General features: G+C 44.8%; 1 protein-coding gene across 1 annotated transcript; it reads left to right on the plus strand.

Moving 5' to 3' along the window:
• The first annotated feature begins 21,364 nt into the window (after window positions 1–21,364).
• On the plus strand, window positions 21,365–176,083 carry LOC141156509 (meiotic recombination protein DMC1/LIM15 homolog). Its single transcript, XM_073642705.1, has 14 exons — window positions 21,365–21,501; window positions 30,710–30,794; window positions 33,852–33,896; window positions 40,427–40,573; window positions 50,588–50,670; window positions 95,691–95,743; window positions 101,884–101,925; window positions 125,524–125,596; window positions 130,297–130,388; window positions 146,021–146,094; window positions 150,866–150,980; window positions 165,311–165,371; window positions 173,326–173,442; window positions 176,014–176,083. Exons 2-14 carry the CDS (start codon window positions 30,738–30,740, stop codon window positions 176,081–176,083), a joined length of 1,029 nt encoding a protein of 342 aa, XP_073498806.1. The 5' UTR covers window positions 21,365–21,501; window positions 30,710–30,737.
• The last annotated feature ends 112,275 nt before the right edge of the window (window positions 176,084–288,358 follow it).

The raw sequence follows: 288,358 nt of genomic DNA on the forward strand, positions 1-288,358 counted from the left end.
TTAAAAATTTAAGTGATGGTTATTTTATTATTTTAAATGCATATCAGCTGTCAGCCAGTTTATAAAAAAAACGGGACAACTTCCTTAAGACAAGGTCACTTTGGGAACCTAAAGATTTTCTGTCACTAGATTTCACAAAAAAAACCCTGTTAAAAACATAAATAGTTCTTTTATATGTGGTAAGGCTGGTATATGTGTTTTAAAAGTCACAATGGCTGTATAATCCTTTTTAAAACTTTGCGTCCAGTGAGTGAAAGAGTTCATGAGATCGAGTGAATTCATAAGATAAACTCGACCTCCCGCCATCTAATTAATAGACAAATTCATTTCAGTGTCCCTCCTCCTCCTCCTCCTCCTCTTCTGCTGCTGAACTCTCACACTGATGAAGACAAAGCAGTCAGGATAGCTGGGCAGAGAAATTGCATAGGCAGTAAGCAGCTTGTATGTATAAGTAATAACACACATTTTTAGTTTTTTCTTAACTCATTACATCCTCTGTACATTGTCTTCTCAACCTATGATGAAGTCCTAAAACAAGGATACCAAGAACAGAACATAAATTAATGTGAGCCCTCTAATCCCCCTTAGAAAGCACTTACAGCGCACTACAATGAAATGTAACCCCTTTACCCTTGGGGCGATTTTCCGTTTTTCCATATTTTGAAGAACAGAACATAAATTAATGTGAGCCCTCTAATTCCCCTTAGAAAGCGCTTACAGCGCACCACAATGAAATGTAACCCCTTTACCCTTGGGGCGATTTTCCATATTTTCCTCCCCTCCTTCCAAGAGCCATGACATTTTATTTTTCCATCAATATATCTGAATAAGGGCTTGTTTTTTTGCAGGACGAGCTGTAGTTTTGTATGACACCATTCATTCTACCACAGTGTACTGGAAAAAGGGAAAAAAACATTCCAAATTTAAAAAAAAGTGCAATTCCACAATTATTTTTTGGGTTTTGCATGTACCATGTTCACTATATGGTAAAACTGACTTGGCAATATGATTCTCCAGGTCCATATGAGTACGGAGATACCAAATGTATAGTTTTTTTATTCTTTTAAGTGGTGAAAAAAAATTCAGAAATTTGTAAGAATTTTTTTTGCTTTTGTCACCATTTTCTGAGACCCGTAACGTTTTTATTTTTCAGTATCTGGGGCTGGGTGAGGCCTTATTTTTTGCACCCTGAGCTGACGTTTTTATTGATACTATTTTGGGGTAGATACAATGTTTTGATCGCTTCTTATTGCAATGTTGCGGCTGCCAAAAAAGGTAATTCTGGCATTTAGAATTTTTTTTTCGTTATTTCGTTTACCCATCAAATAAGTTTAGTTTAAATTTTGATTGATTGGACATTTCTGAGCACAGTGATACAAAATGTGTATTTTTTTGCAATTGTTTTATTTTCAATGGGGCAAAAGGGGGAAGATTTGAACTTGTTTTTTTGTTTTTTTAAAGAAAATCATTTTTTTTTTTTAAATTCTTTCTCACTTTTCACGGTATTTAAATAGTCTCGCTAGGGACTTAAAGCTACAATCAACTGATTGCTTGCACTATACAGAGCAGTGCACCAGCATTGCCATGTATAGCAGAAATCACAATCTCCTATGAACGCTTACCATGGCACAGGGATCATCAGCAGACCCCCGGCTGTCGTGACAACCCATCAGCACCCCGTGATCGCTTCACGGGTGCGCCGATGGGAGCGTGAAATTACGCGTTCCCTGCCGGCACATGTTAAATCCCATTGTCAGAGATTGACAGTGGGATTTAACAGGCTAACAGCCTTGGGCAGAGCCCTGCTCCACCAATGGCTGTTAAAGGCACATGATAGCTGATTAAATCAGCTAGCATGTGCCGGGAAAGATGCAGGCTCGGCATGTGAGCCCGCATCAAAGGCAGGGACGCCACATATGGCATAAATGTATGCGATGTTCCGGCAATGAGCACGCACCATTTTCAGGCACGTTTGCCCCTAACCGCTACGGGTGGAATCACGATCAACCCGCGGCTGTTAACATGTTAAATGCCGCTGTAAATCTCTGACAGCGGCATTTAATATGATCGTTCCAGAAGCCCGTCATTAGCTTTGCCCATCGGCGCCTGTGTCACATAATCGCAGGGAGCCAATCGGTTGTCATTGCCGAACTGCTGTAAGCATCGCCCTGTGGTCGGCGTTCATAGCAGAGGAGCATTTTTGTTACACATAGCAGGGCTGCAGCCCTGCCATGTGTAACACAAGCGATCATACGACTATTGAAGCAAGTAAAAAAAAATGTTTTAAAAAATATAAAAAGTTCAAATCACCCCCCTTTTGCCCCATTCTAAATAAAACAAAAAAAAATGAAAAATACACAAATTTGGTATCGCCGAATCTATCAATGTATAAACAGAATTAAATTAGATCAATAAACGGCGTAATGAGAAAAAAAATCAAAACATCAGAATTACATTTTTTTGGGTCGCTGCAACATTGCAATAACAGGCAATCATCATATCTACCACAAAATGGTATCAATAAAAACATCAGCTCGGTGCACAAAAAAATAAGCCCTCAATTACATAAAAAATAACCTATACTTGTTTGGTGTCTACAAACTCGTTATGACCTGGAGAATCATAATGGCAGGTCAGTTTTAGCATTTAGTGAACATGGTGAAAAAAAAATTATTTGTGGAATTTCACTTATTTGCAGCTTCACTGCACTTGAATTTTTTCCCCGGTTTCCAGTACATTATATGGTAAAATCAATGGTGTCGTTCAAAAATACGAGTACCGCAAAAACAAGTTATGGCTCTGGAAAGATGGGTAGCAAAAAAACAAAAATGCAAAAACCCAAGGTGTTGAAGGGATTAAACATTGATTTGAGACCTTGCATAATATTTATTGTAAAACAATTTATTTACAAAGTGATATTTTGCTTAACCCCTTTCTGACGTATGTAATTGTAGCGCCCCCAGGGTTCGGCCGCTACAGGGGTATTGCACCTCACCCAGAGGTGTGATATTCCACTTCCGGGTAAGGATGGAGTATGGACCAGGGCTCAGGTAGCTGCATACATCACACACACACCATTTCCGGGGGACAGCTCTACGGTGCTCCCATTTATATATTTATGCAGGCACATCTGACTATGTCCCTGGCTGGAGTGGGGAGGGGGGGAGGAAAACCCAGTAATGTAGGAGCAGATAGGGGTTGGGTTCTGGAGCATGGGAAGGAGCTCATTGGGTGCAGGTCACCTGAGCTCAGCACAGGGAAGCAGATAAAAGGGAGGAGCCATCTTAGATCAGTGTTCAGAGTGAGAGGAGAAGACAGGGAGCAGAGGCTCTGTAGGAGCTCTGCTCAGAAGGCAGGCCTAGAGAAAAGGCCGGGGCCAGAGAGGAGGAAGGAAGGAGAAGTAGGCCTAGAGAAGAGGCCGAGTGAAGAGGGAGAAGAAGGAACAGGAAAGAAGGAGAAAAGACAGAGGAGTAGACAGGCTCAGAAACGAGAAGGAAGAAGGGACCCTAAGAACCCACGAGATAACGGGTGAAGGGTCAGGCAGAATAAGGGTACCGGATTCCCAAGTTGGTGGAGGTAAATTATCCCTCAGCCAAAGACCGGAGGTCGTGATCATCTATTGGTGCGACCCCCCGCCAAACCTGCTAGGAAGGCACCATAAAGGAAAGCGGGAAACGGGGCCCACGTTTACCCGCATAGATCCGCGGCAGCTGGACAGAAGTTTGGTCACTGGTGGGGCACGAGCCAGAGAAAGGATAGAAAGGAGTCCTGTGCCATACTCCAGAATTGCCTGGGGGTTGACCGAGCCCCTCACCTGGTGGACGCAGCACGGCTTGGGCAGTCATTACCGGCGGAAGTGACTTGGATATTAACTGTGAGTAAAAGACCCTGGACTGCAACACGTTGTCTTTGCGTTTCTTATCGCGCCAGCACTAACGGTACTGGGACGCCCTGCACCACAACCCCCACCATCTACCCTCACTGCCCTGAGGCTACACTCCTCCCGTGGGGAGTTGTACTATTCCCTGCTGCACCCACAACACCAGCCTCAGCGGTCTGCTCTGCAGCGGCGGTTCACTCTGACCGCAATCCATGGGTGGCGTAGTCGGACATTGCAAAACATATAGAAGACTGCCACTGGTCTGACCACCCTGAGCCACAGGATTGGGTTGCCACTACTACCCCCCAGCATCGTGCGGAGGCCCGGTTCCGAGTGCCCCGCGGCCCAGGGGGCGAGTCATAATAATACATCCATGTGCCCTGGGCCACATACATATTATTACAGCATGGCGATCGCGCCCGCACACAGGCTGATGTCAGCTGATTCTGACAGCTGACACTCGGCACTCAGTGCCAGGAGTGGTGCCCACACGGCTCTCGGCACTTTAACCCCCTAAATGCTGCGATCGGTGTGATCGTAGCATTTAGCGAGCGAGCAGAGGGACAGAAGCCCCCCTGCATTTGGATCAGAGACCCCGCACCATCAGCGCGAGGTCCCAAGCGTTGCCATGGTGACCCAATGTCGTCATGACGACATCCAGATACCAGCAAGTTACTATGATCATGCGCAGTGCATGATCAAAGTAACTTGTGTCTGCAGCACTGATAGGTTATAATGAATAGCAGTGATCCTGCACTGCTATACATTATAACTGCGATCAGACTGCAGAAAGTGAAAGTCCCATGGTGGGACTAAGTAGAAAAGTGAAAAAAAAAAAATTGTAAAAATATTAAAAAAAAATTAATAATATAAATACAGGTGTATCTCTCTAAATTAGAATATCATCAAAAAGTTAATTTATTTCAGTTCTTCAATACAAAAAGTCAAACTCATATTATATAGAGTCAATACAAAAAGTCAAACTCATTATATAGAGTCAATACAAACAGAGTGATCAATTTCAAGTGTTTATTTCTGTTAATGTTGATGATTATGGCTTACAGCTAATGAAAACACAAAAGTCATTATCTCAGTAAATTAGAATACTTTATAACAACAACTTGAAAAATGTTTTTAAAATCTGAAATGTTGGCCTACTGAAATGTATGTTCAGTAAATGCACTCAATACTTGGTCGGGGCTCCTTTTGCATCAATTACTGCATCAATGCGGCGTGGCATGGAGGCGATCAGCCTGTGGCACTGCTGAGGTGTTATGGAAGTCCGGGTTGCTTTGATAGCAGCTTTCAGCTCGTCTGCATTGTTGGATCTGGTGTCTCTCATCTTCCTCTTGACAATACCCCATAGATTCTCTATGGGGTTAAGGTCAGATGAGTTTGCTGGCCAATCAAGCACAGTGATACTGTTGTTTTTAAACCAGGTATTGGTACTTTTGGCAGTGTGGACGGGTGCCAAGTCCTGCTGGAGAATGATATTTCCATCTCCATAAAGCTTGTCAGCAGAGGGAAGCATGAAGTGCTCTAAAATTTCCCGGTAGATGGCTGCGCTGACTTTGGTCTTGATAAAACACAGTGTACTTACACCAGCAGATGACATGGCTCCCCAAACCATCACTGATTGTGGAAACTTCACACTAGACCTCAAGCAGCTTGGATTGTGGCCTCTCCACTCTTCCTCCAGACTCTGGGACCTTGATTTCCAAATGAAATGCAAAATTTACTTTCATCTGAAAACAACACCTTGAACCACTGAGCAACAGTCCAGGTCTTTTTCTCCTAGGCCCAGGTAAGACGCTTCTGGCATTGTCTATTGGTCATGAGTGGCTTGACACAAGGAATGCGACAGTTGAAGCCCATGTCCTGGATACGTCTGTGTGTGGTGGCTTTTTAAGCAATGATTCCAGCAGCAGTCCACTCCTTGTGAATCTCCCCCAAATTTTTGAATGACCTTTTCTTAACAATCCTTTCAAGGCTGCAGTTACCCCGGTTGCTTGTGCACCTTTTTCTACCACACTTTTCTTCCACTCATCTTTCCATTAATATGCTTGGATACAGCACTCTGAACACCTAGCTTCTTTAGCAATGACCTTTTGTGGCTTACCCTCCTTTTGGAGTGCGTCAGTGACTGCCTTCTGGACATCTGTCAAGTCAGCAGTCTTCCCCATGATTGTGGAGCCTACTGAAACAGACTAAGGGACCTTTTTAAACGCTTAGAAAGAAAGCCTTTTCAGGTGTTTTTATTATTTTAATTTACTGAGATGACTTTTGTGTTTTCATTGGCTGTAAGCCATAATCAGCAACATTAACAGAACTAAACACTTGAAATGAATCACTCTGTAATGAGTCTATATATGTTTCACTTTTTGTATTGAAGAAATAAATTAACTTTTTTATGACATTCTAATTTAGTGAGAAGCACTTGTATATCATATCAGAGAAATAAACTTCGTTCTCCACCAGGACTGATCATTCATTTTCAAAATTTTCAATTCCCAGGTAAAATCTGTATTCAGTGAAGACTGAAACAGTTTCTTATCAGTAGCAATTGTCATTTTCTATGTAGAGAGGAGCTAGGAACAGAGCTCCTGTTTTTTTTATCCCACTTACCATCTATATAAAATCTTATCAGTAGTAACTCTCATCTCCTGTCAATCATGACAACAGCATCTAGATGAGTAGCAGAAGGAGGTGGCTCCCTTTTTAATCCCATCGGCACCTTGTGATCATGGGGACCAGATAACTGCAATGGTAAATGAAGGCCAAGTAATGGCCACTGGGTACGGTTATTTTTTTTTGCACTGCTATAAGCAGGGGCTAAGTCAGGCCTGCACAACACGTGGCCTGCGGGTCACATGCGGTCCGCCAAGCAATTTTGTCAGGCTCGCGTCACTGCCTAGGAGACGTAGCTCCCTTCTTCCTATATTCAAATGTAGTCACGTCTTTCTGCTGCGAATACATTTGAACACTGCAGCGCCAGGACTGGGGCAGAGCAGTACGCTGGCGACGTTATCACACCGCTGCTGGAGCCGCACAGGCTGAGGAGACGTCAGGCTGGTAAGCGCTCCATGGAGGAGCTGAAGAAATGTCCTTTTATTTTGATGAGGGGCTGAGGGGAGGGCACAAAGGGGAAAAGGAGGAAATTATTTGTTAATTGGCAGATTGTGAAAGGGGACATAGTACCGCATGTGGCAGTGGGGGCAATATGCAAAGATGCATTGTTGGGGAGATAGGGAAAGGGGAAGTGTGGGGGTTTATTCTATAGAGGGGCTGTGAGGGGGTATATTATGGAGAAGAGCAGTGAGGGGTACATTATGGGGAGGGGCAGTGTGGGGGTATATTATGGAGAGGGGGTGTGAGAGGGTATATTATGGAGAGGAGCTGTGAGAGGGTATATTATGGAGAGGGGCTGTGAGAGGGTATATTATGGAGAGGGGCAGTGTGGGGGTATATTATGGAGTGAGGGTGGACATTATGGAGAGGGGCAGTATGGGGGGGATATTTTGTGCCAGAAACACAATGAGGAAATTACTTATTCAGGGGCGCAGCATAGGTGATATTTATATTTATGGGGCAGTATAATGATACTTTTATTTTTAAGGGCACCGTGTCGGGAAGTGCTGCTGAAGACAGAGAAGGGACATTTGCAGAGACTAGCCTTGGGCATTAAATCGCATCATGGCATCTGGATAAAAAGGAGAAGAAAAGAACAACAACTTCAATCAGAACAGATGTCACCTATAAGGTACCTGGATGAAAATATGTGCTACTGCCTGTGTTTCATCAGAACTGAATAATGAGGAGGATTTAGCGAGTTTCTGCTTCAAAAAGCCTAAGAAGTCAAAAACTCAGTTTAAGTAAGCATGTGTTCAAACTGATTTTTTTTTTTTTTTTTTTAGCAGAAACTCTAAAAATCCTTCTCAAATACTCAAAACTTGCTTCTGGGGATGTATTAATGTACTAACTGTTGTTCTGGTGATATATTCATGTAATTACCCATTTAAATTGTTTTGCGGCTCTTGGGATTGGCTCAGTATGGCAATGTGGCCTTGGACCAAAAAATGTTGTGCATGCCTGGTCTAAGTCTATGTTCTTACTGCCTCTTTGTCCAGTTGCCAAAAACGTTTGTTTTCCATGAAAGAGTCTTCAAGAATTGCTCCTTCTCTCTGGTGTTTTGTAATCCTGAAGCGTCTATTTTTCTGTTTTTAGACAGTTGCACTTTTTCAACATTTTTTTCCACCAGCGGTTTTTTACATTGTTTAAATAGTGTTTTCAGGACATTGTTTGAGATCCATAAAACAATAAAGAAAACACTAGCGTTTTTGCAGGCGAAAACATCTACTAAGCCCTAAAAAAGAAGCACAAGCGACTTCTTAGGCTTTTCGCTGACTTGTATTGTAAAGTATTGAGCATCTTCCTATCGAAAAATGCCTGAAGAATGTACGTTACTTCTTTTAAACACTTGGTGACTCTGAAAGCCTGAAGAGTTTAAAACATGCTCCGAAGCTTGAACATATGAACAGAAAGGCTATGTTCACACACGTGTTTTGCTGCGTATTTTGCAGCAGATTTTTATGCAAATTTTCAGCTGCATGTAGCAGTACCAGCAAAGTCTATGAGAAACTAGAATTCTCTGTTCACACGTTGCTTTTTGTTTGCTGCGTATTTTCTGCCTTGCTTGCGTATTTGGAAAATAGAGCATGTCACTTCTTTCAGCGTTTCTGCAACAGAAAACGCAGCAGTGTTTTTGCTGTGCATTTTTCACCCATAGGAAGTAATGGGTGTCAAAAATACGCAGCAAATACGCGCGTTTTTTACGCAGCTGTTTTCCTGCCAGAGATAAGTTAGAAGCAGATTTGCAACAGAAAAAAAACCACGTGTGTGAACATAGCCAAAGATGTTTTTTTTTCATACAAATAAATGAGACAATTCTTTGTAGTGGTTTGTGAGAGCATTTTCCGGTGTTCTTAGGAACAGACGCACTCATAAAATGCCAGAAAAATAAAGTGTGAATATGCCCTAAAAGGCCAAGTGTCTGTGTCAAGCTGATCTATATGTAAAAAAGCAATAGGTATCACTGAAAATGTCAACTGCAAAACACAAGCCTTCATGTGACTGTCAATGGAAAAAATAACAATTTCACGTATCAGAATACAGCAAAGCAAAAGCAAATAATTTGGGGGAAATATTGGGGCTGTTCAAATGTCCTTGTTTTCACGGAGACATGTCAGTTTTTGATTCCCTACAAGTCTATAGGTCCATGAAAGTCACTGACAGCACGCAGATGGCATCAGTGTACAATCCATGTGCTGTCTGAGATTAACATTACAAAGGATAGGAGAAGCTTTGCAATTTATTTTTTCATCAGTGAAAAGCACTGATGAGACACTGATGGTAAAAATCGTTGCACTGATGAAACTTGGATCCAAACCATTGATGTGTTTTTTTAACATACAAGGAAAAATTATAGAAGTCTGAATGTGGCTTTAGTGTGCAAAAGTAACAAAGTATATATATAAAAAAAAAAAATCTGGGATTGCTAAAATTGTAGTGACCTACAGAACAAAGATGTTTTAGCACTTTTACTGCATATTGAATAGTGTAAAAAAAAACAAAAATTTGAATTGCTGTTTTTTGTTCATTCTGCGTCAAAAAAATCTGAATAAAAAGCAATCATATGTACTGCAAATTGGCACCAATAAAAACTTAAAGGGGTTGTCCCACGAACAAAGTACATTTTAATCAAAAGATCTTGGAATAATAATAGGTTTTCCAGCTCATGAACATTTTTTAACACATCCAATTGGGGAACTTGACATAATTTCTCAGTGTAGATAACATTAAACATATATAACGAACATTAAAAATGAACAAAAAAGTTACATTATATTAATACTACCAATAAAGACTTCAACTTAGCTCGCTTAATTTAAGGGGTCATGGCTCCAGAAGCTGGGTACAATTTGTAGTGCAATAAGCTAGCATATTTGCAATTTTCTGGAAAACACCCGTTCTGCTAAAATAGTCACTGCACCTGAAGATGAATTCACAGAGGGCTGTAATTTCTCAGATCCCCCTCACTTTTAGGAGTTTTCTGCTTTTGTAGTACCTTAGGGCCTCTTCAAATGGCAACGAAAACTATTGCCAGAAAATCTAACCTTCAAACTTCATATAGGTCACCTTCCTTCTAAGCCCTGCTGAATGACCAAATAATAGTTTCCGAGGACATATGGGGTATTTCCGCCTTTGGGAGTAATTGTGTAACAAATTGTGCCATCTGTGAAAATGAAAAATTGGCCGCTATTATAAAATTTTAGTGGTAAAAATTTATTTTCTTAAATTGCCACGTCCCAGTGTGATAATATTCTGTGAGAAATCAGTGGTTTCAAAATACTCACTACACCCTTTGAAGAATTCCATAAACAGTGTATTTTCCAAAAGTGGGGTTTTTGATGTTCTGGCACCTAGGGAGCTCTTCTAATGGCACCTACAATGTATTCAAATGGCATCTGCATTCCAAAAGCCAAATGGTGCGAGCCCTCCCATATGCTTAAACAGTAGTGTTCAAACACATATAGGGTAGTGCTGCGTTTGGCAGAAATTGTATAACAGATCGTGGGGTTAATTTTGTCCAATTAAGTCTTGTAAAAATGAAAAAAATTGAGGTTAAGGCAATATTTTAGTGGAAAAATGTTGTTCGATTTCATAGCCCAGTGTTGTGTAATTCTGAGGAGCTTCTGCAGATTCAAGATGCTCACCACACACCTATATGAATTCTTTGAAAGGTGAGGTCACTTGCTGGGGGGAAGGGTTCTGCTGTTTTGGCAACTCAGGAGCTCTTCAAAAGTGGCATGGCCTTCCCAAACTATTTCAGACAAAATTGAGCTCAAAAGTCAAAATAGTGCTCCTTCCTTTACAAGCCCCACCATGTGACCAAACAGTAGTATCCAACCACATAGGAATATTGTTGTATCGAAAAGAAATGGTGCAACAAATTGATCTCCTATAATAATATAACTATTTTTCATTTTCGGTCTCAATCTTATAAAATTCTGAAACGCACTTGTGGGTTAAAAATACTCACTGCACACCTAGTTGAATTACTTGAGGGGTGTTAGTTTCCAAAATGGGGTCACTTGTGGTGGGTTTCTACATTTTTGGCAATTTAGGAGAGCTGTATATGCTACATGGTGTCCACAATCAATTTCAGCAAAATGTGTGCTCCAAATACCCTTCCTTTCTTTCCAAGCCCTGCCATGTTCCCAAACATTTGTTTTTGAAAACATATGAGGTATCACAGCATTCAGGAGAAATTGCGCAACAAATTGTAAGTTCCACTTTCTCCTACCACTTCCTTATGAAAATGAAAAATTTGAGGCTAAAACATTTTACTAGAAATTAGTATTTTTTTTTCGTTTTCATGTCTCGATGTTCTAAAAGTTCTGTGAAGCACCAGTGGGTTAAAAATACTCGCCATAACCTTAGAGGACTTCCTGTAGGATCTCATTTCCAGAATGGAGTCACTTGTGGGGGGTTCTGTTGGTTTAACACATCAAAAAGTCTGCACATGGATTATGGCATCTGCAATCTATTCCAGTCAAATTTTTGCTCCTAAAATTAAGTGAAACTATTGCCAGGTTCTGGAGAAATTGTGTAAAAGTTAGGAGGTCCATTTTCTCCTATTGCTCCTTGTGAAAATGAAACATTTGGTGCCAAAACAAAATTTTAGTGGAATTTTTTTTTTCATTCCACTTTGCTTTAACCCCTTCACCACCTTGGCATTTTCTGTTTTCCTTTTTTGCTCCCCTTCTTCCCAGAGCCATAACTTTTTTATTTTTCAATCAATATGACCATGTGAGGGCTGGTTTTCTTGTGGGAGGAGCTGTACTTTCATACAACATCATTGATTTTACCATATAGTGTACTGGAAAACAGGAAAAAAATCCAAAAAAGTTCAATTCCTTTTTTTTTTCTTTTAAACATGTTCACTAAATGCTAAAAGTGACCTGCCATTGCAGAATTGACAGCTCAAATGAAACATTTTATGGGAGTGGAGCAACAAGACGCCCTTAGTAATAAGGAAACGCAAGCTGGCAAATTTCTTCCGAATTGGAAGCAGTTTATTGTGAACTGTTGCTCAGTAAATAAAAAAAAGAAAATGGTGGAAACCTCCACTTCGACAGCTTGGTACATATTGGAGGATCTTAAAAATAGCCTGGGACCACTACACTTAAAGAAGGGGAAGAAAGAGTAGGGTAGAGAAGTCATTAGGTAAGGATTTCTAGTACCAGTATAGAAAGATTACTTCATCACAATGGCTTCAATAAGATAGAATATCAGCTAGATTTTATGTCAGCTTAGTTGATATAAGTTATAAAGTTATATGGTTCTTAATTCTTGTATTGTTTGTATTACCAGTCAATCCTATGAGCAATGTCATTATATTCTCAGTCTGCGTACGGGTATCTGATTATCGCCTTTAATCTGGTTTGTTCTTATGTTTTATGAAAATACCAATAAAAATTATATATTAAGAAAAAAAAAAAAGTGACCTGCCATTATGATTCCCCAGGTCATTACAAGTTTGTAGATACCAAACATGTATAGGTTCTTTTTTAAGTGGTGAAAAAAAATCCAAAGTTTGTAAAAGAAAAAAAAAAGGCGCCATTTTCCGAGACCCAAAATGTCTCCATTTTTCGGGATCTGGGGCCGGACAATGGCTTATTTTTTACGTGCTGAGCGTACGTTTTTATTGATACCATTTTGGTGTAGATATGATGTTTTGATCACCTGTTATTGCATTGTATTGCACTGTTGCAGCGACCAAAAAAACATAATTCTGGTGCTTTGATATTTCTTTCTAGTTACGCTGTTTACTGATCGGATTAATTATTTTTATATTTTGATCGCAATCCAATCGGAGCTGGAAAAAAAAGCTCCATTGAGCACACCATCATAACATTAAATTGGTCCGAATGCAATCTGATTTTTTATCGGATCGCATTCGTCTATTTAATCGCAAGTAAGCGCGAGCCCGATGCCTTTAAATAGTCAATAACAAACAAGGTTAAAAAAATATAAGACGCAGTGGAGGAGGTCTAATGGTAAATGAATGCACTGAAACATGTGGATTAGGGCAAGAATGGACACAGTTGATGTCTGGGGAGGATCGCTGGCTATTATAATACTGAATGTACAGTGCTGGCCAAAAGTATTGGCACCCCTGCAATTCTGTCAGATAATACTCAGTTTCTTTCTGAAAATGATTGCAATCACAAATTCTTTGGTGTTATTATCTTCATTTAATTTGCTTGCAAGGAAAATACACAAAAGAGAATGAAGCAAAAATCAAATCATTGATCATTTCACACAAAACTCCAAAAATGGGCTAGACAAAAGTATTGGCACCCTCAGCCTAATACTTGGTTGCACAACCTTTAGCCAAAATAACTGCGAACAACCACTTCCGGTAACCATCAATGAGTTTCTTACAATGCTCTGCTGGAATTGTAGACCATTCTTCTTTGGCAAACTACTCCAGGTCCCTGATATTTGAAGGGTACCTTCTCCAAACTGCCATTTTGAGATCTCTCCACAGGTGTTCTATGGGATTCAGGTCTGGACTCATTGCTGGCCACCTTAGAAGTCTCCAGTGCTTTCTCTCAATCCATTTTATAGTGCTTTTGGAAGTGTGTTTTGGGTCATTGTCCTGCTGGAAGACCCATGACCTCTGAGGGAAACCCAGCTTTCTCACACTGGGCCCTACATTATGCTGCAAAATTTCTTGGTAGTCTTCAGACTTCATAATGCCATGCACACAGTCAAGCAGTCCAGTGCCAGAGGCAGCAAAGCAACCCCAAAACATCAGGGAACCTCCGCCATGTTTGACTGTAGGGACAGTGTTCTTTTCTTTGAATGCCTCTTTTTTTTTCCTGTACACTCTATGTTGATGCTTTTTTCCCAAAAAGCTCTACTTTTGTCTCATCTGACCAGAGAACATTCTTCCAAAACGTTTTAGGCTTTCTCAGGTAAGTTTTGGCAAACTCCAGCCTGGCTTTTTTATGTCTCGGGGTAAGAAATAGGGTCTTCCTGGGTATCCTACCATACAGTCCCTTTTCATTCAGACACCGACGGATAGTACGGGTTGACACTGTTGTAACCTCGGACTGCAGGGCAGCTTGAACTTGTTTGGATGTTAGTCGAGGTTCTTTATCCACCATCCGCACAATCTTGCGTTGAAATCTCTCGTCAATTTTTCTTTTCCGTCCACATCTAGGGAGGTTAGCCACAGTGCCATGGGCTTTAAACTTCTTGATGACACTGTGCACGGAAGACACAGGAACATTCAGGTCTTTGGAGATGGACTTGTAGCCTTGAGAAACCAAATTGTGAGGAAGCATGAGCAATCTCAAGTCGTCAGACAGTTCTTTGGTCTTCTTTCTTTTCTCCATGCCCAATGTGATACACACAAGGACACAGGACAGAGGTTGAGTCAACTTTAATCCAGGTTAACTGGCTGCAAGTGTGATTTAGTTATTGCCAACACCTGTTAGGTGCCACAGGTAAGTTACTGGTGCTGTTAATTACACGAATTAGAGAAGCATCACATGATTTTTCAAACAGTGCCAATACTTTTGTCCACCCCCTTTTTTAGGTTTGGTGTGGAATTATATCCAATCTGACTTTAGGACAATTCTTTTTGTGTTTTTTCATTGAAGACAAATTAAATGAAGATAATAATACCAAAGAATTTGTGATTGCAATCATTTTCAGGAAGAAACTGAGTATTATCTGACAGAATTGCAGGGGTGCCAATACTTTTGGCCACCACTGTATAACTGTGTATACTACCCTACTAAATATTACTGTATCCAAATCCATTATGCAGTAAGCAAACAGTGCAGAGAAGCTTGTAACATTGTAGGGTTGTGGACATACAAGTCAGAAGATAAACAATTGTCTTACAGTTAAAGTGGTTTTCCAGGCTGAGAAAAAGAGACTGCAGCCACTCTGTGATTGCTGATATGTGAGTGTGTGATGTGCAAACTGTCACAATTCTCTATGTGAGTGGGCGGTCACATGGTGGCATGTATGCGATTTGCATAGTTACACAGTTTTATGTTGACTAGATTCTTACACTACTCTTATAGGGGTTGTCCGGTCTAAAATGAAAAGTCTGCAGTCACTCTGTGTGACTGCAGACTTGTGAATCCTCCCAGCAGCACGCATGGTGCGAAGCGAAGATTCGCCATTGCCTTGCTGGAAACAGCAGTCAAGTATGCGATATGCATACTCTTGGGCGGAAGCCGTCCAGTGGGCACTGCCTCACTCAATACAAATGTACTGTGCGAGGCCGCTCCCACTAGACGGTTCTGCCCGGGAGTATGCATATTGCATACCTGTATTCCATCCCCTGGGTAGACAATGGCAAATCCCCTCAGTGGGGGATTTATAAGTCTGCAGTCATACAGAGTGACTGCAGAGTTTTCATTTTAGACTGGACAACCCCTTTAGTGTTGTATTGCGAAGCAGGAGAGAATTTAGTCGGAAGGTGCAAATTGCATACTCACAGGTCATTTGTCCTTCTACTTGAATGGATAATGAAGGAGAATTGTGACAGTGTGCAGCATCACACACTGCCACGATTCAGCAGTCTGCAGACAAATAGGGGCCAATTCATTAAGACAGTCTTAAAAGGCTTGCTGGAGTAGGAGGCGCCAAATTCATTCAGTGACTAGAGAAGCATTTCTGGTGTAAGAAACTCCTCCAGTTTTAATAAATCATACGAGAGGGCATAGCCAGGTCCCGTCCCCAGCTCTGCTCATTCTGACAGTGCTGGCCAAATCTGCTGTGAAAAGGCCAAAAATACCAATATTTTTCCACAACTTAACTTTTCAAAAAGGGTTTTACGCCAGTATTCTGATGAATTGATGCCAGAGTGACTATAGCCTTTTTTCCTCCGCTCAGACACCCTCTTTAAAGTCAGGCACATACTTATAATGTCCTTTCCTCATGGAATTTACCCCACACCAATGTGCGTCTTGGCATAAGCGTTCCATTCACTTCAACAGAAAACTTCTACAATACCCAGCACAACTACAATGTAGATAACGTACAGGGAAAGAGCAGATCACTGTGGCCCCTTCAAACTGATCGTGACTATGCCGAGAGCTGAACCTTCTCCAATAAGTTATTGATGGCTTATAGTATTAATATTCTGATCCCAGAGAACTGCCTGTATGAAGTTGATCATCAGACTGGAGAGGATTGTGACGCGTGACCCTTCTGGACCTTTCCATCTTTCTGGTCCTGCACACCACAGGTACATCACTACGTGGGGACACTCACAGCTTCCTATAAATGAAGGGTTCTGCTAGTGGGCACTAAATCTCTGAAAAGTCCCTGTGCTACCACTGCAATCCTCCTGAAGGCAGCCTCCTCCAGAAAAATGGCAGCCACTGTGCAGCCTCCTCCAGAAAAAAGGCAGCCAATGTGCAGCCTCCTCCAGAAAAAAGGCAGCCACTGTGCAGCCTCCTCCACAAAAATGGCAGCCACCTCCAGAATAATGGCAGCCACCGCGCAGCCTCCTCAAGAATAATGGCAGCCACCGCGCAGCCTCCTCCAGAATAATGGCAACCACCGTACAGCAACCTCCAGAATAATGGCAACCACCGTGCAGCATCCTCCAGAATAATGGCAGCCACTGTGCAGCCTCCTCCAGAATAATGGCAGCCACCGCGCAGCCTCCTCCAGAATAATGGCAGCCACCGCGCAGCCTCCTCCAGAATAATGGCAACCACCGCGCAGCCTCCTCCAGAATAATGACAGCCACCGCGCAGCCTCCTCCAGAATAATGGCAACCACCGCGCAGCCTCCACCAGAATAATGGTAGCCACCGCGCAGCCTCCTCCAGAATAATGGCAGCCACCGCGCAGCCTCCTCCAGAATAATGGCAGCCACCGCGCAGCCTCCTCCAGAATAATGGCAGCCACCGCGCAGCAATCTCCAGAATAATGGCAACCACCGCGCAGCCTCCTCCAGAATAATGGCAGCCACCGCGCAGCCTCCTCCAGAATAATGGCAGCCACCGCGCAGCCTCCTCCAGAATAATGGCAACCACCGCGCAGCCTCCTCCAGAATAATGGCAGCCACCGCGCAGCCTCCTCCAGAATAATGGCAGCCACCGCGCAGCAATCTCCAGAATAATGGCAACCACCGTGCAGCATCCTCCAGAATAATGGCAGACACTGTGCAGCCTCCTCCAGAATAATGGCAGCCACCGCGCAGCCTCCTCCAGAATAATGGCAGCCACCGCGCAGCCTCCTCCAGAATAATGGCAGCCACCGCGCAGCCTCCTCCAGAATAATGGCAGCCACCGCGTAGCCTCCTCCAGAATAATGGCAACCACCGCGCAGCCTCCTCCAGAATAATGACAGCCACCGCGCAGCCTCCTCCAGAATAATGACAGCCACCGCGCAGCCTCCTCCAGAATAATGGCAACCACCGTACAGCAATCTCCAGAATAATGGCAGCCACCGCGCAGCCTCCTCCAGAATAATGGCAACCACCGTACAGCAATCTCCAGAATAATGGCAGCCACCGCGCAGCCTCCTCCAGAATAATGGCAGCCACCGCGCAGCCTCCTCCAGAATAATGGCAACCACCGCGCAGCCTCCTCCAGAATAATGGCAACCACCGCGCAGCCTCCTCCAGAATAATGGCAGCCACCGCGCAGCCTCCTCCAGAATAATGGCAACCACCGCGCAGCCTCCTCCAGAATAATGACAGCCACCGCGCAGCCTCCTCCAGAATAATGGCAACCACCGCGCAGCCTCCACCAGAATAATGGCAGCCACCGCGCAGCCTCCTCCAGAATAATGGCAGCCACCGCGCAGCCTCCTCCAGAATAATGGCAGCCACCGCGCAGCAATCTCCAGAATAATGGCAACCACCGCGCAGCCTCCTCCAGAATAATGGCAGCCACCGCGCAGCCTCCTCCAGAATAATGGCAACCACCGCGCAGCCTCCTCCAGAATAATGGCAGCCACCGCACAGCCTCCTCCAGAATAATGGCAGCCACCGCGCAGCAATCTCCAGAATAATGGCAACCACCGTGCAGCATCCTCCAGAATAATGGCAGACACTGTGCAGCCTCCTCCAGAATAATGGCAGCCACCGCGCAGCCTCCTCCAGAATAATGGCAGCCACCGCGCAGCCTCCTCCAGAATAATGGCAGCCACCGCGTAGCCTCCTCCAGAATAATGGCAACCACCGCGCAGCCTCCTCCAGAATAATGACAGCCACCGCGCAGCCTCCTCCAGAATAATGACAGCCACCGCGCAGCCTCCTCCAGAATAATGGCAACCACCGCACAGCAATCTCCAGAATAATGCCAGCCACCGCGCAGCCTCCTCCAGAATAATGGCAACCACCGTACAGCAATCTCCAGAATAATGGCAGCCACCGCGCAGCCTCCTCCAGAATAATGGCAGCCACCGCGCAGCCTCCTCCAGAATAATGGCAACCACCACGCAGCCTCCTCCAGAATAATGGCAGCCACCGCACAGCCTCCTCCAGAATAATGGCAGCCACCGCGCAGCCTCCTCCAGAATAATGGCAACCACCGCGCAGCCTCCTCCAGAATAATGGCAGCCACCGCGCAGCCTCCTCCAGAATAATGGCAGCCACCGCGTAGCCTCCTCCAGAATAATGGCAACCACCGCGCAGCCTCCTCCAGAATAATGACAGCCACCGCGCAGCCTCCTCCAGAATAATGACAGCCACCGCGCAGCCTCCTCCAGAATAATGGCAACCACCGTACAGCAATCTCCAGAATAATGGCAGCCACCGCGCAGCCTCCTCCAGAATAATGGCAACCACCGTACAGCAATCTCCAGAATAATGGCAGCCACCGCGCAGCCTCCTCCAGAATAATGGCAGCCACCGCGCAGCCTCCTCCAGAATAATGGCAACCACCGCGCAGCCTCCTCCAGAATAATGGCAGCCACCGCGCAGCCTCCTCCAGAATAATGGCAGCCACCGCGCAGCCTCCTCCAGAATAATGGCAACCACCGCGCAGCCTCCTCCAGAATAATGGCAGCCACCGCGCAGCCTCCTCCAGAATAATGGCAGCCACCGCGCAGCCTCCTCCAGAATAATGGCAGCCACCGCGCAGCCTCCTCCAGAATAATGGCAGCCACCGCGCAGCCTCCTCCAGAATAATGGCAACCACCGCGCAGCCTCCTCCAGAATAATGGCAGCCACCGCGCAGCCTCCTCCAGAATAATGGCAACCACCGCGCAGCCTCCTCCAGAATAATGACAGCCACCGCGCAGCCTCCTCCAGAATAATGGCAACCACCGCGCAGCCTCCACCAGAATAATGGCAGCCACCGCGCAGCCTCCTCCAGAATAATGGCAGCCACCGCGCAGCCTCCTCCAGAATAATGGCAGCCACCGCGCAGCAATCTCCAGAATAATGGCAACCACCGCGCAGCCTCCTCCAGAATAATGGCAGCCACCGCGCAGCCTCCTCCAGAATAATGGCAGCCACCGCGCAGCCTCCTCCAGAATAATGGCAGCCACCGCGCAGCCTCCTCCAGAATAATGGCAACCACCGCGCAGCCTCCTCCAGAATAATGGCAGCCACCGCACAGCCTCCTCCAGAATAATGGCAGCCACCGCGCAGCAATCTCCAGAATAATGGCAACCACCGTGCAGCATCCTCCAGAATAATGGCAGACACTGTGCAGCCTCCTCCAGAATAATGGCAGCCACCGCGCAGCCTCCTCCAGAATAATGGCAGCCACCGCGCAGCCTCCTCCAGAATAATGGCAGCCACCGCGTAGCCTCCTCTAGAATAATGGCAACCACCGCGCAGCCTCCTCCAGAATAATGACAGCCACCGCGCAGCCTCCTCCAGAATAATGACAGCCACCGCGCAGCCTCCTCCAGAATAATGGCAACCACCGTACAGCAATCTCCAGAATAATGGCAGCCACCGCGCAGCCTCCTCCAGAATAATGGCAGCCACCGCGCAGCCTCCTCCAGAATAATGGCAGCCACCGCGCAGCCTCCTCCAGAATAATGGCAGCCACCGCACAGCCTCCTCCAGAATAATGGCAGCCACCGCGCAGCCTCCTCCAGAATAATGGCAACCACCGCGCAGCCTCCTCCAGAATAATGGCAGCCACCGCGCAGCCTCCTCCAGAATAATGGCAGCCACCGCGTAGCCTCCTCCAGAATAATGGCAACCACCGCGCAGCCTCCTCCAGAATAATGACAGCCACCGCGCAGCCTCCTCCAGAATAATGACAGCCACCGCGCAGCCTCCTCCAGAATAATGGCAACCACCGTACAGCAATCTCCAGAATAATGGCAGCCACCGCGCAGCCTCCTCCAGAATAATGGCAACCACCGTACAGCAATCTCCAGAATAATGGCAGCCACCGCGCAGCCTCCTCCAGAATAATGGCAGCCACCGCGCAGCCTCCTCCAGAATAATGGCAACCACCGCGCAGCCTCCTCCAGAATAATGGCAGCCACCGCGCAGCCTCCTCCAGAATAATGGCAGCCACCGCGCAGCCTCCTCCAGAATAATGGCAACCACCGCGCAGCCTCCTCCAGAATAATGGCAGCCACCGCGCAGCCTCCTCCAGAATAATGGCAGCCACCGCGCAGCCTCCTCCAGAATAATGGCAGCCACCGCGCAGCCTCCTCCAGAATAATGGCAACCACCGCGCAGCCTCCTCCAGAATAATGGCAGCCACCGCGCAGCCTCCTCCAGAATAATGGCAGCCACCGCGCAGCCTCCTCCAGAATAATGGCAACCACCGCGCAGCCTCCTCCAGAATAATGGCAACCACCGCGCAGCCTCCTCCAGAATAATGGCAGCCACCGCACAGCCTCCTCCAGAATAATGGCAACCACCGCGCAGCCTCCTCCAGAATAATGGCAGCCACCGCGCAGCCTCCTCCAGAATAATGGCAGCCACCGTACAGCAATCTCCAGAATAATGGCAGCCACCGCGCAGCCTCCTCCAGAATAATGGCAGCCACCGCACAGCCTCCTCCAGAATAATGGCAACCACCGCGCAGCCTCCTCCAGAATAATGGCAACAACCGTACAGCAATCTCCAGAATAATGGCAGCCACCGCACAGCCTCCTCCAGAATAATGGCAGCCACTGTGCAGCCTCCTCCTGAGTGATAGCAGCCACTGGTGACAGGTGGGTAACCAGGTCTGCCCATTACAGCACCAGTCTGATGTAATCTCCCAGTGCTATCTGGTGCACAGTGACAGCACCATTGCTCCTATTTGCTCAGTTTTCTTCTACTGCCAAGAAATCTACACAATTTGATGCTACATAGTCTACAAGCAGCGCTTCTCTTTCACCTAGCGCTTACAGCACAGCAGGAGCCGCGCCTGTCCTCTGAGACAACATAGCGCAGGCGCAGACAGTCCGGGGTGGCGCTGCCTTCCTGTACGGGATCTCTGACAGACTGTAGCTGTGTCTCTGCGTGGGCGACGTGACGTCACGGCTATTACGCTAACCGCCTGCAGGAGTCGGAAAGGGCAGAAAAGCGCGGGAAAACCGAGGAGTAAAACAGTACGTGTTATCTTCTGTCAGAAGATTCCTCCACTTGTTTCTCAATACTGCTTGGCCGTCAAATTGCAGAGGGCAAATCCAGTGCCCGTGGGCTCATATTATTGCTGAGCAGTCACATTAATCTAAGACTTTACTACAACTCAGTAGAACCTGAGGTAGTGTTATAAGTTAGGTCTGTACACTTGTGTATAGATGTGCATGTGTGTCATTGAGCATAATGTGTCTGCATATATGTGTGTGTCATTGTGGGAGGATGTGTGTCTGACTGTGCATATAGATTTGTTTTTCTTTCATATAATTAAAAATAACATAAAAGACCCAGATGCCATGTGAATGAGTATCTGTGAGGCGTCTATGGTCGGTCACTGACTCCTGCCATGTGGTCTGTGCTGGTAGACAGGGCTGTGGAGTCTGTAAGCCAAACCGCCGACTCCCCAATTTCCATGACACAGACTCCGACTCCCTCATACATGGCTCATGTTTAAGTGATAAATTTACTGCAGCACAGATTCACCTCAGCTAAAAGTCTAGACCCTTAGATCAGGAATAGGACAGACATTTATAGGACATTTCATAACTTTCCCAAATCCTTATGAAAAATATTCCCCACAAACTGCATTGAACTACTGCACCCAATTTATTATATATTTTAGGAGTTGGGTCCATTTTATACCGACTCCACCAAAATGGACACCGACTTCGACTCCACAGCCCTGCTGGTAGAGACGTTGGGCGGGGTAGATACACATGTGGTTGAGTTCACATCTGTTCTGTTAAAAAATGGGAGATAAAGCTCCACTCCAGCTTTTTTTATTTTTGATTTCAGCGCTGGTGTGGTGCTAATAACATAAGCTCTCTGTACCTAGTTTTATATTTACCAGCCATCGTCTTCAGCTCTTCCCGTCACCTCTCCAGTCCCACGCCTCCATCTTGTGACAGTAACTTCTGACTGACTGGACCTCAGCAGTAACGGTCACACACTCTTAACCTAAGTCTATGAGGGACAGAACAAGACTCTCATAGACTTGAAATGAAAAGTGACTTCAGACTCGCTCCAGCGGCAGGTCACAAACTGCTCGAGACCGACCGGAGCGGCAGCGACAGAAGGTGAAGACGGCATCTGGCAAGTATGAGAGTGGGGGGCAGGGAACTTACATTAGTGGCACCACTCCAGCACTGCTATCAATGAAAAACACTGGAGTGGTGTTTTAGCATCTGTCAGGCAATAGATCCATCACAGACAGACCCCACTGAGTTATATGAACTTCAAAGTCCAGCAGCCCCCATTATCTGGACAGTACAGTAGCCTCTTGATCAGTTATGATTAGACACTGTGATGGGGGCGATTGCCTAACACTATATTTGGGGGCCTACTCTTGTGAGGATCTGTGGACAGAACCGCATTTTGTAAGAAGCAGCGATGTTGTTGCCTTCATTATTATTGGAGCACCACAAGGTCTCAAACTGTTAAAGGACAAAAATCGGCCCTGGGGGTCAAACACACTGCTCCCGTACAAAAGTTGGAAGGAACTGTCCTATCTGTGCTGAGCTCCGCTTCACTAATTAGCAGTTGTTGGGTTTCTGGCTGCACAGTGACCGCTGGCTGCACGGCAAGTCCCGTACAGTGTGAATCTGGCAAAATGATCACAGGAAGAATAATGCAGCATTCTTAGAAGTGGCGTTTTTAGTTTGGACTTTTATGAAACAGTTGTTAAATCAAATATATATTAAAATCTACTAGTCTCAGTGTAAAAGTATTTCAGAGTCCTGTACCTGGATCCACTGCTGAAAAACAAAGACCCTGTCTGCTGATAAATGTTGCATGAACCACAGGCAGCACAAATCAAAGATAGCGTCCTTGACCGCAGCCATGTATGTTTTATTCTGAAATACTGAGATGTTTCAAAGAAACCCATGTTTTAAAGCAGTGGTCACCATGGAACTTGGACAACTCAACCAAGAGGTAAGTCCCCGACAGTGTCTTACTGCCCTGTTCTTTTATGCTAACAAGTCTCTCCCTATTTGTGTATATTGGAAGAGGCCTGTGAGTCAAGAGGAGCGGGTGGAGAGAAGCCACCAAGGATCTGCAGATTGGACTACCAGTGGATGCATTTCCACATCATCAGATGTTTTCTTTTTTGCATCATCTTAATACACTGCCAATGTATTTTTTTTAAGATTATGCAATAAAGAATTTCTAGTTCCTTAGGAATACAGTTAGGTCCATATATATTTGGACAGAGACAACATTTTTCTAATTTTGGTTCTAGACATTAAAATTCATTGTGGTAAACAAAACAATTCAGATGCAGTTGAAGTTCAGACTTTCAGCTTTCATTTGAGGGTATCCACATTAAAATTGGATGAAGGGTTTAGGAGTTTCAGCTCCTTAACATGTGCCACCCTGTTTTTAAAGGGACCAAAAGTAATTGGACAATTGACTCCAAGGCTATTTCATGGACAGGTGTGGGCAATCCTTTCGTTATGTCATTCTCAATTAAGCAGATAAAAGGCCTGGAGTTGATTTGAGGTGTGGTGCTTGCATTTGGAAGATTTTGCTGTGAAGTAAACATGCGGTCAAAGGAGCTCTCCGTGCAGGTGAAACAAGCCATCCTTAAGCTGCAAAAACAGAAAAAAAACATCCGAAAAATTGCTACAATATTAGGAGTGGCAAAATCTACAGTTTGGTACATCCTGAGAAAGAAAGAAAGCACTGGTGAACTCATCAATGCAAAAAGACCTGGGAGTCCACGGAAGACAACAGTGGTGGATGATCGCAGAATCAATATCCAAATCTACCATAAAGAGAAGACTGCATGAAAGTAAATACAGAGGGTTCACTGCACGGTGCAAGCCACTCATAAGCATAAAGAATAAAAAGGCTAGACTGGACTTTGCTAAAAAACATCTAAAAAAGCCAGCACAGTTCTGGAAGAACATTCTTTGGACAGATGAAACCAAGATCAACCTCTACCAGAATGATGGAAAGAGAAAGTATGGCGAAGGCGTGGTACAGCTCATGATCCAAAGCATACCACATCATCTGTAAAACATGGTGGAGGCAGTGTGATGGCTTGGGCATGCATGGCTGCCAGTGGCACTGGGTCACTAGTGTTTATTGATGATGTGATACGACAGAAGCAGCTGAATGAATTCTGATGTATTCAGAGTCATACTGTGTGCTCAGATCCAGCCAAATGCAGCCAAACTGATTGTCCATCTGTAGTATGTGTAGCGCCGGCGTCCCTGCCCTCTGCTAGGCAGGGACGCTGTTCCCCTCACCCCTCTGCTCCGAGCCCGGCGTCCTCCTCCCGCTCTGCTGGCAGCGCGCGCTCCTTCCCGGCCACTGTGCTTAGGGCGCGCGCGCTCCCTCCCTCTTAAAGGGGCCGCGCGTTCCGTCCTAAGGAGTCCCCGGCCAATGGCCGGAGGACTTCACTATATATAAGGCACCTCCTCCAAAATGGAGGTGCCCGAGCAATGTTGTTGCACTGTTCACTACTCTGCTTCAGCCCTCAGGTCCCGTTGCCAGTTACCTGCCAGATTCCTGCCAGTTTGCTGTCTGATTCCTGCCTGATATTCTGCTTACCTGCCTGCTAGCCTGAGGTCCGACGGTCTGCCTACCGACTCCTGTCAGTCTGTCTAAGGACCAGCTTGCCCGCTCACCTGGGAGCGCTCCTCTGCTACCTGCCTGCTAGCCTGAGGTCCGACGGTCTGCCCTCCAACTCCTGTCAGTCTGTCTATGGACCAGCTCGCCCGCTCACCTGGGAGCACACATCTGCTACCTGCCTGCTAGCCTACCTGGAGGCTCCGCCGTCACGTGCTGTTACCACCTGCCATTCCAGAGACTCCTGCCCGCTCACCTGGGAGCGCACACCTGCTACCTGCCTGCTAGCCTACCTGGAGGCTCCGCCGTCACGTGCTGTGACCACCTGCCATTCCAGAGACTCTCGCTTGCTCACCTGGGAGCACACATCTACCATCTGCCTGCTAGCCTACCTGGAGGCTCTGCCATCACAGGTCGTACCTACCCTTTACCCAGAGACTGCCCCGGTCACTTGCCGTGACCTCCTGCCCGTTCATCCATAGACTGCCCCGGTCACTTGCCGTGACCTCCTGCCCGTTCATCCAGAGACTGCCCCGGTCACTTGCCGTGACCTCCAGCCCGTTCACTCAGAGACTGTCCCGGTCACCTGCTGTGACTTCCTGCCCGTCTTCCCTGGTCGCCACCTGCTCCCTTACAAGGACCGCCCCCTTGTATAGTAGCTCAGAGGTTCCGCCTCCCAGGCCCGTTACAGTATGAAACGACGACCAATGACCCAAAACATAAAGCCAAAACAACCCAGGAATTTATTAAAGCAAAGAAGTGGAATATTCTTGAATGGCCAAGTCAGTCACCTGATCTCAACCCAATTGAGCATGCATTTCACTTGTTAAAGACTAAACTTTAGACAGAAAGGCCCACAAACAAACAGCAACTGAAAACCACCGCAGTGAAGGCCTGGCAGAGCATCAAAAGGAGGAAACACAGCGTCTGGTGATGTCCATGAGTTCAATACTTCAGGCAGTCATTGCCAACAAAGGGTTTTCAACCAAGTACTAGAAATGAACATATTATTTACAATTATTTAATCTGTCCAATTACTTTTGGTCCCTTTAAAAACAGGGTGGCACATGTTAAGGAGCTGAAACTCCTAAACCCGTCATCCAATTTTAATGTGGATACCCTCAAATGAAAGCTGAAAGTCTGAACTTCAACTGCATCTGAATTGTTTTGTTTAAAATTCATTGTGGTAATGTCTAGAACCAAAATTAGAAAAATGTTGTCTGTCCAAATATATATGTACCTAACTGTACATCCTTTGCTACTGAACTAGGTCGAGTCCCTTCCAAGATTAAGCATGAGCTAAGAGGAGTGGAGCAGAGAATCTACTACAGAACTCATCCTAGTCGCATCGTTCCCAGCTGAATGAAACATACACAGTTACAAATAAGGCAGCTGGCATTAGATGTCAGGTTCTTGAGATATAACTTAAGAAAGGCCGTGTTCCCACGATGCAGAAATGCTCAGGATTTTTTTCCTGAGCGTTTCTGCATCTCCCTGGCAGAAAAAAAATGCATGTGAATTGTACATGCCTTTTCCTGCCAGGGACATGCGGAAGTGAAGCGTTCTTCACTTGCATTTCCGCATGCGGGTTGACAAGCGCTTTCCAAGCGATTTTAGCATCACTTGGAAAGTGCTTGACAACTTGGTCACACTATATAAATCCATGCAACCGGCATGGATTTATATACTGTGACCGAAAGAATGGTAAAAAATAAAAAAATAAATCTATACTTACCTTCCGATGGCCCCCGCAGTCTTGCTTCCCTCTGTCCTGGCTGCCGGCAGCGGTACACTGACGGACCTGCCGAGGTCAGCGTCGCGTGACCCGTCACATGACTATGACGTCAGCACAGGTCCTTCAGTCCATCGCTAGCTGCCGGCATGAAAGGACGAGTGCAGCGGGGGGCCGTCAAAAGGTAAATATAATCTTTATTTTATTTTTTTTTTACAGTTTTCTATGGTACCCGGGTCCGGAGGAGAGTCTCCTCTCCTCTAGACCTGGGTACCATCCCACATTGAACGCATGCATTCCGCATGTCCTTATCTAGTGAAGCGGAATGCATGCGCTCTCAATGGCGGTGAAAACGTAGCACTTCCGCAAAATAATTGGTAGTGCTGCTTTTTTTTCCGCAATGATAATCCGCTGAGGAAATTTCCGCAGCATGTGCACAGCACATGCGGATTATCATTGGGGAACATGGCAGGCCTTCTACCATGCGTTTTTTAAGCGTTTTTGTCACTGCGGAAACGCTTAAACGCATCGTGGGCACACAGCCTTAGATGGATTTTTTTGAATAAGCTCCCCCATCTACACTAGATTAATGTCGGCCTAGCCTGACGATTTCGACAGGTTCAGCCGACAGTCTAATGTGTATGGGGATCCCGGACAACTTATTGTTAGGGGGGGGAGGGGCATATCTGATTTCAGGCTGCCAATTGCTTTGTTTTCCCAGAGATAAGTTACTGCCAGACATGGCTCTCAGAGAACACAGGAGCGCTCAGCCGAACAAGCGCTCTTGTTTATTGGAGAGCTGGCCAAGATGGCTGTTAGCCAAATGATCAGCCTAACCAACGTTTGGTTGGAAGCCATCTAATATGAATGATGGACTTAGGCAGCACTGCCCTCAACAGGTCTAAGATCTATTTAGTGTTTGCAGTTTAGATTGTGAAATCTGTTGACTGATCTTCTAACTCATTTGAACACTAAAAACTCATTTAGTCTTTTTACCTGTAATGACATTTTCCCCACCTTAACATTAGTAAATAATTACTGCAGTCACCACTGCGGAAAAGATGGATGAATATGCGAGCTGCCACTCAATATTAAGGCTATGTGCGCACGTTCAGGATTTGAATGTAGAAAATTCCTTAAGGTTTCTGCATCTCTTGGCAGGAAAAACGCTGTAGGAAAAACACGCGTTTTGCCGCTATTTTGATGCGTTTTTGTACAGCAATGAATGCATTTTGGAGTTAAATAAAGATATTTGAAAAAAGAAACATGGGACATTGCTTTATCCCTTAGATTACCATCAGATCTGGGGTGAGTATATTGGTTAATTTAAATGATTAAACAATGTGTGTTGTATTTCAAATAAAGTGTTTTACTCTGTGTGTGTTTATTTAACTGAGATGGTCTGACACCTTTTCATCAATAAACAAAAGGGCTAGGTGTCAGCTAATCCCATACACGTTAATTCCATTAGAATTCCCATTCATGTCATTTCTGGGGCAGCTGAGAGCTGCTATTTTTAGCTTAGGACGGTGCCACTAGACAAACATGTTCCCTGGCTACTAATAACAGCTCACAACTGTTTGTTTAGCCACTATGTCCTCACGATCAGCAACCAGCAGCGCTTTGGACGCAGCGTATTTTAGCGGCGTCCAAAACGCTGTGTTCTAATTCTGCACTTTTGTTGTCAATACATTCAGATCCACCGCATATAATGACATTTCAATCGGTCAAAATCTGCAGCGGAGACTAGCGTGTTCGCTACAGAAATTGACTTGCTGCTGGTGAATTTGGGTATGTGCCCACGATCAGGAGCCACTGCGGGTTTGAACCTGCGTGTTTATGCAGAGTCAAACTCGCAGCAGCCAGTTGTTACAGCATAGTGTCACGGCTGTGTCAGAATTGACAGTCGCCCTGCAGTTGGTTGCAGGAGATCTCTTTGTCATTACAGACACCTTCTTAGAAGCTGTCTCTCTAGGACCCAGTGGTTACCTTCCTCTTGTTAATTAACACCCTGGCCTAGGTGTATAAATACCTGCTGTTTGCTAAAGGGAGGTGCCGGCGATACTCACATGACCCCTTGTGAAGGCTTGGTGCTAATGCAGTACTTCCTCTCTGGTGCTAAGAGGACGTGTGATCATCTGAAGTTGACTAAAGCCAAGCTATCTTCCCTTGTTTGTTTCCCCTTGTAGTCATCGTCAGTGGGGATCGACTAGCGCTCATCTCCTCCCTTCCCTAGCCAGGGCCAAACTCCAGGGAAGGACAGGGCGAGGTTCCTGTGCGACGATTGGTGCAGAACCAATATAGGGATGAAAGGGGAGACCGGGTGATATAGGTCAGCCTAGGAGGTCTCCACTACCCCCTTTACCTAGAGTCTGGACCCTCTTTTCCCCCTTCTCTTCATGTTGTACTTAGTCTTTCCTACACCTTGCGTGACACATAGTGGATTGGATATCTAGAAATCCCATGTGTGCATCTGAAGCTGCAGATCACCCGTGGACACTGACATACGGCGCGGAGTCACTAGGCTCAACATAAATTTCCAGAGCAATGAAAAAAGAAAAAAAGGTAGCACTCACCGGTCTTCTTGTTAAAAAGCCATAAATTTATTGATCCATTGAAAATTGTACAGGGGGAGAATGGAAGGAAACATTCGGAATACGGCCGTTTCGCACTTCAACGGGTGTTAAGGTATGTGAAGAAACCAGCCAGTGGAGGATATAACAAAAAAATAAAACAAACAAACAAAAAAAAAGTTTGACCACTAGAATGTAGTCAATGCAGTAAATCCGCATGGTTCAGTGAATACATGTGGATTTACATGTGTTCAATAGAACACAGCGTTTTGAGCGCAGCAAAAATATGCTGCGTCCGGATCATAGGCACATAACGTAATATTAAAAAAATGGCATGGCCTCCCATGTCATTTTCAGAACCAGCAGAGGGAAAGCTGACCGCTGGGAGCTGATATTAGTAGCCGGGGAAGGGGCCATTAGCCATAAATGTTCCCTAGCTATTAACAGCCCACAGCTGTTTGCTTAGCCTTTACTGGCTAGATTACAGGGGGAACCCCTATAAAATCTAACCAGCAAAGGCAAAACCGACAGCTGTGAATTGATATTAATAGCCAGGGAAGGGGCCATGGATACTAGCCCCCTCCGAGGCTAATAATATCAGCTCTTAGATGCCCTAGAACTGGTGCATCCATAAGATGCGCCGAATCTGGTTCTTAGCCTCCGCTCTTCCCACTGCCATGTAGCGGTGACAAGTGGGGTAATAAGGTTGGGGTTCATGCCAGCCTCGTATTGGCGACTGACATGAAGCCCAGGTTAGTAATGGAGGGAGTCTATAAGATGCCCCCATTACTAACCCCATAGTAAGGTTTTTGACATTTTTCAGTAAAGACACAGCCAGAATAAAGTATTTAATGTAAATAAAATTACGGTTTTAATCATTTAAAAATAAAAAGTACCATATACTCACCTAACGCCCAGTCGCCGAAACCCTCGTCTCCTGTAAGAAACCAAAAATAAAAAACAACCATATCCCTCACCTGTCCGCCATCAAGACATAATCCCAGTGTCCCACGACGATCCTATTCCCCTTTAAAAAAAATTTAATTGCTGGAAAACCCCAGTAATTGCATAACAGTTGATTCTAGTTACCGTGTCCATACGATGTGCTGTACATTGTCTATTAGACTTTTTGTAACACTGCTACACTGAGATAGTAATGTAGGGATGCATCATGTGAAAGTAAAGAATAGTTGTGTAATAAAACCTGTGACATGTTCAAAATTTGGAATGTCTATCCGTTATACCGCAATTCTTCTGCATGCTGTTTAACATAATGCTAGCATTATTTTTCTTGTACAGGTCCATTTGTTTTTTTTTTACTGCCACTATGAAAACAATGGAGGATCAAGTAGTGGATGAAGAACTAGGACAAAATAATGATGAAGTAATTATTTTAAAATATCACTTATTTCAACAAAACTTGCTTAAATAGTACTGTACAAGTGAATAATAAATGTTGTACCTTATATTCTCAGAAATGTGCTGCTTTCTCCACTCTCTCGAGGATACTGACAAAAATCAGTCATTTTATGCATTTTTTCCCCCGTATCATAACGCAAAGTATGCAGTTTTGAATCAGTATTTAATTAGTGGGTTCTATATTTACAGTGATGGAGAAACCTATATGGAAAGTTTTAGAAGAAACTCAAAAGTTTCACACGTTTGCCAGTTTTGATCAAATCAGGGAGACAAGAGCCCACAGCTAGTTTCTGTGTGTGTCCTAGGCTTGTCTGTGCTCAGACGCCCAGTCACAAATCTTTATTACAACCACATAGATAAGGAAAGTGGGATGGCGTAACATTACCTAATGTAGAAACTAAGTTGGGAATAACAAGGTCATAAATCATGAAAACTTAAATTCCTTGAAAACTGGTTCTTCCCAGCTTTCCTATGCCTTCTATAACAAAGAAACTTAACACAAATACAGCTCTATGTCAGAGACAACACCCCGTGTTATTGCTTTAGGCTGTGTGCCCACGATGCGTTTAAGCGTTTCCGCAGCGGCAAAAACACTGCAGAAACGCTTAAAAAATGCATGGTAGAAGGCCTGCAATGTTCCCCAATGATAATCCGCATCTGCTGTGCACATGCTGCGGAACTTTCCGTTGCAGATTATCATTGCGGGAAAAAACGCAGCACTACCAATTATTTTGCGGAAGTGCTGCGTTTTCACCGCCATTGACTTGCATTAGATCGCATGGATTACGCATCACTGTATATGTAGATGCGCATTCCATGCGTTCTAATGTGCGGATGGTACCCAGGTCTAGAGAAGAGGAGACTCTCCTCCGGACCCGGGTACCATAGAAACTGTGAAAAAAAAAAAATGAATAAAATAAATATATACTTACCTTCTGACGGCCCCCGCTCTCCTTCTCTTCACTTGCCGACAGTTCGCGATGGACTGAAGGACCTGCGCTGACGGCAGAGTCATGTGACTGGTCACGTGACGCTGGCGTCGGCAGGTCCTTCAGTGTAACGCGATCTGCCGACAGCCGGGACGGTGAAGCAAGACAGCGCGGGCCATCGGAAAGTAAGTATATATATTTTTTTATTTTTATACATTCTCTCGGGTCACACTATATAAATCCATGCTGTTTGCATAGATTTATATAGTGTGACCAAGTTGTCAAGCACTTTCCAAGTGATGCTAAAATCGCTTGGAAAGCGCTTGTCAACCCGCATGCGGAAATGCATGTGAACAACGCTTCACTTCCGCTTGTTCCTGGCAGGAAAAACGCATGTACAATCCGCATGCGTTTTTTTCTGCCTGGGAGATGCAGAAACGCTCAGGAAAAAATCCAGAGCAATTCTGCATCAGGAGCCTTCTAAAGTGAATAGTAAAATAGAAGATGATCAAAGATTTATGAATTGTCTAAATAATAATCAAATTATAAATATTTACCATAACAGGTATTTCCTTTGTAGGTCAGGATTCTTTGTGAGTTTTGAAAATAAATACAAAAATTTTGAAATTAAATTCCTAGAAAAAAAAGAAGCTTTTAAGAATTGCTGTAAAGAAAAAAAAAAAAAAAAAAACACATTCTATAAAGCATTGTTTCAGTTGTACCAATGGGTCTGCAACAACTATATCGCGACACAGACCTAGCAAACTTAACTGATACAATGCTGCTCAATACAAGTAAATGGGGGTTCTGAGACAAACAAGTCACAAAAAAATCTGATGCTGCTAGACTTCTAACGACTTGCTTGTTGCAGTACCTTCAAGATCACAATGCGACCTTATTCACTTGTATTACGCTGCGATAAAGCTGATCAAGCTGTTAGTCAGTGTCAGAATGCTATTAACCGGCAGAATAACCCCGTATCTGCAGGTTAATAGCATTTTTTCATGTGACAGGTTCCTTTAAACTGTCCGGATCTGGAATAGTGGCTGCAGAGCTAAATAAAATTTTAATGTCTCATCTCAGTTGCAGAGATATTAGCATGTAAAGTTTAGGTTATCATTTATGATAAGCCTAACTGGGAATCACCAGAGATTTTTCTCTGGGAACGTGCGTACTTCTTTCTTTATATAAGAAATCATAAGTAGGCAGCAGCATACAGGGGGAGGGAGGAGCACACATCCTTTCACAATAGCCTGTTTTAAGTTTTCTCCTGTGTGAAATAAACATTAATGACGGACAGCCCTGGTCTCACTGCAGAGCTGGGAGTAGAGCAATGCAAAAATGAATGTGATTACAAACATCTTTCAGCTTTCATCTCAAGCAGTTATTGTGGAGGGAGGGTGAAGCATCAGCGCTGTGACAGGAGAGCTGGCGCTGCAGACGTGCTTGTAAGGAGACAAACCTCTACTCTACTGTCCTTCCCCCACATGGACTACGAAAGCTGTAGAAGTGTTAGTATTCACACTCACCTCTGCTTTACTCCCCTAAAATTTTAATCACCTACAGCTTTACAGGGAGAACAGTGAGAGTAGACTGTCATTACATGTCTCACCCAAGAGAAAGCCTGTTCTAAGCTACTATGGGGGGAGTGCTTCACCCCCCAACCACCACCCTTGTATGTTGGTGCCTGTTTATGAGTAATCCGTTTTATACAGGGGAAGAAGTACACACCCCCAGAGACATTTCTGGTAATGCCCAATTGGAGTCATCATAAAACATATCCTAAACTTTACAAGCTAATATCTCTGCAATGATATTCAGCTCTGCAGCCACTATTCCATGATGTGGCCAGTTTAACATTCTAAAACTGGTGAAAGGTCCTCTTTCATGCGAGCCCAAATATATGTGAATAAGGCATCAATGGGTAAAAAACCTTGCATTAAGTTTCTGTTATACTGTATCACTAAACAATATTTACGTCATTTTAATCTTATTTTTATTTTCAAATTGGCGTCATCATGATGCAATAACATCACGTGTATAATAGAAGAAGCGAAATTATAACATTATCTTTATTTACTTTACTCATTTAGGAATCTTTTTTTCAAGATATTGATATGTTACAGAAGCATGGTATTGTAAGTATTAGTAATTAACTAACATGTTTGTTATTTCAGACCTATTTAAAGGAATTCTCACATTTGCAGAAATTTCTGCAACAAATCCATATGTAAATGCAAGATTTGCTGTGTGTACATTTCTAGTATTCACAAACGAATATTCTAAAGGGTAAGATCAGATGGTGCAGTTGTGAAATGGTTAAAAAAAAATTAGACTGACCGCATATGGTTTGTATGTAAACAAACATTGCCCCTTATTTTACTGCATCACCCAAATTAGGCAAAAGAGGTGTTAGACAGTCTAAGGTCAAATTCATGTAGGCATCTAAGCTATTAAACTGCAGAGTAGTGTCCAGGTCATAAAATACAGGTCATCAATCAGTAATAAACTCATTAGGAACAGAACAACAATACAATAATAGACAAAGGCAGAATGTCACTTAGGCCTCATTCAGATGTCTATGTAATGTCCATTTTTTTCATGGATACAACGCATATCCATTATAATCTATGGTGCTATTCACATGTACGTGTTTTTTCACAGACTGTGTCCCTGCAAAACACACTGAGACATGTTAGTTTTTTCCCAGTATTATGGATGAAAAGGGCCAATAAAAGTCAATCTGAAAAACACTTGCCATCCGAGTGCTGTATCAGTGTACAATTAGTGTAAAAAAAAAAAATGTATGTATTTCTTCTTTATTAGTACAAAGCCATAAAACTTGTGAATACAGATGGGTTCACATAGTAAAATACACTGAGGTGTTACAAGCGACAGTCGCCATTAGTCATAATCTAAGTTGAAGATACGCAGACCTTTAAAAAAGATTAACCAACGAAAATTGGACACCTAATGGACTCTAAAAATGGAGGCTGTAACATGGTGGTGTTCACACACATTAGTAAATGAATGTTAAATCAAGTTTAAAATTCATGCCATTTAATATCAGGTTCTAGAATCCAATAAGTCTCTATCACCAACAGACATCTTAGCCAGTTGCCCCCTCCACCATCCCTGGGTGATCTATTAAACTTTTATTATATCAAAGATATCAGTGATAAATTATTTTTTTGTCATATGGTGCAGCCATTATAATTCATGTTGCAAACCACACATTGTATGCAATAAATTACATGGTGCGTTTCACAATGTATGAAATTCTTTATATTGTGGTTCACATCATGTGGAGTAGTGACTGTTTTAGTGTTAGCTGCCATTGGGAAAACATTGCATCTGCCATTTCCACATTAAAAAAAGAAAAACCTTTTGTGATCAGCCTCCACCAAAACTGACAGTGAACGTTCTTGCTGGGTCAAAGACAGCAGTGCATGTGGTTCGGCAAATATTAACCCACTGAATTTATTGCTAAAAAAAAAAAAAATATATCAAAAGGGTCTTCCAGATCAGATGTGTAACGCAATTCATCAGTATCGTGAAAAAATATTTATCTTTTTACTGTCAATTGGCGTACAATTTTTTTTAAATCCAAAATCGGGCCTAATAGGTCGCAGTCATTGTCAGGAACAAAGTTTTGTAACTTGGCGAACACCTCAATCTGCTCCACTGAGAAAACCGATGGGATTAATATTATAAAACTATCCATCACATTGTTAAGGCTTATCTGTGTCTTTTCTTCTCCAGTCTTGGATAACATCTGTGATCTTCTTTTTCACCTCTCCTCCTTCAGTTACATTTTTTTGGTTTTCTGAATTTTATAAAGCAGTGTTCAGACTGTGCATCATCCCTGCTACAGGTATCACTGAGATAAGAAGGGTCTGCTTTGGATACGTTGAATTCCCAGTCTGTAGATGCAAATTTAACTTGTTTTCTAGAAGAAGAAAGGACAGAGCTGGAAATAGTCAATATAGACTTTTATAAAATAAATTATTTATAAAGCATCTAATCATAAAACTTGTTATTTTGGTAATCAATATTGGCTGTTCAAAATTTTTTTTTTTACCTTCGTGAGGATATTGGCTTCCAATTTAAAGATGTTGCGCCTCGTTTTATTATCAGCAGCATCAGCGTTAGATAGCAAGGCTAGTAATAGATGATGTTTCTAGAGCCACAGAGCTTGATTTCAGAGCTTCTCAGATTCATGTTGAATGATTAAATCCATTAACTGAAGTAAACATTTGGTTAAGATATTGTCCCATGAAGTTATCAGTGAAAATAAAAGTATGATTTTTTTTTTTTTTGTAGCTCCAAGCCACGAGTAACTTGCTCTTTTCTGCATATGATTTTAAAGTCCCACCATGTGTTAAGCGCCTTGATAAATGTTTTCTCCAAGGTATGGAGTCCATTCCTGTAATCAGTCGACTCTCCTAAATCAGGTGCATCAATTTAAAAAACCTGGGCCAGTTTGCATGACCGATCATCAGAGATAATCCTTGTAGAGGTACCATAGAGTCCACACGAGAACAATTACCTTCGACATACGTATGGCTGCTATGCCATACCTTATTCAATATCTGAACTGTAATGTATTGAATTTATTTTACTTTTTTTCAACCAAATTCCAAAGTGGAATTTCTAGACTTATTGTTGAACAGAGATGCTGCCAAAGGCTATGTTCACACATTCCTGTTTCCTAAAAGCATCTCGGGTAATACCACACGTGATGCTACCAGCTGTCGTTCAGTTCACACAATTATATCCATTCCACTCATTTCAGCAAAGCAAATATTAAGGGTATGTGCACATGTTGAGTATTTTGTGTGCAGAAATTTCTGCATCTCTTGGCAGGAATACACAGCCGTGTTTTTGCCTGCGTTTTTTTCAGTGCATTCAATGGGTAAAAAATGCACAGAGAATTGACGCGCTGCAGATTATTTTCTGCACCAAATCTCCAAATCAAAAATACTCAACGTGTGCATGACCCTTCAGGTTTCTCATTCACTTTGCTGCCATCAGGTTTTGCTTCAGGTTTCTCAAGCAAATCTGCAATGTGTGCACAAAGCCTTACTCTTTGGAACAAAAATCAATCATTAAACAAAGGTTGACATCCAGAGGTTATAATAAAGATTTAATTAATATGGCCTAAAATAAAATCTAACTTAAATCTCGATAGTCCCTGTTATACAGCACAAAAGCAAATTAAACAAGAAAAAATAAAACCAACATTCAGTACTCCATTCAAGAAAATAAAAAATGTCATACATCGATATATACCAAGATTATATCAAGATACAATTTTCAAGAAAATAGTTGACAGTGATTGTAAGTAAAAGAGGCAAGTCTTTTGGAGACATTTTATCTCCGTCTCTATATTGAGAAAAAATATCTCTTAACACATGGCTCATAACAAAGGTTTTTTTAATGTGGAAATGGAAGATACAATGTTTGCCCAATGGCAGCTAAAACTAAAACAGTCACTACTCCACATGGTGTGAACCACGACACAAAGCATTTCATCAATTGTGATACGCACCATGTGATTTTCTGCATACAAGGTGTGGTTTGCAACTTGAATCATATTGGCAGAACCACTTGATTATAAAAAAAACAAAACAAAAAAAAACAATTGTAGAACATTTATCTAACATTTCTAAAAAGAATGCTTTCATGGGTAGGTGCACAAGACCGTTTTCTCTCCTCTGAGAAAAATGGTCCGATAATTTTGATCAGATTTTGATCAGCATGGCATCAGTTTCAGAGGTGGTGAGAAAAAAAAAAGTTTCTCCTGCCTCTGCATTCTGTCAGTCCGGATAGTCGGATGTTTTTCTCTGACCCATAGACTTGCATTGCTGATTTTAATCCGACACTGATCAAAATTGCCCGTATCCAATTTTTTTCCTCCAACCACTAGAATATCATGGGTACGAGTGCTATCTGTGAAAGACATGGATAGAACTCGTCCTGTATAATCATGTGCATGAGCCCTTATTCAGGTGCTGTCAGACATTTTGTTGAACAACATGAGGATAATGTCAGTTCATTTATTTTCTTTGTTATAGAAAGGGTTAGTAGATCACCCAGGGGTGCAATTGGCAAATTGGATTTGAGAACTTGATACTAGATAGCCAAATGGCATGAATTTTAAACATGATTTAATATTCATGTACTAATGTGTGTGAACACTACCATGTGACAGCCTCCCCTTAGAGTCCATTATGAGTCCAATTAAAATTTGGTCCATTGTTCTTTTAAAAAAAAGGGTCTGTGTGTCTTCAATATAGGCCACATTCACACGTTCAGTATTTAACATCAGTATTTGTAAGCTAAAACTAGGAGTAGAACAATAAAAGGAAAAGTGTAATAGAAACACGTCACCACTTCTACATTTTTCACCCACTCCTGGTTTTGGCTTACAAATACTGATGTGAAATACTGACCAAATACTGAACGTGGCCTAAGACTATGACTATAGGCTTATTCAGATGGCTGGTTTTGCGAATGAGTGCTGTTTGTGTTTTTCACAGATAGCACTTATAAGGACGACCGTATTTTTGGTCTGAGTGCGATCCGACAAAACATCAGATCACATTTGTACCAATGTTATTCTATGGGGCCGTACACATGGCCGTTTTTTTTTTTTCCTCAGACCAAGTCTGTCTGAGGAAAAAATGGCAGCATGCATGATTTACATTCGTAAATTGGATTACACTCTTCCATGGAAGTTAATGGGTCCATCAAAATCAGACTGCACTTGGATGACATCCAAGTGCGGTCACATTTTCACGGTCTGACAGAATGAAGGAGATGGAGAATTTTTTTTCCCATCTTCTCCACATCCAAGGAAATCAGTGAACACTCATCATACTCTGATTAAACTCTGATCAGCGTGGGATTAACATAATCGGACCAATTTCCTTGGATGAGAGAAAATATGTGCCATCCATGTGCTGTCCGTTTTTCACTTCACATACGAGAAAATCTGATGAAACTCTGATCAAACTCTGATAAAATGACAATGAAACTGACCGAAATCACTGATGAAACTTGGTCAGCTTTTCTTGTACTTGTGTGAATAAGGCCTAAGGTCCATACAGTCGATGGAAACGTTTCAGTCTATTTTACTATGTGAACCCATCTGTATTCACAATAGTTTTTTAAGGATTTGTACTAACAAAGAATATATAAATTTTTATTGCATTTGGAAGTGTCGTTTCAACTTTTTCCTATTGATAGTGATTTAAATGTGTTTTGGTTGCATGTATGAACTTTAAAAATCATCGGGACATAGACTGTAAAGAGTAAGGAGTGTAAAACACTGCCGGCCCATTATATTTCTTCCAACCGAGTCTGCTTTAAAATTACACACCATACCAAAATTGGATTAAATGGGTTGGCCACAACTTGATTGAACATATGAAATGTATAGAAAAAACAAGTCTCTATCCATGTCCACTTTATTCTTTAGGGCTCACTCACACAAGCGTATAACACAGCCGAGTGCTATCTGATGTTTTATCGGATAGCACTCGGCCCAACGTTATACTATCGGGCAGTGCACATCTGCGATTATTTTCTCATGCCGATTCGGCCATGTGACCCCGGCCTTACTTTAATTCTGTTCCTCTTAAACCAACCGCAATACAACCACTTTAGGCAGCGGGTTTTGCAAACAAAACAAAATCAGGCATGGAAGGGAAAAAGAAAACCACCAAGCTGTGACAAAACTTCAAGTCTCTTACCAAACTTTGTAAACAAAACCACCTACTGTAACAAATACTAATATCACATATAAATATACATATCTATTGTACTCATATATACCACGTAACATTATATATATATCTATATATATGGAATATATATGTATACACATGACTGCATTTTTTTCGTATTTTTTTATATACATAGGGAAGGGAGAGTGGGTGTTTTTCTGATGCCCTGCTGGGAATATGGCTGAAAGTCTGTTGGACCCTTGTTTCTTCTTTAAACAAGGCTGTCCATGCCCCCAAGCCACTGGGAGCAGTCTTTTAGCTCCCCTCTGCCCCTGCATTTTATTTAACCACTTCCAACTCCCTTAGGTTTACACATTGAGTATATGGTGAGTTTTTTACCTCAGTATTTGTAAGCCAAAACCAGGAGTGGGTGAAATATACAGAAGTGGTGACGGGTTTCTATTATACTTTTTCTCTGACTGTTCCACTCCTGGTTTTGGCTTACAAATACTAATGTAAAACTCTGACCAAATACTTAACGTGTGCACGTGGGCTTACCGTCCTAGCACCTATCAATAACTCTTTCAGGTCCTGCAAAGAATAAAATATTTTCCATACTCCTTTTTCTAGAACCTCCATTATGTCCCTAAAGGCTCACAGAGACATCTGAGCATGGACCGCAATGCATGAACTTGCCGCGGGACTCCTGACTTATCTTCATCTAATTTCATGAGGCTGTCACGCTTAGGTCAGGAGTCCAGTGGCTACTCTGTGCCTTGTGGTCTGTGCTTGGACTGTGTTGCATGAAAAGTTGACAAGGAGCCAATAGGACAATGTTTAAACTTTTCCATATATGTTATATTTTTTTTCTTTTTCGGAAAATGTTAAAATCTTGCTTCTCATAGTTTGTTTTTAAATATATACCATTTCTCCCACAGAATGTTGCCGATATTAAGAAGCTCAAAACTGTAGGAATATGTACAGTAAAAGGGATTCAGATGACAACGAAAAAGACCTTGTGTAACATTAAAGGGCTGTCCGAAGCTAAAGTTGACAAAATAAAGGAGGCAGCAAACAAATTAATAGTGAGTTATTCCTTTAAAAAAAAGGTCAGAAGTCTGCATTGAGCCTCTCATTTTACAATGTGTTTTCAATTACTATATTAGTTTTTATGTGCTGTGTTCATTTTCAAAGGCCGCAAAGGACATATTGAACTGAACACCTAACTGACCAGGCGATTTTTTTTTGTTATTTCATTTTTTTCCTCCACTACCAAGAGTCATAAATTTTTTATTTTTCCGTCCACAGAGCTTACACCATTCTTCTCGTCATTTAATTTACCGGAAAATGGAAAAAAAAAATCCAAGTGCAATGAAATTATGCAAAAAAAAAAACTACAGTGCCACAATTGTTTTTTGGATGTTGTTTTTATGGCATTCATTGTGCTGTAAAAATGACCTGGCAGTATGATTCTCCCAGTCAGTTTCATTATGGTGATACTAAACTTGTACATATATATTTTTTAATTATTTAAGTGGTAAAAAGATCAGAATTTCGTAAAAAAAAAAAAATTCTTGTGCCTCCATTTTTTGAGACCCATAGCATTTTAATTTTTCAGTCAATGGAGCTGTGTGAGATTTTGTTATTGTTTTCTAGGCCAGTTCACGTTTTTATTGATACCATTTTGGGCAGATAGAACACTTTGATCTCTTCTTATTTCATTTTTTGTGGTGTTGCAGAAACCACAAAATCTAAATTCTAATCTTTCTATTTTTTTGTGTGTGTGTTTTAAAATGTTATATTTGTTTTTTTTTGTTTTTCTATAGTTTTTTTTTACTTTATTTTTTGTCCCCTTAGGGATTGCTTAGTCTCCTGATCACTTATACTATTTACTACAATATAACAGTATTATAACGTATAGTAAAATTCATGGTCTCTTATGAGCTCCATCTAGGATCAGTCATGATAGGCACAGTGGCCTTCAGTAAGCTCCTGGCAGCCATGGCAACCCAGAGAATACATCACCGGGAGGGCGATGGGCAGACAGAATGGCAGTCTCAAAGAACCGCACACTTTATATGCTGCTGTCAGAGATTGACAGCAGCATTTAAGGTTTTAGCAGCAGTGGGCTGAGCTCAACTCTGGTTGCTGTTGTTAGAGGCAGATGCTGGCTGTATAATACAGCCAGTGTCTGCCATGAATCATGCAGGCTCAACTCCTGAGCGTACATCACAGATGGGGACCATACATTGAATACACCTCTATGTCTGGTGTCCGTAATGTGTTACATTTTCTCAGAGCAGCCTTGCTCTGAGTATGTTCAAACTGAGTTTTTAATATGTATTTTGATGCCGATCCAGGTTTAAATCTACATTAAAGATCATTTGAAGCATTTTTAAATATAGATTTTCAAGTGGATCCGCTTCAAAATCCACATATAAAACTCCATGTGAACATACCCAGAGTGGATTAACCATCTCACGCCTCCATGAACAAAGTATATTGTCATACAGCAACCAAATAATACCACACTACAGAGACCTAATAATTTAGGTATGGAGTGACACTGGTTTTGTGTTAGGGAAGAGTCAGACAGCCGTATAACTCGGACAAGGATTGCAGCGCAGTGCTCGGACTGGCTGCCGGCTCTCTTGACCCCAGCATGACAGCATGTATCTCCATGCAACTATTACGCTAAGGTCTGGAGAGCCAACGGCCAGTCCGAGCAATGTGTTGCGATCTTCGTCTGAGTCATACGGCCATCTGACATGTCTTACATTGGATGTTGCAGACCAGACAAAGGAACACATTGCTGATCAGGCTTAGTCAACATTAGTCAACATACATCAATTTTTATCTCTTTTTATATTATGTTTAACACTCATGACTGAAGTTTAAATATACTGCTTAGAAAGTAGACAATCCTATAACGTGGGCAACTAACTATGCCAAAAGTTTCTCCTGCAAAACATTAAGTACTCTCTAAATCCAATGACTCATGACTTCCCCTGTAGCCATTTGCTTTCCTTTTATTTTTTTCCCTCTGACCTAGAACATCATTGAACTCCATTAGATCAAAATAGACATAGTAAAGCTTAACGTATGATCACATGTGTCGGATTTCAAACGGTTTCTATTCATAAAACCCTGTATGGGTACATGCCCACGATCCGTAATAGCAGCATTTTGGACGCTGCTCACCTGCGATGCGTCCAAAATACTGCGTTCTACAGTAGAAGCACAGTGGATGAGATTTCTATGAATCCTGTGTCCACTGTGCTTCTATTTGACGCCACTTAAATTTACAGACGGCACAGCTTTAGAATGTAAAGGATGCGGTAACTCCGCATGTGTTCAATGAGCATGTTATATAGGTTTCTGCAATCCTTTATAGGTAACTTGGAAAATTTCTGCTCTGACTCACAGATTTTTGTTTACAGCAATTACTGAAGTGACTTATTTCAAGATAGTAACTCATGTCTCATTGCAAGGCTTGTACACCTTTACATTTCAATGTGCCGCTTTCTTTTAATCTTTCCAGATTAGGCCAATTTTCATTTTTGCTCTTCTGTCTTTTTTTTCTGTCCTTCTTCAAAGAGCCATAATTTCTTTATTTTTGTATCAATATAGCTATATGAGGGCTTGTTTTTGCAAGACATGTTGTAATTTTATGAGACTGTTCACTTTACCATATGATGGTATTTAAAGGGGTTGTCCCCTGTCAGAAAATCTCGGTCCTTGGGCATAGTTTGTTTTTGAAAAAAAAAACCTTTGCTTTACTCACCTTCCTTGGGTCCAGCACTGAGGCTTTGCTGGTGTCTGTTATTGACTACAGCGCCAACATTACATAGAGAGATCAGCCAATTCCTGAGCTCAGAAGCTCTGCCCATGTAGATGTAACGCACCGCTTAGAGCTGCATGGCTGTCAGCTTGATGTCAACAATGCAGCCAATAACAGACACAAGGAGCAACGACGGAGACTCAGCGGTAGACCCAGGGACATTGAGTAAAGCGCGGTTTGTTTTTGTTTTTTATAACACTGTGATTGTTTTTTGGGGATTTTGTTTTCGGTGTTCAGTGTCTGATATTTGTGTTTCTATGTTTGTGTTGCTTTTACTGAGAGCCATAACTTTCTTATTTTTTCATTGATGGAGCTGTATAAGATAATTTATTTTATTTTAAAATTGTAAAGGTAGAAAAGAGAGTTATTGAAATTTTTGTTTTATTTTATATATTTTTTTTAACTCATTTTATTACTTGTCTGTGGAGCACAGATTTTTATATCTCCATATTTTATCAAATTTGTTAGAACAGTTCCTGTTCTTATAAATAAAGTGTTCAAATGATAGAGTTGTATTTGTGTGTTTAATCCACATTGCATGGGTCGCGGATCGTTTATACATCCATCCATCGGATAGCAATCACTTTTCTTGCAATAAAGAGAGTTTTTTGTAAAAACAGGTGATAATAGTAAGACCATTCCTCCTCATCAGAAATACCAAATAGGCATAATATAGTTTCCATTGGGACATTCATATTTAGAATTAAAGATAGTGTCTCAACAACATGTCTCCAGAAATTATTAACGACGGGGACATTCCCATATCAAATGGCAAAAATCAGCATCAGGTGTTTACATTTCGGGCACCTGGCCTCTTGGGATCTGCCCATTTTTTTTTACATTTAACAGGTGTGATATAACTTTGGTGTATTATATACAGCTGAGTTAACTTATTATTAATTGCCGGAGAGGTATATAGATGTGAGTCAAGAATGTCATTACATCTCTCATCATCCATAGAAGGAATCAAAAGCTTCCACTTATCTAATACAGTCTGGGGAGTATTTTGTGCTTTGGCATGTATGAGCGAAGAATATAGTCTAGAAATCAGACCTCCTGGTCCCTGAGATTTAATAATCCCCATTACTGGATATGATGAGAAAGAAGTCTCCTGCTCTTTGAACTGGGACTGAAAGGCGTGTCTCGCTTGTAGAAATTTATAAAAATGTGAGTTTGGTAATGAGAATAATGACTGTAGATGTGCAGAGGTACAGAATACATTGCCCTGGAGGAGATGACTTATTCTCACAATACCTCTCTTTTCCCACCCTTCAAAGTTTTGTAGCTTGAGGAATTGCGGTAAACCAGAATTGCGCCATAATGGGGTTTCGAGGGGAATATCTTTATAGTTATATACCTTTTTGGATTCCCTCCACACTTTATTAGCTAATTTATGCAGGGGAAGCAGTATTTTTTATTTTAGGCTTCAAGGTTTTCTATTATGGGCCATAGTAGCTCTTGGTACAAGAAGTCACTTAGATAATTTTCAGGGGTTATTGTTCCTTCATCACGAAGCCACTGTCTCATATATTTAAGATAGCAAGCCAAATAGTAAAGAAAGAGTTTGGATAAAGCCATACCTCCCAGCTCTTTAGGTCTTTGCAGTTTGGCCAGCTGTAGTTTAGATCTAGACGACCCACATACAAAAGAAATAATCATAGAATCAAGGGTTTTAAAGAAAGATCTGGGCAGCCAGATAAAGATATGTTGCAGGATATATAGACACTTCGGTTGTACGATCATCTTAATCAAATTAATCCTACCTGCCATTGATAATGGGAGTGAGCTCCATAATTTAAATTTTTCTCTGAATAGTGGAATTAGAGGGATACATATTGTGTTATCATCTCTGCAGGAGATTTAGCAATCATTACACCCAGATATTTAAGTCGGTTCACAATCTGAATGCCATGTGTGACATATCCGGATAGCTGTGCTCTATTGGATGTTTAGTAAATATGATTTGGTCCACTTTATAAGGAGACCAGAGTAACCCCCAAATGTGTTAATTAATTCCATAGCTCTATGGATAGTGCTATCTGGCAAAGAAACAAATAGTAGTAAATCATCTGCTTATAAAGCTATGCGATCCTCTCCTGATGGATGTGTCACCCCCTGATAAAATTTGTCTGATCTAATACGTATGGCTAGAGGTTCGATCACCAGTGCGAAGAGCAAGGGTGATAACGGACAGCCCGATCGGGTACCTCTGCATAAAGGGAAAGGATTTGACATACCACCATTTACATGAATACTAGCTTTAGGATGTTTATATAGAATTGCTATCCATTTTATAAAATTATCACCAAACCCAAACTGGCAAAGCACCTCCAACAAAAAAGGCCACTCCACAGAGTCGAAGACCTTGGCGGCATCTAATGATACCAGAGCCAGTCCTCATATCTTTCATCCCCGATTTGTGTCATGATTTGTGCTCTTCTCAAGTAATCTGACGTACTTCTGTCCGGGATAAACCCAGACTGATCTGTATGTATTAAATTAGATATGATCTTGTTTAATCTATTTGCTAGTATTTTAGTAAGAAGTTTATAGTCCGAATTTAATAAAGAAATTGGTCCATAACAGCCGCAATCCAGTGGATCCTTATCCAGTTTTAATATTAAAACTATTGAGGCTTCATAGAATGATTCCGGAAAGTTTCCAGTCTCAAGGGTGACCTCATATATTTTCAGCAAGGAGAGTAATATCTCCTTCTTATATTGAACATATATTTCTAGAGGAAGTACATCTGGACCCAAGGCCTTCCCCTTAGATAAATCATCTAATGCCTCTTCCAATTCCTTCATATAAATATTTGCCTCCATTAGAGATACTTGTTCCAGAGATAATTTGGGGAATTTAATTTCATTAAGATAAGCTTGGATCTCGTCAGTTGGGTATATCAGCTTAGATTCATACAGGTCTTGATAGTACTCTTTGAAGGTTCTCACAATAGGTTCATTAGATGTCACTACATCATTTTGGCTTGTGCGAATTTTCAGGATAATATGTGCAAGAAGCGCACTAGATTGATTACCTTGTTCAAAGAATTTTTTATATATAAAAAAGCACCTTCTCTTACTTTTATCTTGTAAATTTAATAAATACTGTCTGCCCACCTGAAGCCATTCACTTTTATTTGTATCAGTTGGATTCATCACATAAGCTTTTTCTAGTTTGGAACATGTGGTCGCTAATTCCAATTCTCTCCTAGCTTATTCTTTTTTAATATATCAGATTGAGGAATGACAACATCCCTTTAAATAGGCCTTGAATGCATCCCAAAAGTTGGAATGATTCTCAGTCAAGTTATTTTCCGTCATAAAAATATTAATCTGGTCATTGATAGTGTTAACCAGAAGGGGCTTACTTTTCGTGGTGGACCATGTATCATATCATTCCCCAAATTGAATTGCACTAGAATGGTCTGAAGTGGCTGTAGGTAAATGTTTTATGTCAGTGAGTATAGCACAAGCTTTAGGATTTCTGCAAACATAATCTATGCATGATAAAGAGTTCTTTGCAGGGGTAAAACAGGTAAATTCCTTTAAGACTGAATGATGAAGACGCCACATATCATAGCAGCCTACTTCCTGAAAAAAGTATCCCTGAGTGGTATGTACATTTTGTGGGATAGCATGTACAAGGGGACCAAACTTGTCCAATTCTGGGTTAGCCAACAAATTAAAGTCACCCATACATAGGGTGACAGCTTGTGGGAACGGTGCAGCAAACTTTGTTGCCTCATATAATATAAATGTAGAGGCAGGAGGGGGAAGATACACGCCCAACAGGACCACCATATGATTGTCTATAGAGGCCTATATGAATATGTACCGACCCTCTGGGTCTCGTTGCACCTGGTTCCCACTTAACCGTTTTATGGATTAGAATAGATATACCTCTTGAATATGTGTGGAATGAGCCGACCATTGTATCCACTGCTTATCCAGCAATTTTAGTGTGGAAGGTTGCAAGTGTGTCTCCTGTAGACATATTATTTGTGGATTAACTTTTCTAATATGGGTAAAAACCAAATTACATTTTTGAGGAGTTCCCAAGCCTTTCACATTCCAAGATAGCACTTTCAATATCATGAGTCAAATATCTGTGAACAAATCTATTTAACTGTTACTTATAATGATAATTAGAATTTTTTTCCCAACTTGGAAATTCAACTAGATTCTTAGTATCTAACAGATGTCCTTAATATATTATCTATTACAGATTAAATAACAAAATACATGGCAAGTATTAATAACGGGGGTAGTCAGTGAGAATAGAGCCAGTCTCATATCACAGACTATAACTCAGATACATAACCATATGTTTACATGGGTGTAGATATTACACTTAAGGTGAAGTATCAATGTAAATAACTCTCGAGCTACAGGATAAAATGAGGGAGCTATCAACAAAAGGATGGGGAAAGGAGAAAGAGAAGGGAGAGGTAGGGGAAGAGGGAAGGAGGGGAGTAGAGAGAGGGGGGGAGGAAGAGGAAAGGGATGGGGAGGGAGGGGGTAGAAGGGAGGGAGGGCAGGAAGAGGAAAGGGATGGGGATGGAGAGGGGATGAGGGGGATCAAGGAAGGAAAAGGAGAGGGAGGATAATAAAGAAGGAGTGGAGAGGAAGAATATGGTAGTCAGATAGCCACTTGTTGGTATATATATCGGAAATCTATATTGTATAAAAGTCCTTTGTGCAGTGATCATCAGGCCTGCAGATTATGTGGGTTGTAATAGAGCAAAACGAAGGTTAGTGTAAGGATATAAACACAGATTCCTTCTCCATTTCCTCAGCAGTTCTTATTGCGTTTCATAAGACTCAGCCAATCATCTGCTTCTGATGGAGTCAAGAAGAACAGTGTCTTTTCATCATGTATTATCCGCAGGCGAGCTGGAAAGGTCATTGAATAGGGGATCTGCAACTCCCTTAGTCTTTTCTTTACGTTGATAAATGTGGTCCTTGTTTTTTATAAGGCGGCTGAAAAATCCGAGAAGAGCGCAATAGAAACATTATTGTATGTGATTGGGCCTTTGCGCCGCGCCGCTCCCAGTATGGCGTCTCTATCTCTGCTGCTTAGAAGCCACCCCAGGAGTGGTCTAGGTTGTGCCCCTGGAGGAGGTAGACGCACCGGAACTCGGTGTGCTCTCTCTATAACAAATGTGGGAGAGAGATCAATGTCTGAAAACAAGACAAATGCTACTACTGTAGCGAAACGCACGTCGGGGTGACGGGATGCTGTGGCGACACTGATTTTCCCCTTCTTAGACTTTGTCTTGTAGTACTCATTATTTCTAATTGGACATTGATCCTTATATTTTGTATTCACTTAATAGCGTGGAGTATTTACTCTCCTTATCAATACACTTATATATATGAGTTTTTTGTTTAAGAAACTCTATGGCATCTCTGATACTATATGCTTGTTTAGTCCAGCAGTGAGGTTATACTTGTTTGTACAGTAATAATTTATTTACTTATTACCTCACTTTTTGTCACCATTGTGTCCCTTTTAGGACATTTCTGTTTTTTAACCTGTTTTTTATATTTTTGATCTAAATAAAAATTTTGTCTTTTATTATGGATCACTAATGAGTATGGACTTATTTGGGTCTGTGCATTTGGTGTTTAGGATTTATGGAGTGCCATTCTTGTTTACATGATTAGATGTGTAAATGCAGATTATGCTGCAGTTTTTGGTGCCGATCTGCATTGGATTTAAGGGCGGTTTCACATGTCCGGATATTTCCGGTACCGGAAAAACCAGTACCAGAGATATCCGTGTCCGTGTGTGGCAACGGTATGCCTCCCGTGTGCCGCATCAGGAGCACACGTATCGGCACGAGCGGGCCCCGGAGCTGCGCTCATCGAGCTGTGTCCTGTCACTGAGCTCAGCGCAGCTCCAGGGCCCACTCATTGCAGGAGTCATTCTCCCCTGCTCCTCGGTGTGATGGATTACATCATGGATTACGCATGGATTACAGCGGGGGACACTTAGGTGAGTATTTGGATTTTTTTATTTTTTATTATTATCTTTACAGGTGGAGACACCGGCAGCAGACTACTACTCTCATCATTATCTCCTGCCAGTGCTGATGGCAGCGCAAGCAGGGAACAATGATGAGGGCAGCGTTCAGCACCTGGCGATTGGGAACAGCGCTAACTGTACACTGATTCCCAAGTGCTGGTACATGTCACACGGATGGCATCCATGTGCGTTACGTGTTTACATGGACCAGGGCTGTGTAGTCGAAGTCGGTGTCCATTTTGGTGGAGTCGGAATCGGAGTCTGTATAAAATGGACCGACTCCAACTCCTAAAATATATAATAAATTGGGTATAGTAGTTCAATGCAGTTTCTGTGGAATATTTTTTTCATAAGAATTTGGAAAAGTTATGAAATGTCCTATAAATGTCTGTCCTATTCCTGATCTAAGGGTCTAGACTTTTAGCTGAGATGAATCTGTCCTACCGTAAATGTATCACTTAAACATGAGCCATGTATGAGGGAGTCGTGGAGTCGGAGTCGGAAGTTTGGCTTACCGACTCCACAGCCTTGACACGGACCCATTGACTTGAATGGGTCAGTGTGATTCGTGCTGCCGGCCAAAAACAGACACGCCTACATGTGGGGCACACAGACACATGGTCCGTGGAAACACACTTGACGTGTACAGACCTATTAATTTGAATGGGTCTGCATGTGTCATTGTCACCGGTACGTGTGGAAACTGTCACTACACGTACCAGAAACACTGACGTGTGAGAGAGCCCTTAAAGGGGTATTCCCATCTCCAAGATCCTATCCCAATATGTAGTAGGTGTAATAAAAGTAATATTAGCAAATATCTCCAATTAGAAATGTAGTAAATTTTTCTGATTCACTATCTCTCTTTCCTCATGTGCAGGACCTTGAGTATCCATAGTTATGTCCACTGATAAAGTCACAGTTAGTTAGCTAGTTGCTAGTTGTCGTAGCTATGGATACCTAAGGTCCTGCATTGCTTGCACATGAGTAAAGAGATAGTGAATCAAAAATACTATACTACATTTCTAATTGGAGGTATTTGCTAATATTGTTATTATTACACCTACTATGTATTGGGATAGGATCTTGGACATGGGAATACCCCTTTAAGGCAACATAATACCTGACTGAATGTGACTGCAGTTCAATAAAATGTTTATTCAAATGTAGAAATAAGTTACCATACAACCAAACACTAGCCATAATATTATTTCTATATATTTTTTAGGAGCCTGGTTTTCTTACTGCATTTGAATATAGCATGAAGAGGAAGATGGTGTTTCATATATCTACTGGAAGCCAGGAACTGGAGTAATGAATAAGTTACATAACGGCTTTTTGAGCTTCTTTTTATTGAATGCTAAAATTATTAATACGAGGGTTTTCATTTAAATAATTTGTTTATATGATGCAAAAATCGAGAAAAAAATCCTTATCTGTATGATTAACCAATGCATATAAATATTGGAGCAGTGCTGAAGACCGTGCATGCACTATCTTATAGCCTGTCTGTATAAAGCCATTACACTGTTTATAGTACCCCAATAATTACAGGCATTTGTGAAGGTTTTTTTTTCAAATTTCAAGGAGAAAAGTATCTAAAAAAATGGCATTTTCATATTTTACTGTAGGTAATCAAGAAAGAAAAAGAAGTATACAAATACAGGGATCACCAAAATATTTCAAAATTTATTAAACATGATTACAAGTCAAAAACGTGATTAAAACACTTAGAAAAGCTAAATGGCTGTACAACAAATCCAACAACCCATAATAAGGTGATATAGAACCCAAATAAGCCAGACAATATACGGTAATATATAGATTAAATAATGAAATCACAAAATAGCACGACAGGAGTCAATCAATATATACAGTTGAAACCAGAAGTTTACATACACTATATAAAAAGACACATATGCATGTTTTTCTCAATATCTCACATGAAATCAGAATAAACCTTTCCCGTTTTAGGTGAATTAGGATTACCATAATTTTAATATTTGCCAGCTGCCAGAATAATGAGAGAGAGAGAGAATGTTTTAAGGCATTTTTATTAGTTATTGCAAAGTCAAAAGTTTACATACACTATGATTACTATGCCTTTAAACAATTCTGGACTGCCCATATGATGATGTCATGTGTTCGGAAGCTTCTGATAGTTTTTTTTTTTTTTTTTGCAACATCTGAGTTAGAGACACAAGTGTGGATGTATTTTAATGCACACCTGAAACACACTGCTTCTGTCACGGGTGTGTCGGGTGTGACAGACAATCGTTCTGGATCCAGCTGTAGAAGGTTATTGCACTTAGCTCTGCAGGCACCTTCTTGATCTTTTCATCTCTGTAGTGTAGTGATATCCTTCTCCCTCTAGGACCTAGCAGTGACCGCCACCTTCTGCTGCTAATTCACACACCCTTGCTGGATGTTTAAGTACCTTCAGTCTCTCCAGAGAGTCGCCAGTGATAGCTCTATTTTCCTCTGTCCTGTGTTGAAGTACTAGTAGTCGGCTAGTGTCCTCTTGGAGTTCCATTGGAGGATAGTTGGCGTGATCTCTCTGGTATCTTCTCAAGCTAAGTGTACTCCCTTGTCTGTTTACCATTTTATTTTTAGTTGCACTGGGGGCTGACTAGTGCTCACCCCTTCCCCTCCCTATCTAGGGCCTATCGCTAGGGGCAGTCAGGGATTAGGTTTCCTGCTCAGCGACACTAGACCACAGTCAATTAGAATGGAGAGAAACTACTGTTTCAACTGTAGAGCCAAAACGACAGACTCAGCAGTAACTAGGTTTATTACGACATATGACTATGGAGCCTCTAAAGTACGAGAAATTTTGAATAAACATTGGCCCATCCTTCTGATGGACCAAAATATTGGCCCTCAGCTCACAAGTAGTCCCCAAATAACCTACAAAAAAGGCAGGTCATTGAATGACAGACTAGTACATAACCACTTCAAAAAAGAAATTAATAACACATGGCTGACAAATGACAGCAAGAGATGTTTTAAATGTGGCCATTGTGTGGCCTGCCCCCATATTTTAGTAGGTAAAGAATTCAGCAGTAACATAACCGGGAAAAACTACAAAATAAAGGAGTTTATTAACTGTAGTACAAAAGGGGTAATTTATAATGCCTCTTGTGTGTGCGGAATGGAATATATCGGCAAAACCATCAGAGAGTTTAAAAGACGAATAGGCGATCACGTAGGGGACATCACCCACAAAAGAGATACACCCCTAGCTAGGCATATCAACAACCAACATGAGGGTAATTTAAGTGTTCTCAAATTTATGGGACAGGAAGATTGGGACAGGGTCATTTTACAGAGGGAAGCCAAGTGGATCTTCCACATGAGAACGATGTCACCAACAGGTCTGAATGAACAAATTAATTATGGGTGTTTTATTTAAAGGGAGGAGCCTTACCACCATCTCCCATACAAGTTACTGAGCTACTTCTTATTCGAGTCACCATCAATGTCTATCTTTTCTGGATACCGCCAATAGCCCTAATTTCTCTCATATATGCCACTCAGGTCATGATGAATGTGGTACCTCATGTACACAAAAGAAAACCTCCCCCCTCCCCTTTTGCGTCTTGTTTTTCCCATCCAACCATATTATAGATTAATGAGTTATAATGCATTAATTGTGTGGTGCCCATGACCAAATGAAGTATTTGATACTTGCCGCATGTTTTATGCCTAGAACTCTCTATGAGCTGGATAGCAAAGAAGCGCGGTGTTTGCGTTCCACCAGCCGGACACAACGCGATGATCGCGCCAGAAACGACGTATGCATAGTGCAGCGGTGGAGCGCAGTACAAGGGTTCCAAACGCCGGAAGTCACGCGATATATGGACCGCGAGACGCAGCGGTGGAACGCAGAGCATGCGCCCCAAATACCGGAAATGACGCGGCACACAGACCGCGAGACCGGAAGTGGTGAATCTAATTGCGTGCCAGGCAAACAGAAAGGCAGGCGCGGGTGCGGGTCACACACTGAATGAGGTAACAAGCGGCATATGGTGTGAGCGCTCATGAGGGGGCACTTTCAGATGTGAGGTTACATGATTTATCCAATTGCAGCTGTATACCTTAGGGTATTTATACTAACCCTGTCTAACACTCCACTCTCTGCAGACCAGGACAGAGAGTGGAAGGACCCATATTAATTATGCACCTAGCACTTTAGTACCCGACTTTTTGAACACAAGATAGTCCCTGAGGATTTCACTTGGATGAAACGCGTAGGGACACTGAAAAGGGGAAGTGCTGGGTCTCCATACAGGGCAAGTTGTGGACTGCCCTTGTTAGGGCGGGAGCTTTGTGGGGATAGTCTAAGCTTGAGCCTAAAGGGACTAATAGGGCCAACTTATATCGCTACTTGATTCAGAAGGAACTCCCCGGACAGCAACCTCCATCCCTGAGAAGAAAGAATGGGTGAGAGCATTCCATTTTTTTGATACAATCATGTATGAACTTTATTAGATATGTAGGAGCTGCACTCAGACCTCATATTCATGTTCTAAGAAATCTCTGTTTCTCTTTTAAGCACTTTGACTCCTGGAGATAGAAGTAAATGATTAATCCATGGAATAAAATGAAAAACAGAGTTTTCTCTCCATTCTAATTGATGTATATCTAGGTCTATTTACTAGGAATTTGGTGTTTGAAGGAGGGCGGTTAATTGTTTCCGCCTCATGCACCCTCTTCCCTCTATAGACTCTATCCAGAGCTTGGTCTTCACATCTGAAGATAGATTTCAAGCTTTTTACACACTTCTACACATATATACAGTTATATGAAAAAGTTTGGGCACCTCTATTAATCTTAAGCTTAATGTTTTATAAAAATTGGTGTTTTTGCAGCAGCTATTTCAGATTGCTATATGTAATAACTGTTGGACACAGTAATGTTTCTGACTTGAAATGAGGTTTATTGTACTAACAGAAAATGTGCAATCTGCATTCAAACAAAATTTGACAGGTGCATAAGTATGGGCACCCTTTTCATTTTCTTGTTTTAAATACTCCTACCTACTTTTTACTGACTTACTAAAGTACCTTTTTTGGTTTTGTAAACTCATTGAGCTTTGAACTTCATAGCCAGGTGTATGCAATCATGAGAAAAGCTACTTAAAGTGGCCACTTGCAAGTTGTTCTCCTGTTTGAATCTCCTCTGAAGAGTGGCATCATGGGCTCCTCAAAACAACTGTCAAATGATCTGAAAACAAAGATTATTCAACATAGTTGTTCAGGGGAAGGATTCAAAAAGCTGTCTCAGAGATTTAATCTGTCAGTTTCCACTGTGAGGAACATAGTAAGGAAATGGAAGAGCACAGGGACAGTTCTTGTTAAGGCCAGAATTGGCAGGCCAAGAAAAACATCAGAAAGGCAGAGAAGAAGAATGGTGAGATCAGTCAAGGACAATCCTCAGACCACCTCCAGAGAGCTGCAGCATCAACTTGCTGCAGATGGTGTCACTGTGCATCGGTCAACTATACAACGCACTTTGCACAAGGAGAAGCTGTATGGGAGAGTGATGCGAAAGAAGCCATTTCTGCAAGCACGCCACAAACAGAGTTGGCTGAGGTATGCAAAAGCACATTTGGAGAAGCCAATTTCTTTTTGGAAGAAGGTCCTGTGGACTGATGAAACCAAGATTGAGTTGTTTGGTCATACAAAAAGGCGTTATGCATGGCGGCAAAAAAACACAGCATTCCAAGAAAAACACTTGCTACCCACAGTAAAATTTGGTGGAGGTTCCATCATGCTTTGGGGCTGTGTGGCCAATGCCGGCACCGAGAATCTTGTTAAAGTTGAGGGACGCATGGATTCCACTCAGTATCAGCAGATTCTTGACAATAATGTTCAAGAATCAGTGATAAAGTTGAAGTTACGCAGGGGATGGATCTTTCAGCAAGACAATGATCCAAAACACCGCTCCAAATCTACTCAGGCATTCATGCAGATGAAAAGTTACAATGTTCGGGAATGGCCATCCCAGTCCCCCGACCTGAATATCATTGAACATCTGTGGGATCATTTGAAGAGGGCTGTCCATGCTCGGCGACCATCAAACTTAATGAACTGGAATTGTTTTGTAAAGAGGAGTGGTCAAAAATACCTTCATCCAGGATCCAGGAACTCATTAAAAGCTACAGGAAGCGACTAGAGGCTGTTATTTTTGCAAAAGGAGGATCTACTAAATATTAATGTCACTTTTCTGGTGAGGTGCCTATACTTATGCACCTGTCAAATTTTGTTTGAATGCAGATTGCACATTTTCTGTTAGTACAATAAACCTCATTTCAAGGCACAAACATTACTGTGTCCAACAGTTATTACATATATCAAACTGAAATAGCTGTTGCAAAAACACAAATTTTTATAAAACAATAAGCTTAAGATTAATAGGGGTGCCCAAACTTTTTCATATAACTGTATATGACGCGCCCCCTGTGCCGGTGTACGCACGTGTGTGGGATTACCCCGAGTCGGGTCTCTGGGGGTTGTAGTCTCCGTGGCGGTGACCCGGTCCCGTGGCTCAGGGTGGTCAAAGCAGTGGCAATCTTGTATAGGGTTTTTATGGTTTAATGTCCGACTACGCCACCCGTGGATTGCGGTCAGTGCGAACCGCCGCTGCAAGGCAGACCGCTGGGGCTGATGGTGTATGCAGCTGAGGTAGTGCAACTCCCCACGGGAAGAGTGCGGGTCCAGGGCAGTATAGTAGACGATGGGGGTGATGGTGCGGGGCGTCCCAGTACTAGTAGTGCTGTATGCGGTGAGAAAGCACAGAGACAAGGTGTTGCAGTTCAGGTTCTTTACTCACAGTTCTCATCCAGGTCACTTGTGCGCAGGTAGGACCGCCCGAGCTGTGCTGCGTCCACCAGGCAGGGGGCTCGACCAACCCCCAGGTAATTCCAGAGTGTGGCACAGGACTCCCTTCTATCCTTTCATCAGCCGTGCCCCACCAGTGACACTACTCCTGTCCAGCTGCCTCGGATCTTCTCCTGGGAGGGCTGGGTGCCCACTTCCCTGACCCTATGTGGTGTGTTTTTCTAGTAAGTGTAGTGAGGGGTCGCACCAGTAAATGATCGCGACCGCCAGTTCTTGATTAAGGATTAGTCGCCTCCACCAACTTGGGATCCGGTACCCTGTTCTGCCAACCCGTCACCCGCAATCTCCTGGGTCCTTAGGGTTCCTTCTGCCTTCGTGTCTCTGGGCCTCTCTTGGTGTTCTGTTCCTTTCTTCCTTTCTGTTCCTGTCTGTTTCTGTCCTTTCTGCTGGCTCTGGCCTTCACTCCAGGCCTGCCTCGTGGAGCTGGGCCCAGACTGAGCCACAGCTCCCTGTCAGCCCTCTCTGGCTGAACTCCTCCTCTCCCTGCACACTGTTCTAAGATGGTGCCCACCTTATATACCTCCCTCTCTGTGTATGAGCCCAGGTGACTTGCAACCAATGGGCTCCTACCTATGCCCAGAAACCGTCCCCTCCTGCTCCTACATCACTGGGTTTTCCTCCCCCCTCCCCACTCCAGCCAGGGACATGGTCTGTCGTGCCTGCATTACTGTACTAATGGGAGCACCGTTGAGCTGTTCCCCGGAAATGGGGTGTGTGTGATGCATGCAGCTAACCGAGCCCTGGTCCACACTCCATCCTTACCCGGGAGTGGAATATCACACCTCTGGTTGAGGTGCAATACCCCTGTAGCGGCTGAACCCACGGGGTGCTACATATACAGAGACGGTCTCCTGGCTATGTTAATGGCAATAATCACTCTAGCTTAGAGACCTATCTCTTTTTATGGGTGGCATTTTTTTGTTCTTTGTTTTTAATTGTTAAACATTAACCCCTTAATGACATCTGACGTACTAATACGCGTCTGTGCCCTGGGACTTAAGAGCCAGACCCGTATTAGTACGTCATGGCGATCGCGCGCGCACACAGGCTGTGCGGGCGCGATCGCCGCCGGGTGTCAGCTGATTGTCACAACTGACACCCGGTACTATGTGCAGGGAGCGGTCCTGCACCGCTCCCAGCACATTAACCGCTGCGATGCTGCGATCGAAGTCGATCGCGGCATTGCGGGGGCAAGGGGAGGTGATCGGCGATACTCACCTCCTCTTCCGGCTTCCAGCGCAGTCTGCAAAGGCTTCCCGGGTGTTGCCATGACGACCCGATGTCGTCATGACAACATCCGGGTCACCAGAGAGCAGGAAGATTGCTTGGGCATGCGCAGTGCATCTCCAAGCAATCTTCACACTGTGCACTTCTGACAGCCTTCATGGCATAGGGATGGTGCTTCATTCCTGTGCCATGCAGGCGATCAGAAAAAAAAAGTGAAAGTCCCAGAGTGGGACAAAGTAATAAAGTGTATAAACTGTGTGAAAGTGGAAAAAAAAAAAAAAAATGTGCAAAAATATTATAAAAAAATAAAAAAAATAATACACCAAAAATAAAAATATAATGTACCCATCAATAAATATTATTATAAAAAAAAAAAAAACAATAAAAGTACACATATTTGGTATCGCCGCGTCCGGAACAACCTGACCTATAAAACTGTCCCACTAGTTAACCCCTTCAGTGAACACGGTAAAAAAAAAAAAAAAAAATGAAGCAAAAAACAATGCTTTATCACCATACCGCCAAACTAAAAGTGGAATAACACGCGATCAAAAAGACGCATATAAATAAAAATGATACCGCTGAAAACGTCATCTCGTCCCGCAAAAAACAAGCCGCCATACAGCTCCATCAGCCGAAAAATAAAAAAGTTATAGCTCTCAGAATAAAGCTATGCTAAAAAATATTTTTTTCTATAAAATAGCTTTTATTGTGTATAAGCGCCAAAACATAGAAAAATGATACAAATGTGGTACCGCTGTAAACGTACTGACCCGAAGAATAAAGCTACCTCATCAATTTTACCACACGCGGAACAGAATAAAAAAAAAAAAAAAAAACAATTCCTGAATTGTTGGTTTTTGTTTATTCTGCCTCCCAAAAATCGGAATAGAAAGCGATCAAAAAATGTCACGTGCCTGAAAATGGCACCAATAACAACGTCAAGTCATCCCGCAAAAAACGAGCCGTCACATGACTGTCTGCCAAAATCTGGAAAAATTATAGCTCTCAAAATATGGCGATGCAAAAACTAGATTTTACAAAAAATGCATCTTTTAGTGTGTGACAGCTGTCAGTCATAAAAACCCCATATGATTCTGGCATTGCTGTAATCACACCGACCCGAAGAATAAAGTCGTCTAATCACTTATACCGCACAAGGAACGGCGTCAAAAATAAACTCTTGGGTTAGGATTGGGCTAGGGTTAGGGCTGGGTTTGGGGCTAGGGTTGTGCTGGGGCTAGGGTTGTGCTGGGGCTAGGGTTGTGCTGGGGCTAGGGTTGTGCTGGGGCTAGGGTTGTGCTGGGGCTAGGGTTGTGCTAGGGCTAGGGTTGTGCTAGGGCTAGGGTTGTGCTAGGGTTAGGGCTGGGGTTGGGATTTTTTTCAAAAGTAAGAAAAAAAGATGATGATATGGCGACTAGTGTTGAGAGCAAGTGCTCGCTACTTAAGTTTGCATCGGGTGCTCTGGTATGCATTGAGTATCGTGGGTATTTGAGTGACATGCTCGAGTCTCTGCCCCATATGCTTCGTGGCCAAAAAACTTTACGGGGATTGCCTGCCATGCACGAGCGATCCCCGCATGTTTTTTTTTGGGTGTCTAATAACCGTGAAACATGCGGAGCAGGGACTCGAGCATGTCACTCGAGCACACGCTGTACATGGTGCATACCTGAGTACCCGATGCAAACTCAAGTAGCGAGCACTTGCGCTCAAGAATAATGACAACTTATTCAATATGATGACCTAATGTAAACAAATTCTGTGCCGTACCTCTGGGTTCAAAATGTTCACTATACACCTTAATAAAATCCTTGAGGGGTATAGTTTCCAAAATGGGGACACTTGTGGGGGAGCTCCACTGTTTAGGCACATCACGGGCTCTCCAAACGCGACATGGTGTCTGCTAACAAATTGAATGGAAAATCGGCTCAAATTGTTAGCGGACGCCATGTTGCGTTTGGAGAGCCCCTGTGTGCCCAAACATTGGTGCTCCCCCACTAGTGACCCCATTTTGGAAACTAGACCCCCCAAGGCACCTATCTAGATGCATAGTGAGCACTTGGAACCCCCAGGTGCTTCACAAATTGATTCGTAAAAATGAAAAAGTGAAAAAAAAAACACTTTTTCATTTTTATGAATCAATTTGTGAAGCACCTGGGGTTCCAAGTGCTCACTATGCATCTAGATAGGTGCCTTGGGGGGTCTAGTTTCCAAAATGGGGTCACTTGTGGGGGAGCTCCAATGTTTGGGCACACAGGGACTCTCCAAATGCAACATGATATCCGCTAACAAATTGTCGGCTCAATTTGTTAGCGGATATCATGTTGCATTTGGAGAGTCCCTGTGTGCCCAAACATTGGATCTCCCCCACAAGTGACCCCATTTTGGAAACTAGACCCCCCAAGGCACCTATCTAGATGCATAGTGAGCACTTGGAACCCCAGGTGTTTCACAAATTGATTCATAAAAATGAAAAAGTGTTTTTTTTTCACTTTTTCATTTTTACGAATCAATTTGTGAAGCACCTGGGGGTTCCAAGTGCTCACTATGCATCTAGAAAGGTGCCTTGGGGGGTCTAGTTTCCAAAATGGGGTCACTTGTGGGGGAGTTCCAAAGTTTGGGCACAGAGGGGCTCTCCAAACGCAATGTGGTGTCCGCTAACAATTTGAGCCGATTTTCCATTCAATTTGTTAGCGGATACCATGTTGCATTTAGAGAGTCCCTGTGTGCCCAAACATTGGAGCTCCCCCACAAGTGACCCCATTTTGGAAACTAGACCCCCCAAGGCACCTATCTAGATGCATAGTGAGCACTGGAACCCCTAGGTGCTTCACAAATTGATTCGTAAAAATGAAAAAGTGTTTTTTTTTTCACTTTTTCATTTTTACGAATCAATTTGTGAAGCACCTGGGGGTTACAAGTGCTCACTATGCATCTAGAAAGGTGCCTTGGGGGGTCTAGTTTCCAAAATGGGGTCACTTGTGGCGGAGCTCCAAAGTTTGGGCTCAGAGGGGCTCTCCAAACGCAATGTGGTGTCCGCTAACAATTTGAGCCGATTTTCCATTCAATTTGTTAGCGGATACCATGTTGTATTTAGAGAGTCCCTGTGTGTCCAAACATTGGAGCTCCCCCACAAGTGACCCCATTTTGGAAACTAGACCCCCCAAGGCACCTATCTAGATGCATAGTGAGCACTTGGAACCCCTAGGTGCTTCACAAATTGATTCGTAAAAATGAAAAAGTGGTTTTTTTTTCACTTTTTCATTTTTACGAATCAATTTGTGAAGCACCTGGGGGTTCCAAGTGCTCACTATGCATCTATAAAGGTGCCTTGGGGGGTCTAGTTTCCAAAATGGGGTCACTTGTGGGGGAGCTCCAAAGTTTGGGCACACAGGGGCTCTCTAAACACAACATGGCGTCCGCTAATTATTCAAGCAAATTTTACAATCAAAAAGTCAAATGGCGCTCTTTCCCTTCCGAGCCCTGCCGTGCGCCCAAACAGTGTTTTTTCCCCAAATATTGGGTATCTTCGTGCCCAGGGGAAATTGCACAACAAATTTTGGGATCCATTTTTTCTTGTTACCCCTGTGAAAATAAAAAAAATTGGGTCTAAAGTAACATTTTTGTGAAAAAAGCTAAATGTTCATTTTTTTCTTCCACATTCAAAAAATTCCTGTGAAGCACCTGAAGGGTTAATAAAGTTCTTGAATGTGGTTTTGAGCACCTTGAGGGGTGCAGTTTTTAGAATGGTGTCACTTTTGGGTATTTTCTGTCGAAAAGACCTCTCCAAGTGACTTCAAATGTGATGGGGTCCCTAAAAAAATGGTTTTGTAAATTTTGTTGGAAAAATGAGAAATCGCTGGTCAACTTTTAACCCTTATAGCTCCCTAACAAAAAAAATTTTGGTTCCAAAATTGTGCTGATGTAAAGTAGACATGTGGGAAATGTTATTTATTAACTCTTTTGTGTGACATATCGCTCTGATTTCAGGGCTTAAAAATTCAAATTTTGAAAATTGCAAAATTTTCAAAATTTTCGCCAAATTTCTGTTTTTTTCACAAATAAACGCAAGTGATATCGAAGAAATTTTTCCACAATCATGAAGTACAATATGTCACGAAAAAACAATCTCAGAATCAGGGGGATCCGTTGAAGCGTTCCAGAGTAATTACCTCATAAAGTGACAGTGGTCAGAATTGTAAAAATTGGCCCGGTCATTAACGTGCAAACCACCCGCGGGGCTTAAGGGGTTAAAAGTTATGTTTTAGATTCTCACTTTAACTGCTGTCTAGCATCTGATTTACAGTGAGAACATATCTCGTTATTGGTGAGTATTACTCTCACTTTCTGCTTGTTGTGCTGCTCAGCTATAGGTGCGGAACCTATTTAGGGACGTTAGGGCAGTCAGAGTGTTGTCAGATCTGCCTAGGGGTCTCCACTCCCCCTTTCCCTTTTGTTTGGGCTTCCTCCCCCTCTTTCCGTCATTGTGCACTTAGTATTTCCCTCACCTTGCGTGACAGCTTCTTTGTGTAGCATCATGGGAAAGTCTAAAGAAATCAGCCAAGATATAAGGAAGAGAATTGTGGACTTGCACAAGTCTGGCTCATCCTTGGGTACTATTTCAAGATACCTGAAGGTGCCTCGTTCATCTGTACAAACAATTATATGCAAATACAAACAAGATGGGAATGTCCAGACATTATATCGCTCAGGAAGGAGCATGTTCTGTGTCCCAGAGATGAACGTGCTTTGGTCCGACATGTGCATATCAACCCAAGGACAAAAGCAAAAGACATTGTGAAGATGATGGTGGAAGCTAGTGAAACTAGTACTGTATCAACATGAGCTGAAAGGCCACTCTGCTAGGAAGAAGCCATTACTCCAGAAGAAACAGAAAAAAGCCAGATTAATGTTTGCAAATGCACACAGGAACAAAGACCTTGATTTTTGGAGACATGTCCTGTGGTCTCATGAAACTAAAATTGAACTTTTTGGACATAATGACCATTGTTACGTTTGGAGGTAAAAGGGAGAAGCTTGGAAGCCTAAAAACACCATCTCAACTGTAAAACACATGGTGGCAGCATCATGTTGTGGGGTTGTTTTGCTGCAGGAGGGACTGGTGCACTTCACAAAATAGATGGCATCATGAGAGAAGAAGATTATGTGGCAATACTGAAGCAACATCTCAAGACATCAGCCAGAAAGTTTAAAGCTTGGGCGGAAATGGGTCTTCCAAATGGACAATGACCCGAAGCATACTGCCAAAATGGTAACAAAGTGGCTTAAGGATAACAAAGTCAATGTTTTGGAGTGGCCATCACAAAGCCCTGATCTCAATCCTATTGAAAATGTATGGGCAAAGCTGAAAAGGCAATTGCGAGCAAGTCGATCTACAAACCTGGATCAGTTACACCAGTTTTGACAGGAGTAATGGGCCCAAATTCCAACCAACTATTGTGAGAAGCTTGTGGAACGATATCCCAAACGTTTAACCCAAGTCATTCAGTTTAAGGGCAATGGTACCAAATACTAATGAAATATATGTAAACTTTTGACTTTGCAGTAAGTAATAAAAATGCCTTAAAACATTCTCTCTCTCTCATTATTCTGGCATTTGGCAAATGTTAAAACATATTGTAATCCTAATTGACCTAAAACAGGAAAGGTTTATTCTGATTTCATGTCAGATATTGAGAAAAACATGCATATGTGTCTTTTTATATACTGTATGTAAACTTATGGTTTCAGCTGTAGGTATATAGGAATCAAATCACATGACATATTGATGTAAGCTCTACTCTCATGCAAAATAAATCTAAAATATATATTGGAGCAGTTCTGAAGTCCGTGCATGCACTGTCTTATAGTCTATCTGTATAAGCCATTACACTGTTTATACAGAGTTTAGTACCTCAATATTTTTACAGCCATTTGTGAAGTATTGTTTTTTTTCAAATTGCAGGGCGAAAAGTGCCTGAAAAAAATGGCATTTTCATATTTTACTGTAGGCTTTCAACTAACATTTGGATACTGCTTTTTGCCAAAATTAAGCACCCAATATAAAGCAAAAATGCCTCTTAAAATTATTGCTGTAAATGCTGTATATGAAACTGACCTCCTATATTTATTTCTTGTGTTTGAATTATATGTAATAACTAGTGATGAGCGAGTATGTTCTGTTACCCTTTCAGCGAGTATGCTCGGGCCGAGCACCGAGTAGTTACAGCTGCTCAGTGTTATGTTTGAATCACTCCCATGTGCATGATTTGCGACTGTTTGACAGCTTTAGTACATGTAAGGAATGTCTATTTCTTACTCATTCCTCGCATGTAATAAAGCTGTCAAACAGTTTGTTGGAAACTTTTTGGGGTTTGTGAATTGATTTAAAAGTGCAGGAAGCTCTAAGTATGGCATTTTTTCTTTCTTGGGTGCTTCATTTGGGGACAAAGATACCATGGTGTTGTCTGCTGTCACCAGTAGGCTGACACTAAGAAAACAAAAGTTGGCTCATCCTCCACAGGATGCATCCACCTACTAGCACCAAGCTAACACCAGGTAGTGAAATAGCAGTAGGAGAAGCAAATGAACAGAAGGAAAAACAGAAAAAAACTAATGATAATGGGAAACATGTCCTTTCACTTACTGTCTCATAGGAGGCAGCCACAATTCTGGTGATCCTAGACCTCTTTATTCCTGGTTAAGCTTATATTTCTGCCCAAAGTGGTTTTCTCTGTTCACCTCAGTGAGAAGATAGTACTGTCTTCTTTCATCCTTTCTTCGTCTCATTCTACAGAAAGATTCCCCCACAACTTGGACCTGGTCAAAGGCTTTTGTCTTTACTTGTCCACCTTGGCCCCCTTCAGGAGTTTATATGTTTTATTTATCATTCCAAAGGGTTCTTGTAGAGGTCTTTCTGCCTCTAAGGCATCTAGAGGTGCTTATCACAAAATTATAGTATCATCAAAAAGTTAATTTATTTCAGTTCTTCAATGCAACAAGTGAAACTCATATATTATCTAGAGTCATTGCAAACAGAGTGATCTATTTAAGGTGTTTATTTTTCTACCACATTTTTCCTTCCACTCAACTTTCCATTAATATGCTTGGATACTCTGTGAACAGCCAACTTCTTTAGCAATGACCTTTTGTGGCTTACCCTCCTTGTGGAGTGTGTGAATGACTGCCTTCTGGACATCTGTCAAGTCAGCAGTCTTCCCCATGATTGTGGAGCCTACTGAAACAGACTAAGGGACCTTTTTAAACACTTAGGAAGACTTTGCAGGTGTTTTTTTGCTAATTATTCTAATTTACTGAGATAATGACTTTTGTGTTTTCATTGGCTGAAAGCCATGATCATCAACATTAACAAAAATAAATGCTTGAAATAGATCACTCTGTTTTTAATGACTCTATATAATATGAGTTTCACTTTTTGTATTGAAGAACTGAAATAAATTTACTTTTTGCTGATATTCTAATTTTGTGAGAAGCACCTGTATTTCTCACTGGGGACAATATGCCATTTTGGAACTTTATTGGGCAAATCGAGAGCTCCCCGTTCATCGAATGGCCCACTCCCTTCGAGCATTGAGTGCTTCCTTGGCATTTCTACTGCACCTCTTCAAGTTTGAGACATGGGCTTCAGTGTTCTACAGAGTACACACCTCTGCAGACACGGGACTTTGCAGGAAAGTGCTACTTTACCATCTAAGAGGACGTTTTAGAACAATTCATGGTTCCTGTGCCCAATTGTATAAATGTCAAAAATTACTAAAAGGGACCTTTGAAAGCCTACATATAACCTTTAAAGTTAGTATTTATTTATATAGATTAAAAAACACCTAGAAAAAACCCTAGTGCAAATAAGAAATAAAAAAACACAGCAGGTCTGAAAACACAAACCCATTTAGACTAGATTCTCAGCAGCCTGAGAAATTCAGTCAATACTGGTCTCTTAGTCCCATAAACCGACACTCAATATGTCTCCATTTTTTCCAAAGACATGCATAATTGCTGATGTGCCCAAGTTATAACAATCAATTCTTAGTTAGTAACAAGAGGGACGGGTGTACTAGTAAGGTTATGAAACAGAGGAGAAAAAATCCCAGGTCATATCACATAGGAACCTATGAGACCCTAAGATATCCGCTATATTCACTCTGCCTGGCAGCGGAGGTTGGAACCCTAGATAATGAGGTTTTGGCGCCCCCGCACCACGGCAGCTCTCCCTCACTTTCACTATGTGTCCCTAGTTAGAACATTGGTACTTAGGGAGCCTAAACTTGACAATGAGATACTATCTTCTAAGGAAAGTTTTTCAACACAGGACAACTTATGTATACAGTGAAGGAAATAATTATTTGATCCCTTGTTGTTTTTGTAAGTTTTCCCACTGACAAAGACATGAACAGACTATAATTTTAAGGGTAGCTTAATTTTAACATTGAGAGATAAAATATCCCCCAAAAAAATCAAGAAAATCACATTGTATAAATTAGATAAATTTATTTGCATTTTGCAGTGAGAAATGAGTATTTGATCCCTCTGGCAAACAACACTTAATACTTGGTGGCAAAACCCTTGTTGGCAAGCACAGCAGTCAGACATTTTTTGTAGTTGATGATGAGGTTTACGCACATGTCAGGAGGAATTTTGGTCCACTCCTCTTTGCAGATCATCTCTAAATCATTCAGATTTTGAGGCTGTCGCTTGGCAACTCGGAGCTTCAACTCCCTCCATAAGTTTCCTATGGGATTAAGGTCTGGAGACTGGCTAGGCCACTCCATGACCTTAATGTGCTTCTTTTTGAGCCACTCCTTTGTTGCCTTGGCTGACAAAGTTAGAGGTAGGTGGAAGATCCTTAAAGATAATTTCAGGGAATTAGGCTGCAAGCTTAAAGCAAGGTGGTATTAAACCAAGGTGGTATTCTCTGAAATACTGCCTGTACCATGTGCCACGCCAGAGAGGCAACGGGAGATTAGGGATATAAATAAATGGCTCAGGATTTGGTGTAGGAAGGAGGGGTTTGGGTTCCTGGAGAACTGGGCCGACTTCTCAGTTGGCTACAGGTTCTACGCTAGGGACGAGAAAATGGCTAGAATGTTGGAGGAGTGTTTAAACTAGGGATTGGGGGAGTATTCATTTTATAGGTGGGGAAGATAGTGCCGATAGTGACCTGGGCACAAATAAACAAATTGGGGGTGGGGTTAGAACAGTCAATATAGTAAGAAGGAATAGAGGTACAGAGAGATACATAAAATGCATGTACACTAATGCCAGAAGCCTCACCAGCAAAATGGAGGAATTAGAATTTATTTTGTTGGAAAATAATTATGACATGGTGGGGATATCTGAAACATGGCTGGACGAGAGCCATGACTGGGCAGTTAATTTACGAGGTTATAGTCTGTTCAGAAATGACCATGCAAACAAGCGACGGGGGGGGGTGTTTATATGTAAAATCATCTTTAACCCTATCTCGTGTGAGAATATATGTGAATCTAATGGAAATGTAGAGTCCCTGTGGGTGGAGATAAGGGGAGGGGGGAAAAATAATAAATTACCTCATAAAGCAAATAGATGAAGCAGTGACTCAAGGGGAAGTCATTATTATGGGGGACTTACCCTGAAATACATTGGGGAACAGAAACCTGTAGTTCAAGCAAAGGTAATAGGTTTTTAACAACTATGAGAGACAATTACCTTTCACAACTGGTTCAAGACCCAACAAGAAGGGGGGCACTGCTAGTCCTAATATTAACCAACAGGCCCGACCGCATATCAAATATACGATTTAGGGGTCACTTTTGTAATAGTGATCACAAAATAATAAGCTTTCATGTATCCTTTAATAAGATGTGTAGTAGAGGGGTTACAAGAACACTAAACTTCAGATGATCTGAGTGCAATAAACTGGGATGATATCCTGAGACATAAAACTACACAAAGCAAATGGAAGACATTTATTAGCATCCTGAATAGGACCTGTGCACAATATACACCCTATGGGAATAAACAGGCTAGAAATAGGAGGAAACCACTATGACTAAATAGAGCTGTAAGGGGCGCAATAATTGACAAAAAGAAAGTATTTAGAGAACTAAAGCAAGTAGGCAGTGATGAGGCATTAAATAAATACAGAAAATTAAATAAATTCTGTAAAAACCAAATCAAGGCAGCAAAGATTGAGACAGAGACTCATTGCCAGAGAAAGTAAAAATAATCCCAAAATATTCTTTAACTACATAAATAGTAAGAAACTAAAAAATGATAGTGTTGGCTCCCTTAAAAATACTTTGGGTGAAATGGTGGATGAGGATGAGGAAAAAGCCAATATGCTAAATTATTTTTTTCAACAGTATTTACACAAGAAAATCGCATGACAGAAAACATGATTAGTGATAACAAAAATTCTCCATTAAATGTCACTTGCTTAACCCAGCAGAAAGTACGGCGGCGTCTAAAAATCACTAAAGTTGACAAATCCCCGGGCCCGGATGGGATACACCCGCGAGTACTGCAGGAATTAAGTAACATCATAGATAGACCATTATTTTTCATTTTTAAAGATTCCGTAATAACAAGGTCTGTACCACACGACTGGCGTATAGCAAATGTGGTGCCAATATTCAAAAAGGGGACAAAAAACTAACTTGGAAATGATAGGCCAGTAAGCTTAACCTCTACTGTGGGTAAAATCCTGGAGGGTTTCCTAAGAGATGCTATACTAGAGTATCTGAAGAAAAATAGCCTCATGATGACCCAATATCAAAATGGGTTTACGAGGGACAGTTTCTGTCAAACTAATCTGATCAGCTTTTATGAAAAGGTAAATTCCGGACTGGACCTAGGAAATGCAGTTAATGTTGTGTATATGGACTTTGCAAAAGCTTTTGATACGGTTCCACACAAAAGGTTGATACATAAAATGAGAACAATGGGGATAGGGGAAAATATATGTATGTGGATTAAGAATTGGCTCAGTGACAGGAAACAAATGGTGGTTATTAATGGAACACACTCAGACTGGGTCACAGTTAATAGTGGGGTACCACAGGGGTCAGTATGGGGCCTGCTTCTTTTTAACATATTTATTAATGACCTTGTAGGGGGCATACAGAGTAGTATTTCAATATTTGCAGATGACACTAAACTCTGCAGGGTAATCAATCAATACAGAGGAGGACAATTGTATATTACAGGAGGATCTATGTAAACTAGAAGCTTGGGCTGATAAATGGCAAATGAGCTTTAATGGGGATAAATGTAAGGTAATGCACTTGGGCAGAGGAAATATAATGTACAATTATATGCTTAATTGTAAAACAGTGGGCAAAACTGTAACTGAAAAAGACCTGGGTGTATTGGTGGACGACAAGCTCACGTTTGGTGGCCAGTGTCAGGCAGCTGCTGCAAAGGCAAATAGAATAATGGGATGCATTAAAAGAGGCATAGATGCTCATGAGGAGAACATAATTTTACCTCTGTACAAGTCACTAGTGCGACCACACTTAGAATACTGTGTACAGTTCTGGTCTCCGGTGTATAAGAAAGACATAGCTGAACTAGAGCGGGTGCAGAGAAGAGCGACCAAGATTATTAGAGGACTGGGGGGTCTGCAATACCAAGACAGGTTATTACACTTGGGGTTATTTAGTTTGGAAAAACGAAGGCTTAGGGGTGATCTTATTACTAGGTACAAGTATATGAGGGAACAGTACAAAGACCTTTTAGTGATCTTTTTACTCTGAGGCCTGAGACGGGGACAAGGGGGCATCTTCTACGTCTGGAGGAAAGAAGGTTTAATCATAATCACAGACGCGGATTCTTTAAGAGCAGTGAGACTATGGAACTCTCTGCCGTATGATGTTGTAATAAGTGATTCACTACTAAACTTTAAGAAGGGCATGGATGCCTTTCTTGAAAAGTATAATATTACCGGTTATATATACTAGATTCCTTGATAGGGTGTTGATCCAGGGAACTAGTCTGATTGCCGTATGGAGTCAGGAAGCAATTTTTTTTCCCCAATGTGGAGCTTAGTGTTTGCCACATAGGTTTTTTTTGCCTTTCTCTGGATCAACATGTTAGGCTATGGGTTGAACTAGATGGACTTAGTCTTCCTTCAACCTTAAAAACTATGTTACTATGTATGTTTTGGTTCATTGTCTTGCTGGAAGACCCAGCCACGACCCATTTTTAATGTCCTGGCAGAGGGAAGGAGGTTGTCACCCAGGCTTTTACGGTACATGGCTCCATCCATTCTGCCATTGATGCGGTGAAGTAGTCCTGTGCCCTTAGCAGAGAAACATCCCCAAAACATAATGTTTCCACCTCAATACTTGACAGTGGGGACGGTGTTCTTTGGGTCATAGACAGCATTTCTCGTCCTTCAAACACGGCGAGTTGAGTTAATGCCAAAGAGCTCAATTTTTGTCTCATATGACCACAGCACCTTCTCCCAATAACACACAGAATCATCCAGGTGTTCATTGGCAAACTTCAGACGCGCCTGCACATGTGACTTCTTAAGCTGGGGCACCTTGCAGGCACTGCAGGATTTTAAACCTTTAAGGCGTAATGTGTTACCAATTGTTTTCTTGGTGACTGTGGTCCCAGCTGCCTTGAGATCATTAACAAGTTACCCCGTGTAGTTTTAGGCTGATCTCTCACCTTCCTCATGATCAAGGATACCCCATGAGGTGAGATTTTGCATGGTGCCCCAGATCGATGTCGATTGACAGTCATTTTGTATTTCTTCCATTTTCTTACTATTGCACCATCAGTTGTCTCCTTCTCACCTAGCGTCTTACTTATGGTTTTGTAGCCCATTCCAGCTTTGTGCAGTTCTATGATCTTGTCCCTGAACATCCTTAGAAAGCTCTTTCGTCATGCCCATGTTGTAGAGGTTTGAGTCTGACTGATTAATTGAGTCTGTGGACAGGAGTCTTTTATACAGGTGACTGTGTAAGACAGCTGTCTTTAATGCAGGTAACGAGTTGATTACGAGCGTCTAACTGGTCTGTAGGAGCCAGAACTCATAATGGTTTGTAGGGGGATCAAATACTTATTTCTCACTGCAAAATGCAAATAAATTTATCTAATTTATACAATGTGATTTTCTTGATTTTTTTTGGATATTCTATCTCTCAATGTTAAAATTAACCTACCCTTAAAATTATAGACTGTTCATGTCTTTGTCAGTGGGCAAACTTACAAAAACAGCAAGAGATCAAATGATTATTTCCTTCGCTGTATATACAGTGGGGAAAATAAGTATTTGATACACTGCCGATTTTGCAAGTTTTCCCGCCTGCAAAGCATGGAGAGGTCTGTAATTTTTATAGTAGGTACACTTCCACTGTGAGAAACAATCTAAAAAAATCCAGAAAATCCCATTGTATGATTTTTAAATAATGAAATTACATTTTATTGCATGAAATAAGTATTTGATCATCTACCAATCAGCCAGAATTCAGGCTCTCGCAGACCTGTTAGTATTTCTTTAAGAAGTTCTCATACTCTGCACTCATTACCTGTATTATTTGCACCTGTTTAAACTTGTTATCTGTATGAAAGACACCTGTCTACTCACTCAATCAATCACTCCAACCTCTCCACCATGGCCAAGACCAAAGAGCTGTCTAAAGACAACCGAGAAAAAATTGTAGACATGCACAAGGCTGGGATGGGCTACAGGACAATAGACAACAGCCTTAAATACATGCCCGAGAGCAAACATAGCTGTTAAACCATAAATTCTAGGTCAGCATGAACTCTACTCCAAAGACATATTTAAACCACGGAGAAAACATGGATTAATTTAGTTAGAAAACAATCTTTATTAATTACATCAAAAATACATAATCAAATCACAGCATTTAAAAATAGGGATACACAGGGTCAAGGGATAGCAGCACTGAATGGCTTATGCCCCCACACACACACACACACACACACTCACCCACGCCATATACATAAATTGCGGGGTGGGGACTCCTAAGGCAAGGTAAATATCCAAATTAGAGAGAATGGTCTGGGAGCGAGCAGTCGCTAGTTATACCCAGGACTAAGAACCGTCCATAATCACATGTAACACCCACAGTCCAACAATTATAAAAGGAGCCTTACCAAAAGATGGGACACAAAGCTAAAGTGCTGAGTGCATTAGACCCATGGAAGAACCACCTCAACGCGCGTTTCGCCTGACACAATGTGGCTTTCTCAAGAGGCAAGCAGCTTGCTGAGAAGGCAACAACTGTTGGCACAATTATTAGAAAATGTAAGAAACACAAGAAGACTGTCAATCTTCTTTTGTCTGGGGCTCCATGCAAGATCTCGCCTCGTGGGGTAAAGATGATACTGAGAAAGGTCAGAAATGAGCCCAGAACTACACGGGAGAACCTGGTCATTAACCTGAAGAGGGCTCGGACCATAGTCTCAAACATTACCGTTAGTAACACAGTAGACCGTCATGAATTAAAATCCTGCAGGGCACAGAAGGTCCCCCTGCTCACGCACATGTCCATGCTCGTTTGTAGTTCCCCAATGACCATCTGGGTGATCCAGAGGAGGCATGAGAAAAGGTCATGTGGTCAGATGAGACCAAAATAGAACTTTTTGGTATCAACTCCACTTGCCGTGTGTGGAGGCAGAAGAAGGATGAGTACAACCTCAAGAACACCGTCCCAACCATGAAGCATGGTGGAGGAAACATCATACTTTCGGGGTGCTTTTCTGCAAAGGGTAAAGGATGATTGCAGTGTATTGAAGGGAGGATGGATAGGGTCATGTATCGCGAGATTTTGGCCAACAACCTCCTTTCCTCAGTAAGAGCATTGAAGATGGGTCGTGGCTGGGTCTTCCAGCATGACAATGACCCGAAACACACAGACAGGGCAACTAAGGAGTGGCTCCGTAAGAAGCATTTTAAGGTCTTGGAGTGGCCTAGCCAGTTTCCAGACCTGAACCCAATACAAAATCTTTGGAGGGAGCTGAAACTCAATGATGCCTAGAGACAGCCCTGAAATCTGAAAGATCTGGAGAAGATCTGTATGAAGGAGTGGGCCAAGATCCCTGCTGCAGTGTGTGAAAACTTGGTCAAGAACTACAGGAAACATCTGACCTCTGTAATTTGCAAACAAAGGTTTCTGGTTCTGTTTTTCTGTTTTAGCAAATACTTATTCCATGCAATAAAATACAAATTACCGTATATTCCGGCGTATAAGACGACCTGGTGTATAAGACGACCCCCCTACTTTCCTGTTAAAATATAGAGTTTAGGATATATTCACCGTATAAGACTACCCCTTTTCCAACGCATACCAAACACCGGTAAAAATTAAAAAAAAACAGATTTGAATTTAACATGGTCCTTTTTTAATTTAAATTCTTATGACATGCAGGTATATAGCAGGAAAACTGTCACTCATAAACATATTAAAATAGGGGGGACCCCACGTCATTTTTTGGGGGGGTCCCCCATTCTAATAGCTAGTAAAGGCTAGGTATTCAGCTGGGGGCTGATATTAGTAGCCTGGGAAGCTCCGTGGGTATTACCCCCTTCCCAGACTTCAAACATCTGCCCCAGCCGTCTGCTTAACCTCCGCTAGAGACTATAATGATGGTGGATCCCACGCCAATTTTCTTTTTAAAAAATCCTTTATTTTAACACTAAATGACAATTGAGGGGTTAATAAAGATGCAGTCCCTAAATTATTAATTTTGTAATTAATTTTTCCCAAAAATGTTGACGTGGGGCTTCGCCATATTTTTGTGTCCAGCCAGGTACAGCAGGCAGGAACGTGCTGCCCCCAACCACCAGCTGCCTATTTGTACCTGGCCGGACACAACAATATAGGGAAGCCCTTTTTTTTTTAATTATTTCATGAAATAATTAAAAAAAAAAATACGTGGGGCTTCGCCCTATTTTTGTGTCCAGCCAGGTACAACTAGGCAGCTGGGGGCTGGAATCTGCAGCGCAGGGAGGCCCAAGCTTTCTGGGCCCCCCCTGCTGCAAATTGCAGTCCGCAGCCACCCCGGAAAATGGCGCGTTCATAGAAGCGCCATCTTCTGGCGCTGTACCCAACTCATCCAGGGCCCTGGTGCGGTGGCTCACTGGGTAATAATGCCAAGCTGGCCCTAACCCCTTTATCAGCTGGCCCTAAGCCCGAAATTCATGGGGTCACGCCAATATTAGACATGACCGCCATGAATTTCTAGTAAAGTAATTAAAAAAAACACAACACCCAGAATAAAGTCCTTTAATTGAAATAAAGACACAATTTTTTAATGTTCTAAATTAAACCATACTTACCATCACGCCCATTCCAGCTGAAGCCAACGATCTCCTGCAATAAAAGTAAAATAATAAAGCAACATCATCCTTACCTCTCCATGGTTCCCAGGACCGGTCCAGCTCTGCTACATTCACATGACAGGCTGCACCGCAGCAGAACGCTGCCGTTCAGCTTGCCATGCGGCAGACACTGAGAAGCGCAGGCATGCTTGTGCTCCTCAGTGTCTGACTGTGACGGCATCCAGATGAGCCGAGATCATGTCCAATGAACTCGGCTCACCTCATGCACGTCACTGACAGCGTGGGAAAATTCTCCTGCTCCCCGCATGCGCAGTAGAAGTTTCCCACGCTGTCAGTGACGGACGTGCATGAGGTGAGCTGAGTTCATTGTCGGCTCATCTGGATGCCGTCACAGAGAGACACTGAGGAGCGCAAGCATGCCTGCGCTTCTCAGTGTCTGCGGGATGAGAGGCTGGATGGCAGCGTTCTGCTGCGGTCCAGCCTGTCATCTCGATGTAGCAGAGCTGAAGCTGTCCTGGGAACCATGGAGAGGTAAGGATGATGTTGGTTTATTATTTTTCTTTTATTGCAGGAGATCGTTGGCTTCAGCTGGAATGGGCGTGATGGTAAGTATGGTTTAATTTAGAACAATAAAGGATTGTGTCTTTATTTCAATTAAAGGACTTTATTCTGGGTGTTTGTGTTTTTTTTAACTTTGACTATGGGGTTAGTAATGGGGGTGTCTTATAGACGCCTCTCCATTACTAACCTGGGCTTGATGTCAGCTGGCATTATAAGCTGACATCAACCCCAGCCCTATTACCCCCTGCCACCGCACCAGGGCAGCGTGGAAGAGCGAGGCTAAGTGCCAGAATTGGCGCATCCTATGGATGCGCCATTTCTGGGGCGGCTGACGGCTGGTGTTTCTAGCCTGGGAGGGGGCCAATATTCATGGCACCCTTCCTGGGCTATTAATATCAGCCCCCAGCTGTCTGCCTAGCCTTTGCTAGCTATTAAATTAGGGGGGACCCCACGTCATTTTTTTGGGGGGGTTCCCCATTTTAATAGCTAGTAAAGACTAGGTATTCAGCTGGGGGCTGATATTAGTAGCCTGGGAAGCTCCGTGGGTATTACCCCCTTCCCAGGCTTCAAACATCTGCCCCAGCCATCTGCTTAACCTCCGCTAGAGCCTAAAATTAAGGGGAACCCCACGCCAATTTTTTTAATAATAAATCCTTTATTTTAATACTAAATGACAAGTACAGTAACCAACACTATCACTGTACTTCATATATATGTGACTGACATGTTTCTATCTATCTAATCTATGTGTGAAGCTCTATTCTGTCTGTTATAAATTGTCGGGTACCGCTGCTGAATTGCCGGCCGGCTTTTTTAAAGAGACGGTGCATGAAAACACTATTATTTGTTTTAATAAATCCTTTACACTAAATGACAAGTACAGTAAGCAATACTGTCACTGTACTTCATATATATGTGACTGACATGTTTCTATCTATCTAATCTATGTGTGAAGCTCTATTCTTTCTATTCTAAATTGTCGGGTGCCGGCTTATGCCGCTGCTGAATTGCCGGCTTTTCATATATTGTCACAGAAGCGATGCGAACTTCCCAGCTCCGGACACAGCGCAGCGCTTCTGTGACAAGTGAAAGCTGTCGGCACAGAAGCCCTGCGCTGTGTCCGGAGCTGGGAATACGCAGCGATGTGTCAGTTTCAGCACAGAAGCGCTGACTGTCTGGACCTACCGCCGCCGTATTTTAACTCCCTCCACCTTATATTAACTCCGACATGGCAGGGATACGGCCACGGCAGCTTATTAACACCCCCAGAGTATCCCCGCATGTCAATTTCTGAAAGTTCAAAAGCATTACCGGCGTATAAGACGACCCCAGACTAGACAGAAGATTTTTCAGTCTTCAAAAGTCGTCTTATACGCCGGAATATACGGTAAGTATGTAAAAATCATACAATGTGATTTTCTGGATTTTTTTAAGATTCTGTCTATCACAGTTAAAGTGTACCTACTATAAAAATTACACACTTCTCCATTCTTTGTAAATGGGAATACTTGAAAAATCGAGAATGTATGAAATACTTATTTTCCCCAGTGTATATCTTATAAAGCAATGATGACTTATCATTTTGATGCTTGTCAGTAGAAATTGCCTCTGCCTCGACACGTTTCTCCTTTGGAGGTTTAGCAGGAGGCCAGAATTTGTGTTCTTAAGAGGTACAGATGCTGATAAATGATCGTAGGTCCATTGTGGCATTCCTGGGCTGGAATGCTGTGCTTTTAAATATGGCTCCACAAAAAGGATACCACCCACTGTGAAGCCTGATGGGTTCTCTGTTAGAGTCTCCAGTGTCAGTCCTAGGCTGCACATATCTGGAGAGGGTGGGTTTGATCTAAGGAGTATAATTCTATCATACTGTAGGGTGATCTCCCTCTCCCCTCACCAATCCTTCCCCCAATGAGTACACAGTCTGGTACCATACTAATTAATGTGCTCCACACTGGGGTGCTTCCGCCCCTGCTGTGCAGGCGCACGATAACAATGCCGGCAACCGGAAGCATTTGAGCTCCACGCTGGAGCACATAAGTGCCAACTGCGCATATGCTGAATGGTGAAGCCGGAAGTCGGCGGTACTTGCTTTCCACAGTGGTCGCAATCGTACCGTAATGTCAGGTCATCTGGCGCCGCTGTGCAATGACTGCATTCCAGACTGGAACGCACCTATAATGGCCAGTATTTTGTGGCTACTAATATTATTTTTTACTGATGTTAAGAGTCCCACATGGGACACACAGGTAGTTAGATATAGATACAAAAACAACAATCCGGACACTTATTCATGTAAATGTTATTGAGTAAACTGAATTTATATCATATGAGATATATATATATATATATATATATATATATATATATATATATATATATATATTTGGAAGCAGAAAAAAGGGGTTTCATTAAAGTAACTCTTGATAAATAACACTTATTAGTGTAGGTAAGTTTAGATAAGGATAAAAAAACTCATAATAGTGAGATCACCGCAGTGATGCAGGCTAGTTTCTTTATTCGTGGATCAGATACATATGGAGCCTCCAGGTGAAGGGCACAAACAAGGCAATATTTTACTAAAAAAAAACATGCATATAAGATCTGTTCATTGAGCCCTTTGGGGCTCAATGATTGGAGCCTGAAGATCTATTCTGATTCCTTTTGAAAGATCCTTTTGTCCAAATCCCTTCCTCTGACTTTGGGTCTTATCATTTCTTTCATAAAGAATAATATATCATTCAGACGTCCATCATACACACTGTTTATATATCTTGCTATTTGGGTATCACGTTTATTGCAGATGTCCCCCAGGTGTTCACTCACCCGTCTCCTTAGCTCTCTTGTGGTTTTACCAATCTTATCAAGGGGACAGGTACAAGTGGCTTTGTATACTACACCCAACGACTTACAATTTCCAAAGTCCCTTACAGAGAAAAGTCTTTCCCGATGCTGAACTGGCGAATGTTTTACAGGGGTTCATCCATTTACATATACAGCAGTTTCCACAGTTGATGGATCCATATATTCTCCTGTCCAACCATGTGCCTGCTTTCTGTGATCTAGAATAAAGTCTATGTGTTAATCAGTCACCTATAGATCTCCCCTTACTGTAGGTGACTCTGGGTGTTGATTGAATAAGCCTATTGAGGTTGGGGTCAGCTAGCAGAATATTCCAATACTTTTTAAATGCACTATATACAATGTCAATATACATAAGGGGGCCTTCATTTTAAATGATCGTGGCAAAAACGCCAATTAAAGAATGCATGGCTAGTAATTACCACAAGCCTACTCAGCATTAAATATAATAATAGGAGAAACAGAGTACATATGGGCATAAAAACAGTATAGCTTTATTAGATATCAAATATAAAAAGGGCCACGACAGGTGGCGACATGAAGTAGTAGTAGATTACAAAATGCAGCACATAGTCATATGAATACAGCATATATATACTTTGAGAAAAATTTCCTCAAGAAAAAAGAGGAAAAGAGGGCAAGCACAAAAGGATATAAGACACACCATGCAAATGCACCGCTCCATACAAGTGTACGGGTAAATATGCAGTGTCAATGTAAATATCAGATGTCGCTTACCAAACACAATAATAGATAAAAGTAAGAGACAGGCCAAGGACCAGGAGAGACAGAGATACCAGGTGGCCCTAATTGGAGCCTCGACGCGCGTTTCGCCCCTGGATAGAGGGCTTTCTCAAGAGGCATAGATGGGTAAAAGATCAGGACCTTTTTAAAGGTTGGTAACAGGTCACGTGACCGCATCGTAGGCCACGTGACCGGAAGTCCGGAAGTGATCAGCGCCAAGCGGCGCATGCGCCGGACGCCAGGCATCGTCGGCGCGGGCAGCGTCCGTCACCTGGCAACGCACATAGCGGAAGCACCTGGTATGTGCCCCGGAAGTACGTGGCGAGGAGCAAGACGGCCGTGCCCGGGCCGAGAACGGCGTGCCTCCGGCGCATGCGCACCGCAAACTGAGCACAAAAATGGAGATTGCCACTAGCAAAGAGAAAGCGAACCACGGGAAACACAAAAATGGAGATTGCCACTAGCAAAGAGAAAGCGAACCACGGGAAATCAAAAACGGAGATTGCCACTAGCAAAGAGAAAGCGAACCACGGGAAAACAAAAATGGAGATTGCCACTAGCAAAGACAAAAATGGAGATTGCCACTAGCAAAGACAAAAATGGAGATTGCCACTAGCAAAGACAAAAATGGAGATTGCCACTAGCAAAGACAAAAATGGAGATTGCCACTAGCAAAGACAAAAATGGAGATTGCCACTAGCAAAGACAAAAATGGAGATTGCCACTAGCAAAGACAAAAATGGAGATTGCCACTAGCAAAGACAAAAATGGAGATTGCCACTAGCAAAGACAAAAATGGAGATTGCCACTAGCAAAGACAAAAATGGAGATTGCCACTAGCAAAGACAAAAATGGAGATTGCCACTAGCAAAGAACAAAAATGGAGATTGCCACTAGCAAAGTACAAAAATGGAGATTGCCACTAGCAAAGTACAAAAATGGAGATTGCCACTAGCAAAGTACAAAAATGGAGATTGCCACTAGCAAAGGTTGGTTCCCCCCCTTGTCGATAAGCCCAGCTGTCGATATTTTTGTGCGGCTTGTGACAGAAGACTTGAAAGGTCTGTCCACTCGCAGAAAATTCGACAACTTGACACATTCACAGCGGCAAGCGATTAGCCAACTTCAGTCTTTAACAGACGTCGTAATACCGCATCATTAATCTTTCCACACACGTGCTAACTAGAGCACAGGTGGAGGTCCTCGAGTTGGGTTTGACATTTGCACCCACCAATTCTTTTGACTTTTTTACTGCACTCAAGGACCTCCACCTTTTTGCTCGCAAATTAATTCTGCACAAATTGCATTCTAGGCCCGGTGGTGACGATGACCCGACGACGGTGGCGGAGAGGGAGGCGGTACAGACCTTGGAAACACTTCTACTGGAGCAGGAGAACTCACAAAGAGGTGGGTCTCTAGAAAAAATGAGATCTAGATCTGCAAGGTTCCCCCCCTTGTCGATAAGCCCAGCTGTCGATATTTTTGTGCGGCTTGTGACAGAAGACTTGAAAGGTCTGTCCACTCGCAGAAAATTCGACAACTTGACACATTCACAGCGGCAAGCGATTAGCCAACTTCAGTCTTTAACAGACGTCGTAATAAAACCAGCCGACAAGGGGGGCAACATTGTAATTTGGCCCTGCTCACAGTATGAAAAAGAAGCCCTGAAACAACTACGGGATAGTAATACATACTCCAAATTACCATTTAATCCTACCGCCTCCTTTTCCTCCACCCTCCAAGGCATCCTAGCTCGGGCGTGTGAAATGGATATTATTGATAAAAAAACGGTAGAGGCGCTAACAGTACGCTTCCCTCGTACAGCTACATTTTATTTGCTCCCTAAAATCCACAAGGACCCCCTCCACCCACCGGGACGTCCGATTGTGTCTGGTATAGGTGGACTGGTGGGCCCCATTTGTACTTACATTGACAATCACCTTCGCCCACTAGTGGAGACTCTACCCTCCTATGTCAAAGACACATCGGAGGTCCTAAGACGGGTCGACGGGGTCCTTGTGGACGATCAGACCCTATTAGTCACGGCGGATGTGGAAAGCCTCTATACGTGTATCCAACATGAACTGGGTCTGGAGGCTGTGCGCCTCTTCCTCCGGGGTTCCGACCTGGACGGCCCCTCTGGTGACTTTTTGCTCGAGCTCCTGCGTTTTGTCCTGCACCATAATTATTTTTTATTCAAGGACACTGTTTATCTCCAGCGACGTGGCACGGCCATGGGAGCGGCCTGTGCACCCTCATATGCCAATCTCTTCCTGGGTGCTTGGGAAAGAGATATCTTTGGCGATGGGGGTGTCCAGGGTAGCGACCTGGCCGTGACATGGCTGAGATATATAGATGACATTTTTCTTTTGTGGCGGGGCACGGCGCAGGAGCTGGAGGCATTCATGAGCAGGTTAAATAAAAATGAGTGTGGAATTAGGCTTACTTATACCCATCACCAATCCAAAATGTCCTTTTTAGACATTGATCTGGAAGTTGATGAAGGAGGTTTTATACAGACCAATGTCTTTCGTAAATCGACATCCACAAATTCCCTCATCCATGCGTCCTCTGCTCATTCTGCCTCTACCATTGGTGCCGTCCCGGTGGGACAATTCCTGAGGATGAGGCGCATATGCTCGACTGACTCTCAATTTGAGATTCAGTCAGCTGATCTCACTCGACGGTTTCAAGAACGAGGATACAGTAATAGATGCATCCGCCGTGGCTATAGGAGGGCGAGGGTCACCTCTCGCAATCAATTACTGTATTCAGCTTCCCTTGGTAGGAAGAGAGACACGGGGAGGATCCGCTACATTTCCACCTTCAATCATGAGTGGGGGGAGATGCGGCGGATCCTCTCCAAACATTGGGGTGTTCTTGGTGCGGAGCCCTCCCTACGCAATCTTCTGGGGGAATATCCACTCATGACACCCAGGAAAGCCAATAACCTTGGTGACATGTTGACACGGAGTCATTACATTCCCCCACCAACTAACCCATTCATGTCCCGTGGACCTAGACTTGGTTTTTTTCCCTGCGGCCGCTGTCTGGCCTGCGCCAATGCCGTGCGCTCTGTTTCCTTCTCCTCATCCGATGGCTCCCGTGACTACCAAATCCGTCACTTTATATCTTGTGCTTCAACTAATGTAATCTATTACGCAACTTGTGCTTGCAATTTAATTTATATTGGACTCACTACGAGGGAGCTACGGGTGAGGATACGGGAACATGTGCGCGACATTGGTGCCGCTAAGACGGTGGCCGATCTACGGGAATTAAAAACTATCCCACGTCACTTTCATCAAAAACATAATTGTGACCCTAAATTTTTGAAGGTGCGTGGAATTGATGTTCTACACCTCGGCTCTCGTGGCGGTGATTGGACTAAAATCCTTGGCCAAAAAGAAACTAAATGGATTATACGTCTGAAAACCATGTCTCCTTTAGGTCTTAACGAGACACTCAGTTTCGCTCCCTTTTTGTGATATGAATTTTTCTATGGATCGTTCTCCGCCTCAGATGTTATGCTATTATACTTTATTTTATTATTATTTTTGTGGCCCTCCTTTTCTTTGTTTCTAATAATTGTTGTTTTTTGCTTTTAACATCACTTGGTGTGTGCTTCTCACCCTATTTACTTTATTTTCTTCTTATTTTTATTTTTGCCAAGACACAATCCATAAAAGAAAACAATTTGTGACCCACGTGTTGACCAAGCTGGATCTTATGGGACTGATGTCATGCATCGGAATTTGGATGCCTGCTATATATGTGACAGCACTGTTTGTTTTAATACAACTTCTACATTGGATTGAATCATTTCATGTTGTATTTTGTTGCACTATACTCGTGATGTATGATGCCTCTCCCCTTCTGCTCTGGTCCCTGTTTATTTCCCGTGGTTCGCTTTCTCTTTGCTAGTGGCAATCTCCATTTTTGTGCTCAGTTTGCGGTGCGCATGCGCCGGAGGCACGCCGTTCTCGGCCCGGGCACGGCCGTCTTGCTCCTCGCCACGTACTTCCGGGGCACATACCAGGTGCTTCCGCTATGTGCGTTGCCAGGTGACGGACGCTGCCCGCGCCGACGATGCCTGGCGTCCGGCGCATGCGCCGCTTGGCGCTGATCACTTCCGGACTTCCGGTCACGTGGCCTACGATGCGGTCACGTGACCTGTTACCAACCTTTAAAAAGGTCCTGATCTTTTACCCATCTATGCCTCTTGAGAAAGCCCTCTATCCAGGGGCGAAACGCGCGTCGAGGCTCCAATTAGGGCCACCTGGTATCTCTGTCTCTCCTGGTCCTTGGCCTGTCTCTTACTTTTATCTATTATTGCGTTTGGTAAGCGACATCTGATATTTACATTGACACTACATATTTACCCGTACACTTGTATGGAGCGGTGCATTTGCATGGTGTGTCTTATATCCTTTTGTGCTTGCCCTCTTTTCCTCTTTTTTCTTGAGGAAATTTTTCTCAAAGTATATATATGCTGTATTCATATGACTATGTGCTGCATTTTGTAATCTATTACTACTTCATGTCGCCACCTGTCGTGGCCCTTTTTATATTTGATATCTAATAAAGCTATACTGTTTTTATGCCCATATGTACTCTGTTTCTCCTATTATTATATATACAATGTCAGTCTGAATGTCAAAAGTCCTGATAAATCTGAAGTTGTTTTTCCCCCAAATGTTGCTGTCCTCTTGAATGACTGAAGGAGGGATCGTCGGTCCCTTCTAAGGGCATGAGAGTAGGACTATTCAATAATGGGTTGTGGATACCCCCTCGGAATCTCCTACGGCAATCCATCGCCTGTGTCCCAAAGTCACTTGTGCGGGTACAGTTCCTCCTTATACAGAGGAACTGCCCCTTGGGTGTGTACCCCTCTTTAAGGCTGATGGATGGTGGCTGTCCCATTTTAGTAAGCTATTAGTGGCAGTGGGCTTTTGGTAAGTACATGTGGTTAGATGAGCATCATTCTCTTTTTGTATGGTGAGGTCCAAGCAATTTCTCTCTCTTTGCACTAACATATAAACTGATGTTAATATTTAAATGGTCAACAAAGGAGTGGAATTTGGCCTCTGAGCCAGACTAAAGTATAAGGATATTATCTATGTCTCTGGCCCAGATGCCGATGTACGAATGCCACAATCTGCTCTGATCCTAAGACTAGTGTTTTCTCCCCCCAATCCAGGAGCAGATTAACGTATGTGGGAGCACAAGGGCTCCCCATCGCAGGGCCCTTGAGCTGGTGGAAGGAATTCCTGTCAAAAAAATAAATAATTATGTGTGAGGGTGAAGGACAACAGGCCCAAAATCAATTTGTTGTGTTCCGTGCACAGTATTGCCCTAGTGCTTAGGTAGTGCTTGACTGCTACCAAACCCATCTTATGTGGGATGCTGCTGTAGAGTGCTTCCACATCTATGGAGGCCCAGATGACATGATCCTCCACAGGAACATCCACCAACTGAGTGAGGAGGTGTAATGTGTCACGAACATGAGATGGGAGAGCAGATACGAATGGTCGCTGTATCTTGTCAATGTATACCCCCACGTTCTGTGTGATAGATCCAATGAACGACTCTATTGGGCAGCCTTTTAGAGGCTCTAGGCCCTCATGTATCTTGAGCAGGGCAGTAGTGGTTACATCCAGGATTAGAAATCTATATTCATTATCAGAGATAAGATATTTTTCTCTGGCAGCCTCAAGGATGGACAAGGTTCCTGTGCCCCCGAAGAATACAGGAATTTAGTACCATAAAATCTCTTTTTCATAGCCTTCATTGGGGGACACATCTTCCACCGTGGTTTCCCTGTTGTGCTTGTGTATATGTATTTTTTCTTCTAGAATTTTTTTATTTTGTTTATTCTTATTCTTGTGTTCATTGGCTTCTGACTCGCCCCCTGGGCCGTGGGGCACCCGGAACCGGGCTTCAGTGCGATGATGGGGGTAGTAGTGGCAACCCGATCCCGTGGCTCAGGGTGGTCAGACCAAATGCTGTGGCAGTCTATTTGTAGAGTTATGAATGTCCGACTACGCCACCCGTGGATTGCGGTCAGGGATGACCGCCGCTGCCAAGCAGACCGCTGAGGCTGGTGTTGGTGTGCAGCACAGGGATAGGATAACTCCCCACGGGAAGAGTGTAGCCTCAGGGCAGCGTATGTGAATGCTGGGGGTGATAGTGCAGGCCGCAATAATAAGGGTTCAGAGTCTGCTTCAAACGGTCCAGGGTCTTTATTGTAGGTAGTACTAATGACCCACTAGGAGTACTGGGTAGCAATGGGCCTGGGTGTCTGAGAGCATTCGGGCGAGCCCCACTGGTCAGGGTGAGTGTGAAGGCCTACTGTTCTCTCTCTGCTCTTACTGACTATCCCCCTTTTCGTGGTGCAATAGCCCACGTCCCTGAGCTGGCCGTGTACTTCGCCTGTATGGCTTGCGACTCGGGCCTTAGGTACCTTTTGCTTCACCGTGCTGTACTGGTCCCTCTATGTGGCGGAGCCTCCAGGCTTCTTAGGCTAAGGGACCTGAAATCCCTCGCGGGTTGGTTCTCTGCTGCCGGGCTTGCAACCCTGACAGCCTCGGACCCCAATGTCCGGTTGTGTGCCTCTCTCAGCCAGGACCGGCTCTCGTCGCCTCTGTCCCTGGCTTGCTATTGCTCCTCTGCCTCCCGGACTCCTCAACTGCTGCTGACCTGTCTCTCTTCTCTGAGAACCCTTCTGGACACCTCAGAAGTGGGTTCTGGTCTCTCTAACCCTGCCCCAGTTCCAGCTTTTATAAGGGCAGCCTGCTCCCCCTACTGGCCTGGGACAGGAGGTGCTGCATGCTAATGGTCCCTGACCAGGGAACCTCCCTCCTGCTCTCAGACACAGCCTTTAATATTTGTGGCATCCCGGCCTGGGGTGACACATTCCCCCCTAGTAAATTTTAGTACTCCGGGACTAAACGGGAAACACAAATACATGGTATAAACAATAACATAACATATATACAAGCTCATTTTGTCCTTAAGGTCACAGCGCTTCCGTGACCGGGTGTCCATATCACCCAACAAGGTGTAGTTTTCCACAATGTGGGGACCTGTCCCTACAAACCCCAAGTTCCTGGCCTTGGGCGTGGCGGCAAGGTAAAAGCTAGCTACTTTGGACCACAAGGGAGCCACGCCGGACAGGTTTTTCTTCCGTGGTCATCTTCAAAAGAGGGCACCAGGTGCAACTATCTACATGGTAGTTCCGATTATTCACTGTCCATAACCTGTCAGTCCATTGTATCTAGGAAAACTGGGAGAAAACACCATTAGTTACCAGGTAACAAACATAACACATTAAATATTTACAGGTAAATGTAGACTTTGTACTTATATCCTCCAGCGAGCTGGTACTTGACCCCTAGTGCTCCGGGTTGACCTCCGTAACCCACTGTCTGGTGGTGGTCTACCCTGGCTTTCCCCACTATCATTTAGGGTACAGCTACTAGCTGGGTTCACAGGCTGGGCAGGCAGCTGTCTGCGGGTCCTTTGGCTTACCGCAGGCATGGCAGGCTCACTGTCAGCAGAGGGTTGACTCTCCTGGGCTGCTGGCGTGGGTTCTTCTTCCCCCGGGGCTGCTTGTTCCTCTTGTTCTTCCTGCTTTCCTGTAGGCTCTTGCTGGGTAGGCTGAAGGAAGTGTAGGACGGGTACCACTATAGCGTCATTTATCCGAGTCCAGGTCCGGGGGAACTCTCCGAGAACGGTGCTGATCATTTCTTCCTTGTCCTCTGCGGGTTCAAGGTCATCTTGATCTTCACTTGGACTCTGTAGTTGCTCGGGGCACCGTTTTAGGTGGTCTCTGGAGACGGTGCTAGTGGTTTCTCCTCCATCCTTGGTAATCACACATACCTTCGGGTTGTTGTGGTCGGACTGCAGTACTGTGTACGGGTCTCTCTCCCACTGGCCGTCCAGCTTGTGAAGCCTTCTCTTCCGCTTCAGGACCTGCTCACCAGGTTCCAGGGGGCCAGCAGGGGCGTGTTGGTTGAAGAGCCTCTCTTGCTTTTCTCTCGCTTGAGCCAGACTCCTCTCCACACTCTCCTGTACCTTCTTGTACTGTAGCCGCCGTTCCGTATCCCAGTCCGCGTCTGGGAAGGTGTCCTCAGGTGTCAGGACTCCCATCTCCAGGTCTATCGGCAGCTTACCTGGTCTCGCTCGCATCAGGTAAGCCGGGGTGCAATTTGTAGCATTCACCGGGATATGGTTGTACAAGTCGATCAGGTCTGGCAGCTTCTCTGGCCACAGGCTGCGTTCTTCCAGGGGCAACGTCTTGAGGAGATCAATGACGATATTATTCATTTTCTCACACAGCCCGTTGGTTTGCAGGTGGTAAGGCGTTGTCCGAATCTTCCTACAGCCGTAGAGGTTGCAGAACTCCTGGAATACTTCAGCCTCAAACGCTGGACCTTGATCTGTCAAGACCTGTTCCGGATACCCGTGTGGACGGCAGAAGTGTTGATGGAAGGCTCTGGCCGCTGTTTGGGCTGTCAGGTCTTTAACAGGAACCACCACCAGGAACCGGGAGTAATGGTCCACAATTGTCAGGGCATAGACGTAGCATGACCGGCTTGGAGCCAATTTCCCATGGTCCAGAGCTACCAGCTCAAGAGGCTGCCTGGTGATGATGGGCCTCAAGGGTGTATTCTGGCTGGTACGGTCCTTCCTTCTGAGGTGGCATGGGCCGCCGTCCCTGCTCCACTTCTCTATGGCCCCTCTCATACCGACCCAGTAGAACCGTTCTCTCAGTAGGAACTCCAGTTTCTTCCACCTTAAGTGTCCCGCTCTGTCATGGTAGGCCCCCAGGACCATTGCTGCATCTCACCTTGGGACCACTACCTGCCAGGTCAGCTCGTGCGTCCGGTGGTTGACAAGCCTTCTGCACAGCTTACCCTCGTAGAGGAATAGCCTGCTTTTCTCCTTCCATAACTGCTTGGCTTCCTCTGGAGCGTCCGGGCCAGGGCTAGCGTCTGCCTGGGTTAACAGGTCCTTCACCAGGCGAATTGCAGGGTCACTATCTTGCGTTTCAGCCCAACCGTGGTGGGGTAAGGGGTTGAACATGACGGTGGTTAGGTCTTTGTCTCTTACCCGGTGAGAATACTGAGTGGCCCCATACTAGTGGAACGCAAGGAGCTCTACTTCCTCCTGCTCTTCCGAGTCCTCTTCTCCTTCAGGTAGGTGGGGCATTCTTGATAGAGCGTCTGCGTTGGCGTTGGTTCTGCCTGCCCAGTATTTGATTGTGAAGTCATAATTGGATAGCTGGGCCATCCACCGCTGTTCTAGGCCACCTAGTCTTGCATTGTCCAGGTGTGTTAGTGGGTTGTTGTACGTGTACACAGTGAACTTTGCGGAGGCCAGGTAATGCTTAAACCGTTCTGTGACGGCCCACACCACTGCCAAGAATTCTAGCTTGAAGGAGCTGTAATTCTTCGGGTTTCTTTAAGTGGGCCTCAGCTTCCGGCTCGCGTACGCGATCACCCTTTCTTTGCCCTGTTGGTTCTGTGACAGTACGGCTCCCAGCCCCACATTGCTGGCGTCTGTGTGGAGGATAAAAGGCTGGCCATAATCGGGATAGGCCAGGATCTCATCCCCTGTGAGGGCCATCTTCAACTGGCGGAAGGACTCCTCTTCCGGCTTGTCCCACTTGAAGGGTGGCTTGTGACTTCTGGATTTAGACTGGCCTATCAGGAGGTTCTGCATTGGAGCTGCCATCTTTGTGAACCCTGGGATGAACCTTCGGTAGTAGCCTACCAACCCGAGGAACTGCCTCACTTCTTTGATGTTTGAGGAGCTTGGCCAGCTCTTGATTACTGTAACCTTGTCGGGGTCGGGGGCATCTCCCTCTGCACTCACCACGTGTCCTAGGTACTGGACTTTCGGTTTCAACAGGTGACACTTTGAGGGTTTCACCTTCAGGCCATAGCCTGCCAGGAAACCAAGCAATGTGAACTGAGGTCTAAGATGGTAGACATGCAAGAAATAGGAGCATGTTCACACTAGCAAAAAGAAGCAAAACCTACAAAAGACAAAAATATATCTCATACCCTACCATCATTATATATAAATGTAAAGCAAAGTTGCATAATAAATATAGGGTACTTAGTGAACTATTTTTGATCAAAAAAAGTATACAAGCCGTCCCACCAGCGGCAAGGTGACCCTAAATTGGGACGGTACCTATACTGTCTATATTAAAAACCTTACTGTATATCAAAGTTGAAATAATGCATATAAAAGGGTAGACAAATAGGACCGGGTCCCAACTCCAGACCACCCAGGCCCGTGGTAAGCTACATATATACTAATCAGCTCAACAAGGGGGATGCCACACCCTTAAATTGCACAGAATGCAAACAAGACAAAAAACCAAGCAATGTGAACTGAGGTCTAAGATGGTAGACATGCAAGAAATAGGAGCATGTTCACACTAGCAAACCTACAAAAGACAAAAATATATCTCATACCCTACCATCATTATATATAAATGTAAAGCAAAGTTGCATAATAAATATAGGGTACTTAGTGAACTATTTTTGATCAAAAAAAGTATACAAGCCGTCCCACCAGCGGCAAGGTGACCCTAAATTGGGACGGTACCTATACTGTCTATATTAAAAACCTTACTGTATATCAAAGTTGAAATAATGCATATAAAAGGGTAGACAAATAGGACCGGGTCCCAACTCCAGACCACCCAGGCCCGTGGTAAGCTACATATATACTAATCAGCTCAACAAAGGGGATGCCACACCCTTAAATTGCACAGAATGCAAACAAGACAAAAAACCAAGCAATGTGAACTGAGGTCTAAGATGGTAGACATGCAAGAAATAGGAGCATGTTCACACTAGCAAAAAGAAGCAAAACCTACAAAAGACAAAAATATATCTCATACCCTACCATCATTATATATAAATGTAAAGCAAAGTTGCATAATAAATATAGGGTACTTAGTGAACTATTTTTGATCAAAAAAAGTATACAAGCCGTCCCACCAGCGGCAAGGTGACCCTAAATTGGGACGGTACCTATACTGTCTATACCGTCCCAATTTAGGGTCACCTTGCCGCTGGTGGGGACGGCTTGTATACTTTTTTTGATCAAAAATAGTTCAATAAGTACCCTATATTTATTATGCAACTTTGCTTTACATTTATATATAATGATGGTAGGGTATGAGATATATTTTTGTCTTTTGTAGGTTTTGCTTCTTTTTGCTAGTGTGAACATGCTCCTATTTCTTGCATGTCTACCATCTTAGACCTCAGTTCACATTGCTTGGTTTTTTGTCTTGTTTGCATTCTGTGCAATTTAAGGGTGTGGCATCCCCTTTGTTGAGCTGATTAGTATATATGTAGCTTACCACGGGCCTGGGTGGTCTGGAGTTGGGACCCGGTCCTATTTGTCTACCCTTTTATATGCATTATTTCAACTTTGATATACAGTAAGGTTTTTAATATAGACAGTATAGGTACCATCCCAATTTAGGGTCACCTTGCCGCTGGTGGGACGGCTTGTATACTTTTTTTGATCAAAAATAGTTCACTAAGTACCCTATATTTATTATGCAACTTTGCTTTACATTTATATATAATGATGGTAGGGTATGAGATATATTTTTGTCTTTTGTAGGTTTTGCTTCTTTTTGCTAGTGTGAACATGCTCCTATTTCTTGCATGTCTACCATCTTAGACCTCAGTTCACATTGCTTGGTTTTTTGTCTTGTTTGCATTCTGTGCAATTTAAGGGTGTGGCATCCCCTTTGTTGAGCTGATTAGTATATATGTAGCTTACCACGGGCCTGGGTGGTCTGGAGTTGGGACCCGGTCCTATTTGTCTACCCTTTTATATGCATTATTTCAACTTTGATATACAGTAAGGTTTTTAATATAGACAGTATAGGTACCGTCCCAATTTAGGGTCACCTTGCCGCTGGTGGGACGGCTTGTATACTTTTTTTGATCAAAAATAGTTCACTAAGTACCCTATATTTATTATGCAACTTTGCTTTACATTTATATATAATGATGGTAGGGTATGAGATATATTTTTGTCTTTTGTAGGTTTTGCTTCTTTTTGCTAGTGTGAACATGCTCCTATTTCTTGCATGTCTACCATCTTAGACCTCAGTTCACATTGCTTGGTTTTTTGTCTTGTTTGCATTCTGTGCAATTTAAGGGTGTGGCATCCCCTTTGTTGAGCTGATTAGTATATATGTAGCTTACCACGGGCCTGGGTGGTCTGGAGTTGGGACCCGGTCCTATTTGTCTACCCTTTTATATGCATTATTTCAACTTTGATATACAGTAAGGTTTTTAATATAGACAGTATAGGTACCGTCCCAATTTAGGGTCACCTTGCCGCTGGTGGGACGGCTTGTATACTTTTTTTGATCAAAAATAGTTCACTAAGTACCCTATATTTATTATGCAACTTTGCTTTACATTTATATATAATGATGGTAGGGTATGAGATATATTTTTGTCTTTTGTAGGTTTTGCTTCTTTTTGCTAGTGTGAACATGCTCCTATTTCTTGCATGTCTACCATCTTAGACCTCAGTTCACATTGCGTGGTTTTTTGTCTTGTTTGCATTCTGTGCAATTTAAGGGTGTGGCATCCCCTTTGTTGAGCTGATTAGTATATATGTAGCTTACCACGGGCCTGGGTGGTCTGGAGTTGGGACCCGGTCCTATTTGTCTACCCTTTTATATGCATTATTTCAACTTTGATTTACAGTAAGGTTTTTAATATAGACAGTATAGGTACCGTCCCAATTTAGGGTCACCTTGCCGCTGGTGGGACGGCTTGTATACTTTTTTTGATCAAAAATAGTTCACTAAGTACCCTATATTTATTATGCAACTTTGCTTTACATTTATATATAATGATGGTAGGGTATGAGATATATTTTTGTCTTTTGTAGGTTTTTCATAGCCTGCCAGGGCTTCGAACACCTCAGCCAGGTGCTTTAGATGGTCCTCGTAGGACTTCGAATAGACAATAACATCGTCCAGGTAGAATAGGACCGCCTCGAAGTTTCGGTGCCCTAGACAGCATTCCATCAGTCTCTGGAAGGTCCCTGGTGCGTTGCAGAGCCCGAATGGCATACAGTTGAATTTGCTCAATCCCATTGGGGTGGTGAAGGCGGTCTTCTCCTTGTCAGCCTCTGCCACAGGAACCTGCCAGTACCCAATAGTAAGATCCAAAGTAGAGAAGAAGTTAGCTGATTTTAGTGCTGCTAAAGACTCCTCTATCCTAGGTAATGGGTACGTGTCTTTATGGGTGATACGATTGACCTTTCTATAGTCCACGCACATTCTCATGGTACCGTCTTTCTTTTTTACCAAAACTAAGGGAGCTGCCCAGGGGCTACAGCTATCTCTAATGACCCCAGCTTCTTTAATTTCTCTCAGCATGCCCTTTGCGTTCTGATAATGTGCAGGAGGTACAGGTCTGTGTCTCTCTTTTATTGGTGGGTGGCTCCCCGTGGGGATGTGGTGTTCTACCCCTTTTACTCTGCCGAAGTCTAGCGGGTGCTTACTAAAGATTCTCTCGTACTCCTGAACCACCCGGTAGACTCCTTGTTTTTGGTGCAGGGGAGTAGAGTCAGCACCCACATGGAGTTTCTGGCACCAGTCCTCCTTGAGTTTCTGGGAGCCATTACCCTCCACCGGGGGAGATGGAGGCAAGGGTTCCACGACCCTGATAGCATTGTGCTCGACGGCAAACAATTTGGCTAGTGTAGCGTACCGGGGCAAGTGTACTTCCCTTTCCCCAATGTTTAAGATGCGGACGGGCACCCTTCCATGGCGGACATCAACCACCCCCCGGGCTCTCAAAATGGTGGGCCTGCTGTCTGAGTACAAGGGTTCTACCATGGCTTGGTAGTCTCTCCCTCTTAACCCGATTGCAGTCAGACACCAGAACCTCATTTCACTTTTGGGAGGCATGGCAATGGGGAACGGGTCGCTCATCCTCACGCTACCGATCTCACCACCAGACAGTTCTACCTGTTGCTGTCTCATCAGGGCTCTTATCTCTTTCTGGAGGACCCTCTGTTGGCTGGAGCTCGCATTCATCGCCACCTGCTGCAAAGTCACAATTACTTCTGAAAGACAGTTTTCAATCACATTAGTACCCAAGGTTATTTTAGGGTGACTTTCACGATGGTCAATGTCCACAATGATCACTCCCTGTGCCGGCAGTTCAACCTTACCAATCTTGATGGTCATCTCTCTGAACCCCACCTGCGGCACAGGTTGGCCATTGCTGGCGATGATGCTTAAGTCATTGTCTGGATAGCGGGTTATATCAGCGTCACTCCAGTACGCTTGAAAAGTACGTAGGGGATGGTAGTCACTTGAGACCCGGTGTCCAGCAGTGCACTCATGGGGATACCGTCCAGCACTACGGGTAAGACTGGGCGTCCTCCCACGTATTTATCGCGCCAATTAGACGGACCTGGTGACCTTATGCCTGGGGGTTGGCCCTCTGCCCCAGGTCGGACCCATTTAAAGTACAGTACCTTGCTATGTGTCCTGGCTGGCTGCAACGGCGGCAAATCGGCTGTCCATCCTCAGTGTAACGGTCGGCGGGCCTCCCTCTGAACGACGGGATCCTCCTCTGTCGACGCCATGGGACATCCTCCGGACTGGAAGCCAACTTGATGGGTCTTGACGGTTCCACCTGCAACGACTGTACGGTCCTGGTCAATGCAGCCACACTCTTTGTTAGTTCTTGGACCTGATGGTGCAGGTTCGCAGGCTGGGTTGGATTTAGGGCCTGTGCATCAGCCTCCACAAGGTCTGCGGGGTAGGGCACCGCCCCCTGGTGGTAAGTGATGGCAGGGCGCCGGGAAGCTACAGCGCCACCTGGTGCGGGTTCTCGAAGCACCCGGATTGCCCTATCTTTGAACTGTGTAAAAGTCAAATCGGGGTTCTGTAGGGCCATGAGGCGCAGCTGAGTCCTGTGGGCGCTGGACAGCAGACCTTCTATGAACTGGTCAGTCAACAGTTTATCGGTGTCCTGCACGCTGCCAGGGTCAGCTTGTTTGATTGCTCCCAGGGCTTCTTGCAGGTTTAAGGCATAGTCCCTGATACTATCTTGGGCTCGCTGCTTACAGCCATAGAACCGCATTTTGATTTCTGCTGAGGAACGGGTGTCAAAGGTGTCCCGCAGACGGGTCAGAACCCCCTTTACAGTCCTTTTCTCTTCAGCTGTCCAAGACTTTACCTCCCGCTGGGCCGCACCAGTTAACTGCCCTATTAGTATGCTTACTTTCTGTTCTTTTGTCAGGGGATAAACTTTCAATAAGCTATACAGTCTTTCTTTAAAGTCGCCCAAGGTGTGCAACTCGCCAGCATACTGTGGCAGCCAGGCCGCTCCGGGGATATAGGGCATGGAGAACGGCATCACAGCTGCAGCGGCTACGCTGGTGGTAGACGGCCCCTCCGCGTCCGACATCTTCCTCCCCCCTAGTTAACCGTGTCCTACCTTCCGTTGATCCTCTTCCGTAGGCCGCGGTTCCGCTAGCGTTGCTCTGGGCGAGGACCTTGCGTCACGTCCTGGTGACGTCAGCACCGATCTCTCTCCTTCCAGGACCTTGCGCAGCGTCTCAGCGTAGTGCGGAGCTTCAAGTCTCGCGCGGTTTTGACGTCCACGCGCCTCTTCTTCCCGCGCGGCGTCCCGAAGATGGCGTCCGATGGCAGGAAAACGGCTGAAGATGGCGGGAAACGGCTCCGAATGGCGGGAAACTTCCTTTTAAGGTACGTATACAGTCTTTTTCAGGCGCGCAATACCCGTTTGTGGCGGGTTGGTCACAATCCTGCTGACTACGCCAAAGCCGACTCGCCCCCTGGGCCGTGGGGCACCCGGAACCGGGCTTCAGTGCGATGATGGGGTTAGTAGTGGCAACCCGATCCCATGGCTCAGGGTGGTCAGACCAAATGCTGTGGCAGTCTATTTGTAGAGTTATGAATGTCCGACTACGCCACCCGTGGATTGCGGTCAGGGATGGCCGCCACTGCTAGGCCGACTGCTGAGGCTGGTGTTGGTGTGCAGCACAGGGATAGGATAACTCCCCACGGGAAGAGTGTAGCCTCAGGGCAGCATATGTGAATGCTGGGGGTGATAGTGCAGGCCGCAATAATAAGAGGTCAGAGTCTGCTTCAAACGGTCCAGGGTCTTTATTGTAGGTAGTACTAATGACCCAACAGGAGGACCGAGTAGGAGTGGGCCTGGGTGTCTGAGAGCATTCGGGCGAGCCCCACTGGTCAGGGTGAGTGGGTAGGCCTACCGTTCTCTCTCTGCCCTTGCTGACTATCACCCTTTTCGTGGTGTAATAGCCCACGTCCCTGAGCTGGCCGTGTACTTCACCTGTATGGCTTGCGACTCGGGCCTTAGGTACCTTTTGCTTCTCCGTGCTGTACTGGTCCCTCTATGTGGCGGAGCCTCCAGGCTTCTTAGGCTAAGGGACCTGAAATCCCTCGCGGGTTGGTTCTCTGCTGCCGGGCTTGCAACCCTGACAGCCTCGGACCCCAATGTCCGGTTGTGTGCCTCTCTCAGCCAGGACCGGCTCTCATCGCCTCTGTCCCTGGCTTGCTATTCCTCTTCTGCCTCCCGGACTCCTCAGCTGCTGCTGACCTGTCCCTCTTCTCTGAGAACCCTTATGGACACCTCAGAAGTGGGTTCTGGTCTCTCTAACCCTGCCCCAGTTCCAGCTTTTATAGGGGCAGCCTGCTCCCCCTACTGGCCTGGGACAGGAGGTGCTGCATGCTAATGGTCCCTGACCAGGGAACCTCCCTCCTGCTCTCAGACACAGCCTTTAATATTTGTGGCATCCAGGCCTGGGGTGACACACTTCTCCCACTGCTATTCACTACCTGGTGTTATCTTGGTGCCAGTAGGTGGATGTGACCTACGGAGGAGGAACTGACTTTTATGTTCTTAGTGTCAGCAGACAACACCCATGGTTTCTCTGTTCCCTAATGAAGGTTATGAGACAAGTTGTTATAAGGTGAGTACCAATAATCCTTGTTTTGCTACACGCTTTTCTAAAGTACATGAAAAACCAAGTAAAAAAATCTGTACAGTGTTAAAAAATGCCACAAAAAGTGGTGTAAAATACTTGGATTCAACAGCTTTTTTTATTACAAAGACTTCAAACTGCTTTTAAAGTAGTGTATGAAGGAGGGTTTATGGTGTTTTAACAAGCCGTTTAAGTGTTGTATTTTAATTATGACATTTTGTACCAGTGTTTCTATGGATTTCTAAGTTGTATTGAAAAAGAGAAAAAATGTAGACAAATGCTTCATATCTTAAGAATGCAGCATATTGATATAACACCACTTACTCTAAAATTCCATCAAAACACTGTGTTTGTAGACGTTTTCATAATTTAGTATCAACTTTCAACAAATATCTGGCCAAAAAAACAAGTTTGAGAAGGCATGATCAGTGAAAAAAAACATTGCAGACTTCTTTTATGGGTGGTGAATTGCTGTCTCTGACACATGACCTGCAGCTGATTTGCAGTCTTTATTGCACTGCCAAGTAAAGACCTGTAACTGCCATGGCTAGACTCGAAGTTTACTTTTAAGACTCGTTTTTAATGTTTTTTTTGTTTTTTTTATTTAGCGTTATGCAGTTTTGGGTACAGTAATTATTAATCTGTATGTTTTCTTGCAGCAAGCTATTAGGAGGTGGTATTGAAAGCATGGCAATAACCGAGACATTTGGAGGTAAAAATTTTCTTTTTTCTAATAAACAAATAACTACACAATTAGTGATTCATTAGGCATATTTATAAATGCAATTCAGTTAGTAGAAAGTGCACAAATGTGCCCCATTTATCACCATGATTCATGCTGTTTAATAAGTCTGGTATATCTTCAGACTAACAAGTCTAAGTTTACACCACCTATTAGTTGTCTTACATTACGGCTTAATTTTGGCATTAAGTGTTGCATGTTAAACCATGGTCCATTTTCATGAAGCCATTCTCCGGTTTAGAGATGCCTTGCCTCCTTGTCTGACAAGGTACAGTCAGGGCAGGTGCAGACGAGCATATTTTCAGTCCAAGTGCGATCCGACATAACATAAGATCCCACTCAGATCAATGTTAGTCAATGCGGTCGTGCAGATGTCAGATTCTTTCCTCGTACCAGATCGGTCTGAGGAAAAAAATGCTGCATGCCCGAGTTTCATCTGATGTTCGGATCGCAGTCGGCCATGCAATTCAATGAGTCCATGGAAAACATCGGACTGCACTCGGATGACGTCTGAGTGTAATCAAATTTCCACGGACTGACAGAAATGAAAAGATGAAGACATTTTTTTTGCTCCATTTTCTCCTCATTAAAGAGAATCAGAGCACACTGTGATCTCACTCTGATCAAACTGATCAGAGTGTGATTGGCCTAATTGGTCTGTTTCTCTCAGATTAGAGAATCTATTGTCGTCTTCTTCTGCCCTATGTGTCTAAATCACATAATAAATATAGTGCCACATAATAACTACACTTGCAGTTATGAAAAGCAGTTTTATTTTTAAAGTAAAATATGCCTGCACAGCCAGGCTCTAATTTTCCACATGTGGTTGGTTCAATTTAAATCTAATGGCAAGTTCCCTTTTTAGTAGCAGAGACCCTTTCACTTTTAAATGGCCTGTATATCAGAAACCCCCTAAGAAGACCCTGTTTTAATAACTGTACTCCTCAATGTATTCAAAAATGCATTAACGAAATTTATTAAACCTTCAGGTGCTTCACAGAAATTAACAGAAGGTGAAAGGGAAAAAAATGAAACATTTTATTTTTGTTTACTAAAATGTTGCTTTAGTCACATTTTTTTATTTTCACAAGGGTAATAGGAGTAAATGGGCCCTGAAATGTGTTGCGAATTTTTTTCTGAGTATGGCAATACCCCATAGGTGGGCAGAAACTAGTGTTTGGGCACCTAGCAGTAATCTGAATGAAAGGAGCACTATTGCTATTGGTTGCTATTTTGTAGTACAAATTTAGCTGGAATAGATTGTAAAGGCAATGTCACATTTGGAGAGCCGTCGAGGTTCCAAAACAGCAGAACCCCCTCTTCCCCTCACAAGTGACCCCATTTTAGATTCTATATCCCTACAGGAATTCATATAGGGGTTTAGTGCGCATTTTGAACCAACAGGAACTTCACAAAATGTTAAAACATTGTGATGTGCAGCTGAAAAAATGTTTTTTTTTTCCACTAAAATGCTTGTCTAACCCCAATTTTTCTTTTTCATGGGGGCAATAAGGAAAAATCGAGTCACAAATTTTTACGCATTTTCTCTTGAGTATGTTGCTACTCCATATATAATCTGAAGCTACTGTTTAGGCAAATAGGAGGGCTCAGAAGTAAAGGAGTGCAATTTTGGAGTGCAGATTTTGCTGAAATGGTTTACGGTCGTCATATCACATTAATAGAAACACTGAGGTTCAGAACAGCAGAAATTGCCTCTGTTCCTCCAAAAATGACCTAATTTTGCAAACTACACCCGTCAATGAATTCATTTAGGGGGTGTAGGTAGTACTGTGACCCCATGTGTGTTTCATAGAATTTTATACCACTGTGGGGTAAAAAAAAAAAAAGAATTATATTTTTACCACTAAAATGTTAAGTGGTAATTTGTTACACAATTTCTCCCGAACACGGGAATACTCCATATGTCGCCGTAAAATACAATTTGGACACATGGCAGGGCTCAGAAGGAAGGAGGGCTATTTGATTTTTTGAGTGCAGATATTCCTGGAATAGTTTGCGGATGCTATTTGCAGAGCCCAAAGGTGCCAGAACAACAGAAACACCCATCAAATGACCCCATTGTGGAAATTACACCACCATAGAAATTCATCTACGGCAGCGGTGGGGAACCTAAGGCCCAAGATCCATTTACGGATCCCGATGACCTTTTCTCTGGTCCCCAGGTAGATTCTTGGGGACCACAGTGCTTGGGCCAGCATCTGTGTTTTGATGGCCACCGACCTTTTAATTTCTTCTTGCTCCGTGAGCAAGTGCACTCAGTGTTCACTACTGAATGCTGAGGCGCGTACAATGAAGGATTATGTCCTGACACCAGTGCCAGCAACAACACTTATTTTGTGGGCAGAGTTAGCACACAATTTGTACGGCCCCTGAAGTACAGCTTAAATATTCAAATGGCCCTTGTCAGGAAGAAGGTTCCTCACCATTTACGGAATGCATCCACCGATGTCTCCAAAAGTAAGCGCGCAATTGTTGCAGAGTAACAATTGCAAATGTGCCAATTTAGTGCCCAGTACATTGTGCTAGTGTGTGCTTCTTGAGACATGTATCCTGTAAATTGTTAAGTGGGTTCTCAGCACTATAGCAAAGCCACATATGTTGATTATAAATTATAAATGTGGTTTAGGCATATTGGGGCTCAGCCAGGATGGGGATATTTTTTATTTGGGAGCACAAGTTTTGCTAAATTTTTTTGTGAGGGGAGAGCCATGTTTCTTTTCCAAAAGCTTTGTGCAACCAGTAGTGTGGACACCCCTTATATTTCTGTTGGCAGCTCATGCACCTTAGTGGGGGCTTGTTTTTTGTGGGATTAGTTGAAGCTTTTATTGGTACAATTTTGAGGTAAATAACATTTTTTGATCACTTTTAAGGTTTCACAATTATCCTGTGCTCTATGCTGAGTAGTTATGTCAGAGTTTTTGTCTAAATCTCGGAAATACGTGACTCAGATGAAACTCCTGACAGAACCATTTACTATGAAATTCACAAAACATCAGAGAAAAAAGGCCACTGTATTTACCAACACTAAGTCACAATATTAATGCACTGCAGAATGCAACAGAGCCCCATAATAAAGGCTGGTGGCAGCACAGGTGCAAAGCACTGAGGAACAACCACTCGTATGCTATTAACGGAGAGGGTGGTAGCGTAGGATTAAAAATGCACACAGATAAGGCTTGTATAGGGCGCCAGTCTCATAGATACATGTAGTGCTCCATTGCGGCTTACAGCCTATTTGTGACTCCCATACCATTAGATCAGATGGGCTGTGCAGCACTATTTAAGTGAACTCCACATAGACAGACACCCCAATTCCCCAAGTTAACACTAAAGTGCCTGGCAACCACCCCTGCATGAATGGTAGGTGGGAGTGATTGTTTCAACAGTAGTTTTCACCTGTGCTGCCTCCGCTTTTATAGTGGGGGCCTGCTAAATCCCACAGTGCCTTGCCATCTGTGTTTTTTTTTTAACACTATGTATACAATAGTAAAGGAAGCCTCTTAAAGAATAGTTAGGTCAATTCTTTTAACCGCTTTGTTGCCTTCAATGCCTGAATTGGTTAAAAGAAGCTAAAAAAGGACTTAACATATGCGCAGCAAGATGTTTTGACATAAATTGGGGAACCAGGGAAAGAGTTGGAGAGTGTTTTTATTAAATAAAGTATTTTTGTGTGTGTGTGTTTTTTTTTTCTTTTTAGTACTGAGTTAGTAATGGGGTATCTGATAGACATCTCTCCATTACTAACACCAGAGCTTGATGTTAGATGTGTTTTTGGATAATTCACAGTTGACATCAACCCCAAACCCCTTTGCTCCAATTTTTATCTCATGTGATGGGCCACTTCTGGGGTGGATGCGGGCTTGTATTTTTAGGCTGGGAAGGGTCCAATAACCATGGACCTTCCCAGCCCGATAATATAAGCCCACAGCTGTTTGCTTTACCTTTGCTGGTTATCAAAAATGAGGGGAGACTCTAGGTCGTTTTATTCATTTATTTATTAGGTTAATGCATGTACAGTAAGCTACCCACACAAGGCACTAATTATATATCTCATGGATATCTATCTACCTCATATCTAACTATCTCTATCTTTGCACATCTTTAACACATAAAAATTTTCAATTTCTAATCTGCATTCTATTCCCGAACGTGTCACACGGATATCACACATATGTCATCCGTGTGCACATGTGCATTGCCATTCCTGCTGCCGGAAAGAAAACAGACACGTCTAAGTGTGTGTCACACGGAAATGTGCGCAGCCCCATAGATTACAATGGGTGTACATGTGTACATGTCTCCAAAATGGACGCCACACGTACCGGAGACACATGCATGTGAAGGGGGCCTAATGCAGAGTTTGCCCTGTTATAACAGTGCAGGTTGCTTGAGCACATACTTCCAGATTTTCCAGATTTCAGCAAATTGTTGGTGGGATCAGCAAAGGGGCATTTACTTTTTAATTACGGTAATTGTCAAAACACCCTTTTAACAAGCGTCTGGTTTTCTTCAGACTGTGCAAGAATGGTGACATTTATTTTTGCAAGAGTCACAGTAAATTCAATTGCATAGGGGAAAAAATTGCAAGCAATATCATTTCTATTATTGAGTTTCCTACATCCATGATTTACACGTGACTGCAAGTAGCTATGTATCCACAGCCTTATGTGCGTGATCCACAAGTACAAAAAAATTGGAAGCATTTAGTCGTCTGTTAAATCTTCATCAATCCAGTCTTCGATTATATCCCAGCTAGGGATACCTTGCTGTACCGGCACACGAGAAAATACAGTACTTTACTTGCTGTGTATTATTCTGGTCACTTATCCTTTTTCTACTCAAGATATGGATATTGATGCAAATAAAGATTCACGTCCATTTTTTTATAGTGCTGGACCATCTAAGCACAGGAAAGAAGGTGTCTTCTTCAGTTACTAATAACTTGATGAAGAAATATGATGTTAAATTGTAAGCCAGACTAAGACCGGGTGCAGATCACATTTCGGCCCCACATTCATGACCCTGTCATGGGTTGTGTCTAAACCTCCAAAAAATGGGATTCGGACATGCCCCCAATGGAGCTATATGACTTAAATTATTAAACAGAGTCCAAAATATACAACTCTGAGCTCTTTGAATTTTTTTTTGTACGTATTTGTCTTTGAAGTTGGAAACTGTAGTGTTGTCTACTGTGCTTTTGTTTCCAATTAAAAAGACAGCTACGGGTCAAAAAAAAGAGTCCAAAGTTGCATGTTTTGGACTCTGTGTCATACTTCAAGCCTATGGCTGAAGCGTGGTGTGGTTTAGTCGGAGTGATGGGGCCTGACAGCCCAAGTTTACTATAATACAAGCTAGAGAGTGGCATAAATTTGATGCATTTTACTTTGGCTTAAGACAGGTGTATGAAATGCCAGTCTTAGTATATACCTCCCTGACAGCCTGGTGGATCATATAATCAAAAGAGAACAGTTACAGTATAATGTCATTTTGTTTGTGTTTCCTAGAAGGCTCCAAATAATGTGTTATAAAGGTTGTCAATCCCACTAGTTACCTGTTGTTGGAAGCATGGTAAAGTTTTAGATGGATTTTGGCCAGGACTTTTTCAGCATCAATCAATCAGTTTCTATGTCTATTCTTTCCTATACAACCAGTTTCAGAAAATTACAAACTTGTTCTCCTCTTTTATCCACTTAGACTTTTCAGACATAGATATGAGACTAGTGGCTTATCAACCATTATGTAATAAAGATCATTGTTTAAATTAAGTAACACAGTATATTTTCTACACTAACTCATAAAAGTAGAATTACTATGGGGATTAAAGCTAATTTGATGGTTTTCGCTGGATTGAACTGTTTTAAAAGTAAGATATAAATCATCCGAATTCATCACCCTATGTTTATGGGGTCCTCCTAATTCTCCCCAACTAGCAGATGTGTCTGGCAGTAAATTATTTTTTTGTCCCCCAAAAATTTGTCTAGTCAGCTTTATACTTCCACAAGCAAAAATTGTTTAATTATTGCATTAAACTATGATATATATTCATATTTACACGTAAAATTGTTATGTTTCCTCTTCCCAATATTTAGAATTCCGAACTGGAAAGACTCAGCTGTCTCATACACTTTGTGGTAGGTTTTTAGTTTTTTTGCATTGAATAGATGAATATTCTGAGAGAAATTTAAACATAAACACCATGCGCCTGGTTTCTGTACAAATCCTATACAAAAAATTGCCAACGTTGCAGCAGAGTGTGTACTTTACTTTGCACCTTTGTTAGAATTTTTTTCAAGTATTATCTTACTAGCCCTTTGTTTACTATTCCCTTTCTGTGCCATAAATGTACTGCTAGGGATCTAGAACACTTAGGCCTCATTCAGACATCTGTGTTTAAAAACGTATGTGAAAAAATGGTACCTGTGTCATCAGTGATTTGCATCAGTATGTCATCAGTGTGTTCATTTTTACCTTCAGTGTATCATCCGTGTGTCTGTTTTTTCCCTTCTGTGTGTCATCCGTGTGTCTGTTTCTACCATCAGTGTGTCATCCGTGTTTCTGTTTTAACCATCGGTGTGTCATCCGCGTGTCCATTTTTACCATTAGTGTGTCGTCCGCGTGTCCATTTTTACCATCAGTGTGTCATCTGTGTGTCTGTTTTTACCATCAGTGTGTATTCCGCATGTCCGTTTTTACCATCAGTGTGTATTCCGCATTTCTGTTTTTACCATCAGTGTGTCATCCTTGTGTCCATTTTTACCATCAGTGTGTCATCCAGTGTCCGTTTCTACCATCAGTATGTCATCCAGTGTCCTTTTCTACCATCAGTGTGTCATCCGTGTGTCTGTTTTTAAGTAAACATATATACCCTCTAAAACAATGCTTTTATTTAATATTATTTAAAACACGACTCTCTCAGAGAACAATGAACAACCACTTAATCATTTTAAAATTATCATATACTCCTTGAGAAAGCCATCCGGCGAAACGGCGTTGGAGGTGGTGGGGCCTAGCCATATGGTATTTATATTGAAGTTATTCCCTTCTATGTGTTTACTTTAGCACTTTTGATGCATTTTTTAGCCCTTTAATAAATATATATATATATATACAGTACAGACCAAAAGTTTGGACACACCTTCTCATTTAAAGATTTTTCTGCATTTTCATGACTTTAAAAATTGTACATTCACACTGAAGGCATCAAAACTATGAATTAACACATGTGGAATTATATACTTAACAAAAAAGTGTGAAACAACTGAAAATATGTCTTATATTCTAGGTTCTTCAAAGTAGCCACCTTTTGCTTTGATGACTGCTTTGCACACTCTTGGCATTCTCTTGATGAGCTTCAAGAGGTAGTCACCAGAAATGGTTTTCACTTCACAGGTGTGCCCTGTCAGATTTAATAAGTGGGATTTCTTGCCTTATAAATGGGGTTGGGACCATCAGTTGTGTTGTGCAGAAGTCAGGTGGATACGCAGTTGATAGTCCTACTGAATAGACTGTTAGAATTTGTATTATGGCAAGAAAAAAGCAGCTAAGAAAAGAAAAATGAGTGGCCATCATTACTTTAAGAAATGAAGGTCAGTCAGTCTGAAAAATTGGGAAAACTTTGAAAGTGTCCCCAAGTGCAGTTGCAAAAACCATCAAGCGCTGCAAAGAAACTGGCTGTAACATACCTGGCGGCGTCCTTGCATGGTGGTCCATCTCCCACTGTGCAAGAGCGCGCACTTGATCTCCAGTCCAGAATGTCTCTCTGGCTTCCCTCCTTGCTGTCTGTTTGTCTGTTTTGGCTGCATAGGGCGACGCCCGCTGAACTTCCTGTTTCTTGTACCTGCTGCGGACACGCCCCTGTTGCACCTTCAGCCTATTGCTGTCCATCTTTGGGTATTTATACCACCTTCTTCCTCAAGATGGCGCCTGAGCATTGTGTCCTGTCAGTTGGCTTTTTGTCTCTGACATGCCAGGTCCTATCCTGTTTTCCTGCCTGTTTTCCAGTTCTGTGTCTGAACTGTGGTCTGTTCTTGTGAACACGCTTCTTGGCTTCTTGCCTGTTCTTTCGCCTTCTAGGGGCCGTATTCCTAGATCTGCCTGTCTGTGCCTTGCGGTATCTGTTCCCGTCTGAACAGAGTCCTGTTTGTGTCCCTGCCTTGCGGTATCTGTTCCTGTCTGAACTGAGTCCTGTCTATTTCTCCTGTCTTGCAGTATCTGTTCCCGTGTCTGAACTGAGTCCTGTCTGTGTACTCTTGCCTGCTGCCTTTCCTGGAGGCTGTATTTCCAGGCCTGTCTGAACACGCTCCTAGCCTGTTCCTCCCGCCTTCTAGGGGCCGATTACCTAGATCCGTTCCTGTATCTTGTCTGTCCTGTCTGAACACGCTCCTTGCCTGTTCGTCCCGCCTCTCTGGGGGCCGTATTCCCAGACCCGCTCCTGTATCCCGCTGCAGTGTCGGTCTCTTCCGTACACTCAGTTCCAGTCTGAACTCTCTCCTATCCTTTACCTGTTTTGCCTCTATGTCCGTTCCTTTCCTTTTTCTGCAGAGTCTGAACTCGTACCTAACTCCTGCTTGTTGTCTCTGTACTCCCGTTTGTGAGTTTGTGGTCCCCTCGCTACTTCACTGCAAGTACCCTGTGGGTATCTGGCTCTGCCTTTCCCTTCCTGTCTGTTCCGTGTGAACAGAGCCCTGTCCGTCCTGCTCTGACTCCTTGCTCACTGCTCCGGCAGCCTTGCTCCGCTCTTACCCTTTTGCTCACTGCTCCGGCAGTCCTGTCCTGCCCTGCTTCTGTCCGCTGCTCCGGCAGTCCTGTCCTGCCCTGCTTCTGCCCGCTGCTCCGGCAGTCCTGTCCTGCCCTGCTTCTGCCCGCTGCTCCGGCAGTCCTGTCCTGCCCTGCTTCTGCCCGCTGCTCCGGCAGTCCTGTCCTGCCCTGCTTCTGCCCGCTGCTCCGGCAGTCCTGTCCTGCCCTACTTCTGCCCGCTGCTCCGGCAGTCCTGTCCTGCCCTGCTTCTGCCCGCTGCTCCGGCAGTCCTGTCCTGCCCTGCTTCTGCCCGCTGCTCCGGCAGTCCTGTCCTGCCCTGCTTCTGCCCGCTGCTCCGGCAGTCCTGTCCTGCCCTGCTTGTGCTCGCTGCTCCTGCAGCCCCGTCCTGCTCTGTTCTTGCCCACCTCTTTGGGCGTTCCCTCTCTGCTGTGGTTGTCTACCGCATCTGCGGTTCTGTGACCCAGTCTGTACTGGGTCTTAACCTTTCTGTGCTCCAGCCCGTCCTTTCGGCCAGTACCTCCCTGCCTGCATACTCGCCTGTATCCACCCCTCTGCATACCTGCCGTGTTTGCTTACATCCACCAGTCTGTGCCAGCCTAACCTGCCTGTTCCAGTAATTCCAGTGTGGGTCAACCCCCGTGTCCGGAGTTTGACCTGGAGTAGCACCTGGTCCCTCTGCCCGGTTTCTCCCTGGTGCACTGGCGTCGTATGCCGTCGTGCCACCTTGGTCGGATCGGCCAGATACTTAGTCACGCCCCTCCAGGCACTCTCCGGTCCATGGTCCAGTGGAACCACAACACCCGCACACGCCAGTCAGTCCGGGCGTGTGCATAACACTGGCTCCCATGAGGACCGCCCTAGGAAAGGAAGACCAAGAGTCACCTCTGCTTCTGAGGATAAGTTTATCCGAGTCACGAGCCTCGGAAATCGCAGGTTAACAGCAGCTCAGATTAGAGACCAGGTCAATGCCACACAGGGTTCTAGCAGCAGACGCATCTCTACAACAACTGTTAAGAGGAGACTTTGTGCAGCATGCCTTCATGGGTAAAATAGCTGCTAGGAAACCACTGCTAAGGACAGGCAACAAGCAGAAGAGACTTGTTTGGGCTAAAGAACACAAGGAATGGACGTTAGACCAGTGGAAATCTGTGCTTTGGTCTGATGAATCCAAATTTGAGATCTTTGGTTCCAAACACCGTGTCTTTGTGCGACGCAGAAAAGGTGAACGGATGGACTCTACATGCCTGGTTCCCACCGTGAAGCATGGAGGAGGAGGTGTGATGGTGTAGGGGTGCTTTGCTGGTGACACTGTTGGGGATTTATTCAAAATTGAAGGCATACTGAACCAGCATGGCTACCACAGCATCTTGCAAGGGCATGCTATTCCATCCGCTTTGCGTTTAGTTAGACCATCATTTATCTTTCGACAGGACAATGACCCCAAACACACCTCCAGGCTGTGTAAGGGCTATTTGACCGAGAAGGAGAGTGATGAGGTGCTACGCCAGATGACCTGGCCTCCACAGTCACCAGACCTGAACCCAATCGAGATGGTTTGGGGTGAGTTGGACTGCAGAGTGAAGGCAAAAGGGCCAACAAGTGCTAAGCATCTCTAGGAACTCCTTCAAGATTGTTGGAAGACCATTTCTGGTGACCACCTCTTGAAGCTCATCAAGAGAATGCCAAGAGTGTGCAAATCAGTCATCAAAGCAAAAGGTGGCGACTTTGAAGAACCTAGAATGTAAGACATATTTTCAGTTGTTTCACACTTTTTTGTTACGTAAATAATTCCATATGTGTTAATTCATAGTTTTGATGCCTTCAGTGTGAATGTACAAATTTCACTGAAAAATCATACAGAAAAATCTTTAGATGAGAATGTGTGTCCAAACTTTCTCCTTCCCCCATGACGGCACCACGGAGAGAGGGGATCCGCCCTTCAAGGACAGGAAACCTACAGATAAAAGGGTGGTACCTCTCTCCCGCATCAGTTGGTTTCCTGTCCTTGACGGGACCCTACAGTCCGGAGGAGGCATACCTGCGGGGTGCCAGAAGATGGACGTCGTGGGATGCCAGGCCCGGCCAGTCCGATCCAGGCAGCGGGAGTCCCCTGCCTCTGCTGGTGTGGTGTCCTGATGCGCCACCGCTGGGGTCAGTGGGCCCTTAGCGTGTGCGGTGGAGGGTCCGGACGAAGTAGCAGGGCCTGTCGGGGCCATCGAGGACTGTGCTGGACCCCCCTGGTTGCGGAGGTGAGAGCGCGGCGGCGTGCATTTCAACTTCCGGGTCTGCCGCGCGTTCGCCAGGCGCCCCTGGTTGACGCGGCGCCGCAATGCATGACTGGGTAGCCAGTCTGCACAGGCGCGGGAGTCCCTTCCCCCCCCGCACGCGCTCCGGGCTTCCCTGAATGACGCAACGCTGCAATGCATGACTGGGTAGCCAGTCTGCGCAGGCGCGGGCGTCCTCCTGCAGGTGCAGGGGAGGAGGGGGCGTCGGGTCACCACAGGCACTATGGGAGGGACTCCCAGTGCATTAAAAAGACAGCGAAGGACGCCAGTAGTTGCTCATCAGAGCTCTGGCACGCTGTGTAGAAAAAAAAAAAGTATATATTTATACATATATAATAATGAGTGACCAGGATCTACCTGAGGAGCAAGAGCTACCTCCTCAGTCGCCACCACCACCGCCAAGCCAACGAAAGAAGAGACCAGAAGAGACGGGGCACAAGGACCGGAACAGTGGAAGCAGGCGCTCCGGCAGATCGTCGCAGCGCAGCAAGGACTCCACCTCGGCATCTTCCAGGAGGACTCCGTCTACAAAGATGGCTCCACCTCCTGAACCGGTACCCGCTCTTCCGTCTGGTTGGTAAGTGAGCTTCGTGAAAGTTCACTTTGTAACTAGGGGCCCTTGCTCTCTCTCTCTTTTGTCTCCTATAGGGAAAAAAAGAGTACAGGGAAAGCAAAAAATAGGACTTGTGCACTATGCGCTGAAACCTTGCCCACTACTTGGGATAAGAGACTCTGCAGCTCCTGCATTGAGCAGACTATATTCGAGGGAACCCCGAGATTTGCCTCTGAACTTAGAGACCTGATTAAATCGCAGGTCGAAAACACCATTAAATCTTTTCAGGGGGGCAAAAGGTTAAGGAAAACTAAAAACATATCCCCCGAGTCCAGGTCTAGCAGTTCGGAGGATAGCGGAGATTCGGACACTTCCATCTCTTCCTCCTCCTCTTCCTCATCTACAGATAGAGGAGGACGGAGCTGTTTCCCTATCGAGGAAACAGATAGCCTCCTCAAGGCTGTCAGATCTACCATGGGATTAACAGATCCCCGGCCCAAAAAATCCATACAAGACGTGATGTTCGGCGGTCTAGAACAAAAAAAGAGGAGATCTTTTCCACTCAATGAACATGTTCACTCGCTGATTAAGAAAGAGTGGAAAAGGCCGGAGAGGAAGGGCTTCCTTTCCCCCAAACGAAAGTACCCGTTTGAGGACCTAGTATGTTCCTTTTGGGAGAAAGCTACAAAACTAGATGTCGCCATAGCCAAGGCCTCAAAGAAATACTCCCTTCCATTTGAGGACATGGGCGTCTTAAAAGACCCCATGGATAAAAAGGCAGACACCTTCCTAAAGGGTTCCTGGGAGGCCGCTGGAGGGGGGTAAAACCTGTGGTAGCTGCCATGTGTACGGCCAGGTCACTAATGGTCTGGCTGGATCAGCTTGAATCACAACTGAGGCAAAAAACATCGAGAGACACAATCCTCGAATCTATCCCGATAATGAAATTGGCAGCGGCCTTCCTGGCTGACGCCTCGGCGGACTCCGTGAGGTTAGGTGCTAGAGCAGCTGGGCTTGCTAACACGGCTAGATGAGCCCTTTGGCTCAAATGTTGGCCCGGGGATCTGCAGACTAAGTCTAGGTTATGCTCCATCCCCTGTGAGGGCGAGTTTCTATTTGGGCCCGCCCTTGATGATATCTTGGATAAGGCAGGGGACAATAAGAAGCAGTTTCCTATCCTGTCTAACACTACTTACAGGAAATCTTTTCGCAGTAGAAGGTTTATACGTAGGAAGCCCCCTAAAGAACAGGATAGATGGGAAGACAGGAGAAGGAAGACCAAGGGATTCCTATTTAACAAGCCCTCCAGTGATAACAGAAAGGCCCCCCAATGAAGATTTGCCCCGGGTAGGGGGAAGGCTATCAAGTTTTCTCCCGGCCTGGGAGCTAATATCCAGCAGCTCATGGATTCTGAGCATAATACAATCGGGCCTGAACCTCCAGTTCCTCAAATTCCCTCAGCTAAACTTTGTTATAACCCCCGAAAGGTCTTCAAACGAGGAGCAACTGGCCTTGGAGCAGGAAATCCAGGGACTGGTAGGGAAGGCAGTCCTTCAGGAGGTCCCGGGGGGGAGAAGGGCATGGGCTTCTATTCTCCATTATTCCTGAGAAAAAAAACAGATGGAACATACAGGACGATTGTGAATCTAAAAAAACTGAACAAACTGTTGAAGGTGGAAGCCTTCAAAATTGAAACAATAAAATCTTTAGTAAGAATGCTGTTTCCCGGTTGTTTCATGGCCGTCCTAGACTTAAAAGACGCTTATTATCACGTCCCGATACACAAAGACTACCGGAAGTTCCTCAGGGTAGCAGTTCCTATGGGTGGAGCGGTCAAACACTACCAATATACAGCCCTCCCATTCGGCATCGCCATAGCCCCAAGGGTCTTCAACAGAGTTGTTGCAGAGGTGATGGCTCATCTAAGGGAACAGAACACCCTGGTCGTCCCATACCTAGACGACTTCCTGATAATAGGCAGCTCCTTCCTAGACTGCAAATCCCATCTGAAAAAGGTCATGGATTCCTTGACTCGCTTAGGATGGCTTTTGAATCTGGAAAAGTCCAAAACAGAACCATGCCAAATACAGGAATATCTAGGCATCGTGCTGGATTCAAAAGGTCAGGAGTGTCGTCTTCCCGAAGGGAAAATTCAAAAGATCATAAGCCAGATATCTCGGGCAAAGTCCCACCCGTCTATGTCCCTTCGGAAAGCCATGTCCCTACTAGGTTCCCTGACAGCATGCTTTCCGGCCGTCCAATGGGCTCAAATACATACCAGAACCCTTCAGTGGGAAATCCTAGAGGCAGAAAAAGCCCTAAAAGGGCGTTTAGAAGGGCTTTTAACGCTATCTACAAAAACCACACTTTCCCTAGAGTGGTGGGGGAACATAGACAATCTAGCCCGGGGGATTCCTTGGACAATCCCAACACCGCAAATCTTGACCAAAGATGCAAGTTCCGGGGGCTGGGGGGGGCTCACCTCAACAATGTGGTAGCTCAGGGGGTCTGGACAGAACGCCTTAAACTAATGTCCTCAAACATGAAGGAGCTCCTAGCAGTAGAGCAGGCACTCCGGGAATTCATGCATACACTACTGGGTCATCACGTGAGGGTCTTTTCAGACAACCAAGTAGTAGTGGAATACCTGAACCACCAGGGGGGTACACGGTCCCATTCCCTAATGTGGACGACAGAGGTCATCTTTCACTTAGCCGAGGAGAACTTACAATCCCTATCCGCTCTACACATAAAAGGGATAGAAAATCGCACCCCAGACTTTCTGAGTCGGACACAGCTGAAGCAGGGAGAGTGGGAATTAAGTCAAGCAGTTTTTCGGCAGATTGTACAAAGGTGGGGCCGGCCCTCCATAGATCTGTTCGCCAACAATCAGAACAAAAAAAACACTCTTTTTACTCCCTAGATCCCAAAGGGAACCCCGTAGCCGTGGATGCCTTCATGATCCCATGGAATTACCCTCTAGCTTACGCTTTTCCTTCTACCGCTCTGATTCCAGCTGTTCTGAGGAAAATCAGAGAAGAGAGAGCGAGGGTAATCTTGATAGCCCCCTTTTGGCCAAAGAGGGCATGGTTTTCATGGCTGAGGAGGTTATCAATCTCCGACCCATGCGTTCTTCCGGAGCTCCTGGACCTTCTTTCTCAGGGTCCAGTCCTCCATCCTCGGGCGTCAAGCTTACACTTGACAGCCTGGAATTTGAGAGGGCTCTTCTGAAAGACAAAGGTTTCTCCCCAAATCTTATCACCACACTACTTCAAAGTAGAAAACCAGTCACCAACAAACTATACAGGAAAACCTGGAAGAAATTCCTTTCAGTCTCAGGTTCCAGGTTGGGTGGGGAGGTTCCATTGACAGCCATCCTGGAATTTTTTACAGAGGGGGTTGGAGCAGGGCCTGGCCACAAGTACCTTAAAAGTTCAAGTTGCTGCCCTGGGAGCGCTCTATAATTTTGACCTGGCTAGGGATAGATGGGTATCTAGGTTTATTAAGACATCAGCTAGATCCCGTCCCATCCCATCCCGAAATACTACACCCTGGGATTTAAACTTGGTCCTTTCAGCTTTAACGGGGGCCCCCTTTGAACCCCTGTCAGAAGCATCCCTAAAAATTCTGTCCCTAAAGACAGCACTCTTGGTAGCTCTCACATCCGCACGTAGGGTTAGTGATATTCAGGCTCTATCGGCAGGCTCCCCCTTCACACAAATCTTGGGAGGATAGGGTTATTCTGAAAACCAACCCTGCCTATCTACCAAGTGGCGTCAAGATTTCACAGGTCCCAGGAAATCACCCTTCTGCCCTAACCCTAAGAACACGAAAGAGAAGGTCTTGCATACACTAGACGTCAGAAGATGTCTAATCCAATATCTAGAGGCGACACAAGAGTGTAGGCAGGATAGTTCTCTCTTTGTTTGCTTTCAGGGCCCTCGTAAGAGGAAAAAAGCTTCTAAGGGCACGCTGGCCAGATGGATAAGGGAGGCTATCACACTATCTTACTCCTCACGGTGAAAAGCTGGCCCGGAGAAACTGAAGGCCCACTCAACGAGAGCGGTGGCAGCCTCCTGGGCGGAGAAGGCCGGTGCTATAATAGAGCAGATATGTAGAGCGGCAACCTGGTCTTCCCCCTCTACCTTCTTTAATCACTACCGGCTAGACTTAACCTCTTCTTCGGACCTTACTTTCGGGAGAAGGGTTCTGGAAGCTGTGGTCCCCACCTAATGAGTCACTTCTCTGTAATTCTCTCCGTGGTGCTGTCATGGGGGAAGGAGAAAGACGTAGTTACTTACCGGTAACGGGATTTCTCAGAGCCCATGACGGCACCCGTACATTCCCTCCCTTCACGTGTGGGTGCACACACTTATTAGTTACTTGTTGTAGCCACGTGGTGTGTCTGATGAGGTCTTAAATTGTAAAATTTTGTGTTTCTAACCTGGTGGTCCTCTCATGCTCTGTAAACAACTGATGCGGGAGAGAGATACCGCCCTTTTATCTGTAGGTTTCCTGTTCTTGAAGGGCGGATCTCCTCTCTCCGTGGTGCCGTCATGGGCTCTGAGAAATCCCTTTACCAGTAAGTAACTACGTCTTTTGGTCTGTACTGTATATATACACTGTGATTTAATTTATTTATTTATTTTTGGGTAGCTATCATATGTATCTGTTTGCACTGTGCACTTTAACACGTAGTCTAGATTTGTCATTTATGATTTGCCCTTATGTTGATCTATGCCCCACAACAAATTAATTATTGGGTATTTATTATACTATATATCCCTGAGTCTGTCTTCCTGTAATTATGTCTTTTGATCTATATGTGTATATTTATTAAATGATTAATTTTAAAATGATTGAGTTGTTGTTCATTGTTCTCTGAGAGAGTCGTATATTGAAGATTAATGAATTACCTGGTGTAATATATTGTGCCATTTTTGGTTCGTTGTGTTGCTAATTATTTAAAACACAGCTATACCCGTTTTTTTAAAAAAACACAATATTTCTATCATTTGTCAGAGATTTAATAATGGCACAACTCCCTGAGAAGGATAATTACTCTGAGATATAGCAAGGACTTAAATAGCCCTAATACGCCTCTAATATGATCCTGCCTGATGTCCAAATTATGTCCAAAGATATTAATGTCTTTCACCCAGTTAAAGTGATTGGTTGGTACGAAATTGAGACCCTTTTGTAGGACAGAATACTCCTCACTGGATAGAGTCAGAGAAGTTAGATTAATGATCTGACCTTGATTAATCAGGGCCTCTTTCTCAGGTCGTAGACTAGGGGTGGTCTTCATCCTAAAAAAGAGGAGTGTGAAGATGAGGATGAAGGAGACGGGGGTCGTGTACCCATATCTGTGGTGGGAGGTGCCTCCCTCCATCCTGTTGGCTGTGGTTGTCTCAATTGGTTCTTTCCCTGCCATTTTGGTCTATATGGTCTGTCTCGACTGCGTGGGTTTCTTCCCCTAAATGTAGCCCCCCTCCCCTTTCAGTATTGGATGTGTCAATGTCCGATGATGAGATGTCGGTATTGGGTTTCTGAATAAAATTATAAGCCTGGTTATCCTTAACCCCTCTAAAGCCCAAGGTGTACTAATACGTATCTGCGCCCTGGGCATTAAGAGCCTGATACGTATTAGTACGTCTTTGCAATCGCGCCCTCACACAGGGTGTGCGGGCGCGATCGCCGCCAGGTGTCAGCTGATTGTCACAGTTGACACCCGGTGCCATGTGCTGGGAGCAGTCCTGCACCGCTCCCGGCACATTAACCCCCGCAATGCTGTGATCGAAGTTTATCACAGAACTGCGGGGGCAAGGGGAGGTGATCGAAATTCTCACCTATCCTGCCGGCCTCCAGCGCCCTCTGCAGCGGCTTCCCGGATGCTGCCATGACGACTCGATGTCGTGATGACAACATCCGGGTCACCAGACAGCTGGAATATATTTTGGTCATGCGCAGTGCATGACCAAAGTATCTTCTGCATTTTAAGCGCTGACAACCTGTATAGCACAGGGATGGTGCTCCATCCCTATGCTATACAGGCGATCAGAATAAAAAAGTGAAAGTCCCATAGTGGGACAAAGAATAAAAGTAAAAATAGTGTCAGAAAAAAAAATTGTAAAAATATAAAAAAAAAATTAAAAAAAATAATCCACCAAAAATAAAAATATAATGTACCCCTCAATAAATATTATGAAAAAAACAAAAACAAACAAACAATAAAAGTACACATATTTGGTTCGTCCAGAACGACCTGACCTATAAAACTGTCCCTGTAGTTAGCCCCTTCAGTGAACACGGTAAAAAAAATAAATAAAAAACAAAGCAAAAAACAATGCTTTATCATCATACCGCCAAACAAAAAATGGAATAACACTCGATCAAAAAGGCAAATATAAATAAAAATGGTACCGCTGAAAACGTCAACTTGTCCCACAAAAACAAGCCACCATACAGCTCCATCATCCGAAAAATAAAAAAGTCATAGCTCTCAGAATAAAGCGATGCAAAAAAATATTTTTTTCTATAAAATAGCTTTTATTGTGTAAAAGCGCCAAACATAGAAAAACAATATAAATGTGGTACCGCTGTAAACGTACTGACCCGAAAAATAAAGCTACCTTATCAATTTTACCACACCTGGGACAGCATAAAAAATAAAATAAAAACAATTTCTGAATTGTTGGTTTTTGTTTATTCTGCCTCCCAAAAATCAGAATAGAAAGTGATCAAAAAATGTCACGTGCCTGAAAATGGCATCAATAAAAACGTCAACTCATCCCGCAAAAAACAAACCATCACATGACTCTGTCGGCCAAAATATGGAAAAATGATAGCTCTCAAAATATGGCGATGCAAAAACTAGATTTTACAAAAAAATGCGTCTTTTAGTGTGTGACAGCTGTCAATCATAAAAACCCGATATGATTCTGGTATCACTGTAATCGCACCAACCCGAAGATTAAAATCGTCTAATCACTTATACCGCACGAGGAACAGTGTAAAAAATAAACTCTCGGGTTCGGGTTGTGCTAGGGTTAGGGTTGGGGTTGGGGTTAGGGTTGGGCTAGGGTTAGGGATTTTTTTCAAAAGTAAAAAAAAAAAAGAGATGACGATATGGTGGCTAGTGTTGAGCGCAAGTGCTCGCTACTTGAGTTTGCATCGGGTGCTGGGGTATGCACTGAGTATCCCGGGTGCTCAAGTGACATGCTCGAGTCTCCGCCCCATATGCTTCGCGGCCAAAAAAAACTCGCAGGGATTGCCTGCCATGCACGAGCGATCCCCGCATGTTTTTTTGGGTGCCTAATAACCGTGAAACATGTGGGCGGGGACTCGAGCATGTCACTCGAGCATCCGCAATACATGGTGCATACCTGAGTACCCGATGCAAACTCAAGTAGCAAACTCTTGCGCTCAAGACTAATGACAACTTATTCAATATGATGACCTAATGTTATCAAATTCTGTGTCGTACCTCTGGATTCAAAATGTTCACTATACCCCTTGATAAAATCCTTGAGGGGTGTAGGTTCCAAAATGGAGTCACTTGTGGGGGGTTTCCACTATTTAGGCACATCAGGGGCTCTCCAAACGTGACATGGCGTCCGCTCTCGATTCCAGCCAATTTTGCGTTCAAAAAGTCACACAGTGCTCCTTCCCTTCTGAACTCTGCCATGCGCCCAAACACTATATTTTCCCCACATATGGGGTATTGGCGTACTCAGGAGAAATTGCACAAAAGTTTTTGGGGTCCATTTTCTCCTCTTACCCTTGTGAAAATAAAAAAATTGGGGCTAAAACATCATTTTTGTGGATAAAGTTTGATTTTTTTATTTTCACGGCTCCATGTTATAAACTTCTGTAAAGGACTTGGGGGTTCACGGTGCTCACGACACATCTAGATAAGTTCCCTGAGGGGTCTAGTTTCCAAAATGGTGTCACTTGTGGGGGGGTTTCCACTGTTTAGGCGCATCAGGGGCACATCCGCTAATTATTCAAGCAAATTTTACATTCAAAAAGTCAAATGGTGCTCCTTCTATTACGAACCCTGCGGTATGCCCAAGCAGTGGTTTTCCCCCACATATAGGGTATCTTCTTACTCAGGAGAAATTTCACAACAAACTGCATGGTGCAATTTCTCCTGTTACCCTTATGAAAATGCAAAATTGGGGGCTGAAAAACATTTTTGTGGGAAAAATGTGAAAATTTTATTTTTACGGCTCAATGTTATAAACTTCTGTGAATCACCTGGGGGTTCAAGGTGCTCACCACACATCTAGATAAGTTCCCTGAGGGGTCTAGTTTCCAAAATGGTGTCACTTGTGGGGGCTTTCCACTGTTTAGGCACATCAGAGGCTCTCCAAACGCAACATGGCGTCCGCTAATTATTCAAGCAAATTTTACAATCAAAAAGTCAAATGGCGCTCCTTCCCTTCCGAATCCTGCCGTGCGCCCAAACTGTGGTTTTTCCCCACATATGGGGTATCTGCGTGCTCAGGGGAAATTGCACAACAAATTTTGGGGTCCATTTTTTCCTGTTACCCCTGCGCAAAAAAAAAAAAAAATAGGTCTAAAGTAACATTTTTGTGAAAAAAGTTAATTATTAATTTTTTTATTCCACATTCCAAAAATTCCTGTGAAGCACCTGAAGGGTTAATAAAGTTCTTGAATGTGGTTTTTGAGCATCTTGAGGGATGCAGTTTTTAGGATGGTGTCACTTTTGGGTATTTTCTGTCATAAAGACCCCTCAAAGTGACTTCAAATGAGATGTGGTCCCTAAAAAAATGGTTTTGTAAATTGTGTTGGAAAAATGAGAAATCGCTGGTCAACTTTTAACCCTTATGGCTGCCTAATAAAAAAAAAAATGTTGGTTCCAAAATTGTGCTGATGTAAAGTAGACATGTGGGAAATGTTATTTATTAACTATTTTGTGTGACATATCTCTGATTTAAGGGCATAAAAATTAACATTTTGAAAATTGCAACATTTTCCAAATTTTCACCAAATTTTCATTTTTTTCACAAATAAACACAATTGATATTGAAGAAATTTTACCACAATCATGAAATACAATATGTCACGAAAAAAACATTCTCAGAATCAGGGGATCCGTTGAAGCGTTTCAGAGAAATTGCTTCAAAGTGACAGTGGTCAGAATTGTAAAAATTGGCCTGGTCATTAAAGTGCAAACCACCTTGGGTTGTAAAGGGGTTAAAATCAGCTAAATCCTTAATAAATTGGCTATGTTTCCTTTCTTTTAAAATTGGCTGAAATTTTTCCACCGATGTTTGTTGTGCGTTCTCTCTCGTACAGAAATCAGGATCCGGCTTGTATTTTAGAGCCTTATCTATCAAATAGTTCAATTTTTTACTTGAATCCTCCAAAAGCTTTTTCTCCTCTACTAGGAGAATGTTCATGAATCTCAAAGAGGATTCAACAGACTCCTTGGCCCAAGTTGTTAATAATTGCGGACTAGCTGTACGTGGGGATGGTTGTGTCGTTATTTTCACTGAGAGACTTTGGAAATTGTAAAACATCTTCGGTGGTCTATAAGGCCACCTGCACCTGTCCACTAGATTATGTGGGGAATACTACGAGGGAGCTAAGAAGGAGAGTGGGAGAACACTTGGGCGATATCAGAAATAAGCATGATACCCCGATTGCACGACATATCAATGGAGGTCGTGTAAAGGAAATATCGTTTTGTATGATTGAGCTGATTAGACCTAAAGCTAGAGGGGGCGATTTGGATAGAATGATCCTTCGGAAAGAATCCGAATGGATCTTTAGAATACAATCCCTGTCTCCAAAGAGATTAAATGAACAACTATCCTATACATGTTTCCTATAAACTTACCCCTCGTGGTCTCCCTCTCTGCCTCGTCTGTTGTCCATCTGATCTGGGCCCCTCTCCTACTTCCATTATATGGTGTTTTTTTTTAACCTGAATTTTGCCTTGATTCAAAATGAACACCTGATTGGTGGTCCCCTATTGTGGTAATCATATGTGGGTATTATCCAGCTCAAACGTATATTGCCATTATGGCACTGTTATGCTGAGACTATATACCATACATTATATGGCATTTTTCCTCCTACACCCCCTCCCCTTCCCTTCCTACCTATGATCCTCATTATATTGGGTTATATACCCCTGTCAGATTCAACAGTGTTCATCCAGATTCCTATGGTTACCAGTCATACCCCACCAATCCCCACTATCTCAATCCATTTGAAAACCCCATATATTTAAAATGAGTTCTTGCTGCCCTGGCCACCTTTTTGTCCTAATATATACATATATATAGAAAAAAAAATAATTTATTCATCTTGATACTATTTGTTCAATTAAGACATATCTATAATTATCTTAATGGCTGGGCTCATTGAATCAATAGGGGTTACTTGATTTATTTGACTGTACCATAGAATGCACTGATTTACATCTTTTGTTGAATCTCTATATGCGTTCCAGGCTGGAACGCTGAAGTCACTTCCGGGTATGAAAAGGGTAAACCATATATTACATAGATGTGTTATTAGTGCCTTCCAGTTTAAGTGCCATTCAGACTCCGATTATGTATGTGTGCTCCACGGTGGAGCGCACACGTCATTTCCGGGCATGCAGCCGGTACATGCGCTGACTTACCATAGTCTGCAGGCGTCTTTCTTGTTTTGTATCCTCCCTGCTGATGTCTGCGCGTATTTATCTTACATCACGGACCTCTTAAGTATAATTGACAGACTTGCATGGTAGTGCCAGTGGGACAGGGAAGCCCATGGTAGAGTATAGGACTCCTCTCTATGGGGGTGTATTTTCCTCTATTCACACATTAACCAGGGGGATATTTAAACCTGGTCTCTGACACTCTCTTTGTCAGCCATCAGCCTTCCTGCAGTATACATCATGCAGCTTCATCATTCCTTGACATAGAATCTCAGTATCGGCCTCCTGATGAACCTAATGATGGGGGAAACGCGTCGAGGCATACTGTACTTTGAACAAAAGATAAGTTTATCAATTGACCTTTGTCTATCCATGTTTATTTTTATAATTATTTTTATACTAGGAATATCTGTGTATTAGACTAGGCAGTCACCTTTCTTTATAATGTTTAGTTCACCCTATAGGGTGTAACAGGGACAAATAAGTGAGTGGGTAAGCCAAAAAAAACGTTATTAGGGTGCCAACCTCCGCGTCAGGCAGGATCATATTAGAGGCGTATTAGGGCTATTTAAGTCCTTGCTATGTCTCAGAGTAATTATGTTCCTCAGCGAGATGTGCCATTATTAAATCTCTGACAAATTATAGAAATATTCTGTTTTTTATATACACGGGTATAGGTGTGTTGTAAATAATATTAAATAAAAGCATGTTGGAGATGTTGGGAGGAAAGGGGCTCATACTCTCACATTCATGCCCACCAATTAAAAGTCTATGGTTGACAATATTTGATCTGTACAACAAAATGTCTTTATATTAAATTCAGCCAACTATGGAATTGGCTTTGCTATCTTTATGTGACATCTCCATCTCCAGATTTAAGAAAGGCTTGCTTAGGTACTTCCTCACAGCTATCAGAAATCTAATACCCCGCTACTGGAAACAAACAAACAAACTCCCCATCACATTCTGATTTTGTATCCGAACTTAATAATATTCTTAGAATGGAGCAACTGATAGGCCAAAGCATCGGGCACTCGGATAAAATATATAACACCTGGGTGCGTTGGATTGCATTCAGAGAAACCCCGGAACTGACCTCCTGGTTAAATTGAAGTGGAATAGCAATTGTAGCATTAGCTCTCAATATTTAGCATTTTTTCTATACTTTCAAAATAAATGACATCTACTGACCAATTTCAGTGTGGATTTATATGGATCTGACCTGTCTCCACAAAAATTAAAATAAGACCTACAGGAAGAGAAACCAACTTCCCTCACCCCCCTCCCTTACTTTCTCCTACTCTCTTACCCTCTCTACTTATCCCACTCATCTTTTAATCACTCCTAGTTTATTTTAACCGTGTATTACTCTTCTTTTTCCTTATCTTCCCTTCTCTCTATAAGCTGTGATTACTCATTTGCGTTATGAGCTATATAGTACATTTTCTTAAAATTACCTCAATTACCATCTAAATGTTTACAAGTTGATTCCTGAAATATTCTGTTATTATGTGATTTAGTGAATATAATACTTTGTGAAAACGTTTTGCCACTTTGATTATATGTACTACTTAATATGACCTTAAAAATTCAATAAAATTCTGATTTACAAAAAAAATAAAATAAATAAAAGCATTGTTTTAGAGGGTATATATGTTTACTTCACTACAAACCTTCTTGGTATAATCTATGTGTCTGATTTTACCATCAGTGTGTCATCCGTGTGTTCATTTTTACCATCAGAGTGTATTCCGTGTGTCCGTTTTTACCATCAGTGTGTCATCCAGTGTCCGTTTTTACCATCAGTGTGTATTCCGTGTGTCCATTTTTACCATCAGTGTGTCATCCAGTACCCGTTTTTACCATTAGTGTGTATTCCGCGTGTCCGTTTTTACCATCAGTGTGTCATTCATGTGTCTATTTTTACCATCAGTGTGTCATCCGCGTGTCCGTTTTTACCATCAGTGTTTCTGTTTTTACCATCAGTGTTTTCACGGATGGATAAAGAAAGAAAGATTAAAAAGCTTCTCCTATATTTAGGAACACGGACAGTACATAGACTGAACACTGATGCCTTCCGTGTGTTGTACATGTTTTTTGTGGACCCATAGACTAATATTGGCCGTTGTCATCCGTGCTGCTGGAAGAAAAGGCACGTCTCGAGGTGTTTTGCACAGACACATGGTCCGTGAAAAACACAGACATATGAATACCACCATAGACTATAATGGCTACTTGTTGTATCCGTGAAAAAAAACAGATACAAACATATATGTGCAATACAGACATCTGAATGAGGTCTAACACTCGGGTAGTTTTGCCCAAGTCAACAGTATTGGATGTTGGCTGTAATATTGCATCAGGACATAGGCTGTGTGCCCACGATACGTTTTTAAGCGTTTCCGCAGCTGCAAAAACGCTTAAAAAACGCATGGTAGAAGCCCTGCCATGTTCCACAATGATAATTCGCATGTGCTGTGCACATGCTGCGGAAATTTCCGCTGCGGATTGTCATTGCGGAAAAAAACGCAGCACTACCAATTCTTTTGCGGAAGTGCTGCGTTTTCGCCGCCATTGACTTGCATTAGATCGCATGGATTACGCATCACTGTATATGTAGATGCACATTCCATGTGTACTAATGTGCGGATGGTACCCAGGTCTAGAGGAGAGGAGACTCTCCTCCGGACCTGGGTACCATAGAAAACTGTAAAAAAAAAAGAATAAAATAAAAAATAAATATATATTTACCTTCTGGCGGCCCGCGGTGTGCTCTTCCTCGCATGCCAGCAGTTCGCGATGGACTGAAGGACCTGCGCTGATGTCATAGTCATGTGACGGGTCACGCGACGCTGACGTCGGCAGGTCCTTCAGTGTACCGCTGCCGGCAAGGGAGAACGGAGGGAAGCAAGACTGGGAGCCATCAGAGGGTAAGTATATATTTATTTTTTTTATTTTTTTACCATTCTTTCGGTCACAGTATATAAATCCATGCCGTTTGCATGGATTTATATAGTGTGACCTAGTTGTCACAAGCACTTTCCAAGTGATGCTAAAATCGCTTGGAAAGCGCTTGTCAACCCGCATGCAGAAATGCAAGTGAAGAACGCTTCACATCCGCATGTCCCTGGCAGGAAAACGCATGTACAATCCACATGCTTTTTTTTCTGCCAGGGAGATGCAGAAACACTCAGGAAAAAATCCTGAGCATTTCTGCATCGTGGGCGCATAGCCTTAGCATAACTCTGATCTTAGCTATTTACCCACCTGAGTCCTGCAGTCAGTAGCAGCATGTAGATTCACAGAAGGGGACTTTCTGTCACTCGTTATCCATAAGAAAGAGTTTCACCTATAAAAATCTAATTGTCAAAGACATCCTCATTGAAACATCTGTTTTTCACGCATGAGTATAATCGGCTTTTTTCACAGATAGCAATTTCATTTATACTCAATTTGAGGTAAGAAAGCACACAAGAAAAACACATTAAAATTACAATAAAACCCCTGCAAAAAGCCCAACCTAAGGCCACTTTGATATTTAGCATCTTGATGTCTTGATGTAGCTTCAGCAAAAATCTTCACAACGTATAGTATAATGCATGTAATTAAAGGGGTTGTCTGAGACTTTAATATTGATGGATTATCCTTAGGATAGGTCATCAATGTCAGATCTGTGGGGGTGCGTCACTTGATCTTTAAAGTTAAAAAAAAACATATGCACTGAAAAAAATCAGTACATAACATGCAACAGAGTTTCAAAAAGGAGTTCTTCATGACATTACGGTTGGTGGCTGAGTTATGGGGGGCCCATAGCAGTCCAGGGGCGGACATACCGCTGCTGGTGCAGCTGCGCTTGGGGGCCCGCCGGTGCAGCGTCTCCCTGCTCCGCTGCTGACAGGACAGAATGGCAGCGGAGCTGCAGAGATCCGTCCTCTGCTTCCTGCCTGTCGCATCCTCTCTCACACAGGCACGTGCTGCTTGATGACGTCATCATGCAGCGCGGGCCTGTGTGAGGGAGGAAATTGCAGACAACAAGGATGCTGCAGCTTGCGGGGGAACGGGCAGAGAGGTAAGTGTCTTTTTTTTTTTGTTTTTTTTTTACTGAACTCTGGGGAGAGCAATAATGGGGCTGATGGGGCTGGAGAGAGCAATAATGGGGCTGATGGGGCTGGGGAGAGCAATGGTGGGGCTGTTGGGGCTGTGGAGAGCGCTGATGCGTCTGGGGAGAGCAATGGTGGGGCTGGGAAGAGCAGTGATGCTGCAGCTTGCGAGGGAACGGGCAGAGAGGTAAGTGTTTTTTTTATTTTTAAATAAAAGCAATAATGGGGCTGATTGGGCTGGAGAGAGCAATAGTGAGGCTGATAGGGCTGGGGAGAGCAATGGTAGGGCTGATGGGGCTGGGGAGAGCAATCGTGGGGCTGATGGGGCTGGGGAGAGCAATGGTGGGGCTGATGGGGCTGGGGAGAGCGCTGATGGGTCTGGGAAGATCAATGGTGGGGTGGGGAGAGCAATGATGGGGATTAGTAGACCAATGATGGGGATGGGGAGAGCAATGACGGGTTGCTGGGAGAGAGCTATGATGGAGGGGCTGGGAGAGTAATGACGGGGGTTGCTGGGAGAGAACAATGATGGGGGTGCAGGGAGAGAGCAATGACGGTGGTGCAGGGAGAGAGCAATGACGGGGGTGCTGGGAGAGAGCAATGATGGGGGTGCTGGGAGAGAGCAATGATGGGGGTGCTGGGAGAGAGCAATGATAGTGGTGCTAGGACAGAGCAATGATGGGGGTGCTCGGAGAGCGCAATGACGGGGGTGCTGCGAGACAACAATGACGGGGTGCAGGGCGAGAGCAATGACAGGGGTGCAGGGAGAGAGCAATGACGGGGGTGCTGGGAGAGAGGAATGACAGGGGTGCTGGGAGAGAGCAATTACGAGGGTGCTGGCAGAGCAATGACAGGGGTGCTGGGACAGAGCAATGTTGGGGTGCTGGTAGAGAGCAATGATGGGAGGTGCTGGGACATAGCAATGACGGGGGTGTTGGGAGAGAGCAATGATGGAGGTGCTGGGACAGAGTAATGATGGGGGTGGTTGTATATTTTCCGTGTGCACATAGCCTTACAGTTAATTGGGCAGAGACACAGAGACTGAATAATTTATTTTATTGGCAGGTGGAGATTATAGTTAATGGGGGGCACAGTGCTGCTTATCACTTTATATTTTGATTACTAAGTGGCTAATAGTATATTAATGGGGGGTTACAGATCTGTATTCAGGGGTGCAGTGCGGGGGAGACACATGTATATATACAATATATGTGACCTTGTTATTATCTAGGCTGGAGATCATCATGACAAGACGAATCGTGACTGGGAGATGTCGACATGAAGGTCTGACCAGATGGAGAAGAAGCAGCAGAAACCGACTCTGATCAGACGAGACATCAGCGGTAAGTGCCTGGATGTAAATATTATTCTGTATCTGCACTGTGTGACTTAGAGTGATAATGTTACATGTAAAATCCCTTAGTCTGCATTCTCACATTTGTGTGAAATGTCAGATTTTTTTATCGGATGGTCCACGGTAGAGTTTTATTGATCCATTCACACATCCATGAAAATCACGGATCTGAGAATGAGATCTGTGAGGGTCAGAGAATGTCCTGTTCTGATCCGATTTTGAGGATTAGAATAGGACATGCTCAATGCGTCTGTAAAACAGGGCAGCACACCGACACTGCACACAGATGCAGGAATGTAGCCGTATTATGTATAGCACAGTCCCTTAGTACATAGTGTACTCACTTATTATGTATAGCATACGCCCTTAGTATATAGTGTACTCGCTTATTATGTATAGCGCCGCCCTTAATTATATAGTTTCATCTTTTATTATGTATAACACCCTCCCTTATTACCTCTCTAGCTCTAGGGCTCACAATTGGGGGATTATACTGTGTTGGGGTCAGCAAACTTTGCCCCGGGAGTTGAGGTGAGGTACAGTAGGGTCATTATACTGTGCATGTGGAGGAATTCACCATGGGGGTATCACACTGTGTTTGGGGGACATTTTTGTTGGTATCACACTTTATGGGACAATGACAGAGGGGCCTAGGATGTCAGCAGGAGGAAAATTACTATGTAAAGGCTGGAAGGTTGTGTGATCTGCTCTTCTGTGACCCTGACAATTATTTACATTTTTTTTTTTGGGGGGGGGGGCAATTTGAACTTCTGCTATGGGGCCCCATGAATCCTATGTACGCCCCTGGCTCAGTTCCCACATAACGTTCCATGCACGTGTACCATGCTGCCAGGGCGTGGCTGCTAAGAAATAGTTTCCTAAAAGTGGCAATGGCTTTTCACTGTACCATTAGAAATGAATTATAAATGCCTAATTGTTTAGAGCCGCTTAATTTCTGCAAATGACAGCAAGTAATCTGCAGGAAATTTGCAATGATACAGCAGAAAGCTGCTGCGACTTTTAGGAAATGACTTCTTAGCGCTACAGTTTGGATGCGCACTAGACACGCACCGAACGCTAATTGAGTCCCCAGCGTGAGAGTAGAAATGTTTACCCCAGTGAGGTCAAATTATGCTCTAGTTTTAGAGCTCTCTTAACATCAAATTTACCCATTCCTAACATGTGACATATATGTGTAAGTAAGGGGGAACATTTATTCTTGTGGAGAGTGCCAATCAGGATTCAAGAGATATCCAGTGCCCCTCTGGGAATTTAAATATGCAAATGTCCTCTTCAGAGACTAAATTTCCAGAGGAGCATTGCATGGCCTATAAGTCTCTTTATGACAGCTTGGCACTCTCAATAAAGAGAAATGGTCCCCTTTAGACTCAATGTCAGAGGCCTCTTACCGAGCTAAATCAAATCTCCTGCTTTTCACTGATGAGGAGTAAACACCACGAAACGTGTTTGCAAATGGAATTTTTGTTTTTTTTCTTATTCCAAACCATGAACAAATCTCATTAAGTGGTTGATACTGATTTTTAGGATTGCTACATTCAATAGATGAGGCTAAATTTCAAGTCCTCTTCCTCCCTAAAAAGTCTATTTGCATATATACAGTATGTGTATATCACATGCCGGGTGTAGGTGTTGGTACAAGCTCAGGAGATGAGCCTCCTGCATACCCTGCAGGTGCCTTCTGTGTTATAAAGCAAACACTTAAACAGGTTCAGTTACTTCTGTTTAACCACTTAGAAGGCCACTATTATATGCTGATAGAGGCATTTAAGTATTTTGATTAGATGGAGAAAAATAATTTTTCCGTCACCCATACACATGCGATGCAATCGCGAGGTGCCGATGGGCCAAGGCAGCCAGTGGCCTACTGAAAGCCTCCATCATCACCATGTTTGTACTCCTATGAAGTCTATGTGAAATAGAGTTTTCAATATAACTTCCATCTCTTTAGTGATATACTAATGTTTTATATTGATTCTCCTAGTGACTGCACAGCTTTCTGGACACAATGGATACTCTGGAGGGAAGGTCATATTTGTGGACACTGAAAACACATTGAATCCTTTTTGGCTGTATATTAATTTTATTGTTACATATAGTATTTTTTGCATATTTTGAAAATTATTTATAATAGTATTATGCAGTGGGACTTATTCATTAAAACAGGAATTTTAAGAATTTATTATAAATTCTGTCACATCATTGGTTGCAAATGCACTTCTTTCCAGGTGTACATGAAAATGATACATGAAATAATAGCAATGCCTATGGAGGTGCAATCCAAGGGAAGAGTTATGTATAATGTTTAGGGTGTACATATGTTTGTTTAGTTTTGGAGAAAGGAGTATCTTGAATCCTGTATGATTGCCTGTACCAGGTCAGACCAATGATAGACAGTAGAAGATGCAACACACATGTCCCACTCACAAACAAACAATCATGCAATATTTTTACGAGTTTTGTGCTGATTAGTGATGAGCGAGCATGCTCGTTACTCGAGATTTACGAGCATGCTCGGGTATATCCCGAGTATCTTCAGAGTGCTCGGGAGTTATGTTTTAGTCGCGCTGTGTTCATGATTTGCGACTGAAAGCCTTATTACATGTGAGGAATGCCTGTTTCTTAGGCATTCCTCACTTGTATTAACGCTGTTAAACAGTCGTAAATCATGAGCACTGAGTGACGAAAACATAACACCAAGCACAGCTGAAGATACTCGGCGAGAACCCGAGCATGCTCGCCGAAAGGGTTAAAAGAACATACTCGCTCATCACCAATGCTAATCACAACTTGCACCATTTTTGCAGATAAACATCTCAAAGCCTAGTTATATAAATGTATCCATCATAAGTAAGATCTCTCAGCAGTCTAGCTTAATGTAGATTCCCAAATCTGATTTAGGGCTCGCTCACACTTGTGTATAAATCGCAAGAGTGCAATCCAATAAAAAAAATTGGATTGCACTCTGACCAGTATTATTCAATGGGCAGTGCAGATCTACGTATTTTTTCTCAGCTGTATTCGGCATCAGAAAAAAATTGCGGCATGCTGCGATTTCACTCCAAAATTAGTACAGTGCGAGAAAAAAAAACAAATCGCCATACGGACCATCATTATGGCATCCGATTTCTAAAGATACATTGCAATTCTGTAGCATAGGAAAATGTAAATGGCCCTGTAAATGATTAATAGCTGCTGCTGTAAAAAAAATGGATTGTATACGGATGACAAGTGAGAAAAAAAAATCGTCCCACTCTCCTGAATGAGAGTAGGACAGATTTTTTTTTTTTTTAATTTTTATATGCAAGTGTGAGCGTACCCTAATAGCTTGAGTTGTCCTTGGATATAATTAGTACTCATATATTTCATAATATTTTATGTCCCTGCAAAACACAAAGTCATCTAGCAATGACTAATCATTGCATCAGAAACGTGGCCGCTAGACTGAGATGAGATGCTGATTTCCATGATGTTATAATAAAGAATTTGATTTTATTCAGAGTATGAATGCATGCTACTTTTAAAGTACCACTTCAAGTTTTTTTTATTACACCATTGGTTAGCTATCAGTCATGTATGTTCAATGTGTGTGGTAAAATACTTACCGATTGTCATCTTCTACTCCGCTTCCAGCATCACACTGATCTTTTTCCCCGTCTTGTGACTGTGAGCTCTGACCCATTTACAGTTTACTATGTTACAGAATTGCAGCGTGCCCATAAAAATCAGATGCTATAAGATGTGACTGTATGGTATCTGTTATTTTTTGCACTTCCATAGACTTGAATGGGTGAGTCTGATCCAACATATAGAAGAAAAGAGTGCATGTTGCGATTTTTTTTTTCCCACAAGCAGATTTGATCTATGAAAAAAATCACTTATCTGCACTGCCCCATTAAATAACATTGTTCGGACTGCTAGCCGTTTTTTCGCAAACAGCACCCAGACTGAAAATATGCTCATGTGAACCTACCCTAATGTTAGTCTATAAAAGCCTTGTTCTGAGACTCATAGACTTATATTGAGAACTGACTTCCAAACTCCACAGCGAAAACTGGAGTGATCCAGTTGGTCACAATCACAACTGCGGTCACATAGTGCAGAAGAGGACCGGAGCGACAATGGAAACGGCAGAAGACGGCGACTGGTATTTTTCTACACATAAGGAACACATATTAATGATACCTAACAACAGGTTGTGTAATAATTTAAAAAAAAAGAAGCTGGAGAGGTACATACAACCTAATACATAACTTGTATTAACTCATTATTATTATTTATTATTATAGCGCCATTTAATCCATGGCACTTTACATGTGAAAAAGGGGTACACATAGAAAAACAATTACAATGATCTTTAACAAAATATGACGGCGACTTGCACAGGAGGAGCGACAACCCTGCCCGCGAGGGCTCACAATCTACAAGGAATACAAAAAAAAACCATCACTTCTGCTGGTTTTTTTTTTTATGTTTGAAATTTTACGCTTTTTATTTGCTGCACAAATAGTGTTAACTTTATTATGTGGATCAGCACGATTATCACGATTATGGCCATACCAAATTTATATTGTTTTATTCATGTTTTATTATTTTTATACAATAAATACTCTGCAAAAAATATCATTTGTTTAACATTTTTACAGCTTTACGAGCCCTTTTTTTAATTGTGTCAAAAGATGTATTTTTCCTTGGTCCCATATTTGGGTATATAAACTTTTTAAATCCTTTTTGGGAGGTGGAATCAACAAAAAAAACAGTAATTCTGGCTATTTTTTTTTTTTTTTTAACATCGCTCAGCATTCAGTATAATAAACATGGCACCTTTATTCTGTAAGTCATTACTATCATGAGAATACCAAATTTATTTAGTTTTGTTATGTTTTACTATTTTTTTCTTAAAATTAAAATAATTATTTTTTTTTTGATAACCATATTCTGAGACCCATAACTTTTTTTATTTCTCTGTATACAGAGTTGTGTGATGGCTTATTTTTTTTGCAGAACAAGCTTTATTTTTCACTAGTACCATTTTCACTGGTAGATAAGATTTTTTTAATTACTTTTTTTGTTATAAAAAAAAACTGAATAAGGAGGGGACAAAAAAAACTGCAATTCTGGCAATGTTTTCGTGTTTTTATTTTTTCGTTCTCAGTGTAGGATAAATAATGATGTATAGTTTTATAGTACAGGACAATACAATTAGAATGATGCTTGGCTTATAACTTTTTTTGTTTTCCTACTTGTGAGCAGGAAAATGCCGTTAAAAGTATTTTGTGAACCATAACTTTTTAACTTTTCTGAATACAGTGCACTATGTGGGCTTGTTTTCCTTTGCATAAAAAACTGTGGTATTTATTAGTTTTTATTTTGGGATACATAGGACTTTTTGATAATTTTTTATTTAGTATTCTGTGTGAAGAAATGAACAAAAATGACAATTCTGGCATCATTTTTGGGATAAATAATGCTGTATTTTGATTGAGCTGGCCATTTTGCAGACAGTGAAACCCGATATGAGAATTTTTTTTTTTATTACATTAAATTACTTTTTTTCTGAAGAATTGTATTTTTTGATTTGTTCCTAACATTTGTTTTTTTAAATAGTTAAATATGTTTTTACTTCATTTTTTTACAATATTTATTAGTCCCACAAAGTAACTTGAATATGTGAAGTCTTGAGCAGAGTAACAATACCACGTACTATGTAGTGCAGGTCATTATCATGTTGGTCAGTGTTAAGCTAACTTCACACGAGTGTATAAAAAAATTGCCTACCCCGAAAAAAAGAACAATTTGTCATCCGTATGCCATCCATATGTTCATTTTTTACATCCATATGGCATCCGTTTTTATACATTAGTTAATAAAATTTACAAGACCAGATACATCTTCTTATGCAATGTATCCTTAAAAATCAGATCCAATATTAACAATCTGTATTGGATCCAATTTTTGTTTTTGGCACTCCCATAGAATTGCATAGGCGATGCTCATCCGAAATATGGAAGAGAGTTGCATGCTGCAATTTCTTTTATTTTTTCCACACGGCCATTCTATCTGTGAAAAATCTGTCATCTTAACAGCCCAATTGGGATGAATATTCACTGATTTCATGGAAAGTGCCACATCCATTAAATATGAAAACCCAATGAGGTGACAGGGTGTAAGGTAAAGGAATATTCTAGTCAAAATATATACACTGATGACTGGGGCTGGTGTACTACACAATGATTCAAACCCTTCAGTAATACAGTGAACCAGACTATGAAAAAATGGATATATTGTTTTAGGTCTGGTGCAGGACCTAAGGGGGGGACAGTGTGGTGTGACACAAAACAATGCAAAGAAAGCGAGAGAAACCCGGTATCATTACCTAATTCTTGTCTCACATAATTTCTCACATCCTACACTAGACATTGCACAATATCAGTTTTACTTAGAATTTATCCTATAAGTGGACTAGAACACACTACTTTAAAAAGTCAGTACAGATGTTCTGATTTGTAGGAATATAGATAGGGAAATCCCTATACTGGTCTAAGAAAAAAACAAACCTATTGTTTGCCTCATCTTCTGCAAATTCTCAGTGCTACATTAATTTTAATATTGGTATCATTCCTTGTGTGTAATAGACTGTATAAGCATTACAGTATTCAAACAATTGTCATATGTTATATTCTTATATTATTATTTCATTTGGTATCATAACATTAGTACATTTTTAGAAACAATTATTCCTTAATAATGTTTGCAGCCGCCCAGATCGTCTTCGAGATATAGCTGATCGATTTGGTGTGGATCATGATGCAATGCTCGACAATGTGTTATATGCCCGAGCTTATACAAGTAAGAGACAAAACATGTTTAACCCCTTCACCCCCCAACCCAGTTTTCACCTTCATGACCAGGCCAAATTTTATAATTCTGACCAGTGTCACTTTATATGGTAATAACTCTGGAACGCTTCAATATATCACAGTGATTCTGATATACACTGCTCAAAAAAATAAAGGGAGCACTCAAATAACACATCCTAGATCTGAATGAATGAAATATTCTTATTGAATACTTTGTTCTGTACAAAGTTGAATGTGCTGACAACAAAATCACACAAAAATCATCAATGGAAATCAAATGTATTAACCAATGGAGGCCTGGATTTGGAGTCACCCCCAAAATAATTTAAAGTGGAAGAACACACTACAGGCTGATCCAACTTTGATGTAATGTCCTTAAAACAAGTCAAAAAATGAGGCTCAGTATTGTGTGCAGTCTCCACGTGCCTGTATGACCTCCCTACAACGCCTGGGCATGCTCCTGATGAGGTTGCGGATGGTCTCCTGTGGGATCTCCTCCAAACCTGGACTAAAGCATCCGCCAACTCCTGGACAGTCTGTGGTGCAACGTGACGTTGGTGGATGGAGTGAGACATGATGTCCCAGATGTGCTCAATTGGATTCAGGTCTGGGGAACGGACGGGCCAGTCCATAGCTTCAATGCCTTCATCTTGCAGGACCTGCTGACACACTCCAGCCTCATGAGGTCTGGCATTGTCCTGCATTAGGAGGAACCCAGGGCCAACCGCACCAGCATATGGTCTCACAAGGGGTCTGAGGATCTCAACTCAGTACCTAATGGCAGTCAGGCTTCCTCTGGCGAGCACATGGATGGCTGTCATGTCTGTCACATGTGCTCAGTGTAAACCTGCTTTCATCTGTGAAGAGCACAGGGCGCCAGTGGCGACTTTGCCAATCCTGGTGTTCTGTGGCAAATGCAAAGCATCCTGCACGGTGTTGGGCTGTGAGCACAACCCCCATCTGTGGACGTCAGGCCCTCATACCACCCTCATGGAGTCGGTTTTTAACAGTTTGTGCAGACACATGCACATTTCTGGCCTACTGGAGGTCATTTTGCAAGGCTCTGGCAGTGCTCCTCCTGTTCCTCCTTGCACAAAGGCGGAGGTAGCGGTCCTGCTGCTGGGTTTTTGCCCTCCTACGGCCCCCTCCACATCTCCTGGTGCACTAGCCTGTCTCCTGGTAGCGCCTCCAGCCTCTGGACACTACGCTGACAGAGCAAACCTTCTTGCCATAGCTTGCATTGATGTGCCATCCTGGATGAGCGGCACTACCTGAGCAACTACTGTGGGTTGTTGAGTCTGTCTCATGCTACCACAGGTGTGAAAGCTCATCCAACATTCAAAGGTGACCAAAACATCAGCCAGAAAGCATTGGTACTGAGATGTGGTCTGTGGTCCCCACCTGCAGAACCACTCCTTTATTGAGGAGTGGTTCTGCAGGTGATAATTGCCAATAATTTCCATCTATTGTCTATTCCATTTGCACAACAGCATGTGAAATTGATTGTCAATCAGTTTTGCTTCCTAAGTGGACAGTTTGATTTCACAGAAGTTTGATTTACTTGGAGTTATATTCTGTTGTTTAAGTGTTCCCTTTATTTTTTGAGCAGTGTATATGCTAGTTTTCTCGTGACAGTGTACTTTGTGATAGTGGTAAAATTTGTTCGATATGACTTGCGTTTATTTTTGAAAATATTGGAAATTTGGCGAAAATGCTGAAAATGTAGCAATTTTCAAACTTTTAATTCTTATGCCCTTAAACCAGAGTTATGTCACACAAAATAGTTAATAAATAACATTTACCACATGTCTACTTTACGTATGCATCATTTTTTAAACATAATTTTTTTGTTAAGAAGTTAGAAGGGTTAAAAGTTGATTTGCAATTTCTCATTTTTCCAACAAAATTTACAAAACCATTTTTTAGGGACCACATTTGAAGTGACATTACGGGGGCCTATATGACAGAAAATATCCAAAAGTGACACTATTCTAAAAACGGCAACCCTCAAAGTCCTCAAACCACATTCAAGAAGTTTATTAACCCTTCAGGTGCTTCACAGGAATTAATGCAACGTGGAAGGAAAAAAAAAAATGAACATTTTACTTTTTTTTCACAAAAATTTTCCTTTATCCTCATTTTTTTTATTTTCACAATGGTAGTAGGAGAAAGTGAACTCCAAAATTTGTTCAATTTCTCCTGAGTACGCATATACCCCATATGGGGAGGAAAACTACTGTTTGCACGCATGGCAGGGCTCGGAAGGGGAGGAGTTCCGTTTGACTTTTTGAATGCAAAAATGGCTGGTATCAGCAGTGGACGCCATCTTGCGTTTGGAGAGCCCCCAATGTGCCTAAACAGTGGAAACCTCTCACAAGTGACCCCATTTAGGAAACTAGACCCCTCAGGGAATTGATCTAGATGGGCAGTGAGTGCCTTGAACCCCGAGGTGCTTCACAAAAGTTTATAACGTTGAGCCGAGAAAATGAAAACTCATATTTTTCCCACAAAAACTTTTTTTAGCCTCAATTTTTTGATTTTCGCAAGGGTAATAGGTGAAATTGCACCAATTTGATGAACAATTTCTCCTGAGTACGTTGATACCCCATATGTGTTGGAAAATTACTGTTTGGGTGCACGGCAGGGCTCGGAAGAGAAGGAGCACTGTTTGACTGTCACGCCAGGTATGAGTGCAATACAGAATCACTCCAGGTGTGAGTGCAACACAAGGGCGAAAGGGAGCCCAAACACTAGGGAAAGGGAGAAGTGGTGACCTCCTAAACTGTACTAGTGTCACCCTGACTTCCCCTAATGTCCCTATATAGCCTCTTTAGCTGTCGCCGATCACGTACCTTGCCCTACTATCTCTGGCGTAAGGCTATAGCTGGGGAAGGAAGGAGATGAGCACTAGTCAACCTCTGCTAGCACTCTAAAGACAAAAGGGGAAGACAACACAGGGGAATTACAACTTAGCTTTAGAAGAAACTCCAACAGGGCACACGGCCTCAAGACTCCAAAGAGGACGTGATGCTACTTCAGCCAAGTTCCAAGTAGGAATGAGTATAACTGCCCACCTGGAGAGACCAGGTATATATATATATATATTTATACACCCAGGCCAGAGGGAGGTAGTCGCTGGGTCTGCAATGCAAAACGTGGAGACCTCCTACAAGCCACTTCAGGACGACTGTCTATCACCTCTGACACACCCGTGACAGTACCCCCCATCTACGTGTGGCTTCTGGACACTCAGGTTCGGGGTTCCCAGGAAAAGAGGTGTGAAAAGAGCAAACCAATTTGGGAGCGTTCACCTCTGACGCTGAAACCCACGTCCTCTCCACTAGACCATAGCCTTTTCAGTGCACCAAGTATTGCAGAGAACGATGTTGGAGACGAGAATCTGCTATCCTTAATCTCGAACTCCAAATTACCATCAACCATTACTGGGGGCGGTGGTAGAGGTGAGGGCTCAAGGGGTTCTACGTACCTTTTGAGTAAGGACCTGTCGAACACATTGTGAATCTTAAAGGCCCGAGGAAGTTCAAGACGAAACGCTGCTGGGTTAATGACGGCGGTAATTTTGTAGGGACCAATAAACCTAGGTCCCAGCTTCCAGGAAGGAACTTTCAATCTTATATTCTACACAAAGTCATTCCATTTGGAATCCGTTGCCCATCTACAGAATTCCGAACTGTATGTTTCCAATGACCGAATCCCCTGCTGAAGGCGACGTAGCTTAGACTCAGGGTCATCAGAGATAAGGGCAAGAGCTCCAAAAAAAACCTCCACACATTGGAGACAAACTGTCCTGCGGTAACAAAAACGCCCATGACTGAGGATCGCCCTGCAGTAGAGAGATCACAATACCAACCCGTTGCTCCTCATTACCGGAGGAGTAGGGACGAAGTTTTAAGTACAATTTGCATGCCTCCTTAAACACAAAAAACTTGTCCCTACCTCCTGAAAACCTGTCCGGGAGGGCAATCTTGGTTTCAGACTGGACAGGTCTACCAGCAGAAACCCCTACATTGGCGGCCTGTAACCAGTGATACTGCTGCTGAACCTCATGTGCAGCAGACCTTCATGGTGGTGAAATAGCTGCTAGGAAACCACTGCTAAGGACAGGCAACAAGCAGAAGAGACTTGTTTGGGATAAAGAACACAAGGAATGGACATTAGACCAGTGGAAATCTGTGCTTTGGTCTGATGAGTCCAAATTTGAGATCTTTGGTTCCAACCACCGTGTCTTTGTGCGACGCAGAAAAGGTGAACGGATGAACTCTACATGCCTGGTTCCCACCATGAAGCATGGAGGAGGAGGTGTGATGGTGTGGGGGTGCTTTGCTGGTGACACTGTTGGGGATTTATTCAAAATTGAAGGCATACTGAACCAGCATGGCTACCACAGCATCTTTCAGCGGCATGCTATTGCATCCGGTTTGCATTTAGTTGGACCATCATTTATTTTTCAACAGGACAATGACCCCAAACACCTCCAGGCTGTGTAAGGGCTAGTTGACCAAGAAGGAGTGGTTTGGGGTGAGCTCGACCGCAGAATGAAGGCAAAAGGTATTGGCACTGTTTGAAAAATCATGTGATGCTTCTCTAATTCGTGTAAATAACAGCACCTGTAACTTACCTGTGGCACCTAACAGGTGTTGGCAATAACTAAATCACACTTGCATTCCAGTTAACATGGATTAAAGTTGACTCAACCTCTGTCCTGTGTCCTTGTGTGTACCACATTGAGCATGGAGAAAATAAAGAAGACCAAAGAACTGTCTGATGACTTGAGAAACCAAATTGTGAGGAAGCATGAGTAATCCCAAGGCTACAAGTCCATCTCCAAAGACCTGAATGTTCCTGTGTCTTCCGTGCGCAGTGTCATCAAGAAGTTTAAAGCCCATGGCACTGTGGCTAACCTCCCTAGATGTGGATGGAAAAGAAAAAATTATGAGAGATTTCAACGCAAGATTGTGCGGATGGTGGATAAAGAACCTCCACTAACATCCAAACAAGTTCAAGCTGCTCTGCAGTCCGAGGGTACAACAGTGTTAACCCGTACTATCCGTCGGCGTCTGAATGAAAAGGGACTGTATGGTAGGATACCCAGGAAGACCCCACTTCTTACCCCGAGAAATAAAAAAGCCAGGCTGGAGTTTGCCAAAACTTACCTGAGAAAGCCTAAAACGTTTTGGAAGAATGTTCTCTGGTCAGATGAGACAAAAGTAGAGCTTTTTGGCAAAAAGCATCAACATAAAGTGTACAGGAAAAAAAAGAGACATTCAAAGAAAAGAACACGGTCCCTACAGTCAAACATGGCGGAGGTTCCCTGATGTTTTGGGGTTGCTTTGCTGCCTCTGGCACTGGACTGCTTGGCCGTGTGCATGGCATTATGAAGTCTGAAGACCACCAACAAATTTGGCAGCATAATGTAGGGCCCAGTGTGAGAAAGCTGGGTCTCCCTCAGAGGTCATGGGTCTTCCAGCAGGACAATGACCCAAAACACACTTCCAAAAGCACTATAAAATGGTTTGAGAGAAAGCACTGGAGACTTCTAAGGTGGCCAGCAATGAGTCCAGACCTGAATCCCATAGAACACCTGTGGAGAGATCTCAAAATGGCAGTTTGGAGAAGGCACCCTTCAAATATCAGGGACCTGGAGCAGTTTGCCAAAGAAGAATGGTCTACAATTCCAGCAGAGCATTGTAAGAAACTCATTGATGGTTACCGGAAGCGGTTGTTCGCAGTTATTTTGGCTAAAGGTTGTGCAACCAAGTATTAGGCTGAGGGTGCCAATACTTTTGTCTGGCCCATTTTTGGAGTTTTGTGTGAAATGATCAATGATTTCATTTTTGCTTCATTCTCTTTTGTGTTTTTTCCTTGCAAGCAAATTAAATGAAGATAATAATACCAAAGAATTTGTGATTGCAATCATTTTCAGGAAGAAACTGAGTATTATCTGACAGAATTGCAGGGGTGCCAATACTTTTGGCCACCACTGTAAGACATATTTTCAGTTGTTTCACACTTTTTTGTTAAGTATATAATTCCACATGTGTTAATTCATAGTTTTGATGCCTTCAGTGTGAATGTACTATTTTCCTAGTCAAGAAAATACAGAAAAATCTTTAAATGAGAAGGTGTGTCCAAACTTTTGGTCTGTACTGTATATAAAAAAAAATGAAAAAGTAATTAAAAAAAATAAAAATACTGTACTCATAAATAAATATTATGAAAAAAAAACCAAAACAATAAAAGTACACATATTTGGTATCACCACGTCCATAACGACCTGACCTATAAAACTGTCCCACTAGTTAACCTATTTAGTGAACATGGTAAAGAAAAAAGGAAGCAAAAAACGATGCTTTATCATACCGCCAAACAAAAAATGGAATAAAATGTAATCAAAAATACGAATGTAAATAAAAATGGTACCGCTGAAAACATCATCTTATCCCGCAAAAAACAAGCTGCCATATAGCTCCATTAGCCAAAAAATAAAAGTTATAGCTCTCAGAATAAAGCAATGCAAAAAATAATTTTTTCTATAATATAGTTTTTATTGTATAAAAGCGTCAAAACATAAAAAAACTATATAAATATGGTACCACTGTAAACTTACTGACCCGAAGAATAATGCTGCCTCATCAATTTTACCACACACGGAACGGCATCACGGTTGTGCTAGGGTTAGGGTTGTGCTAGGGTTGTGTTGGAGTTAGGATTTTTTCAAAAGTAAAGAAAAAAATGACAATATGGCAACTAGTGTTGAGTGCAAGTGCTCACTACTTGAGTTTGCATCGGGTGCTCGGGTATGCACTGAGCATCGCAGATGGCTGTTATACAACCATAATAACACTAGGGGATTGCCTGCCATGCATGGGAAATCCCCGCATGTTGTTTTTTTTTGGGTGTCTAACAACTGTGAAACATGCAGGGCGGGGACTCGAGCATGTCACTCAAGCACCCACGATACTTGGTGCATACCCGAGTACCCGATGCAAGCTCAAGTAGCGAGTATTTGCTTTCATTCATTTTATTCAATATGATGACCTAATGTTATCAAATTCTGTGTCGAACCTCTGGGTTTAAAATGTTCACTATACCCCTTGATAAAATCCTTGAGAGGTCTAGTTTCCAAAATGGGGTCACTTGTGGGGGGTTTGCACTGTTTATGCGCTTCGGGGCTCTCCAGATGCAACGTGTCGTCCGCTCTCGATTCCAGCCAATTTTTGTGTTCAAAAAGTCAGTGCTCCTTCCCTTCTGAACCCTGCCGTGCGCTTAAACAGTAGTTTTTCCCCACATAGTGGGTATTGGCGTACTCAGGAGAAATTGCACAATAAATTATATGGTGCAATTTCTCCTGTTACCCTTATGAAAATGCAAAATTGGGGACTGAAAAACATTTTTGTGGGAAAAATGTGAAAATTTTATTTTTACGGCTGAATGTGAAGCACCTGGGGGTTCAAGGTGCTCACTACCATCTAGATAAGTTCTCTGAGGGGTCTAGTTTCCAAAATGGTGTCACTTGTGTGGAGTTTCCACTGTTTAAGCACATCAGGTGCTCCCCAAATGCGACATGGCGTCCGCTAATTATTCAATCAAATTTTACATTCAAAAAGTCAAATGGCGCTGCTTCCGAACTCTGCCGTGCGCCCAAACAGTGGTTTTCTCCCACATGTGGGGTATCTGCTTCCTCAGGAGAAATTGCACAACAAATTTTTGGGTCAAAAGTAACAGTTTTGTGAAAAAATTTTCTCCTTCCCCCATGACGGCACCATGGAGAGAAAGGGAATCCGCCCTTCAAGAACAGGAAACCTACAGATAAAAAGGGCGGTACCTCTCTCCCTTATCAGTTGGTTTCCTGTCCTTGACGGGGACCTACAGCGTTCTAAGAAGAAAGAAGAATCATGGAATGACATACCAGCCCCGGCCAGTCTGGCTCAGGCAGCGGGGGTTCCCTGCCTCAGCTGGCACGGTGTCCTGAAGCGCCACCACTGAGGTCAGTGGGCCTCCAAGGTGGCAGGGAGATGCGGCACAGAGAAGGCTGAAGCCGCTGCGTTCTCTGGTGGTGTTTGGTGACCTGGGCGGTGAGTAGGCCTGGGACTTCTGGGTCCCATTACTCAGAAGCGCGCTCGCCGAGCGCCTCCCCGTGATGCGTGCCCTGGTGCACCACAGGGGAGTTGGCGTGACTGGGCGCGCGTTTGCCGGGCGCCTCCCCCTGACACTAGCCGCGGTGCACCACTGCGTTGTCGGCAAGGCTGGGTGCGCACACCGGACGTGCCGCGGTGCATCTCTGGGAGCGGCGCATCTGAACGCACGCACGGGATCCCTGGACACATTGCACCCACCGCCCAACCTGGAGAATAGCGGCAGGGGGGCGTCCCCCACACTGGAGAGGTGCGCGCCCATATTCCCCAGGGGGAGGGTGCAGCACACAAAGGCCCCACGGCTGGCTAATGGGAAATTCAAGCCAGGTGAGGAGGGGTGGAGCCCTATAGGGGTTTAAATTCCGGGGTTAAGCACTGGGAAAGTTCTTCCTTAGCACACTCTGGCACTAGCTATGAGCGAGCAGGAGCTACAGGAGGTGCAGACCCTGCACCCCCACTCACCTCCACCACCGCAACAAGGGAAGCGTGCGAAAGGAACCCCCAGTGACCCTTCACTCCAGCACGGCCAAGGTAACAGCGGAAGCGGGCGTTCCGGCAGGTCTACGCAACACGACAAGGACTCCAGTGGGGCATCAACCTCGAGGAAAAATCCATCTACAGGAACGAGTTCCTCTACAAATACGGTACTCCCTCTTACAGCAGGATGGTAAGTGATCTTTGTGAAAGCTCACTTTATAATTTGGGCGCCTTCGTATTTCCTCTCTCATCAGGGCAGGAAGAGTACGGGCAAGTCCAAATACACGTGGGAGAAGAGACTATGCAGCTCTTGTATTGAACAGACAATTTGCGAGGAGACCTCTAAGTTCGCCTCAGAGCTCAGATCCTTGATTAAATCCCAGGTAGAAAATACTTTCAAGCCCCTGCAGAAGGGTGGGGGGAAACGTGAGAAAACCCGCTATCTGTCCCCGGTATCAGGATCTATCAGTTTGGACGGAGAGGGGGTAGACTCAGATTCGTCCTTCTTATCTTTATCCTCATCATCTTCCGGAGGTGGAGGGGGGCGTAGCTGTTTCCCTATAGAGGGTACAGGCAATTTAATTAAAGCAGTTAGGTCCACCATGGGGTTGGTAGATCCTCGCCCCAAGAGATCGGTCCAGGACATGATGTTCAGTGGCCTTGAACAAAAGAAAAGAAAATCTTTCCCTCTCAATGATAAAGTCCACTCCCTGATTAAAAGAGAATGGAAAAAGACGGAAAGAAAGGGCCTGTTGTCCCCAAAGAGGAAATACCCCTTTGAGGACCCGGTATGTTCATTCTGGGGAAAAGCGCCAAAATTAGATGTGGCAATAGCTAAAGCCTCTAAAAAATTTTCCCTGCTGTTTGAGGACATGGGGGTACTAAAAGACCCAACGGATAAGGAGGCCGCAGGGGGAGGGTTAAAACCCGCAGTTGTAGACACATATATAGCCAGATCATTAATGGTCTGGCTAGACCAACTAGAGGCACAACTTAAAAACAAAACATCCAGGGATAACATATTAGGCTCCATCCCAGTAATGAAGGGCGCAGCAGCATTTTTGGCTGATGCGTCAGCTGACTCTGTTAGGCTGGCAGCCAGAGCAGTGGGCTTCTCTAATGCAGCCAGATGGGTCCTCTGGCTTAAATGCCACCAAACAAAATTAAAGCTGTGTTCTATTCCTTGCGAGGGTGAGTTCCTATTTGGACCTACTCCCTACTCTTGATGATATTCTCAACAAGGCTGGGGATAACAAGAAACCTTTCCCTGTCCTCTCATACAGGAAGCCCTTTCGGAGCAGAAAATGTATACGCTGGAAACCCCCCAAAGACCAGGATAGGTGGGAGGATAGGAAGAAAAAAACTAAAGGATTTATGTTTAACAGACCCCCCCCCCCCACCCCCAGTGATAACAGAAAAATCCGCCCAATGAGGGTCAGCCCCAGGTGTGGGGGAGACTTCTTCTTTTCCTCCCAGCCTGGGAAAAGATATCAAACAGCTCTTGGATTTTGGACCTGATAAAAACAGGTCTAAAATTTCAGTTTCACTCCATTCCCCGACCAAACTTTGTCATAACCGCAAGAGGTCATCAGAAGTAGAACAATCAGCACTAGAACAAGAAATCCTAGGTCTAATAGAAAGAGCAGTCCTTCAAGAAGTCCCTGCCCAGGAGAAAGGCGAAGGATTCTAATCCCCTTTGTTCCTAAGGAAAAAACTGGACGGGACTTTCAGAACAATTGTAAACCTGAAGAAATTGAACAAATTTCTGAAGGTTCAAACCTTCAAGATGGAGTCAAAATCGTCAGTAAAACTGTTATTCCCAGGCTGTTTTATGGCTATCCTGGATCTTAAGGACGCCTATTATCACGTCCCCATACACAGAAATTACCAGAAATTCCTAAGGGTAGCAATATCGATAAAGGGAATAGTCAAACACTACCAGTATACGGCCCTCCCATTCGGTCTAGCTATAGCCCCAAGGGTTTTCACAAAAATAGTGGCGGAGGTAATGGCCCATCTAAGGGAGCAAAACATTCTGATTACCCCTTACCTGGATGATTTGCTGAGGCAACTCTTTCAATCATTGCAAGGACCAACTGGCAAGGGTCATGGATTCCTTGACGAATTTAGGCTGGCTTCTCAACCTAAAAAAGTCCAAGTTGGAGCTGGACCAAGTACAAGAGTATCTAGGCATTTTATTAGATTTGAGGAATCAGGAGTGCCCTCTCCCGGCAGGGAATATTCAGAAAATGATAGCTCGGATATCTCAAGTAAAGGACCACCCCTCTATGACTCTGCGAAAAGCAATGTCCCTTCTAGGTTCCATGACTGCCTGTATTCCGGGGGTCCATTGGGCCCAGGTACCTACCAGGGACTTACAGTGGGAAATCTTGGGGGCAGAGAAATCGCTAAAAGGGCACTTAGAAAGTCAGCTAACTTTGTCATCAATAACCTTACTCTCCCTAAGATGGTGGGTGGAGGTGGACAATTTAACCCAAGGCGTTCCATGGACAATCTCAGTCTCGCAGGTTCTGACTACAGATGCAAGCCCCAGGGGGTGGGGGGCTCACCTAAACGACCAAATAGCTCAAGGGGTCTGGACAAAGGGCTTAAAAGGTGTATCCTCCAACATGAAGGAACTTCTAGCAGTAAAATTCACCCTCTCAAAATTTCTAAACACTCTACAGGGACACCATGTAAGAGTGTTCTCGGACAACAGGGTAGTAGTAGTAGTAAATCACCAGGAGGGGACCCAGTCCCATTCTCTACTACAAGTAACAAAATCCATCCTCCAGTTAGCCGAGAACAATTTGGGGTCTCTGTCTGCACTCCACATAAAAGGAACAGAAAATCTCACAGCAGATTTCCTGAGCCGAACCCAACTGAGACAGGGCAAATGGGAGCTGAATCAGTTAGTGTTCAACTAACTCACGAAAATGTGGGGATACCCTTTCATAGATCTATTCGCCAACTGGCAGAACAAAAAAGTAGACATATTCTGCTCAATAAACACCAAGGGGAACCCAGCAGCACTAGATGCATTTACAATCCCATGGAAGCACCAGCTAGCCTATGCCTTTCCCCTGATCGCACTGATTCCGGAAGTTCTGAGGAAAGTCAGGGAAGACAGGGCAAACGTAATTTTGATAGCCGCCTTCTGGCCAAAGAGGCCCTGGTTTTCCTGGCTGAGGATAATGTCCACCTCCGATCCCTGGGTTCTTCCGGAAATCCCAGATCTCCTTTTCCAGGGACCGGTCCTCCATCCTCAGGTAGCAAATCTACACATGACAGCCTGGATTTTGAGAGGGCGGTCTTAAGGGATAGAGGTTTTTCCCCAAATGTGATCTCCACTCTACCACAGAGTAGGAAACCCGTAACTACCAGACTTTACTGTAAAACCTGGAAAAAATTCCGCTTATATTCAGGTTCTAAGGTACAAGGGGAAGTCCCCATTACTTCCATCTTAGAGTTCCTACAAAGGGAGTTAGAACGGGGTCTGGCCACAAGCACACTCAAAGTTCAAGTTGCGGAATTAGGAGCCCTATACAACTGCGACCTGGCCAGAAATAGGTGGATATCTAGATTCATCAAGGCATTATCCAGTTCTAGGCCCATCCTCTCCCGGAATACTCCTCCTTGGGACTTAAACTTAGTCCTTACAACCCTAACCAAACATCCCTTCAAACCTTTAGCGGATGCATCTCTAAAAACCCTATCTCTTAAGACGTCACTCTTAGTAGCTTTCACATCGGCACGAAGAGTTAGCAACATACAAGCTCTATCAGCATGGCTCCCCTTCATACAAATCCCAGAGGACAGGGTGACACTTAGGACTGACCCAGCATACCTTCCTAAGGTGGAATTACACTTTCATAGATCGCACGGGAGTGTAGGAAGGATAAGGCTCTCTTTTGTGTGCTTCCAGGGACCTCTGAAGGGACAAAAAGCTTACAAGGGCACACTGGCAAGATGGATAAGAGACGCCATCTCCCTGGCATACTCGTCAAGCGGGGAAACCGGGCCGGAGAATCTAAAAGCTCACTCGACAAGGGCAGTAGCAGCCTCCTGAGTGGGAAAAGCCGGTGCTTCAATAGAACAGATATGTAGAGCTGCAACCTGGTCTTCCCCTCTACATTCTTCCAAAGGCGGTGAAGGTAGAGATATACGTCCATGCCGCTGAAAAATCCTCAAATCAGGAACATATAATAAAATCCTTGTTTATTGGTAAATGCCTACGCGTTTCTGGGTGTTCCACACCCCTTCATCAGGGCACCAACAGATATATCAATGCATGCACTGAAACACTCCATTTATATACAGACATAAAGTGAAAAAAAAAAAAAGTTGTGTTCAAAAAGGAAGAGCAGAAAAAAAACTAAAAAAACAACAACATAACCTTTGCACCTGAGGCCGTGTGCAAAAACCTTCAACAAAACTTTATCAATGAGTGTCACCAATATAAAAAGTGAGTATAAAAAACATGTATTAAGACACGTATTAAAAATAATGTAGTGTAGAGATGTATAAATAATCAATATACAGAATAGTCAAATGTATCAGTCAAATGGAGTAAATACATGAAAGGAATATTACTTACTAATAAGTAAGCGTTCACATTAGGTAAGAACAATATAAATATATATATAACATTAAAATCTCTAATGAGAATACACCCATCAGCTGTCGTTCCATAAAGGGAGATGGAAAACGAAGGAACAAAATAAAAATAAATATAAAAAGTACCCCCATGTAGAAAATAGCCCGTAATAACCTCTGTCAACGGAGGAATGGTACAAGGAACAGGTTATCTGACATATATCATGTAGTGACATAGAGACTTAATGTGTAGTAATAGGACCTAAAGAAAACACCACGATGTAGTGCACAGGCTGTGGCACAGATAAAGGAGATACACAAACAGGTAGACACACCTCACTCCTTCTACGCCACCGCACGTCAGGTGATTCACTACCTCCGTTGACAGAGGTTATTACGGGCTATTTTCTACATGGGGGTACTTTTTATATTTATTTTTATTTTGTTCCTTCGTTTTCCATCTCCCTTTATGGAACGACAGCTGATGGGTGTATTCTCATTAGAGATTTTAATGTTATATATATATTTATATTGTTCTTACCTAATGTCAACGCTTACTTATTAGTAAGTAATATTCCTTTCATGTATTTACTCCATTTGACTGATACATTTGACTATTCTGTATATTGATTATTTATACATCTCTACACTACATTATTTATAATACGTGTCTTAATACATGTTTTTTATACTCACTTTTTATATTGGTGACACTCATTGATAAAGTTTTGTTGAAGGTTTTTGCACACGGCCTCAGGTGCAAAGGTTATGTTGTTGTTTTTTTTTTGTTTTTTTTTCTGCTCTTCCTTTTTGAACACAACTTTTTTTTTTTTTCACTTTATGTCTGTATATAAATGGAGTGTTTCAGTGCATGCATTGATATATCTGTTGGTGCCCTGATGAAGGGGTGTGGAACACCCAGAAATGCGTAGGCATTTACCAATAAACAAGGATTTTATTATATGTTCCTGATTTGAGGATTTTTCAGCGGCGCGGATGTATATCTCTACCTTCACCGCCTTTGGATTTATTCTGGTCCTGTGGGACACCTATTGGAGATCCGCTGCAGCTGCCTTTTATATGTTATGGTAGTTGTGTCCTCACACAACCTAACCAGGTGAGAACCACCTTTTTACTATTATTCCCTATGTCTACAGGTGTAACCCTATTGGGCTTTGCGTTCTCTCTCTCTTTGTATTCCCTCTACATTCTTTAAACACTACCGGCTGAATCTAGCACCTTCTTCAGACCTTACTTTTGGTAGAAGGGTTCTGGAAGTGGTGGTGCCTCCCTAAACGACACCTCTCTGCAATTCTCTCTGTGGTGCCCTCATGGGGGAAGGAGTAGTTACTTACCGGTAATGGGATTTCTCGTACATTCCCTCCCTTCATGCATGGGTGTACACACTTATCTGTTACTTATATGTAGTCAGAGGTGTGCCTGGTAAACTCCTTAAAAATGTTACATTTTGTTACTAACCTGGGGTCCTCTCTGTGCTCTGTAAACAACTGATGAGGGAGAGAGGTGCCTCCCTTTTTATCTGTAGGTTTCCTGTCCTTGAAGGGCAGATCCCATCTCTCTCCGTGGTGCCGTCATGGGCTCTGAGAAATGCCGTTATCGGTAAGTAACTACGTTTTTTTTTTTTCCACATTACAAAAATTCCTGTGAAGCACCTGAAGGGTTAATAAACTTCTCGATTGTGGTATGAGCACCTTGAGGGGTGCAGTTTTTAGAATGGTGTCACTTTTGGGTATTTTCTGTCTTAAAGGCCCCTCAAAGTCTCTTCAAATGTGACGTGGTCCCTAAAAAAATGAGAAATCGCTAGTCAACTTTTAACCCTTATAACTTACTAACAATAAAAACTTTTGGTTACAAAAATGTGCTGATGTAACGTAAACCTGTGGGAAATGTTATTTATTAACTATTTTGTGTGACATATCTCTCTAATTTAACGACATGAAAATTGCAAAATTTTCACAATTTTCACCAAATTGCCGTTTTTTTTTTCACAAATAAACACAAGTCATATCGAAGAAAGTTTACCACTATCGTGAAGTACAATATGTCACAAAAAAGCAATCTCAGAATCAGTGGGATCCGTTGAAGCGTTCCAGAGTTATTACTTCATAAAGTGACAGTGGTCAGAATTGTAAGAATTGGCCTGGTCATTAATGTGCAAACCACCCTCGGGGGTTAAGGGGTTAAGCCCATGTTGATTATATAACTGCATCTTGAATATCTTTTTGTAACCAACTGAAATGCCAAGACTTGTGTCACTGTCCAAATAATTCTGGACCTAACTGAATGTACACTATGATGGCAATAAAACACTAAATTGCTAAGAGCTAAGCAACAGCTGGTATATTTTCTTAAATCATTTTTTTTTTCATAGGTGAACATCAGATGGAGCTTATGGATTATGTGGCTGCTAAATTTCATGAAGAAGCTGGTATTTTTAAGCTTTTGGTAAACAAAAAGATTACAAATAAGTATCTGTCTAATCTATTTATCTATGAAATCTATCTGTCTGGTAGGGTCCCAAAAATAGGTTGCCACGCAGTCGAAAGGTGGCTGTTTCCATTAATAGTTTAAAAATTAACTAAAAACTTATTGTTATGGCCACATGTTATACTGAGTCATTTTTGTAGTGCAAATGATTGATTTCTATCTACTACTTAGCTCGCAACAGCTTCAGTAAAAAAGCATACATTGATTTATCAATGTTGAACACAACTCAATGATTAGCAGCATTAGAAACCCCTTAGGGTATGGGCCCAAGATCAGGCTGTATCAGCATTTTGGATGCATCGTATTTTCGCTGCGTCCGATCGCGCAGATAAATCCGCATGTGTTCATTGAACACATGCGGAGTTACCTTATCCTGTACATTCTATTGTGGAAATTTCTGTTGCTGAGACTAGCATTTCCACAACAGAAATTGACATGCTGTGGCTTGTAAATCCGCGCCGCGGGTGAGTTAACGCGGCATCAAATAGAAGCACTGTGGGCACGGGATTTATAGAAATCCCATCCACTGTGCTTCTACTCTAGAACGCAGCATTTTGGACGCAGCGCAGGTGAGCTGCATCCAAAACGCTGCTATTACGGATCCTGGGTGCGCAGCCTTATTCACACATTGCGATAGAAAAAAATGTAACCCCTTTTTGACTAAACTCATTTTTGATTTTGTGCTTTTCTTTGAGGTAGGGAATGTGTAAAATTAGATAAATGATGTTGCTGCAAACATATCAGAGGTGGTAGATGAACAGGATTCAAGAGGGTTGAACCTTTTAGAAAGTGACAAACGCTGTTACCTCAGAGCCAAAAAGTTGGGTCCCTTCTACTCGGGATGGAAATCCCAGAGTGGGGATTGAATATCATTTTTACTGTCTGAACCTGTGAGGCTTTGTCATTCTATAATGTTGAGTGTTTCTTTAAGGTTGAGGTCAGATGGCCGTTAGGGTTATCCAAGAGAATCAGGCCATTTATGCAAATGACACTTGGTGATCAGAGTGTCAGCATTGTGTGATCCGATACGAGAGAGAATCGGAGCAATCTGTGAGGAGAAGATGGAGAACAAAATTTCTCCATCCTCTCCATTATCAGTGCTCGGAAATCGGACTGCATCCATAACAAGGAAAGGTAGAGGGCACCACCATAAATAAAGTCGGGATCTACTTATCACATACCCAGTGCAGAACATGGAAAAAGCAAAGAAAAAGAAGGTATGCGAAGACAAGGATCACCTGACTAAAATATATATTTATTTATTAAATGACACCCAAGGCCAAAACAAAGACATATTAAAAAACACTTAAAAAGTAAAAATGGCCATAACAGTATAACAAAGCAAAAAACAACACCTGTTCACACCTATTTCTTGTTTTGGAAGTGCCGTCAGTTTTTTTTGTTTCTATGTATAAACTTTGACTGAGCACTCCGCTTCTATGTCACAGGCGATTTTAATTGCAGCAGGATCTTATTATCCCGCACACAAGCAGACATAGTCACTTAGAGATGAGTTTACATTGATAGGGTCCTGGTATTTTTGAGAAACGCCTTACCGTGGCTACCAGGTACACATGAATTGGCCAATTTATGCACTAAGATTTCTCACTTATTTCTATTTTCCCAAAGCAGTAATGCTATTCATATTTCTTATATTTCATGTTTGTATACTTAGCTTCCCAGTGTGCTGCTTTGTTTGTTAATTAATAACAGTATAACGGACCACAACACTATAGTGTTAAAGTCTAATCCACCCGTCTGTAAGATGGTACATAAGGTACCAATAATCAGTAAGCCAAATGTTATGGCCATTTGTGCTTTTTTTTAAGTATTTTTAATATGTCTTTGTTCTGGCTTGTGTGTCATTTAATAAATAAATATATATTTTAGTCAGGTTATCCTTGTCTTTGTACACCTTCTTTTTGCTTGTTTTTTCCATAATCGGACTGCATCCGAATCAGATATCATTTCAGTGTAGTCTGATGGTTTCCATGCACTCATTGCCTTGCAGCGCCAAGTGTGATCCAAATATCGCTTCAAACTTGGACAAGCTGCAATTTTTTTCCTCGGACCAAGCAAAAAATTGGACCTGTGTGCGGCCTCATAGACTAACATTGGTCCGAGTGCAACCTGATGTTTTGTTGGATCGCGCTCAGACAGTGGTGTCAGCGATCCCTAAGCCATTCATGCAGAGATTAAAGTATGCTGTTGGTTGAACTGTTGTTTAACAAACTGTTGTAATACCGACAGTGCCATATACATCTTAGTCCATATTGCCCATTCAACTTGGCCATATATATATATGTTCAGTGACAATGGGCACAAAACAAAAATTATTTCTGAAAATATTCTTTCAACAAAAGGTCTTTTATGAATGATTGATCTTTCATTGAACAAAAGATCTTCTTCCAACTTTCAGCCTAAGGCTATTTGGTCAGTATTCGGTCAGTATGTTTTGTCAGGAGTGGGAGCCAAAACCAGGAGTGGGTGATAAATGCAGAATTGGTGACTTGTTTCTGTTATACCTTTTCTCTGATTGTTCCTCGCCTGGTTTTGGCTCCCACTCCTGAGAAAAAAATACTGACCAAATACTGATAGTGGGGCCGTGGGCTAATAAACAGAACTGACTTCATTTCAAATGATGATACTCTTTGTTTGGTTGGTTAAAACAATAGTTCATTCTTCCGTATTTTCCTGAGGAATGATCGTTTTGGTTGAAAGAATTAATTTTCATTGACTTTAAAGAGAATATGTCACCAGATTTTTGACACCATACCTGAGAGCAGCAAAATGTACAATAGAGCGAGCCAAAGACCGTTTCCAGCGATGTGTCCCTTACATGGCTGCTTGCCGTAGTTTTGATAATCTCCTACAGATAACAGTGATTTTATCACTAGAGGACTAGTAAACTTGCTGTCATGTAGTCCGCCATATTCAGGATCTCTGTATAACCCCGCCCTACCACTGATTGCTAGCTTTCTGCCTATGCACAGTTTACACAGAAAGCTGCCAATCAGTGGTGTGAGCGGATTATACAGAGCTCAGCATTCAGGTAACTGGTAGATCTACAGCAGATAAAACTGTGATTTTAGCAAAATTGCACCATGCAACCCAATAAGTGACGCATCGCTACAATCAGGGTCTCTGCCTCTACATCATGCTGCTCTGACAGATTCCCGTTAAAGCGAATATGGCAGCAGGATTTACCCCTATTTACTGATTACAGAGCTGCATTTGTCATTTCACACTAATTTCTAGCAACCCCAATGTTTAGGCAAGTTCTTAGCACAATCAGAAAATCACCTTATTATTATTGTGGTGCTAGATATTATAATTAGCTGGACTAGTCTAAGAGGCATGCACTTAGGCCCCTATTCATCATTGTTAAAGGGAATCTGTCACCCCCTGGGACCTATCGGACCTCTAATATAGGCATACAGGTGATAGAAATGTAAATCTATTGTCACGCCAGGTGTGGGAAAGACTTAGTGCAACACTGAGGGAAGAGGGAAAGGGAGCCCAGACACTAGGGAAAGGGGGAAGTGGAGACCTCCTAGTCTAGTCTAGTGTCACCTTGTCTCAACTACCATCCCTATATTGCCTCTACAGCAATTGCTGCACACATGCCTCGCCCTGTCTTTCCCTGGCTTATGGCTAAGGTTAGGGATGGGAGGAGATGAGCACTAGTCGATCTCAGCTAAACACTATAGAAAACAAGGGTAGACAAACAGTGGGGATTGCTTAGCTTTATACGACTCCAAATGTGCACACGGACTCAAGCTTCAGAGAGGACGAAGCACTGCTCCTGCCAAAACCTCACAAGTAGAAATGAATATAGCCGACACCTCCCTCTCAGACACACCAGGTATATATACACCCAGGCCAGGAGCTAATTAGCAAGAGGGAGGTAGCCGCTGAGTCCTAGAGACATCCTCTCATCTAAGAAGAGGTTTGTAATGCCAAATTTAGAGATCTCCTGCAACCAACTGCAGGGCAACAGTCTGTCACCTCTGATACACCCGTGACATCTATACATACCTGTATGGCCCATATTAGAGGTCTGCTTGCTTTGAAATATCTTTTTATGAAATTTGTTTTCCTATGCTTGGCATCCGGGGGACGCGAAGAAATCCCCGCATACTTACTTGGGGACGCCAAGAAATCCCCACCTACCTACTTAATTTACATATCCCCCCTTCCTCTGCCATCCCGTGCATGTCACAGGGCCCTGTGATGTGCAGTCTAAGTCTGCATATCCCCCGCATGCGCAATGCGCCTATAACGTAAGGCGTATTTTTATTCTCTCGGCCCTACTTACACTGCTGGGCTCTAGTGCACAGTTTACTTACAATGGTAAAGTATACACTAAAAAAGTAAAAGACAGAATTTAACTGAATCCTTCAACAGATTGAATGTTCATAATGCAAAATAAATGGCAATGAATTTTCAGCCATGTCAGACTATTAAGCAATTTCTATATCCACCGCTCACATTTTCACCATTTTTCTGTTACAATATATATCAATTTGAGACCATGCATTGCCATTTTTTACCAGTGTGCATTTTTTTTGACACTTCACAGACTGTAGAAGTGAAATCCTATGTTTTGAATATTTAACTTCTAGTTTTTGAAAAAAAAAAAAAAGAAGTTATTTTTAACTTATTTAAAGGCTATGCTAACTTTGTCAGTAATGTTCAGGCTATGATCAATTTCTGATCTTGATTTCAGATTATTGATTCAATAATGGCTCTCTTCCGAGTGGATTTTAGTGGACGTGGAGAGTTGGCTGAAAGACAGCAGAAACTAGCTCAGATGCTGTCTAGGCTTCAGAAAATTTCAGAAGGTGAGTTTCCTAAATTAATAACATTTTGTTATTTTGTTATTTTAAAAGACAGCAATCACTTCAACAAGCACCTTGCCAAATACTGTCTGCTTTTGTATACAGGATTTATAAGCAAATACTCATACATATGGTGGTATCATGTCACAAGTAGTGTTGAGCATTCCGATACTGAAATATCGGGTATCGGCCGATATTCGCGGTGTCGGAATTCCGATACTTAATTCCAATACTTTTAGAATATCGAATACCAGAATCGGAAGTTCCCATAATGCCTGCGCTCTGCAGTGTCTCTGAAGGATGACAAGCTGGATGGCAGCGCTCAGCTGCGATCCAGCCTGTCATCAGAATGCCATCCCAGCATGAGAGAATTCTCCTGATTGTTTAAAAGCCGGCGGGCGGTATAAAGCCGCCGGCTTTTAAACAATCACACAGCCCCATACTGCTTCCCCGCAGCCTCCCACCCCGATCCTCCGCTCCCCCCATCCTGATCGTAAGTTAGGACCGGGCGGGGAGCGCAGCACCAAGGAGCCGGGAGCGAAGGACCCGGGCGGGGAAGCCGGCAGTGAAAAGACTTCACCGCCGGCTTTCCCGTTCTGTGCTGCACTTTTCCGCCTGTTATTTCAAATGAACAGCTGAGGTATCCGCTGATGCCGATCAGCTGTTCATTTGAAGTAGCCGCAGTGCCCTCAGAGGGTTAATGTGAGTTCATGCTTGACTGCATTGCATGAACTCACATGAACTTTCCCATGGCCTCACAGGTCAGCGTCACCTCCCAGACCATCAGACCCGTCATGATTAGTGTGTGCGCGGTGTCTGTGCGATGTCTGCGAGTGTGTGCGGGGTGTCTGTGCGATGTCTGCGGGTGTGTGCGGTGTCTGTTTTTTATGTCTGTGCGATGTCTGCGGGTGTGCGCGGTGTCTGTGGGTGTGTGCGTGCAGGCAGACACAGGCCGATGTGACACTACTACTCCCATCGGCCTATGTCTGTCCCCCGTCCACTCGTGTCAGCAGGATCAGCTCGATGGGAGCAGTAGTTCCCATCAGCCTGATCCTGCTATTTAAACTGCCCCATATGTTATTTTGCCCCTATACATCTTTTATTCTTTTAGGCCCCCATATATATTTGTTTTTGGTCCCCAATAAATTTTAAATACATGTCATTGGTGGCCAGTGGTTACCTGAAATAATTTAGTTTATACATTACCTGTCCCCGCCGATCGCCACGTAAAATAAAGTAAAAAATAAAAAAATACACCTATACTCACCTAGACACCTAATTCCCCGAAGCCATTGATCTCCTGTAATAAAATATAAAATAATAAACCACAACCTTATCCTTACCCCTCCGTAGTAGTCCACGAGTGTCCCACGATGATCTCCAGTTTAGAGCAGCCACATAAAATGTGACCGCTCTAAACCACTGCCGCCGCTAGAATGATGTGGCCGTAAAGCAGCCCCGTCATTGCATAAGTGGGTTTGCCGGAGTTCAGGCAGCGCTGCTCCGGTTAGCTCCTTTATGGCCCCGCTGACCGTGAGAAATTCCCACGGTACAGCAGGGCCGTAAAGGAGGGCACCGGAGCAGCGCTGCCTGAATGCACTCCGGTGACCTCAGTCAGGGGCTCACGCTGCCGGGAGCGGACGTGTTCCCGGCAGTGTGAGCTTACAGCAGCAATGACAGCAGTCACCATCTCCAGATGTGAAAGCTGTGCATGGGAGATCAGCGCAGGAACGTGGACAGGTAACTATTTTTTTTTAGTAAACTAAGAATTAAATAAAATGGTGTGTTTTATTTCAAATAAATTATTTTTTTCTGGGTGTAGTGTGTGTTTTTTCTTTTTAACACTTTGTAGGTTAGTAATGGGGGTGTCTTATAGACGCCCATCATTACTAACCTGGGCTTCATGGCAGCTGGCGCTGACATGAACCCCACCATTATTACCCCCTGCCACCGCACTAGGGCAGCATGGAAGAGCGAGGCTAAGTGCCAGAATTGGCGCATCTTATGGATGCACCATTTCTGGGGTGGCTGATGGCTGGTGTTTCTAGCCTGAGAGTGTCACGGGTGTGTCGCCACGAAGATCGTCACGATTACACAGCCTGACTTCTCGCAGCTGACTTTTTGGTGCTTTGTGTTTTTCGGCAGTGAGGGAGTTAATTCTCTCTCTCTCTGTGCTAGACGAGGTCCAGCCTCGCCCAGCTGCAATCAATGCTGCTGTAGTGAGACTCCTTCAAATGCCTGCTGGTCTGTTAGGGAAGTGTCGGTGAAAGCATTTCATGCAGACTAACAGAGCGGATCGTGGTATTTGGAGTTTCAGAGATAAGTGCATTTGGAGTGTTTTTTCCCTTCCTCGCTTTATCATTTATCTCCTTTCCCGTTGGTGTTCCCTCTGTTGTAGTTGTGTAGTTTTTGTATGCAAGGTGGTTTTGGTTTTTCCCTTGTACTGTCTCGTTCGTCTAAGTACTGTGTGTGGGCATATTATTACTTGTCCCCTTTTGTTGTGATCGGGGTCCTTCTCAGGACTAGATTACTTACAGTACAGACCAAAAGTTTGGACACACCTTCTCATTTAAAGATTTTTCTGTATTTTCATGACTATGAAAATTGTACATTCACACTGAAGGCATCAAAACTATGAATTAACACATGTGGAATTATATACTTAACAAAAAAGTGTGAAACAACTGAAAATATGTCTTATATTCTAGATTCTTCAAAGTAGCCACCTTTTGCTTTGATGACTGCTTTGCACACTCTTGGCATTCTCTTGATGAGCTTCAAGAGGTAGTCACCGTAAATGGTCTTCCAACAATCTTGAAGGAGTTCCCAGAGATGCTTAGCACTTGTTGGCCCTTTTGCCTTCACTCTGCGGGCCAGCTCACCCCAAACCATCTCAATTGGGTTCAGGTTTGGTGACTGTGGAGGCCAGGTCATCTGGTGTAGCACCCCATCACTCTCCTTCTTGGTCAAATAGCCCTAACACAGCCTGGAGATGTGTTTGGGGTCATTGTCCTGTTGAAAAATAAATGATGGTCCAACTAAACGCAAACCGGATGAAATAGCATGCCGCTGCAAGATGCTGTGGTAGCCATGCTGGTTCAGTATGCCTTCAATTTTGATTAAATCCCCAACAGTGTCACCAGCAAAGCACCCCCACACCATCACACCTCCTCCTCCATGCTTCACGGTGGGAACCAGGCATGTAGAGTCCATCCGTTCACCTTTTCTGCGTCGCACAAAGACACGGTGGTTGGAACCAAAGATCTCAAATTTGGACTCATCAGACCAAAGCACAGATTTCCACTGGTCTAATGTCCATTCCTTGTGTTCTTTAGCCCAAACAAGTCTCCTCTGCTTGTTGCCTGTCCTTAGCAGTGGTTTCCTAGCAGCTATTTTACCATGAAGGCCTGCTGCACAAAGTCTCCTCTTAACAGTTATTGTAGAGATGTATCTGCTGCTAGAACTCTGTGTGCCATTGACCTGGTTTCTAATCTGAGCTGCTGTTAACCTGCGATTTGTGAGGCTGGTGACTCAGATAAACTTATCCTCAGAAGCAAAGGTGACTCTTGGTCTTCCTTCCCTGGGGCGGTCCTCATGTGAGCCAGTTTCTTTGTAGCGCTTGATGGTTTTTGCAACTGCACTTGGGGATAATTTCAAAGTTTGCCCAATTTTTCGGACTGACTGACTTTCATTTCTTAAAGTAATGATGGCCACTCAATTTTCTTTACTTAGAATTTGTATTATGGCAAGAAAAAAGCAGCTAACAGTCTATTCAGTAGGACTATCAGCTGTGTATCCACCAGACTTCTGCACAACACAACTGATGGTCCCAACCCCTTTTATAAGGCAAGAAATCCCACTTATTAAACCTGACAGGGCACACCTGTGAAGTGAAAAACATTTCCAGTGACTACCTCTTGAAACTCATCAAGAGAATGCCAAGAGTGTGCAAAGCAGTCATCAAAGCAAAAGGTGGCTACTTTGAAGAACCAAGAATATAAGACATATTTTCAGTTGTTTCACACTTTTTTGTTAAGTATATAATTCCACATGTGTTAATTCATAGTTTTGATGCCTTCAGTGTGAATGTACAATTTTCAAAGTCATGAAAATACAGAAAATCTTTAAATGAGAAGGTGTGTCCAAACTTTTGGTCTGTACTGTAGGTGCAGGGATCCTCAGGAGGTAGGGGTTACGCTGGCGGCCTGGACTTCTGTACCTTTAACAGTACCTCCAGGTTGAGGGATTAGTCAGGGCCCCAGCTTAGGGTCAGCTTAGGCCCCCTACCTCCAGTATACAGAGACCGCGTGACAGAGAGGGGGCCAATATTCATGGCACCCTTCCTGGGCTATTAATATCAGCCCCCAGCTGTCTGCCTAGCCTTTGCTAGCTATTAAAATAGGGGGGACCCCACGTCATTTTTTTGGGGGGTCTCCCATTTTAATAGCTAGTAAAGGCTAGGTATTCAGCTGGGGGCTGATATTAGTAGCCTGGGAAGCTCCGTGGGTATTACCCCCTTCTCAGGCTTCAAACATCTGCCCCAGCCGTCTGATTAACCTCCGCTAGAGACTAAAATTATGGGGGATTCCACGCCAATTTTTTTTTAATAAATCCTTTATTTTAACACTAAATGACACTTGATAGGTTAATAAAGATGCAGTCCCTAAATTATTATTTATTTTTTAATTAATTTTTCCCAAAAATGTTGACGTGGGCTTTGCCATATTTTTGTATGCCAGCCAGGTACAGTATCCAGGAACGGGCTGCCCCCAACTCCCAGCTGCCTATTTGTACCTGGCCGGACACAACAATATAGGGAAGCCCTTTTTTTCTTAATTATTTCATGAATTTCATGAAATAATTAAAAAAAAAAAAATACGTGGGGCTTCACCCTATTTTTGTGTCCAGCCAGGTACAACTAAGCAGCTGGGGGCTGGAATCCACAGCGCAGGGTGGCCCAAGTTTTGTGGGCCCCCCCTGCTGCGAACTGCAGTCCGCAGCTACCCCAGAAAATGGCGCATTCATAGAAGCGCCATCTTCTGGCGCTGTATCCAGCTCATCCAGGGTCCTGGTGCGGTGGCTCACTGGGTAATAAAGGGGTTAGGGCCAGCTTTGTATTATCCGCTCGCCCTGAGCCCGAAATTCATGGGGTCACGCCAATATTAGACATGACCGCCATGAATTTCTAGTAAAGTATTTAAAAAAAACACAACACCCAGAATAAAGTCCTTTAATTGAAATAAACTGTGACGGCATCCAGATGAGCTGACAATAAACTCAGCTCACCTCATGCACGTCACTGACAGTGTGGGAGAATTCTCAGACGCATGCGGTGAGCGTGAGAGACTCGGCTCATATGGATGCCGTCACAGCCTGACACTGAGGAGCGCAAGCATGCCTGCTCTTCTCAGTGTACGCGGCATGACAGGCTGGATGGCAGCTTTCTGCTGCGATCCAGCCTGTCATCTCGATGTAGCAGAGCTGGAGCTGTCCTGCGAACCATGGAAAGGTAAGGATGATGTTGGTTTTTTATTATTTTTCTTTTATTGCAGGAGATCATTGGCTTCAGCTGGAATGGGCGTGATGGTAAGTATGGTTTAATTTAGAACAATAAAGAATTGTGTGTTTATTTCAATTAAAGGTCTTTATTCTGGGTGTTTGTGTTTTTTTTAAATACTTTACTAGAAATTCATGGTGGTCATGTCTAATTTTGTCGTGACCCCATGAATTTCAGGCTTAGGGCCAGCTGATAATATCAAGCTGGCCCTAACCCCTTTATTACCCAGTGAGCCACCGCACCAGGGCCCTGGATGAGTTGGGTACAGCGCCACAAGATGGCGCTTCTATGAACGCGCCATTTTCCGGGGTGGCTGCGGACTGCTATTTGCAGCGGGGGGGGCCCCAGAAAGCTTGGGCCTCCCTGCGCTGCAGATTCCAGCCCCCAGCAGCCTAGTTGTACCTGGCTGGACACAAAAATAGGGAGAAGCCCCACGTATTTTTTTTTTTAAATTATTTCATGAAATAATAAAGATAAAAGGGCTTCCCTATATTCTTGTGTCCAACCAGGTACAAATAGGCAGCTGGTGGTTGGGGGCAGCCCGTTCCTGCCTGCTGTACCTGGCTGGACACAAATATAGTGCGAAGCCCCACGTCAATTTTTTTTTAATTATTTCAGGAAATTCATGAAATAATTAAAAAAAAATTGATGTGGGGCTTCGCCCTATATTTGTGTCCAGCCAGGTACAGCAGGCAGGAACGGGCTGCCCCCAACCACCAGCTGCCTATTTGTACCTGGTTGGACACAACAATGTAGGGAAGCCCTTTTATCTTTATTATTTCATGAATTTCATGAAATAATTTAAAAAAAAAATACGTGGGGCTTCGCCCTATTTTTGTGTCCAGCCAGGTACAACTAGGCAGCTGGGGGCTGGAATCCGCAGCGCAGGGAGGCCCAAGCTTTCTGAGCCCCCCCCCCCGCTGCAAATTGCAGTCCGCAGCCACCCCGGAAAATGGCGCGTTCATAGAAGCGCCATCTACTGGCGCTGTACCCAACTCATCCAGGGCCCTGGTGCGGTGGCTCACTGGGTAATAAAGGGGTTAGGGCCAGCTTGGCATAATCAGCTGGCCCTAAGCCCGAAATTCATGGGGTCACGCCAATATTAGACATGACCGACATGAATTTCTAGTAAAGTATTTAAAAAAAACACAACACCCAGAATAAAGTCCTTTAATTGAAATAAACACACAATTCTTTATTGTTCTAAATTAAACCATACTTACCATCACACCCATTCCAGCTGAAGCCAACGATCTCCTGCAATAAAAGAAAAATAATAAACCAACATCATCCTTACCTTTCCATGGTTCCCAGGACAGCTTCAGCTCTGCTACATCGAGATGACAGGCTGGACCTCAGCAGAAAGCTGCCATCCAGCCTGTCATCCCGCGGACACTGAGAAGCGCAGGCATGCTTGCGCTCCTTAGTGTCAGGCTGTGACGGCATCCAGATGAGCCGAGTCTCTCACGCTCCCCGCATGCGCAGGAGAATTCTCCCACGCTGTCAGTGACGTGCATGAGGTGAGTGAGTTCATTGTCGGCTCATCTGGATGCCGTCACAGCCTGACACTGAGGAGCGCAAGCATGCCTGCGCTTCTCAGTCTCTGCGGCATGGCAAGCTGGATGGCAGCGTTCTGCTGCGGTCCAGCCTGTCATCTCGATGTATTAGAGCTGAAGCTGTCCTGGGAACCATGGAAAGGTAAGGATGATGTTGCTTTATTATTTTTCTTTTATTGCAGGAGATCGTTGGCTTCAGCTGGAATGGGCGTGATGGTAAGTATGGTTTAATTTAGAACAATAAAGAATTGTGTGTTTATTTCAATTAAAGGATTTTATTCTGGGTGTTTGTGGGTTTTTTTTAACTTTGACTATGGGGTTAGTAATGGGGGTGTCTCATAGATGCCTCTCCATTACTAACCTGGGCTTGATGTCAGCTGGCATTATAAGCTGACATCAACCCCAGCCCTATTATCCCACTGCCACCGCTACAGGGCAGTGGGAAGAGCGAGGCTAAGTGCCTGTGACGCGCCCCCTGGGCCTGTGTTGTGCAGGGGGAATATCCTGAGCCGGATCGCTGGGGGTTGTAGTCTTCTGTGGCGGTGACCCGGTCCGTGCCCAGGGCGGTCAAACCAGTGGCAGTCTATTAGTGTTATAATAAGTGTCCGACTACCCCACCCGTGGATTGCGGTCAGTGGGGACCGCCGCTGCGCTGCAGACCGCTGAGGCTGATGTTGTTCGCGCAGCCGAGTATGGGATAACTCCCCACGGGAGAAGTATTGCCTCAGGGCAGCTTGTGTGGAAGATGGGAGTGATGGTGTGAGCGTCTCAGTACTAATGGTGCTGGTGCGGCGATGAAACACAGAGATGTGTGGTTGCAGTTTCCAATGCTTTACTCACAGTTGTTATTCGTGTCAATCCTGCAGGCGATGACTGCCCAAGCCGTGCTGCGTCCACCAGGCAGGGGACTCGACCAACTCCCAGGCAATTCCAGAGCGTGGCACAGGGCTCCCTTCTCTTCCTTTCTCTGGCCGTCCCCACCAGTGACCCACCTTTGTCCAGCTTCCTCGGGCCTTCTGTTGGCGAAACCTATCTCCGGTTTCCCTGACCCTATGTGGTATGCTTTCCTGGTGGATGTAGTGAGGGGTCGCACCAAGATGTGGTCACAACCTCCGGTCTTTGGCTGAGGAATTTGTTGCCTCCACCAATTTGGGTTCCGGTACCCTGCTCTGCCAACCCTTCACCCTGTATCTCCTGGGCCTATGGGGTTCCTTCTTCACTCGTGTCTCTGGGCCTCTCTTGATGTTTCGTTTCTTGCTTCCTTTCTCCTCTGTTCCAGTTCCTTTCTTACTTTCCTTTCTGTTCCTTCTCCTCTCTCTCTCTCTCGGGCCCCGGCCTCCTGACAAGGCCTGCCCGTGGAGCAGAGCCCATGCAGCAGCTCTGCTCCCTGTCAGCCCTCTCTGGCTGAACTCCTCTCTTCTTCTCCTTCTGACTGAACTGAACTCTGTTCTAAGATGGTGCCCACCTTATATACCTCCCTCTATGTGTGAGCCCAGGTGACTAGCAACCAATGGGCTCCTACCTATGCCCAGAAACCCTCCCCTATCTGCTCCTACACCACTGGGTTTTCCTCCCCCGCCCCACTCCAGCCAGGGACAGATGCTGTCGTGCCTGCACTTCTGTGGGAGCACCGTTGAGCTGTCCCTCGGAAATGGGGTGTGTGTGGTGCATGCAGCTAAACGAGTCCTGGTCCACACTCCATCCTTACCCGGCAGTGGAATATCACACCTCTGGACTGAGGTGCAATACCTCTGTAGCGACCGAGCCCTCAGGGTGCTACACCAGAATTGGCGCATCCTATGGATGCGCCATTTCTAGGGCGGCTGACGGCTGGTGTTTCTAGCCTGGGAGGGGGCCAATATTCATGGCACCCTTCCTGGGCTATTAATATCAGCCCCCAGCTGTCTGCCTAGCCTTTGCTAGCTATTAAAATAGGCAAAGGCATTTTTTTGGGGGGGTCCCCCATTTTAATAGCTAGTAAAGGCTAGGTATTCAGCTGGGGGCTGATATTAGTAGCCTGGGGAGCTCCGTGGGTATTACCCCCTTCCCAGGCTTCAAACATCTGCCCCAGCTGTCTGCTTAACCTCCGCTAGAGACTAAAATTACGGGGAACCCCACGCCAATTTTTTTTTTAATAAATCCTTTATTTTAACACTAAATGACAAGTACAGTAATCAACACTATCACTGTACTTCTTATATATGTGACTGACATGTTTCTATCTATCTAATCTATGTGTGATGCTCTATTCTTTCTGTTATAAATTGTCGGGTACCGCTGCTGAATTGCCGGCCGGCTTTTTTAAAGAGACGGTGCATGAAAACACTAATATTTTTTAAATAAATCCTTTACACTAAATGACAAGTACAGTAAGCAACACTGTCACTGTACTTCATATATATGTGACTGACATGTTTCTATCTATCTAATCTATGTGTGATTCTCTATTCTTTCTGTTCTAAATTGTCGGTACCGCTGCTGAATTGCCGGCTGGCTTTTTTAAAGAGACGGTGCGTGAAAACACTGTTATTTTTTTTTAATAAATCCTTTACACTAAATGACAAGTACAGTAAGCAACACTGTCACTGTATTTCATATATATGTGACTGACATGTTTCTATCTATCTAATCTATGTGTGAAGCTCTATTCTTTCTGTTATAAGTTGTCGGGTACCGGTGTATGCCGCTGCTGAATTGCCGGCTTTTCATGTTTCACTGTGAGCACTGTTCCCATCGATTTGGGCAACCACCTCCCCCTATTCTACATTATTGTTAGTTGTTTTCCTTCATGTAGAATTAACCTACAAGGAAAGAAAGGGTTTATTTTCATTCCGATATTTGTGTCCCATTGACTTGCATTGGTTTCCGGTATCGGAATCTGCGATATCCGATACTTTTTGGGTATCGGCTCGATCCAATATTTCCTGATAGCGGAAGGTATCGCTCAACACTAGTCACAAAACAAAACATTGAAATTTTGGATAATTGACCAGGAAACTTCCCAGATCTCAATCACGTTGCGTTGGACTGTGGTCAAGCAAAAAATGGATGGACAAACAAAAACACCAAAATCGTGATAAAGCACTGATTAGACAAAAATGGGCTGTCATCAGTCAGGATTTGGCCCAGAAAATGATATCCAGCTACCAGAGTGAAGGGCAGATATCTTTAAAAATAACGATCAACCCTGTAAATTTTATGCGTTTGCATAAACTTGATGTATTTGTCAATAAAAGTTAAAAAATGTATAAAATGCTGATAATTGTACGTCAGTAACCATAGAAATATCCAACTAAAAGATCTAAAAACACCAGAATTTGTCAGTCTTAAACATTTGGCCGCAACTTTATTTTCATGTGGCACCTGTAACAGCTTATTCTGCAGCCCATTCTTTAAAGCGATTCTGTCAGCACCGAATGACTGTTCAAACCAAGTACAGGCTCTCAGTGCTTCACGGCGGGGCCAATCATTTAAATACACCTTCTCACCTGTTTGGTTTTCATCTATAGGCTGGTCTTCTTTGGCTCTATGAAGGCTGAGCTGTCAATCAAAGAAGAGGGGGACATACAGGGGCAGATACAGGGAAAAACAAGCAGATGGGAAGGTGTACAAGTATTTAAATGATTAGCCCCGCCGTAATGCACCGAGCGGCGGGACTTAGTTTGAACAGTCATTCTGTGCTGTCCGTTCAAGGTCTCATGGAGACAAGAATATTATATAAACATGTGCTATCCAAGCTAAAATTGCCACATGTATATAAAAAACGGACACAGAGAGGGCATATGGATGACAATATGGATGAAAATTGGACGATTTTTCCTATGCTTTTTTAAACTCTGGTTAAGGGCTCGCTCACATGAACGTATAACACGGCCGAGTGCTAGCCGATGTTTTATTACTTGGACCAATGTTATACTGTGGGGCAGTGCACTCAGATGTCATCCGAGTACAGTCCTACATCCATGGACACAAACAATGGAGAGGATGGAGAAATTACGTTCTTCATCTTCTCCACCCCTGTGATCCGATTCTCGCATGGGAGATAATCGCATTACACTTAGATTACACTCTCCTGAGTACACCGATACCTCATATGTGGAGGAAAACTACTTTTGAGGCACAGTGCAAAGCCCAGAAGGGAAGAAGCGCCATGTTGGAGTTCAGATTTTGCTGGAATGGTTTGAGGGTGCCATGTCACATTGACAGAGCCCCTGAGGTGTCAGAACAGCGGAAACACTCCATAATTGATGTCATTTTACAAACTACATCTCTCAATGAATTCATCTAGGGGGTGCAGTGAGCATGTTGACACCACATGTGCCTCACAGAAATTTATATCATTGGGTGGTGAAAGATGAAATATTACATTTTTACCGCTGAACTGTTTTAGCCCCAAATTTTTAATTTTTATAAGGGCTAATAGGAAAAAATGGACATCTCAGTTTGTTGTGCAATTTCTCCTGAGTATGCGAATACCTTACATGTAATCAGGAATTTGAGGCACAGTACAAAACTAAGAAGGGAATGAGTGCCATAATTTAGTGCAGATTTTACTGCCATGATTTTTAGGTGCCATGACCCACTGGGAAAGTGGACTTTGAGGGGGCCTACATATTGGAAATTCCCCAAAAGTGATACCATTTTTAAAACCGCACCCCTCAAATACTTTAAAACTGGTGTCAAGAAATTTTTTAACCCTTCAGTTGCTACACAGAAATTAATGCAAACTGAAAAAAAAAATTCAATTAAATTTTACCACTAAAATCTTGCTTTAGCCCCAAATTTCTCACTTTTGCAAGAGGTAACACCAAAAAGTAGACCCTACAGTTTGTTACCCACTTTCTTACAAATGCGTCGATTCCACACATGTAGTCAAAAAGTTCTGTTTGGACAAACGGCAGAGCTCGGAGTGGAAGGAGCAATATTTGAATTTTGGAACACAAATTTGGCTGAAAGTGATGGTGGGCACCATGTCGCATTTGCAGGGCTCCTAAGGTGCCTAAACAGCAGAAATCCCCAGATAACTGATCCCATTTTGGAAACTATACCCTCAAGCATTTTATCTAGGGGTATAGTGAGAATTTTTAACCTACAGGTACGACACAGAATTTGATAACATTAGGTGATCATATTGAAAAGGTTAATTTTTTTCATAACAATCTTGCTTTAGCCCCAAATTTCTCACTTTTGCAAGAGGTAACACCAAAAAGTGGACCCTACAGTTAGTTACCCATTTTCTTATGAGCGTGGCGATACCCCATATGTACAGGTGCATCTCACTAAATTAGAATATCATCAAAAAGTTAATTTATTTCAGTTCTTCAATACAAAAAGTGAAACTCATATTATATAGTCATTACAAACAGAGTGATCTATTTCAAGTGTTCATTTGTGTTAATGTTGATGATTATGGCTTACAGCCAATGAAAACACAAAAGTCATTATCTCAGTAAATTAGAATACTTTATAACAGTTTGAAAAATGATTTTAAAATCTGAAATGTTGGCCTACTGAAATGTATGTTCAGTAAATGCCCTCAATACTTGGTCGGGGCTCCTTTTGCATCAATTACTGCAGCAATGCGGCGTGGCATGGAGGCGATCAGCCTGTGGCACTGCTGAGGTGTTATGGAAGCCCGGGTTGCTTTCATAGCAGCCTTCAGCTCGTCTGCATTGTTGGGTCTGGTGTCTCTCATCTTCTTCTTGACAATACCCCATAGACTCTCTATGGGGTTAAGGTCAGGCAAGTTTGCTGGCCAATCAAGCACAGTGATACTGTTGTTTTTAAACCAGGTATTGGTACTTTTGGCAGTGTGGACAGGTGCCAAGTCTTGCTGGAGAATGACATTTCCATCTCCAAAAAGCTTGTCGGCAGGGAGAAGCATGAAGTGCTCTAAAATTTCCTGGTAGACGGCTGCACCGACTTTGGTCTTGAAAAACACAGTGGACCTACACCAGCAGATGACATGGCTCCCCAAAACATCACTGATTGTGGAAACTTCACACTAGACCTCAAGCAGCTTGGATTGTGGCCTCTCCACTCTTCCTCCAGACTCTGGGACCTTGATTTCCAAACGAAATGCAAAATTTACTTTCCATTTACTTAGTGTCAATGACTGCCTTCTGGACATCTGTCAAGTCAGCAGTCTTCTCCATGATTGTGGAGCCTATTGAAACAGACTAAGGGACCTTTTTAAATGCTTAGGAAGCCTTTGCAGGTGTTTTTTGTTAATCTAATTTACTGAGTTAATGACTTTTGTGTTTTCATTGGCTGTAAGCCATAATCATCAACATTAACACAAATGAACACTTGAAATAGATCACTCTGTTTGTAATAACTCTATATAATATATGAGTTTCACTTTTTGTATTGAAGAACTGAAATAAATTAACTTTTTGATGATGTTCTAATTTAGTGAGATGCACCTGCAGTCAAAAAGTTCTGTTTAGACAAACAGTAGGGCTCAGATCGGAAGGAGCAATATTTGAATTTTGGAGCACAAATTAGCTGAAATAAATTGCGGGTGACATGTCACATTTGCAGGGCCTCTGAGGCGCCCAAACAGCAGAAGCCTCCCACAATTGACCCTATTTTGGAAACTGCACCCACAAGGATAGGGTCCATCACAGTGATCAAATGGAACCAATAGGAAAAATTCCTCCTGTTGCCATGTGACGGCCGACAGGTAACGGCAGGTGCAGTGTGCTTGCGCTCGTCATCTTTTTTCTGGAAAAGGAGACGGAGGGCCAGGGGATGGATCAGCAGGACCCAGGGAATGGCGGAGGTAGCGGGGAGGGGTTTGGGGACATCATTTCTCTCTCCTCTGACATGTATATCATGTCAGAAGAGAGAGAAATTATTTTAATAGCGGGCACACTTTTTTTTTTTACTTGATCGCCGTTTTTCATTGAATAACAGCGATCACGTGATCGAGGACTGGAAAATATGGCCCTGATCATGTTCTCCCCAGGTAGCTGAGACCCTGGAGATTTTTGGACTCTGGGGGGCGCTATAGACCTATTCCCGATTGCCGTTTTAAAACGGCAATGAGGGAATAAGGCCCCTAAGCGGCCGCTGTTTTAATGTGTATCGGCGGTCGTTAAGGGGTTAAAGCACTGCTTTACAGCTTCCTTGCATATATTTTGTTATGTACATGAGAACAAATCCAATTTGATTCTACAATGAAATAACTTTTCTAATTGTGCCATTTATTTCTTTAGAGTACAATGTTGCTGTATTTATTACAAATCAGATGACTGCTGATCCAGGGGCCACAATGACGTAAGTTAAAATTCAAGTTTGTATGGTAGAAATCACAAATTTTACGGTCACATCACTTTGATATGATCTATATCACATCATGTCACATTCAGGGAGAAAAATAAAATGGAGACACCAATATTGGTTTCCAAAAATGATGAAGAAAGGAATCCAGTAGGCAGTGTGGTTTGTCCTGATGAAGAAGTCTGTGAACTTTGAAATGCGTTGATAATTAAAAAACACAATTCTCTACACGTTGCCTCTTGGATTCCTTTCTTCATCATTTTTGGAAACCAATATTGGTGTCTTCGGAGCAGAAAAGATCTATTCTCCTTTTTATCCTTCTCTCTGAATGCTTCCTTGGATCTGCGGCTGTAGTTTTCTGAACTTTTTATGGTGTTGTGGACCCACAACCTTCCTTGGTGAGCACATCTCTGCATCTACTGTTCTCCCATTCTCTATCCTTGTAAGACCCTATTTTGCGCTATTGTCGTCCAGCTTTCCTATTGGACATCATATCACATGGCATTCCCACTGATCAGCTGTTATTTGCTCTAGTGGCCACATGAATTAAACACATGTAATAATGCTGCTGGACATATTCATCAAGATTAAGAGTCCACTGCCAGGTATTGCAGAGGAGGTTCTATTCAAAAGACCCAGCATCAGCTGCTACACATTGATTGGAGCTGCACTTTGTTGCTCTGTTCCATGTACTTACATCTGGCAGCCAACACAGCAAATAACCTATCGGTGGGAGCCCCAGGTATCAGCCACCACCGATATCATATTTATGACCTATCCTTCCGATAGGTCATCAATATGATATAACCAGACAACACCTTTACACCTGTCATGTCCAAGGATTTCAGATATGGCAAAAAAGGCAATGTTTTTTAAATCATCTTTGCTTGTGGCTGTTTATCCTTTATTTGCACCAAATTTGCTCTTTCTCCAATTTTTACTCAATTCCTCCACTTGAGTGAGAATTGCAACTTTTTAAAAACTTCTCCATCCACAAATCAAAAGTGGAAAGAGCAGCATAAAATATATAATTATAACCTCAATTTGACTGAAAAGACTCAATGTCAGGGTATTTACCGTCATCAGTGCAAAATAGGAGTACTGGTTGGCTAGGCAAAAGGGCTTTGTCAGGGAGTCCAAGAAGTATAATTTCTGTTTGTGAAGAGAGCCAAATTGGTGAATGTAAACCCGTAAGACATGCATATTGGATGGATGTAACCCTAATTATCATAAACCTATAAATATACTGAACATTATGAAGTTACTACATAGTGTGTTCCAATCTGAAAACAGAAAAAGCATGCAGGGTATATATACAGTACATCTGTATAATACCATATGGGGACCAGTATTTTATACGTATCGCCACAGCAACAGGGGTAAATTTGTTGCAATTGTGGCATCCTATTAAAGTACTATTGAGTTCAAGTGAGGGCTTTAGGATGACCCATTATTTCACAAATATTTGTAAGGCCTCACTCAGATATTCATAAATCACGTCTTGTGTTCTATCTGTGTTTCATACCTTTCAAAAGCCATGGTGTGGTTAACAGTTGGGCTAATTTTTTTGAGTGGAATTGAGTTCTACTTGAATTTTACAAAAATCCGTATTTTCCAGAATGTGGATTTTTTGTAATTCCCTCTTTGCAAACTAAGCAAAATTCCGTCTGATGACCGCCATTTTACTGAACTGGAGTGGGCTGGAATAAGGTTACAAGCAATAAATTAAAAAATGCTCACCTTGCCGGCCACCTCTACTACTTGCTCATACCCGTATGGTCCTTGGTGCATTTTCTTACCACCGATGTGTGCTGAAACCCCAGGCATCTTCACGCTAGGCCGAGATTTCTGGTTTTGACAAGGCCTGGTATGACACTGCGCATGCGTGAGGATGTCCTTGACCTAGTCGCAGCCAGAAGTCCCTGTCCAGAGTGCATGTCGTAATGTCACGACGTACACTGCGACTTTAGGACCTGCATTCTAAACCGTGACTTCCAGCCCCGACTAGGCAAAGCAGATATCTGCACACGCATGTTATAAGGTTATGATGTGCAACATCTACATCTTACGTTTACTATGCCCTGGGGATCTCTCCAGACCCTAAAGCATAATAAGAGACATTCAATTAATGCAGAATACGGCATGCAAAAACAATCGTAGCATGCTGCTATTGCATCCGTGAATCGGATCACACACACCCATTAAGCCTATGGATGCATGTGAAACATCGCACTGCACTTAGATATCACCCGAGTGCAGTGCGATTCCTGCAGACGCCGGCAATGGAGGAGGTGGAGAAATTAATTTTTCCGTCTCCTCCGCGGCTGTGCTGCGATCTTCTCATGCGAGAGGATTGAAGCACCGAGCACGGACTGTCGGCTCCTGCTTGCAGCCGAGCAGGAGCATATCCCGCTTGCGTCTCCGGCCTAAGAAATAATCTAGTGCATGCTGTGATTTTTTTCATGTACAAATTTTGTCAGTGAAAAAAAAACGCTCATCTGAGCAGCCAATTGAATAACATTTGGCCATAGTGCTATCCATGTACCGTTCATTTTAACACAGACAGTACTCATACCGAAAATACGCTCATGTGAACCTACCCTGACAATGACCAAACACTGATGAAACTCAAACTGCTTTGCAAACAAGAAAAAGCACTGATGTTTGAAAGAGGCCTAAAGAAACTTGTGACAATGGGACTGAATGAAAACCCTGAATTTATTTTTTAAGAGGTGTGTTCCAATACTTTTGCCTATATAGTATATTTCAGCACAATAAACTGTGCAAGTATGTAAACATTTTTGGGGGTATTTATCATAAGTTTTTTTTTAAGTTAGTATTGTTTATGGCTGCATTTGAACAAAATTTATCAATGTCATACTATGTTTTATGAATGTGGAACATCTTAAGATTTTAAAACTTTTGTCTACAAATGTCACTCCTGTGTTTATGCCACCCCATTACTGGAGTGAGTTTGACACTTTTCTTTTAAAATTTTTAGAAAATCACAATTCATACATTTGGCTAAGCTCTCATTTGCATAGATATTTTTAACGTGGTGAAGGGCGGCAGCTGTGGGCAGAGCACTCGTCTGTGGCACCCTGGCACATTACATGAAAGTGGAGGTCCTGGCGGGGTGTGTGGACTTGTGCTGTGTGGACATTACTTCCGTTCAGGCCGCATGTGACCTATGTTGCTGGTTTACCAGCACAAGATGTTTCACAATTCAGTGAGGGAGACTGTAGCACCCCGAGGGCTCGGCTGCTACAGGGGTATTGCACCTCGAACCAGAGGTGTCGTATTCCACTCCCGGGTAAGGATGGAGTGTGGACTAGAACTCAGTTAGCTGCATGCACCACACTCATCCCATTTCCGGGGGACAGAACAACGGTACTCCCACTAGGTAGATGTGCAGGTACGACAGCGTCTGTCCCTGGCTGGAGTGGGAGGGGGGGAGGAATATCCCAGTGGTGCAGGAGCAGAGAGGGGAGGGACTCTGGGCATAGGAAGGAGCCCATTGGGTGCTAGTCACCTGGGCTCGGGTGTCAGAGGGAGTATAAAAGGTGGGCACCATCTTAGGAGTTCAGTTCAGTCAGACAGAAGAAGAGGAGAAGAGTAGTGACCGGGAGCAGCAGCCCTGTCTGGGTGCTGCTCCTGAAGGGAGCAAGAGAGAGAAAGACAAGAGGAAAGGAACAAGGAACAAGGAAGGAATGGAACCTGGAGAAAGGCCCAGAGACATGAAGGAAGAGGGAACCCGAACACGCTAGGAGTCAGCGGGTGAAGGGTTGGCAGATCAGGGTACCGGATCCCGAACTGGTGGAGGCCACTTATCCTCAGCCAGGAACCGGAGGTCGTGGCCACGTCTTGGCGCGACCACTCACTACACTCACCACGAAGGCACGCCACATAGGGTCAGGGAAACCGGAGATAGGTTTCGCCACCAGAAGGCCCGAGGAAGCTGGACATGGGTGGGTCCCTAGTGGGGACGGCCAGAGAAAGGAACGGAGAAAGGAGTTCAAGGTCACACTCTGGAACTGCCTGGGGGTTGGTCGAGCCCCGTACCTGGTGGACGCAGCACGGCTCGGGTCGTCATCACCTGCAGGACTGACACTGATAACATCTGTGAGTAAAGCATTGAAAACTGCAATCAGTCTCTGTGTTCCATCGCACTACCAGCACTAAAGGTACCGGGACGCCCTTTCTATCACTCCCTTCACCCGCACCAGCTGCCCTGAGGCCATACCTCTCCCGTTGGGGGTTATACCACCATTGCTGCACACATACCACCGGCCTCAGCGGACTGTTCTGCAGCGGCGGCCTTGCGACCGCAAATCAACGGGTGGCGTAGTCGACACTTAAACAACATCTACAAGGACTGCCACACACTTAGTTTGACCACCCTGGGCACGGACCGGGTCCCCGCCACTCGGAGACTACTACCCCTATCGGATCCGGCTCCGGGTATTCCCCCGCGCACACGTGCGCCGCACTACAGCACTGGCCCAGGGGGCGCGTCAAGACCACCATTAAAAAATAAACTGTTTACTGAGCAACAACTTGATGATGATTATATACAAGGGACAGCAGGTACAAAGCCTTATGAACGTTTCCTTTGCAACTTGAAGCATTTTCCACAGTTTACTTCCTCAGTATCTCTATGTCAACTGTTTTTCCCTACTTCACAACCCAGCTTCGACACTACAGTCCTGATCAACAAGTGTCATCTACTTGTTCTGCGGTTCCGCATCCTCTTTCCACTACTGGCGCTCTGAAACTCCTGCTGGGAACCCTTCACTAGTCCCACATACTAAGTCCTGCTTAGGCCCGTTACCTTCCAGCATTATAAGCTTGGGGTCTCGTGGCTAGGCTTCCTCTCCTAGGACCCGTCTCTGGAAGGCTACTCTGTCTCTTAGTCTCTTGTCATTCAGATCTCGCTATCCCTTCTCTTCAGTCTCCTCTCATTTAGGGTCACCCCAGAATGCGGCTCTGTTCACCCTGGACCTTCATCCACACTCACTATCCACTCCAGGCCCTATCTAACTCTCTGTTAGGAAGTTCTCCACTGTCTTCCCAGATAGTCCCTCCTATTCTAGGTTAGTCACAAACATTAACTCTAACTGTTCCGATTGTCAAACTACAAATATCTAACACACATCATAATTCACATTACTTATCATTAATACTTATTACATTTTACATGACATCTCACATTACACCATATAACACATTTCACAACATTGAAACTTCAAGGGGAAAAGTGGGCAGCATGTCCATATCCTTAAATAACCACATTCACTTTTGAATAGTTGTAGGAGCATTGTAGAATGAGATAAAGTTGCAATTTTTTTGTGCAAAAATTTGGTGTAAAACGCTTCAAAAATTTTCCACATTGTATATATTCCTCCAGATACTCATAACTATTTGCAAATGTACGAGATGCATACATTACATTATGGGCTGTGCCCATTACATCAACTGCAATGAACAAATTCTCTGATTGTCCATCAGTTGTATGTGTAAAAGATAAAGTAGCTGTTCCAGGAATAATAATGAGATACATGGAGGGGCGTAATGACTGCGGTCGCCGCTGCGACCGGGCCTGGCAGGTGAGGGCCAAGGTCCGCAAACGCCAGCAAAAGCTTCAGCTGGATGTGCGTCCTATACTACTATGGATGTCTATGGGGGTGCATTATACTACTATGAATGACTATGGGAGTGCATTATACTACTATGTATGTCTATGGGGTGCATTATACTACTATGTATGTATATGGGGGTGCATTATACTACTATAGATGTCTATGGGGTGCATTATACTACTATGGATGTCTATGGGGTGCATTATACTACTATGGATGTGTATAGGGTGCATTATACTACTATGGATGTCTATGTGGGTGCATTATACTACTATGGATGTCTGTGGGGGTGCATTATACTACTATGGATGTCTATGGGGGTGCATTATACAACTATGGATGTTTATGGGGTACATTATACTAATATAGATGTCTATGGGGGTACATTATACTACAGTTGATGCCTATGGGATGCATTATACTACTATAGATGTCTGTGGGTGCATTAGACTACTATGGATGTCTATGGGGGGTGCATTATACTGCTATAGATGTCTATGGGGTGCATTATACTACAGTCGATGCCTATGGGATGTATTATACTACTATAGATGTCTATGGGGTGTATTAGACTACTATGGATCTATATGGGGTGCATTATACTGCTAAAGATGTCTATGGGGTGCATTATACTACTATGGATGTCTCTGGGGGTGTGTTATACTACTATGCATGTCTATGTGGTGCATTATACTACTATGGATGTCTGTGGGGTGCATTATACTACTATGGATGTGTCTATGGGGTGCATTATACTACCATAGATGTGTCTATGGTGTGCATTATACTACTATGGATGTCTATGGGGGTGCATTATACTACTGTTGATGTCTATGGGGGTGCATTATACTACTATTGTTGACTATGGGGGTGCATTATACTTTATGGATGACTATGAGCTGTGCATTATACTTTATGGAGGACTATGAGCTGTGCAGTATATTATATGGAGAACTATGGAGACTGCGTTTATACTTCTTCTATGGAGCCACATGACTTCTATGTACGCCCCTGGTGAGTACAGTATAATGGTTTATTTTCTTCTATACATTAAAGAACAGCGGCAGAACGGGAAACATATGTACCAGGATGGGGGATATACAGTATATCATGATGGTGCCAAGGATAAGAGACATCTATACCAGGATGGGGGCAGGGGGCCGGTCCAAATTTTGCACTGGGGCCCATCAGACTATAGCTACGACACTGGATACATGCTTGATACATGGTCCAATGATTTCTTTGGAAAAGATGTCACTAGATTTTCAGTTTTGGTTCTTTATTCCTCTTAGATGTTTTGGAATCTTCTGTGTCTAATCCGTTGTCACCCCCATGCTATGTACAATATGTGCATGATATCCTATGAAATATTATACAAGTTGTCACTGGGTCCTACTCCGGTATCACACAATCAGCAGAGCCAGAGATGAGTGAACAGTCGCAAGAACCTTTATTACATGCAAACCGAAAGGGCCATAAACAATCCACCACACAGAGGATAAAATACTCCAGGAACATGGATACAGTCCAGTAATGGGATAAATGCCCCGGGAGATGAGAGTCAAGCAATCCAGCAGACGGAGGATGAAATAGTCTAGATACGTTTCCATATAGACTCCTCCAGCAGTATTTCCAGGGCAATCCGGGTTTCTCCAAGTCTCTCCGGAGTGCTGGCTTTCACATCAGCGTCCCACAAAGGACCTATCTTGCTGGTTTCTCTCCCCAGAAGGATAGAAAATTCCTCTTCATACCCACATTTGTGTTTCAAGTCATCATCCACAGGTCAGGGGGGAGATGGCAGGGGCTCACCTCTCATTGTTTGAATATTTAATCAACCTGCATAGTTTGTCCTCCTCTGCTCTGCAGGTCAACAAGCCACAGGGTCCCATACAATGGTCAATCAACATATCAAACATCGATTGTTCAATGATCCTACGTCCCTGTTTTGCTAAGATAGCAGACAATACCCTGTAGGAGCTGATATAAGAGGCAAACAGCAGCCATTCAAAAGTATCAAGAGTAAACTTTTAAAACTCATAAGACGACAGTCTTTAGACGTCTGGATAATTAAGATTAAATGCTGTGTAGTCACCTTAGAGGGAATACACAGAATGATACAGAGCAACAAGACAACACTCCGAAATTCAGTAAAAATATGAACATAGACAGAATGATACCCCACACACCATATCACACCATCACAAATACTATAAAGACCATGATCACGGTTTGAAATGGAAATATACATAATAATGGTTTAATATATAAGATGATTGTTTATATTTAGTTTTCAAAAACCTCTTTTTCTCTAGCTTTCAAGCAGATCCCAAAAAGCCCATTGGAGGCCATATACTTGCACATGCTTCAACAACAAGAATCAGCTTAAGAAAAGGAAGAGGCGAGCTGCGTATTGCTAAAATTTATGACAGGTGATGACAAAGATGTCCACATTGCTTTTTTTCCATCTATGTGCTCTAATGGAGCATATGAATAGGGGTTGTCCAAGGGCTCATTTAGATGTCACGTTTTCTCATACGAGTGCTATATTTTTCATGTGCGGATTAAATGTGTTTTTACTGCGTTTCTACTGCAGAAATGCACTAAAAGCAAATATGCAATTTTTATCTGTGGATTTTCTGCATCTCGTTCAACTTTACGGGTTAAAACAGCAGTTAAAACATATATTTACCGCAATTGAAATGAACATGCTACGGAATTCAAAAACACACCACAGGTTCATTTCTACAGTGTTAAATATCAGCACAGCGGGCATGAGATTTGCATAAAACACATCCACTTTGCTGTTTCTGTAATGTGCTGCATTTTTGTGTGTGAAAATAGCGCAACAAATTCTCACTGTGGGAAACTTAGCCTAAGCATCCACTCACATCTGATTACATATGGGAACCATATTCTCTGTCAGATCCTTTGTACAATTGGATACCACTGGTGCGTGGCAACCTTTTAAACAATAATGTCTTAAGCAGACAGTCTATTTAAACTAATCTGAAATTAGTAACATTTGGCAGATTCTATGAGATTCTGTACACCCCGGTCAGGAAAAAATGGCATGTTTCATCCCCATCAAGATGAGAATATCTTTCACCATATAGAGCATATATGTTATTGCACAGAGAACTCGCTGTATGCCCGAGGCATAGCCCATAAAGGTTGTTTCCAATATAACAAAAGTGATAGCTTATTGCTTTGATATGCCTTCACTTTGTAACACCTAAATAACACCTAAAAGTAAGGTTCAATGACATAATCTATTACCACTGGAAATCAGTCTCATATTGTTCATATGAGTTTCTATATTTTAGATCCAGCTTCAATAAATTAGCATAATGCTGCTCTAAAACCTAACTTTTGTCAATTTAAAACATTAAAAGTGTGCATTCTCCTTTCAGTGATATATACAAATGCATATTCAATATTTGGTAACCCTCTTTTAATATGTCAACCGCACACTGTATCATCTCTCATTGGAAAGGTGATAAATTGGCTTGATGGAGAATGTTTCTTTACATTTTTGAGATATCTATTGAGCATACTGTCTTAACCAATATAGATCTCAGTGTCTGATAAGCCTGTACCTAATATTAAAGTGGTTGTCCACTACTAGTGACGGCACCGTTTCAGCAGTTTTGGCACTGGCTCTCCAAGGGGCTCATGTGACATTGCTGTCACGCAATCCTTGTGGCCATTCAGCGCTGGCTTCACTCTCCTTCTCCTACGGACGTAATTGACATCCTGAGGAAGTGAGAGCTGCGACTGGTCTCTCACTTCCTCCGGATGTCTTGATTTGTGTACTTAATTAGTTGTGTACTTAATTAGTAGCATGACTCTTAAGGGAATACTGTATATTTAGGAATATGCCCATTAATTTTATTACACAATATAACCATATTTTAGAAGTGATTACCATATCTACAGTTAATACACTACATAGATGACATTACTGATTCTGCCAGTCTAACGGAATCCTGAAAGCTGAGGTCGATCAATGGTCACTGATTGGTCACGTGAAATAACTGTCATGGTACAGTCAGCAAATGCAGCGATTGCAGCTATCCCAGGAACTGAGCAGTTGCAGGAGATAAGTAATATTTTCATTTTATGATCGGCTGTGCAGCTATTATAAAGGGATTATCTCTGTGCTTAGTTGCAGGAGGCAGTTCGCTGCTGTAGATTGACAGATTGTCTATCTGTTGCCTCTGGTCTGAATTGAGCATCCTCTCATGCAGCTATCACAAGCAGTTTTGTCTTTGCAACATGGGAAAAGAGCAAGTTCACTGAGCCTGGTTGGATCCAGCGAAACGGTCATTTTCATAGCTGCACGAGGAGGCTATAAAGCATACATATATGTGTGCTTCTTACCTAGGTAACAGGCCACACCAAGACTGCAGGGTAGTCAGGAACCTAGGCAATGAGCTGTACACGATAGAAAAAAAATCTCTGCGTTCTTGAGAACAGAAAATAATTGTAATAAAAAGTAAATAGCAATATTGCTTGTTTTTACTACCACATTGCAATTGTAGCCACATACAGTAAAAACGTGAGACAACCTCTTTAAGAATGCGTTGTCCAGTAGTGGACAACCCTTTTAAGAAAGTGTGCACAACAGTCATCCCAAAAATTTAAAGAGACATTCCCCAATATTGAAAGGAGGAAGTATACGATCTACCAAACAAATTGATCACCTTCTCAATTAAAAATAATGTTTAACTTGTATAGCCGGCATAAGCCGCTGAGCCCAGTGAATGGCTATAGCAGCTACATGCGCTTGTACTCACGCCACCGCTACAGTCTGTAAACAATCACTGGGAGCAGCGTCTGAGAGCCATCACTAGAGCAGGGGCCAGTAAGTGGACCTCATTGAAGCCTAATGGATAAAAAATATTAACAGAAAACCCATTTTACTTTGACAAGTATGTTAAATCCTAAAATGAAAAATTAGAAGATATCAGTAAAAAATATTTCCTTTTTTTTGTTGACAGCCCTGAAATGCCAGAAAATGAAGCCACATTTGCAATCACTGCTGGTGGTATTAACGATGCAAAGGAGTGATACCTGATTTATACAAACTATTTAAAAAAGGTTTAATATCTACTTGCAGTTTTCTAGTAAGTTGATTATATAACTACTGCAGAAATGTTTTAACATATTTTTATTAATTGGTTCAATGGTTTAATTTACAAAAAAGGTTGGTCGTTTAAAGTAATTGTTTTATGTGTGTATTTATGCATATTTATTTATATGCTGACCATAGAAGTATTGTACCTTATAGCTAAACAATCTCTGTAGGATAACACAGGTTTCTTATATATGCAGAAGATATGGTGGTGCTCTGCATCAAATTGCTGTTTCAAGAAAAGATAAAAACCAAGATGGCTCTTGGCAAAAGTCAAATCTCTTTCTTAATACAAAAGGCTTAAAATAGCAGTACTTGCTGTTTAGAGATTTGTAAGCATTGTGGATTAATAAATAAGAAAATATTTTATTTTTGACAAGTGACACATCTTTTGTTATCTCTTGTTGGATTATTAATGTGTAGGTTTGCCTGTATAGATGACTTCTATAGACTCAAAACAGTGATAATATTCAAGAATTAAACAATTGAAAAAATGTTATTTTCATGCTTGATTGCTGTTCATCTTCAAAGAAATAAATAAGCCAAGTTTTACAGGCAGAAGATGCTTCAGGGAATTCTGGTTTCTTTTTTCACCAAGCGTCTTGCGTGTAGTTTTTTCAGTCATTTCCTGTGCGTTTTTTTCTGATGGTTCTGGCCACTGACATGTTTTCCCATGGTTTTTGTGACATCTTTTGTACTGTCGTTTTCCGGTTGTTTTTTTCACTCCATTGAATAATGAAGAAACCGCTAGTGTTTTTTTAAAGCAAAAACAATGTCAAAATGCTTCAAAAAATGTCCGGGCATCGCTTTACTTTTTACATTGATTTGTGTTGTATAGTACAGTGTGGCTTCCGAACAGAAAAAGGCAGAAGAATGGACATGTCACTTAATTGCTTGGCAGTTTTAGAAACCTGAAACGGTTAAAACATGAACATATGCACAGCAAGTTCTTTTCAAACACATATGTTCATTGTTTTGAGTATTTTGTGACATGTTTTTCAGGCAGTCGATTGCAGTGTAATAAATTCTGATTTCAATGTTCAAACACTATGAGAGAGAGAGAGCGGTTGCCATGATCATATCGAAACCCCAATTTTAAGATATAACTTTTATTGATCATGTTAAAAAAAGGTCTCAAGACCATAAAAAGACACACAAAACAGTATACACAAAACCACAATAATTTGTGATGACAAAACCTAATTCTTACTGATGTCCTACACTTCCCCTGGACTCTCCCTGCGTACCAGCGGAGGTTGGCACCCTAAGGGGGGAACGTTGTGGCGCCCCTGCTCCTTGGCGGTTCACCCTGTGGTCCCTCACCAAGTCCCTATCTATATATACCGTGAGGAAACCTAGCACTATACAGAGTCCAATCTCAAATACTAAGGGAAAGTGCAGGTACGATAAGGTTAGATCACAAAATATAAACAAGGATATATAAAGATGTATGGGTAACTCCAACAAAGATCACATGTCTCTGGACAAGGTTTATTTTTTGAAAAAAAACTCTTAGCCCAATAAAAAATACAAAATAGGCTAAATCTTAGTAAAGTGCAGTGTGTTTATATAGACATCTGTTAGTACAAATTAGCGCACATAGGACCTACACCCATATGATTTAGGTGCTGAGATTTAATATGCAACACATGATAGTATTCTTGATAAATAAAAGGAATTGTACTTATCCAAAGAGATTGTGTCCCTGGTCATAGATATTCCCCTATCACCTCATTGCCTCGACGCGTTTCGCCAAACACTGGCTTATCAGGAGGACCAAAAGATAATGGATGTGTGGATATCAGAAAGAGCGGTTGCCACCTCTCACCACTGCTCTGGATGTAGCAGAGTCGGGGATAGTTGTGGAACCTCCTTATTATGGATTTACGGTGGACCCTTGTAGATTACTTTTATTTTTGCTAATAAATGGGTAAAGGAGGGTAATTGTGCTTTTTACAATTAAAGGACTGTTCTCTGTGTTCGTGTTTATTTCTTTTTCTGACTGATACCTCTCAATTATTAGCCCCTGGGCTTGAGGTCAGCTGACATTACACAGCTGAAATCAACCCCAAAACCATTACCCTGATTGCCCACGCACCAGGGCAATTGGGAAAAGCCGAGGCTAAGCGCCAGAATTGGTGCGTCTAATGGATGCGCCATTTCTGGGGTGGCTGAGGGCTGGTGCTATGAGTCTGGGAAAGGGCCAATATCCATGGCCTCTTCCCAGCCTATTAATATCAGCCCGCAGCTGTCTGCTTAGCCTTTGCTGGTTATTAAAAATAGGGGGAACCCCACATTTTTTTTCTTTTATTTATTCTCTGCTAAATAGAAGTACAGAAACCTATGCACGCAAAACACCGATTATATATCTCACTGACATATATTTATCCTATCTATCCATTCACACTGATATGTACTTGCCACACAGACCTCACTGGTACTGGTTTTTCCTGTACCAGAATCACCAGGACGTGTGAATGGGGCCTAACTCTGTTTACTCATTATACCATACTACAGGAGACTGGTAAGGCTTAGAACCCACATACAGAAACTCACCATGTCTGTGCTAGATTTTTAGAACCCACAATAGAGTGCAATCTAAGCTCCACACTCTAATTTTCTGATACACTTTGGCCATGCTCTTTTCCTATAACTATATATCTGCTCCTTTCTTGCAAAACCAAACTCCCAGAATCCTGAAGAAGTTTGGTTTCATAGTAAATGGGAAGGGAATAGAGGAAGACAAGTGCCACTTCCTAAAGAGTATAGCCTCTGACTATAGTTGACCTATGCTTGTGAAGCCCAGAAGAATCCTTTGCAGGTATGGACAAGTGCACACACCAAATGGCGTTTAGTGCAGAATACAATTATGTATCTCATGTACAGTGATCACATGACATTCTGGTGTTTTGATATGATGAGCCCTTTGATCTATTCATTCTTAAAATGACCAGATTTTTAGCCATTAACCTGTACTGTAATAAAAATCTAAAGATACAATAGGTTAAACTAAGAATAAGTAGCTTCCAAGAGCGATGGGGTTAGTAATGGGGGTGTCTGACTTACACCTCTCGATTACTAACCCCTGGGCTTGATGTTGGCAGACATTACACAGCTGACATCAGCCCCAAAACCATTAACCCGATTGCCAAAGCACCAGGGCAATCTGGAAGAGCCTAGGCTAAGAGGAAGAATTCTTTATTTACAAATTGCCATAAGGCAAATAAGCCCTAACTAAAGGTTCTGTGATTATTTAAAAGGTAATCTTTATTATTTATTTATCACATGATCAACTTATGTGCAATATTAAAAAACAAGTTTGTGTTGGTCCTTGAAACAATTTCCAAATACTGAGTTAGAGCTTTAGATAATACTTACAATACCAGTGAAATGGGGAGACTCACAGCCAGAGAGCGAGAGAGATATTGTTGGTGTGGGATAACTCCTAATGGACAAATGTCTCACAGAGATTTGGCTCTAGGCTGTTTCTAGTAGTTGGTCTATCCCTCAATAGCAATCTCATTCATACTGACTTTTGATCTTATACAGTTCCTCAACCAGTACAAAGTAGCTAGTGACATAAATAATCTGGCCAAGTAACAACTGGCTGGTCATTAGTTTCCCCTATTCTATGTAGCTCACTGTGATTATGGTAACACAAAGCAACTCAGTAAATGGTGTGGCCACGGACCAACGCCTCATTGAATAGTATGGACCAACTCTCAAACATTGCTAATAAAAATTATCAGCTGCCTCCCCAACTAGTTTAGCCATCACTGGCTTCATCAGGGAGTTGAGGCTACAATGAAAAGTGGGTGGAACCCTAGGGTTTATAAAACATAGGTTAGTGATGTCATACAGGTCCTGTGAAGGAAATCATCCTTAAATCTAATAACATTGGTAGACCCACATGTCAATCACTAAACAGAACCTAATAGGTTCTCCAAAGTTATAAGGAGGTTACTGACCTGTCCAAGGCCTTTGTCAGTTCACCATCAGCACCAATGGTTAAAATCTTCCAGGTCAAGCTTGTCAATAATAGTTTATTCATCCTTTTGGCGCCAAAATTATCAGGGCCAATGGTAGAGCCCTTCCAAGTTGAACAGCGTGGTGTTTAAGGACCTTCCCGGTCACATGGTATTAATCGCACATGCGCATTTGCGCTCTGATCACAAAGTCTCAGAAAGTACCTGCCATTTACTAGCCACAGTCATATTGCACAATTGTGAAGGACCTGCAGTGTCACATGATCTTATTCGCCGCACCTTATTGGCAGATAGATATTACATCACAAAAGGAACTTTTGGTCACCATTATCTATGCTATAGTGATATAGGCACCCACAGGCCTCCGTACTGAGTGCACGCCGCTTACCATGTGACAGCGCGTCACCCTGCCACTCTCGCGCACTTTCAAGCGAAAGCGCGCCTTCTCACCCTCTCTCTCTCTCCCACTCTGCCTACCCGGAAGCACGCGAGTTGCGGCGGTCACCGGCCGGGACTCCGCTCTCGCTCCGGGCCCCATCACCTCCTGACATCACCGCGGGACTGCAGACTGTAAGTAACCTCGGGCCTCGGCCCCCACCGCCTGCTACCACACGAAACTGCCTGGAATAGATACCCTAACCTCCGCTATTCTATCCTTGGCAGACTCACAGACTACGCGGTCTGCCCTATACTCACCTTGCAACCATAGCCTTCTGCTACATCACAGCATCGTGATAGCATTATCTGACTACCCAGCCAGAGACCCCTGCTATATCAACCCTGCAACCAGAACCTTCTGCTGCACCAGAACACTTTATGGCAGGACCCATCACTGCCTGACCGACTGACCACCCAGTCAGAGCCTCTTACTGTACCCATTTGGCATCCAGGACCAGAGCCTCCTACTATAGAACTATTGCTGCATAAATAATTCATCCAGAGCCTCCTGCTGCACCTTCCGTACGACCGGAACACCTGATGCACCTGTCCTCTTATGCCAGCAATATATGAAATAAGGTAAATAACAAGGTTAACAAACATAGAAGCTGCAGACTAATCCTACTATACCTCAAACCCTAACCCTCCCTAAATTTTCAAACAGGACAAAGGGTACAACATAGACACCACGTCGCCAGTACCCCCAGAAGCACCTTGCTGCTCCTCTCCTACAGGGACAGGGACAAGCCAGAGCCACCTGCTGCATCTCTAAAAAGGACAACTATAATTATTAAACCTAAAATACAATAAGTCTACCTTAGGGTAAGTCCTAACCCTATCGTATCACCCGAGAACCGAGTACCTACAACATTAAACCTATTACTTCTACGACCCTAGGACCTCGAGCCCTTTTTCAAAAAACCATCCCGGACCAGTCCACCTCCATAGTTGGCTCCCTGTGGATCACGGTCCAAGAAACACATCCGCACGTCTCTGTTCTTGTTACCCACTGATTGCCACAACAACAGCAGGTAAAGTACAACTCCCACTAGTAACCTTTAGTCAATTACTCCTCAGGTATCTACCATCATCTCCTACTGACACTAGAGTCCATCGTTGAAAGGCCTTCAAGGTTGCCACAAGGAGATACAGGCCGATCATAACAGGTAACCCATACCAAAACCAACCTACCAAGAATCGATACCCTAAGTACCGTATTACCATACGGTACTACTATACCCTAACACGGTTCCTCTTCCACCTGGTCCACCCTTCTGCCTCCCAAGTATCGACTACCTCAAGACCCAATGGGAAGCCGTTTTATCAATTAATCTAGAACCATATTTATTTATTTATATTTATTTACTCATTTTTACCAATTCCTTATATTGTCTGTTTTAGCCTTTTAGAAAAAATCTTTTTAAGCACCTGTATCAATAAAGTACATTTTAGTTATTTATTCTCCCGAAGTCCTTCATTCACTACCGCTAGCGTGAATTTTAAAGCATAGGTTATTTTATCTAGTATATCTACTACGGACACTTAGTGGTTCCCTGTCCAAAAATTCGCTGCCTTTGATAGTGAGTAGCCTAATAGCGCCTCCAACACCTACAACTCTTTAATCCTCATAAACTTCCCTACTATTTCTTATTTTTGTTAGTACTTTTATATTATTAACATCATTGAATGATTTAAACATTATCATAATGAATTTTAATTAATTTTAATTACAGTTAGAAATCGTCACACCCTGTCCATTTTATATATGAAAATCCAGCATTGTAGTTATCAAATAACAGGAACTAACCTTCACAATTACATTAATAAATTAATCATGATTAAATTATGGTCCCATAATTAATAATGCACGTTTTTTACTTTTAATATTTTTAATATATATTTAACGTACATTAAATTAGTCAGGTTCATAATTAGTAATAAGCGTATATCAACTTAATGGTGGTTCTTAAATAAAACAGAGAAATTTCCTCTACTTATCAATAAAGGCTGTATAAGAGAAGCCTTCATTAAGTCCAATGGTGCTTCTAGAATTTAGGCGAAATATACATTTAGATTCCTCTTGGAGGAGCAACCTATCCAAGTTGCTTCCTCGTGGACCCAGGGTCATTTGTCTAATTCGTCAGAAACATAAATTAAGGGTGTCTGTATGATGTTTGGACCTCATATGTAATGATAGAGGTGTGTCCACTTTTGTATTTATGGTACTAATATGTTTAGATATCCTTTGTCTAAACTCTTGGATCGCCTTGCCCACGTATAATTTTGAACAGGGGCATTTTGCTACATAAATTATTCCTCTCGATTTGCAATTAATCTTATCTTTAATAGCAATCTTCCGACCATCATATGGATTAACAAATTCATTAATGCTAGGTAAGTACTTGCAAAACGTACAGGAATTACATGGATAAGAGCCTGTTTATGATTTATGGAGCCAATTGGACTTTGGTTGAGATTTAATATCTGGTGTAAAATGGCTATGCACTAGTTGTTCACGTAGATTTGGGCCTCTACGGTAAGTTACTGATGGTATTGTGCCAATAACCTCCTTCAAGTCTGTATCCGCTCTAAGAATCGGCCAGAATTTCTTAAGGATATTCACCGCTTCTGTCGCTTGCCTATCAAATGTGCCGATAAATCTAATTAACAGGTTCTCTTTTTCTCTCCTTGATCTAATAGGGTGTCTCTATCAGTTGCTTTTACTCTATTGAATGCTTTGTGTAACATTTTTTTAGGATATCCCCTTTCTGTAAAGCGCTTAAAGAGATTACAACATTCTCTACCGAAAATGTTGTTATCCGAACAGTTCCAGCGAGCTCTCAGATTCTGTCCTATTGATATCCCTGCCTTGAGGGGCAGGGGGTGCCAGCTATTCCAGTAAAGGAAACTGTTTGTGGTCGTGGGTTTCCTGAAAATTTCGGTATGGCTATAGATATCATCATTGTAGCCTCAACCCCCTGATGAAGCCATTGATGGCAAAACTAGTTGGGGAGGCAGCAATGTTTGAGAGTTTGTCCATAGCAACACAAACTTGTGTTTTTAATATTGCACATAAGTTGCTAAGGAGACAAATAAATAATAAAGATTACCTTTTAATAATCACAAAACCTTTAGTTATGGCTTATTTGCCCTATGGCAATTTGTAAATAAAGAATCAATACCATACGCTGGTAACTAGTAATATTTAGTAAATGCTAAGCAGATAGCTGTGAGCTGATATTAATAGTCTGGGGAGCTCCATGGTTATTGGCCCCTTCCTAGACTATTAAGACCAGCTCACAGCTGTGTTGTTTCTCTTAGCTGGTTATTAAAAATAAGGGGGACCTCAATCTATTTTTTTTTTCATTTCTTTTTATTTATTAGCTAAATACATGTACAATAAAATACACACACAAAGCACTGATTATACAGTAGGGAAAATAAGTATTTGATACACTGCCAATTTTGCAAGTTTTCCCACCTACATAGAATGGAGAGGTCTGTAATTTTTATCGTAGGTACATTTCAACTGTGAGAGACCTGTATTAATTGCACCTGTTTGAACCCGTTAACTGTATAAAAAACACCTGTCCACACAATCAATCACACAATCAAAGAGCTGTCTAAGGACACCAACGACAAAATTGTAGACCTGTACTGACTTATTGATGAAGTAATTGATGCAAAAGGAGCCCCGACCAAGTATTGAGTGCATTTACTGAACATACAGTACATTTCAGTAGGCCAACATTATGGATTTTAAAAACATTTTTCAATCTGTTGTTATAAAGTATTCTAATTTACTGAGATAATGACTTTTGTGTTTTCATTGGCTGTAAGCCATAATCATTGACATTATCAGAAATAAACTGTCACGGGTGTGTAAGAGGTGACAGACAGTCGCCCTGCAATGGTTTGCAGGAGATCTCCACGTTTGGCAATGCAGACAGCTGCCTAGATAGGAGGCTGTGTTTAGGACCCAGCGACAACCTCCCTTTAGTCTGGGTGTATATATACCTGGTGTGTCTAGGTGGGCGTCGCCGGTTATATTCATTTCTGCTTTGAACTTGGCTGAAGCAGCATCACGTCCTCTCTGGAGTCTTGAGGCCGTGTGTCCTGTTGAAGTTCTTCTAAAGCTGAGTTGTTGTTCCGCTATGTTATCTTTCCCTTTTCTCTTTAGAGTGCTAGTGGAGGTTGACTAGTGCTCATCTCCTTCCACCCCCAGCTATAGCCTTACGCCAGGGATAGTAGGGTGAGGCACGTGATCAGCGACAGCTGAGGAGGCTGTATAGGGACGTTAGGGGGAGACAGGGTGATGCTAGTCCAGATTAGGAGGTCACCTCTTCCCCCTTTCCCTAGTGTCTGGGCTCCCTTTCCCTTTCCCCTCTGTGTTGCACTCACACCTGGCGTGACTCTCTGTGTTGCACTCACACCTGGTGTGACATAAACACTTGAAATAGATCACTCTGTTTGTAATGACTCTTTGTAATATATGAGTTTCACTTTTTGTATTAAAGAACTGAAATAAATTAACTTTTTGATGATATTCTAATTTAGTGAGATGCACCTGTACATACTGAGGTGTTACTCCCTGGCTGCGCTTGTATTAATAAAACACAGTAAAGGGGGACATTTATTAATACTGGTGAAAGTAAGAGTGAAGCAGTGACCCATAGTAATCAGGAATCAGCCCTGACGAGTACCTGCACTTTACACCTTTGTCTACAAGAATTGGTATTGCTGCACCTACAGAATAACAACCTGAACAATCAAATTTACACATTATTTCTCCTGCACAAATAATTCTTCAAAAAACTCAAAAAGTGTACCAAAGAGGCATTTCTTTCTTCATCCCGTCCTTCAAAAACAGAGTTAACAAACTTATACAGATTAAAAATGAACCAAAAAGTCTGACGTGTCCCAAAATGCTACCAATGAAAAGTACATAAAATGTATCCACACATTACATGTACCCTGTGCTCTTAAGGAGTTAAAGGTAAATACTTATCCATTCAGATATAAAATAAATCTAGTACTAGCACATGATGGTGAATGGTCCTGTTTATTGCTGGTAAATGTCCTCTTAGGTTCCTCTCGGCCACTAGTGGTTGGTGTGAGCTCCGCCGAGGGCAGAATACGACAAGCTGCCATTCTCTTGTTGTGTTTATCCATTGGCACTCAGGAGAGGAAAAACCCCCCTGTGGGGGAAACCTCTAGGGAACCATGGCCTAAGGATAAGTGCCCTTCCCTGGGAGCACTAGGCAGCATGTCATCTAGAAGCGCTGGTCCACGGTCATTTTATTGACTCCTGGTAGGATTTTCTTGGTCTCCAGCTTCTTCTTGTATTCGGACACTGCAGATCGCCATAATCCAGCAAACCCCCCAGCCCGGATTACAGCAGGGAGGAGGAATGGGTATGGCTGCACGTTACACTGCAAGTCACGGCCCTCAGGATACTCCTAGTGGTGATGGTGGAATATCAACCAGTGAACAGTGGTTTTCAGAGCTGTTCACTTCCAGCGTTTTATTCTCCTCCTGAGATTGTGGAAAGCGTTCTTCACAATACTGCCAAATGTTCTGCCAGGAGAGATAATAGGTTAGAAACAATTCTTATATCCCAATAAGACATATAAAATGGGGTTATCCCAATAGGAAAACGCCTCCAGGTTTTTCCTGTGGGCCAACGAGCAGACTGTAAGCAGCAGTCAGTAAGAGGTTTCCACACTACACTCTGCTGACAGATTCAAAGGATAAGAGAGTAGCCTTGAAAAGCTCCCTAATTCCTGTCCCATTTACACTGACTCACCTGCGATGGGGTATTACAGGTTTTGGTATCTGTTTTATGACCTTCCATCCGTCACTGGCAAATGTGAATCCACAGAAGAGTTTTCGATCTGTTTCGGCCATTGGTGGTTTAATGGCTTCACTGAAGGACAGGACATCTTTCATTATATTTGATGTCATCACTGGTGGCTGCGGAAAGAAAATACAAGAACCAGTGGTCATAAAGAAGACACACAATAGAGATGTACAGCTGCCACCATCTTCTCTGGGTGATATACGTACAGTTGGTAGTTGGAATGGTGGACACGATCCAGCCCCCTCTATATCTGTCCAGTTGATCTCCATGAAGAAGGGATGATCCCTGATGTTGTCCACAGCTACTTGCCGACTCTCTGGTGACTTATCCAAAAGCTGGAAACAAATAATGAAGAATTCAGTCTCCAGTTGATTTCCATTTGCATTGTTGTGTTTTTCGTTATATTTACCCCTTTTATTACTTAGATGTGTATTTATACTCACCCCCTCTATGATGGCTTTGATATGGGGGTCTATTCCTTTTGGAAAGGCAGGATCATCATTGATCAGTGCCTTTATGGTGGTGTCATACACTACACCTATATAAAATGGATATCTGCCAGTAGCCATCTCATATATCACCACACCAGCAGAGAACCAGTCCACTGCCGTGTTGTAGGGCTTCTCTAGAAGAATCTGTGAAGACATGAAGACAATAAGAACTTTGTCCAGACACCAAAAGACATGGAGATGTCCTGCCTTGTACTCAATGATAAGCCAGGGATGTGTAGATGCTTCCTTACCTCAGGAGCCATGTATAAAAGACTCCCGACCTGATCTGAAGCCTTCGCATTGCCAAAGATGTTCCTCACGGCCAGACCGAGATCAGCAATCTTCAAGTGACCGGTGCTGTCTAGTAAGATGTTCTCTGGTTTTATGTCTCTGATAGAGGAAAGAGTTTATAAAATATCATAATTATTAGATTAGCCGGGATGAGGACCCAATGATGGCCTGAGATACTAAGTGTCTACAGGGAGCATGAGGATAAGGGTATGGGAGGATTTATATCAGGTTTACACAGAATAAGACTACACTTACCTGTGTATGATGCCTCTGGAGTGGAGAAACTGCAGCCCACAGATTATCTCAGCTGAAATAAATCTGATGGGAAAAAAATAGAAATCATCAACAACCAACATTTCATCCACTAAACTAAGAGACTAATGACTTAAAGCTAGATGTTCCTGACAACCATCATCTTCATCTAATACATCCATATTCTGTCTTACCTGGTGGTTGGAATGGTAAATGGGGCATTTGTTGCCATGAGGTCTCTAAGGTCTCCTCCACTGAGATATTCCATGACATAGAAGACGTAGTCCTGTGATAAAACAGAGGCGATAATAGGGGTTATTGCCATATTCTAGATATGCGGCACTGGTTATAATCTTACAATACATGTAATACTATGGTAGTGACCTAGAACATTGCACACAGATTGGCACATAGACTGACATTCATAGAACACATAGAAGACTCAGAGCTGTTGGATTATGACCTTCTTACCTGGGACTGGAAGGTGGCAAAAGCCCGAGTAATGAATGGACTATTCCTAGTCATCTCCAGGACCTGTCGCTCTATCAGAACGTTGTCTCCTAAGTTCTCAAGTAGGAGCCTCTTCTTCACCATCTTCACTGCCAGTTGTTGTTGGCAGGCCTGATGTGTGGCCAACATGACCTGTAGGATAGAGAACATTAGAAATAGAGGAAAGGCCTGTCCTGCCATGAGACGCGATGAGAAGATGAGGCAGTGATGTTCCTAGAGACATATTACATATATGATGATGACGTCACCGCAATTCCGAATACTTACTTTACCATATCCACCCTCTCCAATCATTTTATGGAAGGTGAAGCTCTCCAGTCCAGTCACAATGATGGAGGATTCAGCTGGGGTTGTCCCTGGTAGAGAGAGGAGAAATAAGATGTAACATTCCTATATAGTGCAATGTGGCCTCCAATAAGAATTACAACACATAGGGGTAGAACAATATTAGAGGGTATCAAATAGAAAAGGCACCAAAATCATAATACGCGGGATCTTCCATATGTGGACAATCCTGGCAATGGCTACTTTGGGGAATATTGGCTTTCGGTGTCTTAGATCTGAACTCACCTGACAGCTGCTCAGTGTCAGTAATGGGGGACACACTGGATCCATCGTCAGTTTTGTCCCCCATTGCTACTCCCCTTTTCCTCTTGTTCATGATACTCTCCTGTATTGGGCTTCCAGGTCTTTTTGAAGCCTTGATAATGCTTTGGTTGGTGCCATTTTTTTCACTCTCATGTGTTTCTGCTCTCCTCTTTTTTGGCACCTCATCTATTCTCACTCCCTTTCTCTTCCTCCAAATCTCCATATTCAGCTCCATAGATGTCTGTTTGGGCTGAAGAAGGTCCTGTTCACCTCAGTAGCTCTCCAGGATGGCCCTTGGAACTGCTCCTCTAACAAGCCTTCTATTATACGGTCTTATATTTTATACAACACCAAAATTTGCCAAGCGCAAGTAAAAGTTGCCTTCACCCACCAAGTGATGAAGACATGTGAACAATATTCAGGCTGCAGTGACATTTTGATGACTATTCCATGACATCACAAAGTCAATTGTGACATCATCATACTCTAAAGGTCATATGACATGACAGAGGGACCAAAGCCAAAGGTCATGTGACATCACAGAGGGACCAGTGACATCATCAGCCTAGCTGAGAGACATGTGCTCTTCAACAGTTATAAAGTCTCTGTCATTTATCAGTGTTTGTTGAAGCTATTGTAAAAAAATAAACTTTTTCTATACATCAAATTTATTTGATATTTTTTTATTGTTTTTTTTATTGTTTATTTTTTTGCTCCATTTATCAATCACATTAAATAATCTAAATGATTTAAAGATTTGATTAATACAGTAAAACATCTGGAACGGAAGCTCTTTGTTGCCCATATCAACCAATCATGGAGCAGCTGTAATTTTAGCAGAGCAATTGAAAGTGTAACTGTTATTTCAGTAGAACTTGCAGCAGAATGTCTTTGTCTGCTTTTAGCTCCTCCTCTGTCTCCATAGAACTACGTGAGCACCAACTGTCATCTCCTATCTTAGTAATGTGAAAATCTGTACACACTGGACCCTGGTTTATCAAGAATTTTTTGCCAGAAATGTCACAAATTTTTAGTGCAACTCAGAGTTGCCCAAATGTTTTGCAACTTAAGGGCGTTTTACACCTGGACTACATTTCTGGAGGAGGCGCAGAGCAGTTGTAAGATGCACAAATTCATTAAGATGAATTTTTTTTTTTACAAATTCAATGTTTATTGAAATATTTTAATATTTTTATCACAAGCCTAAAATGAATATCAAAGGAAGTCATGCACTATTAAAAAAGAAATAATATAACAAATATAATACAATAGGGATATAGGAAAGATATTACATCAACATCAACATTTTGCTGAGCTGCTCATTCTTCTAAGTGGGTGAGATTGGACCAGAGCGACTTATAGGTAAATGAAATATGAATATGAATACGTCCCGGATTACAAGACAAGAGAAATTAATTTGGGGCAAGACAGTATGCATCTGATTCATGGAATTCAATCCAATCTCTCCATTTCACAGAATATTTGTCAACATAGGCAGGTGATTGAGCAACTAGATGTTCCATCATATCAAGAAGCGAAATCTCAGAGAACCACTCCTCCAGGGTGGATCATGGTCTGCTCTTCCAGTGGCGAGGGATACAATTTTTGGCTGCCTGTATAATGTGACCTATCACAGATCTTTTATATTTGAAGTTTATTGATAACATTAGAAGAAATAGTGCCTCAGATGAATTAGGGACGGTTAGGCCAGTTATCCTCTTGATAACAAGGACCACTTGTATCCAAAAATTCTTTATTGTTGGACACTCCCACCAAATGTGCGTCATCGTCCCCTCTCCCACTCCACACCTCCAACATCTGGCGACAATGAATGAAATACCGAGCATGCCAAAATATTCGGCGAGCATCCGAGCGTGCTCGCCAAAAGGGTTAATGAGGCATGCTCGCTCATCACTAATCTCTATTGATTTTTTCCAGTAGGGGTTTAAAGTTGAGCTTGAATTATTGGGAGAGATCTCTATGAATTTGAATTCCAAGATATTTTATTCCCTGAGTTGGCCAGGCAAAGGAAAAATTAGATTGGATAAACGCCTGTGTATCTTTGGAAAAGGAAACGTTTACGCTTCAGATTTGGATGTATTGACCATAAAATTCGACCAGGTGCCAAAGTGATCTATTTCAGCCATAACTGAGGGAATGGATGTGTGCAGTTGAGTAATATATAGCAGAACATCGTCCGCGAACGCCTTGCATTTGTATTCTGTCTGCCCTATGGTGATTCTTTTAATATCAGGGTTTTCATGGATTGATGATAATAGATGATCCATCACAAAAATGTATAAGAGGGGGGAAAAGGGAGCATCCCTGTCTTGTTCCATTAGTCATTACGGGTGGCGACGATATAGTTCCATTTATTTTTAATCTGGCAGATTGGTTACAGTAGAGGACCATTATCTTAGCTATAATAAGATCTCCAATGTTAATTTTTTTTAAGAGAGTAATATATGGCATGCCAAGATACACTGACAAACGCTTTTCAGTGTCTAGTGAAAGTTTTAATAAGGGGGTGTTCTGAGTCTGGGCGTAAGGAATAATGTTGATAGTCTTTAAAGTTTTGTCGTGAACCTCCCTTCCAGGGAGTAACCACACCTGATCCAAGTGTATATTTTTAGCTAGCAGAGCCTGTAACCTATTCACCAGCATTTGCTGGGAACCGGCCTTTTGGACTAGTTACCTGAGCAGCATGGTCCCTGGATGGCTTTTAAATTTATTGTATATTTCCTCTAAAACACTGCAGCGTTTTAGATGAAAACATACCTGGCTAAAATGATGAAACCAACAACATCTGCAAAGGAGTTTGTATGTTCTCTCCATGTTTGCGTGGGTTTCCTCCGGACACTCTGGTTTCTTTCCACACTCCAAAGACATAGTGAAAGCCAATTTAAATTGTGACCCTCAATGGGAACAGTGATGGGGATGTCTGTAAAGTGCTGTGGAATTAATGGCACCATATAAGTGAGTAAAATAGACTGATTCATATTGCCTGTGGTTTGGGGCAGCATGAATAAACTGTCAGGTTCACTTTAAGGCTAATTGATGTATTGTTGCTGCCCTTAACATCAAGCATGGTGAGTCTGCTGGGTGACGTCAGTCCCTTTGTGTGTTTCTCACTGTGGCTATATGTCATGAGATGGTATCAGAGCCCAAATATACAGTTAGGACCATATATATTTGGACAGAGACAACATTTTTCTAATTTTGGTTCTAGACATTACCACAATGAATTTTAAACAAAACAATTCAGATGCAGTTGAAGTTCAGACTTTCAGCTTTCATTTGAGGGTATCCACATTAAAATTGGATGAAGGGTTTAGGAGTTTCAGCTCCTTAACATGTGCCACCCCGTTTTTAAAGGGACCAAAAGTAATTGGACAGATTAAATAATTCTAAATAATATGTTCATTTCTAATACTTGGTTGAAAACCCTTTGTTGGCAATGACTGCCTGAAGTATTGAACTCATGGACATCACGAGACGCTGTGTTTCCTCCCTTTGATGCTCTGCCAGGCCTTCACTGCGGTGGTTTTCAGTTGCTGTTTGTTTGTGGGCCTTTCTGTCTGAAGTTTAGTCTTTAACAAGTGAAATGCATGCTCAATTGGGTTGAGATCAGGTGACTGACTTGGCCATTCAAGAATATTCCACTTCTTTGCTTTAATAAACTCCTGGGTTGCTTTGGCTTTATGTTTTGGGTCATTGTCCATCTGTAGAATGAAACGACGACCAATCAGTTTGGCTGCATTTGGCTGGATCTGAGCACACAGTATGGCTCTGAATACATCAGAATTCATTTGGCTGCTTCTGTCCTGTGTCACATCATCAATAAACACTAGTGACCCAGTGCCACTGACAACCATGCATGCCCAAGCCATCACACTGCCTCCGCCGTGTTTTACAGATGATGTGGTATGCTTTGGATCATGAGCTGTACCACGCCTTCGCCATACTTTTCTCTTTCCATCATTCTGGTAGAGGTTGATCTTGGTTTCATCTGTCCAAAGAATGTTCTTCCAGAACTGTGCTGGCTTTTTTAGATGTTTTTTAGCAAAGTCCAGTCTAGCCTTTTTCTTCTTAATGCTTATGAGTGTCTTGCACCGTGCAGTGAACCCTCCGTATTTACTTTCATGCAGTCTTCTCTTTATGGTAGATTTGGATATTGATACGCCTACCTCCTGGAGAGTGTTGTTCACTTGGTTGGCTGTTGTGAAGGGGTTTCTCTTCACCATGGAGATGATTCTGCGATCATCCACCACTGTTGTCTTCCGTGGGCGCCCAGGTCTTTTTGCATTGATGAGTTCACCAGTGCTTTCTTTCTTTCTCAGGATGTACCAAACTGTAGATTTTGCCACTCCTAATATTGTAGCAATTTCTCAGAGTTTTTTTTTCTGTTTTTGCAGCTTAAGGATGGCTTGTTTCACCTGCATGGAGAGCTCCTTTGACCGCATGTTTACTTCACAGCAAAACCTTCCAAATGCAAGCACCACATCTTAAATCAACTCCAGGCCTTTTATCTGCTTAATTGAGAATGACATAACGAAGGGATTGCCCATACCTGTCCATGAAATAGCCTTGGAGTCAATTGTCCAATTACTTTTGGTCCCTTTAAAAACAGGGTGGCACATGTTAAGGAGCTGAAACTCCTAATCCCTTAATCCAATTTTAATGTGGATACCCTCAAATGAAAGCTGAAAGTCTGAACTTCAACTGCATCTGAATTGTTTTGTTTAAAATTCATTGTGGTAATGTCTAGAACCAAATTAGAAAAATGTTGTCTCTGTCCAAATATATATGGACCTAACTGTATACTCATAGAAGCAGGGGTGGATTAAGAGTAGCCAGGGCCCCGGCAGTTTAAAAGGCGTGGGCCCCCCCGCTGACAGAAATAGCAGTGAGTGTACCGCGGCGCACACATTTTCCCCTTATGAACAGTGACGCGCCCCTGGGCCTGCTGTGTCGTGCGGCATCGCGCGCACGGGGGCTTACCCGGAGCCGGATCAGATGGGGGTAGTAGTCTCGTGGCGGTGACCCGGTCCGTGCCCAGGGAGTCAAACTGAGCGGCAGTCTTTAGCAGTAGATGTTAGAATGTTCGACTACGCCACCCGTTGAATGCGGCTATGAAGCCGCCGCTGCAGGGCAGACCGCTGAGGCCGGTGGTAAGGTTGTGCAGCGTAGCTGGTAGAACCCCCAACGGGAGGGGTATGACCTCAGGGCAGCAGAAGTGGATAATAGTGGTAGTGATGGTGCAGCAAGGAAGCTCAGAGACGTGTGGTGCAGTTTCAAGGCTTTTACTCTCAGGTGTTGCTCCGGTCACTTCGGCCAAGAGTGACCAACCGAGCCGTGCTGCGTCCACCAGGTGCGGGACTCGGCCAAGTCCCAGGCAGTTCCAGAGCGTGGTCCCAAGCTCCCCTCTATTCCTTCCTACGGGCCGTCCTCACCAGGGACCCACCTTTGTCCCGCTCCCTCGGGTCTTTTGGTGGCGAAACCTTTCCCGGCTTCCCTGACCCTATGCGTGGTTTGCCTTCCTGGTGGATATGGTGAGGGGTCACGCCAAAACTTGTCCACGACCTCCGGTTCCTGGCTAAGGATGTTTAGCCTCTACCAGTTTGGGATCCGGTACCCTCTTCTGCCAACCCTTCACCCGTTAACTTGTTCTCTTGTGGGATCTCAGGGTTCCCTCTATTCTTACGGCTCTGGGCCTTTCTTGGTGTTTCTGTTCCTCCTCTCTGTGCTTCAGGCCTGGCTCTGGAGCTGGGCCCAGACGGAGCCACAGCTCCCCCTCAGCCCTCTCTGGCTGAGCTCCTCTCTCCACTCCTCCAGGCTGAACAGACCCTCCTCTGAACAGGACCCTGTCTAAAGATGGTGCCCACCTCTTATACTCCCTCTGACACCCGAGCCCAGGTGACTAGCACCCAATGGGCTCCTTCCTATGCCCAGAGTCCCTCCCCTGACTGCTCCTACACTACTGGGATGTTCCTCCCCCCCTCCCACTCCAGCCAGGGACAGACGCTGTCGTACCTGCACATCTATCTGGTGGGAGTACCGTTGTTCTGTCCCCCGGAAATGGGATGAGTGTAGTGCATGCAACTAACTGAGCTCGGTCCCACACTCCATCCTTACCCGGGAGTGGAATACCACACCTCTGGTTTGAGGTGCAATACCCCTGTAGCAGCCGAGTCCTCGGGGTGCTACAACAGCATATGGTAAAAATATATAACATAGCGCCATACATAATAGGGCAGGGGTGGGAGATTAATTTTCAGAAGGGGCCACATGAGAGGCCGTGACTATTGTGGAGGTTGAACAATAGGCTGAAATTAATTCTGCTCAATATTAACATATTAATTATAATTATTTTTAATTTTATTTGTATCACTTAATATTGAGCAGAATTAATATGCTGACGTAACCTATATACAGTACGAGCCCCCACATAGTCCCCTCAATCAACAACCAAAGCAATCAACCTATGGGGCCTTCATACATGTAAACCTTAACAAAACAAAAAAAAAACCTCTAAAAAAATTCTCTTTATTTTAAAAACTCAATTCATAAAGACAATAATGATGAGAGAACGTGCTCAGATAACTTGTTATCCCTGCACGCTCGGGTGTTATCCGAGTATCTTGTAGTGCTCGGATAATATATTCGAGTCCCTGCGGCTGCATGTTTTGTTTTTGTCTGTTAGACAACCACAACACTTAACAAACAGGCAATCCCGCATGTGTTGTATCTGTCTAAAAGCAGATACATCATTATATGTATAGACCCTATAGGGCCTGAAGAGTTGGGCACTTAGCTTAATGGCATCTTCTTTCGACGCTTTTTCTCCTCCTTTGGTCATTCAGGGATTCGTCAGGGAATTCCTTCAATCAGGACAAGAAAAGGAGACCATAAGCCGAACTGCAATGAGGATAACAGCTCACAGGTCCAGGCAATATGTCCCACATAGCCCCCTACATACAATATGAGCCCCCACACAGTCCTCCATATACAGTATGAACCCACACACAGCCCCTTACATACAATATGAGCCCCCACACAGCCCCTTACATACAATATGAGCCCCCACACAGCCCTCCATATACAGTATGAACCCACACACAGCCCCCTACATACAGTATGAGCCCCCACACAGCCCCTTACATACAATATGAGCCCCCACACAGCCCCCCCATATACAGTAGGAGCCCACACACAGCCGCCTACATACAGTATGAGCCCCCATAGCCCTGTACATACAGTAGGAGCCCACACACAGCCCCCTACATACAGTATAGGCCCCCCATAGCCCTGTACATATAGTAGGAGCTCACACACAGCCCGCTACATACAGTATGAGCCCCCCATAGCGCTTTACATACAGTATGAGTCCACACACAGCCCCTACATACAGTATGAGTCCACACACAGCCCTCTACATACAATATGAGCCCCCACACATCCCTCCATATACAGTATGAGCTCCCACATAACTCTCTTTATACAGTATAAATCCACACAAAGTCCCCTACATACAATGACACCACAGTCCCCCAATATACAGTATGAGCCTCCAACATAGCCCCCTACATACAGTATGAGCTCCTTACATACACTATGACACCACACAGTCCCCCAATATACAGTATGAGCCTCCACATAGCCTCCTACAGTCATATGAAAAAGTTTGGGCACCCCTATTAATCTTAAGCTTAATGTTTTATAAAAATTGGTGTTTTTGCAACAGCTATTTCAGTTTGATATATGTAATAACTGTTGGACACAGTAATGTTTCTGCCTTGAAATGAGGTTTATTGTGCTAACAGAAAATGTGCAATCTGCATTCAAACAAAATTTGACCGGTGCATAAGTATGGGCACCCTTATCATTTTCTTGTTTTAAATACTCCTGCCTACTTTTTACTGACTTACTAAAGCACTTTTTTTGGTTTTGTAACCTCATTGAGCTTTGAACTTTATATCCAGGTGTATGCAATCATGAGAAAAGCTACTTAAAGTGGCCACTTGCAAGTTGTTCTCCTGTTTGAATCTCCTCTGAAGAGTGGCATCATGGGCTCCTCAAAACAACTGTCAAATGATCTGAAAACAAAGATTATTCAACATAGTTGTTCAGGGGAAGGATACAAAAAGCTGTCTCAGAGATTTAACCTGTCAGTTTCCACTGTGAGGAACATAGTAAGGAAATGGAAGAACATAGGGACAGTTCTTGTTAAGGCCAGAAGTGTCAGGACAAGAAAAACATCAGAAAGGCAGAGAAGAAGAATGGTGAGATCAGTCAAGGACAATCCTCAGACCACCTCCAGAGAGCTGCAGCATCAACTTGCTGCAGATGGTGTCACTGTGCATCGGTCAACTATACAACGCACTTTGCACAAGGAGAAGCTGTATGGGAGAGTGATGCGAAAGAAGCCGTTTCTGCAAGTACGCACAAACAGAGTCGGCTGAGGTATGCAAAAGCACATTTGAAGAAGCCTATTTCTTTTTGGAAGAAGGTCCTGTGGACTGATGAAACCAAGATTGAGTTGTTTGGTCATACAAAAAGGCGTTATGCATGGAGGCAAAAAAACACAGCATTCCAAGAAAAACACTTGCTACCCACAGTAAAATTTGGTGAAGGTTCCATCATGCTTTGGGGCTGTGTGGTTAATGCCGGCACTGGGAATCTTGTTAAAGTTGAGGGACACATGGATTCCACTCAGTATCAGCAGATTCTTGGCAATAGTGTTCAAGAATCAGTGATAAAGTTGAAGTTACGCAGTGGATGGATCTTTCAGCAAGACAATGATCCAAAACACCGCTCCAAATCTACTCAGGCGTTCATGCAGAGGAACAATTATAATGTTCTGGAATGGCCATCCCAGTCCCCAGACCTGAATATCATTGAACATCTGTGGGATCATTTGAAGAGGCTGTCCATGCTCAGCGACCATCAAACTTAACTGAACTGGAATTGTTTTGTAAAGAGGAATGGTCAAAAATACCTTCAGCCAGGATCCAGGAACTCATTAAAAGCTACAGGAAGCGACTAGAGGCTGTTATTTTTGCAAAAGGAGGATCTACTAAATATTAATGTCACTTTTCTGGTGAGGTGCCCATACTTATGCACCTGTCAAATTTTGTTTGAATGCAGATTGCACATTTTCTGTTAGTACAATAAACCTCATTTCAAGGCAGAAACATTACTGTATCCAACAGTTATTACATATATCAAACTGAAATAGCTGTTGCAAAAACACCAATTTTTATAAAACATTAAGCTTAAGATTAATAGGGGTGCCCAAACTTTTTCATATGACTGTATATACAGTATGAGATTCCACACACAGCACCCAATATACAGTATGAGCCCTCACATAGCTAGCAATATGCAGTATGAGCCCCTACATAGCCACAGTAAGAACTCTTACACAGCCCCATAGATACAGTATGAGCGCACACATATCTCCCTTTACACAGTATGAAACCACACAAAGTCCCCTACATACAATGACACCACACAGTCCCCAAACATACAGTATGAGCCCCCAACATACAGTATGAGCCCCCTACGTACAACATGAACCCCCACACAGCCATATACATACAGTATGAGTCCTCACATAGCTCCCAATATATGGTATGAGCCCCCACATAGCTCTTTGCAGCCCCCAAACCCACAGGATAACATTAATCTGTAGCCCCCAAGATAATATACTATGCAGCCACTAGCAGCCCCCAAGGTCACATACCCTGTGCCCCTTCCCCCATGGTCACATACCATGCGGCCACCACCATGGTCACATACCCTGCAGCCCTCCCCCCATGGTCCCATACCCTGCTGCCCCCCATGGTCCCATACCCTGCAGCCCTCCCATGGTCATATACCCTGCTGCCCCCCATTGTTACATACCCTGTAACCCCCCCATGGTCACATACCCTGCTTCCCCCCATGGTCCCATACCCTGCTGCCCTCCCCCCATGGTCCTATACCCTGCAGTCCTCCCTTGGACACATACCCTGCAGCCCCCCCATGATCCCATACCCTGCAGCCCTCCCTTGGTCACATACCCTGCTGCCCCCCATGGTCCCATACCCTGCTGCCCCCCAAGGTCACATACCCAGCAGCCCCCCCATGGTCACATCCCCTGCTGCCCCCCCCATGGTCACATACCTTGTGTCCCCCCCACATGGTCACATACCCTGCAGCCCCCCCATGGTTACCTACCCTGCAGCCCCACCATGGTCACATACCCTGCAGGCCCCCCATGGTCACATACCCTGCAGCCCTCCCATGGTCATATACCATGCTGCCCCCTCATGGTCACATAACTTGCGCCTCCCCCCATGGTCACATACCCTGTAGCCCCCCCTATGGTCATATGTCTTATGGTCCCCCCCATGATCACATACCCTGCAGCCCACAGGGTGACATGCCCAATTCACTCTCACAGAACAGGAAGCATTATTTGCTTCTTACTGTCACCAGGAGCTGCCAGCAGGAGGAAACAGGAAGAAAGGCAGCACTGAACACAAGAGGAGCAGGGGGTAGAGCCAGCACCACAGGGGAATCCCAGGGGCTCTGTGCGTGAGTACAGCAAACGTGGGCACGCAGAGTGTGCTGCGTGTACGTGTCAGCTGCATTGTCCTGTAGGCGGCGCACCTAATATTATAATGAGGGCAGTCTGGCCATGGGCCCCATCGGAGCTCCGGGCCCCAGGCTGTAGCCCAGATTGCCCTCATTATAATCCGCCTATGCATAGAACATATCAGTCCACTTTATGAGCATGAGGTGAACTTTAGCGTTGTATTTGTTCAAACATATGTACAATAGATAGCAGGTACACAATGCATTATTCACATCTACATTTAGCAGAGGCAGAGGCTTTATGATTACAAGTGTTATGGTTAATTTTTTTATATGTAGATTCATTATTTATTTAGGAAAACAATCTATTCTATATGCAGTGGTGGCCAAAAGTATTGGCACCCCTGCAATTCTGCCAGATAATACTCAGTTTCTTCCTGAAAATGATTGCAATTACAAATTCTTTGGTATTATTATCTTCATTTAATTTGTCTTCAATGAAAAAACACAAAAAGAATTGTCCTAAAGCCAAATTGGATACAATTCCACACCAAACCTAAAAAAGGGGGTGGACAAAAGTATTGGCACTGTTTGAAAAATCATGTGATGCTTCTCTAATTCGTGTAATTAATAGCACCTGTAACTTACCTGTGGCACCTAACAGGTGTTGGCAATAACTAAATCACACTTGCAGCCAGTTATCATGGATTAAAGTTGACTCAACCTCTGTCCTGTGTCCTTGTGTGTACCACATTGAGCATGAAAAAAGAAAGAAGACCAAAGAACTGTCTGAGGACTTGAGAAACCAAATTGTGAGGAAGCATGAGCAATCTCAAGGCTACAAGTCCATCTTCAAAGACCTGAATGTTCCTGTGTCTTCCGTGCGCAGTGTCATCAAGAAGTTTAAAGCCCATGGCACTGTGGCTAACCTCCCTAGATGTGGACGGAAAAGAAAAATTGACGAGAGATTTCAACGCAAGATTGTGCTGATGGTGGATAAAGAACCTCGACTAACATCCAAACTAGTTCAAGCTGCCCTGCAGTCCAAGGGTACAACAGTGTCAACCCGTACTATCCGTCGGTGTCTGAATGAAAAGGGACTGTATGGTAGGATACCCAGGAAGACCCTACTTCTTACCCCGAGACATAAAAAAGCCAGGCTGGAGTTTGCCAAAACTTACCTGAGAAAGCCTAAAACGTTTTGGAAGAATGTTCTCTGGTCAGATGAGACAAAAGTAGAGCTTTTTGGCAAAAAGCATCGACATAGAGTGTACAGGAAAAAAAAAAGAGGCATTCAAACAAAAGAACACGGTTCCTATAGTCAAACATGGCGGAGGTTCCCTGATGTTTTGGGGTTGCTTTGCTGCCTCTGGCACTGGACTGCTTGACTGTGTGCATGGCATTATGAAATCTGAAGACTACCAAGAAATTTTGCAGCATAATGTAGGGCCCAGTGTGAGAAAGCTGGGTCTCCCTCAGAGGTCATGGGTCTTCCAGCAGGACAATGACCCAAAACACACTTCCAAAAGCACTATAAAATGGTTTGAGAGAAAGCACTGGAGACTTCTAAGGTGGCCAGCAATGAGTCCAGACCTGAATCCCATAGAACACCTGTGGAGAGATCTCAAAATGGCAGTTTGGAGAAGGCACCCTTCAAATATCAGGGACCTGGAGCAGTTTGCCAAAGAAGAATGGTCTACAATTCCAGCAGAGCATTGTAAGAAACTCATTGATGGTTACCGGAAGCGGTTGTTCGCAGTTATTTTGGCTAAAGGTTGTGCAACCAAGTATTAGGCTGAGGGTGCCAATACTTTTGTCTAGCCCATTTTTGGAGTTTTGTGTGAAATGATCAATGATTTGATTTTTGCTTCATTCTCTTTTGTGTTTTTTCCTTTCAAGCAAATTAAATGAAGATAATGATAAGAAAGAATTTGTGATTGCAATCATTTTCAGGAAGATACTGAGTATTATCTGATAGAATTGCAGGGGTGCCAAAACTTTTGGCCACCACTGTAGTCTTTGCTTAAGACTTGCATCATGGAATGTCTGACTAAGATACTGGTTTGCTGTGAATTCCCTAACAAGAAGGTTTTACGTTGGGCCAAGGGAAGCGTGTTATCACTGATTGTCTATTTTGGTTTCCTGTTCAGTTGTATGCAAGAATTGTAGTTTCCTTTTTGTCTAGCTAATAAATGTGGTGAGTCTTAGTTGCCACACAGAAGACTCTACCTGCTGACAATGCATGTCGCATGTATTTTGTCTCTCTCCCTTCATCGATGAAGTATTTTAATTTGAATCTCACTGGCAATGTGAAGACCCTTTGCTGTCTATTCCAAAGTTCTCCTTAATAACAAAGAGGGTCTCCATAACACAAGTTACGTCAATAAGCTTGCAAGGCATCCTTCCCTAAAGGGAACCTGTCATGTCATTTGTATAATTTAAACTGTCCCAGGTCACAATTAGTGATGCAATGTGCATCACTAACATGCTTTTTCCATGAAAATCTCTGCTGTACTCATTTGCCAAAACCACTTTATATACTTATAACTTACTTGCTCAATCAGTCATAGGGGTGTTCTTTCCTGTATTCAGTCATGGTACGCCTACTCAAATTTGCATTCTATCCGAGTGTTTGCGGCGGCTTTCAAATTCCACGCTTGCGCAGTTTTCAGTATTATCCAGCTTGTGCAGTGTATGTGTGTGTGACATCCGCGCTTGCACAATGTGCAGGTTTAAGCGGCGCTTGCGCGTTGTCCAGGGGGTCTAGTACAGCCCAGCATCCACCGCTCGCTTTCCCAATGAATGCAGAGGAGAGGGAAAGCGCGCGGTGGATGCTGGGATTTGACGTGCTGTGAAACCCTGCCCACAGCCCATCAATCAGCGGGGAGCGCGTCACTGAGTCACGCCCGGCTGCAGCCATTACTAGACATGACATCAGCGGATGCCAGAGCCAGCTGAAGCCGAGTCACGTGATGCCTGGTGAGCGGTCAGCAATAGTGCAGCTCACAGGCAAGACGCACAGCAGAAGGTATTTACAAAAAAAACGTATTTCTACTGTTTAAATATATTGGAGTATTCTCCATAGTAGTGGATAACCTCTTTAATTAAAACTCCCATGTCCGGTCTGCATGTTGCCTCTTCAGCCCACTTTTCTAGCTGTCTAGGTTACATCTTGTAATATTTTACCTTTAGGGAATAATAATAATCTTTGTTTTTATATAGTACCAACATATTCTGCAGCGCTTTACATACATTAACATCACTGTCCCCATTGGGGCTCACAATCTAAATTCCCTATCAGTATGTCTTTAGAGCATGGGAGGAAACCGGAGAACCTGGAGGAAAACAACGAAAACACGGTGAGAACATACAAACTCCTTGCAGATGCCATCCTTGCTTTATTGATAACTTTAGAAGAAATAATGCCTCAGATGAATTAGGGACGGTTAGGCCAGTTATCCTCTTGAGAAGAAGGACCACTTGTATCCAAAAATTCTTTATTGTAGGACACTCCCACCAAATGTGCGTCATCGTCCCCTCTCCCACTCCACACCTCCAACATCTGGCGACAATGAATGAAATACCGAGCATCCCAAAATACAGCACGCCGAAAGGGTTAATGAGGCATACTCGCCCATCACTAATCTCTATTGATTTTTTCCAGTAGGGGTTTAAAGTTGAGCTTGAATTATTGGGAGAGATCTCTATGAATTTGAATTCCCAGATATTTTATTCCGTGATTTGGCCAGGCAAAGGAAAAATTAGATTGGATTGTGTATCATTGGAAAAGGAAATGTTTACGCTTCGGATTTGGATGTATTGACCATAAAATTCGACCAGGTGCCAAAGTGATCTATTTCAGCCATAACTGAGGGAATGGATTTGGGTTGGGTAATATATAGCAGAACATCGTCCGCGAACACCATGCATTTGTATTCTGTCTGCCCTATGGTGATTCCTTTAATATCAGGGCTTTCATGGAGTAACCACACCTGATGCAAGTATATATTTTTAGCTAGCAGAGCCTGTAACCTATTCACCAGCATTTTAGCATATATTTGCAACAGCAAATTTAGAGGGAGCTTCTGTATGCCAATTCTATTAGTTTGTTAGCTTCTTGTTGAGCTGCTACTAGCTCTCAAAGTATTGCGAGGAACGGGCACGTTGGGCCAGCTCAAGGGATTCTACTTTACGGAGAGCGAGGTTAGGATCATGTGACCTATCGAAGTCGATCGCAGCATTGCGGGGGCAAGGGGAGGTGATCGCAATACTCACCTCCTCTCCCGGCCTCCAGCGCGGTCTGCCGCTGCTTCCCGGATGTTGCCATGACAACCCGATGTCGTCATGACAACATCCGGATCACCAGACAGCAGGAAGATATTTTGGTCATGCGCAGTGCATGACCAAAGTATCTTCTGCATCTGCAGCACTGACAGCCTGTATAGCACAGGGATGGTGCTCCATCCCTATGCTATGCAGGCGATCAGAATAAAAAAGTGAAAGTCCCATAGTGGGACAAAGTATAAAAGTAAAAAAAGTATCAGAAAGTGAAAAAAAAAAAAAAATTGGAAAAATATAAAAAAATAAAATAAAAAAAATAATCCACCAAATAATGTACCCATCAATAAATATTATTATGAAGAAAAAAACAAAAAAAAAACAATAAAAGTACACATATTTGGTATCGCCGCGTCCTGAACGACCTGACCTATAAAATTGTCCCACTAGTTAGCCCCTTCAGTGAACACGGTAAAAAAATAAATAAAAAACAAAGCAAAAAACAATGCTTTATCACCATACCACCAAACAAAAAAATGGAATAACACGCGATCAAAAAAACTAATATAAATAAAAATGGGACCGCTGAAAACGTCATCTTGTCCTGCAAAAAACAAGCTGTCATACAGCTCCATCAGCCAAAAAGTAAAAAAGTTCTAGCTCTCAGAATAAAGCGATGCAAAAAAATATTTTTTCTATAAAATAGCTTTTATTGTGTAAAAGCGCCTAAACATAGAAAAATGATATAAATGTGGTATCGCTGTAAACGTACTGACCCGAAAAATGAAGCTACAGTGCCGGCAAAAAAAATCTTCACATTTGTGCAGTAAAAAAAAACTTTACGTGTAAAATCCGCATCATGATTTCACTTCTTAAAAGTGCACACAATGAAGGATATAATCAAAAACTATATAATAGCAAAACTTTCTTAGTAAAATGTAAATATCAATACTAATTAATTAAAATACTAATTGTAACGAAATAGCCACAATAAAACACTTGAACGTTAAGATTTTGTGGTTTAGTTGAATTTGTAAAGATTTTTTTTGCCGGCACTGTACCTTATCAATTTTACCACATGCGGAACAGCATAAAAATTTTTTAAAAAAAAACAATTCTTGAATTGTTGGTTTTTGTTTACTCTGCCTACCAAAAATCGGAATAGAAAGCGATCAAAAAATGTCACGTGCCTGAAAATGGCACCAATAAAAACGTCAACTCATCCCGCAAAAAACAAGCCATCAATTGCACCTGTTTGAACCCGTTAACTGTATAAAAGACACCTGTCCACACAATCAATCACACAATCAAAGAGCTGTCTAAGGACACCAACGACAAAATTGTAGACCTGTATATATAGTTACATAGTTAGTAAAGCCGAATAAAGACTTGCGTCCATCAAGTTCGACCTGTTAGTTCTGTAATTGCTAAAGTTGATCCAGAGGAGGGCAAAAACCCCAAATGATTTAGCCAATCTTCACCTGAGGAAAAATTCCCTCCCGACTCTGAAACCAGCAGTCAGAATAAATCCCTGTATCAACCTACTATTTTATTCTATTTTTAAGTATATGCAGAAATCTGCCTGGTATCTAGAAATGCATCCAGTCCCCGCTTGAACTGGTTTAGTGAATCCGACATTACCGTCTCCTCACTCAGTGAATTCCATATTCTCACTGCTCTTACCGTAAAGAACCCCTTCCTATGCTGGTGCTGAAACCTTTTCTCTTCCAGTCTTAGTGAGTGCCCTCTTGTTACCGTAATATCCCTCCTTTTGAACAAATCCCGGGCAAGGTCTCTATACTGTCCCCTAACATATTTGTACACATTTATTATGTCCCCCCTCAACCTTCTCTTTTCCAGGCTGAATAGTCCTAGTTTTGCCAACCTCTCTGGGTATTGCAGTCCCTCCATTCCCCTTATTAATTTTGTTGCCCTCCTTTGTACCTTTTCAAGCTCATTTATATCCTTTCTATATATTGGGGCCCATAACTGAGCACAGTATTCCAAGTGTGGTCTGACCAGTGCTTTGTACAGTGGAAGAACAATGTTCTCATCCTTTGCAGCTATACCTCTTCTGATACATCCCATTACCCTGTTTGCCCTTACAGCAGCGGCCTGACTTTGGGCACTCCAATTTAGTTTGCTATCAATCAAGATGCCCAAGTCCTTCTCCATCTCTGAATTCCCCAATGGTTTCCCATTCAGTGAGTACTGGTGACTTCCATTTTTCCTTCCCATATGTATGACCTTACATTTCTCCTCGTTAAACCTCATTTGCCATTTAATGCTCCACCTACCCAGCTTATCCAAATCCCTCTGTAGGTCTTCACTATCCTCTTTTGTATTAATTGTTTTACATAACTTTGTGTCATCTGCAAATATTGATATTTTACTATTTATCCCGTTGACTATGTCGTTAATAAAGATATTAAATAACATTGGGCCTAGTACAGACCCCTGTGGTACCCCACTAGTGACGCTTACCCAATCTGAGTATATTCCATTTATAACCACCCTCTGCCTTCTATCCTTTAGCCAGTTAGCTACCCACTTGCAGACATTTTCCCCCAGCCCCATCATTCTCATTTTGTATACCAACCTATTATGTGGCACGCTATCGAACGCTTTTGAGAAGTCGAGATACACGACATCCACTGGTTCCCCCTGATCTACTCGAGAGCTAACCTCCTCGTAGAAGTCAATCAGGTTTGTTTGGCAGGAGCGATTCCTCATGAATCCATGTTGGTTCGGGGTTAATAGATTATTAGCATCAAGATGCTCCATGATTGCCTCATTAATAAAGCCTTCAAAAATTTTGCCCACAACGGACGTCAGACTCACCGGCCAATAGTTTCCGGTGTTACTTTTCGCTCCCTTTTTGAATATTGGCACTACATTCGCCTGTCGCCAATCAAGTGGTACAGACCCAGTCTCAACAGAGTCCTTAAATATAAGATATAACGGTCTGTCTATCACATTACTTAGTTCCCTTAGTACCCGTGGGTGTATGCCATCAGGTCCTGGTGATTTGTTTATTTTAATGTTACTGAGGCGTTTCTGTACCCCAGCTTGGGTTAGATTTGTCATACTTAGTGGAGGATTAAGTTTGTCACTTCTCATTTCGCCTGTTAGTTTTTTTTCCTTTGTGAAAGTTGTCGAAAAAAAATTATTTAATAGATTAGCTTTATCCTCATCTTTCTCTATGATTTTGCCTTCATCACTTTTTATCGGTCCAATATTATTCGATTTAATCCTTTTACTATTTATATACGTAAAGAACAGTTTGGGATTTGATCTACTTTCCCTAGCAATAGGTCTCTCTGTTTCCTCCTTTGCTATTTTTATTTGTTTTTTGCAGGTTCTCGTTTTTTCCTTGTAACACATTAGTGCCTCCTTGCTGTTTTCCTGTTTTAATCTCTTGAATGCCTCTTTTTTGCTATTTAACGCCCCTTTTACGTTCTTATTCAACCATATTGGTTTCCTCTTATTTCGGGCCCTTTTATTCCCATACGGTATATACCTCTCGCACTGAGTATTCAGAATTCTTTTGAAGGTTTCCCATTTACTATTCGTATTTCCTTGATTAAGAACTTTGTCCCAGTCTATAAGTTGAAGGTTTTCTTTCAGCTGATCAAACTTCGCCCTCCTAAAGTTTAATGTTTTAGTTGTTCCCTTATTGATAACCCTACTGAAGGGCATTTTGAAATTGATAATATTATGATCGCTATTACCTAGGTGCCCCCCTATCTGTACCTCAGTTATTCTATCAGGCCTATTAGTCAATATTAAGTCCAACACTGCCTTCCCTCTCGTTGGTTCCTGCACTAGTTGGGAGAGATAATTATCCTTGATATTTGTCAAGAACCTTTTTCCTTTCTGCGATCTACAGGTTTCTGTTTCCCAGTCAATATCCGGGTAGTTGAAGTCCCCCATTACAATCACCTCATTATGTTTTGCTACTTTGTCTATTTGTCCTAATAGCAGTTTCTCATTCTCCTCTGTTATATTAGGTGGCTTATAGCAGACCCCCAGTAATATTTTATTATTATTTTTTGCCCCCTCTATCTCTACCCACATGGACTCGACCCCCTCTTCTCCCTCTCCTATATCTTCCCTTAGTCTGGGCTTTAGACGTGACCTTACATATAAGCAGACTCCTCCGCCCTTCCCCTGTTTCCGGTCCCTTCTAAATAAACTATAATCTGTTAAATTTACCGCCCAGTCGTAGCTATCGTCTAGCCAAGTCTCTGTTATACCTACGATGTCATACCTCTCCTCCGATATAAGCGCCCGCAGCTCATCCGCCTTATTGGTCAGGCTTCTTGCGTTGGTCAGCATGCAAGATAAAACTTTGGAGTTATTTAGCATCCTATTCTTCTCTAACGATCTAACTGTACTATCCCCACCCCCCTCTCCACCCTCATTATATTCACTTCTCCCCTTCCCCCTTGCTTGCCTCACATCCCACCTATTTCCTTGGTTCCCCCCCCCCGTCTCTAGTTTAAAAACTCCTCCAACCTATTAGCCATCTTCTTCCCCAGCACCGCTGCACCCTCCCCATTGAGGTGCAGCCCGTCCCTACGGTAGAGCCTGTAGCCGACAGCGAAGTCGGCCCAGTTCTCCATGAACCCAAACCCTTCTGCCTTGCACCAACTCTTTAGCCACTTATTCACCTCCCTAACCTCCCATTGGCGCTCCTGTGTGGCTCGCGGGATTGGTAGTATTTCTGACTTATTGATGAAGTAATTGATGCAAAAGGAGCCCCGACCAAGTATTGAGTGCATTTACTGAACATACAGTACATTTCAGTAGGCCAACATTACGGATTTTAAAAACATTTTTCAATCTGTTGTTATAAAGTATTCTAATTTACTGAGATAATGACTTTTGTGCTTTCATTGGCTGTAAGCCATAATCATTGACATTATCAGAAATAAACTGTCACGGGTGTGTAAGAGGTGACAGACAGTCGCCCTGCAATGGTTTGCAGGAGATCTCCATGTTTGGCAATGCAGACAGCTGCCTAGATAGGAGGCTGTGTTTAGGACCCAGCGACAACCTCCCTTTAGTCTGGGTGTATATATACCTGATGTGTCTAGGTGGGCGTCGCCGGTTATATTCATTTCTGCTTTGAACTTGGCTGAAGCAGCATCACGTCCTCTCTGGAGTCTTGAGGCCGTGTGTCCTGTTGGAGTTCTTCTAAAGCTGAGTTGTTGTTCCGCTATGTTGTTTTCCCCTTTTCTCTTTAGAGTGCTAGTGGAGGTTGACTAGTGCTCATCTCCTTCCACCCCCAGCTATAGCCTTACGCCAGGGATAGTAGGGTGAGGCACGTGATCAGCGACAGCTGAGGAGGCTGTATAGGTGTAATGCAGGTACCGGAATGCAACGCACAGAGACAAAAGGCGAGAACAGTCAGAGATGTTTGTAAACAGTTTTATACAACAGGTATACTGAAACAAGGGATTAGCAACAAGGGTAATGAACAGTGGTTTGAAATATCAGAAAAATACGAAATTTCTCAAAGTAAGGCGCAGTCTCTTAAAATAAGGCGCAGTCTCTTAAAGTAAGGTGATGCCCTCAAGCATGAGAAGCACCACACAAGTTCTTTAACCGTGAATTTGGCCCTAGCGGGGGTCACCGGTTATTCCCGCTAGGCCGTGAGTCTCTTTCCGGATGAATTCAATTAAATCACGTTGTGCTACTTTAGCCCCAACCGTCCCCCTCCCAACCTGAGTACTTAAACCCAATTGTCCCCGGTACCGTGGGTGAGCAGTGGAAGTGACGGCCCTGCTCACGTATGCAGCTCCTCTCTGCTTGGCTGTTGGGGGCAGTCTCTCGAGCCTTGGATAGGGGGGTCCAGGCCTCGTCTGTCGGCGGCCGACGTCGGGTTCCGCGAACTCACTCAGCACCGCGATCAGGTTCCTAGTATCCTCAGCAGGCACAGCACTCGAGTCACAACTGTGAGGGATCCGGAGCTCTTTTACCGGTGCCCGGCTGGAGCACCTCTCAGGCCTCTGGATTTGGCCTGTCACGCGGGGTTTCTCAGGACGCAGGGAGCACGTCTGCTCCTCTCTGCTGCTTGGCGCCAAAGACCCCTCAGGTTTGGCGCGCTGGCCTCTTATCTCTCTCAACTCCTTCCTGGAAGTCACCTGATCGGGTCCAGCCTCTGAATCTGCCCTCCCTGCAACTTCATTTGTATATTTTGGTTCCGCTTTACTGTCTCTGGCCAGTAGATAGCAGTCTCGCTCCATCCTTGAAACGTCATGTTGAAGTTCTTTTACAAGCTTTTTTGCTCGTTCTACATTCCTCCCTCCTTTTTGCTCGCCAGTCCTCGGGCGAGTGGACTCCTCGCAGAATTGATGTCTCCTTCCAGGCAGTGCAAGCTCAGACAGGAGTTGGGCACACTCCTGCTTTTTCTGTTGGATTCAAGACCAGATAAACTCTTCCTGAGCATACCGGTTAGGAGGAATTCCAGCATTAGCCCACTCAGTTCTGCGGGGCTCTTCTTGCGGAGGAGACTCCGGGAGATCCGAGGAATCAACTACTGGGGATTGCAAATCATTTCCTGACTCATTCTGACTTCCACTCGGGAGTGGCACCAACGGTTCTGACGGGCCCAACTGCATTGTAGCCCATCCTTCTTCATCCCCCAAGGTTCCTGTATGTGGCACTTCAGCCAACATGTCTGAGGGCCCAGCCCTGTTACAGACTTCTGCTTCAGAGGAGCAAGGTCGCAACATATTACGGTGCAACACCCTGGATGTCGCGGCGTCATCCCCTTCGGGCCTAACCTCGTAGACGGGGTTGTCTGGGTGAACCTTCTTCACCACCCGATATGGTATTGCCTCCCAACGATGGTCCAGCTTACTCCCAAATCGTTTAGCCCTCACCAGCACTCGGTCTCCTAGCTGAAGCGATCCACCTGTGGTCGGGGGCCGAACTGCATGCTCTACTTCCTGAAACTTCTGAGCAACCAGTCTTCTCACGGTATGGAGTCGACGCTGGTGTTCTCGAATCCAGGTACTTGGGCTACTGCCCGGACCGGGGTCTTCTGAGTCTAGCTCCAGTTCGGTGATTTCTCGGCCACTTCTTCCAAACAGCAACAAGTAGGGGGTGTAGCCGGTGGTTGCATGAACTCGATTATTATACACCCACACCAGCTCGGACACAAATTCGGGCCACTTCATCTTTTTGTCCGCTTCCAGTGTTCGCAACATTTGCAACAGGGTTCGGTTAAAGCACTCGCATGCACCGTTCCCTTGCGGGTGGTAGGGCGTTGTCCGGGAACGGTCGATCCCATAGATGCGGTATAGCTCATCCATCACTTGTCCTTGGAAGCAGGCCCCCTGGTCAGAATGTATTCGCTTCGGGCACCCATAAATCCGGATGAAATCTTGACAGATGGCCTTGGCTGCGGCTTCTGCCGTCTGATCTTTAGTGGGCGTCACTACTGCAAACTTGGTGAAGTGATCAGTCATGACTAAACAGTGTCCATAACCGTTGTATGAAGTTCCTACCATCAAGTAGTCAATCATCAAGACTTCCAAGGGGGCAGAAGTTCGGATGGTCTGAATGGGAGCTCTTTGCTCCGGGGGCTTGTTCAACTCACACTGGCGACATGTTCAGCAGACCCCCTCGACTTCTTGTCGCAGTTGAGGCCAATACACCAGCCGTTGCAACCACCGGAAGGTCTTTTCTACTCCGAAGTGAGCACCTCCTCTATGAGCTTCTTGGGCTAGCTGTGTTACTAGCGCTCCTGGAACTACCACTTGCCAGGTAACATCAAACTCTCGAGGCAGCTGGATTCTTCGGCATAGCAAGCCGTCCTTCAGGAGGAGCCTCTCCCACTGGCCTAGGATTTGTAGGGTAGTTGGAAGTGAAGCGGCTCTGGTTTCCTGGTCGGGTCTCTGATTAAGGGCGACCCATTCTCTCAACTTTGCTAGCTCCGGGTCGGATTGCTGCAGATGTATCCATTCGTCTCTTGAACGGCCCAGAATCTGAGTGGGCCTCGGCTCCCCTCTGGTCTCTTGGGCGTCGACCACAGCAGCGGCGAACTGGCTGAAATCCGGGATCTCGTCGCCTTCGAGCTCCTCATCTCTGTCCTTCTTCGGCCCCGCCTGAGTGACCTGGGACAGGGCATCTGCATGTGTGTTCAGGGCCTTGGACCGATAGGCGATTTTATACTGGAATTTGGACATCCTTGCGACCCACCGCTGTTCTAACGCGCCCAGTTTGGCGTTCTCCAAGTGGGCCAAAGGGTTGTTATCTGTCCGCACTTGCACTTCTGACCCTGACAGGTACTCAGCAAACTTCTCGGTCATGGCCCACACCAGTGCCAGTAGCTCCAGCTTAAACGAACTGTAGTTGTCCGGATTCTTCTCCGTATCTTGGAGTGACCTGCTGGCATACTTGATCACTCGCTCTTTCCCTCCTTGTACTTGAGCCAGCACTGCTCCCAGCCCATGCAAGCTTCCATCAGTGTACAACATGAACGGCTGCGAAAAGTCAGCGTAGGCCAGAATCGGGGCATCTGTTAGGTCCATTTTCAATGCTCGGAATGCCTCTTCTTGTCGTGGGCCCCACTGAATGGGCTGCCGCTTGGCTCCCCCGGCTGTTCCTCTCAGCAATTCATTGAGCGGGTTCGCAATCTTAGCGAAGTCTTTAATGAATCTGCGGTAGTATCCAGCGAGCCCCAGGAATGCCCTTACTTCCCTTAGATTGGCGGGCTTGGGCCACTTCTGCACGGTAGCTACTTTCTCCGCAGTGGGGTGCACCCCTGCACTGGACACAGTGTGCCCCAGATATTCAATTTCTCGTTTGAAGAGACGACACTTACGAGGCTTAATTTTCAGGCCATGCCTTTGTAGCCGTTCTAACACTTGTTCTAATCGACGGAGATGATCCTCAAATGTTGCGGAATAGATAATTATATCGTCCAGATATATTAAAGTGGGTTCAAAGTTGAGGTCCCCCAAGCATCTCTCCATCAGCCGTTGGAAGGTTCCTGGCGCATTTGTTAGTCCGAACGGCATTCGATTGAACTCAAACAGGCCCATAGGGAGAACAAAAGCTGTCTTCGGATGATCCTTCTCAGCTACTGGGACCTGCCAATAGCCACTGGCCAGGTCGAGGGAGGAGAAGAATTTGGCGCTCCCTAGTGCAGATAGAGACTCTTCGATTCGGGGGAGTGGATAGGAGTCCCGCACTGTACAGGCATTCAGCTTCCGATAGTCTACGCAGAATCTCAGGGTACCGTCCTTCTTTCGGACCAGCACGATCGGAGCCGCCCAGGGGCTCTGGCTTTCACGGATCACACCGTTCCGCAACATGTGGGCCAACAGCTCTTTCACCTCCTGGTACATTTGAGGCGGGATCTGCTGATATCTCTCTCGGATGGGAGCAGTATTTCCGGTGGGTATTTCGTGCTGAATGTCCCAAGTGCACCCGAAATCATCTTCATGCTGTGCAAACACTCCCTGATATCGCTGTAGAAGTTGTTCGATCTGCCTTACTTGTCCAGCAGAAAACTCAGTCAGGTTAGCTTCCATTTCTTCCAGGAGGTGGCATCCAGCCAACGGTTCTCTTCCATGTTCCTGGCTATTGAGGGACACCTCTAGGGTCCATGGTTTTCCTTCCACAGGTGCCAGCCCTATAGCGTCAGCTCTAGTAAGGGCCTCCGGCATTATGCACACTCGCGCCACCTCTTGTCGGGGCAACAACTGTAAACTGGTGCCACTTAAATTGATGCAGCGCACGGGTACTCGACCGTGCCGCACGGTGGCCAGAGTTCGAGCAATCAGGAGTCCAGAGGGCGCTTCTTCTCCCTCCATTGGTTCAACTTGAATGTCCACGCCCTCTAAGGACACATGTGCCAGTGTAACGGGTCTGGGAGGCGGAACCTCTGAGCTACTATACAAGGGAGCGGTCCTTGTAAGGGAGCGGGTGGCGACCAGGTGACCGGGACAGTCTCTGAGTGAACGGGCTGGAGGTCACGGCAAGTGACCGGGGCAGTCTCTGGATGAACGGGCAGATGGTCACGGCAAGTGACCGGGGCAGTCTCTGAATGAACGGGCAGATGGTCACGGCAAGTGACCGGGGCAGTCTCTGGGTAAAGGGTTGGTACGACCTGTGGCGGCTGATGATAGACGTGAGCTCCGAGGTGAGCAGGCGAGAGTCTCTGGATGAACGGGTGGTCACAGCATGTGACGGCGGAGCCTCCAGGAAGACCAACAGACAGGCGGCAGATGAGCGCTCCCAGGTGAGCGGGCAGAAGTCTCTGGACAGGCGGGTGGTCACAGCACGTGACGGCAGAGCCTCCAGGTAGGCTAGCAGACAGGCAGCAGATGAGCGCTCCCAGGTGAGCGGGCAGGAGTCACTGGACAGGCAGGTGGTCACAACACGTGACGGCGGAGCCTCCAGGTAGGCTAGCAGGCAGGTAGCAGATGTGTGCTCCCAGGTGAGCAGTCAAGCTGGTCCATAGACAGACTGACAGGAGTTGGAAGGCAGACCGTCGGACCTCAGGCAAGCAGGCAGGTGGCTGAAGTGCGCTCCCAGGTGAGCGGACAGGCTGGTCCTTAGACAGACTGACAGGAGTAGTAAGGCAGACCGTCGGACCTCAGACTAGCAGGCAGGTAGCAGATAATCAGGCAGGAATAAGACAGCAAGCTGGCAGGAATCTGGCAGGTATCTGGCAGGTAACTGGCAACGGAACCTGAGGGCTGAAGCAGAGTAGTGAACAGTGCAACAACATTGCTCGGGCACCTCCATTTTGGAGGAGGTGCCTTATATATGGTGAAGTCCTCCGGCCATTGGCCGGGGACTCCTTAGGACGGCGCGCGCGGCCCCTTTAAGAGGGAGGGAGAGCGCGCGCGCGCGCCCTAAGCACAGTGGCCGGGAAGGAACAGCGTCCCTGCCTAGCAGAGGGCAGGGACGCCGGCGCTACAGCCAGCATCGGCAAAGTGAGTACAGTCTGTCCCACCGGCAGTGTCATTGTGGCTTCGGGCGGTATCGATACCTTACCAAGGTACTGGGAGATAGTGGGCAACTTTTGAATCTGACTGACCCGCACGAGGTGCTGTAACACTCTCTTGTTAGCTGGGTCTCGAGTGGCGCGGGTCCAGTTGTTTTTGCTACAGCCCTCAGCCAGGAACTGTCCGACTTCTTTCAGCACATTCATGCCCAGGGTTACAATGGGCCCATCGCCTCCGGGCCCGGTGGTCAGTACAATCCCTTTCCGACCGAGGTCCTTTCCACATGCCCGCACGGACATCCATAATACTCCCGCTACTGGGATAGGTAGTTGATTAGCCGCCACCAGTTTGACAGTGGGTTCCCGGCAGGAACGAGCGACTTCAGGAAAGTGACTTTGCAAGTACGTCTCAGGCATATTGGTCACTTGAGACCCGGTGTCCATCAAACAGCGGATCCGCTGCCCATTGAATTCAGCCCAGATAATGGGCCTCTCGGAGACAATGTCTTCAGAGCTCCCTCTTCTACTCTCTGAAGCTCGAGACCCCACGGTATGCTCCACAACCGTGGGGCATTTTAGTTTAACGGCTGTCCCCTCCTCCTCCTTTCTCGGTTGGGACAGTCTTTGGAGATATGCCCCCTACCTCCGCAGGTCCAGCACTCCGGTCCTCGTTCTGCCGATAGGTCGGGTACATGTCGTGCTGGGGCCGGATAGGAACGTCTTTCTCGTTCTGGTCTCCGTCCGCGTTGAGCAGTACGGTCCATCGGCAAGGGGGCAGTAGGAGTCTTCCTAATAGAATTCAGCTCACCCCGAATGTCTCGAATTTCCTGACGTATTTCCCGTACCCAATCAGGCTCTTGGTTGGTGAATCCAGGAGCAATTGCCTCATGACTTCTAACTGTGGCTTTGAGAACAGGAACTTCTCTCTCCAGGACTCTAGCTTCAGCCCCTACCTCCAGGAAGCCCATATCAGGGCTCAATCGCAGCCACTCCTTCAGGATCTGCCTCAGGGAAGGGTCTTTCAAGCCAGAAATCAGTTGGTCACGCAACACCTCATCCAATGGTCCCAGTCCTTGGTTCCCATCTCGAGTTTTCTTAGTGATATGGGCCGTCACTTCCTGTAATGCATTAACATACTGATTTACTGTCTCATTTTCCCCTTGGACCCGCTGAAACAACCGTAAGCGCAAGTGTCCCAAATCTGTAGTGTCACCGTGCATGTCCTCTAGAATTTTTATCTCTTTATCCACGGTGTCACGGTCCCCTGGTGGGCGGTACATCACAGTCTGTCGGGCCTCTCCATCAAGGGTTAGGAGGGCCAGCTCCGCCTGGGCTAGAGGGTCAAGGGGATACATACGTAGCATACTTCTCAGTCTTTCTGCCCAGTCCCAAAGTGACATGCCAACTCCTGTAAACTTGGGAAGATGGCTGAGCATAGCCCCCAGGGGTATATGGCTCCGGCCGGACCCAGCAACAGACTGATCCGCCATCTCTGCATCTGAATGTTGCATCCTGCCGACTACGCCAAATGTAATGCAGGTACCGGAATGCAACGCACAGAGACACAAGGCGAGAACAGTCAGAGATGTTTGTAAACAGTTTTATACAACAGGTATACTGAAACAAGGGATTAACAACAAGGGTAATGAACAGTGGTTTGAAATATCAGAAAAATACGAAATTTCTCAAAGTAAGGCGCAGTCTCTTAAAATAAGGCGCAGTCTCTTAAAGTAAGGTGATGCCCTCAAGCATGAGAAGCACCACACAAGTTCTTTAACCGTGAATTTGGCCCAGGGGTATATGGCTCCGGCCGGACCCAGCCCAGACTGATCCGCCATCTCTGCATCTGAATGTTGCATCCTGCCGACTACGCCAAATGTAATGCAGGTACCGGAATGCAACGCACAGAGACACAAGGCGAGAACAGTCAGAGATGTTTGTAAACAGTTTTATACAACAGGTATACTGAAACAAGGGATTAGCAACAAGGGTAATGAACAGTGGTTTGAAATATCAGAAAAATACGAAATTTCTCAAAGTAAGGCGCAGTCTCTTAAAATAAGGCGCAGTCTCTTAAAGTAAGGTGATGCCCTCAAGCATGAGAAGCACCACACAAGTTATTTAACCGTGAATTTGGCCCTAGCGGGGGTCACCGGTTATTCCCGCTAGGCCGTGAGTCTCTTTCCGGATGAATTCAATTAAATCACGTTGTGCTACTTTAGCCCCAACCGTCCCCCTCCCAACCTGAGTACTTAAACCCAATTGTCCCCGGTACCGTGGGTGAGCAGTGGAAGTGACGACCCTGCTCACGTATGCAGCTTCTCTCTGCTTGGCTACTGGGGGCAGTCTCTCGAGCCTTGGATAGGGGGGTCCAGGCCTCGTCTGTCGGCGGCCGACGTCGGGTTCCGCGAACTCACTCAGCACCGCGATCAGGTTCATAGTATCCTCAGCAGGCACAGCACTCGAGTCACAACTGTGAGGGATCCGGAGCTCTTTTACTGGTGCCCGGCTGGAGCACCTCTCAGGCCTCTGGATTTGGCCTGTCACGCGGGGTTTCTCAGGACGCAGGGAGCACGTCTTCTCCTCTCTGCTGCTTGGCGCCAAAGACCCCTCAGGTTTGGCGCGCTGGCCTCTTATCTCTCTCAACTCCTTCCTGGAAGTCACCTGATCGGGTCCAGCCTCTGAATCTGCCCTCCCTGCAACTTCCTTTGTATATTTTGGTTCCGCTTTACGGTCTCTGGCCAGTAGATGGCAGTCTCGCTCCATCCTTGAAACGTCATGTTAAAGTTCTTTTACAAGCTTTTTTGCTCGTTCTACATAGGGACTTTAGGGGGAGACAGGGTGACGCTAGTCCAGATTAGGAGGTCACCTCTTCCCCCTTTCCCTAGTGTCTGGGCTCCCTTTCCCTTTCCCCTATGTGTTGCACTCACACCTGGCGTGACATAAACACTTGAAATAGATCACTCTGTTTGTAATGACTCTTTGTAATATATGAGTTTCACTTTTTGTATTAAAGAACTGAAATAAATTAACTTTTTGATGATATTCTAATTTAGTGAGATGCACCTGTACATACTGAGGTGTTACTCCCTGGCTGCGCTTGTATTAATATAACATAGTAAAGGGGGACATTTATTAAAACTGGTGAAAGTAAGAGTGAAGCAGTGACCCATAGTAATCAGGAATCAGCCCTGACGAGTACCTGCACTTTACACCTTTGTCTACAAGAATTGGTATTGCTGCACCTACAGAATAACAACCTGAACTATCAAATTTACAGATTATTTCTCCTGCACAAATAATTCTTCAAAAACTCAAAAAGTGTACCAAAGAGGCATTTCTTTCTTCATCCCGTCCTTCAAAAACAGAGTTAACAAACTTATACAGATTAAAAATGAACCAAAAAGTCTGATGTGTCCCAAAATGGTACCAATGAAAAGTACATAAAATGTATCCACACATTACATGTACCCTGTGCTCTTAAGGAGTTAAAGGTAAAATACTTATCCATTCAGATATAAAATAAATCTACTACTAGCACATGATGGTGAATGGTCCTGTTTATTGCTGGTAAATGTCCTCTTAGGTTCCTCTCGGCCACTAGTGGTTGGTGTGAGCTCCGCCGAGGGCAGAATACGACAAGCTGCCATTCTCTTGTTGTGTTTATCCGTTGGCACTCAGGAGAGGAAAAAACCCCTGTGGGGGAAACCTCTAGGGAACCATGGCCTAAGGATAAGTGCCCTTCCCTGGGAGCACTAGGCAGCATGTCGTCTAGAAGCGCTGGTCCACGGTCATTTTATTGACTCCTGGTAGGATTTTCTTGGTCTCCAGCTTCTTCTTGTATTCGGACACTGCAGATCACCATAATCCAGCAAAACCTCCAGCCCGGATTACAGCAGGGAGGAGGAATGGGTATGGCTGCACGTTACACTGCAAGTCACGGCCCTCAGGATACTCCTAGTGGTGATGGTGGAATATCAACCAGTGAACAGTGGTTTTCAGAGCTGTTCACTTCCAGCGTTTTATTCTCCTCCAGAGATTGTGGAAAGCGTTCTTCACAATACTGCCAAATGTTCTGCCAGGAGACATAATAGGTTAGAAACAATTCTTATATCCCAATAAGACATATAAAATGGGGTTATCCCAATAGGAAAACGCCTCCAGGTTTTTCCTGTGGGCCCATCAGCAGACTGTAAGCAGCAGTCAGTAAGAGGTTTCCCACACTACACTCTGCTGACAGATTCAAAGGATAAGAGAGTAACCTTAAAAAGCTCCCTAATTCCTGTCCCATTTACACTGACTCACCTACGATGGGGTATTACTGGTTTTGGTATCTGTTTTATGACCTTCCATCCGTCACTGGCAAATGTGAATCCACAGAAGAGTTTTTGATCTGTTTCGGCCATTGGTGGTTTCATGGCTTTATTGAAGGATAGGACATCTTTCATTATATCTGATGTCATCACTGGTGGCTGCGGAAAGAAAATACAAGAACCAGTGGTCATAAAGAAGACACACAATAGAGATGTACTGCTGCCACCATCTTCTCTGGGTGATATACGTACAGGTGGTAGTTGGAATGGTGGACACGATCCAGCCCCCTCTATATCTGTCCAGTTGATCTCCATGAAGAAGGGATGATCCCTGATGTTGTCCACAGCTACTTGCCGACTCTCTGGTGACTTATCCAAGAGCTGGAAACAAATAATGAAGAATTCAGTCTCCAGTTGATTTCCATTTGCATTGTTGTGTTTTTCGTTATATTTAACCCTTTTATTACTTAGATGTGTATTTATACTCACCCCCTCTATGATGGCTTTGATATGGGGGTCTAGTCCTTTTGGAAAGGCAGGATCATCATTGATCAGTGCCTTTATGGTGGTGTCATACACTACACCTATATAAAATGGATATCTGCCTGTAGCCATCTCATATATCACCACACCAGCAGAGAACCAGTCCACTGCCATGTTGTAGGGCTTCCCTAGAAGAATCTGTGAAGACATGAAGACAATAAGAACTTTGTCCAGACAGCAGAAGACATGGAGATGTCCAGCCTTGTACTCAATGATAAGCCAGGAATGTGTAGATGCTTCCTTACCTCAGGAGCCATGTATAAAAGACTCCCAACCTGATCTGAAGCCTTCGCATCGCCAAAGATGTTCCTCACGGCTAGACCGAAATCAGCAATCTTCAAGTGACCGGTGCTATCTAGTAAGATGTTCTCTGGTTTTATGTCTCTGATAGAGGAAAGAGTTTATAAAATATCATAATTATTAGATTAGCCGGGATGAGGACCCAATGATGGCCTGAGATACTAAGTGTCTACAGGGAGCATGAGGATAGGGGTATGGGAGGATTTATATCAGGTTTACACAGAATAAGACTGCACTTACCTGTGTATGATGCCTCTGGAGTGGAGAAACTGCAGCCCACAGATTATCTCAGCTGCAATAAATCTGATGGGAAAAAAATAGAAAATCATCAACAACCAACATTTCATCCACTAAACTAAGAGACTAATGACTTAAAGCCAGATGTTCCTGACAACCATCATCTTCATCTAATACATCCATATTCTGTTTTACCTGGTGGTTGGAATGGTAAATGGGGCATTTGTTGCCATGAGGTCTCTAAGGTCTCCTCCACTGAGATATTCCATGACATAGAAGACGTAGTCCTGTGATAAAACAGAGGCGATAATAGGGGTTATTGCCATATTCTAGATATGCGGCACTGGTTATAATCTTACAATACATGTAATACTATGGTAGTGACCTAGAACATTGCACACAGATTGGCACATAGACTGACATTCATAGAACACATAGAAGATTCAGAGCTGTTGGATTATGACCTTCTTACCTGGGACTGGAAGGTGGCAAAAGCCCGAGTAATGAATGGACTATTCCTAGTCATCTCCAGGACCTGTCGCTCTATCAGAACGTTGTCTCCTAAGTTCTCAAGTAGGAGCCTCTTCTTCACCATCTTCACTGCCAGTTGTTGTTGGCAGGCCTGATGTGTTGCCAACATTACCTGTTAGATAGAGAACATTAGAAATAGAGGAAAGGCCTGTCCTGCCACGAGACGCGATGAGAAGATGAGGCAGTGATGTTCCTAGAGACATATTACATATATGATGATGACATCACCGCAATTTCGAATACTTACTTTACCATATCCACCCTCTCCAATCATTTTATGGAAGGTGAAGCTCTCCAGTCCAGTCACAATGATGGAGGATTCGGCTGGGGTTGTCCCTGGTAGAGAGAGGAGAAAAACGATGTAACATTCCTATATAGTGCAATGTGGCCTCCAATAAGAATTACAACACATAGGGGTAGAACAATATTAGAGGGTATCAAATAGAAAAGGCACCAAAATCATAATAAGCGGGATCTTCCAAATGTGGACAATCCTGGCAATGGCTACTTTGGGGAATATTGGCTTTCGGTGTCTTAGATCTGAACTCACCTGACAGCTGCTCAGTGTCAGTAATGGGGGACACACTGGATCCATCATCAGTTTTGTCCCCCATTGCTACTCCCCTTTTCCTCTTGTTCATGATACTCTCCTGTATTGGGCTTCCAGGTCTTTTTGAAGCCTTGATAATGCTTTGGTTGGTGCCATTTTTTTCACTCTCATGTGTTTCTGCTCTCTTCTTTTTTGGCACCTCATCTATTCTCTCTCCCTTTCTCTTCCTCCAAATCTCCATATTCAGCTCCGTAGATGTCTGTTTGGGCTGAAAAAGGTCCTGTTCACCTCCGTAGTGCTCCAGGATGGCCCTTGGAACTGCTCCTCTAACAAGCCTTATATTATACGGTCTTATATTTTATACAAAACCAAAATTTGCCAAGCGCAAGTAAAAGTTGCCTTCACCCACCAAGTGATGAAGACATGTGAACAATATTCAGGCTGCAGTGACATTTTGATGACTATTCCATGACATCACAAAGTCAATTGTGACATCATCATACTCTAAAGGTCACAAGACATGACAGAGGGACCAAAGCCAAAGGTCATGTGACATCACAGAGGGACCAGTGACATCATCAGCCTAGCTGAGAGACATGTGCTCTTCAACAGTTATAAAGTCTCTGTCATTTATCAGTGTCTGTTGAAGCTATTGTAAAAAAAATAAACTTTTTCTATACATGAAATTTATTTGATTTTTTTTATTGTTTATTTTTTTGCTCCATTTATCAATCACATTAAATAATCTAAATGATTTAAAGACTTGATTAATACAGTAAAACATCTGTAACGGAAGCTCTTTGTTGCCCATATCAACCAATCATGGAGCAGCTGTAATTTTAGCAGAGCAATTGAAAGTGTAACTGTTATTTCAGTAGAACTTGCAGCAGAATGTCTTTGTCTGCTTTTAGCTCCTCCTCTTTCTCCATAGAACTATGTGAGCACCAACTGTCATCTCCTATCTTAGTAATGTGAAAATCTGTACACACTGGACCCTGGTTTATCAAGAACTTTTTGCCAGAAATGTCACAAGTTTTTAGTGCAACTCAGAGTTGCACAAATGTTTTGCAACTTAAGGGCGTTTTACACCTGGACTACTTTTCTAGAGGAGGCGCAGAGCAATTGTAAGATGTGCAAATTCATTAAGATGAATTTTTTTTTTACAAATTCAATGTTTATTGAAATATTTTAATATTTTTATCACAAGCCTAAAATGAATATCAAAGGAAGACATGCACTATTAAAAAATAAATAATATAACAAATATAATACAATAGGGATATAGGAAAGATATTACATCAACATCAACATTTTGATGAGCTGCTCAATCTTCTAAGTGGGTGAGATTGGACCAGAGCGACTTATAGGTAAATGAAATATGAATATGTCCCGGATTACAACACAAGAGAAATCAATTTGGGGCAAAACAGTATGCATCTGATTCTTGGAATTCATTCCAATCTCTCCATTTCGCACAATATTTGTCAACATCGGCAGGTGATTGAGCAACTAGACGTTCCATCATATCAAGAAGCAAAATCTCAGAGAACCACTCCTCCAGGGTGGATCAGGATCTGCTCTTCCAGTGGCGAGGGATAACATTTTTGGCTGCCTGTATAATGTGACCTATCACAGATCTTTTATATTTGGAGAAGTTTATTGATAACATTAGAAGAAATAGTGCCTCAGATGAATTAGGGACGGTTAGGCCAGTTATCCTCTTGATAACAAGGACCACTTGTATCCAAAAATTCTTTATTGTTGGACACTCCCACCAAATGTGCGTCATCGTCCCCTCTCCCACTCCACACCTCCAACATCTGGCGACAATGAATGAAATACCGAGCATGCCAAAATATTCGGCGAGCATCCGAGCGTGCTCGCCAAAAGGGTTAATGAGGCATGCTCGCTCATCACTAATCTCTATTGATTTTTTCCAGTAGGGGTTTAAAGTTGAGCTTGAATTATTGGGAGAGATCTCTATGAATTTGAATTCCCAGATATTTTATTCCCTGAGTTGGCCAGGCAAATGAAAAATTAGATTGGATAAACGCCTGTGTATCTTTGGAAAAGGAAACGTTTACGCTTCAGATTTGGATGTATTGACCATAAAATTCGACCAGGTGCCAAAGTGATCTATTTCAGCCATAACTGAGGGAATGGATGTGTGCGGTTGAGTAATATATAGCAGAACATCGTCCGCGAACGCCTTGCATTTGTATTCTGTCTGCCCTATGGTGATTCCTTTAATATCAGGGTTTTCATGGATTGATGATAATAGATGATCCATCACAAAAATGTATAAGAGGGGGGAAAAGGGAGCATCCCTGTCTTGTTCCATTAGTCATTACGGGTGGCGACGATATAGTTCCATTTATTTTTAATCTGGCAGATTGGTTACAGTAGAGGGCCAATATCTTAGCTATAATACAGTTATATGAAAAAGTTTGGGCACCACTATTAATCTTAAGCTTAATGTTTTAAAAAAATTGGTGTTTTTGCAACAGCTATTTCAGTTTGATATATGTAATAACTGTTGGACACAGTAATGTTTCTGCCTTGAAATGAGGTTTATTGTACTAACAGAAAATGTGCAATCTGCATTCAAACAAAATTTGACAGGTGCATAAGTATGGGCACCTCACCAGAAAAGTGACATTAATATTTAGTAGATCCTCCTTTTGCAAAAATAACAACCTCTAGTCACTTCCTGTAGCTTTTAATGATTTCCTGGATCCTGGATGAAGGTATTTTTGACCATTCCTCTTTACAAAACAATTCCAGTTCAGTTAAGTTTGATGGTCGCCGGGCTTGGACAGCCCTCTTCAAATTATCCCACAGATGTTCGATGATATTCAGGTCTGGGGACTGGGATGGCCATTCCAGAACATTGTAATTGTTCCTCTGCATGATTGCCTGAGTAGATTTGGAGCGGTGTTTTAGATCATTGTCTTGCTTAAAGATCCATCCCCTGCGTATCTTCAACTTTGTCACTGATTCTTGAACATTATTGTCAAGAATCTGCTGATACTGAGTGGAATCCATGCGTCCCTCAACTTTAACAAGATTCCCGGTGCCGGCATTGGCCACACAGCCCCAAAGCATGATGGAACCTCCACCAAATTTTACTGTGGGTAGCAAGTGTTTTTCTTGGAATGCTGTGTTGTTTTTTTTTGTCGCCATGCATAACGCCTTTTATGTATAACCAAACAACTCAATCTTGATTTCATCAGTCCACAGGACCTTCTTCCAAAAAGAAATTGGCTTCTCCAAATGTGCTTTTGCATACCTCAGCCGACTCTGTTTGTGGCGTGCTTGCAGAAACGGCTTCTTTCGCATCACTCTCCCATACAGCTTCTCCTTGTGCAAAGTGCGTTGTATAGTTGACCGATGCTCAGTGACACTATCTGCAGCAAGTTGATGCTGCAGCTCTCTGGAGGTGGTCTGAGGATTGTCCTTGACTGATCTCACCATTCTTCTTCTCTGCCTTTCTGCTGTTTTTCTTGGCCTGCCACTTCTGGCCTTAACAAGAACTGTCCCTGTGTTCTTCCATTTCCTTAATATGTTCCTCACAGTGGAAGCTGACAGGTTAAATCTCTGAGACAGCTTTTTGTATCCTTCCCCTGAACAACTATGTTGAATAATCTTTGTTTTCAGATCATTTGACAGTTGTTTTGAGGAGCCCATGATGCCACTCTTCAGAGGAGATTCAAACAGGAGAACAACTTGCAAGTGGCCACTTTAAGTAGCTTTTCTCATGATTGCATACACCTGGCTATGAAGTTCAAAGCTCAATGAGGTTACAAAACCAAAAAAAGTGCTTTAGTAAGTCAGTAAAAAGTAGGTAGGAGTATTTAAAACAAGAAAATGATAAGGGTGCCCATACTCATGCACCTGTCAAATTTTGTTTGAATGCAGATTGCACATTTTCTGTTAGTACAATAAACCTCATTTCAAGGCAGAAACATTACTGTGTCCAACAGTTATTACATATATCAAACTGAAATAGCTGTTGCAAAAACACCAATTTTTATAAAACATTAAGCTTAAGATTAATAGGGGTGCCCAAACTTTTTCATATAACTGTAAGATCTCCAATGTTAATTTTTTTTAAGAGAGTAATATATGGCATGCCAGGATACCCTGACATGCTTTTTCAGTGTCTAGTGAAAGTATTAATAAGGGGGTGTTCTGAGTCTGGGCTTAAGGAATAATGTTGATAGTCTTTAAAGTTTTGTCGTGAACCTCCCTACCAGGGAGAAACCACACCTGATCCAAGTGTATATTTTTAGCTAGCAGAGCCTGTAACCTATTCACCAGCATTTGCTGGGAACCGGCCTTTTGGACTAGTTACCTGAGCAGCATGGTCCCTGGATGGCTTTTAAATTTATTGTATATTTCCTCTAAAACACTGCAGCGTTTTAGATGAAAACATACCTGGCTAAAATGATGAAACCAACAACATCTGCAAAGGAGTTTGTATGTTCTCTCCATGTTTGCGTGGGTTTCCTCCGGGCACTCTGGTTTCTTTCCACACTCCAAATAAATAGTGAAAGCCAATTTAGATTGTGACTCTCAATGGGAACAGTGATGGGGATGTCTGTAAAGTGCTGTGGAATTAATGGCACCATATAAGTGAGTAAAATAGACTGATTCATATTGCCTGTAGTTTGGGGCAGCATGAATCAACTGTCAGGTTCACTTTAAGGCTAATTGATGTATTGTTGCTGCCCTTAACATCAAGCATGGTGAGTCTGCTGGGTGACGTCAGTCCCTTTGTGTGTTTCTCACTGTGGCTATATGTCATGAGATGGTATCAGAGCCCAAATATACAGTTAGGACCATATATATTTGGACAGAGACAACATTTTTCTAATTTTGGTTCTAGACATTACCACAATGAATTTTAAACAAAACAATTCAGATGCAGTTGAAGTTCAGAGTTTCAGCTTTCATTTGAGGGTATCCACATTAAAATTGGATGAAGGGTTTAGGAGTTTCAGCTCCTTAACATGTGCCACCCTGTTTTTAAAGGGACCAAAAGTAATTGGACATATTAAATAATTGTAAATAATATGTTCATTTCTAGTACTTGGTTGAAAACCCTTTGTTGGCAATGACTGCCTGAAGTCATGAACTCATGGACATCACCAGACACTGTGTTTCCTCCTTTTGATGCTCTGCCAGGCCTTCACTGTGGTGGTTTTCAGTTGCTGTTTGTTTGTGGGCCTTTCTGTCTGAAGTTTAGTCTTTAACAAGTGAAATGCATGCTTAATTGGGTTGAGATCAGGTGACTGACTTGGCCATTCAAGAATATTCCACTTCTTTGCTTTAATAAACTCCTGGTTTGCTTTGGCTTTATGTTTTGGGTCATTGTCCATCTGTAGAATGAAACGACGACCAATCAGTTTGGCTGCATTTGGCTGGATCTGAGCACACAGTATGGCTCTGAATACATCAGAATTCATTTGGCTGCTTCTGTCCTGTGTCACATCATCAATAAACACTAGTGACACAGTGCCACTAACAGCCATGCATGCCCAAGCCATCACACTGCCTCCGCCGTGTTTTACAGATGATGTGGTATGCTTTGGATCATGAGGTGTACCACGCCTTCGCCATACTTTTCTCTTTCCATCATTCTGGTAGAGGTTGATCTTGGTTTCATCTGTCCCAAGAATGTTCTTCCAGAACTGTGCTGGCTTTTTTAGATGTTTTTTAGCAAAGTCCAGTCTAGCCTTTTTCTTCTTGATGCTTATGAGTGTCTTGCACCGTGCAGTGAACCCTCCGTATTTACTTTCATGCAGTCTTCTCTTTATGGTAGATTTGGATATTGATACGTCTACCTCCTGGAGAGTGTTGTTCACTTGGTTGGCTGTTGTTAAGGGGTTTCTCTTCACCATGGAGATGATTCTGCGATCATCCACCACTGTTGTCTTCCGTGGGCGCCCAGGTCTTTTTGCATTGATGAGTTCACCAGTGCTTTCTTTCTTTCTCAGGATGTACCAAACTGTAGATTTTGCCACTCCTAATATTGTAGCAATTTCTCGGAGTTTTTTTTTCTGTTTTTGCAGTTTAAGGATAGCTTGTTTCACCTGCATGGAGAGCTCCTTTGACCGCATGTTTACTTCACAGCAAAACCTTCCAAATGTAAGCACCACATCTCAAATCAACTCCAGGCCTTTTATCTGCTTAATTGAGAATGACATAGCGAAGGGATTGCCCATACCTGTCCATGAAATAGCCTTGGAGTCAATTGTCCAATTACTTTTGGTCCCTTTAAAAACAGGGTGGCACATGTTAAGGAGCTGAAACTCCCAAACCCTTCATCCAATTTTAATGTGGATACCCTCAAATGAAAGCTGAAAGTCTGAACTTCAACTGCATCTGAATTGTTTTGTTTAAAATTCATTGTGGTAATGTCTAGAACCAAAATTAGAAAAATGTTGTCTCTGTCCAAATATATATGGACCTAACTGTATACTCATAGAAGCAGGGGTGGATTAAGAGTAGCCAGGGCCCCGGCAGTTTAAAAGGCGTGGGCCCCCCCGCTGACAGAAATAGCAGTGAGTGTACCGCGGCGCACACATTTTCCCCTTATGAACAGCATATGGTAAAAATATATAACATAGCGCCATACATAATAGGGCAGGGGTGGGAGATTAATTTTCAGAAGGGGCCACATGAGAGGCCGTGACTATTGTGGAGGCCGAACAATAGGCTGAAATTAATTCTGCTCAATATTAACATATTAATTATAATTATTTTTAATTTTATTTGTATCACTTAATATTGAGCAGAATTAATATGCTGACGTAACCTATATAAAGTACGAGCCCCCACATAGTCCCCTCAATCAACAACCAAAGCAATCAACCTATGGGGCCTTCATACATGTAAACCTTAACAAAACAAAAAAAAACCCTAAAAAAATTCTCTTTATTTTAAAAACTCAATTCATAAAGACAATAGTGATGAGCGAACGTGCTCTGATAACTTGTTATCCCTGCACGCTCGGGTGTTATCCGAGTATCTTGTAGTGCTCGGATAATATATTCGAGTCCCTGCGGCTGCATGTTTTGTTTTTGTCTGTTAGACAACCACAACACTTCACAAACAGGCAATCCTGCATGTGTTGTATCTGTCTAACAGCAGATACAACACTATATGTATAGACCCTATAGGGCCTGAACAGTTGTGCACTTACCTTAATGGCATCTTCTTTCGACGCTTTTTCTCCTCCTTTGGTCATTCAGGGATTCGTCAGGGAATTCCTTCAATCAGGACATGAAAAGGAGACCATAAGCCGAACTGCAATGAGGATAACAGCTCACAGGTCCAGGCAATATGCCCCACATAGCCCCCTACATACAATATGAGCCTCCACACACCCCTCCATATAGAGTATGAACCCACACACAGCCCCCTACATACAGTATGAGCCCCCACACAGCCCCTTACATATAATATGAGCCCACACACAGCCCCCCCCATATACAGTAGGAGCCCACACACAGCCCCCTACATACAGTATGAGCCCCCATAGCCCTGTACATACAGTAGGAGCCCACACACAGCCCCCTACATACAGTATAGGCCCCCCATAGCCCTGTACATTTAGTAGGAGCCCACACACAGCCCGCTACATACAGTATGAGCCCCCATAGCGCTTTTCATACAGTATGAGTCCACACACAGCCCCTACATACAGTATGAGTCCACACACAGCCCCTTACATACAATATGAGCCCCCACACATCCCTCCATATACAGTATGAGCTCCCACATAACTCTCTTTATACAGTATAAATCCACACAAAGTCCCCTACATTCAATGACACCACAGTCCCCCAATACACAGTATGAGCGTCTAACATAGCCCCCTGCATACAGTATGAGCTCCTTACATACACTATGACACCACACAGTCCCCCAATATACAGTATGAGCCTCCACATAGCCTCCTATATACAGTATGAGATTCCACACACAGCACCCAATATACAGTATGAGCCCTCACATAGCTAGCAATATGCAGTATGAGCCCCTACATAGCCACAGTATGAACTCTTACACAGCTCCATAGATACAGTATGAGCGCACACATATCTCCCTTTATACAGTATGAAACCACACAAAGTCCCCTACATACAATGACACCATACAGTCCCCAAACATACAGTATGAGCCCCCAACATACAGTATGAGCCCCCTACATACAACATGAACCCCCACACAGCCATACACATACAGTTTGAGTCCTCACATAGCTCCCAATATATGGTATGAGCCCCCACATAGCTCCTTGCAGCCCCCAAGCCCACAGGATAACATTAATCTGTAGCCCCCAAGATAATATTCTATGCAGCCACCAGCAGCCCCCAAGGTCACATACCCTGTGCCCCTTCCCCCATGGTCACATACCATGGGGCCGCTACCATGGTCACATACGCTGCTGCCCCCCATGGTCCCATACCCTGCAGCCCTCCCCCCATGGTCCCATACCCTGCTGCCCCCCATGGTCCCATACCCTGCAGCTCTCCCATGGTCATATACCCTGCTGCCCCCCATTGTCACATACCCTGCAACCCCCCATGGTCACATACCGTGCTTCCCCCCATGGTCCCATACCCTGCTGCCCTCCCCCATGGTCCAATACCCTGCAGTCCTCCCTTGGTCACATATCCAGCATCCCCCCCATGATCCCATACCCTGCAGCCCTCCCTTGGTCACATACCCTGCTGCCCCCCATGGTCCCATACCCTGTTGCCCCCCATGGTCACATACCCTGCAGACCCCCCATGGTCACATACCCTGCAGCCCCCCCATGGTCACATACCCTGTGGCCCCCCATGGTCACATACCTTGTGTCCCCCCCACATGGTCACATACCCTGCAGCCCCCCCATGGTCACCTACCCTGCAGCCCCACCATGGTCACATACCCTGCAGGCCCCCCATGGTCACATACCCTGCAACCCTCCCATGGTCATATACCATGCTGTCCCCTCATGGTCACATAACTTGCGCCTCCCCCCATGGTCATATGTCTTATGGTCCCCCCCATGGTCACATACCCTGCAGCCCACCGGGTGACATGCCCAATTCACTCTCACAGAACAGGAAGCAGTTATTTGCTTCTTACTGTCACCAGGAGCTGCCAGCAGGAGGAAACAGGAAGAAAGGCAACACAGAGCACAAGAGGAACAGGGGGTGGAGCCCGCACCGCAGGGGAATCCCAGGGGCTCCGTGTGTGAGTACAGCAAACGTGGGCACGCAGAGTATGCTGCATGTTCGTGTCTGCTGCATTGTCCTGTGGGCAGCGTACCTAATATTATAATGAGGGCAGTCTGGCCATGGGCCCCCTCGGAGCTCCGGACCCCGGGCGGTAGCCCAGATTGCCCTCATTATAATCCGCCTATGCATAGAACATATCAGTCCACTTTATGAGCATGAGGTGAACTTTAGTGTTGTATTTGTTCAAACATATGTACAATAGATAGCAGGTACACAATGCATCACTCACATCTACATTTAGCAGAGGCAGAGACTTTATGATTACAAGTGTTATGGTTAATTTTTTATATCTAGATTCATTATTTATTTAGGAAAACAATCTATTCTATATACAGTGGTGGCCCAAAGTATTGGCACCCCTGCAATTCTGCCAGATAATACTCAGCTTCTTCCTGAACATGATTGCAATTACAAATTCTTTGGTATTATTATCTTCATTTAATTTGTCTTCAATGAAAAAACACAAAAATAATTGTCCTAAAGCCAAATTGGATACAATTCCACACCAAACCACCTAAAAAAGGGGGTGGACAAAAGTATTGGCACTGTTTGAAAAATCATGTGATGCGTCTCTAATTCGTGTAATTAACAGCACCTGTAACTTACCTGTGGCACCTAACAGGTGTTGGCAATAACTAAATCACACTAGCAGCCAGTTATCATGGATTAAAGTTGACTCAACCTCTGTCCTGTGTCCTTGTGTGTACCACATTGAGCATGAAAAAAGAAAGAAGACCAAAGAACTGTCTGAGGACTTGAGAAAGCAAATTGTGAGGAAGCATGAGTAATCTCAAGGCTACAAGTCCATCTCCAAAGACCTGAATGTTCCTGTGTCTTCCGTGCGCAGTGTCATCAAGAAGTTTAAAGCCCATGGCACTGTGGCTAACCTCCCTAGATGTGGACAGAAAAGAAAAATTGACGAGAGATTTCAACGCAAGATTGTGCGGATGGTGGATAAAGAACCTCAACTAACATCCAAACAAGTTCAAGCTGCCCTGCAGTCCAAGGGTACGACAGTGTCAACCCGTACTATCCGTCGGTGTCTGAATGAAAAGGGACTGTATGGTAGGATACCCAGGAAGACCCTATTTCTTACCCCGAGACATAAAAAAAACAGGCTGGAGTTTGCCAAAACTTACCTGAGAAAGCCTAAAACGTTTTGGAAGAATGTTCTCTGGTCAGATGAGACAAAAGTAGAGCTTTTTGGCAAAAAGCATCAACATAGAGTGTACAGGTAAAAAAAAGAGACATTCAAAGAAAAGAACACGGTCCCTACAATCAAACATGGCGGAGGTTCCCTGATGTTTTGGGGTTGCTTTGCTGCCTCTGGCACTGGACTGCTTGACTGTGTGCATGGCATTATGAAGTCTGAAGACAACCAAGAAATTTTGCAGCATAATGTAGGGCCCAGTGTGAGAAAGCTGAGTCTCCCTCAGAGGTCATGGGTCTTCCAGCAGGACAATGACCCAAAACACACTTCCAAAAGCACTATAAAATGGTTTGAGAGAAAGCACTGGAGACTTCTAAGGTGGCCAGCAATGAGTCCAGACCTGAATCCCATAGAACACCTGTGGAGAGATCTCAAAATGGCAGTTTGGAGAAGGCACCCTTCAAATATCAGGGACCTGGAGCAGTTTGCCAAAGAAGAATGGTCTACAATTCCAGCAGAGCATTGTAAGAAACTCATTGATGGTTACCGGAAGCGGTTGTTCGCAGTTATTTTGGCTAAAGCTTGTGCAACCAAGTATTAGGCTGAGGGTGCCAATACTTTTGTCTAGCCCATTTTTGGAGTTTTGTGTGAAATGATCAATGATTTGATTTTTACTTCATTCTCTTTTGTGTTTTTTCCTTGCAAGCAAATGAAATGAAGATAATAATAAGAAAGAATTTGTGATTGCAATCATTTTCAGGAAGAAACTGAATATTACCTGACAGAATTGCAGGGGTGCCAATACTTTTGGCCAGCACTGTAGTCTCTGCTTAAGACTTGCATCATGGAATGTCTGACTAAGATACTGGTCTGCTGTGAATTCCCTGACAAGAAGGTTTTACGTTGGGCCAAGGGAAGCGTGTTATCACTGATTGTCTATTTTGGTTTCCTGTTCAGTTGTATGCAAGAATTGTAGTTTCCTTTTTGTCTAGCTAATAAATGTGGTGAGTCTTAGTTGCCACACAGAAGACTCTACCTGCTGACAATGCATGTCGCATGTATTTTGTCTCTCTCCCTTCATCGATGAAGTATTTTAATTTGAATCTCACTGGCAATGTGACGACCCTTTGCTGTCTATTCCAAAGTTCTCCTTAATAACAAAGAGGGTCTCCATAACACAAGTTACGTCAATAAGCTTGCAAGGCATCGTTCCTTAAAGGGAACCTGTCATGTCATTTGTATAATTTAAACTGTCCCCAGGTCACAGTTAGTGATACAATGTGCATCACTAACATGCTTTTTCCATGAAAATCTCTGCTGTACTCATTTGCCCAAACCACTTTATATACTTATAACTTACTTGCTCATTCAGTCATAGGGGTGTTCTTTCCTGTATTCAGTCATGGTACGCCTACTCAAATTTGCATTCTGTCTGAGTGTTTGCGGCGGCTTTCAAATTCCACGCTTGCGCAGTTTTCAGTATTATCCAGCTTGTGTTCTGTGTGTGTGTGTGACATCCGCGCTTGCACAATGTGCAGGTTTAAGCTGCGCTTGCGCATTGTCCAGGGGATCCAGTACAGCCCAGCATCCACCGCTCGCTTTCCCAATGAATGCAGAGGAGAGGGAAAGCGCGCGGTGGATGCTGGGATTTGACGTGCTGTGAAACCCTGCCCACAGCCCATCAATCAGCGGGGAGCGCGTCACTGAGTCACGCCCGGCTGCAGCCATTACTAGACATGACATCAGCGGATGCCAGAGCCAGCTGAAGCCGAGTCATGTGATGCCTGGTGAGCGGTCAGCAATAGCGCCACTCACAGGCAAGACGCACAGCAGAAGGTATTTACAAAAAAACTTATTTCTACTGTTTAAATATATTGGAGTATTCTCCATAGTAGTGGATAACCTCTTTAATTAAAACTCCCATGTCCGGTCTGCATGTTGCCTCTTCAGCCCACTTTTCTAGCTGTCCAGGTTACATCTTGTAATATTTTACCTTTAGGGAATAATAATAATCTTTGTTTTTATATAGTACCAACATATTCTGCAGCGCTTTACATACATTAACATCACTGTCCCCATTGGGGCTCACAATCTAAATTCCCTATCAGTATATCTTTAGAGCATGGGAGGAAACTGGAGAATCTGGAGGAAAACCACGAAAACACGGGGAGAACATACAAACTCCTTGCAGATGCCATCCTTACTTTATTGATAACATTAGAAGAAATAGTGCCTCAGGTGAATTAGGGACGGTTAGGCCAGTTATCCTCTTGAGAAGAAGGACCACTTGTATCCAAAAATTCTTTATTGTAGGACACTCCCACCCAATGTGCGTCATCGTCCCCTCTCCCACTCCACACCTCCAACATCTGGCGACAATGAATGAAATACCTTGCACGCCAAAATACAGCACGCCGAAAGGGTTAATGAGGCATACTCGCTCATCACTAATCTCTATTGATTTTTTCCAGTAGGGGTTTAAAGTTGAGCTTGAATTATTGGGAGAGATCTCTATGAATTTGAATTCCCAGATATTTTATTCCCTGATTTGGCCAGGCAAAGGAAAAATTAGATTGGATAAACGCCTGTGTATCATTGGAAAAGGAAACGTTTACGCTTCAGATTTGGATGTATTGACCATAAAATTCGACCAGGTGCCAAAGTGATCTATTTCAGCCATAACTGAGGGAATGGATGTGGATTGGGTAATATATAGCAGAACATCGTCCGCGAACGCCATGCATTTGTATTCTGTCTGCCCTATGGTGATTCCTTTAATATCAGGGCTTTCATGGAGTAACCACACCTGATGCAAGTATATATTTTTAGCTAGCAGAGCCTGTAACCTATTCACCAGCATTTTAGCATATATTTGCAACAGCAAATTTAGAGGGAGCTTCTGTATGCCAATTCTATTAGTTTGTTAGCTTCTTGTTGAGCTGCTACTAGATCTCAAAGTATTGCCGAGGAATGGGCACGTTGGGCCAGCTCAAGGGATTCTACTTTATGGAGAGCGAGGTTAGGATCATGTGACCTATCGAAGTCGATCGCAGCATTTCGGGGGCAAGGGGAGGTGAACGCAATACTCACCTCCTCTCCCGGCCTCCAGCGCTGTCTGCCGCTGCTTCCCGGATGTTTCCATGACAACCCGATGTCGTCATGACAACATCCGAGTCACCAGACAGCAGGAAGATATTTTGATCATGCGCAGTGCATGACCAAAGTATCTTCTGCATCTGCAGTGCTGACAGCCTGTATAGCACATAGATGGTGCTCCATCCCTATGCTATGTAGGCGATCAGAATTAAAAAGTGAAAGTCCCATAGTGGGACAAAGTATAAAAGTAAAAAAAGTATCAGAAAGTGAAAAAAAAAAAAAAAATTGCAAAAATATAAAAAAATAAAATAAAAAAAATAATCCACCAAATAAAATATAATGTACCCATCAATAAATATTATTATGAAAAAACAAAACAAAACAATAAAAGTACACATATTTGGCATTGCCGCGTCCTGAATGACCTGACCTATAAAATTGTCCCACTAGTTAGCCCTTTCAGTGAACATGGTAAAAAAATAAATAAAAAACAAAGCAAAAAACAATGCTTTATCACCTTACAAAAAATGGAATAACACGCGATCAAAACAACTAATATAAATAAAAATGGTACCGCTGAAAACGTCATCTTGTCCTGCAAAAAACAAGCTGCCATACAGCTCCATCAGCCAAAAAATAAAAAAGTTCTAGCTCTCAAAATAAAGCTATGCAAAAAAATATTTTTTCTATAAAATAGCTTTTATTGTGTAAAAGCGCCTAAACATAGAAAAATGATATAAATGTGGTATCGCTGTAAACGTACTGACCCGAAAAATTAAGCTACCTTATCAATTTTACCACATGCGCAACAGCATAAAAATTAAAAAAAACAAACAGTTCCTGCCTACCAAAAATCGGAATAGAAAGCGATCAAAAAATGTCACATGCCTGAAAATGGCACCAATAAAAACGTCAACTCATCTCGCAAAAAACAAGCCATCACATAACTCTGTCGGCCAAAATATGGAAAAATTATAACGCTCAAAATATGGCGATGCAAAAACTAGATTTTACAAAAAAATGCGTCTTTTAGTGTGTGACAGCTGTCAATCATAAAAACCCCATATGATTCTAGTATCACTGTAATCGCACCGACCCAAAGAATAAAGTCGTCTAATCACTCATACCACACAAGGAACGGTGTAAAAAATAAACTCTAGGGTTAGGGTTGTGCTACGGTTAGGGTTGGGGTTAGGGTTGGGCTAGGGTTAGGGTTGGGGTTAGGGTTGGGGTTAGGGTTGGGCTAGGGTTAGGGTTGGGCTAGGGTTGCACTAGGGTTAAGGTTGGGCTATGGTTAGGGTTGGGCTAGGGTTAGGGTTGGGATTTTTTTCAAAAGTTAAAAAAGAAAAGATGACGATATGGCGACTAGTGTTGAGCGCAAGTGCTCGCTACTTGAGTTTGCATCGGGTGCTCGGGTATGCACTGAGTATTGCGGGTGCTCGAGTGACATGCTCGAGTCTCCACCCCATATGCTTCGTGGCCAAAAAAAACTTGAGGGAATTGCCCACGATGCACGAGCGATCACCGCATGTTTTTTTTGGGTGTCTAATATCCGTGAAACATGCGGCCGGGTACTGGAACAGGTCACTCGAGCACCCGTAATACATGGTGCATACCTGAGTACCCTATGCAAACTCAAGTAGTGAGCACTTGCGCTCAAGACTAATGACAACTTATTCAATGTGATGACCTAATGTTATCAAATTCTGTGTCATACCTCTGGGTTCAAAATGTTCACTACACCCCTTGATAAAATCCTTGAGGGGTGTAGTTTCCAAAATGGGTCACTTGTGGGGGGTTTCCACTATTTAGGCACATCAGGGGCTCTCCAAACGTGACATGGCGTCCGCTCTCGATACCAGCCAATTTTGCGTTCAAAAAGTCACACAGTGCTCCTTCCCTTCTGAACTCTGCCGTGCGCCCAAACACTGTATTTTCCCCACATATGGGATATTGGCGTACTCAGGGGACATTACACAAAAGTTTTTGATTTCTATTTTCTCCTCTTACCCTTGTGAAAATAAAAAATTGGGGCTAAAACATAATTTTTGTGGAAAAAGTTAGATTTTTTTATTTTCATGGCTCCATGTTTTAAAACTCTGTGAACCACCTGGGGGTTAAGGGTGCTCACTACACATCTAGATAAGTTCCCTGTCTAGTTTCCAAAATGGTGTCACTTGTGGGGGGTTTCCACTGTTTAGGCACATCAGGGGCTCATCCGCTAATTATTCAAGCAAATTTTACATTCAAAAAGTCAAATGGGGCTCCTTCCCTTCCGAACCCTGCCGTATGCCCAAGCAGTGTTTTTCCCCCACATATGGGGTATCTGCTTACTCAGGAGAAATTGCACAACAAACTGCGTGGTGCAATTTCTCCTGTTACCATTATGAAAATGCAAAATTGGGGGCTGAAAAACATTTTTGTGGGAAAAATGTGAAAATTTTATTTTTACGGCTCAATGTTATAAACTTCTGTGAAGCACCTGGGGGTTCAAGGTGCTCACCACACATCTAGATAAGTTCTCTGAGGGGTCTAGTTTCCAAGATGGTGTCACTTGTGGGGGGCTTCCACTGTTTAGGCACATCAGGGGCTCTCCAAACGCAACATGGCGTCCGCTAATTATTCAAGCAAATTTTACATTCAAAAAGTCAAATGGCGCTTCTTCCCTTCCAAATCCTGCCGTGCACCCAAACAGTGTTTTTTCCCCACATATGGGGTATCTGTGTGCTCAGGGGAAATTGCACAACAAATTTTGGGGTCCATTTTTTCCTGTTACCCCTGCAAAAATAATGAAAATTGGGTCTAAAATAACATTTTTGTGAAAAAAGTTAAATGTTAATTTTTTTCTTCCACATTCCAAAAATTCCTGTGAAGCACCTGAAGGGTTAATAAAGTTCTTGAATGTGGTTTTGAGCATCTTGAGGGGTGCACTTTTTAGAATGGTGTCACTTTTGGGTATTTTCTGTCATAAAGACCTCTCAAAGTGACTTCAAATGTGATGTGGTCCCTAAAAAAATGGTTTTGTAAATTTTGTTGGAAAAATGAGAAATCGCTGGTCAACTTTTAACCCTTATAGCTCCCTAATAAAAAAAAAAATTGGTTCCAAAATTGTACTGATATAAAGTAGACATGTGGGAAATGTTATTTATTAACTATTTTGTGTGACATATCTCTTTGATTTAAGGGCATAAAAATTCAAATTTTGAAAATTGAAAAATTTTTGCCAAATTTCCGTTTTTTTCACAAATAAACGCAAGTGATATCGAAGAAATTTTACCACAATCATGAAGTACAATATGTCACGAAAAAACGTTCTCAGAATCAGGGGGATCCGTTGAAGCATTCCAGAGTAATCACCTCATAAAATGACAGTGGTCAGAATTTTAAAAATTGGCCTGGTCATTAACGTGCAAACCACCTTGGGTTGTAAAGGGGTTAATATCCCCCCATATAACTATTAAATGCTGTAATGTTCTAAATCCAGCTACATGACTACCAGTGGATATAGAAAAGGGAGGAGAATATCAGGGTGGAGGAGAGGGAGGGACTGATCAAAAACCTGCCCCTTTAAACTAGTAGATGAGGAAGTTCAGTTTGACACTGACACATGATCATGACTGTCCGGCATTGATGGAGGCAGAAACATAGGGCTTGTTAAATATCACTGTTGTACCACTCACTAACCCCTCTACTGAGTATTTTGTAGATGATTCCAGAGCTTGGAACAACGATCAAGGACGGTTCATCACAGGGTATGCAGCAGTCCACAATGGTAAGGCAGTAATACATGAACCACTCTCCTCCAGCTGCTCTACACCAGAGGCTGAGCTGAAGGTACCCACTGCAGCATGCAATCTGGGAAAAGAGATTAATGCATTTTCAGACTCGAGATATGTTTAAAAGCGTTGCACATGACTTTGGCGCCATTTGGCGGAGCTGTAATTTTCTGGCCTCTGCTGGCTTACCTATGAGGCAGTAGAACAGCTACTCACAGCACTCACCCTTCCCCGAAGGGCATCTATCAGCACACACACTGAACAAACTCCCTTTGCAGTAGGGATTGCCTTTGTCAACCAGGCAGCTAAGGAAGCAGCACGACTACCTTTGACTTGAATATTGGCCATAGCAGACACGGCCCTGCTCGGGAACTCAGTAACCAAAAGTGTGGAAAGCCCCCTTTTAACAAAGGAGACTGTCACTGCACCAGCCCCAGTGGCCGTTGATCGTGAACTACTGCAGGTCTTTCAGACCCAGGCTCCCCCACACGAACAGAACGCATGGGCCAAAGCGGGTGCTCTACAGTCAGAGTCAGGGGTATGGCAGGTAAACACCTTGATTTGCCTCCCACGCTGCCTGTTCCCCATGATGGTTGTGTAGCACCCTGAGGATTCGGCTGCTACAGGGGTATTACACCTCAAGCCAGAGGTGTGGTATTCCACTCCCGGGTAAGGATGGAGTGTGGAACTGAGCTCAGTAGGCTGCATGCACTACATACATCCCATTTCCGGGGGACAGACCAATGGTACTCCCACTAGAGAAATGTGCAGGTACGACAGCGTCTGTCCCTGGCTGGAGTGGGAGGGGGGTGGAACATCCCAGTAGTGTAGGGGCAGATAGGGGGAGCAGTCTGGGTAATGCTAGGAGCTCATTGGGTGCTGGTCACCTGAGCTCACACATAGAGGGAGTATATAAGGTGGGAACCATCTTAGAACAGGGTCTTTTGTAGAGGTTTGGTCAGACAAGCAGAGCAGCTCAGCCAGCTCCAAGGCCAAGAGAGTGAGAGAGAGGAGAAAAGAAGGACCCAGAGGGGGAGAAGAGGGAACTCCAAGAACCCAAAATTAGACCAGAGGGTGAAGAGTTGGCACAAGGGTACCGGATCCCAAACTGGTGGAGGGCACTAATCCTTAGCCAGAGACCGGAGGTCGTGGGCAGGATCTGCCACGACCACCCACTAAATCCACCCGGAAGGCAAACCAAGAATAGGGTCAGGGAACCCAGAGACAAGGGTTTTACCAACAAGAGGCCCGAGGGAGCCGGACTTAGGTGGATCCCTGGTGGGGAAGGCCAGAGAGAAGGACAAGTCAGAAAGGGAGCTCAGGAACACGCTCCAGAATCACCTGGGGGTTGGCCGAGTCCAGGACCTGGTGGACGCAGCACGGCTCGGGTGGTCACTCAAGGCCGGAGTGACCAACACAAAAGCAGTAAGTAAAAACCCTGAACTGCACAGCCCGACTCTGAGTTTCATTACCATCCTCACTGCACCTCCACAACCACCATCCTCTGCAACTGACCCCCTGAGGCTATACCCCTCCCGTTGGGGGTTATACTACCTGAGCTGCACACACACCACCAGCCTCAGCGGACCCTGCTGCAGCGGCGGCCGTAGTGACCGCAAATCAACGGGTGGCGTAGTCGACACTAAAGAACATCCAGTAACATCTGTAGGACTGCCACACACTGAGCTTGACACCCTGGGCACGGACCGGGTCACCGCCACTCGGAGACTACAACCCCCATCTGATCCGGCTCCGGGTATCCCCCAAACAACACTGGCCCAGGGGGCGCGTCAACTTTGGCGTAGTCGGCAGGATAACGTGCCCGCAACAACCGGGTACTGCGTGCCTGAAGAAAAGTTCACCGTTACCTTAAAAAGAAGTCTCCCGCCGGTTCCGGAGGGTCCCCGCCAACTGACCCCATCACAGGTCGTTTCCCGCCGGTTGTCCGCCATTTGCAGCTTTTTCCCGCCATCCGTGGAGTTTCCCGCCACTGGGAGACGATTCCCGCCATTTCCAAAGATTTCCCGCCTTGGAAGAGCGGACGCCATTATGGGCGTGCCAGAGGGTGGCAAGAGGTCACCTCCCATCGTGGGCCAGGTCGAAGAATGGCGCCAAAAGCAGAAACCGCGCCCACCAATAGAGACTGTGATGCTGGAAGTGTCCATCAGCGTGAGAGAACTGCCCCTGGAACTGACAATCACAAAGTTGCCCCGGGACCACCTTCAATGTGGGCGGAGACAGAAGAAAAGAACGAAGATGGGTGCAGCCTGGAGCAGTCTGGAGAGAGCGCACCCGGAGACAAGAAGTCTGGAGAGGAGTCCAGAGAAAGCCTACCCGGAGATGGAGGGAGAGTCAGGCAGCACCGACCCAGTGGTCAGGAGCCTGCTACAAGCCACAACCCCACTAGGCCTAGTGGAGGTCCTGGCACAGCTCCCCCGAGACCGGGAGTGTGCACAGACTGCGCTGGAGGGCCTCGCACGGAGGATGGCCCAGGTGCAGCGAGAGACGTTGGCGGAGTGGAGCCGAGAGATGGCCCAGCGGACCGAAACCCGTCAGCGGAGCACGCCACCCGAGACGAGGAGACAGACCGCCTCTGAGGATGGTGCAGGAGGACTCAAGGCCGGAGACGGCGCCGAGAAGGGAGCTGAACGAATGGAGGCAGGTAAAGGGGACGTCTCTACCCCGAGCCGGGAAACCGCGTGCCTGCCCCAGCTCCCCGTCGCAGAGCCCGAAATTCCCCCTGCCGTGCCCGTCGCTGCATCGTCACTGCCGCAGACTAGGCCTCAACCGGAAACCGCGGCCGCGACCCCTGTGACGTCACGCGCTTCGACCCTGAGCGCGGCAAAGCAGGAAATACCATCGGCCTGGTCACAAGGCCTAGTACACCCGGGCGCCGCCATTCCAACAGCGCCCCCTACCTCCGCGGAGCCACCAGCCTGGTCGCAGGGCCGAGTAACCACGGGCGCCGCCGTTCTTACGGTGCCCTTTTCCTTTAGCGTGCCCCAAGCCTGGTTGCAAGGCCTGGTCAACCCGGGCGCCGCTACCACCACAGCGCCCATAACACCTAAAGTACCGCACCTGGGTGAGGACCTGTTCGCCCAGCATACGTGCCCGGATGGGCAGCCCTTCATATGGCCCCAGGAGTACTACCAACTGGAACTCCAAAGGGCGAGGCCCCTGTGTGAGCCCCTGATTCCGGCTCCGAAGCCCATCAGGAGGACCCAGCCCCCTCTAGAGGAGGCACAGTTTGAGTGGGACCCCACCGGAGGAGACCTCATGGGGTTCACTCAGGAGACTCGGGCGGCCGCAGCGGAGCGTGCAGAGAGCTGCCGCCAGCAGCTCGAGGTCTTCGAGAAGGAGCGGAGAGAGAGGCGGGTCCGGGAACAGCAAGCACAGATAAGGAGCGCGGAGCAGAAGAGCCGGACCAGGAGAGATCCCCGTGCAGCTCACGGTCCCCGTACCACCGGGACTGTGATTAAATTCAACCTGCAGCATGGGTGGGGCTTCATAAGAGACCATCATACCCCCGGCGACGTCTTTGTCACCCGCAGAGACGTAGAAAGCCATCTGCCGGAGGGACACAGAGGTCGTGACCTGTATGTAGGGGACGAGGTCACCTTCACCCGGCACAAGTGTGCCAAAGGACCCTACGCCCTCCATGTACATCGCCTGACGGAGGAGGAGCTGCGGTGTGAGGAGGAGCAGGAGGACCCGGACGGGTCTGAATCCAAAGAAGGAGCAGGAGGACGCCGTCGTTAAAGTACGGTAAAGAGACTGTAAATAGTTACCCATCGGGTTACAGTGAACTGTTGCTGCTTTAAATATGTCCCCGTTAGGACAAGAGTGAACTGTTAACCCGTGTGTCCCTATTCCCATTACCTGGCCGAGGACTGAGAGCGGCCATATTCCCCCTGTATATAGTTGCGCTTTCTAAGGCGCCCTCTACAGGTTTTATAGGAAAACCGTGTTTCTAAAGGAGACTGTCGCACTTTTCCCGGTCACAAGTTGCACCGTGGCCGGAGAAGCAAGAGTGTTTACAAGGATGTTATTTATGAAAAGTTTTATATGAAAAGTTTTATTGCTGATAATATATGTGATGTTTTATATGTTTATGAAAAAATTGTATGTTTTGGATGTTTTTTATATCTTACAGCCCGAGGACGTGCTGTGATTTACCAGGGGGGAATGTAGCACCCTGAGGATTCGGCTGCTACAGGGGTATTACACCTCAAGCCAGAGGTGTGGTATTCCACTCCCGGGTAAGGATGGAGTGTGGAACTGAGCTCAGTAGGCTGCATGCACTACATACATCCCATTTCCGGGGGACAGACCAATGGTACTCCCACTAGAGAAATGTGCAGGTACGACAGCGTCTGTCCCTGGCTGGAATGGGAGGGGGGTGGAACATCCCAGTAGTGTAGGGGCAGATAGGGGGAGCAGTCTGGGTAATGCTAGGAGCTCATTGGGTGCTGGTCACCTGAGCTCACACATAGAGGGAGTATATAAGGTGGGAACCATCTTAGAACAGGGTCTTTTGTAGAGGTTTGGTCAGACAAGCAGAGCAGCTCAGCCAGCTCCAAGGCCAAGAGAGTGAGAGAGAGGAGAAAAGAAGGACCCAGAGGGGGAGAAGAGGGAACTCCAAGAACCCAAAATTAGACCAGAGGGTGAAGAGTTGGCACAAGGGTACCGGATCCCAAACTGGTGGAGGGCACTAATCCTTAGCCAGAGACCGGAGGTCGTGGGCAGGATCTGCCACGACCACCCACTAAATCCACCCGGAAGGCAAACCAAGAATAGGGTCAGGGAACCCAGAGACAAGGGTTTTACCAACAAGAGGCCCGAGGGAGCCGGACTTAGGTGGATCCCTGGTGGGGAAGGCCAGAGAGAAGGACAAGTCAGAAAGGGAGCTCAGGAACACGCTCCAGAATCACCTGGGGGTTGGCCGAGTCCAGGACCTGGTGGACGCAGCACGGCTCGGGTGGTCACTCAAGGCCGGAGTGACCAACACAAAAGCAGTAAGTAAAAACCCTGAACTGCACAGCCCGACTCTGAGTTTCATTACCATCCTCACTGCACCTCCACAACCACCATCCTCTGCAACTGACCCCCTGAGGCTATACCCCTCCCGTTGGGGGTTATACTACCTGAGCTGCACACACACCACCAGCCTCAGCGGACCCTGCTGCAGCGGCGGCCGTAGTGACCGCAAATCAACGGGTGGCGTAGTCGACACTAAAGAACATCCAGTAACATCTGTAGGACTGCCACACACTGAGCTTGACACCCTGGGCACGGACCGGGTCACCGCCACTCGGAGACTACAACCCCCATCTGATCCGGCTCCGGGTATCCCCCAAACAACACTGGCCCAGGGGGCGCGTCAGTTGCCCTAGCACATTCCCCCTGTGAACAACTCAAAGGGTGTTATGTGTGCAGTGGTGCTACAAAACTGGTGCTCCCCAGGGTTCCCGAATGCGCCTACAAAGTATGTCTCGTTTGTGCGAAACATAACCCCGGTAGACCTATTTGAGTCCCACAAAATGCACACCAAAAGCATATTACCCGTTTCAGACACTGCAGGTGGACTACATACAGCTACCTAAGGTGGGTACTTATGAATACATCCTGGTATGCATCAATCTCTTCTCTTGGTTGCCTGAAGCTTTGGCCGTGACCAAAACGAACACTAAAGAAAAAATGATAAGTGAGGTGGTTTGTAGATATGGGGTGCCCAAACCATAGAGAGTGACAGAGGCACGCACTTCACTGCAGAACTGATGAAACAGATCATGGCCACTCTGGGGATAAAACAGGTTTTCCATGTTCCCTATCACTCACAAAGTAGTGGGAAGGTGGAACGCCTTAATGGCACTCTGAAGTTAAAAATCTAGAAGTGCATGGAGGAAGCACACTTGTCCTGGGTAGATTATATGCCCATTGCATTATATTCAGTGAGGACCACCCCAAGGGGTAGAGAGAAGCTGTCACTGTTTGAAATACTAAGACAGGGTTGTATTTCCCTCAGCGGCTGCAGGCCTCCTACAGTTCCCTCGCTGAATATGTCTTGGAGTTGCACAAACATTTGACTGTTACTCATAAACGTGTTCTTTCCTCTATCCCAGACCCCAACTGTATAACCGGCACAAACACACATTGGTACCAGGAGACTGGGTCGTGGTCAAGAGACATATATGAGGAGACCACTGGAACCCAGATACAGTGAGCCATTTTACATACTACTGACCCCTGCCACTTCTGTCAAGCTCCAAAGCAAAGATGCTTGGATCAACGCCATCCAGTGAAAAAGGTCCTGATCCCCGGCAGCAGCAAAGATGATGACCCTGCCCCTTTGGACCATGCTGATGGCAATTGCATCCCTTGCCCTAACTCTCAATGAAGTACTAAAAGAGGACTGGGACAACAAACTGATAAGTATCACCAAGTCCTGCTGCGAGATATGGACTCTAAAGACTGTCCTAAGAACTGCTGGATATGCACCCATAGCCCAATATCCTGTAATACTATGTCATATCTCGCAGTGACCCTAACCCCATATGAGGCTTTCAACTATAGCTGTTTCCATGAAGAGACTTTTGATACTTCCGGTTACGCTGGAGGAAACCTCACTAGCAGCCATGTGGTATTGGCCAAGATTGTGGGGTGGGTGGAGAGTCCATGGTTACAGATAAATCTTATGGGTAGCTTAAAACATTGGTATGAGCTGGACCTAGTACAAGGTAAATTTATAACACACAGGGCTAAGAAGTTTCCAGTAGGTGAGATTCCAGTAAAGCCTGCAATGCCCACACTCCGAGGACTAGGAAAGGTGTGAGAGCACTTCTATGATTCATGATGATAGACTTTTTCAGAAAAATAACCATGGAGTTTTGGACAATAGTGAGTTGTGGCTTACAGATTCTGCCCAGACTTGTGAATGACTTGACCCATTTAATTACCCTTCTGAGTCTAAGACATGCTGAAGGAATGAGGTTGGCTTTCCAAACAACCGAACTTGGTGTGCCAAACCTCCGATGCAAGGACTTTTGACTTATATACATTGTCTTGGGAGACCAATTGATATCATACCCTGCATATTCCCTAAGGATTTATATCTAGTATGTGGTCACCAGGCCTATAAATGGCTTTTCTCAGGTGCAGAGGGAACCCGCACCTTAGCATGCCTTATGCCTGCTGCATTCATACTTCTGCATGGTGACCTAGATATAAATGCTGTCCCCAAATATTCTCTATACAAATGAGCTGCAGACAACCACCCCAGACGTAATGGTAGACCTCATATAGTGGAAATGGGGATAGGGAATAAGAGTATATTTATTTACCCTTTCATTACATAAATGTTGGTACTACTAATGTATATAACAGCTACATCTGGTATATTTGTTATGACATCACTATATAGAGAGATGTGCAAGATAAGACATCATAGCCCGTCAGTTAACACTTCAGCAAAATATCACAGTGCTCCTCCAGTAAACACATATGATGACATTTAAACAGGGTATCCGTCGGTGAACGAGATCTGTCCCCTCCAGGTTCACATAGCATGGGGAAGTGGCTGATGGATAAATTGTCTGTAAATAATAAAAAGGAAGGAATTGTTATGGTAAATATTTATACCTTGCTTTGATTATTATTTTAGACAATTAAATCTACCTATATATATTTGATAATTTAATATTAGCTTTATAAGTGTTATTCATAAAAGCATTAACACGGGGCATTGTATGTTATATAGAGCTGTCTTTCTGTTACAGCTTTCCTCTGTTTTTTTTTTCCATTGTATAGTTAATTGGACAGAGCTAGTTTAATTCAAGGACATCTGCATCAGTTTCCATAATTTACGACATAGTGATTTCCAATTAAAATACTTTCTGTGTTAGGAAAGGCACGTAGTCATCCCCTTTCTTCTGAGGGTGTAATAAAATACTTGTTGCTTGGGATCTGAGGGCAGAAAAGAATTGTACACTCAGACAGTGGCTGTGTGTTATTTTCTTTTCTCCGATGCATCGTATTTATTTTATTTTATTTATTTAATTTGAACGAAAGATGGCAGATTTGGAGATAATTTGTATCTCAATCCAAATTAGCTCTTCTTGTAAGGGGCTACCACGACTTTACCTTTGACAGTCGGGTGCATGAGACGCCATGCATAACAGAATTGTAACTGAAGAAAAGCACGTTTTTCTTTTTTGTTAGTTGAGTGGCATAGGGATGCTTTACCTGATGAGTTATCTAAGGTGAGGTCTAATGTTATATTGAGATCTCCACATAGAATCACTGTACCCTAGACTATGGGAAGTGCTTTGTCTATTAGGTCAAGTAAGAATTGGGCTTGACTTTGATTATCAGCATATGCATTAATAATTGTGAAGAGCCTGTTTTCAATTCTTAACATTAGATCTCAGTGGGTCCAGTGGCCCCTTGTAGAAGGGGGGTACAGTCATGTGTGGCGCCCCTGATGGTTCAGTCGCCACAGAGGTAATGCATCTCACCCAGAGGTGTGGTATCCCACTCTCAGGTAAGGATAGAGTGCTGCCCGGGACCCTAACACCTGCATCCAACACATCCACTTCAGTAGGGCAGGGCGAGATTGCTCCTAAGGGAGAGCACAGTCCCGGGTCCCTGGCTGGAGTGGAGGGGAACCAAGTGAGGGGGAACCATGTAGTGGGTGTGGGTGGAGGAAGAAGTTCAGGGGAGCACTTGTTAGGAAGATATAAAAGAGGGAACCATCTTGGAAAGTGAGGAGAGTCCGAGAAGCCAGTCTGAGAAGGAGGAGTGGAGGGAGCAGGGGCTCTGCACGAGGTCTGCACTAGTGCGGGCCTAGCCAGGGAGGACCAAGACTGAGGAGAGGAAGAAAGAGAGAGGAGCAGGAAGGAAGGCTCCAGGAGGAACGAGGGGATTCTAGGGGTACGGGCAGTGCTGGAGGCCACCCGTACGCCCGAATCTACTTGGTGTGGAAGGATCAAGCCGCAGAGGGGACCGGCCCTTAAACTAGTGGAGAACTACAAGGCTCAGCTAGAAACCGGAGGCTGCTGTACTTGAAAGGTGCAGTGGCCACAACCACAATTACATCGCCGAAAAGGTGGCCACAGAGGGTCCAGGGGACTGCAGGTCGCCCGACAAGACCCGAGGCTACCGGATTGGGACACTGATTGTGAGACGTAGGGCAGGAGGGCGAGAGCCAGCGCAGAAAGATGACTGAGGAAGGCACATAGAAAGGGGTCCTGTCAGGCACTCTTGAACCACCTGAGGGATTGCTGAACCCCATACCTGGTGAACGCAGCGCGACGTGGGAAGTTACACCGGTACCTGTAATTTGGATTGCAACAACTGTGAGTAAAACCTGAAGACTGCACTCCATTGTCTCCATGAATTACTGCTGCACCATCACCCCCTGCACTACACAGCACTACAACGCCCAGAAACATCCATAACATCTCAGTACAGCCCTGGAGCTAAGCTCTACCTGTGGAGAGCTAAACCAACTCTGCTGCATTTACACCAGCTCCAGAGGACCTGCTCTGCAGCGGTGGCTCCATATAGCCGCATACCACAGGTGGCGTCACGAATAATATTGAGCGAGCACTAAAATGCTCGGGTGCTCGAAGCTCGGGCTAAGCTCACCGTGACACTCGGGTGCTCGACCCGAGCAACGAGCCCAATGTTAGTCTATGGGAGACCCGAGCATTTTTGCGGCAGCACCACCCGGCAATCTGTAGAAAGCCTAAAAAGTGCCTAAGACGATAGTGACAGTGCTCAAATGACATGGGGACAGCATGGGGATCGCCCCAGGAAGCATTTCTGACCCCCAGGTCACTGTTGTCAACAACATGGTCAGAGGTATTAAGCCACTTTTACGGACTCACAATAAAACGTTCAAAAACTAAACTGAAACTGCTTTCCTGTGAAATATGTTAAGGAAGTTCCTTTCCAGGGTAAAGACTTGTGTATAAGGTAAAATAAATAACCAAAAACAAAAATACTCCTCCACACCTTGGGCTATGTTCACAAGTAGCATTTTTTATGCATTTTTGCACTTTTGTATTGCTTTCAACCGTGAAAAATGCATTCACCAGGAAATGTCATTTTAACATTTTACAACCTTATCTGGCCATGTGCTGTGTGACACATGCATACAGTGCTGAAAAGACATGAGAACAGCATGGGGAAGACCCCTGGAAGCATCTCCGACACCCAGGTCACTGCCTAAAAGTGTGCCCATCAAAAGTGATCCTTGCCGCATCAGAAGATGCAGACTTGCAACTATCCTCGTGCAAGTCCTTGTCCCAGGGTAGTGTTCAATTGTACCTCCCCCCTTCTCTGCCACCCACCCCCAGGCTGCAATACCATACTGCTTGCTTGCTTGCACTTGAAATTGGGCCTTTTAGGCATGTGGAGGCGGAATCTGGCCACCACGTCATGGCTGCGTCGGCGGCCTGGTATCCATACTCAGTCCCCAGCCGCCTGGCGGCCGGGTGTCCACGCTTGGTCTCCAGCCGCCAGGGGGCGGCCGGGTGTCCATACTTGGTCCCCAGCCGCTCTGCGGCCGGGTGCCCACACATGGTCCCCAGCCGCCTGGGGGCGGCCAGGTGTCCATAAGCGGTCCCCAGCCGCCCCTATTTGAAGGACAGCCTAACCACAAACACGTGGACAAGTGAATGTGGCCAGGGATGGTCCATCTCACTGACGCCTTCACACTGGGTTAATATTGTGGAAGCCAGGACACAGTTGGACAATGAGATGCAACACGTCCTTCAGAAATAGAGGATTGCGGGTCCTGGGTCACTCAGGCTTAAACACAAAGTTCAGAAGGTTGACAGCAGCAGTAGTGGGCCTTCTACACAACGAGTAAATTATTCATGATCATGAGGCCATCCATCTCCTTAGCTTTCTGTTCCTTGGAATGCAAGCGCATGTATGTAGTAGCTGCTAGACCTGAGGTGGTCAGCGTTTTGGCGCATATCCTACCTCCTCCGAGGATTGCTGGATGTTTTCCTGCTACTATCCCAGTTCTATGACTCCTGTTAAAACAAAGCTTCAGGTGATGAATGATGGATGAGGTGGTGGCAAAGAAGAAAGAGCAGGATGAACCCGGACCATTCACATCAATATCAGGCCAGTCAACCACACAAGTCTTGTAGGATATGGTTCTGTACCAAAAGGAGCAGTTCGGCTACACAGTTATAGGGCATACAGTGAGTGCAATGCCTACCAAAAATTTCGAGGCACTCCAATGCCCCTTGGAAGTGACATGGAGGTCAGAGGGCCTTAAATAAACCATTTTTTCCATTTATAGCAACTAGGTCTCCTGTACACTGTTGGCCTAAGCAGTGAATGGAAGGCTTTCCAAAAATTATGAGAAACTGTTATGCCCCTTGAAACAGACGCGGATTACAGCGTACTAAAAACCTTCTACCCATTATTGGGGAGTGGGTCTCCCTTAGTGTTCACCTATGCATTGAAAAGCAAAAGCTGACTAAAATTAGGAGGAAATGCATTGCCCGTTGGAAGAGTCGTGGAGGTTAGAGTTAATTAAAAACAACATTTCAATGCTCCTTGGAAGAGCTGTGGAGTTCAGAGTGGTTTAACAAGACGATTTTAATGCCCCTTGGAAGAGACGTGGAGGTCACAGTAGCTTAACAAGACGGTTTTAATGCCCCTTGGAAGAGTGGTGGAGGTTACAATGGAATAAAAAGACAATATCAATGCCCATTGGAAGAGTGGAGGAGGTCGCAGTAGCTTAACAAGACTGTTTTAATGCCCCTTGGAAGAGTGGTGGAGGTCGCAGTGGAATAAAAAGACAATATCAATGCCCCATGGTAGAGACGTGGAGGTCACAGTAGCTTAACAAGACGGTTTTAATGCCCTTTGGAAGAGACGTGGAGGTTACAGTAGCTTAACAAGACGGTTTTAATGCCCCTTGGAAGAAAGGTGGACGTCACAGTAGCTTAACAAGACGGTTTTAATGCCCTTTGGAAGAGACGTAGAGGTCACAGTAGCTTAACAAGACGGTTTTAATGCCCCTTGGAAGAGTGGTGAAGGTCGCAGTGGAATAAAAAGACAATAAAATGCCCCATGGAAGAGACGTGGAGGTCACAGTAGCTTAACAAGACGGTTTTAATGCCCCTTGGAAAAAACGTGGAGGTCACAGTAACTTAACAAGACGGTTTTAATGCCCTTTGGAAGAGACGTGGAGGTCACAGTAGCTTAACAAGACGGTTTTAATGCCCCTTGGAAGAGTGGTGAAGGTCGTAGTTGAATAAAAAGACAATATCAATGCCCCTTGGAAGAGTTGTGGAGGTCGCAGTAGCTTAACAAGACGGTTTTAATGCCCCTTGGAAGAGTGGTGGAGGTCGCAGTGGAATAAAAAGACAAGATCAATGATCCTTGGAAGAGTGGTGGAGGTCGCAGTGGAATAAAAAGACAAAATCAATGCCCCATGGAAAAGACGTGGAGGTCACAGTAGCTTAACAAGACGGTTTTAATGCCCTTTGGAAGAGACGTGGAGGTCACAGTAGCTTAACAAGACGGTTTTAATGCCCCTTGGAAGAGTGGTGAAGGTCGTAGTTGAATAAAAAGACAATATCAATGCCCCTTGGAAGAGTTGTGGAGGTCGCAGTAGCTTAACAAGACGGTTTTAATGCCCCTTGGAAGAGTGGTGGAGGTCGCAGTGGAATAAAAAGACAATATCAATGCCCCTTGGAAGAGTGGTGGAGGTCGTAGTGGAATAAAAAGACAATATCAATGCCCCGTGGAAAAGACGTGGAGGTCACAGTAGCTTACAAAATGCCCCTTGGAAGAGACGTGGAGGTCACAGTAGCTTAACAAGACAGTTTTAATGCCCCTTGGAAGAGACGTGTAGGTCACAGTAGCTTAACAAGACGGTTTTAATGCCCCTTGGAAGAGTGGTGGAGGTCACAGTGGAATAAAAAGACAATATCAATGCCCCTTGGAAGAGTGTTGGAGGTCGCAGTGGAATAAAAAGACAATATTAATGCCCCTTGGAAGAGTGGTGGAGGTTACAGTGAAATAAAAAGACAATATCAATGCCCCTTGGAAGAGTGGTGGAGGTCGCAGTAACTTAACAAGACGGTTTTAATGCCCCTTGGAAGAGTGGTGGAGGTCGCAGTGGAATAAAAAGACAATATCAATGCCCCTTGGAAGAGTGGTGGAGGTCGCAGTGGAATAAAAAGACAATATCAATGCCCCTTGGAAGAGCGGTGGAGGTTGCAGTGGAATAAAAAGACAATATCAATGCCCCGTGGAAGAGACGTGGAGGTCACAGTAGCTTAACAAGACGGTTTTTATGCCCCTTGGAAGAGACATGGAGGTCACAGTAGCTTAACAAGACAGTTTTAATGCCCCTTGGAAAAGACGTGGAGGTCACAGTAGCTTAACAAGACTGTTTTAATGCCCCTTGGAAAAGACGTGGAGGTCACAGTAGCTTAACAAGATGGTTTTAATTCCCCTTACAAGAGCCATGCAGTACAGGTTATTAAAAACATTATTTCCATTATTGGGGAGTGGGTCTCCCACAGTCTATGCCTATGGCTTCCAAACAAAAGCTGCCAAAAATTAGGACAGAGGAACTTGCAATGCTGGCAACACGGACCACAGTCACCCTGGTTGTATAGTGGTCGTGTACGCTGAGGATAAGGAGAAGAGCAAAAAACAGCCGAAATGAGGAAGCGTATACCCATGTGTGGGTGTGAAGCGGTGCATGGGAATACACCTCCTGAAACAACACAGTGGATTTAACTTTATGTTACTCTGCTGTCATTTGGTGGTGATGAAAAGTCTGGCCAATCCAGCCCTTGTTCATTTTGATAAGGGTCAGCTTGTCAGCATTGTCATTTGACAGGCTTATCAGTTATAATTCCCCCAGCGGCACTAAAAACACGCTCCGATAACATAGGCAGGGCAGGCCAGGACCTCCAAGGTGTACAGAGTGAGTTCATTCCAAGTGTCCAGCTTGGATACCCAATAATTAAAAGGCACAGAGGAATCACGGAGGACGCTGGTACGGTCGGCAAGGTACTCCCTCACCATCTTTTGAAACTTTCCACTCCTTGTGAGAGTACCCCGTACCTCAGGGCCTGTAAGCTGGGCGGGTCTCAGAAAACTGTCCCAGAACATTGACAGTGTTCCCCTGCCTCTGCTGGATTGGAGTTGCGTCTCTCTCGCCTGTACGCCTTGGTTGGTCAATGAACTGTGACCTCTGCCGCTAGCGTGTTCAGATGGGAATTTTTTTAACAGTTCTACAGCAAGGGCCTTCTGGTACAGCCCCATTTTTGTAGACCTCTCTACCTCAGGAATAAGAGAGTGAAAGTTCCCCGTGTAGCGGGGGTCTAAAAGCGTCACCAACCAGTAATGACTGTCACCCAACATTTTGACAACGCGAGGGTCATGGTTAAGGCAGCGTAACATAAAGTCAGCCATGCGTGCCAGACTGGTAACGGGCAAGACTTTCGTGTCCTCACCAAGATGACGGCTGACCATGCTCTCCTCCTCCTCCTCCCCCCTGTCCTCAGGCCACCCACGTTGAACCGACGGTATGACAGTTGTACAGGTACTACCGTCTACAGCGCATGATACCAGCTCCTGTTCTTCCTCCTCCTCCTCTCCCTCATTGTCCCCCAATGCACGTTGGGATGAGATGAGGCTGGGCTGTGTGTAATCGCCCGCTACGGCTTCTTGATCCATCTCATCATACTCTGGCTGCAATGCCTCCTCTTTAATTCTCTGCAGAGAGCGTTGCACAAGACAGACAAGTGGGATGCTGACGCTAATGATGGCGTCATCGCCACTCACCATCTTGGTGGACTCCTCAAAGTTTGTCAGGATGGTACATATGTCAGACATCCAGGTCCACTCCTGAGGGCTTATATGTGGAGTCTGACCTGAATATTGACGGCCTTGTTGCAGCTGGTACTCCACAACTGCTCTCTTCTGCTCACAAATTCTTTGCAACATGTGGAGGGTAGAGTTCCAATGTGTGGGAACATCACACACCAGTCGGTGTGCCGGAAGCTGCAAACGCTGCTGTAACACAGCAAGGGCGGTGGAAGCTGTAGCCGACTTCCGAAAATAAGCTGACAGGCGGCGTACTTTGACGAGCAGATTTGGCAACTCGGGGTACAATTTAAGAAACCGCTGAACCACAAGATTAAGCACATGAGCCAGGCATGGTACGTGTGTGATCTCACCTCGCCTCAAAGCCGCCACCAGGTTACGGCCATTGTACCACACTACCATGCCTGCATGTAGGTTCAGCGGTCTCAGCCACAGATCTGCCTGCTCTTTCACAGCTGTCCACATCTCACAAGCAGTGTGAGGTTTATCACCTAAGCTTATGAGTTTCAGCACAGCCTGTTGCCGCTTGGTTGAGGCAGTACTGCAGTGCTTCCAGCTTGTAGATGATGTGGTGATATCTGAGATGGAGGCTGAACATGAGGAGGAGGATTATATACAGTAGCTGTACACTGTGGGGGAACTCTGACTGACATAGGGCCAGCAATCCTCGGTGTGGGGAGGATGTGTTCCGTCCCAAGATCCGACTGGGTCCTGGCTTCCACTATGTTTATGTGAGGGTCGTGATGACATTCCACTCGTCCTCCAGTCACTCCAAATTAAGGCTATGAGCATGGGTCAACCATTCAAAGAATGAGTCAGGCAACAAGCTGGTTCAAACTCAGAGCACGCTCAAAAGACTACTGCAGACAACGTTCTCAGCAATGTTCTGTGTTTATTCCTACATACACAAAACTAAATACACTACATAATGGGGAGGGGAAAGGGGTTGTCCGGGGCGGGTAAGCCATGAAAGTCCAGTGTCTGGCCACTCCTGATTGGTCCACATCTCCTTATCTCAGTCTCTGGGCAGATAGTGCAGCCGTCCGCTTATAATCTTGTTTCGTTTCTCTGAAATAAGTCTTGGCAACACTGGAACTGTCTTAGTTTAAGTTTCGATTTGAGTATTACGTAGCAAGGAAAGCTTATTGTTATAAGACACAAAATGGTGGTTAGTACATTAGCAAAAAAGCGTATAAAAGTTACAAAAGTATAAAAGTTACAAATATATATATTCTCTTTTACCCCGACATTCCCCCCTAAACACTAAGCTTTCCCTTGCTTCGGGGCCTTTGAGACTGTCCATGTGTGGGGAGAGGGGAGGTGGATTTCTTCACCCAATCATCTTAGAAGCTGCCCCCTTATGGGACGCCCCCGAACAATTGAGCCCTACCCTAAATGACACATGGAGTTCTCCCAACTGTCCCTAAACTAGATCTCTCAATTGAACTTTGTCATGGGGGGGCTGGTCAGACTTGTTCAAAGGAGTGTATTTCTCCATATCTTCTCTTGATTCAGAAAGGTCCCGGAGGTTGGGACAGCATTGGTTATATTTTTCCTGTATAAGGGGACTATGCAGCACAGGACCACCAGGCCCAATACTAGTAGACCTCCCATTACTAGACAAACTTGTTGGAGGAATCCCTTGAGCCCTCCCAACCAACCTGAGAAGAAGGAGGTATCTACCCCTGTGTGGTAGCTGTCCACCCTGGGACAGACAGTAAGCATATGGAAAGGATATAGAAGAAGGTAGTCATCTTTTATAGACTCGTTCTGTCTCTCTTGCAGTGGGAGGCGTGAATCCAGGTGCTCTTGCCCTCAAGCTTCAGAGCCGTCAGAGTGGTGAGAAGCACATGTACGGTCCCTCGAACTGCGGCTGGAGGCAGTCTTTCCGGACAAACTTCTTCACATACACTAGATCGCCTGGGATGAAATCATGTACTGCATCACCTGTAGATTCTGGGAGAGAAGCAGATACTGGAGAGCGGGTGTTAGTCAATTCTCTAGACAGAGCAATCACAAATTTTACTACTCTATCATGTGTTTCAGACAACTCTTGGGGCCTAATCTCTCCTATCTTGGGTGGGGTCCCAAACAAAATTTTATAGGGAGTCAGCCCATGTTTGGCCTGAGGAGTGTGTGTGATATGATACAGTACTATGGGGAGTAGGTCGGGCCAGGGGAGGGGATGATCTTGGGTCATTTTCAAGAGCTGGGTCTTGAGTGTGGAATTCATTCTCTCCACTTTGCCTGAACTGGCAGGATGGTATGGAGTGTGGAGGCCCAAATCTGTTCCCAACATGTTCCAGAGTTCTTTGTAGATATTTGCTGTGAAAGCTGGTCCTTGGTCCCATTCTATGACTTGGGGAACTCCAAATCTGCAGGCAATTTCGGTGATCAGTTTCTTGGCTGTGACTTTAGCAGTCATGTTGACAACCGGGTAGGCCTCGGGCCAGGCTGAGAACATATCCACGGCTACCAAAACGTACTCCTATTTTCCTGCTTTAGGCATTTGGATATGGTCGACTTGTATTCTCTGCCAAGGGTAGTCTGGTTTAGCCAGGTGTTGGAGAGGGACCTGTGCCGTACACGTTGGGTTGCAGGTAGCGCAGACAGAGCAGGATTTTGAGTACGCAGTCACAGTGGAAGAAATTCCGGGTGCAAAGTACAGTTTCTTGATACATGCCAAGGCTTGATTCTTTCCTTTGTGTGTAGGCCCGTGAGCCCATGCTGCCACAGCTGAGTACATGCGTCTAGGCAAGCAAGGCTTCCCATCCACTTGGTAAAGAGTCGAGTTGACCTTTGAATCTTTGCGACCTGCCAGCACAGCTCCTGCCGCTTTCCATTGCTTGACTTCTTCAGTGGGGGGTCTTCCTTTGTTCCTCACGCAATTTTTCTTCAGGCATCCTGACCCCCCTGGATTCCACTCGTGTCTCCGCTGGACTTGTATGGTCTTCCGCCGGCTGTTCTTTGGCTCTTGCTCTAGTGAGCGTCACAGCTACGGTTTGCAGGGTCTCCCCCATCTCTTCTTCCTTTTCCTGCCACTTTGATGACACATTCTCCACTGCCGCAGTCTTGGCTGCTTGGTCAGCTAGGTGGTTGCCCCTGGCTTCTCTGGATTCTAGTCTTCCATGAGCCTTGACCTTGATAACAGCAACCTGAATGGGTAGTTCCAGGGCCTTCATTAGGGCCTTAATCCATGAGACATGTTTCACTGGTGTACCTGCAGCTGTGATGAATCCTCTAGACTTCCACAAGAGTCCAGAATCATTGCAAATTCCATGTCCATACCTGGAATCGGTAAATATATATATATTCGCCTTTGTTCCTGCTGCCAGGTGGCAGGCCTCTGTGAGAGCCACAAGTTCAGCTTCTTGTGCAGACATGTATGGTGGTAGAGCTTCAGCCTTGAGGACTGTTAGGTCCGTTGTGACAGCATATCCCGTGTGGAACTTCCCTTGAGGGTCTGCGAGCGGATGTGCCACCATATTCTCTGGAGCAGAAGTCTCTTCCTGCAAAATTTTTATACAATCATGAGGTTCCACCAATGGACCTTCACCCTCTTCACCTTCCCCCCTAGAAGGTGGAAGCAAAGTGGCAGGATTGATAGTCAGACATCTGGTAAATGTTATATTGGAGGGCAACAATAGGGAACACTGCAGCCGCAGGTGTCTTTGGTTGGTTAGATGTTTCGGAGATGTTTGTTGCAGAACAGCTGAGAGATCATGGCCGGCCTGTATAACTAGATCATGTCCAAGGACGATATCAGCTGACTTGTCAAGGAGGATGTGAGCAGCGTGGACCGCCTTAAGGCACGTGGGGGCAGTTCGGGCGACAGGGTCCAGGCGGGCTGAGTAGTAGCCCAAAGGCCGATACTTATGATCATAGCGTTGTGCTAGAACTCCAGAGGCATGACCTTCCGATTCCGAGACAAAAAGGTGAAATGGCTGAGTATAGTCTGGTAAGCCCAAGGCCGGGGCAGAGACAACAGCCTGTTTAAGGCAGTCAAAACATAGTCTGTGTTGATGAGAAACACGTGGATCTTCAGCATGAAGCCAAACTGAGCCTTCATTCTTGAGACAGTCGTACAGAGGTTGCATGAGCTTTGAGGCATCAGGGATCCATTGCCTGCAGTAAGTGATGAGGCCAAGGAAAGTCTGCATAGCGGAATAGGTGGTTGGGAAGGTGATATCCATGATGGCTTGTTTTCTTTCTTCAGTCAGATGTCTAGCACCTTGTGATATACAATGTCTGAGGAAAATGACCTTGGGCAGACACCATTGGACTTCGCCTTTCGAGACTTTACAGTTAGCTGAGTGAAGAAACCAGAATAGGGATGCTGACATCTCTGGCAAATATTCTTCAGTGCCACAGAGTAAAAGATCATCCACATACTGTAGAAGGGTGACCTGAGGGTTCTCTTGAACCTATGGCTCCAGAATAGACTTCATAGAATGAGTGAATTGGTTAGGAGAGTTCTGGGCTCTTTGCGGAGTCCTGGTCCATGTAAGCTGTGCTCCTTGAAAGGTGAAGCCAAAAAGAAACCACGAATCTTCATGTAAGGGTATACTGAAGAAGGCGTTGGCCAGATCTAACACCGTAAACAAGGTGGCCGTTGGAGGCACCTGAGACAAGAGGGTGTTTGGGTTGGGTACCACTGGAGTTTCTAAAATGGTAGCTGCATTGACGGCTCTGAGATCCTGAACCAACCGGTATCTTGGAGGCTCTCCCGGAACGGTTTTCTTTTTTTACAGGAAAGAGGGGTGTATTGCATGGAGATACACATCTGACAAGGACTCCTGATTCCAGGAGCGAAGCGATTTGGGTACCCAAGCTTTGTTCTTGTGCAGCCTTGAGGGGGTATTGTGGCAACCGTGGGTACCTGTGTCCAGGCTTGAGGTGTACTCGGACCGGGGGAACCTGCAGGAGGCCGACGTCCTCTGGCCCACTGGACCACAGAGAGTGAGGTTGTATGGTCATCATCATGAGAGGGAAGGCTTTAAGAACACAGCGGTCTTCAGTCCCTTGTTCGGAATGAGGGTCCCGCAAAAGAAGCTCCATACCATGGTTTCCGAAGGTAATTGTTGCCTTCATCCGCTCTAAGAGATCGGCTCCCAACAGATTGACAGGGCAAGTTTCAGAGACCAAGAATCTTGTGAGTACTCCGGTGAACGGTCCTGCAGACACAGGGACTGTGAGTGGAGAGGAAATATGTTGGCCTTCCACCCCAACACAGGTGAGGGTATCCGGTGATAGGGATACAGAAGGAGGGAGCTGTGCAGAGGAAATGACAGATGTGGCCGCCCCAGTGTCCACCAGGAACTCCAGTGGTTGATGGTCCAACTGTAAAGTGACAGTCCCACAGGCGGCCGTGAGATGCGTAGCCGGGAAAGTGGACACTGGTTGACCGAGCCGTCATTGGCGTGGATGAGATGGTTCACGGGAAGGTCCATGGTTGTGTGGACCATCATGAAATGAGCGGTCATGGTACTGTCTGCGAGTTGGACAGTCTCTGAGAATGTGATTAGGGTTACCACACTCCCAACACAACATTCGTCCTTCAGAATCACGAGATTGTCTTCTATTTCTGGATGGTCCCTTGTTATCTCTTCTGTCTCGTCTTCTATATGTGGGAGGAGTATCATCACCTGTGCCTTTAACCATTACCCACTTGATTCCATGTTGGTTGCCAGGGGGTGGGTAGCTTTCTTAAGCTTGATATACCATGGCAGGAGCGGCTTTCTTCTTTGGCTTAGTATCCTTTTCCATTTTTAGCATTGATTTTTGGAAAGCTTTAACGATGTCCACCGCGTCGTTGAAAGAAGAAGAACGAATCTCGGGCCGTACTCTCAGGACATCATCTCTGAGAGCGTCTTGTAGGCCATCTACTAGGGCCTGAACCAACAGGACGGCCTGCGTCTTGACGTGAGGACTGTATCCGAGATCCTCAAAATGCATGCTGAGTCTTGCAGCATATCTTTCCACAGATTCATCAGGGTCTTGTTGAACATCTTATACAGACCCAGCTTGATCTGACAAGCGATCCTGAGCCCAGGCTTTTAACTGTTTCATGTATTCTAGGCTGGATTCATACGTACTAAGGGGTCCTGCTTTTGTGGAATCCATGGCCTTTTGAAAGCTCTCCGTTTTCGGCTAAGTGAGCCTGGCATTCTGCAGCCAGAGTAGAACCAGCAGCAAAAACAATTTTACGAGCCAATCCTCCAGCATGGGTCATAGGGTGTTTGCAGGGTTGATTATGGCCCCCACCCGATGTGTAAGGATGTCACCATAGCCTATTGACAGAGTGACAGGGCGTCCTGATGGGTCTACTAGATTCCGGGAGCGGCAGGGGTCCCAGACTTCTGAGGGGCTGGGGGGTGGTGCTCTTTCAGCAGTTGCTTGGAGCAAGGGCCGGAGTACGGGTAATGGATGTGGGGTGAAGGATGCCATAGGAGACGTATGGGGTAAAGGGGGGGGGGGGCTGGAGTATCTTGAGCCCATCCCTCATCTGGCTCTGTATCATCTTGAACAGTATGTTGGCGGAGGGAGAGCAGTCTGGCCTGAAATTCTGGGGAGTTGAGGAGGATATCCCCAGGGTTGTGGTTGACTCCCATAGGAAACAGGGGAAGCGTCTCAGCATCGTGGACTGGAGCAGAGGGTGTCACATTAGTTTCAGATGGGTGCTCTTGGACTGCGGGCTTTTCCACCTGTGCTGGTGGCTGGTAATATGCACCGGACGGATCTAGTAGTGGATATAGGCCGGATTGGGGCTTTCCGGGCCTCCCACAACAAATAAGAGGTGTAGCAAGATGGCCGTGGGAGGGAGGAGTTAGAGTGGAAGTGGGATTGTTCTTGGGGGCAGGGAAAGGTGTAGTAAGATGGCCGTTGGAGGAAGGAGGGGGGAGTGGGGGTGGGATTGTTCTTGGGGGCAGGGAAAGGTGTAGTGACAGGCATCAACGGGGTTACGGCCAATTTAGGGTCACATAACAAATCACATTCTGCAGCTTTCATGTATCCGAACAAAGGCTCGGCATTCTCTGCTCCCCCCTGCACCATCTACTCTAAGATGTGCCTGAGCCTGGTGCAGAAGTCCTCACCCAGCTTTCCCAATTTCTGTGTAACACATTCTTTCTACACTGAAAACTAAAGCCTGCCTGTACTGGATAAGCTTATCATATTATACAAATTCCTAACATTCTTCTTGCCTTCTTGCCTTCCCGTAACTCCACTAATTGGCTTAACTCCCACAGCAGCATTCCGCAACTTACAAGATCTTTCAAATTTGAATATACTCAACATTTTCTTATAGAATGCAATGATCTGTCGCGACTCAGATCACTGGTGCAGTCCACAGGTCGCCACTCCTCAGTGTAGAGCACACCTCAATACACTGATGAGATAGAGAGACACCTCAATCTAACTCCTTTCCTAGCCTTGAATGGCGACTTTACAGTACGACTCACCACGGCACCCTGACTACAGGTCACCACCCGTCAGTGTAGAGACACCTCAATACACTGATGAGATAGAGAGACACCTCAATCTATCTCCTTTCCTACCACAGCACCACCCGACAGTGTAGAGACACCTCAATACACTGATGAGATAGAGAGACACCTCAATCTATCTCCTTTCCTACCACGGCACCACCCGACAGTGTAGAGACACCTCAATACACTGATGAGATAGAGAGACACCTCAATCTATCTCCTTTCCTACCACGGCACCACCCGACAGTGTAGAGACACCTCAATGCACTGTTTCCTAACTTTGACTTTGCAGCAGTCTCTGTGTTAGACGAAGAGCACTCCTCAATTCGTCACAGATTCTTTCTCCCTTACACTACAATTCAGGAATGCTTTGAAACCTCGACTATCAGTTACGGGAGGCAGCTATCTAAGAAAAGTACAGTGACCGGGGGAGGAGGAGGTGGTGTGCACACGAGCACGCGCAGGCATGCGACGTCACTCGTTTTAACACTTGCTGGTTCAGGACGTGGTGCGGGACGCCTGAGGTCTCACCACTCGACCGATCACCCACCCAGATCCAACCTGACAACCCAACAGGAACCGCTGCGGCTGACACACAGGCAAGTGAGACATATAAAATACATCTCAACTTACCGTGTTCGATGGAGGTTGATCAGGCCTCAAATTCAGCCACCACGGTCACCACCAGGGAAGTCAGCAATATGGGTCCGGGAGGGCGGCGTACCGCTAGCCACGCCCCACGTTGGGCGCCATTTGTGAGGGTCGTGATGACATTCCACTCGTCCTCCAGTCACTCCAAATTAAGGCTATGAGCATGGGTCAACCATTCAAAGAATGAGTCAGGCAACAAGCTGGTTCAAACTCAGAGCACGCTCAAAAGACTACTACAGACAACGTTCTCAGCAATGTTCTGTGTTTATTCCTACATACACAAAACTAAATACACTACATAATGGGGAGGGGAAAGGGGTTGTCCGGGGCGGGTAAGCCATGAAAGTCCAGTGTCTGGCCACTCCTGATTGGTCCACATCTCCTTATCTCAGTCTCTGGGCAGATATTGCAGCCGTCCGCTTATAATCTTGTTTCGTTTCTCTGAAATAAGTCTTGGCAACACTGGAACTGTCTTAGTTTAAGTTTCGATTTGAGTATTACGTAGCAAGGAAAGCTTATTGTTATAAGACACAAAATGGTGGTTAGTACATTAGCAAAAAAGCGTATAAAAGTTACAAAAGTATAAAAGTTACAAATATATATATTCTCTTTTACCCCGACATTTACCCAGTGTGCCGTCACGGAGATGTACCGTCCCCGGCCACAAACACCTGTCCACGTGTCCGTTGTCAGGTGGACTCTCCAAGTAACTGCATTGTTGAGGGCGCGGCAGATGTTTTGGGACACGTGCTTGTGTAGTGCGGGGATGGCACACCGGGCAAAATAGTGTCGGCTGGGGACCGAGTACCGAGGGATGGCCACCGCCATAAGGTTGCGGAAGGATTCCGTTTCCACCAGCCTAAAAGGCAGCATTTCCAACGCAAGCAGTCGTGAAATGTGCGAATTTAGGACTGTGGCCTGTGGGGCGTTGGCTGCGAATTTGCACTTTCGTTCAAAGCTCTGGGATAAGGACAATTGAACGCTGCGGTGGGATGTGGACGTGGATGTTGATGCTGTTTCTTGAGAAACTGCCATAACAAGTGAAGACTGAGAGGAGGGGGCATTTTTGCATGCTGAATGGACAGGGGATAGCCTTGCACGCACAACAGGGGGTTCTCTTACAGGCACAACAGCGGAAGAAGCAGTGGTGACACCCGCTGACACTGGTCGTGGACCCTGGGGTTCGCCCCACAAAGTCGAGTGCTTTGCTGCCATGTGCCTGATCATGCTGGTGGTGGTTAGGCTGATAGTTTTGTCACCCCTGCTGATGCTGGCCTGGCAAGTGGTACTGTAGCGCCCCGAGGGTTCGGCCGCTACAGGGGTAACACCTCTGCCAGAGGTGTGGTATTCCACTCCCAGGTAAGGATGGAGTATGGACCCGGTCTCAGCTGCATACAGCACACTCACCCCATTTCCGAGGGACAGCTCAACGGTACTCCCATTAGACAGAAATGCAGGTACGACAGACCATGTCCCTGGCTGGAGTGGGGAGGGGGGAGGAATACCCAGTGATGTAGGAGCAGATAGGGGTTGGTTCCTGAGCGTAGGTAGGAGCCCATTGGTTGCTGGTCACCTGGGCTCATGGCTAGAGGGAGGTATATAAGGTGGGCACCATCTTAGATCAGGGTTCAGTTCAGTCTGTGCGGAGAGAGGAGGAGGAGAGTGGAGAGAGAGAGGAGGTGAAGGGGAGCTGGGGTTACGTCTCAGCCCAGCTCCACGAGAAAGGAGAAGAAGGAGAAACAGAAAAGAGGAGGAAGAGACAGAGGAACAGAGGGGCTCAGGAACAAGAAGGTGGAAGGGACCCTAAGAACCCACGAGAATACAGGCTGAAGGGTCAGACAGATTAAGGGTGCCGGATCCCAAGTTGGTGGAGGAGAAACTACCCTCAGCCAAAGACCGGACATCGTGATCATTTATTGGTGCGACACCTCATTAAACCTGCTAGGAAGGCACCATATAGAACAGCGGGGAACGGGATCCACGTTTACCCGCACAAGTTCTCGGCAGCTGGACAAAAGTGGGTCACTGGTGAGGCAGGCTAGAGGAAGGATTGAAGGGGGTCCTGAGCCATACTTCTGAGCTGCCTGGGAGTTGACTGAGCCCCTTACCTGGTGGACGCAGCACGGCTTGTGCAGTCATTGCCAGCTGAAGTGACTTGGATATTAACCGTGAGTAAAGACCCTGGACTGCAGTACGTTGTCTGTGTGCTTTTTCGCTCCTCCGGCACTACCGGTACTGGGACTCTCACCACCATCACCCCCACCATCCACTACACTGCCCTGGGGCCGCACTCTTCCCGTGGGGAGTCACACCATCCCAGCTGCATACATCATCAGCCCCAGCGGACTGCCTTGCAGCGGCGGTTCCTAATAACCGCAATCCACGGGTGGCGTAGTCGGACATTATCAACAGCACATAGCAGACTACCATTGGTCTGACCACCCTGAGCCACGGAGCCGGGTTGCCACTACTACCCCCATCGTCACCCTATTGCCCGGATCCGAGTGCCCCACGGCCCAGGGGGTGAGTCAGTACAAATGGCCTTTTTGGGGTTATCAGCAGAGTCTTTAAAAAACTCCAGACTCTGGAAGACCTACCGGTTGTACTGGCAACGTCCCTCGTGTTGGTGTTACGGGGAACAGTTGCCTGCCTTCTGTCTGCGGCCACCACACTGCTTCTTCCTGCCTGTTGGGGTACTCTGCCTCCCTCCCCCTGTGTGCTGCTGGCCCCGCTCTGCGTGTCCTCCTGCCACTTCGGGTCAGTTACTAGATCATCCACCACCTCCTCCTCTTCCACTTCCGCACCACGGTCCTCCTCCTCATTTCGTGGCAATTGTGTCTCGTCATCGTCCACCTCTTGTGACAAATTACCAGCGTCGTCTTTCTGTGGCTGTGGCTGTTCAAATATTTGGCCATCGCTACATGGGATCTCCTCTTCCACCACTTCAAGCGGAGCAGGCGAGGGGCACAAATATGGAAATGGACCAGTGAACAGCTCTTCAGACTGTCCAACTGTGGGATCAGTTGCTGTCTGACAACAGGGAGGAAGGAGCATCAGGGTGAGGAGGAGTATGCAGTCGAGACTCACGGCTACTAAGACTTGACCGTGTGGAAGACAGACCGGAGGTGGTGGTGCCCAGGTAACTGGAAGTATTCTGCTATCCAATTAATAACCTGTTCACACTGATCAGTTCGCAATAGTGGTGCTGTTGTGTGCTTCCCTAGTAATTCGGTCAAGAACTGGGAGCGAGAAGATGTGGCTGTTGGTTGTGGCACATTTTCACCTTGGCCACGGCCCCATCCTCTGCACGCACCATCACCAGAACGTCCAGTTCCACGTCCCTTGCCATGCACCTTGCCCATTGTAAATGAAGTAAAATAGCTTACACTCGCACTATCAATGGCAAAAGGGTCATAAAAAGGAGATTTGAACCGTGGAAGAGGAAAACCACAGTTCTAGTTCTCTGGCCTTACACCAGACTCTTTTAAACAGATATATTGGTGTCTGAATAGTCAGCGAGACACTGAAAATGTTTTTTTTATGCAAAAAAGTGGAGAATACAGAGATTTGAACCGTGGAACTGCAAAACCACAGTTATAATTTCCTGGTGTATACCAGACTTGTTAAAATAGATATATTTGTGTCTGAACAGTCAGCGACACACTCAAACTGTTTTTTTTTTATGGAAAAAAAAGCAAGCAGGTTGATAACACCCAGATTTGAACCGTGGAAGAGGAAAAACACAGTTCTATTTCTCTGGCCTACACCAGACTCTTTTAAACAGATATATTGGTGTCTAAACAGTCAGCGAGACACTGAAAATGTTTTTTTTTTATGCAAAAAAAGACGAAAAAGGGTAGAATACAGAAATTTTAACCGTGGAGCTGCAAAACCACAGTTATAATTTCCTGGTGTATACCAGACTTGTTAAAATAGATATGTGGCACCCCAGAGGGTCTGGTTGCCACAGTGGTAGTAATACCATGTCTGGGAGCAAAACAGGAGTTTCTTGGTCAGGGAACACACTATATGCAACACCTCCTGCTCCAGACCAGAAAAGGGGAGGATCTTGCCCTATATAACTGGATCTGGAGGTGGGGTTGAGTCTGAGTCTGTTCAGTGTGAGGAGTCAAGCAGGACACTAAGGAGCAAGTGACGCGCCCCCTGGGCCGTGTGTGTTTTGGGATACCCGGAACCGGACCCATTGTGGATGCTGGGGGTTGTAGTCCTTGCGTGGCGGGGACCCGGTCCCGTGGCTCAGGGTAGTCAACTCAAATGGTCAATTGGCAGCTTACCAGGTCTTGCTCTCATTAGGTAAGCCGGGGTGCAGTTGGTAGAACCCACTGGGATATGGTTATACAAGTCCATCAGAACCGGCAGTTTCTCAGGCCACAGGCTGCGTTCCTCCAGGGGCAACGTCTTGAGCAGGTCCAGTACTACCTGGTTCATTTTCTCACACATCCCGTTGGTTTGGGGGTGGTAAGTCGTTGTCCTTTTCTTCCTGCAGCCATACAGGTTGCAGAATTCCTGGAAGACTTCAGCCTCGAACGCTGGACCTTGATCAGTCAACACTTGCTCTGGATATCCGTGCGGGCGGCAGAAATGCTGCTGAAAGGCTCTGGTGGCCGTCTGAGCGGTTAAGTCTTTGACAGGGACCACCACTAGGAACCGGGAGTAGTGATCTACGATTGTGAGGGCGTAGACGTGTCCCGAACTGCTTGGAGCCAGCTTTACGTGGTCCAGGGCCACCAGCTCAAGGGGTTGCTTTGTGATGATGGGCTGCAGTGGAGTCTTCTGGCTGGCGCGGTCCTTCCTCCTTAGGTTGCACGGGCCACAGTCTCTGCACCATCTCTCTATAGCCCCTCTCATGCCTACCCAGAAGAACCGCTCACGCAACAGGAACTCCAGCTTCTTCCATCCAAATTGTCCTGCTCCGTCATGGTATGCTTCTAGGACCATAGCCGCATCCCGCCTTGGGACCACTACCTGCCAGATCAGCTCATGTGTTCGAGAGTTGATGGTTCTGCGGAACAGCCTCCTCTCGTAGAGAAACAGCTTGCTTCTCTCTTTCCACAGCTGATTGGCCTCTTCTGGAGCATCCGGATCAAGGTGGGCATCAGCCTGGGTCAGCATCTCTTTTACCAGGCGGACTGCGGGGTCACTATCTTGTGTCTCTGCCCAGCTGTGGTGGGGAAAGGGATTGAACATAGCGGTGGCAGAGCACCTCTCCTTTACGCAGTGGGAACACTGGGTGATCCCATGATGGTGGAATGCAGGGAGTTCAATTTCTTCCAGTTCTTCTGGATAGAGATGAGCGGTGTTCGACTAGAACTGTTCGCCAATCTCAAATTCGAGCTGTTTTGGGTGGTGTTCGAGTTGTTCGACGAACCCGAACGATTTGCAAAAAATTCGGCTGTTCGAGGTTTTGTTCGATAACTGTTCGTGCACCAAAAGCGTGTCCTGCATGTCTGGCGCTATTTAGAGCACCAATCATGCAGGGATTGTCTGCCACTCACTGTAATGCCACAGCCATGGTGGTTGTGGCATTACAGTGATTGCCCAAATCGATGGGAACAGTGCTCACAGTGAAACATGAAAAGCCGGCAATTCAGCAGCGGCATACACCGGTACCCGTCAATTTAGAACTGAAAGAATAGAGCTTCACACATAGATTAGATAGATAGAAACATGTCAGCCACATATATATGAAGTACAGTGACAGTGTTGCTTACTGTACTTGTCATTTAGTGTAAAGGATTTATCAAAAAAAATAATAGTGTTTTCATGCACCGTCTCTTTAAAAAAGCCGGCCGGCAATTCAGCAGCGGTACCCGACAATTTATAACAGAAAGAATAGAGCATCACACATAGATTAGATAGATAGAAACATGTCAGTCACATATATAAGAAGTACAGTGATAGTGTTGATTACTGTACTTGTCATTTAGTGTTAAAATAAAGGATTTATTTAAAAAAAAATTGGCGTGGGGTTCCCCGTAATTTTAGGCTCTAGCGGAGGTTAAGCAGACGGCTGGGGCAGATGTTTGAAGCCTGGGAAGGGGGTAATACCCACGAAGCTTCCCAGGCTACTAATATCAGCCCCCAGCGGAATACCTAGCCTTTACTAGCTATTAAAATGGGGGACCCCCCCAAAAAAATGACGTGGGGTCCCCCCTATTTTAATAGCTAGCAAAGGCTAGGCAGACAGCTGGGGGCTGATATTAATAGCCCAGGAAGGGTGCCATGAATATTGGCCCCCTCCCAGGCTAGAAACACCAGCCGTCAGCCGCCCCAGAAATGGCGCTACGGATGCGCCAATTCTGGCACTTAGCCTCGCTCTTCCCACTGCCCTGTAGCGGTGGCAGTGGGGTAATAGGGCTGGGGTTGATGTCAGCTTATAATGCCAGCTGACATCAAGCCCAGGTTAGTAATGGAGAGGCGTCTATAAGACACCCCCATTACTAACCCCATAGTCAAAGTTAAAAGAAAACACAAACACCCAGAATAAAGTCCTTTAATTGAAATAAAGACACAATCCTTTATTGTTCTAAATTAAACCATACTTACCATCACGCCCATTCCAGCTGAAGCCAACGATCTCCTGCAATAAAAGTAAAATAATAAAGCAACCTCATCCTTACCTTTCCATGGTTCCCAGGACAGCTTCAGCTCTGCTACATTGAGATGACAGGCTGGACCGCAGCAGAACGCTGCCATCCAGCCTGTCATCCCGCAGACACTGAGAAGCGCAGGCATGCTTGCGCTCCTCAGTGTCTCGCTGTGACGGCATAAAGATGAGCCGACAATGAACTCGGCTCAGCTCATGCACGTCACTGACAGCGTGGGAGAATTCTCCTGCACTCAGCGCTTCAGCGTGAGAATTTTCCCACGCTGTCAGTGACGTGCATGAGGTGAGCCGAGTTCATTGGACATGAATGAGCTCACCTCATGCACGTCACTGACAGCGTGGGAAAATTCTCACGCTGAAGCGCTGAGTGCAGGAGAATTTTCCCACGCTGTCAGTGACGTGCATGAGGTGAGCTCATTCATGTCCATTGAACTCAGCTGTCAGTGACGTACATGAGGTCAGCTGAGTTCAATGGACATGAATGAGCTCACCTCATGCACGTCACTGACAGCGTGGGAAAATTCTCCTGCACTCAGCGCTTCAGTGTGAGAATTTTCCCACGCTGTCAGTGACATGCATGAGGTGAGCTCATTCATGTCCAATGAACTCGGCTCACCTCATGCACGTCACTGACAGCGTGGGAAAATGCATGAGGTGAGCCGAGTTCATTGTCGGCTCATCTTTATGCCGTCACAGCGAGACACTGAGGAGCGCAAGCATGCCTGTGCTTCTCAGTGTCTGCGGGATGACAGGCTGGATGGCAGCGTTCTGCTGCGGTCCAGCTTGTCATCTCGATGTAGCAGAGCTGAAGCTGTCGTGGGAACCATGGAAAGGTAAGGATGAGGTTGCTTTATTATTTTTCTTTTATTGCAGGAGATCGTTGGCTTCAGCTGGAATGGGCGTGATGGTAAGTATAGTTTAATTTAGAACAATAAAGAATTGTGTGTTTATTTCAATTAAAGGACTTTTTTCTGGGTGTTGTGTTTTTTTTAAATACTTTACTAGAAATTCATGGTGGTCATGTCTAATATTGGCGTGACCCCATGAATTTCGGGCTTAGGGCCAGCTGATAATGCCAAGCTGGCCTTAACCCCTTTATTACCCAGTGAGCCACCGCACCAGGGCCCTGGATGAGTTGGGTACAGCGCCAGAAGATGGCGCTTCTATGAACGCGCCATTTTCCGGGGTGGCTGCGGACTGCAATTTGCAGCTGGGGGGACCCAGAAAGCTTGGGCCTCCCTGCGCTGCAGATTCCAGCCCCCAGCTGCCTAGTTGTACCTGGCTGGACACAAAAATAGGGCGAAGCCCCACGTATTTTTTTTTTTAATTATTTCATGAAATTCATGAAATAATTAAGAAAAAAAGGGCTTCCCTATATTGTTGTGTCCGACCAGGTACAAATAGGCAGCTGGTGGTTGGGGGCAGCCCGTTCCTGCCTGCTGTACCTGGCTGGACACAAATATAGTGCGAAGCCCCACGTCAATTTTTTTTAAAATTATTTCATGAAACTAGATGGTGGCCCGATTCTAACGCATCGGGTATTCTAGAATATGTATGCGGCAGACCCGGCGCAATCAGCAGAGCGGTGTTTAAATTTGGCGCCAAAATCGCTGACTGGTCGCGGCCAGCAACCGCGACCAATCAGCAAAGCGGTGTTGAAATTTGGCGACTATATCACTGATTGGTCACGGCCGGCGGTCGCGACTAATCAGCAGAGCGGGGTTTAAATTTTGCGCCAATAATGCTGATAGGTTGTGATCGCGACCAATCAGCAAAGCGGTGTTTAAATTTGGCGCCAATAATGGTGATTGGTCACGACCTCGACCATTCAGCAGAGCGGTGTTTAAATTTGGCGGCAACAATGTTGATTAGTCGCGGCCGGCGGTCACGACCAATCAGCAGAGCGGGGTTTAAATTTGGCGCCAATAATGCTGATTGGTCGCAATCGCCGGCCGCGACCAATCAGCAGAGCGGTGTTTAAATTTGGCGTCAAAATCGCTGATTGGTCGCAGAAGGCAATTGTGACCAATCAGCAGAGCGGGGTTTAAATTTGGCGCCAATACTGCTGATTGGTCGCGGCCGGCAACCGTGACCAATCAGCCGAGCAGGGTTTAAATTTGGCGCCAATACTACTGATTGGTCGCGGACGGCGACCGCGATCAATCAGCAAAGCGGTGTTTAAATTTGGCGCCAATAATGCTGATTAGTCGCGGCCGGCATCCGCGACCAATTAGCAGAGCGGGGTTTAAATTTGGCGCCAATCTCGCTGATTGGTCGTGGCTGGAGTCCGCGACCAATCAGCAGAGCGTTGTTTAAATTTGGCGCCAATCTCACTGATTGGACGCGTCTGGCGTCCGCGACCAATCAGCAGAGCGTTGTTTAAATTTGGCGCCAAGCTCGCTGATTGGTCGCGGCCGCTATTTAAATGTGGTGCCCAAATCGGTGATTGGTCGCGGGCAGCGTCCGTGACCAATCAGCAGAGCGGTGTTTAACTTTAGCGCCAAGATCACTGATTGGTCGCGTGCGGAGAGCGCGACCAATCAGCTAATCGTATTGGTGAGGATCGGGGAGCGCCGCTGCCTGGTCGGATACTTCCGTTGCGAGAAGCCGGGAGATGAGCGACTGCTCGCAGCAGAAGTATCCCGACCCGCAGCGCCGCTCCCCGGTCCTCCCTTGACACCCTAGCCGCTGATGTCCCCACAGTATCCGCATGGTGTTACAAAGATCCGGACATTTGTGTTAAAAATCGCTGATTGGTCGCTGGCGCTGCCCGCGACCAATCACCGATTTGGGCGCCAAATTTAAATATCGGCCGCAACCAATCACCAATCTTGGCTCCACATTTAAACACCGCTGTGCTGATTGGTCGCCGACGCTGGGCGCGACCAATCACCGATTTTGGCGCCACATTTAAATAGCGTCCGCGACCAATCAGTACAGCGGTGTTTAAATGTGGAGCCAAGATCGGTGATTGGTCGCGGAGGATATTTAAATTTGGCGCCCAAATCGGTGATTGGTCGCGGCTGATATTTAAATTTGGCGCCCAAATCGGTGATTGGTCGCGGGCAGCGCCTGCGACCAATCAGCGATTTTTAACACAAATGTCCGGACCTTTGTAACACCATGCGGATACTGTGGGGACATCAGCGGCTAGGGTGTGAAGGGAGGATCGGGGAGCGGCGATGCGGGTCGGGATACTTCTGCTGCGAGCTCATGTCCCGTGTTCTCGCAGCGGAAGTATCCGCACAGGCAGCGCCGCTGACATCCATGCGGCTAGGGCGTGAAGGGAGGACCGGGGAGCGGCGCTGACATCCAATTGGTCGCAGCCGCTATTTAAATGTGCGGCACAAATCGGTGATTGGTCGCCGTCTTGACCGCGACCAATCACTGATCTTGCCGCCAAAGTTAAACACTACTGTGCTGATTGGTCGGATATTTAAATTTGGCGCACAAATCGGTGATTGGTCGCGGGCAGCGTCCGCGACCAATCAGCACGGTAGTGTTTAACTTTGGCGGCAAGATCAGTGATTGGTCGCGCGCCAAGACCGCGACCAATCACCGATTTGGGCGCCACATTTAAATATCGGCCGCGACCAATCACCGATCTTGGATCCACATTTAAACAACGCTGTGCTGATTGGTCGCGGCCGATATTTAAATGTGGCGCCCAAATCGGTGATTGGTCGCGGTCTTGGCGCGCGACCAATCACTGATCTTGCCGCCAAAGTTAAACACTACCGTGCTGATTGGTCGCGGACGCTGCCCGCGACCAATCACCGATTTGTGCGCCAAATTTAAATATCAGCCTCATGCACGTCACTGACAGCGTGGGAAAATTCTCCTGCACTCAGCGCTTCAGCGTGAGAATTTTCCCACGCTGTCAGTGACGTGCATGAGGTGAGCTGAGTTCATTGTCAGCTCATCTGGATGCTGTCACAGAGAGACGCTGAGGAGCGGAAGCATGCCTGCGCTTCTCAGTGTCTGCGGGATGACAGGCTGGATGGCAGCGTTCTGCTGCGGTCCAGCCTGTCATCTCGATGTAGCAGAGCTGAAGCTGTCGTGGGAACCATGGGAAGGTAAGGATGATGTTGGTTTATTATTTTTCTTTTATTGCAGGAGATCGTTGGCTTCAGCTGGAATGGGCGTGATGGTAAGTATGGTTTAATTTAGAACAATAAAGAATTGTGTGTTTATTTCAATTAAAGGACTTTATTCTGGGTGTTTGTGTTTTTTTTAACTTTGACTATGGGGTTAGTAATGGGGGTGTCTTATAGACACCTCTCCATTACTAACCTGGGCTTGATGTCAGCTGGCATTATAAGCTGACATCAACCCCAGCCCTATTACCCCACTGCCACCGCTACAGGGCAGCGTGGAAGAGCGAGGCTAAGTGCCAGAATTGGCGCATCCTATGGATGCGCCATTTCTGGGGCGACTGACGGCTGGTGTTTCTAGCCTGGGAGGGGGCCAATATTCATGGCACCCTTCCTGGGCTATTAATATCAGCCCCCAGCTGTCTGCCTAGCCTTTGCTAGCTATTAAAATAGGGGGGACCCCACGTCATTTTTTTGGGGGGGTGCCCCATTTTAATAGCTAGTAAAGGCTATGTATTCAGCTGGGGGCTGATATTAGTAGCCTGGGAAGCTCCGTGGGTATTACCCCCTTCCCAGGCTTCAAACATCTGCCCCAGCCGTCTGCTTAACCTCCGCTAGAGACTAAAATTACGGGGACCCCCACGCCAATTTTTTTTTTAATAAATCCTTTATTTTAACACTAAATGACAAGTACAGTAATCAACACTGTCACTGTACTTCATATATATGTGACTGACATGTTTCCATCTATCTAATCTATGTGTGATGCTCTATCTTTCTGTTCTAAATTGTCGGGTACAGATGCTGAATTGCCGGCCGGCTTTTTTAAAGAGACAGTGCATGAAAACACTATTATTTTTTTAAATAAATCCTTTACACTAAATGACAAGTACAGTAACCAACACTATCACTGTACTTATTATATATGTGACTGACATGTTTATATCTATCTATGTGTGATGCTCTATTCTTTCTGTTATAAATTGTCGGGTACCGCTGCTGAATTGCCGGCCGGCTTTTTTAAAGAGACGGTGCATGAAAACACTATTATTTTTTTAAATAAATCCTTTACACTAAATGACAAGTACAGTAAGCAACACTGTCACTGTGCTTCTTATATGTGTGACTGACATGTTTCTATCTATCTAATCTATGTGTGAGGCTCTATTCCTTCTTGTCTAAATTGTCGGGTACCGGTGTATGCCGCTGCTGAATTGCCGGCCGGCTTTTTTAAAGAGAGCGTCTTCTGAGCAGTTTGTCAGCTTTTGGACACCTTTGAAGGTGTTTTCTATGTGTTTCTATGTGTTTTTGTTTGCCTGCCATTGGTTTTAACGGTGTTCGACGGTGTTCTAAGGTGTTCGACGAACAGTTCGACGAACAGTTCCTCGAACATCCCGGTGTTCGACGAACCGAACCGAACCCGAACACTACGGGGGTGGCTCAACACTACTTCTGGATCCTCTCCCCCGTCCTGCAAGTGAGGCATTCTGGACAATGCATCTGCGTTGGCATTTGCACGCCCTGTCCGGTATTTGATGGTAAATTCATAATTGGACAGCCGGGCCATCCATCTCTGCTCTAGGGCACCAAGTCTTGCAGTGTCCAGGTGTGTCAACGGGTTGTTGTCCGTGTACACCGTGAACTTAGAAGAAGCCAGGTAATGCTTGAAGCGTTCGGTGACTGCCCACACCACTGCCAGGAACTCTAGCTTGAAGGAGCTATAATTCTCAGGGTTTCTCTCTATGGGTCTCAGCTTTCTGCTAGCATAAGCAATTACCCATTCTCTGCCCTGCTGGATCTGGGACAGTACGGCTCCTAGCCCCACATTACTGGCGTCGGTGTAGAGGATAAAAAGCTGGCCGTAATCAGGGTAGGCCAGGATCTCATCCCCCGTGAGGGCCATCTTCAGCTGGCGGAAAGACTCCTCCTCCAGCTTGTCCCACTTAAAGGGCGGCTTCTGACTTTTAGTCTTTGACTGACCTAACAGGAGGTCCTGCATAGGGGCTGCCATTTTGGTGAACCCGGAGATGAATCTTCTGTAGTAGCCTACCAACCCGAGGAACTGCCGCACTTCCTTTATGCTGGAGGGTCTTGGCCAGTCCTTAATCACCGTAATCTTGTCAGGGTCTGGGGCTACTCTGTCAGCACTCACCACGTGTCCCAGGTACTGCACTTTTGGCTTCAGTAGATGACACTTGGAGGGTTTCACCTTTAGGCCGAAGCCTGCCAGGCCATCGAACACCTCTGCCAGGTGCTTTAGATGGTCCTCATAGGTCTTGGAATACACGATGATATCGTCCAGGTAGAGTAGGACCGTCTCGAAATTTCTGTGCCCCAGACAGCACTCCATCAGCCTCTGGAAGGTCCCTGGTGCGTTGCAGAGTCCAAACGGCATACAGTTGAATTCACTGAGACCCATCAGGGTGGTGAAGGCGGTCTTCTCCTTGTCCGACTCTGCTACAGGAACCTGCCAGTACCCGCTTGTGAGATCCAAAGTAGAGAAGAAGTTAGCAGATTTTAATGCAGCCAAAGACTCCTCTATCCTAGGTAACGGGTACGCATCTTTGTGTGTTATTCTGTTGACCTTTCTATAATCTACAAACATCCTCATCGTGTCATCCTTCTTTTTTACAAGAACTAGAGGAGCTGCCCAGGTGCTACAGCTATCCCTGATCACCCCAGCCTCCTTCATTTCTCGCAACATACCCTTGGCATTCTTATAGTGTGCAGGGGGTACAGGCCGGTATCTTTCTTTTATGGGTGGATGGTCTCCTGTGGGGATTTGGTGTTCTACCCCCTTTTCTTGCCCAAAGTCTAGCGGGTGTTTACTAAAGACTCTTTCGTACTCCTGAACCACCAGGTAGACTCCCTGTTTTTGCTGTGAGGGAGTGGAGTCGGTGCCCACATGCAGTTTCTGACACCAGTCCTCCATTTGTTTCTTGGAGCCGTTACCCTCCTCTGGTTGAGATGGAGGCAATGGTTCCACGGCCTTTACAGAGTTCTGGTTAATGGTGAACAATTTGGCTAGAGTGGCATACCGGGACAAGTGTACTTCTCTTTCCCCAATATTTAGGATGCGGACTGGTACCCTCCCATGGCGGACATCAACCACCCCCCATGCTGTCAAAATGGTGGGCCTACTGTCTGAGTAAACGGGTTCTACCATAGCTTGGTAGTCTCTACCTCTTAACCCGATTGCAGTCTGGCACCAGATCATCATTTCACTTTTTGGGGGCATGGTGATAGGGAATGGGTCACTCATCCTAACGCTACCAATCTCACCACCAGACAGGTCCTCCTGTTGCCGCTTCATGAGGGCTCTGATCTCCTTTTGTAAGACACGCTGCTGGCTGGAGCTGGCATTCATTGCAACCTGCTGTAATATAACAATTATCTCTGAAAGACAATTTTCAATTACGTTAGTACCCAAGGTTATTTTAGGGTGACTTTCACGACGGTCAATGTCCACAATAATCAGTCCTTGCGCCGGCAGTTCAACTTTACCAATTTTTAAGGTCACCTCCTTGAACCCCACCTGCGGCACGGGCTGACCATTGCTGGCGATGATGCTCAAGTCATTATCTGGGTAGCGGGTAATATCCGTGTCATCCCAGTACCGCTTGAAAAGCACATAGGGAATGGTGGTTAGCTGTGACCCGGTGTCCAACAGTGCACTCATGGGAATGCCATCCAGTACCACAGGCAAGACCGGTCATCCCCCCACATACTTGTCACGCCAGTTTGACGGGCCTGATGATCTTACACCTGGGGGTTGGCCCTCTGCCCCAGGTTTCGCCCGTTTAAATTACAGTACCTCGCAATATGTCCTGGCTGGCTGCAGCGGCGGCAGATGGGTTGTCCATCCTGGTCGTAGCGGTCCGTTGGCTTCCCTATGGACGGCGGGATCCTCTTCTGTCGGCGCCACGGGACGTCCTCCGGACTGGTAGCCAGCTGGATCTTTCCTGGAGAGGATACCTGTAACGACTGCACAATCCTGGTTAGTGCGGCAACGCTTTTAGTCAGTTCTTGGACCTGATGGTGCAGGTCTGTAGACGGGGTACTATTCTGTGCGTTGGCTCCTGCAGATTCTGTAGACTGGGGCGCCTCCTCTTGGTGATAAGTGATAGCAGGGCGCCTGGAGGCCGCAACACCACCGGGTACGGGTTCTCGGAGTACCCGGATGGCTCTGTCCTTAAACTGTGCAAAGTCTAACCCAGGGTTCTGCAGGGCCATCAGGCGTAACTGAGTTCTGTGAGTGCTGGACAGCAGACCCTCAATGAATTGTTCAGTCAGCAGTTCATCTGCATTCCTCACACTATCAGGGTCTGCCTGCTTGATGGCTCTCAGGGCCTCTTGCAAGTTCAAAGCATAGTCTCTTATACTGTCTTGGGCCCGCTGCTTGCACCCATAAAACCTCATTTTGATCTCTGCTGAGGTGCGGGTATCAAAAGTGTCCTTTAGACGGGCTAAAATCTCCTTCACGGTCCCCTTGTCCCTGACTGACCAGGACTTTACTTCTCGTTGGGCCGCGCCGGTTAACTGGCCTATCAGTATGGTCACTTTTTGTTCCTCCGTCAGGGGGTACACCTTGAATAGGCTCTCCTTAAAGTCGCTCAGGGTATGCGACTCCCCTGAGTACTGGGGCAGCGGCCGCGCTAAGGCATCGTGAACGGCATTACTGCGGCAGCGGCCGCGCTGGTGGTGACAGTTCGCTCCGCTTCCGTCATCCTCTTCCCCCCTAGTCAACCATGGCCTACGTTCCATTGCTTTTCTTCTGTAGGCAGCGGCTCCGCAGGGGATCGTCGGGGTTGAGGACCTTGTGCAGCGTCCTGGTGACATCAGCGTCCGCTCGGCTCCTTTCAGGACCTTGCGCAGCGTCCGTGCGTAAGGCGGGGCTCCAGTTCTCGCGCGCCTTCGTCGTCCACGCCCCTCTTCTTCCCGCACAGCGTCCCAGAGATGGCGCCTGATGGCGGGAAAATGGCCGCGGATGGCGGGAAATTCCACCAAAGTAAGTTTTACAGTCTTTCTTCAGGCACGCAGTACCCGTTGGTGGCGGGCACGAAATCCTGCCGACTACGCCAAAAGTTGACACGCCCCCTGGGCCGTGTGTGTGTGGGGATACCCGGAACCGGACCCGTTGCGGATGCTGGGGGTTGTAGTCCTTGCGTGGCGAGGACCCGGTCCCGTGGCTCAGGGTAGTCAACTCAAATGGCGGTCTATTTGTGTGGTTTTATGATATTTAAATGTCCGACTACGCTACCCGTGGATTGCGGTCAGAGAGTACCGCCGCTGCAGGGCAGACCGCTGAGGCTGATATTGGAAATGCAGCAGAGAATAGTATAACTCCCCACAGGAGGAGTATAGCCTCAGGGCAGAAAGTAGGGATGTTGGTGGTGATGGTGCGCGGGAGCAGCAGTAACCACACGGAGTCTGTCATGCAAGTCAGGGTCTTTACTGTTGGTGGTATTAAAGGACCCATCCGGAATACAGGTTAACAATGGAGGCCTGGTCAGTCTGAGAGCAACTGGGAAATCCCACTGGTCAGGGGGAGTTTGTAGGCCTACCGTGCTGAATTCACTCTTTCTTGGCTATCCTGCTGTAGTGTAGTCCCTGAGTGTACCGTGTTGTTCTCACCCGTATGACCGGCGACTCGGGCCTTCCGTGCTTCTCACCCCTCCAGGGTAGTAATGGTCCCTCTCGTGTGGCTGAGCCTCCGGGCTTCCTTGGGCCAGAGGACTTGAAGTCCCCTGCGTGGTGGTTTTCTGCTGCTGGGCTTATAACCCTCACAGCCTCGGACTCCAGTGTCCGGCTTAGTAAGTCTCTGGTCAGGACAAACTCTGCTAGTTCCCCTCCTGGCCTCGTGTTCCTCCTCTGCCTACAGGGACTCCTCAGCTGGCTGCTGACCTGTCCCTGTCTCTGGAACTAGACTCTGGCTGGTCTCTGGCTTCACTGTCTAACCCCGCCCCAGATCCAGTTTATAAAGGGCAGGTTTCTCTCCTCCCTGGACTGAGGCAGGAGGTGCTGCATGCTAATTGTCCCTAACCAGGGAACCTCCCACCTGCTCTCAGACATGACATTGCTGCCACTGTGGCGACCACACCTGGGGTGCCACACAAGGAGCTGAGGACTGGAGCTGGCAGAGCTCATCCTGGCCAGTGTACACCGAGAACCGGACACCGGAGTCCAAGGCTGTGGGATCCTTCAAGCCCAGGAGCAGATACCGCAAGGCTGGAGATTGCAGGTCTCCTGGACCCCAGAAGCCCGGAGGCTCAGCCACACGAAAGGACCAGTACCGCCACAGAGGAGCGAAGAATACACGGGATTTGAGTCGCCAGTAGTGTTGAGCGATACCTTCCGATATCAGGAAATATCGTATCGGATTGGATCGGACCGATACCCAAAAAGTATCGGATATCAATGCAAGTCAATGGGACACAAATATCGGAATGAAAATAAACCCTTTCTTTCCTTGTAGGTTAATTCTACATGAAGGAAAACAACTAAGAATAATGTAGAATGTATTACCCGAAAAGCCGACAATTCATCAGCAGCATACACACCGGTACACGACAATTTACAACAGAAAGAATAGAGCTTCACACATAGATTAGATAGATAGAAACATGTCAGTCACATATATATGAAGTACAGTGACAGTGTTGCTTACTGTACTTGTCATTTAGTGTAAAGGATTTATTAAAAAAAATAAGTGTTTTCATGCACCGTCTCTTTAAAAAAGCCGGCCGGCAATTCAGCAGCGGTACCCGACAATTTACAACAGAAAGAATAGAGCATCACACATAGATTAGATAGATAGAAACATGTCAGTCACATATATATCAAGTACAGTGACAGTGTTGATTACTGTACTTGTCATTTAGTGTAAAGGATTTATAAAAAAAAATAATAGTGTTTTCATGCACCGTCTCTTTAAAAAAGCCGGCCGGCAATTCAACAGCGGTACCCGACAATTTAGAATAGAAGGAATAGAGAATCACACATAGATTAGATAGATAGAAACATGCCAGTCACATATATATGAAGTACAGTGACAGTGTTGATTACTGTACTTGTCATTTAGTGTTAAAATAAAGGATTTAATTAAAAAAAAATTGGCGTGGGGGTCCCCGTAATTTTAGGCTCTAGCGGAGGTTAAGCAAACAGCTGGGGCAGATGTTTGAAGCCTGGGAAGGGGGTAATACCCATGGAGCTTCCCAGGCTACTAATATCAGCCCCCAGCTGAATACCTAGCCTTTACTAGCTATTAAAATGGGGGAACCCCCCAAAAAAATGACGTGGCGTCCACCCTAATTTAATAACTAGCAAAGGCTAGGCAGACAGCTGGGGGCTGATATTAATAGCCCAGGAAGGGTGCCATGAATATTGCCCCCCTCCCAGGCTTCAAACACCAGCCGTCAGCCGCCCCAGAAATGGCGCATCCATAGGATGCGCCAATTCTGGCACTTAGCCTCGCTCTTCCCACTGCCCTGTAGCGGTGGCAGTGGGGTAATAGGGCTGGGGTTGATGTCAGCTTATAATGCCAGCTGATATCAAGCCCAGGTTAGTAATGGAGAGGCGTCTATAAGACACCCCCATTACTAACCCCATAGCCAAAGTTAAAAAAAACACAAACACCCAGAAAAAAGTCCTTTAATTGAAATAAACACACAATTCTTTATTGTTCTAAATTAAACCATACTTACCATTACGCCCATTCCAGCTGAAGCCAACGAACTCCTGCAATAAAAGAAAAATAATAAAGCAACATCATCCTTACCTTTCCATGGTTCCCACGACAGCTTCAGCTCTGCTACATCGAGATGACAGGCTGGACCGCTGCAGAACGCTGCCATCCAGCCTGTCATCCCGCAGACACTGAGAAGCGCAGGCATGCTTGCGCTCCTCAGTGTCTCGCTGTGAAGGCATAAAGATGAGCCGACGTCATGTCCAATGAACTCGGCTCACCTCATGCACGTCACTGACAGCGTGGGAAAATTCTCCTGCACTCAGCGCTTCAGCGTGAGAATTCTCCCACGCTGTCAGTGACGTGCATGAGGTGAGCTGAGATCATTGGACATGACCTCACCTCATGCACGTCACTGACAGCGTGTGAAAATTCTCCTGCACTCAGCGCTTCAGCGTGAGAATTTTCCCACGCTGTCAGTGACGTGCACTAGCTATTAAAATGGGGGAACCCCCCAAAAAAATGACGTGGGGTCCACCCTAATTTAATAACTAGCAAAGGCTAGGCAGACAGCTGGGGGCTGATATTAATAGCCCAGGAAGGGTGCCATGAATATTGCCCCCCTCCCAGGCTAGAAACACCAGGGCTTCCCTATATTGTTGTGTCCGGCCAGGTACAAATAGGCAGCTGGTGGTTGTAGGGAGCCCGTTCCTGCCTGCTGTACCTGGCTGGACACAAATATAGGGCGAAGCCCCACGTCAATTTTTTTTAAATTATTTCATGAAATAATTTAAAAAAAAAAGGGCTTCCCTATATTGTTGTGTCCGGCCAGGTACAAATAGGCAGCTGGGAGTTGGGGGCAGCCAGTTCCTGGATGCTGTACCTGGCTGGCATACAAAAATATGGCAAAGCCCACGTCAACATTTTTGGGAAAAATTAATTAAAAAATAAATAATAATTTAGGGACTGCATCTTTATTAACCCCTCAAGTGTCATTTAGTGTTAAAATAAAGGATTTATTAAAAATAAAATTGGCGTGGGATCCCCCATAATTTTAGTCTCTAGCAGAGGTTAAGCAGACGGCTGGGGCAGATGTTTGAAGCCTGGGAATGGGGTAATACCCATGGAGCTTCCCAGGCTACTAATATCAGCCCCCAGCTGAATACCTAGCCTTTACTAGCTATTAAAATGGGATACCCCCCAAAAAAATGACGTGGGGTCCCCCCTATTTTAATAGCTAGCAAAGGCTAGGTAGACAGCTGGGGGCTGATATTAATAGCACAGGAAGGGTGCCATGAATATTGGCCCCCTCCTAGGCTAGAAACACCAGCCGTCAGCCGCCCCAGAAATGGCGCATCCATAGGATGTGCCAATTCTGGCACTTAGCCTCGCTCTTCCACGCTGCCCTGGTGCGGTGGCAGGGGGTAATAGTGGTGGGGTTCATGTCAGCGCCAGCTGCCATGAAGCCCAGGTTAGTAATGATGGGCATCTATAAGACACCCCCATTACTAACCTACAAAGTGTTAAAAATAAAAAACACACACTACACCCAGAAAAAAATAATTTATTTGAAATAAAACACACCATTTTATTTAATTCTTAGTTTACTAAAAAAAAATAGTTACCTGTCCACGTTCCTGCGCTGATCTCCCATGCACAGCTGTCACATCTGGAGATGTGACAGCTGTCATTGCTGCTGTAAGCTCACGCTGCCGGGAACACGTCCGCTCCCGGCAGCGTGAGCCCTGACTGAGGTCACCGGAGTGCATTCAGTCAGAGCAGCTCCGGAGACCTCCTTTACGGCACTGCTGTACCGTGGGAATTTCTCACGGTACAGCGTGGCCGTAAAGCAGCTAACCGGAGCATCGCTGCCTGAACTCCGGCGAACCCGCGGGGCTGCTTTACGACCCCATCATTCTAACCGCGGCGGCGGTTCAGAGCGGTCACATTCTATGTGGCTGCTCTAAACTGGAGATCTTCGTGGGACACTCGTGGACTACTACGAGGGGTAAGGATAAGGTTGTGGTTTATTATTTTATATTTTATTACATATGGGGCAGTTTAAATAGCAGGATCAGGCTGATGGGAACTACTGCTCCCATCAAGCTGATCCTGCTGGCACGAGTGGACGGGGGACAGACATAGGCCGATGGGAGTAGTAGTGTCACATCGGCCTATGTTTGCCTGCACGCACACACCCGCAGACATCGCACGGACACCGCGCACACCCGCACACACCCGCAGACATCGCACAGACACCGCACACACACACCGTACATGTGGCACCCCAGGGGTCTGGTCTCCACAGTAATAGCAATGTTATGTCTGAGAGCAGGTGGGAGGTCTCTTGGTCAGGAATCCGATGCATGCCACACCTCCTGCCCAGTCCTGGGAGGGGAAGAACTTCCCCTATATAAAACTGGGGCTGAGGCAGGGTTAGTGAGAAGAAGAGTTGAGAAGAAGAGAAGCAGCTATAGGAAAGAGAGATCAGGAGCTCTGTGGGAGCAGTGCTAAAAGGAATCAGGGGCTGGCAGCTGAAGAGCTCGCCCTGATTGAAGAGTTACCACCGGACCCGGAGTCCGAGGCTGTGGGGATTAACCCAGACCCAGCAGCAGAAACCGCCCGGCAGGGGATTTCAGGTCCTCTGGCCAAGAAACCCGAAGGCACGGTCACACGCGTTGGACCAGCACCGCCGTCGTGGAGCGGAAGCCACTAGAAGGCCCCGAGTCACCGGTCATACGGGTGAGCACCACACGGTACACTCAGGGACGTGGGCTACCTTTACCCGCCTCTAGCAAGGAAGCCAGAAGAGTACAATTAGTTGGGGAGGCCTACAACTCCGCCTGGCCAAGGGGGATCCCATCTGCTCAAGGACTGACCAGGCCCCGACCGCTAGCCAGTACTCCGGGAGGGTCTATCTTTGTCACCAGTAAAGACCCTGAACTACACCGCATCGTCTCTGAGTGGTTCCTGCTACCCCCATCATCCACGTCGGCTGCCCTGAGGCCATACCCCTCCCGTTGGGGGTTATACCATCTACGCTGCACTATCCTACCACCGGCCTCAGCGGTCTGCCCTGCAGCGGCAGCTCCATAGCTGCATTCAACGGGTGGCGTAGTCGTCCTACATCTACTGCTAATATACCGCCACTTAGTCTGACTCCCTGGGCACGGACCGGGTCACCGCCACGAAACTACTACCCCCAACAGGCCCGGCTCCGGGTAGTCCCCGCGTGCGCAACGCTACACTAAGCAGGCCCAGGGGCGCGTCAACTTTTGGCGTAGTCAGCAGGATTACGTGCCCGCAACCACCGGGTACTGCGTGCCTGAAAAAAGAGACTTTTAAACTTACCTGTTGCGAAGATTCCCGCCATCCGGTGCCATCTTCAGCCTTCTTCCCGCTATCGGTGAAGATTCCCGCCATCCGGCGCCATTTTCAGCCTTCTTCCCGCCTTCCGTGGAGTTTTCCCGCCGTTGGACGCCATCTTGAAGACGCCGCGCGGGAAGAAGAGGGGCGTGGACTCCGAAAGCGCGCGAGAACTGAAGCCCCGCCTCACGTCCGGACGTTGCGTAAGGTCCTGGAAGGAGCCCAGCAGACGCTGACGTCACAGGAGCGCGACGGAAGGTCCTCAACCCTGACGATCCACTGCGGAGCCGCGGCCTACGGAAGAGGATCATCGCAAGGTAGGCCACGGTCCACTAGGGGGGAGAAAGATGTCGGATACGGAGGAGAGCTTCACTGCCTCAACCCCCGCCAGCGCCACCGCTGCTGCAGTCATGCCTTTCACCATGCCCTATATCCCGGGAGCAGCCTGGCTACCCCAGTACTCAGGGGAGTCACATACCCTGAATGACTTTAAAGAAAAGCTGGATAGCCTCTTCCAGGTGTACCCCCTCACAGAGGAGCAAAAAGTGAGCATCCTGGTGGCCCAACTAACCGGGGCAGCCCAAAGGGAGGTAAAGTCCTGGCCACCTGGGAGGAAGACTGTCGCGGGGATACTAACCCGGCTGAGGGACACCTTTGATACCCGCACCTCAGCCGAGATTAAGCTTAGATTCTATGGGTGCAAGCAGCGAGCACATGAGAGTATAAGGGACTATGCACTAAACCTACAAGAGGCCCTGAGAGCCATTAAGCAGACCGACCCTGACGGCGTGGGAAACGAGGACAGGCTGTTGACCGAACAATTTATAGAGGGACTATATTGCAATGCCCACCGAACCCAGTTGCGGGCAATGGCCTTACAGGATCCTCATCTGGACTTTGCACAGTTCAAGGACAGAGCCATCCGGGTGCTCCGAGAACCGGCACCGGGTGGCGTTGTGACCCACAGGCGCCCAGCTATCACTTACCACCAGGAGGCGGCGCCCTTGTCGGCAGGGCCTGTGGGGGCTGATGCGCAGGCTTTGAACAATGACCCGGCTCCAGACCTGCACCATCAGGTCCAAGAGCTAGCTAAAAGCGTTGCTGCGCTAACCCGAACTGTGCAGTCTTTACAGGTTTCCACTCCAGGGAAGATCCAGCTGGCATCCGGACCGGAGGACATCCCGTGGCGTCGACCAAGGAGGACCCCACCGGCCAGAGGAAGACCCAGCGACCGATACAACGAGGACGGACAACCCATCTGCCGCCGCTGCAATCAACCCGGACATATGGCAAGGTACTGTCCTTTAAACTGGCACAACCTGGGGTAGAGGGCCAACCCCCAGGAAAAAGATCACCAGGCCCATCGAGCTGGCGCGACAAACATGTGGGAGGACGTCCAGTCTTGCCTGTGGTACTGGATGGCATCCCTATGAGTGCCCTACTGGACACCGGGTCACAGGTCACCACCATCCCGTACGTGCTCTTCAAGCAGTACTGGAATGACTCGGATATAACCCGCTATCAAGACGACGACTTGAGTATCATCGCCAGTAATGGTCAGCCCGTGCCACAGATCGGATTTAAAGAAATGACCATTAAAATCGGTAGAGTCGAACTGGCAGCACAGGGACTGATCATTGTAGACATTGACAAGCGCGAGAGTCACCCAAAGTTAACTCTAGGAACTAATGTGATTGAAAATTGTCTTGCAGAGGTGATTTTCATTTTACAGCAGGTTGCCAAGAACGCCAGCTCCGGCCAGCAGCGAGTGCTCCAGAAAGAGATCCGGGCACTGATGCGACGGCAACAAGTGGAACTCTCCGGCGGTGAGATTGGTAGCGTAAGAATGTGTGACCCTTTCCCTATTGCCATACCCCCGAAAAGTGAAATGATGATTTGGTGCCGGGCAGCTATTGGTCTGAGAGGTAGAGATTACCAGGCCATGGTAGAGCCAGTCTACTCAGACAGTAGGCCCACCATTTTGACAGCCCGGGGGGTAGTTGATGTACGCCATGGGAGGGTACCCGTTCGCATAATAAATATCGGGAAAAGGGAAGTATACCTGCCCCGGTATGCTACGCTAGCCAAATTATATACTATCAACCAAAATTCTATACAGTCTGTGGAACCCTTGCCTCCATCTCACCCGGAGGAAGGTAACGGCTCTACGAAAATAATGGAGGATTGGTGTCAGCAACTACATTTGGGTACTGACTCCACTCCCTCCCACCAGAAACAGGGAGTCTACCGGGTGGTTCAAGAGTACGAGAGAGTGTTTAGTAAACACCCGTTAGACTTCGGGCGAGTCAAGGGGGTAGAACACCACATCCCCACGGAAGACCATCCTCCCATAAAAGAGAGGTATCGACCCGTACCCCCTGCACACTACCAACACGCCAAGGGGATGCTTAGAGACATGAAGGAGGCTGGGGTAATCAGGGATAGCTGTAGCCCCTGGGCAGCTCCACTAGTCTTAGTCAAAAAGAAAGACAACACCATGAGAATGTGTGTAGATTACCGGAAAATTAACCGTATCACACACAAAGATGCGTACCCCTTACCAAGAATAGAGGAGTCTTTGGCTGCTTTAAAATCTGCTAACTTCTTCTCCACCTTGGATCTCACTAGCGGGTACTGGCAGGTTCCTGTAGCAGAGGCGGACCGGGAGAAGACCGCATTCACCACCCCGATGGGACTTAGCGAGTTTACCTGCATGCCGTTTGGACTCTGCAACGCACCAGGAACCTTCCAGCGACTGATGGAGTGCTGTCTGGGACACCGGAACTTTGAGACGGTCCTGTTATACCTGGACGATGTCATCGTCTACTCCAAGACCTACGAGGACCACCTGAAACACCTGGCGGAAGTGTTCGAAGCTCTGGCAAGTTACGGCCTAAAGTTGAAACCCTCCAAGTGTCACCTCCTGAAGCCAAAGGTGCAGTACCTGGGACACGTGGTGAGTGCTGACGGAGTGGCTCCCGACCCTGATAAGATCACCGCAATTAAGGAATGGCCAAGCCCCTCCAGCGTAAAGGAAGTGAGGCAGTTCCTCGGGTTGGTAGGCTACTACCGAAGGTTCATACCCGGTTTCACCAAGAAGGCAGCTCCTATGCAGGACCTCCTGATAGGCCAGTCCAGGAAGGCCAAGAACCAGAAGCCACCCTTCAGATGGGAGAAGCTGGAAGAAGAGTCCTTCCGCCAGCTGAAGATGGCCCTCACGGGGGATGAAATCCTGGCATACCCGGATTACAGCCAGCCCTTTATCCTCTACACCGACGCCAGTAACATCGGGCTAGGAGCCGTACTGTCCCAGATCCAGCAGGGGAAAGAACGGGTAATTGCTTACGCCAGCCGAAAACTGCGACCCGCCGAAAGAAACCCTGAGAATTACAGCTCATTTAAGCTAGAGTTCCTGGCAGTGGTGTGGGCAGTCACCGAACGCTTTAAGCACTACCTTGCTGCTTCCCGGTTCACCGTGTACACGGATAACAACCCGTTGACACACCTGGACACTGCAAGACTCGGTGCCCTAGAGCAGAGATGGATGGCCCGCTTTTCCAACTATGAGTTTACAATCAAATACCGGGCAGGACGCTCCAATACCAACGCGGACGCCCTGTCCAGGATGCCGAACCTACCGGACGTAGGGGAAGATTCAGAGGAACTGGAAGAAGTTGAACTCCCCGCGTTCCACCGTCATGGGACTATCCAGTATTCCCACCGTGTAAGGAGTAAGCAATCCGCTACGTTCAACCCGTTACCTCATTACAACTGGGCGGAGACGCAAGACAGTGACCCTGCCGTCCGACTGGTAAAGGAGATGCTGACTCGGCCAGATGCACGCCTTGACCCAGACGCTCCGGAGGAAGCCAAGCAACTGTGGGCTGAGAAGAGTCGACTGTTCCTTTACAAGGGGAAGTTGTGCCACAGAATGGTTAACTCCCGGACGCATGAACTAATCTGGCAAGTAGTGGTGCCAAGAAGAGACGCAGCTATGGTGATGGAGGCATACCACGACGGAGCTGGGCACTTCGGATGGAAGAAGCTGGAGTTTCTGCTGCGCGGGCGGTTCCATTGGGTAGGCATGAGAGGGACCATCGAGAGGTGGTGCAGAGACTGTGGCCCATGCAACTTAAGAAGGAGGGACCGTGCCAGCCAGAAGACTCCCCTGTGGTCCATCATCACCAGACAGCCGTTGGAACTGGTAGCCTTGGATCATGTAAAGCTGACCCCAAGCAGAAGTGGCTACGTCTACGCATTAACCATCGTGGATCACTACTCCCGGTTCTTGGTTGTCGTCCCCGTCAAGGATTTAACGGCTCACACAGCAGCTAGAGCCTTCCAGTAGCACTTCTGCCGTCCGCATGGATACCCGGAGCAGGTGCTGACGGACCAGGGGCCTGCCTTTGAAGCGGAGGTCTTCCAGGAGTTCTGCACCCTGTATGGATGCCGGAAGATTAGAACAACACCCTATCACCCGCAAACTAATGGACTTTGTGAGAAAATGAACCAGGTGGTGATAGATCTCCTGAAAACATTGCCCCTGGAGGAACGCAGTCTGTGGCCTGAAAAGCTGCCCGACCTGGTGGACCTATACAACCACATCCCTGTAGGTTCCACCAACTGTACCCCGGCTTACCTAATGAGGGCAAGACCTGGTAAGCTTCCTGTTGATCTGGAGATGGGAGTCCTGACACCCGAGGACACTTCACCAGAAGCAGACTGGGACACAGAGAGGCAGCAGCAGTACCGGAAAGTACAGGAGAGCGTGGAGCAAAGTCTCTGTCAAGCTAGGGAAAGACAAGAGAAAACTTACAACCAGTATGCTCCCGCTGTTCCCCTGGTGCCCGGAGAGCAGGTCTTGAAGAGGAAAAGACGGCTCCACAAGTTGGACGACCAGTGGGAGAAGGACCCGTACACCGTACTGCCCTCAAGCCACGACAACCCAAAGATCTGTACAATCAGTAAGGACGGAGGGGAAACCACAGCCATTGTATCCCGGGATCACCTAAAGAAGTGTCCCGAACAGCTACGGAACCCTGAAGAGGAACAAGAGGACCCTCGACCCGTAGAGGAAAGGGAAGATATGGTTAGTACTGTGCTCGGAGACTTCCCTCGGTCTTGGACTCAAGTCAATGGTGCTGTTGTGGTACCCGTCCTCACGTTCCTCCAACCAGCATCCCAAGTGCCTACGGAAACACAGGTGGAGCTGGAAGAACAGCCGGTCCAGGAGGCAGAAGACCCCACACAAGCAGACCAGGAGAATCAACCCTCTGCTTATAGTGAGCCTGCCATACCCCTAGTGAGCCAAAGAGTCCGTAGACGGCTGCCCAGTTTACCCTTGACAGCTCCTATACCCTGTAGCTCAGGACCAGTCAGCCAGCTCCGTAG

Source organism: Phyllobates terribilis, unplaced genomic scaffold, assembly GCF_046119375.1.
Source record: "Phyllobates terribilis strain yellow unplaced genomic scaffold, ASM4611937v1 Scaffold_8__6_contigs__length_399053987, whole genome shotgun sequence".
In the NCBI taxonomy this organism is placed as follows: domain Eukaryota; kingdom Metazoa; phylum Chordata; class Amphibia; order Anura; family Dendrobatidae; genus Phyllobates; species Phyllobates terribilis.

Excerpts from the sequence above, each read along its gene's own strand:
- LOC141156509 (XM_073642705.1), top strand. The coding sequence starts at position 30,738 with ATGAAAACAATGGAGGATCAAGTAGTGGATGAAGAACTAGGACAAAAT. Across the intron at positions 95,744-101,883 it reads AATAACCGAGACATTTGGAG|AATTCCGAACTGGAAAGACT; the intron begins GTAAAAATTTTC and ends CCCAATATTTAG. Across the intron at positions 130,389-146,020 it reads ATATGCCCGAGCTTATACAA|GTGAACATCAGATGGAGCTT; the intron begins GTAAGAGACAAA and ends TTTTTTTCATAG.